At 41.0% G+C, this 281,214-nt stretch overlaps 11 protein-coding genes and 1 long non-coding RNA gene across 32 annotated transcripts; 5 read left to right on the top strand and 7 right to left on the bottom strand.

Annotated features, from left to right (window-relative positions):
- Positions 1–50,789: 50,789 nt before the first annotated feature.
- Positions 50,790–59,219, bottom strand: NFKBIZ (NFKB inhibitor zeta). 3 transcript variants are annotated; one of them, XM_015645151.3, is made up of 13 exons: positions 58,917–59,219; positions 58,360–58,499; positions 57,394–57,430; positions 57,197–57,300; positions 56,916–57,059; positions 56,311–56,828; positions 55,776–55,881; positions 55,298–55,444; positions 54,739–54,802; positions 53,962–54,131; positions 53,213–53,323; positions 52,957–53,124; positions 50,790–52,318 (listed from the first exon to the last, which is right to left on the bottom strand). In XM_015645151.3, exons 1-13 carry the CDS (start codon positions 59,149–59,151, stop codon positions 52,265–52,267), a joined length of 1,998 nt encoding a protein of 665 aa, XP_015500637.1. In that variant the 5' UTR covers positions 59,152–59,219; the 3' UTR covers positions 50,790–52,264. The 3 variants fall into 3 exon arrangements, with proteins under 3 accessions (XP_015500637.1, XP_015500628.1, XP_015500655.1); XM_015645142.3 differs by having other exon boundaries at positions 56,311–57,059; positions 58,917–59,218; XM_015645169.3 differs by having other exon boundaries at positions 56,311–57,059; positions 58,978–59,218.
- Positions 59,220–73,102: 13,883 nt separating this feature from the next.
- Positions 73,103–94,326, bottom strand: NXPE3 (neurexophilin and PC-esterase domain family member 3). Of its 2 annotated transcripts, none has more exons than XM_015621158.3 (7): positions 94,232–94,326; positions 93,096–93,145; positions 90,979–91,191; positions 83,177–83,937; positions 81,518–81,591; positions 78,308–78,514; positions 73,103–77,410 (listed from the first exon to the last, which is right to left on the bottom strand). In XM_015621158.3, exons 3-7 carry the CDS (start codon positions 91,069–91,071, stop codon positions 76,860–76,862), a joined length of 1,686 nt encoding a protein of 561 aa, XP_015476644.1. In that variant the 5' UTR covers positions 91,072–91,191; positions 93,096–93,145; positions 94,232–94,326; the 3' UTR covers positions 73,103–76,859. The 2 variants fall into 2 exon arrangements, with proteins under 2 accessions (XP_015476644.1, XP_015476653.1); XM_015621167.3 differs by lacking the exon at positions 94,232–94,326 and adding an exon at positions 93,520–94,063.
- A 4,854-nt stretch (positions 94,327–99,180) lies between these two features.
- CEP97 (centrosomal protein 97) lies at positions 99,181–116,555 on the bottom strand. Of its 3 annotated transcripts, XR_001520292.3 has the most exons (12): positions 116,306–116,555; positions 113,957–114,099; positions 112,860–113,018; positions 112,360–112,461; positions 111,776–111,889; positions 110,874–111,040; positions 109,559–109,723; positions 107,706–107,839; positions 106,437–107,208; positions 105,332–105,407; positions 103,157–104,597; positions 99,181–100,680 (listed from the first exon to the last, which is right to left on the bottom strand). XR_001520292.3 is itself a non-coding variant. In XM_015621130.3 (11 exons), the coding sequence occupies exons 1-11, from the start codon at positions 116,355–116,357 to the stop codon at positions 103,884–103,886; spliced, it is 2,598 nt and encodes an 865-aa protein (XP_015476616.1). In that variant the 5' UTR covers positions 116,358–116,555; the 3' UTR covers positions 99,181–103,883. The 3 variants fall into 3 exon arrangements, 2 of the variants coding, with proteins under 2 accessions (XP_015476616.1, XP_015476631.1); XM_015621130.3 differs by having other exon boundaries at positions 99,181–104,597; XM_015621145.3 differs by having other exon boundaries at positions 99,181–104,597; positions 106,437–106,869.
- Positions 116,556–116,588: 33 nt separating this feature from the next.
- RPL24 (ribosomal protein L24) lies at positions 116,589–120,436 on the top strand. Its single transcript, XM_015621193.2, has 6 exons — positions 116,589–116,673; positions 116,788–116,863; positions 117,967–118,077; positions 119,187–119,323; positions 119,721–119,784; positions 120,309–120,436. Exons 1-6 carry the CDS (start codon positions 116,669–116,671, stop codon positions 120,387–120,389), a joined length of 474 nt encoding a protein of 157 aa, XP_015476679.1. The 5' UTR covers positions 116,589–116,668; the 3' UTR covers positions 120,390–120,436.
- Positions 120,437–121,939: 1,503 nt separating this feature from the next.
- LOC117245133 lies at positions 121,940–123,351 on the bottom strand. The gene is made up of 2 exons (XR_004499389.1): positions 123,265–123,351; positions 121,940–122,410 (listed from the first exon to the last, which is right to left on the bottom strand). It is a non-coding gene; the product is annotated as an uncharacterized LOC117245133 (long non-coding RNA).
- Positions 123,074–142,185, top strand: ZBTB11 (zinc finger and BTB domain containing 11). 2 transcript variants are annotated; one of them, XM_015621117.2, is made up of 11 exons: positions 123,074–123,553; positions 126,500–126,735; positions 127,383–127,614; positions 128,763–129,565; positions 131,661–131,840; positions 132,337–132,573; positions 132,987–133,131; positions 134,226–134,343; positions 136,883–137,041; positions 137,467–137,642; positions 138,933–142,185. In XM_015621117.2, the coding sequence occupies exons 1-11, from the start codon at positions 123,244–123,246 to the stop codon at positions 139,463–139,465; spliced, it is 3,129 nt and encodes a 1,042-aa protein (XP_015476603.1). In that variant the 5' UTR covers positions 123,074–123,243; the 3' UTR covers positions 139,466–142,185. The 2 variants fall into 2 exon arrangements, with proteins under 2 accessions (XP_015476603.1, XP_033373710.1); XM_033517819.1 differs by lacking the exon at positions 123,074–123,553 and adding an exon at positions 123,578–124,279.
- A 4,002-nt stretch (positions 142,186–146,187) lies between these two features.
- On the bottom strand, positions 146,188–155,443 carry PCNP (PEST proteolytic signal containing nuclear protein). Of its 3 annotated transcripts, XM_033517832.1 has the most exons (6): positions 155,349–155,363; positions 152,766–152,891; positions 151,621–151,841; positions 149,622–149,696; positions 149,084–149,139; positions 146,188–148,173 (listed from the first exon to the last, which is right to left on the bottom strand). In XM_033517832.1, exons 2-6 carry the CDS (start codon positions 152,812–152,814, stop codon positions 148,044–148,046), a joined length of 531 nt encoding a protein of 176 aa, XP_033373723.1. In that variant the 5' UTR covers positions 152,815–152,891; positions 155,349–155,363; the 3' UTR covers positions 146,188–148,043. The 3 variants fall into 3 exon arrangements, with proteins under 3 accessions (XP_033373723.1, XP_015476665.1, XP_033373721.1); XM_015621179.3 differs by lacking the exon at positions 152,766–152,891 and having other exon boundaries at positions 155,349–155,443; XM_033517830.1 differs by lacking the exon at positions 152,766–152,891 and having other exon boundaries at positions 155,313–155,418.
- A 2,227-nt stretch (positions 155,444–157,670) lies between these two features.
- Positions 157,671–161,661, bottom strand: TRMT10C (tRNA methyltransferase 10C, mitochondrial RNase P subunit). 3 transcript variants are annotated; one of them, XM_015629010.3, is made up of 3 exons: positions 161,468–161,570; positions 159,740–159,883; positions 157,671–159,555 (listed from the first exon to the last, which is right to left on the bottom strand). In XM_015629010.3, the coding sequence occupies exon 3, from the start codon at positions 159,522–159,524 to the stop codon at positions 158,271–158,273; it is 1,254 nt and encodes a 417-aa protein (XP_015484496.1). In that variant the 5' UTR covers positions 159,525–159,555; positions 159,740–159,883; positions 161,468–161,570; the 3' UTR covers positions 157,671–158,270. The 3 variants fall into 3 exon arrangements, with proteins under 3 accessions (XP_015484496.1, XP_018862419.1, XP_015484506.1); XM_019006874.2 differs by lacking the exon at positions 161,468–161,570 and adding an exon at positions 161,057–161,320; XM_015629020.3 differs by lacking the exon at positions 161,468–161,570 and adding an exon at positions 161,581–161,661 and having other exon boundaries at positions 157,679–159,555.
- On the top strand, positions 161,659–163,496 carry TXNL4B (thioredoxin like 4B). Its single transcript, XM_015629081.3, has 4 exons — positions 161,659–161,777; positions 162,032–162,197; positions 162,540–162,691; positions 163,133–163,496. The coding sequence occupies exons 2-4, from the start codon at positions 162,066–162,068 to the stop codon at positions 163,296–163,298; spliced, it is 450 nt and encodes a 149-aa protein (XP_015484567.1). The 5' UTR covers positions 161,659–161,777; positions 162,032–162,065; the 3' UTR covers positions 163,299–163,496.
- LOC107204991 (putative protein FAM172B) lies at positions 162,218–168,397 on the bottom strand. 6 transcript variants are annotated; one of them, XM_033517806.1, is made up of 4 exons: positions 168,079–168,360; positions 167,600–167,968; positions 164,781–165,838; positions 162,218–162,892 (listed from the first exon to the last, which is right to left on the bottom strand). In XM_033517806.1, exons 2-3 carry the CDS (start codon positions 167,630–167,632, stop codon positions 164,783–164,785), a joined length of 1,089 nt encoding a protein of 362 aa, XP_033373697.1. In that variant the 5' UTR covers positions 167,633–167,968; positions 168,079–168,360; the 3' UTR covers positions 162,218–162,892; positions 164,781–164,782. The 6 variants fall into 6 exon arrangements, 5 of the variants coding, with proteins under 5 accessions (XP_033373697.1, XP_033373700.1, XP_015484537.1 ...); XM_033517809.1 differs by lacking the exon at positions 162,218–162,892 and having other exon boundaries at positions 164,476–165,838; positions 167,600–167,678; positions 167,764–167,968; XM_015629051.3 differs by lacking the exon at positions 162,218–162,892 and having other exon boundaries at positions 164,476–165,838; positions 167,600–167,678; positions 168,259–168,371.
- Positions 168,383–212,982, top strand: SENP7 (SUMO specific peptidase 7). Of its 6 annotated transcripts, none has more exons than XM_015628968.2 (24): positions 168,383–168,459; positions 169,896–169,942; positions 172,429–172,533; positions 174,749–174,843; positions 183,551–183,748; positions 185,366–185,563; positions 188,916–189,031; positions 189,776–189,942; positions 190,891–191,209; positions 191,797–191,954; positions 192,953–193,099; positions 194,509–194,542; positions 195,330–195,497; positions 197,735–197,997; positions 198,971–199,104; positions 199,784–199,900; positions 201,381–201,500; positions 204,145–204,237; positions 205,064–205,260; positions 205,682–205,734; positions 206,056–206,093; positions 206,320–206,388; positions 208,559–208,709; positions 210,819–212,982. In XM_015628968.2, the coding sequence occupies exons 2-24, from the start codon at positions 169,907–169,909 to the stop codon at positions 210,954–210,956; spliced, it is 3,114 nt and encodes a 1,037-aa protein (XP_015484454.1). In that variant the 5' UTR covers positions 168,383–168,459; positions 169,896–169,906; the 3' UTR covers positions 210,957–212,982. The 6 variants fall into 6 exon arrangements, with proteins under 6 accessions (XP_015484454.1, XP_015484463.1, XP_015484472.1 ...); XM_015628959.2 differs by having other exon boundaries at positions 168,395–168,459; positions 190,891–191,239; positions 210,819–212,979; XM_015628977.2 differs by lacking the exon at positions 172,429–172,533 and having other exon boundaries at positions 168,384–168,459; positions 190,891–191,239.
- A 5,427-nt stretch (positions 212,983–218,409) lies between these two features.
- IMPG2 (interphotoreceptor matrix proteoglycan 2) lies at positions 218,410–272,598 on the top strand. Its single transcript, XM_033517816.1, has 19 exons — positions 218,410–218,903; positions 230,636–230,802; positions 239,152–239,183; positions 239,277–239,300; positions 248,212–248,258; positions 248,697–248,788; positions 251,850–252,011; positions 253,075–253,133; positions 254,471–254,488; positions 256,375–256,619; positions 257,261–257,343; positions 260,914–261,226; positions 261,692–263,274; positions 264,187–264,406; positions 265,635–265,845; positions 268,000–268,188; positions 268,376–268,574; positions 269,465–269,544; positions 270,439–272,598. The coding sequence occupies exons 1-19, from the start codon at positions 218,591–218,593 to the stop codon at positions 270,449–270,451; spliced, it is 4,050 nt and encodes a 1,349-aa protein (XP_033373707.1). The 5' UTR covers positions 218,410–218,590; the 3' UTR covers positions 270,452–272,598.
- The last annotated feature ends 8,616 nt before the right edge of the window (positions 272,599–281,214 follow it).

Raw genomic sequence — 281,214 nt, 5'->3', positions numbered from 1 at the left:
AAAAGTGATCCAGTTTGCTAGGGAACTATGTAAACTTTGGTGTTAAAGCCCCAGAGAAAGGGGTAATATATTAACTAACTGCTTGGCCTGGGGAAAAAGGCTCAGAGAGTGATGTGGAGAGATTGAAAAAACCCCAAAACAAACCACTTCTAAGTAAGTAACTTAACTGGAAATTCCTGGGTTCACTTTCCTCTGTCACCCTGGGAAAGTCACTTATTCCTTGTGTATATTACAGCTGTAGGGCCTCTGAAGTAGTAAGTCCCAGCAATGATCTAATGCAGAGAAGGTATGGTTGTGGAAGCCAGGTAACCCTCAGAAACGAAGCCTCTAGTGCAGGACAAGTTGGTGGGAAAGGATTGAAAGAAAGCACAAAAACAAGCTGGTTACCGAGCATTAGCAAGCCCATAGTAAATTCCTAGAAGAGATAAGGTGACTGTGTTTTTTACCACAAGATAACTTACGAGGACAACTTGCTCCACTCCACCCATGACTAACCTCACCACCTTCTTCGCCTCACAGTACATATGGTATTTGCAGTGAGTAACCATATGTAAACTGCAGATAGCACATCCCTAATAGGCTGCTGTGATCTGCATGCTCTTTAAATCAATTATATTAATCTTTTAATTAACATAAAAAGTCTTAACTGATGGTTTTGAAAGCTTCATTTCAAAAGGCTTCATTTTCCTAGGTGTGGATTGGCTCACTTCTCCCATAGACAGAGACATACAAAATCAGAGCCTGCCTTTGAAATGGCAGACCTTCACTCCCACACACACATTTTCTTTGAAAAAGTGAAAACCGAGGGCCAAGCGAGGTCTCATTCACAGCCTCAGCTCCACAGTGGTTTTTTCCATGTTCTTTAGTCGGTAAAGTCTCACTGGGAACATGGTGTCAAAAGGTCATACACCACCATTTGCCTGTATATGGAAGTGGTACAGGCTATGGGGTTCCCCTGTCAGAGCTTGAGAATAGCTTTGCCTATAAGGGTTTCAGGCTTTTTTTAATTAAAAAAAAAAAAAAAAGAAAGAAAAGAAAGTAAAAGCCCTCTACTACCAGTTGTTTCATTTAATGGGACCTACCATATCATCTTCTTGTACTTGAAGCCTGAGGGAAAAAACCAGAACAGGGTTTCTTTGCAGGACCAAGCCCAGAAGTGAGGACAGCTCCCCAGGCTTGGCTTCCACTTCCCACAGCTCTGGCTCTGCTCCCACCTGTCCTGCAGAGACCACTTGTCTCTGTCCTTTCTGGCAGGGAAAGCAATCTGGACTGCTGAGGCAGTGAGGAGAGGCTCATCATAGTATCATGATTTTTTTTTCAAGTGCTAAAAATCCTTTTGAAAGCCCACTGTGTTTTGGCCTGGGTGGGGAAGGAGTGTTGTGCACTGCAGCACACAGGGCAGAATTTCCTGTCCCATAGCAGGTTTGACAAAATGACAGAGAACCTCAGGGTGCCAAGAGCTTCCAGCTCCTCTCATCTGTGGGAGCTTTCTTGGAGAGCCAATGCCCAGACCTTGATGGAGGTACCAGGCTGACAAGCTGAATTAGGAGGGTAGAGAAAAGCTGCTCTGGTTCAGAGTTGCAGAGAAAAAGGGAAAGAATTCCATGACAACCTTTGTAATTTCTAAAATCTTCTGTGATACTACGACCTTGCAATTTTGAGTCACAGTACTAATAACATAGGACGTGTGATTTGGATCACAGATCCTGATCCTGTTTTTGATGTCCAACAAGACAGCTTGACACTATCGATCACCAGAGCCTTGTGCAAGCTCCATTTTCTCTGCAACCTGCATTTCACACAGCTCCCTAGCACCATGCTCAGCTGTTGGAGTCAGAGGCACAGAAATTATCCCATTATCTGTGCTGACAGGCTCTGACACCCAAGAGAACACTGAGTTTAACCTAAAACCATGGAGGAAACTTCTAAAGCTAAGTAAAGAAACTAGCAATGTGAGTGTGTAAGTAGAGTTGTATTAAATCACTGGGTAAAAAAGTTAGAGTTTGGTGTTTTAGTTATATTAATATGTGAGATACAAGACAGAGGATATGGGGCATTGTCTCTTTCTCCTTCTTGTTCTTTTTCTTCCTTCTTCATCTTCTTATTCTAGGGTTTTTGAGTAATATTAGAGGATTGGATATAAGAATCCACATTGCAGCACACAGGTGTCAGGTCATTGGGTGGCTAAGGAAAATAAGTTACTTGGCATTTAATTACTGGGTAAATGGACACATAAAAGGCCTTGGAGAGATTCTTCATCCTCCATTTTGCACCTTGCTACCCTAGTGTATACAACTCCTTGTACTCAGTAAATATGTGATATAGATAAGAAAGAATAAACATCCCAAGCCCAAACATGAGAAAACAAGTCTCTCTCTCATCAGTCTCCGTCCTGGGGAAAAGAACCAAACCACCAATGTTGCACCCTGACATTCAGCCACTCAGGCTGGGAAGCAACATGAGCTTGTCCTCTCAGAAAGACCTGAACAGCTCTGGAAACTCTGTGTGCTGGAAAAGGAAGTCACAGGGGGTGATGCTGGAGGTTCTGCTCTTTGCATAGAGCAGCCAGGCTTGGGTCAGTTCGGGCCAAACTGGCTACCACCATGAGAGCCAGGTCCCTGATTACTTACTAAAGCTTGACTGAAGCACACACTGCTCCCTCTCCCATCAGCAGCCCTGTCTATACCTGAGTCAAGGAACACCTCTTTCTCCTTCTCTCTCCTCCTGCTCCCATTCCCCTGCCATGGGGCAATCCCCAATTTGTCCCTTGGGAGGGTGGGCAGCATGAGCAGAGGAGAGGGATGGCACCAACCCACGAGTGCCCTGGTGCATCTGTTTGCCATCAGCAGCCCGTGTCCCACAGCTGGTGTGACCTGCTCGTGTGGGGGGCTCAGCAGATGGTCAGTGGGATCTGGACATTGCCACTATGTGCTGGGATAAAAAAAACAGGAGAGGTGCTGGAGGTGCTCAGCCAGAGCAGTACCAGGACTTTCCCACCATGATCAGAGCTGGGCTGACTGAGGTAGAGGACAGCCTGCAATTTTCCTGGAAGTGACAGAGTGAGTGACCCACTGTGACAAGAAGCCTGAATCACTCCTGTGGCAGCACACCCTGGCAGGGGAAAACATTGATTTTCTCATTGCTCAGGTCACACTGAGGTAGAGAAGGTTCCCTATTTACTGAGTGTCAGTTGGAAGAGGACAAACCACCTGTGATTTACCAGGATCCCTATTTAATATATCTAAAACACATAAACTGGAAACTCAGCCCTGCTGCAGCTCCTAGCTGTGGAACAGCAGTTGCCACTTCTGTAATTGAGAGAAAAACAGAGCAGTTTATTAAGCACAGTTGTGGGAACATAGTTTCAGTTTTCAGTGGGTTCATCTGAATATTTTTTCCATTTTAGTTCATGTAAGTTCACGCCCTTTGGGTTTCACATAAAGCCGTAGGGTCTGAGAAGCTCAAAAAATCTCAAAATCAAAATGTCAAGTTGAAACGAAACCATAAAAGGTATTTGGATTTGCATGAAAACGGGCCCAGATTTGCTTCAGGAGTTCCTGAAGCCTAGCAAAGCTTTTGAAGAGCCTAATCTGAGTTTTGTGGTTTCAGTGCAGACAGAAAGTAGTGCAAGAGAGCAGATGAGCTCCTTTCAGGAAGCCAAGGCAGAGGAGAATGATTAAGAAGCTATGAGAACAAAAACCATGGAGCGGGGAAGAGGGAGGGAGGGGGCTTGGGGGGAATCTAAAAAAATCTCCAAAACCAGATTTTCACTTGCTGAATCTGCATATTAGGACCTAAGAGAACATGAGTCATGTCAAGGCACTACAAGATAGTGGAGAGATCTGAGTTTCTGAGCGTCAGGCTCTGAATGGGAATACAGAGGTTTGGAGATAAGTCCAGCTATAATGGTGCCATATGCCCTTCTGCACATACACTGAAAATCCCTCTCCCCTTATAAGTAATCCTCTTCCCACAGTACTTCAGCCACACATGAGGTAGGAAAACAAAAAAAAAAAATAATCTACCAGGCTTATGCTCTCTGGTTAACACCTATAAACCTGTCCCAACATCAAATATTTTAAATTCTGGCTTTGATCTATTTTTTAAATTAGTTATTTCAATTTCATATGCTGTAAATTTATTCTTATTGCATTCTTTCACTGACATAAAAATAAACATTTCTGAGTGACAAGTCAATTTAGTTGCTCACCTGAAGAGATGCAGAATAAATTTAATTGAGAAATTAACTTTTCTTTCCACTAGGAGTCTATACATCTCATTCAATTACACTCTTCATATTAACATATTTTACATTGACAGGATGTAGAGGAGGCACCCACTGCTTGAGATTTAGTCTCCTGGCTGAGCAGCTGAATGTCTTAAAAACAGAAATCTCTCACCATGACTGACATAACAAGGGTATACAATGCTATGAACAGTAAGCAGGTAGACAAAATCTGCAACACTTGGAAAGTATTCTTCTTTGAGAGCACTTTTCTTCTAACTATACAAAAATTGAACATATAACCTGCAAAGTGAACTTTCAGTCCACTCTTCCTGCTTTTTCTGAGAAAAAAAAAAAAAAACAAAAAAAAACGAAGAAATATTCTTCTTTTAACAGAAGAAAATACAAATTTGGCTGAAACACTGAGTTTTCTTCCCTTCCATCAAAAGGATCCTTACTTTCATATCTTCTCAGGAGTTCATCTTGCCAAAGAAAATAAAATGGTTTTGCACAGCTTCAACATTTGCTTGAATTCTCATGAACTTGGAGTGCTACTCACATTTTATATCATCCTCCCAGGAGCATGCACTCAGGAGATATGACACTCCCCACTGACATTGTCATGCAGCATGACTACAGACCAGCCAGCAGCATTTCCAGCACTGCACATCTAGCAACTGTGGCTTGCAGAACAGGATAAATCATTACTTTGGTGTCATTTTGCTTTGCCTTTTCACCCTCTCACAGGTTTACTTTCATGCAGGCCACTAAACTTATTTAACCTGCGAAGCCATTTACTCTCCTTACCCTTTCAGCACCTTCTTTTTGTGATACAGAAGAACTCCCATCAGTTTGGCGTGTCCTCACAGCACACACTCTCCCCAGCCATATCTTTTGTTTGAGAGTCCATCCCAGGTGCTATCTCATACTGCAGTTGTACCTTGGATGCCATCTTTCAGACAGGATGTTCTTTGTACCTTTGTCAAGATCTGTCTACCTCCTCTTCTCTAAGACATGGCATCCAAAGGATGCCTAGTCAGACCATTTCCATTGAAATCAGTTGGGTTTAAGTTCTTAAGCAGGATTGCAGGCTGGGTGAAACAGTTTTTGTTCTTCATCTAGTAGATCTGAAGATAAGCACTGCATTCCCACACTGCAAAGGTTTGACTAGGTTTGTTTGGAAAATCGTAGTGGGGTCACTTTACTGTCTGACAACTCAGCCTCAATTCCAACAATATCCTGGGTCATGGTCAAAATGGTCAAAAGGCAAAAGTTTCCATACCTCAGTCACAGCCAACCAAACTACTGAGGAATCTTCTTTCCAAATGATGATGTTTCAATACATTTTCTGTTAATCTCATAGAAATTAACTCTAGTAAAATACACAACATTAACATGCAAACCAAAACCCAAACCACAACAATTTACTTCATCTAAACAAAACTAAAGAGTTTAGTTTTCTGTCTTGTCGGGAAAGTTTACAGGGGGTAGTCTGAATTCCTGTTGTTCAAACAGTTTGGACCTTTGTGCAGCAACTTCAGAAGAGACCCCAAATGATAACAATCCAAATTCTCACAATTTCCACAAGCATGATTGGAAGTGTCCAGCCTGTCCCCAGGCCAGAGCACGCAGGAGGCTCTCTATCCTTCATGTCTGGCATCCCAAACAGCTCATTGCCCTGTAGGGTTACTGACCATTTTATGGTCATTCCTCCCCCTCCAAAGAAGTAGCTGATTCAAAGGAGCAGCTGCTGTAGCAGCCAGACAAACAGGGTTTATTTCACAGAATCACAGAATCACTGGGTTGGAAGAGACTTTCAAGATCATGGAGTTCCACCCAGCCCTAACACCTCAACTAAACCATGGCACCAAGTGCCACACCAATCTTTTTTTAAACACCTCCAGGGATGGTGACTCCACCATCTCCCCAGGCAGGCCATTCCATTACTTTATCACACTTTCTGTAAAAAAGTTTTTCCTAATATCCAGCCCATATTTCCCTTGCTGCAGATTGAGACTGTGTCCTTTCCTTCTGTCAGTTGTTGCCTGGAGAAAGAGACTGACCCCACCTGACCACAGCCACCTCTCAGGGAGTTGTAGAGTGATAAGGTCACCTCTGAGTCTCCTTTTCTCCAGGCTAAACAACCCCAGCTCCCTCAGCTGTTCCTCACAGGGTTTGTGTTCCCAGCCCCTCACCAGCCTCGTTGCCTCCTCTGGATGTGCTCAAGTGTCTCAATGTCCTTCCCAAACTGAGGGGCCAGAACTGGACACCGCACTCCAGGTGTGCCCTCACCAGTGCTGAGCACAGGGGGAGAATGACCTCCCTGCTCCTGCTGGCCACACCATTCCTGATCCAGGCCAGGGGCCATTGGCCTTCTTGGCCACCAGGGCACACTGCTGGCTCATGTCCAGCTGCTGTCACCAGCACCCCCAAGTCCCTTTCTGCCTGGGCACTGTCCAGCCACACCATCCCCAGCCTATTTAAGTAGCTTTCCCCTGAACTTCAGCCCTTTCCTCAGAGAAAATAACAAGTTGCCCAAAAAGTCAAGCTCATCCCTCTATGTCTGTGGGCAACTTTCAGGGTGGTAGAGGAACCACAGCAGATGTTTCTCTCGCTGAGGATGTGTATGGGCTATGTTGGTGTTACTACTACATCAGGGAGTGGAAGGGGGGCCAGGAGGATGGTCTCAATCATAACTCAATTTCAGCTTCAGAAACTGAATGATCATTAAACTTGTTACTACCGGGTAGTGAGCAGATGTTTGGGTTTTGGCACTTTAGCAGATGTTTTGCAACATTCCTGCTGGTTTCACAGATTTTCTAGGAGCCATTTCCTTAAAAGCCACCATCCAGATCCCAGCTTCACTGTAAATTGTCTTAGCAGCATTGAGTGAAAGAAGAGGTGGTGGTGGTGGTGGTGGTGGTGAAATCTTTAAATCATATTTAAAACAGAAAAAAAAAGTGGAAAAAGTAGACACAGAGTAATTTCATTATCCTTCCATCAAAAACATTTAAAAGTCACAGCAAAAAAATGGGAAATAAAAATATGATACAGGGCAAGGGAAAACACAACAGAACAAAGGTGAGACTCAAAGAGAAGCTGGTCCCTACACATAGCTGCATGCATGCAGTAGTCTTTCTCACTAGCTGGTTGTAGGCATAGGGAATGCTGTGAGCAGCCCACTGGTCTTGCATACTTGCTGGGAAATTTGCCACTGAACCTTGTCCATGGCCTAAAGCACAACCAAAAAACAAATAATCAACAAGTAAAGCAGAAAAAGAGTGAAAATGTTACACCACAATGTTATGTAAAAAGAGAAGCACAGCTGGAATCATTTTGAGAAGATTTGGGGTTTGTCCTGTGACAGCTTCATCTCTGTGGTTTTCCTCTGCACTGATGCAGTGTGAAAAGTGTACAGCTGTACTTCCCTTATTAAAAATAACCATACAGTCCTGAGCAGAAATCTCTTGGTACACAAGGGAGCCAGTTCTGCCTGATGTCACCCAGTTGTACAGGCAGGAACTTCCCCAGAGGCGCTGTCACTTTGGTTCCTGTGAGAGGCACACATGGGAGATGACGGGCTGGGAGTGTGTGATGTCACCCAGAACTGGGCTGTCACACCAGGGATGCAGCACAGGCCAGGGAGGCTAGGCTCAAGCCTGAGCAGAAGACATGAGCCACACCACCCAAGGAAATGCAGTTCCTGAGGCAGGGTACCAAAATTTCTCAGGAGCTCAGCAGTCCAGCAGACACCTAAACACAGGGCTGTTCTTTCCTCTAGCTCAGCATCATGCTCTTTGGAAAACCTGACTCACAACGTTACAAGCAACTTCAGCAGCTCAAACCCTGTTATTTATCTGTAGGACAACAATGTCTAGAGGCCCCAGGCGTGGCATAGCACTGCTCCATGCGGGCACTGCGCAATCCTGCTGGCTGCGAGCTGTGGCTCCAGGAGAGCTGACCTGGCACTGGCAACCACCATCAGCTTCCCAGGAAACTCTTGAGCAGACATGGCTGCCCACCAGCCTTAAGCCATCCCATTTCTCTTTCCTGATCAATCGCATCACTGCAGAGAATATTTAGATTTGAAACCACGTGCCAGGCTCCAACAGCTCTGTTGCTGTCGGTGAGGCACCCCAAGCACATGTTGCTTGGCTTATCTCCAGCCCGTGCTGACTTAGCTCTGCTAGGTTTGCATCACAGACGAGACAGACACAGGCAACCAACATCTTTTTCTGTGGGTCCTGTATGTTCTCTCAATCCTTCAGCCCTTGGGGGAGAAGCTGCCATTCCCTCCCTGAGCTCATGTTTTCTTCAACTCATCAGGAGTTTTCCCCCAACTTGCACTTACGAAGGCAGCATGGTCTTTCATCCCTCTTGCTCTCCAAGGCTTCCTGAAAAGATCCAGCTGTGACTTCTCCTATACACAGACATTTAATGGGAGCTTTGTAAAACAAAGCTCATGCCAGTGGGGACACAGCCAGAATTCATCTGGCATCCATTTCACAATGAAAGGAACACAGAGCTAAGTAGGGAGGCAGCTTAATCTTTTGGCCAGCACAGGGAGAGGGAGCTGACTTGGCTTAGTAACCTGCAGCAGTGTTTCCACTGTTCAAGAAGCCCCAAGCAGAAGGAAATGATCTGTGCAAAGGAAGAAGGGGACCTCCTTGAGCACAGAAGAGAGGGAAAGACAGTGGGTCCGGACCAGTGTAGAATATCAAGACCTAGATTTACTTCTTTTTTTCCCCCCAGAACTTCCCTGTGACCTTAGACAACCTGCCCTAATCTTTGCAGAAGTTTGGAGTGTTTTGTGCATGCACAGAAAGGGGCAGAGCTCAACACCCTGGGAGACAGTCTGTATGTCCACCTGGTTCCCACTGGTCATGCCAGGGGCAGCATGACACCACAAGGACATGGGAAGGACCCCCGACCAGAGCAAAGCCACAGGCAGAGTCACCTTTTGTCTGAAACACTTCCAAAACAAAAAACATCTCATGTTGCCATCATGAGAGGACTGAAGTCAAGCTCTGAAAACACAGGAATTTCTTTCAGAAATCAAATAGTCCTTCCCCATTCCCCAAACTTAAACATACAAGACAGGAGACTGGTGCCAATGCTATCAGACATTATAAATCCTTTCAACCCATCTGGCCCAGAGCAAAATAGACCAGAAGAGGAAAAGCCCTTGCTGAAGCATAACTAATGGCGTAGCAAGTCCCTCTGATCCAAACCCAGTCTTGCAGCCCTTTTGCCAAAATTATGGGATAGCTCCTTAGCTTATGTGAGTCAGCAGGAGCACATGGGTTTCTGTGGAAAGGAGGAACAGTTCCCACAGGATAAACATACCTTCATGCTCTTTGGTAGACATAGTAACCTGTTAGCCAGAAACTTGTGCTGGCTAACAAAATATCTGAAAATTGACCTGCAATTTAACTTTCAGCTGAAAATGAGCAATAGGATAGGTCCTTGTTTCAAACCTACACCTCTAAGACAGGTCTTGCACATTTATTCCCAAATGTGAAGCTCTTAGCTCAAGCTAAACAATAGAACTAGGGAAGTAATTTGTGGATTTAGCATATAAATATTGAAGTTTCAGTTTCACAGTTGAGAACAGACACATCTCCAAGGGCTACAGCTCATGGGTAGAGATCCCCAATCAATATTAGCTGTGCACTGCCAGCCACCATCAGCTCGCTCATGTTTGCCTTGTGCCCTTCCCAGTCTCATAGGAGCAGGACTATAAGAATAAGCCTGTGTTATCAGATGGAGACTTTTGGCTTCTGTGTTTGGGGGCAGTGAGATTGCCCACCAAATTTCGTCTCACTGCAGCACACCGACATTTGAAATTTGCTTTTGCCCCATAAACAGGAACAATTCTCTTCTGATTCACGCTGAAAGCGACAGGGGATTTTCAGAATTATCACAACACAAGACGTCATCTTCCTCTGCTGGCAAGAGGGATCGAAAATGACTGACCTGATTTCATAAAAATATCAGCATGTGTGTGGTGTGTGGTCTGTTACTCTTACACACTCTTGTGGTTTCTGGGCACACAGCAGCAGCCTGCCTGCTACAGACTGCAAAGTAAAACACAGGTTGGGAAACTGAATATGTGGAAGAGGAACAAATCAGAAATGACTGAACAGATCTGTATCCAGCGTAGGGCAGCTAACGTTTGAATCAGAACAAAATTAATAACTGAATAGGAAAACATTCATTTCCTCTCCTTCTAAAATAGCAGTAATGTGAGGCACAGGAAGTACACATGCTCTCATGTTTTGATTTTCAAATAAATGTCAGATGAAATGACATCAAGAAGAAATGGAATAAGCCTGGGAAAGTCCTCTGTTTATTATTTTTTTCTTTGTTTTCCTTTGCATAAAGGCAAAGTTTTGGCTTATTTCTACCTTTGCAGATTCATTGAAATAATTTCAGTGGTACCTGAAATTCAGAATACTTCACTATAAACTATTCATCAATTGGGCTGTAAAATACTTTTATGACTTAAAACCACAGGTTACTTCAAAATTAAAGTATATTATATCCTTAGAAACATTTCAACAAAATAAAAAAAAAATGACAGGGCCCAGTGCCCGGGAATTAATTTCTCCAGTAAAAGCATAAAAATATTTTTTTTTAAATTTATTTTTCCTTACATAATCCACACCCTTCCCTCAGCTCACTTTCACATTACTGGACCTCATGGCACCTTTCCAAAGCCCTTCACTGTTTTAAAGTGTATTCAGTTTAACAGGCTTGTTGGAAATGCATTGCTCTTACATTTTTCCTATATTTTTCTTCAGTTTCTGATTCAGCCTTTCTTTTCACTCCAATTTAATGTATTCCTGAGTGTCATTTCAACTCTACACATCCAAAAGCAGCTTGTATGGACCCACTGACCTGTCTCTGCTCCACTGATGGGAAGAGGGAAGGAGCAGAGCCCGCCCCTGACTGGGAAGGAACCAGCCTTGTGGATGGCAGGCAGTGAATGAATCAGAGGTGAACTCATCCCCAGCAGTTCACACTGAGCAGCAGCTGCTGGAAAGTTTCTGTTTCACACTCTTGCTTCTCATGAATGCTCTGATCCGTGGGATCTTAGGGCTAACACTGAAAAATCCAATTTTGGCACCAGGAGGCACAATACAAACACCCCATGGGTAGCTGAGGTTGTGACACACATCACCAGAAGCCAGAGATAATCTGATTTACTCCAATCTGCTCCACCTCAGACAGATAGCCAGTGTGCACCAAGCGCTCACACCGACAGCCATCAGAAAGGATAAGTACAAAAATCTAACATTGATGATAACATTCCAAAAGTCAGCCTTGCATGTAGAGATCTAGCACTGCTCAGGGGGCACCAGCATCCTGAAGCAAATATTCAGCAGCCTCTTGCTCCCTGTGTGGTCTTCTCCACCGTGCAGCAAGTTAGGGACCAACTTGTGAAAAACAGATTAAAGGACTCATACCCCAGAGCAGATCCCATCCTAAAAACTAAAACCAAACTCTGGCCAGCTTCACTTTTTGAAGATCAGAATAGGAAATGGGATGAGGCCAATGGTCCTACAGGCTTGTTCCCTGGACAGCTCTTCTCTCTTCCAGGCTGGGGTGGCACCTGTACTGACTGCAGCCAGCCCAAAAGCTGACAGATTTTTCTATCAAAGGATTCCTCTTCAATGTGTTTCTCCCTAGTCAGCACTGAAGCACTATCAGCTTCTTTCCATCCATCAGATAACAGAGGAATTACTGCTTTTAAAACTGTGAGCACAACCTCTGTGCAAGGTTAAAGTCATGGTCCAGCCAGAGCAAGGACTGGGCAAAGCAAAGAGCCTTGCAGCAGCAGCCCTGACAATCAGAGTAACTCGTCTCTGGGGAAACCCTGACTCATGAACCAGCTATTCCTAAATCACAGTGCAGACACCTCTTGCTTTTAGAAAGCAGCCAAAGTGTGCATGTATCTCACCTATTTCAGGGGAGCTTTTTCTGAGTAATTCTCCCTCAAATTAGTTTGCAGCAAGATGGCTCGCCAGGGCCTCCTACGTCATGCAGTAGCGTGCAGTGATGTGCTTTGTCAAACAGCACTTTCTGTTTTAGAGAGAGAAACCAAGAAAATCACTCTCATTTTTCTAAGACACATTTATTGTAAGTGATTTCAGCAGTGTTGGAAGCTAACTTCAGAAAGGCAGGCTGGGTGATTCAACCAAGCCAAGCATCTTGGCAGTTAATGATTTCCCCTTTGCTCTTGTCACTTCTTTTGGAGGAATTTATTAATTTTAAAAGTGATGGATAATGCCTATTTTAGAAGGTTAAAACCTTCTAAAGGTTTTAAGACAGATTTTAAGACAGATTTTAAGACAGATTTGTGGTTTTCTTCCCCTTTTGTGCAAGTTAAACAGCCTCCAGTGGGTACTGGATTTGAAGAAGCTGGCTGGAGCTGAGGAAATAGAAGCATCTTCCATTAACATGAACATCCCAGTATGAGAGGTGGAACCTGCCTGCACACAGAGCACTCCTCCAGCTCATCAGAAACACAAGAGAAAGAGTGAGTCGAAAGGCAGGGTAAGTGCACCATTGAAAAAATACCCTTGAACCAGTCTGCTTTGGGGTTTAATGCACAGCATTCATAGCAAGGAAGCTGGTGTATGGAGCTCTGAGCTCTGTCCTCATGCAGGAGCTCAGCTAAGCCCTTCAATGCCTGGCAGTGCCCATATTGGCACCTCACACTCAGCCTAATTCTTCTCCTTCTCCCTGCACCTGCCTGTGTGTCATGCCAGTCTCCTGACCTCAAGCAGAGGTTCGCCAGCAGCCAAGCACTGCAGATGGGACTGACTCAACAGATCTGTGGGGATTGCTCCACACACCCACAAAAGAAGGCTCATTCCATTGCCAAATCCTGTCTCTTGCTGTCCTCAGCTCAGTGCCTCACTCCTCTCCATGGCAGGACCAACAAAGTGGCTCTTGTGAGTCAGCAGGCAGCACCTCCAGCACTGGCACAGCAACACAAGCTGTGAGGAAGGATTTGTCACCTCAAGGGTTGAAGCTCCTGCCTGCTGTCCACAATGCACCTTGCCAGCTCTTTTTCTAAGAAGGAGTTAAAAATAACCCTTCCCATGCAAGGAAGGAGGAAGAGAAAAGCCTCAGGGTGAGCTGGTGGGCTGGAGCAGGACACAAAGTGACCCCTGGTCCACCAGCAGCTTGTGTGCCAGGCAAAGAGCCAAAGGGTGAAGGGAGAAAGTAATCCCTGTTCCCACACCATGCAGGTTTCTAGGGCTCCTGGAGAGCAACTCCAGGCCTGTGTGGGCCTCACTTGACTGCTACAAAAGCAAATCAGAGGAAAGAAAAGCCAATAGAAGCTGCCTGCAATGCAGCTCCTGGGCTTGGGTTGATCTTTCACTTCATGTTGCAGAGATCTGGCTCCTCTCCCCTGCACACCTTCCTGGTGCCACTGTCCTCACCCCATGAGGAGCTGCTACAGCTGCTGCTCCAAGTTTCTCTTCCCTCTCCAGTTATACAACTACCAAAGCTCTTGACAGGAGTGTGAAAGCTGCTATTGTCTGCCAAACTACCCAGATGTATCTGCTGCAATGATTAAATATTTTGCAAGACCTGATCCTTTTTCTACGTAAATCTGGTTTAGACGAGATCATTTTTCACCACCTCTGGGAAGTTAGCAGAACATTTATGGAAACAATTCCTCAAGTCAGGGTGAAGTCCTCTGGCCTTACTTTGACCAGCAACTCCTGCAGACCACATTATGCATGTCCAGAGAGAGATGAGGTGTCCTTCAACAATCCCACAAACACCATCCCTGTCAGAAACAGCTTTTTTTTCTTTCCATCCTCTGCTCCTGCCAGAACCCACTCCCCCCTCTCTGTCATGCTGCTGGTACTTCAGCACAGCCTCATGATTCACAGGCACACTGGAGCCACTGAAAGAGCTGTCAAGGGGAATCAAGCCCTGAGCACTGCTTCCAGGCAGATCTGCATCCAGAGCAGCATGCTGCATTTCAGCCTCTCCGCCTGCCACATCCACAGGTGTGTTTTCAGGTTTGTGTGTTTTAGGAGGAAAGTTCATCCTTGAGTCAGAAATTCATTAGGCCAGTGCCGAGCTAGTTCAAATGATACCAGTTTGCTATGATCAGCTTATTTTCTCCCTCAGAAGCAGCCAGGCATGAAAAGTGTTGATTTGAATTCAGTTAGCAAGGGATATATTTTCCTGTAGTGATAAAATTATGACCTTTCATCAAAATGTGCTTCAGAAGTTTGCATTCCGGGCACCTTCTGGAAGGGAAATTCCTTGATATGTGATTTCTGAGTAGAAGACAACAGACTCTAACCATGACATCTTCTGCTCTCTGGAAAGGACTCCGGGAATCTCCCACCTGAAGGTTAGTTTCAAATGCACAAGGAGACCGCTGGTTTCTGATTAGCTACTTGCAGAGTGAAACTCCAATGTTCTCCCCTTATTTGCTCCTGCTAAAACTTAACTGTGAAAGCCTCACCAAGAATACCAGTTAGGAGGAAAAGTGCAAGCTGCAGCTGTGGTAGCTCCCAAGCACTTTAGGGTCAGAGAAGTTCAAAGATCAACGCCAGAAATTATATATTCCATAATGAGAAACTACGGATTCTGCTCTCCAGAAACAGAATTTCTGCTTTCATCACAAACAAGATGTTTGTGATTTCATAACTCTGAGTTGTGAAATGTCTTGTTTGACACTGAAACAAGGATAATAAGTAAGGATCACTGGCAAGAATTGAAATGGTTTTGGTTGGCATTCCCCATAGACTTTTCACAGAGCCCATGGGAATCCAAGCATAGATACCAATGTTGCTTCCCATCAGATGCAAAGCCATTCTGCAAGTTTAAATATCTGAAAGCTCAGGGTCATCTTAAACAACAATAGGCACTTGAAGATTTGCTTCCCCTTTCCTCATCCACCATTTAGAAATAACATCAGGTACCTTCCCATGGCTGCAGACAGAAGCAGCTTCTCATGTTTCCATCCCAAAAATTCTTGGGGTACATTCCAATGCTACACACTACACATCAAAATCCACTCCAAGTCTGGAGTTACAGAAGGACAAGACTTCCAGATCTTGCTGTGTCAGCAAGCACCACAGCATACCCATAACTTGCTTTCCTCCTTAACACACTGCAGCCACAATGGGTTCATTCCAAGAGTTTAAATAGGTAAACAGGGCTGCTTTCATCTCCAGTGGGTTACAGATAACAAGTGGTTTTGCTGGCAGATCAAGTCAGGGCTTTGTGTTTTCTTCCTGCCCAGTAGCTCGCCCTGCACCTCATGCTGAGGGCAAGCCCTTAAACCACCAGAGCCAGCTGCTTGCTCTAGGCAGAGGATTGTGCCTGGGAAATGCTCCCAGGGATCCCACCACGACACCCTGGAGAGGGCTCTTGCAGCTTCCTCCCTCTGGCACAGAAGCCAGTGGGCAGGCAATGGTAATATCTTCCTTTAGCACAGCTGGTTCAAAGTGAACTTGCCTTAAATTATAACTGAGTAAGCAATATTGCTTATCACGATATTTCAAAGAAATAAAAAAAGAAGTCTTCTCTGAAGAAGCAGTCCATTTATAATCCAGCTGTTTCTTATAAAATTGCAGCTTAAAGTTGAGGTCATTAATTTTGAAATTACAGGTTCTTTTGTGTAAGATTGAGATGGAAAGGTCGCTTTTAACACAATATTAGCTTTGAGCTATGAACTAAATATATTATCTAAGCTAGACAAGACATTGATAATCATCTAAGAGGATGAGGCTTTTGGCAAGCACAGTATCTTTTTTTCCATTGATGCAACAGAAATCGTTTTTTTAAGTACTATCTAATATTGTCCAAACTGAACATGCATCTAAGACCACAATCCTGAGGCACACTGAATAGATGATCCCTTGTTCCAGGCTCATCCAGTGATTTGCAGATGCTCCACATGCTCATGATACCCACAAGCTGATCAGTGACTTGTGCCATCAAGTGTGGCACACAAAATTCCACAGTCTCTGCCCTTTGATGAATCATGGGTCAGACACCATCAGACTCTGTCAGGGAGGCCATTTCAGAGATGTCAGTCCAAGTGGTCAACTGGCCACCTCCTGAGGCAGAGACAGCACCCAGTATCAGTTACCCAAGAATGGGCCACTTCTCAACACTGACTGTAGGTAAAAACAGTCAACATTCCTTCATCTGGAAAAACCAGACATCAGCCAAATAGAAATGTGAGTGTGGTTAAAAAGCAGGTGTGTTTGTGAAGGGTTGGGGAGGATCATCACACCTTAATCTTGGGCTAATTTTGGGCATCTAACTTAGGTGCTGATAGCAGCCCTAGGGTGTCAGCAGAGTATTCAGAAGGTGACTTAGATTCCCAGAGCCCACCACAGGGTTGTGCCCCCCTGGGTGGTCTGCCTGCCTGCAACCCTGGCACAGGGGACACCTCAGGTGGCTGTGATTCTGCAGAGAAGCTCCCACTCTCCAGAAAAGCATCAAGTTAAATTGAGGCTGGCAAAAACAGTGGGAAAATGATCTGAAAATTAGCTGAAAGCAGAACCTGGAGATGCTGAAACCCTGGTCTCTGCTCAGACCCCTCCCTGGCTGCTGCTGGGAGATGTCCTGTTCTGTACCTCCACCCACCTTTCTTTGCTGGCTGTCCTCTCCAAGGACATGCCACCAGCCCATATGTTCAGGTGATTGTCCAAGTGCTGAGATCCTGTTTTCTCAGCAGGAAACAGCAATACTTGACTCAAAGGGGGCCAGCCTTGCCCCCCCTGCCAAAGCACAAACACTCTTTTCATGTCACAGTCTGGAACAAACAGTTTAATGGGAGCAGTTTCAGAGGACTATCAACTACCTGGCTCAACACCTCATCCAGACACATGAGATTCTACAGATGGAAAAGTAGCCAAGCCAGCGTATGCTTCCTCCCAGCTTTACAGGAGACACTTTTTAGGAGCTGAGATTTAGGTATACCTTCATCTAACCACCAGTCACAGTTCCTCTCCAGGATTCACATGTACCTATCCAGATTTAAGAAACAGATATGAGATGTTGGCCTGCAGCCAGAAAATCATGCTGAAAAACCTCCTTTTCAGGAATAAACCCTATTCTCTCTAGGCTGGATTTAAGCCACTCAGTTACAAGACAGAGATTCATTATTAATTCCCAAAGTACCTACTGGCATGTGCAAGTTTGTTTTTCATCTCTGCTGTGTACACATACACATGGTCACATCTCCTTTCTCCCACTCCCAGCAGCACCTGCAAGCACAGTTCATGGGCAGCAGTCACACATGGGACAGCTGATCAGTGACTGTCACCCTCAAGTGAGGTGATCAACTGGCCACCTCCCAAGGCAGACACAGCACCCAATGTCAGTCACCTTCCTGTGGGAAACTCTGCATGGATCCACAGTGTGAAAGAGAGGAGAAAAGGAAAGATGTTTGATCTATCTGACTTTGTAAGGCAAGAAAGGCATTTCTGCCATAGCAAAGCTGGTCAATGCATGGAAAGCCATCCTTCCACAGGAAAAACCTCAGCAGAGGTGAAATGCAGGGCTCAGCATTTGGTAAGACTATGGTGAGCCCTGGAGCTCCCAAGCCCAGAGGAAAACTGTTATCCTGACTGTCCTGGACCATCCGCACACTAAGTGAATGTGAAGAGTATGGAAACACCTCAGACCTGCCAGCCCCCTTCCAAAGTGACAGAAAAAAAATTGTGGAGGAACAGTGCACTGATTTGCAACAAGTCACCTTAATTACCCAACAGGCTGCTTAAATAGTGAGAGCTCCCCTGAAGCACATGCTGGATCTCCAAGTGTTCATGAAACAAAAGCCATTGGTGTTTCCTACATCTTTTGGAACACAGCATGTTCCTGCTGCTATTGTAAAACAAGAGCTGGCAGGAGTCAATGGAGACCTGCCATTTCACATCAGCTGGGAGGAGAACACCTGAGTTACTACACTGCTGTTTTTCTCACATGACTATTCTATAGGATAAAACTTCTAATTAACTGCGTAGTAAATGCGATGGGAAGACTCCTTTGCTAATTATTTCTATACCTTCAGGCAACAGAATAAAATCAATATGTAGCAAGAAAATGATAGGTAAATAACCTTGGCAACTTGTGCTGCAGGTAAATTAACAGTGAGGCAGCAGATGGGAATGCCTTCAGAAATCAGGGTGCTGGTTGAAACCCAGCTTCACATGTGTGTCACCCACCAAAGCTGCCTCCTTCAGTACAGCCTCACAACTCCCTGCAACGGGGTCCTACAGACCCCTCCTTCACAGCTGCGCTAAGGAACCTGCTCAAAGCAGAGCAGGCTTCCTACACTTTCTTGTATTGAAAAGTCTATACTACATTTACTTGTTTTAATGCTACTGGAACAATCAAAAGGAGGGGAAATGACCTTAGAAGCCATGCAACTCGCACAACATTTCTTGCTATTCCCAACAGGCAAAAATGGTTTTGGATTCAGTCACGTTTGGGTAAAACCAGGGCTCAAAACTGTGTAATTCTATGACCCCCCCCATCAATAGTTACTTCTCCCACATGCAAGGAAAGATGAGAATTTAAGACTTAAACCCTAGGGATTTGTCACTTTGGACCCTCTGTTTTACTGCACCCACTTTCAACCTGCTTGAGGGGATCCGTGTTTCCAAGAGCCACTGAAAGTTTACTTAGAGTTGGGCACCCAGCCTAAGAGCTGCGCACATCTGAAAGCCGTAGTACGTTAACTTTGTTTGTCGGCCACAGAGTAGTTTCATTGATCTGAGAGCGAGATAACGATTTACAAAACAAAACCACAACCACTTGTTAGCTGTAAGTGCCTTCATATACCCTGCATTAATTCAAACGTGAATTAGACATGGAAATGCAGCCGGAGCGCGCTGGGTGCTGGCGGAGCAGCGTTCCCTTCCAGACTCCTCGCATCAAGTCCCATCCTGCCGCGTTCCCATGCCAAGCTGGCAGGCCCCGCGCCCCGCCAGGAGATAAAGCCGGCAGTGCGCGGGAAGGCGCATGCACAAGGCATGTCTGGCAGGCCCGCTCTCATGACTAACGCTGCGTTCCTGCGATAACAGGCTCGGCCACCTACACAACTAGCCCTCTGAACAATTACTGCGCTGCATGGGTTCCCATGAACGGCAGACTGATGGGAGAGAGAGATAAGCATTTGCTGTCGCTCTCACAAGGGGTTTCTAGGCCTGGGCTATCTTCTGCATCTTGCTCTTGTAGCTCTGTTTTCTCTCAGTCCTTTTGGTCAGGTCCTCTGTTCCACTGCTAAGGCACCAGACCTTTGTCCAAACCAGTGTGTCATTCCCAAAAATCCCCCATGAGCACAAACTGCAGCAGGGCAGACAGGACAACACAGCGAAACACCCTCCCATTAAGCCACATAAACACATCCAAAAAGACACATGGACTTTTCAGACCCAGTGCTTAGCAGCCTCTACCTGGTAAATGCATCCTCCCCTTCCATCTTTTCCCTCCCTCCACAGTGTTCCAGACTGATTTACTTTGAAAGGAATATCTCATGGGTCAATATTGTCATTACACACCAGCAAAAGCCTTTGCAGCTTTCAAATCTTCAACAGAATTTTCTTGGCTTTCAAACACAAGATCTCAAACTTGTTCACAAGAATGAGTTTACATCAAAGCAAGCTGTCAGCAAAATTGCACTAACTGGCACAAAACAGGTACATCCAGCAGTTGTTTTTTTCTGTTGGCACTAGTTGTTGCTTCCATTTCCTCCACTTTGTGCTCTTGGCAAAGTAAACTACTCATCTGTCCCAGGTCCTGAGCACCTTAGGATCATGTCCACAGCCCATGATTGGCTAGCTAGGAATAGCCATGTAAAAATTACTGCTTCCTACATTAGGGGGTCACACCTCTGCCAAAGAGGAGTTGGACAGGCCACCCTCACCTGATACTGGGAAAGGGAAAGCAGGGGAGCCCTACAGAGAGCAAGGATGGCATAAGGAAGAGAGAGGCATTCCATTGTCACTGTCACGAAAGGAGCCTATACTCCCAAATGCATCATGCACTTGGAAAAGCCCAAGGGGGTTTGGGGCCAGCAGGATCCTAGCATGGACTGGATAGGCAGGAAGATAACCTAAGCAGGGAGATAGATACAAGGCTGCAGGGAGGGTACACCCAGAGGGACCAGCCCCAGAAAACAGACTTATAGAAGTTTTTAAGTTGGGTTTTTTAATGCCTGCTATCACTGGGCTCAGGATTCACTGAGTCTCTGAGTCTAAGCTTTGTGCAGGAACCAGGGGGACCATCACAGAAAACATGGGTAGATTTATTTCTCAGGGCTCTGTAAACTAGAACCACTTTTTTTTTTTTTTTTAGGAAATGGTAAAAGATTTTATTTTGTTGGGATTTTTTTTTTTTTTTTTTTTTTTGGAGGAGCCTCCTTGCCCTGATATCTTTAATTAAGAGGGTTGTGTGTTGTTTTTTTCTTTTACTGTGTGGTAGCTTTTATCTAACAGGTATATGTAAAAAGTGTGCCTGGGGAAAATCATATTCATGGGAACAAACTTAGCAAAGCCACTTTAACCCGGCTGCTTTTTTAAGAAGCACCTGAGGGCAAACCCTTGAAGATATTTATGCTCTATGGTGAGTTAGAGGCTTCTGAAAACTCCCACTAATCCCACTTCCCTTTATTCCCCTGGGTACAAGCAGTGGGAAGCGCCACTGTCCCTCTGCTCTCAGTCTAGAACATTCATGAGGAACTACTTTAAAGCCAGGTGATGGGCTCCACCCTGTAAATTGCTGAGGGCCCCAGCCCCTCACAGCAAGCCATGAGTGCCCCAGCAGCTCAAGGGGTTCAAATGTGATTGTGAAGCTCATGCAAATCTGAATATCTGCATAAAACTTTAATGATGAGCACCTTATGTCTACATCACACAGGCCAGGTACACATCAGCAGGTTGGGGTTTTTTTGGCCAGAGAAGTTGTTGGTCTGCAGTTGGGATGTCTACAAGATGCAACCAGTGCTGGCAACATGTAGCACAGCTGGTACCACAGCCACAGAATCACAGAATCACAGGATGGGTAATGTTGGAAGGGACCACTGGAGGTGGTCCAACCTCCCTGCTCAGTCTGAGTCCCCCAAATATATTAGTCAGGATAGTGTCCAGACAGCTTTTGAATTATCTCCAGTGAGGGAGACTCCACAACCTCTCTGGGCAACCTGCTCCAGTGCTCAGTCACTGAGACAGTGAAGCTTGTCCTCATATTCAGGTGGAACTTCCTATGTTCCAGTTTCTATCCACTGCCTCTAGTCCTAGCAAAACTCCAAGAGAAACAAAGACTTTAAGTTAGAGCTGGAGATTAGAGAAGTACAGGTCATTTTTGCTATGCTTTGTCATTCTTTTTGTATAATATCAGTCTCCAAAATCATTTCTAGATTAGGCATTACTTTCTGTTAAAAAAACTATACAAGCTACCTTAAAAGTTTGATCCAGCTCCTCATTAAGTCCATGTGAAAAGGGTTTTCTGAAAGAATAATTCCCTTCCTAAGCAGCTCAGGTCCATGCTTTTGTGGAGGAGACCTATCTGCATCAGAAGGAGGGGTAGATGTAATCATGGTGAATAACACAGTCCTCTTGCCACTTTCACCAGCTTTAAGCATTCAGAAATTAGGGACAAGCACCTTTCCTCTCCACTGCACAGATCTTCCCCATACCAGCTGAAAAAAAAAAAAAATCCCCACAAGGCTAGCTTGTAAATTCAGGTCTTCAAGAAAAAAAAATTTAAAATAACGAAATCAGAAAACCAAACATCTGGGCGGTTTACCTCCAGGTGCCTGAGTGTGGGGAGTTTTCCAGCCACAACCCCAAATGCTTTCACCACAACCCTGGGGGCCAACAGAGCTCCAACTCAAGAAGCAGAGCAGGGCAGGCAGCTGGTCAGCAGCAGTTCCTTGGCAGCCCAAAGTCTGGGATGCAGGGTGCCAGGGAGCAAAGATGAGCAAAACCAGCCCAGTGCAGCTGCTGTGAACTGTGACCCCATTTACAGTAGTTGGCACAGTTGTGTGGGATGCACTAGCATGTTTTTTTTCCATCTGTGGACAGGAAGCCCTGCAGGGAAAGGGAGGGGGAGAGGGGCCTGCTGGGCATTTTTCTTCAGTGGAGTTTGGTGGAGTTAAAAATTGCCAAGAACAGGCCAAAAACAGGGAGGGTTAGGCAACATAAATTCAGGGTGCATCACCCAGTAGCTCTCACACATCCCTCTGTATGGCACTGCCAGTGAGTGGACTGGAGCTGTGGTGTGAGGGCCCCACACACTGCCATTGGATTTTGCTGCCTGCACTGCACCCAGACAGCACAAACCTCGGGAGAAATAGTCCCAAAATACTTCCAAAAATGCATACAGACCCTTGCTGCCAAGGAGGATCATGTGTCTGCCCCCATGCCCGTGCCTGGGGCAGCAGTAGGCTCAGTGTTCACTGCTGGGGCACAATCCTGATCCACACATGTCCCACCAGGATGCTCTGCACTGGCACCTGGCCACACTGGGAGCATGAGGAGAGCAGCTGTGGGATGCAGGCTGCTCCCTTGAGCTGAGTGCACTGCAGGAGGGGAAGGTTTGACCTCACCCTCTTGGTCCCACTGCCTCTGCTGTGGGGCAGGGATGAGTCCCTGAGCAAGTAAACCTGTGGTCCAGTTCCTTACGTGTGTGCCTTGCATTCACATCTCTGATATGAAACAAACTCTGATTTTTACATCCCTGCTGAAAATTCCTGACAGGAACAGGAGTGGTTCCTTTCAGACAACTCCCTTCAGCTGTTTTCCAGTGCTTCCTTTTTCCTTCACCATGGCATTTTTCTTGGTCCTTCTCTGGTTGTGGCACAGTAAGACTGGAATGAGAGGGAGGGTGCAGGAATGGGTTTTGCTGCTGCCAGGGACATCTCAGACCCTCTCTAGCTGCCAAGTCATTTGGACATGGGTAGGTACCATGCACTGGCATTCACTCAGTGCACAGCTGATCTTGCCACATCTGCAGCACCAACAAAAGCAGACAAATCCCCATGCACAATATGCTTGTGGGAAGGGATAAGAGGAGCATGAATGTGATGAAATAAAACTACTGAGCACTCACACTCTTTTCTGTGTCCTCATTTACACTGCAAACATGAACAGCCAGGGCCAGCCTCTTTGACTTTGGTTAAGCCAGGAAACAAAAGGAGTCAGGGCCAGAGGCCAAGGGCCAATGTTTGTTCCCCTGCAGCCAGCCTTTCTGCCCCCAGCCAAGAGGCTGGGACCCATCTGCACTGTCCTGGGCGACAGCCCCCAATGATGCCCTACCCCTGCTGCCCCAGGGCCAGGGCTGTTCTCACCAGGGCTCCACACTGGCAGTGAGGCAGGGTGGCTGCCCATGACATGCCCCTGAGCCTGCTCTGGCCCTGCTCCTGTGCCTGGAGCAGATATAACTCTTTTCTCTCTGTGTTTGTGCTGGGCATTTCACATGGGAACCTCTGGGGACTACTTTGGGAGCCCTTTGCAGCCCATATACCTGTCTGGCAGCTCTGAGGCCACAGTGTCACCTTTGAGATGATATGCACATAATTCTTACTATGACAGGCAGAGTAAAATCTATCCTACAGACCTCCTTGCGTTATTGACACCAAAGGTAATGTCCTGGCAACACAAATAGATTTCACAAGAGACCCAGAACAACTGCTGATGCCATTCCAACACCACTTCTCTATGGATTGGACGGGGAGTCTGCTGAGGTTTCCAAACTGGGATACCAAATACAAGGATGTGCATATTGGCCAGGTTGGGGGTTTTGACACAGAAGATGGAACAGGCTATTATCATTATTATTGTTGTTGTTGTTGTTTAAAAATTACCTGTTTCCAGGAGGACTCAGGAGCTTCAGTCTTACTCTGGACTCCATATGTAATAGGAGGATGTGCCTGTCTCAAAGAGCTGCTCAGCTCACCCCAGAGCACAATCTAGCAGGTTGAAGTAGCACAGATAAAATCACAGCTGCATACTTCTATTTTCTACCCCCAGCCTGGTCAGCCAGGAATGAGCATTGCTGGGCTAAATCTCCTAAAACAAGCACTGGAGCCCTGCTTGAGATGTACTTCTAGTCACAAACTAAGAGGCTCTGGCCTAAATCACATACCCAGGCATATTACACTGTAAAACACCTCCAGCACAATGTTATATGTCAAATGTCAATCTATTGTGAGCTTTCATATCAAAGGGCAAATGCTGATTGAAGAGAAGCAGAGAAGTGTAGCAGAGAAGTAAATAACAGGAAAGGTCTTAAGAGGCTTACAACCACCCTGGTATAAAAGAATCATCTTTCAAGCTGATAAAAATATTGTTACATGCTCTGATAAGAATAATCTCTCAGGCTCTGATAAGACTACAATGAGAACAAGCCTTTTACAACACAGCATTAGTGAACCACAACCCCATCCTGCCCAGAAATACCCTTTCTAGGTGCCGCTTCCTTTTGTTCTCCAGTGGGGCAAGCACCAAAAAGAGCTACTGTAGCTTTCCTCCCTGTCTATCAAGGACTCAGCCAGGAAAGGACTCGGTGGACTCCACCCTATTGAATATGGAGCAATTCGCTCCAAAGCAACTAAAGCATGCAAATAATTGCATTGACTTCAAATGAAATTATTCCTATGTGTAAGTGCTCTACTGAATCAGGGCCAGGGTGCTTAGCACTCTGGAGTATCAAGTCTTGAAAGTTTTGGAAGGCTTTAAGTGAGAGGGAATGGTTTGGGAAATAGGGGGGAGGAAAGTGGGTAGGAAGGAGTTCTCCCACTGAATAATAGGTCAATTATCTCTGAAATCTGTGATGGGTAAAAATAGAGAGAAGAATGTTGGAAGGTCTGAGTCTATTTGGATATTTGCTTTAACCATGACTTAGCACCCCAAATCCACACTGACCCAAAAACTGGACTGGCTATATGGTTAGGAATTTGAGTTTGGAAATACATCCTGTAGTAGCCTATGCATATAACTTATCTTCTTTCCTTCCTTATTTCCATCACAATGCAAGAACATATTCAGACAACCTGCTGTTCTTGAAAGGATGATTCCATGACACAAAAGATGGCTGGAATTCTTCATGTCCCAAGCTGAAGGAGGTAGATGCTTTTTATTGAGTGAAACTTGAAGTCCATGAAGCTCCATGAAGCCAGCTAACTCAGGGACTGTAATGCAGGGGGACAGCTCAATACCTGAGGCACGGAGCTGTTATGCTGGGTTAGTGACATTGACAGCAGCAGATACAGGGATGACTCCCCCAGAGCCACTGGTTTGGCAGGAGGGAGCAACACAAAAACTTTGTGGAAATGACCTATTGAGCTGAGTGACACACAAGCATTTGCAGGTATCCAAAGCAGCCTGTGGCAAAATTAAGAAAAATATGAAGTGAAAATGGAAGGTCATAACTTCAGTTTCCTGCTGCAAGACCAGGAATATCCCTTGCCTTGTTACACTCCTGAAAGGTCTCATCCTAAGAATGTGGACATACCAACCAGTTCGTTCCCAAACCTCTCCTAGCATCACTGGCTTCCTTCTGCCCTAACAGACACTAGTTGTGTGCAGTTCTCAGGTCTGATCCCAGCCTATTCCAAAAACAACAGATGAAAGGCAGCAAGCATTAAAGTAAACAGAAGTTTTGCTCTCAACCACATTTGGAGCTGAATTTGACCCAGAATAAGAGGACACTTTTTACCAGGGATCTAGCAGGTTTCTGATGCTGTTCCAGTAGCTCCAGGAAGCACACCTGCTCTTGGATCTGCATGGCAATTTCTGTGGTTTGGACACTGAGGAGGGTTTTATATTATTTTTAAAACATTGCCATTAAAAACAAGGAGCTATTTTTCTCTATTCTCTTCACTTTTTTTTTTTTTTTTTTTTTTTTTTTTTTTTTTTTGTGAAACACTTGGACAAGACTGATTAAATAAAACATACAGGTGACAAACCCATACAGAAAATATTCTCAGGGATGTACACAAAAAATATCTCCCACAGTTGTTCTGGATACGTCACCCAGCCTGAGCCTCTCATGCAAGAGCCCTTCCTTCAGCTGCCTGCCTGCTGCCTCTCTGGACTGATCCCACACAAGCCAACTGCAGGAGAACACCACTGATGTATCTGGTGTGATTCCAGGGGACCTCAATAGCCTCTGCTCTGTGTTTCTGACTCACTTCTCTCTTGATAATCATGGGAATTGAGTGGCAGGTGATGCCAAGTTGATAGACTCCAACAGCTTTTTAATCCACCCATTGCTATTCCATCTTACACAGGGTGACTGGGCACAGCCATGTCCCAGAACCAGGCTGGGCAGGAAGCAAAGGCTGAGGACCAGTGCTTCCCACCACTAATACCTGGGATACACCTTGTGCTTTCACCGTTGCATAGATGACACCAGATGGCATCTGCTATAAGTGACCAAATAAGAACTGGAAACATTTTTGAGACCATATGAAGTGATATTGAGCTGCTATTGAAGCAATTTTCCACAAGTGTTGCCAGGAGTGCAGAGGACAACTCCAAGTGAGGGTGGATCACAAGTCCCAGTGAAACAATCTTGTGTGATGTGCCTGCTACAGGAGAGATACACCAGGAACCTGGACAAAAAGAGAATCTTTAAGTCATTGAATATGATTTTAAACAGTTTTGGATATAGCAAAAGCATGTGAAATGATGCTTAGACAGACATCCAAAACAGTTTCTACATAAAATGGGGGGAACAAAAGAAGGTCCACATGTTTAAAACAGGAAAAAAGGCCAGAGCAAAGAGTATTTCACACCAAAAGAACTGAAACCCCCTTTCAATACAACCTACCTATGGCAGGAGTTCAACACCTGGGGAATTTACAGGCCTGCCTTTCACCAGGATATGGAGAGCAGTAATAGTCGAGCAGGTCATTCCTGCCCAGGAGCCGGCAGCAGGGCTGAAATTGGACCCAGTCATTTGCGTCATCCTCAAACAATTAGTAACTGCTTCAGGTAACTTGGGCCACCAGCCAGCGCTTTTGAAAACGTCTGTGGCCGGATAAGGGCTGTCACACTCCTGATGTCAACACCGAGGCTTTGCAGTGAACTCTGCACCGTCACGTAACAGCAGCCAGGCTGGTGGAGAAAAACACCCTCCCAAGGTAAAGCGCTGCTCAGGCTAATGCAGGACTGATTTGGGGCTGCACAGGAGATGCTGGGCCAACTCACTCCCTGACAGTGTGCAAAGGTTGGGCTGTGATGGGGATTTCCACTGCCAGAGGCTTATAAGGACAGGGAATCACATTCACAGATCAAATGTCCACAGCTCATTGATGCTCACTTTGGCCAGTAGAAATCGTAACACTGGAGGTGCTCCTTTAGCCAGCTTAGTTTATAGCATTTCACAAATCAAACTTGTTGATAAGCCATTTCTTGAAATGAGGTGAACAATAAAACCGAGAAATTGGGGCCATTATGGAAAATGCTTTGACATTCTCTGAAATGAGGCATTTTCATGATTCACCCTAGATCCAAAGGGAAACATTTATATTACGTGCCACAAGCCAGCCAATTCAAATAGCACCAGTGAGATGTGACGTGTCTCTGCTTCAGCAGCTGTCAGTTATTCATTCCTCCATCGTCAGGTAGACAAACAGATAAAGCCTGCTAAACCATTGGCTCTGAGAGAACCAGCCCTGTATCTGCTGCTGTCAACGTGACAAAAAAACAATCAGACCCCTGGTTTAGCCCTACCAAAAAGACAAGTGTTTTTAAATCATATCTCTTTTGTCCAACTTAAAAATAAAATAAAAAAAGCCAGAAAAGATATTATTACTTCCATTTCCATCAGATGTCCCTTTGGAGAGACTTGGATAGACCAAATCAGAACTCACCATCTAGATATGGGGAAGTTTAGGGACAGCATCCAGAGGATTTTAGACTGTTAGTGTGGCAGTAACTTACTACACCAGATGTAAAGGCATCACTGTGCATCAAGGACACAGCAGACAGAGGAACAGATGAGGCAGGCTAAGGACAGCAGCTGTCAGCAGGCTGAATGCAGCAGAACTGACAAATCAGAGCTCTTCAGATATTGCTTTCTTTGCCCTCCATAGCAAAACACCACATGTTGACTGTCGACTAACTGCAGTTCATGTAAAGTTTGTTTCACTCCAAATTCACAGTTTCCCATTAAAAATCACATATCACTGGCATTCAGAGGTCTTTTGGTGGGAGAGAAGGAGCAAGGGATCAACTACCATATGGATAAAAACAATAGTCGGAATTACTGCTGTAAATGCATGGAAGAGTTACTCAGTCTCTGGTTTGGGTCTTAAAATAATCCCTATTAGATTATTAGTCATCTGATCCCAGAGGCAAGATAATCCTAACTTTCACAGTTTTTGGATTGCGTCTCTAATAGTTTTTAGGTCCTGGCATCTGCTGTCTTGTTTACAAACAAAACCAGGAAAAAATTCTCATAAAATAATAAACAAGGCAAAGGAATACAAACACTACAGAGCTGGAAGGAAAACCAACTTCTTAGTAACACCACCATTTTCCAGTAATCGTTTTCAAATTAAAAAAATTGCTATTAATGTGGACATATTAATTCCAGATCCCTCACACAGCCCTTAGATATTTTATGTGGATTAATTGCTGATGTAACAGTCTGGAGCCAAGTGGAGCTCACACCTACCGTGGTCTGGGTTCCACCTGTTTTTTTAGGTAAACCATGACTTCCTGCTGTTAGGCATATCTGTCCTCCAAGAGCCAGAACATGAAGATAAACTGTTTGTTTTTATTGCTTTGTCACAGCTGAATTACACTGTCCTAACACCCAGACTCAGTTCCAAAAGGCAGAAAAACTGTAGCAAATAGCCAGGGTGGAGGACTGTGCCGACCAGGCTTGTTGCCCTATAGGGTGCAGGTGCAAAAGCATATTTGACAGATAGAAAGAGTGTATTGTAAGGGTTCAAAAAGTATTTCTGTGCCACAGAGGGAAGCTTAAGAGAGAGCAGGGGAAAGAAAGAGAATAGCAAGCTCTTGCACTAAGCTATTAGTGCCTTTCCTGAGAGGACCTTGTATCACTGCTGTTCTCTTCCCATCACAAAAGCCTATGTTTGGGGAACTCAGATTATACATCTACATTATTTACCATCAAAAGAAATCTCTCTGCAGGTTAATGGTAGCACTCACCTGCAAGCACAGTCTCACAAGACTCTGTGTGTCTAAACATCACCCCTAACCCCTGGGCTCCAGGGAGTGACGTGACACGATTACAGCTAGTACAAAGCAAGCGGTAAGGATGAAATCCATTGCAGCCCTACCTTGATACTGGAGACCACTGCACATGCCTGGAGTCACAATTCAAGGCATTTACAGTAATCAGAGATACCTATCCAAGCATAGAGAGATCTCTACTTAGCAGGAAGACTTAACCTGAGCTAATAAAGGGGGAAATGCATGCCCCTTAGGACAAGTAATGAAATTCATTTGATGAAAATGTATGCCCCTATTAAGAAATATAATCCAGACATTGCTTGTGCATTTCTAAACCAGCATAGCTGTTTTTATTTTCATTTTGTATATATCCCCACTGATTTTCAGAAGATGTTTTCAGCTGCCTGGATTTTACTAGTGACTACATCCTTTTCATCCACTGACTGGTTTGGTGTCATAAGAAGCAGTATGTGCATTCTACCTCTTCAAGTATCCAATGTCTCTGTTTTCCATAAGGAACAGATCCCTATCTACCAATTCAAGCAAACTGTCAAGGGAGAAGAATGACCTTCATTCACACACGATGCTTTTACATACTTTCTCTCCTTGCTGTAAGCCTAGAGCTAAGTTCTTTCTGGGTAAATATTTTTCCATCTAAGAAACCTTTTTTCCATTACAGGGTTATAAGCTATTAGCAAACCATATTTTAATCGGGAATTAAGCCCTGCTGGAAATGAAGAAGTGCATGAAATTCTGGGAAAAGGAAGTTTCTAATCAAAGGAAAATATCTCAAAATGAAAAAAAGTAGGGGTAACAATAGGGGTGGGAAATTGCTTAGCTTAAACTGAATGGAGCTCTAGTGAGCATTTGCTGCTTCATCTCCTACTGGATAAGGTTGCCTACAGACACCAGAGAAATAGACCATTGAATTGTTTTTTATCAATTTAATTTTCATAGTTGCTGGCCTGGAGGAGGAGATGGGAGTTAAGGAGGACAGCAAAGTTTTATTGGTTTCCCACACTGGTGGGCAGAGTGGGTAAAGGTCTCTGGAGGTCCCCAGCACCCACACCCAGCATCCATCATCTGGTAGCCAGTAAGAAACAGAAAACACTACAATGCCTGGGAGTGGGAATGGGAACCCACCCAGTGCTTTGATGAGACCTGAAACACACACCAGACACCCAAACCATCCCTGTGTGTGGCCATGGGCCCCCAGAGCCTGAGCTCTGCCAAAGGTGAGGCTCCCAGTGGCCAGGCTGCACACTGGTGCCCAGACAAAGCTATGCTCTGCTCCCCCCAAGCAGTGCTGACCACCACGTTTTCTCTACTGATGTTGGCTGACTCCTTGCTGGAGATAAAGTTGTGTATTTGCTAGGATTCCTTCCTTCCCAAGGAAGCCAGAAGCAAAGCAGAAGTTTATACTCTGAAATGGAGAAAAAACATATCAATACAGGAAACAACCAAACAAAAGATCAGTACAAAAGATAACCAAAAATAACATGCTATGTCCTCAGGATAGCAAATGCAAAGAATTAAGTTTAAATCGTTACATTTTTATTCTGCAAATAAAAGAACAGTTTCTTCCACTTCAGTCCAAAAGCTTGTCAAGCCAGCATATCACACACAGTAGCAGCTCCACCTCAAGAATTAACAATATAGTTACACAGATACATGTAAGTGTATTAGCCAAGGTACAGGTGTAGCTTGGATTATACTGGATCGTATAATGTTACTTGCTCTTGGTTTCTTTGCCATTCCAGCTGTTAAGCAGAGCCCAAATATTTATGTGATTGCATGTTATTTCAGCTAAAGAGCTGTTAGAAACATCCAGCACAGAGCACAGACGGGGCTTATTCATAATTCATACGACAAGTATTTTACCCCTGGCTGGATCCCACAAGCTGCCCATTTGTAAATGCAGACATGGATATCAGTTTTGCAAATGGATGTGTAGCAAGTTAATAGTATGTAACTCCTAAGGCTCCTACCTATTTGTTCTGAATGAGCAGAAATGAGCTAGACCTATTCCAGGATAAGAATTCATAAAAGGCATTGATTTGCTTTAAACCAGAACAATTAGGTCAAACCATCTACTCTCTGAAAACTGCATGATCGCCCAGCAGCACTGATTTTGACAGTGTGGAAAGAACCTGGGGCAAGATACCATCTGAGTTGCTCAAAACATAGGTTCACTCTGTAAGACATGGCTGGTGCTTGCACAGCTCCTGCAGCCTGTGATTCATTCCAGCTATGCAGGATTTCGTCTCCAACCAAATTATCCCGGCCACCAAACACAACAGTTGTGCGCAGTCAGCGGCAGAGCCAACACTGTGACATGACAAAATGGCCTGCCCTTGCACTGTCAGGCAGCTCTGGTTTCTGACAGAGCCTTATGAAGCCTTCAACTGTCCTGTACATGGCAGGTTTGATGAGTTTTTCCTGAAAAGCAAAGGAGGAAGACATGCTGATTAAGCAGGAATCCTGCATCTGGAGAGCATATGAGAACTGGACCAGGAGATCTCTAAACCTTTAGAAATCCAAATAGATAGGATGTCCAGCACATTGCCAGGCTGCTCCCTGTTATCCTTCCCAACCTGCAGTGATGTGCCTGGAGAGATCCAAACTCTCAGCCTCCACGTGCAGAGGAGCACTAAGAAAGATGAGTTTGGCACAGCAACAGCATTGAAGGCAGGGAAATACCCAACCTAGTAACAAGAATATCACCCACCTACCAAGAGAAGGATGAATCACCTAGTTCACAAGCTACATGAAACCTTGATTTATTGGTAAATTGTGACAAGTGGGCTGGGTTCTTCCTCTCCAAACGGGCTCTGCTGTTCAGGCAAACACCCCCAAACATCATTTGATGTCAAGTGCTGGTGCAGAGCTGCTGAGCTCATTGATGGGAAGGAACTGGCTTCCTCAAGTGTGGTTTTACTCTGAAGTAACTGTCTTGAAAAATTACCATCCCTCTGCAGGCTGTGTCTCTGCAGAGTGAGTCAGAGTGTAATAGATGTCTTGGGTGACCGAGATAAGTTTGCATGGCCAGAGACAGGCAACATGCTGAGCACACTCTGCATCCTGAGCTCAGAGCTCAGCCATAGCTGCAGAGCAAGACCACCCTCCCACCCCTGGGAGAGGCTCCTTCCTGATTATCCAGGAGGCACAGCTTTACTCCATGGAAGCAGCTTTTCATGTTATAATGTTTTCTATTTAAACCACCTCCTTCTGGTGCATCCTGATCCTTTTTACCTTGGGACATTAATCACAAAAGCAGTCACAAACAGCACACCATTAAAATGCAGGAGACCCAATTTCTGCTTTGCACAACACTGGGAAATTAAAATAATTTGTCACCATGATTTCTTAGTAAACTGGATGTTCAGTCCTCAAGTGAGAGATTGTAGCAGATATGGAAACACCCCGAGTGTGCCACATCACATAACTGAGTTAACGTGGACTATAAAATTTCCTCTGAAGTGTCTGGTTTTGGTTCCCTCCAGACCCACACACATGGTCAGTGGCCCAAAGCAACAGATTACTATCACCAAAAGGTATTTTGTTAAAAGCCACCTGGAAGAGGAAGGAAAATGCAAGTTCTCTAGTGAGCTCGTTTTTTGACTTAGATGTCTGTCTCACTTTTCCCCAGAAGGGGAGGCAGTGGGATTCCCCAGCTGGCTTTTGCAGTTAAACACCAGTCTTGTCTGCTGCATTTTTCCCTGAAGGCGGCCAAGCTAACAGAAGAAAGAGACTTGCAAAGAAGAAGAAAACTTCTTGTTGGAGACCTTGTTTTGCTGCATAGCACAAATACCTGAAATACTTGGAAAAAAAAGGTATTCTTGCTTTAAAAGAAAAACCTGCAGATTATCCATCAAGGTTCAAGGAAACTAGTCAATTACTTAATTCTTCATTAAGTTTCTGAACATATTCCAAGGAAATATACAGACATATGCAGTGTTTCTAATGTAGCCAAGTTATGAAAAAGGAGAACACTACAGGTCTCAAGTCAGTAATATCTTTCTTAAGACATAAGCTACCATAATCAGGCTGCATCTCAGGAGTATCCTCTTTTATATTTAATTTAAAAAATTTAATTAAAGTTATTTTCCCTTAGAATTTCTGAAAGGAAAATAAATGCTTGAAAGTGGGACATGGGGGTACTCTAAAAACAGAGGGGGGAAAAAAGCACTGCTCCAAATTACCTTCAGATCAAGTCATTCTCCTAAGCCCAGGTCCCAGCTAACCCTGGGTTAATACTGAGCAAGCAAGAGCAGCACTCTCTGTGAAACCATTCACTCTCCATTTATATGTCAGGGTGAGGAAGATGAAATGGGAAAAAACACAAGCCTATTTATGAGGTCAGATCTTCTTAAGAAACCAAGAGCTGGGTTTTTTTCTCCTTTTTTTTCTGTCTTTCATCTTGCCTTTCTTTTGTTGAGTGCTGCTTTGGAGCACACACGTTTACATTATCCACACTTAGGGCCCCCACTGGGGGCTCACAAAAATAAATATAGGCTTTAGTCAACTCACAGATTCAGAGGGAAGCCCAAGCCTGGGCTTTGAGGGCTTTGATCCACCAAGATTCAGCAGCAGGCTTGTGACAGTGCCAGACACAGCTGCTGAGCACGCAGATCTCACGGCTGGAGAAACATCCCTGCTGGAGGGGCAGTGAGGGCTTTGGCCAGGGTTTGCACACAGTGCCATGCAGACAGGGGGAAGCCCTGTGAGTCAAAATGGGTTCTTTCCCAAGGGCTGCTTGGGACATTTACAAGTCTAATTCTAAGTGTAGTTTACTCAAGCATGGCCGCTAGCGGAGCTGCAGGCACACCACCCCCTCGTGCTCCACCTCCACATCCCTCGGGCGATCATCCCAGTTCCTGGACATCTCTTGTCCCAGTACATCCTCATCCCCAGGCTCCAATCCAGTGCTTGAAAACGCCTCCACTGTCTGGGACCCAGCCCCATCCCTCGCTTCTGGGAGCCATGAGCCTCCCACACAACCCCTTTGCCACCAGCCATGACCCATCTCTGCACTCTGCAAGTGTGGATCTAGTGGAAAGGAAAAATAAAATTTGCCCTCGTTTTGTACATGGCGGAAGCGTTGTTGGACCCAGCAGTAAGCACACTGATGGACTTCTCTGAGCCACCCACAATACTCCAACAGGACTCGACCTTGCTGCCACCTTGTCCTCAGCAGGCCAATGTTCCCAGAGTTCAACTCTCAGGAGATAGTTCAGTGCTGTACAGAACTGTAGGCAGAGAAAAACATGAGCTCAGATCTACTGGTTGACACAAAGAAAGGCTGACAATGGTGGGGTACCCTGTGCAAGGGGCCCCGTCTGGGCTGCGGGAGACAAGAGGAGGGGGAGAATCCCAAATCAGGATCAGCACTTCTACAGGGGAGGGAATCATGGTGCTGGAAATAAGAATCTTACATCTTCCACCACAAACTGATCTTCATCAAGCACATTTCTGAGTGAGGAGGAAGTATTGGTATAAAACATGGTGGTCAGAAAAAAATCACCCAGAAAATTTTGGCAGACTAAGCAGAGTATATGAATCTTTTTCTCTGAAAACCCCATCAATGTCATTTGTCAGTCTTCTCAGCCCTCCAAATTGTTGCTGATAATTCTGTGTTTTTCAGCAGAATTAGTCATGCTGTAAATTGTTACACTTGAAATGAGACCCACAATCACCAGTTTATCATACATCTAATTACAACAAACCTAAGTATTCCACACTATATATACACTGTGGTGTTCATGTGCCAAACATCAAGATACAAAATACTTTGGAGTTCATATTGACGTCAGTTTTCTGCTTCAATCAACATTTACCTTTTAGGTCAATATATTTTTGTGTTTGCCATAACAGAAGCTAGACATGCTTATGCCTGTAACTATTTCATTTAACTCTTTCAGTGTTTGAAATAAAGTTTGTAAGGAAAAGGCAAAGCTAAATACAAGCGTGCAGTGGCATTGCCTGGCCTTTTGCTCAGTTAAAATCAGAAAAATACTATTGCAGGGCTGTTATCTGGAAGAATCACCTTGTTCTTTGCCAGCACTGGCACAAAATATACAACAACATTGCCAGTAATATTAAATACCAGTAATAGCCCACCTGAATAGCCGGGAGACAAACATTCAGTTATTAAAAGTGATGGTACAGAATTGCCTCATTAAGCCCAGTAGCTCACTGTTTACAATGGGCTAGTGCCAAAAGAAGAACACAGTTTTACAGCTTTTATTGCTATTGTCTCAGTGCATTGAAGTATCTGTTTTCAGATAACCTACAAAAAAACCCCAGTTTTAATCAACGTGAGGTATTTGAACTCTGTGGCCATCACTTGATCCACGATCAAATGATTTGATTTGAGCCCTGCTGAGATAAGTAGGAGAATGTAAAATTATCTGTTTGGTTTATACAACAAGTAAATTTATTATACCCTGCTGCTCTTGCCAGCATTACCAGTGCTGGCTGGAGAGCTGGTGGACAAAACATCTGCCTAGGGATGGATCATCTGTTATTATGAGTGCCACAAAGGCCGGCAAACCATGACCACGGGTGCCAATGGCTCCCTCAGCACTGCCATCCCAGGGAATGATTTTGTGTCTCCACACACCCAAGTTTAAAATGGGCTCAAGAAGAGTGTGTAGGAATGGTATAAAATGCGCAGGCACAAGGTCACATGTGCCCTGCCAAGAAGTACACACATATTCACATGGGAAGCTTGTTGGCAGGCTCACTCTCTTGCTTTCTCTCTCACATGTATATGTATATATGCATATATAAATATATGTATACATACATATATATGTGTGTGTATATATATATTGTTTTTTTGTTTTTTTTTTTCCAGGCCACAAGTCTTCCTGCAAGACTAGAATTGTCAAAACCCCTTCCACTGGCCTTGCTCTAAATTGTTGACAAGAGCAACAGCTGTTCAGGAAAGCGAGGAAAAGACATGTATGTACAGCAGGGAAGAAAAGGTATTCATGGAGAGAGGGGCAGAAGAACAGAGGACTTTTCATCATTCACAGGTAAAGCACACCATTATGGAGGAGCAGTACCCTCTAAATGAAGTAACCAGGAGTTTCTAGGCAGCTCCCTAACAACTGTTTGCCTACCTCCATTCCAGGAGTGGGAATGTTATGCCCAATTTCTCTCTGCAATGTGGGAACAGGGTGTTTCAGTGGCTGCCCACGTCCAGGACAGAGCCATGATGCCAACACTGGAACTTCTCTTGTGCAGCACCTGTTCTACACCTCCCTGCACTCACCCCCATCCCAATTACAGCTCCTCAAAGAAAAAGGGAGGAGGAAGGTCAGTGTGCTCCACTGCAGACTGAAAATAAAGATAAAAAAACATGCAAAATTGTCTATTAGTGCATGAAAGACAAACACTGTTTGCCTCACTGCCCAGTAACTCACTACCTTAATGGCAGAAGATAGACAATTAATAGTGTGGCTTCCGTGTTCAATCAAGTTGGGGGCTATGGCTTAAACCCACTTTAAAGAAACTAGGCCAATCATTTTATGAGGCGTGGGAATTGTTAAATTGGGCTACCCCTTCTGCTTTAAAACAATTGCATGAAGGCTGGTATTGTGGAGAGGCTTTAATGAAGGCCTTATATAGCTCTAGGTCAGGACATTTGCATTTGTGAAGATTACATTGAACACACAAGAAATGAAACAGCATGAACAAACAGAAATGTTTTCATCTTAAAAAAAAAAAAACACAACACATTCCATCCGTGGGAATATGGTACAAGGGACTGGGAAACAATAGTTTCTATTTCCAGCTCTGCTGTCAACTTTCAGGAGTCTGACCTTAAGCAAATCATTTTACTCTGGAACCTCATTTATCTGCCTCGGGTGTGTAGAGGCTCATTAGTACTCTTACTAATGAGCTTCATATAATCATATGCAAAGCACAGCATTTTAGTAGATTTTGGAAGAGCAGGATTTGAAAAGCCCTTTGAAATTCCTGATGATGTAGATACGTAAAAATCCGCCTCTTGCTTATGCTCTCTCACACACACTCTCTCTAGGTGATAAAGACAAATTCCATTAAAAAATTTCAATTCCCAAGCACAAACAGTGTAAACCCAAAGTCTACTTCCTGAAGTTTTATTACTTCTTTGGAATAACAGCACTAACATACTCAAAAGAAATACAAACAGCAGCAGGGTACTGCGGCAGTTCCTGAGCAGGCAATAAAAGCCTATACAAAGTTGAACTTTGGATTACATGCCATGTTGAGTTATTGAATTTGACAGGTTAATTTGTTCATTTCTTCAACCTGATGTATACATTCACTGTGTCCTTGCAGGTTTCCTCCTCTTCAGGTGTTGCTTTTAGACTTCTTGCCTCATTGTAGCCTCAGTAGTACAGAGGCAGTCACCTGCTCTGAGTGCAAAATTGCAAACCCGTCTTTTATTAAGCTAATTGATATAGATGGAAAAAACCCTACATGTCATGCCTACAGCCCAAAACCAAAGAGTTACCCTATTCCAAAAAGAGTGTCGTATTTTTTTGCAGTTATAACACTTAGTTTAATAAAATATTATGGCTTTACCTACAAATTTCATCCATCTTTTGTCCTTTTGTGACAACACCAAGATAAAAGCTCTGACTTAGTCTCCTCACTGGAAATAAGAGGTGTACAGGTTTGGACTGGGATATTTGCTTCATAGCAGCTCACACAGTGCTGTGTTTTGGATTTGTGATCAAAACAGGGTCGGGAGCACACTGATGTTTTAGTTTCAGCTGAGCAGTGTTTATACAGCATCAGGGGCTTTTCTGCTCCTCAGCCTGCCCTGCTTATGAGTGAGCCAGGGGTGTATCAGAATCTGGGAGGGGACACAGCCAGGACATCTGACTCCAGTTCACCAAAGGGATATCCCACACCTTATGCTGTTGTGCCTCCAGCACATGGGCACCGAGGAGAGACAGTTCCACCTCCACTCTCACAGGCAGAGGTGTGCCCTTGCTACTCAGGGAGATGTGCTCACACTTAAAATTAAATACTTTCCTGGAGAAGAAAAAAAAAAAATTTTGCTGTAGGAAAAGTGGCCAGAGCAGCCCTATATGAGGCCTCAAGGCTCTGGTGAGCCACAGTCACCTTGCAAGAATATCCCAACTATTTGAGAGTGGACTGTGTTGGAAGTTAATTGCAATGGTGGGGAAATTGTCCTGGTTTGTTTGGTGAAAGCTTTATGCACACCAATTATTTGCTTGGCTGGAGGCTTTGGGTGTTAAAAGTAAAGGGAAGTAATATTTTTGAGTGATAGAGGATGCAAACATCCCCTTGGCAACTGAGGTTTTGCTAGGGCAAGGAAGCAGCAGGAAGACCACCACTTTATAGGAGATCAAATCACATTTTTATCACTGATCAGTTTTCTACCATTTGTTTTTTCCTTGAACCTAATTGCATTACTTTGCATTTATCCTTGGGTAAGGCAAAGTTTAAAAGTATGTAAGATTCGATTTAAGAGAAATTAGGTCAGGCAAGGAGGTTGAAAGGCTTTAATTATAGCCTTGTCTTACCAACTAACTAGTTTTGCTCACCCTCTGCACTTGCTATAACCTCTCAGAAACACAAGGAAGGCCCTCCACACCCTTCTACAGCCAGTCAAAAATCCTCACCTCCCTTCACATCCCCACAAGGCTCTCAGGATTTCACCATATCAGCAGCAGATCTCAAACCACCACCCAGATCCAGCAGGCTTCAGTGCTCCTTGAGCCAGCATCGCTTTGCTTTGATGGGCCAAACTCCAGCACAGCCCCCTCACCATGCAACCTGGGAGAAGGTGGCTGCAGCCAGCTCCTTTTACCCATCACCTTCCTCCCTATGCTGCTGCTCTTCCATCCCCAAGCTGCAGGGCTTGTCTCTTTTAACGGGACCCCAAAGTTGTCCACGGGATCCAGCCTGTGAGCAGACATTGAAGGGGTCCAGGTTAAAAATAACCCCTTAAAAAGAAAGTGTGTGGGAAGAGTGACTGAGGCCATCCAACACCTGACAGAGCCATTGAGGTGGCGATGGGTGTGAGTGGGCATGAGGAAGGATGGGGCTAACCTAGAGTCAACTTGTATCTCTGGAGGAGTCAGAGCTGGGGTCCATTCCCACCACTTTCTAAAGCTCTCTGTCCTGCAAAAGCTGGCACCAATACTTGGAAACCTTGGATGGATCAGTGTCAAGCCCTCCTTGGTGGAGAGAAGTCTTTCACTAGAGGCAGGGCACTCTGTTCAGAGATACAGTCTTCAGGGAACAATGATTTTTTTTCCCAACCATGTGCTGGCACCTTGCCACCATGTCCCTCCCCAAAACAACGTGTTATTGGACCCCCCCAACACCAGCACTCATAAGAAGCTGTGTATGACTGACACAGGGACAGCACTGGAGCAGTCACCTGGACTGCTGCCAAGGGAAGCAGGCAAACCCAAGCATCCAGCATCCAAGAGAGAAGGTGATGCTGGCACCCAGCACCTCAGCAGCCTTTCCCAGAGAGTGAGAGGGGACATGGCAGAAGCCCTGCAGCCCCCACTCTGCCCAATACTGAGCTATCCCTGCTGTCTGTGACATCTCCTGGGAGAGGACTCCCTTACTACATCCATGCCACAGAGATGACAGCTGTACTATAAAGAAATGTCAAGAAAGTATTTAAGGCCTCTCATCCCCCCAGGATGGCTGTGCCAGTGCCACTTCTAATGCTGTAAAATGGATATGACCAAAATGGAGAGGAGATCACAGCTCCCCTTTGCCCACAGCAGAGAAGCCTCTCTTTCCTTCCAGACAGGAATGAACCAGTGTGGGGTAGGGCCATCAAAAATCCCCACACGGTTTGCAATTACCAGCACAGTTGTGCTGCCTACTTCTGGAGCCAGACCTGATGTTGGGGTGTTTCCCACCTCTCAGGCCCAGACAGCTAGCAGGCCCACCCACTCCTTCCTGAAGGGAGGGCTTGTTCCCTGCTGGGTGCATGAGCTGGCTCTACATGCATTTACATGTCTTCTGATAGCACCCAGAGAGTCACTCTTCCAACATCCCTACACCAGAGACACTTGGGAGTCTACTGTGATGTTGTGATGATTAACACCAAACTCAATCCCCATCAGGCAGACCTGTATCCCCGTGCCCGCCTCAGGAATTTGCACAGAGCTCCAGGCTGGGCTGTGTGCGATGATGAGCTTTCCCTTGCAGAACTAACAGGCTGTTTTTGCATTTTGGCCCTCCCCATGCACTCATACACACATTTCCACAGACAGCTTTGCAAGAGAGCACCTTGGGGTCTGAGAGCATCCTTCTGGTGCCAGCATCCCAGGCAAGCTCTTGCATGGACACAGGATGTTTTCTGCTCCTCTGAGGGTATGGAAGGGGAAGACAAGAGATTTTAAGAATGGGTCTCAACTTTCCCCACTGATGAAGATCTCTCACTGGCACCACTCTCTCTCCCCCTCCAAAACAAGGTTTAGCTCACCAGAAAGCAAAGGAAAGCAAAATGTGGAAGAGGAGCGTATCAGCAGGGAGTGCCAGGGCCCCAGCCTGGCAGGGCAGAGGAGAGCAAGCCGAGCCACGCCACCAAGAGCTCCCAGGTTCCCATCACCTCCCACCCTCTTCCGTCGGAGCAGGCGTGCCGCCCGCTCTGCCGTGGTGCCAAGGCCTCTCCCCCCACGCCTGCCCCTCCTGCTCCTCGCCCTTCCCAGCACACAGCGTGCCAAGGCACACAGGCACTGGGCTGCAGCCAAACACACGGGTTTTTTGAGCAAATTCATCCATCTTCTGCTCAGCAGCCCAGTCTCCGCTTCTGATGATCAATCTCACAGCCCATCCTCACCCCAGCCAGCATAAGGCACCTGTGGAAAAGGGCACCCTACACTGATGCTCCAGGGTTGCTTTCAAGGCCACTGTGTATCATACAATCAAAATGACCAGGTATTTCCAAGTCTGTTTAGTAGGGCCTTTTTCTCTGTTTAGCATGTGTCTTGTGGAGAAAAAGCCAAAGGCCATCTTTAACACAACTGGGAATGCACTGTGAGAGTGCTGCAGTTGTGACCTCTGTAAGAGCCAAGCGGGAATTCCTTCCCCACCACCACGGGTATTGCCAAGGAGCTACACACCAGAAGAGGCTGGTGGTACTAGAACTGCGATAGAAGGAAGGCTACTAGAGCTTCAGGGTCATTCTGCGTTCCTTTTCCCCTAAGGTACCTCCACATGGAATGAAGTTTCCAGCTGGGCTGACAGACTTAGAAGCTGAACTTCTGTTTAGCAAGAGAATAGGCCTAACACAAACTTCCCCACAGCTTTTTGATAAGGACATGACAGTCAGGAACCACACCTAAGGAAGCTCTTCCCGGGCTTGTTGCAGTGTGCAAGGTCTCTGCCAGCCTTGGCAGAAGATGGTGTTTTTGGGCAGAGAGGGGCTGTGCCATCCCCTCCACGGCAGCACACCTGGCAACAGCAAGCTCCCATTTCCTAGGGTACAGCTGGGGTACCACAGGGAGAGCTGGGCACCACACTCACTCTCAGGCATGCTTCTTCACAGAGAAATTTTCACATGGACATCTTGAGAGTCTGCTGAGATTTATTGTTGAGTCAACAACACATTGTGCAAGAGTGCTGTGAGATGTGGCAGGAGCTGGCAGCTGCCACGGCACTACGGAAGGGAAGTCAGAAAGCCGTGTCCCCCACTCCGAGATATCACAACATTTCCATACCTTATGTTATGCACCTGATGTGTTTTGAAGGGACAAGCCACCGGCGTACATCCTGGTGATCCAAGATGCTATCACTTTGTTAAGAGAAAGTCTGAAGATAGGCAGATATGGACATGCACGGATATCTTGCTTAAAAGAAAAAAAAGGGAGGGGGATAAGGTACCACTTTCTGTGGGAAACAGTCTCCCCACAGGAAGAAGTAGAGGTTTCTTTTAAGTGGGTTTATTTTTTTTTTTTAATATTACAAGAATTTTGTTATAAAGGAATGGTGTTTCACCTGCAAAACCAGAGTTCATTTTATCTCCTCCCACTCCTCATTAATCAACCTCAAAGAACGTTTTTACTATAAAGAGATACAATATTAGTTAAACTAATGACTTACACAGACAGAATCATTCCCTCAATCTTGCCGAGTGCTTGGAGCAAGCAGACAGGCCCTGAGAACTGACAGCTCTGGCTGGGGAGAACGAGGCTCTTGAAGGAAAGCTGCTTTGCAGATGGCTCCCCAGTACCAGCAAAACACCCTGGCCTCACCAGCCTCTGCCTCAAACTGCATCGATGAGGCACATGGCCTAGGCCATGAAGACATGGCACAGCAAAGAAAACACTTCTGGGTAAAACACAGACAGCAGTTGGAAATCTTCATGCTCCAGTTCTGGGAAAGGAAGGGAACACTATGGAAATTGCTGACCTCAGTGCTGAGAGGCTGGACGGCTGTTCTAGACAAAGCCCCATGTGCAGGTGGGCAGGAGGGTGAGCTGGAGGCTGTGCCCACCTTCAGCGTGGGTGAACAGAGAGACACAGGGGCTGCAGGACTGCTGGGACCAGCATGTGAGGGAGAGAAGGCGGCACTCAATTTCAGCAGTGGGTTATTACCAGAGAAATTTAGAGACTCAGATGGGAGAATAGATGAATTCTAGGCTCATCAACAAGGTTTATCTCTTTCAAGGTTTGACCACTTTTCCTTCATGTCCTAGTCTCCTAAGTTTCAATTTGCCATTTCTATGGCCAACACTTTAGTAGTAGCCAACACAAAAGGAAATGTGCTGGTGGTGCTACAAAGGAAAGCTGGTAGGATTTGCAGAAGTTAGAAAACAGTCAGGAGAGAAGATAGACACAGTGGTGAGGTGGAAACAGATTCAGTTCTGGGAACAGCAACACGGAGCACAGAGCAGAGTGGGGATGGACACTGAATGCTGTAGTAAATTGGTAAGCCTAAGCTCCATAGAGGTGGAGCACTCAAAGGCACCAGAAGAGGCAGGATCTGACTGTCCAAGCACAGAAACAGCGCTCCAAGTAGCACTGAGCAGAAATGGGGAAAGGGTTGGGCTGGATGGGGCTTTGAGCAACTTGGCTGTGTTCTTGCCCATGGCACAGGGGCTGGAACTAGGTGATCTTTAAAGTCCCTTCCAACCCAAAGCATTCCATTATTCTGTGGTAAACAAGTACCAGAGCTAGATCTGGTGGACTGAATACAATAAGATAGAGGCTTTTGGGAGCTGCTCAAGAAAAGGGTCACCAAAGAGTCATCTAGTCTTGAGAACAAAAACAGTTCTCAAAATGAAGGTTGTCAGCATGGAAGAGAAAGTTGCAAAGTGTATCCCACCAAAGGAACAGGGACACCAGCAGAGAAAAGAAACCAAAACCACTCTCAAAGCAAGAAATAAGAGGGATGGAGAAAGCTGGCCAGATAGAGGACATCAAAGAATAAATGCATAAAAGCAAACAGAAAAAAGAACAAAAAAAAATGAAATAAATTGAGCAACACTCTTCAGTGCCCAAAAAAGGCAGGTATGTAGGCTGTGAAAGAACAAGGCAAGAAGGACCTGGTGGCACAGGACAAGGCCAGAGGATTGCAGAAGGACCATAAAGGCTAACAGGAAAGGTCAGGAAGGATGATCCATGGTATCTATGCAATATACAAATGGATGGGGAAGCAGGAGTAGGAAAAGATGAGAGAATGGCCAAGACAAGCCAGAAGCAAAGCTAATGGATTTAACAAAGACACAGAGGAGTCTCTACTAATATGGCAACACTAATTAAGAGGATGTGGCACCAAGATATGATGGCAGCAAATAATTAAAGGTTGTTAGGAGGAAGTAATTTAAGGCTAATAGGAGACAGTAATTTATCAGGAGCCAACAAGAATAAAGAGTCCAGGAGCAGTAAATTCAACAATGGAGTAAAAATAAACAGGCAGAGCAAGAACCAGAGACACCAGCATGATAACAAGGACAATGCCACAGCAGTGCATAAAGTCTGTACACAAATGGTGAATGGCTGATGGAGTCCCAGATGGAGCTGTCAGACCTCCTCCCTCTCCTTATTCAAATCTTCCCTGAATACCCATCTGCACCAGAAGGCCTTTGGGATGATATCAAGCCTGTGATCAGGGAAGATGCATCTTTTTGAAGTAAGGCCCCTACTGCATTTGTCCCTGCACCTAGCATTTCAAACAAGAGCTCTTGGGGCAGAGATTGTCACAGGATCCACACCACATGGGGTGGACAGGGTGGGAATGGACACAAGGTTGGTGGAGGGTGGCAGCCACCAGTAGATCCTGAAGGAAAGGGACATTGTTGGGCTTGCAGAGTGCAGGCAGCACAAGGGAGGAGCAAGAGGTCTTCATAGCATGAGGTCTTCATAGCAAGAGGTCTTCATAGCTGCAGCCCCAGCTACAGAGTGACAACTGAGCTCTTACCTGGGGAGCAAAGGACAATCTTCCCATGGGAACAGGGAAACAGGAGTCCAGGCATCAACCTGGGAGCAGGAAGGCAAAAGGAGCTGGCTGCCTTCCCCACAGCTCTTGCTGCATCTTTACAGCACCTTCCTAGAAAGCACCTGAAGTTTATTAGCCATGTTCCTGGCGCTCCCGCCCTGTCCAGTTCACGCAAACAGGAGATGACTGCTATTGTCCCTGCAGCAAGAATACCTCTCACTCACATCCAGTGTCCAAAGCCAGCCAGACAGAAGTGCACACCCATCCCACTGCTCTCCACATCCAAGCTTGGAAATCCCAATCCTGAGCCCTGTCTGCTTCGAAGGGAGCGAGCGGCCAGCGACCGCACGTCGGCGGTCAGGTTTGCTCCAGCACTCCCTCCCGTCAGCTGTCCCCGGGCTCCGCCGCAGCCACCGCAGCCCAGCCTGCTCTTCCAGCTGGGGACGCGAGGCACAGCAAGGAAGGGCTGCCCTGGAATCAAGAGACGCGCCTTGAGACATGGATGCAGAGAGCGTGGGAAAGAAGCTAACGACATTCATGTTCATCAGAAGGCAGATAAAACCACTACAATAATAAAATTTCATTATGACAGCTAAGGAAGAAGAAACAAAAATTCTTTGTTTACTGTGTCTATAATAAAGTACAAAGGTACCTGCCTTTGCACTACTGGTTGCACAGACAGGTTTCAGCCCTAGGTGAGGACTAGAGCTCGCTGGAGCGTTGTATGTTGGTTTCCAAGTGGCAGATCAACCCTTCGCAGTGTTAACTCAACATTGTGCCACAAGGTACATGCAAAACACCTTTCCTGGGGTCCTTCTCCTTAGGGAAACAGAGAGCAGAGATGGCAAGACTTACTAGTTCATACAGATGCCAAGATTTATGGATTTATCAAGAAAGAGAGAGGACATTAGCGTCCTCACCAACAGCCAAGGAATGTGCTTCATCCCCATTAGGCACGGGAGAATCCACATTGGCAGTCATTCTCACTTCAGAAAACCATCAGAAACCCAACTTTTATTCTTCACAGTGCTTTGGTTTTCACTAGTGTATTCAATTTGCAAATTCAAGAGAATAGCATGGGAAAAGTTTCTATTTTTAACAAAAGAAGGTAAAAACATCTAAAGTAATGAATTACTTCTGGATAAAAAGATTCATCTTCTTGAAAGAGTTTTGCTGCCTTATGTACTCCCACACAATACATTTTACATACTTACATTTTGCATGCATATATATACATACAATTCTCCTACAGAATACAAAAATAAATTGATCCATATTATGAACTTACTCTACATATGCATGTTTTTTATTCACAGACATGTGTGAGAAAGTTTGAGAAAATGAATAACCATAGCAGCCTGAGACTAGAGCCAGGGGCTAGAACAGAAGTGGATAAAAGCTGTGTAAAAATAAAGTAAAATAAATAAATAAAGCAGCAAATCATCCTGTCCAATCTGCTAACTTTTAGAGTATCTTTTTCTCCTTCCATGTTTATTTTTGTTAAGAGAGGTCTGTCCATCCCAAGCAGCAGAGCAGCTGACCCAGTGGCACAGTTACTTCCTGATGAGTCACCCATGTCCTGAGCACAAACTCCACACCTCTATCCCAGTAGGAAGACTTATTTCATACAGAGCATATCCATCAGAGCATTCATGATGATGTCTTAAGTGTAGTTAAAAAGCTCAAACCACTAAGACAAATGCTTATTCCTCAGTTGGACTCATCTCCCCTTTTTTATTTCTTAAGAAATCCATTAATGACCAACCATATTTCATGACCAGTCTTTATATTGATTTTGCCTGACTTAAAGGTTTCTCTAGTTTTGCCTCAAGTGTTCACAAAATGCAGTGAGTCTAGAGTCATGGGTCTATCTCAGAGTTCCCTTCCATCACAGCATACTCAATTTGTGCTGGTGCAATTTTTTCTAGTCTAGATCTGCTTTTTCTCCTCCTGTTCCAGCAATCAGGGCTTAGAAAGATTGAATTTTTCAGGTGAAAAAGCTCATTTTTGAGGCATTGTCCAATAGCTGCTCCAAACACCCTGGTAATTCTAGCAGTAAGCAAAAGTAGTATCACAGGCAGTGTCTCCAAACTGAGCACGCAAAACATGTGAACTCAACATGAACAGAAGGATCATGAATGACCAACAGATCAGTCATTACTCATTGTGTTATTTGGCAAATTTAGAAAGAGCAGGCATCTAGAAGGATAATTGCAAGCCTGCACAGACTTTGGATAGAGCTCCTGTGGTTCTTTGAGCATCTTTAAATGTCTTTCCTTCTCCCTGCTTCAGATTTCTTATCTAGTTGATGGGACTAGTGATTACTACTGGCTTTTGAAGCCACCTGGAAATCTACTGATGAATAATGATAATAGCATGCTACTATCTTGATGGTTTTTCTCAAATTGCTCCTAAAATACTTCCCCTCAAAATGAATGTGGGCTGTCACTGGTGACCCAGTTCTTACTCCTCCATTGTATACCCAATTGTAGCACAGGGCAAAGGATGGAGGTAGCACTATAAGCACCTCGGGATTTTTCATCACTGTGACCTCAAACTTCCAATTCTTCTTATAGAAATGCCAAATTAATTGACATCACCAACTGGGATGCTTTTAGTGGAGTGGAAGTTCTTGGGCAAGAACCTGTGTTCTGCCTGTGGATAAACAAGATGTACATGCTCAGCTCTCCAGGGTTTACTGGCTAGCCATGAATAGCAGTGTTTACAGAGACCCTGTCCTTTTTTATGGCCTGGCTCTGAAGATTATGGGGCAGCTCTGGGCCTTCCCACAAAAGCCTCTAGATAGACTGAAAGCTGTCCTAAGCAGCCATGGACTGAGTTTGTGGTTCAAGTTCTACCTCTCTCCCAGACTGAGTCAATGGAAAGAACTCAGCACTGCTGAAGAAGTCTTTTATTTGAAGTCAACACACAGCATTTGATACCATGACCTACCTTAAAAAAAGATGGTACCCACTGTGGTACCAAAAAGTCACCTATGTGGCCCAGACCATCTGAACAAAACTACAAGCTTTCATTAAGTGCATGCAAAAACATCTCTGCACTGCATCCACAAGACAGTTCACTCAGACTCCTCAGTCTGCCTTGCAGCCCAGACATGTCTACAGAAGCAATATGCAACTCCTTTCAATTGTCTGCTCCCCCTTCTAAATCTAGAGCAGCACCTTAGTCATCTTTCCCTCAGGCCTTCTGACTAGCAAAGAAGAAGAGAAAAATTCCACCAGAAACTAAGGGAAAAAACACGTGTGAAGTATAGGTTGGTAAGCACAGCAATCACTTTCTCAAAACAGCCTAGATCCCATTTTCAGAGCTAAGAGTAGGGATTATCAGGTAAAACAAAGATTTATTGAGACAGCCTCAATCACAAAAGCTGAAAACAAACAGTCACTAAGAAAACGTAGCCCAAGATATTTTACTCTTCTCCAGCAAGACTGAGATAGGTACCTGAAGAAAAAAAAAACAGCATCTAAACTCCACTATTACAAGAGAGACAACCTCAGGTGTAGGACTTCTGCACTAATGTGGTTCTCAATTCCATTAGTGCTGCCTTGAGACTTTTTTGCTACCAGGAAGCAGATCTAAAGAAATACTGCCAAGAACAGTCAGGAAATTTTGCCAGGAAAGGAGCTGACCACATAGCTCTGTGTACAAATGAGCATTGCCTCCCAAGCCATCAGTATCTCAGGCCAAGAATATCTCCAAACACTCAAGAAAAGTAATAGATAACAATAGAAGGATTTGAATGTGTTGAAATACCAGGTCAATTTTTGGCATATACTTAATTGCAGGAAGCTGTTCTTTCTTTATGTGTTCAGCACACTTTAATCATCCTCAGCTCTTCCCTTACACAGAAGGGCATATATATTTTTAAAAGAAAGGCAACCAGACAAGCAGACTATCAGGTAAGAAGAACAAGCACTTCATGTCTTTGCAGTCAGTTCTACCACACCCAACCTCTGTAAGAATGTACTTCCTGACTATGTTTTTTTGCTTTCTGATAAAAATATAAAGTGAGCAATAAATGCTGGAAATGTACATTTTCCATCTCCAGAAGCAGAACACGTTTCTTGTAAATCATGGATTGCCACCTTCCACAACTCCAGTCAGATGAGTAGCCCACAAAAATCAAGAAGCAACCCTTCACTGAAGTTTGGCTTACTTAGACAAACAAACCAGAAACATCCTGGGAACAAAGCACCACATGTCTCAATATTCCTACTCGGAACCAAGCCAGAGTCTTCTGTCCCTACTGCAACCAGTGAAATAAATGGTGAGCCTACATCCACATCAGTAAAAGCTATTCAGCACTTTCTGAGAACCTTAAGTTATCAGGGAAACGCTATTAGCCTGCTAAACATTTTGTGGTACTTGGCCTTCAGTAAAAAGGAATTGCTCCTAATAGCTGGTTAAATTGGGTCAGATATGCCAGACCTTCCCAAGATCATAGGAGAGAAAAATGAGCCAGTTAGAGCAGGGATGCTTTCTTGTGAAATTACCTACTGAACTCTCCAGGCAATGAAATTACGCTCCAGGCAGATGAAGCCTAGCTTCAAACACTACAGCCTCCCTCCCACTAGGAATTTTCTAACTTGGATACCAGGAGTGCCCCTTCCAGAAGGGCACAAGTGAAACAGAAAGCATCACACTGCTTGCTAAATGCCTCTCACCTACTTCGTGCTCAAGCACTGGCTGAACACGTGCCAATGCTCTGCCAGCCTTACAAACCCAGCGTACTTAATCCCGATGTGAGATGACTCAATGCTTCCCAAAAAGGAGTGCCAGGCAGTCAGATCAGGCTGATCTGAAGGGCCAGAACATCTCAGCAGCAGTTCTTTTTCCTGTGTAATCATCTCTTATAAAGAAAATTAAAATTAACCAAAAACAGTGCTATCAGGATCCTTGCACGAATAAAAAATATTTGAATATACATGTTGAAAATATAAAAAAACAAGGCAAGGTCACTTGCAGTGAGAGATGCAGATGACAGCATCTTCAACACAATCTAGACACAATTAGTTGTTCACATAAAGAGGTGCCATATCAACTTTGCATATCCTAATAAGAAATTCAGTTGTGTTGCCTGTTGCAGACTGTGTGTGGTACCTTCATCAATAGCTTCCAGCTCTCGTGCTGGGAGTGAGCTCATCCCCACTCAAGTTCTCTGGCCTGTCATGGCTCTGCAGGACTGTCCTTGTTTGCTGCTCCCTGCAAGAAAGCTCCTTCACACCTCTGGGCCTCTTCCAATTCCCACACTTTCACGCTCACCACAAGCAGCAGAGCAAGGCAGGGTGGAGAGCAGGTTCACACAATGACATAGAAACCTTCTCAGCTTCTTTTCCTTTCGATCCTAATGCTTCATTCACTTTTATCTCAGCTACTGCCATCTCTCCTGCTCCATGCTCATCTGGGACAGGCTGTGATGACAGCTCTTCCCCCTGCAGGGTCACTGCCACATCTTATCACCATTTGTGAGGCAGACAGCCCATCCCCATGTGTATGGCCCTACTTCCTAGCACAGACTGCTCCCTGTGCTAGGATGACACTCGTGCCTGAGCTGCCAGAACTGCGGACCAAGGCAGGAAAGTCATGGGGAGAATGTAACAGATTCTGTAATTGTCAGAACTGCTATTACTCTTTTGAGAATGCAGGGACAAGTGTTCAGGTTCCAACCTGCTGACTATAAACTCGATTTGGGGCACACCTACCAAATTCACAGACAACACAACTGCAAAGTGCATGACCCAGAACACCAGCATCAAACAAGAGAAAGCATAAACAGCTGGATGGTAAAACTTCATCTTAGCAAATGGCTTTTCAGACTCACACTATTACCATGCTAAATCAGTTTTACCTCAAGCTTGACTTTACCATCGTTATTTGTATCACACACAGGAACCACCAAAACTGAATTAGCACATTTATTCAAACACAAGTTACACATAACCCTTCAAGAAATACATTGCAACTAAGCCTTCGCATATCAGATTTTTTTCATTTAGCTTGTCTACAAGACATACTTTGGCAAAACAGCAAAATCAGACTAATTAAATGGTTACAACAGAGAACTGCATGTGATGAAAAAACAGTTTAAGAGCAAAGACCATACAGAGAACATATTACTGGATTACAGCCCAGCATGGATCATTCAGGAAGTGATAGGAGGAAGTTTCATCCAACAGAACACAAGTATACAGCATCATTAGTATACATTTTCCATTAATAATTATTAAAAAATAGAAAAACTGTTAACTTCAAATATTACTTTGCTAGCCACTATACCTATAAGGTAAAACCATAAATGGACTAACTCTGCTTCGGAGGTGGAAAACATTAAGTCTCTAGAATTAACTAGAGCCCAATTCAGCAAGCTACTTATGCATGTGCTTAAGCCCCACCAACACCAGTAAGGCTTACACATGTTGAAGTATTGTAATTAACATTGAGAGATTTCAGCAAGCATCAATGGTGAAGCGCATGCCAAACACTTGCACTGAATCAGGATCATATCCTTTAAAGTACAAGTTACATGCACACTATAAAAATCATGATCCACCTCTCACAATCTATTGTTCTATCACAAGAAAAACCCCTACTGGGTGTGAGAAAAACTGACACAGTCCCCTGAAAAAGCACAGCTTTTCATGTTTTATTAACAACTCCAAAAGTATGCACAAATCAGTGCTTGGGACAATCTGTCTTAACTCTACTTTCCATCCTCAGTCTTTCAGAACAACAGAATTTACCCAATTTACACCAGTATAGTATTAAAACTCTGCATGCAATTTGCAAATTCAAGATCAAGGAACTTGTTTCTTCAGATCCTTGTCCAAGTGATCAATAGATTCTTAGAACTATACAGCTGTACAATAATGTCAGTGACTATATACAATCCCACACAAGATACTGGAACAAAGCCACAAAGTTACATAAATAAATGTTCAACTTCAAAAATATTTAATTTCTCTTGCATTTTTTTTTTGTGTTGCAAAACACAACGATCTTTGCAATTTTGACCTGCATCAGCCCTCTCTAAAATTAAAGAAAAAAAAACCTCCCATAGAATTGCCCTTGTCTAGAAGTTATCTGCATGGCTGTTTAAATAAAATCAGTCTTGCCATAGCTATGAAATACAGGAAGCCAGGAAAATGTTCCACATACTTGGGAATGAAGCATTCCCTTTTGGTTGAAGGAATTTGATTGTTGGGTTTGGGATTTTTTTATTCTTACGTAACCCACTATATAATAGTGAACAAAATACTTTTGTTTCATAGAAACAACTAACATTTGCCCACACCAGGCAAATGCTCTATTTACAGATTCGTTAGGACTGCCTGACTGACAGTGAGTGTAAGATGCTGAACTCCAAGAAATATGGAGCCTAAAACGGCGACACTCTCTGCTGAATCGCCTTCCCTTTGAGGATACGTCTTATCTGGAGAAGAGAGAAAAGACAAATACATCAGTCTTGACGTGACTCACAATCTGAAAAACTCCCACCCTAGATCCAGTTTTGCATCCATTTATCCAAGCCTCCTTGTTCTGAGTCCTGAGTTGAGTCACACCAGAAATGATCCCACTTTACAGCATTTGAACCAATAAAAGGCAACAGTCAGCAACTCAGCTGTGCTGAAGTTACTAGTCTTAGGTCAGCAGTCAGTTTTTTCATCAAGTAGGAAAAAGGGATTTCTTCATCTGTTACTTGGGCCTAAGAACTGTCACTACTAATTCTGACAAGAACAATAAAAGCATGAACTCAGGACATACTGAGATGAGCAAGAGAAGTAGTATTGACTCCAGTATGTTGCAGGGTTACAGAGACAAAGCCTATCTTGACAGGTAAAAGCTTTTGAGATGGAAACAAATAAAAGCTGCATGTGAAACCTAAAATTTCAGGCCTGTATATTCTGCCTGATCTTGACATTGAAGCTAAAGATCCAAAGAATAAAATGGTATTTGCTAAATCTTTTCCTTGAAAGCTGCAACTCAAAGCCAACGAAACTCCTGGAGTGGAATACAGCTTTTGTGTGGACAGGGACAGATGGAAGGAGAGGGCTGCTATGAATTCCTTACCTGTTCCCCTACAAGGCCATCAGGAACCAGATGAACTGGCTGCTCATTCTCCAAGTTCCTGGCACTGGGATCGGCTCCCTTGCGCATGAGCAGGCGCACAGCATCCAGCTGGCTCACGCGGTACTGCAGGCTGGCAGCCACGTGCAGGGCTGTGTTGCCGTTGTAAGCCTGGGGACCACAAAGCAACTCCATGAGGGGAAAGTGGGGGCTTGAGCCTCTCTTTTTCTATCTGCTTTATGAAAGAAAATCATCATACCTTTGCATTAACAAAAGAGAGATAGTTGGGCAGCTCCAAGAAGAGACGAATGAGCTCCAGGTTTGCTTCTTCTGCTGCCAAATGTAAAGCAGAGCGACCACTTTTGCGATCCTATCAAAAAAGAAACTGTTTAGTCTTCCCTGCAGGTGCTTCTCCTATCCAGGGGGAACATGCAGACAAATAAAAATAGAAAGCAAAGTAACTGCAGAGTGTTGAGCAAACATACTTGCACTACAATTCATCAAAAGTGAATCTGAATATATATATTTTAATATCAACATCTAACAAACAATGGAACATGATCTCATCTGCAGGTAAGCTTACATAATGTAATATTTGATATTTTGGCTAAGTAATGGTCTGGCACAGCACAGCCCTGAACTGCACAGGTAGGCAGTTTTTTAATTAAAATTTGCAGTTCAAGAGCAAGGTGTCATCAGCACCCTACTACTATGGGTATCTCAGAGTGCTCCAAACATATTCTTACTTTTACAACATTACCCACTGCAGTCAGCGCAGCATCATTCTTAGTCTAGAGATGAGACAGTCACCTCCCTCTTTCCCCAGGGTTCATTTGCATTGATAACACCTTGTTCTGAATAAATACAACATTCTCATCCCATCTGGATAAATTAAGCTTTCAAATTAGTCTACCTCTTTTGTAATAAAAACAGTGTGGGAGAAAGGGACATATCCTGCTTCCACATTCTCTCTGATTCTGGCACTTCAGACTAAGGCATTTCACTTACTTTCGCTTCAACGGAGGCTCCCATTTGTATCAGGATCTTGATGGTTTCTACCAGGCTCTTGTTTCTCAGCAGAAGCTCCTGGACCTCAGGGGAGTGAGGTGGCTGGCAGTTCTGCAGTTCATGCAGCACAGCATTATGGGCCACAACTGCACAGTGCAATGCTGTCAAACCTGAACATCCAAAAAAAAATAAATCATCACAAATGAACAAACACAATACAGAAGTATTGACTGGATGCTTGTTTCAGAGCTTGGATAAAGGAGCTTCTATCCCCATGCAGCCCAGGGATGGTTCCATATTTATAGGTGACAGTGACTGGTCCCAAGTGGCTTGAGATCTGCACTGTTCATCAGCAGAAGAGTAAAGTACCAGCCTACTGTGAGCTCTCAGCCAGTAGATGATGAAAGAATCAATATTAAATATATTTTTAACTATATGTCAGAAAGAGCTGTATTATGGAGGAAGGATCCAAACAGAACAGCTTCCTACTTGCCAGATTCTGGCTTCTGTGTCCACTGACACAATGCTGGCACTCCAGTGTTTTAAATAATGGCCAGTTACAGCCTGTGCTCTCCATGCCAAACACAGCAATCACATCTAAGAGGAAAGAGGTCTTTACAGACACAGACTAACCACATTCATTTCTGACAGATATGTCAACTGTACCTGTAAATTTCCATCTGAAAAAGAAATATTGCATTTTATTGCATTCCCATCAATAGCTATAAAACATTGTACTATCCAGTAACTCTGTAAATCATAAACTTAACTACTCACCATCATAGTTTGTTGCCTCGAGGTCCACATACTGATTGCTTCCCATGGCTCCCTTTTGGATTGCCTACAGAAGTGGGAACAGGTACACATTTAGGTCTTATCCAAACCACATACTGCTTCAAATTTGTTTATTGCCTTATTGCAGGAACTGTAATAAAGTTGCAATAAATAAATTCCTGGAAATGTTCAAGGTCAGGTTCAATGGGCCTCTGAGCAACCTGGTCTAGTGAAAGGTGTGCCTGAGCACAGCAGGGGGGTTGTAACTAGAAAATCAAGTCCTCTCCAACCCAAACCATTTGATGATCCTATGACTAAGAGGAGACTTACTGTTTTGGTTTGGTAAACTAGAGGATTCCCCCAAAATTACTCCAAAACGTTGTGGAGAACCTTAATGAGAAATTCAGTCCCGCTTTAAGCTCTATGTGTAGACAGACTCACAAGGCTACCCAGAGAGAAAGATAAAGGAAGGAGTGTTTCCCAACACAGAGCTTCCCAACGGAGCTAATGCCAAGGCTAAGAGTCAACGGCCAGGGCAGAGCTGTGCCTGCCTGGCTCTTACCTGGAGGACCTGGGCATGCCCCTTCTCAGCGCAGACATGCAGCGGCGTCCTGCCCCAGCAGTCTGTGGTGTTCACTTGAGCCCCCAAGCTAACCAAGTCCTGCACAATGAGATGCTGATTGGCAGCCACAGCAACCTGGAAAGCGCTCTGCAAACATCAAGAAGAAAATTTAAGCTATTAGTCATCTGATCTCTAACAGGAAAGAGCAACTAAAACAAATAAAAACTCTAGCTACCTGGTATTATTTAAGCAGTGATTATGAATACTAGGAAGCCAGGACAAATGAAGCAGAGCACATAGTTTTACCAGCTCAAGGTGATCCCAAGAAGTATTAATAGCTCAAGGTTAATATTAGTATGCAGGCTAAATCTTGGGGTTAATATTAAATAAGCATTTCACCACATCTTTCCCAAGGTTCAGACATGCAGAAGCATTCAGGTGCACAAAGCAGGTGCAAACATTTTTTTCAGAACCTCACCTGGCCATTGTGCTCTTTAATATCCAGCATGTGCAGGGCAGCCATCTTCCTTGCAAGAACATAGGAGAGTGCTCGACGGCCCTGGGCCACAGCGATGTGGAGGAAGCTGCAGGAGCGAGGGGAACAGAGTTACACCACCAGACATAAACCAGGGCTCAAGACAGCAGAGAACCAAATGTATAGAAAGGGTGTTACACTGCCAGCTTCAAACCTTCTCTGTGGTTTGAAACTAAGACAGGAACATGGGTATTTTCTCACCAGGGCAATTTAAAGCATCTAAATTAGAATGTTTTCCTCCCCGTTTAGCCAAGCCTAACAATAAGCACCTGAAATTAGAAAATTACATCTACTCCAGTGTGCTGGAGCTCTGCATTGCAGCCATCAGCAACACCACACCTTTCACTTGATCAGCCAAACCACTGCACTTGTGACACAAATATTGCTATTGAACTGCTTCACTATAACCCACAGTCTGCCAAAACCCAAACAGAAACATTCCCCAACCTCCCACAGAAGAAAGATAAACAGCACTCACGTGTCTCCATCGGCATCTTTAGCAAGGAACTGGTCTTGAGAGATGTTAGCCAGTTTGTTCTCCTCCTGTTCCACTTGCCATTGGAAAAATGACTTGCCCAGCTGCGTCGTGCTTCTGGCAATGTTTTGGTCAGGCAGAGAGACATTCAGAGCAGCCAAAGAGACGCTGCGCTCCAGACTACCACACAGGTTGCTGAAGTTGAGGGCGTGAGGGGCAACCTCGGCCTGGGGGTGGGCACTGCTCAGCGGCTGCAGGGGACTGGAGATGCTGTCCGAGCCCTCCGAGTCGTTCAAGAGGGAAGAGAAGCTCTGCGGCGGGCAGTACTGCAGCTCGTGGCTCTCAAAGGTGTTCTGCTGGTAGGCAGGAGACTGGTCACTGGCAACAAATGGCCTGTAGTCCAGGGAGGCATCTGAAGGGTAACTCTGTGATAAATCTTGGTTCTGGGATGCAGGGAACTGGTAATGCTGTGGTGCATCGAGCATGTGCTGGCTGGTGTGGTCTTGGAACGCTTGGTACTTCTGGGATGGGGAGAAAGCCTGTGTTCCTGGGCTGTCCTGGTACTGCTCATGGGAGCCATGGCTGGAGGCTGAGGGCAACCAGCTCACCTGCACCGTGTTCAGGGAAATGGGGCTCGACTCGTTCTTGATGTTTATAATGTTCTGAAGCAGATCAGAACTGCTGTCATGCTTTGGGTCAGTTTTATGTGTCTCCTCCATGCTATCCATAGAAGTTGGTGTCTGGGGTGGGGTCTGACAGGGGGACAAAAAAAAACCAGCAAATCAAAGCAAGCCCCAGAAAATTAGAAGTATAGGAGGTATAGTTGTACCTGGTAGTTTCTGATCATACAAAGCAAACTGAAAAATAAAGGCACAGAAAACAAACTTACCAGGAGATGTGGGTGAACATTTGCTTGGCGTTTGAAAGAAGGTCCATCAGAAAGGAGTTCAGGAGCCTTTCTTTTGCCACTGTGGCTCAGTATGCTCTTCAGCTCTGATGAAAAGAAAATAAATTTAGAATCCATCTGGAGGTTACTCTTACAATTGATTTAAAATTATGCAGGATATGTATTTAAAAATGGTGTACCTGTGTATGGTTCATAGTTCACCAATCCTCCTTGTGCCTGTTAAGAAAAATCCAAATTTTTCTGTTATTATAATGTCATTTCTGGGGGGGGAAACAAACAAAAACAAATAAACAAAGACCAAAAACAATCCACCTTCCCCCCAAAAAAAACCAACAAGAAAGCAGCCATAACTTCCTTCTATAAACATAGAATATACTTTAGAATAATTCTAGCATGTGGTTGTCTAACCCTAACTTAATTGCTTTTAATTAAGATTAGAAAATGGAAATACTTTAATGAAACTTAAGTAAAACCCACTGTTTTTCTTTAGGCCTTTCCACCCATTTGTTATAATACCACAAAACTCAAGAAAACCTAGAGAAAGACACTATTCCTTCCAGAGACCTGAGGATTTTTTTTAAACATAAGTAACCCAGCCAATTTTACACTTCTTTACTGCTGTGAACATTTCTATGCAAAAAATTTTCCTCTGACAACACTTATCTGGGAAGCTTTCAAACATACAAGAAGAATCTAATCAAAAATACCCTTTAATCTTCTCATAATTTCCTATAATTTTTGTCTTTTCAGACTGAAAGGGCCTACCCTTACACTGTGTGCTTTGCACAGAGAGGCGTAATAGCATAACAAACAAATCCGAGAAGAATCCCTAACCCTTCCAATGCATGATCTCATTCCAGTCAACACGGAATTTCTGTGGTTTCGCAACACAAATCTATCTCTATCCAGACTCCCTTTGGAAACTAAAGCTTAGTAAGAACATTTTTAAGTGCCTCCTTCTCTCATGGTAAGCCTTCTTTCTGATTTCTTCCCAGCTGTATTTTTCCATTATGTGTTGAAAAACACCTATTCCATCCACAGCAGATAAAGTAGAAGCTCATTTCTAGCGGTACCACAAAGGGCTCTCTTGCCAGCCTCAGTAACCATTAAAATCAAAGCCCTAAGTGCAGAGAGCTGCCGCTTACCTTGCTTTCCTCGGTGGCAGGACCCGAGGACATCTGTTTGCTGCTCCTGAAGTGCAGCAGGAGCTCCTTCACGGAGTTCTTCACACGGACCCCCTGGAAAGGTCCTCTGTGCTGCTTTCCGCCCCCCATGTGTTGTTCAACTGTGGAGACATGAGAACAAAACCCGAACTTAAGCCACCCATTTGGTTAACCTTTAACAAATAACAAACGAAGAAAAAAACCCCAAACAAACCAGGAGCTCTTGCGGAAAGGCACCTAAATCCTGGTTTAGCAGAGAGGAGCCAGGGATCTGCCCCGCGTACCCTTCGCCGTCCCTCGGGCGTGCGGCTCCTCCGCCGCCCCGGGGAGCGCCCCGCCGCTCCGGCTCCACGGATGGAAACACCCCGGCACCGGGCGCGGAGCGCCGGCCAAACACAGCCGCTGTTCAGCGCTTCGGCCTCTTTCCCTCGCAGAAGGGCCAGCGGCCGGCATCGTCCCCGAGGGGACGGACGAGACCCGCGGCTCCGCGCTCTCCCCGCCACCCCCCGGGGCCGGGGCCGCCGCGGGACCCGCCGTACCTTGCAGCGCGGGGCGGGGGCCGCCCCGGGGGTCCCTCCGGCCGCCGCCGCGGCTGCTCACCGAGAGGTCCGAGTCGGATCCCGGCGAGCCGGGGGCGGAGGAGTGCGCCGGCGAGCAGCTCCCCTCGCTGGAGTGGGGCGAGGCCCCGTAGAAGTAGGCGAGGTTGATGGGGCTGCTGAGGGCGCCGCCGTCGCCGCCATCGGGCGCCGCGTCCCGGCTGCTCTCCACAATCATGGCTCTGCGGCGGGGCGGGCAGCGGGGGACGGCGGGCGGCGGAGCGGGAGCGGGCACGGCCAGGGCTGGGCGGGCGGCACGGCGGCTCTGGGGGTGCGGGGCCCAGGCCGCGCTTATACCGGGTCCGCCCCCGCGGGCGGGGCCGCGCCGGGCGGGGCCGCGCTTCCCGTAAGGGCCGCGGGAGGAGCCTGCCCGGGAGGGCCTTGCCCCGGAGAGCCCCGGTGGGAATCGTGGCCAGGAGTGCCGCCTCACGCCTTATCGTCCAGGCCGGCCCCTATGGGCTTCGCAGAATAACAGAATATCCCGGCTTGGGAAGGCCCGATCTGCACCATCGAGTCCAACTCCTGGCCCTGCCCAGGACACCCCAAGAATCACACACGAGCATGAGAGCGTTGTCCAAATGCAGCCTTGGCAGCCCTCGCTCACAAGGCATAGAACCGCTAATTGCCGCCTCTTGCGGAGCTGCAGAGGTGTGGCCGGGATCTCCCTCGGCCTCCCACCGCTGCTGGTGCCGCCTCATGTCCCCATGGATAGGAATCCCTCACCCTTCTCCCCAGTCCTGCCAGTCCTCGGCTCCAGCACACGGGCTCGGAGGAACAGAGACTTCTCGGCCGTGTGCATCCCGTGAGCAGCATCCAGCGAGAAGGAAACGTGAGCAGTTCCTCACAGTAGAGATGAGTCATCTGTGTTCCTCTCACCCGGCCGGGAGCAGGCAGGGACAGACAAGGAGGGATTTTGGCTGTAGGTTGCAGCATACTGCGGTGGCAAGAGCCTCTCGGTCGAGGCCAGTGGGGAGAAGTGGGTGAGCAACACGATGACAAAACAAAAAATGTGTGAAACCATTCGATTACTGTTAACATCACTGAGTTATTACCAATGTGCACAGGGAGACTTCTCAGGTTTCTACTTTTCAAACAAATATTTCTGCTTTCCCATTTCTGCTGAAGTTACCATCTTCTAAAATACAAGTGGGTAATTTTGCCCATGAGGTTGAGATTAGAATGTTTTTAGCACTGCATCTGCTCCAATAAATGTCGTAAAACAACATGGTCTAACCTGGTCTTTCTAAAGTCTGTTATGCAGATTGGAGGTCTATAATTTATATGTTTTAATTGTATTGAATAACATGGGTCAGGTGCAATATGAAATTATATTAATCAGCCCACGAGGAGGCAGGAGGGAATTGCTTTATATTATTCAAATATCTCCCACTGTCAAGTGAAGGAATGGTTTCACTGAGAATTATCTAGGCAGGTTTGTACTCCGAAGATTGATGTTTTACACCACAGATTGAATCAACATAGCCAGAATGAAATTTGCAAGTAGAACCCATAAAACAAAATCAGATGCCAAGAGGCACCAGAAATACCCCAATAAAAGTAAAAATTCACTTGCTCCCAAGCACACCTTCTCCCTCATTTCAAAAATACACTTTACACAAGTGAGGATTGATGAAATCAGGCCATGAGTTTTAAACAAGGAGATGGTTCCCTGTTCTTTGAGCCTTAGACCTCAGTTTTGATACCTTAACCTTAGGCAGATGCTTTTAACTATCTCCTCATTGAAAAGCACTTTGTGCTCAGAGATCCTGGACCCCACAAATGTTCTTTGCACATTCGAGGGCTGTGAGGAGGACCCACAACTCAGCTTTCCAAAGTGGATCCACCCAATGGACCCTTGCCTTCTCATCCCTGCCAGGGAGCCCAGAAAGCCACTCATTTTAATGTCACAGGAGGGTCTGCAACTACTGTAAAGTGCATCTTGTCCTTTAACAAGCAGATGGTAATGCAAATCTGAGAAATCAATAATCCAGAAAATTGGATTTGTCATCACAGTTGCCTGCCATTCACTTTAAAATGTTGAGAGTAAAAGAGATTTCAAAGCAAAAGTGGATTTGTCTCATTGTAGTTCTGTGTTGTAGAAGGTCCCTAAATCACATGCAGGCAGGGACAGGCAGCACCTTTATCCTTGCTATTCAATAACAATTTTGGAATGGATTTAATTGGAGATTAGTCTCTACATATAAATGGAAACTATTCTATAAAACAATTTAATGAGTTTGTGTTTGGTTTTTTCCCTAAAGAGAGCATGGCATTTCTTTTTCTCTTCTATTCCAAAGTCTCTATTCTCCTGAAGGTTGAATTGCTGACTTGATCTCCCTTTTTCCAAGCAAAATCCATTTCAGGCAGCACTCTGATACCTCAGCTCGTACTTGTTTCATCCGTGGCATCTTATCAGGTCTCCTGGCATAAATCAAAGCAGATTAAGGCAAGTCTAATTCCACCAAGCTCCATAACAAAAGGCTCTTTCAAAAATATACACACACCCATCGGTTGCACAAGATGAGCTGGCTCACAGCAGCCCTGTGTTCTCAGAGTGCTTCTATGACAGTTACTGGTAAATTATTGCTACATCCACAAACTGTAATTATTAATGCTGCAGACCTTGAGCATTAATGGGTTTTGGGTTTTGGCCCAAACACTACGTAACATCTGTGGTGACCAAAACTCTGTGAGTCATCTTCAACCAAAGTAAGTTCCTCTGGGGCAAGGTGGTGACCAAAAAAAAAAGCACTTGTCACCTCTTCTCTTTGGGAAGGCATCCAGCTGGTTTCAGCCTTCTTTGGCCGAGCTGTAGCTCAGTGTAACCCACCAACCTCAGAGCTGGAGAAGGCTGCGATGTGAGCACAAGGCAGCCACCTCAGCTCCCTGAGTGCTCCCTGCCCGTGTTTTTATTGCACATCACCCTACTGGGATGTATCAATAATGCCAACTAGTGGCTGTTAGCAGCAGCATTTGGCCTGAAACCACTCTCATATACACCTGCAAAAAGTGAGATAGTCTTATCTTGGTATCGCAAATAACAACAGAAAAGAAACAGAATGCTCTTGTTTCTGAAAACTCTTGTTTCTTCCCTCCCTTCAGAGCACAGCCCAGTATTGCAGCATTAAAAGCAATCACTCTTGGTTTAGGTTAATCCAATATACCTGATTAATGAAATACCTTTTGAGTGTGACTTGTGCACACCCATGAGAGACTTCAATAAGATCCAGAAATATCTCAGCTCAGAAGAAAACCAAAATCCACTTGTCTTGTGCTTGCTGGGTAGGGGTCTCATTACAGAAACAAAGAGTTTCTGAATGCCAACACCTTAGACTTTTACCACCAGCTAAACATCAAGGCTAACCAAGCTCATGTGTGTCCCCTTTGCTATCCTAATCAGAACAAGCACAGAGAAAAGATGCAGTGAACACTATAGGGAATGTAGGCTTTAAATAAATAAATGAATGAATAAAGCAAGCCTGGTAAGTGGAGTTTTGACTTCCCTGTAGAGCAGCACGTAGTCACTCTGCCAGGCACACTGTACAACCTCCCTGTGTGAGTGAGGAAGATGCCAGCTCTGAGAGCAGCCCATGGTTCAGCAGGTATGGGAACAGAATAAATCTCCCTCCTCAGCCTGTCCTAAGCAGCATCAGCATGGAATAAGGGATAGCCTCTAGGTGAAGTGCCAGAGCACAAACTACTAGTAACAACAACTTGATTTTGCAACATGTTTCTGGAGCAGCATAACCTTAATGGTATTTCTTAAACTGGACATGAAAATGGTAGTTTACAATCCAGTTGCTTAATGTGAGTGAATATTTGCTGTGTTGATGTCAAACGTGCCTTACTCTCCACTGGGTGTAATTGTGGCTACTGCTGCAGACTGTGAGTTGACGTGTGTGAACCACCACACCTCTGCACCCCAGCAGCACTTCCAACAGCACACACCTCCCAAACCATGCAGCACAACACTCAGTTTGCTTCTAGACTAGCATTGAGAAAAACAGAGGTAAAATCTCAGGAGCTAATCCACTTGTAGAGAGCATTCAGGGTCTGTACCTGTGTTTGCTGTAACAGTTCTGGAGAGCACTTGTCAGCAGACTGGAAGTGGTCCATGACACAGTTTTACTCTAAAAGCTGCTACAGAGGACTTTTCTTCCCTCTTTGCTATACTTGTATTGCTACATTTTTCCTAGACTTTGGTCTCCAAGACTGACGTTCTGGAATTAACCTGAACATCAAAAGGGGGCATGTATAATTCTTCATATTAAAGAAAATCTTAGACTTTTTATTTAACATATTTATTTTGGGCCTTACTCCTTTGATCCAGAGAATACATTCAATTCTACTTTTTTTCTCTCAAGCTGTTTTATATTAAAAAAAAAAGTTATTTTTTTTTTTAAAAAAAAAATGTGGGTTGCTCCTAAGTAGATCCTTCAACACTGTGTATATAAAACAGCTGAAATCAGTACAGAAGAAAAGAAACCCTAACCCCAGCAAGTGTTGCAAAGCTGGCAGAGTGGATCTGAGTTCTGTGAAAGCAAAGAGTTTCCGTGTATATATACACCCCGTGTTTGGGGACATTCCTCCCAACATACTCACTGCCATGGTTAGTCAGGCGTTCTCAGCAGCTCACCTATCTCATTAGTTCATTAGTGCCTTGCAGCAGGAACGCATGGCTGAGAAATACACACACCACTGATGTCACAGCGTGTAAACAAGGAGCTGTTTCCCCATAGCAAAGGGCAACGTCATACCTCCCCTATAAAGGATACTGTGTGCACACAGATGAGGTAGAGAGTGCACGTTCTTGCCTCAAAGTACGTGGCTTGTTGTGGTATTCCAGCTTACAAAGGGAGTTGGCACAGTTTCTCGGTGCTATTTGGGAGACTCAGTGTAGGTTTGGAGGGGTCAGCATCAGTTTTCCTTGTTGCTCATGCTGAAGACATTTTTCCTCCTAACCCAGATGATCAACCTGGGCCAAAACATGACATTCATATAGCTCACATTAATTTCATGCTCTGCTGTCAGATGCAGGAGCATGTGTTGCGAGCACAGTAGGTGAGTTAGGCTCTGGTGTACTTTGATTTCAATGTTCCTACCTTCCACAAACAAGAACCACTTCAACCACCTGTAAAATGAAACCACTTTCTAACAGGAACTTCAGAGCTGTCCCGATTCTCTTTGCCACTCAGCACTTCAGCCCAGGAATGGGAGGAAAAACTCCCCAAGTGAGATTTGAACCTAGAAAAACATAATTTTTTTTAACTGCACTCAACCCAGACACTTGCATTCCTAGACTCACTTTGTGTGCAGTTGCAGGTAAACTACCTAAGATTAAGTTTGTCATATACCCAGGCTTCTCAAACACACATTTTTCCACTCAAAAACATTGTCTACGCAGATTTTGAAAATCTGTGCTCTTCTCGGGTATGGCAAACCAGTCACATCTACCAGACAGCAGGTCTAACAGCTGACCAGTCCAGAAAGCCCAGGCACAATGTCAGTATTTATACAGCCCACCTGTGTAGCACTTGCATGGCAGGATCAACACCTGCAGGAAGCCTCAGCACTGATTTGCACAATCCTACACATCCTGTGTGCATACCATCAGCTCAAGGGTGCAGACCAACGAGCAGGAAAGTCCAGACAGAAGCAAGACAACCAGTAAAAAGCACTTGTAGCATGTTGACACTGTAGAGATCATTGAAGGGAACGCCCTCATCTAATGTCTTGAGCTTATTTCACTGTGTTTTCCAGCTGATAGAGCTTAAATGCCTTCAGTTCAGACATCCATAAACTAGAGAAATCCCAGCTCTTTCAAAATACATGCCTATATGACCATTGGGAAAGTCCTGAAATTCAGCTACAGAGCTGTCCTCCATTAGTCAGACAAAGACTCTCTAAACATGGAATTTTCTCATTTAAAAAAGCACCTAAATCAAGGCTGACAAATAAAATTTTATTATGGTAGGGAAAATGTTAGGTCACTTCCAAACAGCAGTACAAAAATTCTCCTGGTGCTTAGGATGAACTGCATCTACTAGGGCAGGTTTTACCTTCAGTTAAATGTGTGCTGGGACAATACCTCTCCACCTATGGGTCAGAATTTGCTGTCACACAAGTCTCAATCACAGATGTCCTGTGTCTGCATAAAAGATATAAATATCACAGAAAGGATCCAAATACTCTGTTCTTTCTATAGACTTAACAGCCCCCTGCTACAGGTTTAGAGAGAAATCCATGACAGTAATGACAACTTCACAGTAATATGTAAATCATGCACAAGTTAGCATAAAACATCAAGTAAGTTGGAAATAAACTCTTTGATTTGGTGGGGCACCGTGCAGAGCTCTGTTCCCAGGCGTTGGCTCCCTCCTCCAGTTCCCAGCTGGGAAAAGACACCTTCCAAAGCCAGACACATCCTGTCTGACAGGACGCTGCTCTCCACAGAAGCCAGCCCATGGATGTTTAAGCTTCCTTTTCATTTCCTGCCAATTTCTTAAGAAGAAAGCAAAAGTAAAGGCAGCTCTTGTTTCTACCTTTCACGTTTTGTCTCAGGAGTTTGTGACTGGGAACTCATCAGTCACATGGGGGTTTCTAAGCAGCAGCATCAGGACTGAGCTTTGCTGCTCTCAAAAGTCCAGCTGAGAAGCAAAGCCAGGTCAGACCACCCGAGCTGAAGCAGAAGGCAAAGCCAAAGTAAGGGATGGGATTATTCCTGCCACCCCGCTGCTCTGAGCAGCCCAGGGATGGGAAAGAAAGCTTCCCAGTACCCAGGACTGCTGGTGCTGACCTGTTTACCTGTTTCCAGCAACTGATGATGATAATGATGACAATGACGATGATGATGATATCCCAATCGCAACCTCCAGGGTGGCAGGCTGCAGGGCTGCCCCAAGCAGCCCAGGGCTTGGCTGGTGCTTGTTCCCCGTGACAGAGGGCATTTCCTCCCCTACTACCACCCACTGCCACCAAATGCAACAGGAAATGTGGCTTGCTGCAAAGAAAGTAAATAGAAGTCTAACAAGCAAAAAAAAAAAGGAAATAAAAATCACTTGCTGGAATGTGATCACAGAGCGGATACTGGAGCTTTGTTTGGAGCAGAAACACAGCTTTCTTTTCAGTGCCCTAGGTGACAGGAATGGTCCCTCAGTCTGGATGAGGGAGAGTCCAGGGTTTCTCCTTTTCCCTGCCCTCTCTGTGCCTCCAGCAAACCTCCACATCCCAGCTGAAATCACCTGGTTTCCATCTGAGGTACGTTTGAGCTATCCACCCCCGGTGGCACTCATGTCTCCAGTGTCATCATGGCACACACATACCCCCAAACATTTGGGGTCTGAAAACCAGACCACATTTTGTCCTGTGCAAGACTCTTGGTGCTGAGCTGCCCTCCCTGCCTGCCAGAGACGGGCACGGTTAATGAACCGGGGTGCTGCATAATCAACCTCCTGTGGTAAGCCAGGGAAACGCTCGCCAGGCGATGAAAAGAAGTTTATGGTTTGGTTTATTAAACCCCTTAGCATAACAAAATTTTAAGTGAATTTTAAGCTCATTAAATTTACTTCTTTTCATTCCCACAGATTTTTTTTTTTGAATTGCAAGAAAGTAGGCCTAGATCCCTATTTTTATACGCTTCCCTGTGTTCACTGCACCATGACAGTTTACTACTGTCCTGTTGAAGCTGTCAAGCTCATATGCTGGTGGTGCTCTGCTATTCCAAAATTACTGATGAGCTGCCAGGAAAGAATTCTAATCAAGATTACACAAAACACCTTTTTTCACTAACAATGCTTCTTCCTTTCAGTACTCTCAAAGCTTAGCTTTCCATCCATCCATCCATCCATCCATCCATCCATCCATCCATCCATCCATCCATCCATCCATCCGCTATTACATCCTCCCCTAAAAATGCAGATTGCTTCAGAAAGAGTTGCCCAGAGTAGTCCAGCTAAGCTATTTAGTAGTATTTTGCTACCAGATTCACTGAGGGTTTCCAAAAATCCCACCATTCTTTATAGTTTCTTCACTCTTGGCTGTACCCATTACCCTCCCAAAAGCCAACCTTTCTTCCATACTCAACCCAAAACACACACAGATAATTATAGCACAAGCCACTTGCAAGGCTATTACAAATTAAAAAACTTATGAGAAGACAACATTATTTTAATCAATTAGGTTTTTTTAAACAATAAATCAAATAAAGTTATACCAGCATACCTTCATGTTAGGAGGAGCGAAGTTAGAAATAGTTCTATGGAAAACAAGCCAGTTCTTTGCACCCCAATGGCAACTAATCATTCCTTATGGCCATGCCTGTGTGAATGACTGAGAAGTTCTTCTGAGGTTTAAAGGTGTGAAACAGAGAAGCAGTGGTAAGGAAATTTTTCTTTCCCTCCCTCACAAAAGTCCTGCTTACTTTAGCTTTCTGTTCACAAAAAAAAAAAAAAAAACCAAAAACAACCAAAACTAAAAACCCCAAAACCCTAAAAAACAACGCCCCACAAGTTTCTTTCAGGTCCCGGCTGAGTACCCATGGGGCACCTTTAGTGCAGTGGCTCACACAGCACTTATCTTTTGGCTCTGGTTAACAGGAAGGGAACGGGGATGTTGTGACATGTGAGAGGAAGCAGGGTGGAGGAGGACAGTGGTGTGAGTGTGGCTCCCTGGACTTTTTCTGCACAGTGGAATTTCCCAGGTGGGGTAAGCCCTGGTTGAGGACATTCCCCTGCCAAAGAGGCTGGCAGGAAATCCCAGGCTGGCGTAACACTGCCAGAAAAGGGTCTAGAAAACAGATATGAGATAAGAATAATGAGAAAGTGCTATGCAACAATGGGGTGAAGAGAAACCTATGGGTATAACCCAGTGGGGTTTCCTTCCTGCCAGGAAGTTCTCCTTGCCCACCTCTTGCCTGAAGTGCTGCCTGTATGGCCACAGGCATTAAGCTGCATCTCAGTGTCCCTTTTCTGTCTTGGCACCACAGGGTAAACTGGCCAAGCAGGTGCCTGCATAGCATTCACATAGGAAGCAAGAGAGATGCAGTGTCCCACAGGAAAAAAACCAGCTGCAGCCTTTGGGAGGTGGTGCAGGACAAACACCCCTCCTTGGCAAGTGTGTGGCTTTCAGCAGGACTTTGCCCTCGGAAAGGCTGGAGTGAGTTTCACAGGGTGTGAGTGTGAAAGCTCCATACAGCCAGGAGCCTGGTTAAAATGGGAAGGGAGACATGTGTAAAAAGAGATAAAATAAAAAGGAAAAAAGTAGCCCCGTTTGTCACAGATGTATCAGGTGTGAAAGAGTCACCTGCTCCAGTAGATAAAAACAACCTTCCGTATAAAAAATGTGTCCTGGATTTTACTAAAATGTGTGTAAATCCATCCATAATGCCTTTTCCCATCAGCAGTGGCATGGGCCAGCATTCTCCATGCATATCAAACATGGTGAGCAAGAACAGGACACCCAAATCTTTTCAGAGCAAACACCCCTCACTGTCAGTGCCTTGTGTTGCCCCTTCCCAAATGCTGATACAATTTCCAGCAGCTGGCACCAGCAAGGCAAAGGCACTGCTGTTCCTGCCCATTGTGTTCCCAGTGCCTCCTGCACTGGAACACAAACAGAACATCCTCACGCTTTATCCCCACCCTTGTCCTGCTCCAGCAAGCTGCAGGAGGGAGGTAGGAGAGAACACCTCCATCCCAAAGGTGATAAATTCAAAACCTTCCCCCTGCAGGCAGGAAATGCTGCGTGGGCTCCACCTTCCTGTTCACAGATGTATTGTATCACTGGAACATGTTCAACCGATAAACTTGATGGGCTTGATACTTCTCTTGGAAATCAGGATGGTTTGTTCCAGCTGGGGCTGGTGTTTGTTTGCTCACTGAAGGCCTGTGGTGACTTCAGTCTTGTCTAAAGCGCGTCAGGGCGATGCCTCATCCGGACCTTTGCCTTGCTCTCTCCTGCAGCAGCTGTGAAGCAAAACCTGCTGCCTTTGGGGACCTGAGGGGGTTCTGAGTGCCTTCACAAGGTATGGAGATCTCTCTTTGCAAAAACGGAAGGCTGCAGCCCCAAAGAGGCACAGATGGCCATCCAACCCCACAGGCAGCAGGAGCAGCACCTGGAGCACCACTGGGCTCATCCTTTCCCCCAGGTGCCACTGCCTTTGGAGTTAGGGCAGCTCAGGTTCTTTGATTCCAAAAATCGTGGGGGACATCTGTTATCAGCTGGAGATGTGATGGAGGTCAGCCTCCTCCTGGGCACCACTCAGCTGTGCAAAGAGGTAATACCTGCTGCAAAGAAAAGGAAAATCCAAGTCTGACAAGAAAAGAAAGACAGAAAGAGTAAAAACGCTGCGGCTGGTGTGTGGCAGGGCAGGATGCAGAGTCACCACTCCACCCAGAAGTGAATATCTGCCTGTAATAATGTTTGTTGCACACAAGAACAGAGGCAACAGGACGTCAGGAAGAAATGTGTTAACATAAGGAACCTACATTTCAACCAGCAGATATGAAGCTTCTGGGATGGGCAGATACACACTCGTTGAACACAATTTAAACAATGTAAAGTAATTATAATATCTGCTTGTTACTGGAGCACCTGAATTTTTTAATTGAATTTTTAAGACAGGATATTTTTTTCAGTAAAGTAACTTTCTTTTTCTAATCTTACTTATCAAAACAAGGGCAAAAGCAAGGCACAACAAAAGAAAATAATAATAATACACAGGGAAAAAGTACAAATGTGGAGCAGAAAGATATGAAACCATTAGAAGGAAGAAACAGCTAGAGACAGAAATAGGTGCCTTGCCAAGAGCAAGCAACAATTCCCTGAGAGAAGCTGACTCAGAAAAGAGGGCAGGCAGGACTGGAAAGCACGACTCACCCAGCTCAGGGAAAACCAAGGGGTAGGAAGAAGTGGAAAGAACTGACTGCAGAATGGCAAGAGGGGAAAAACCCTGTAATTTGTCATGGTTCTTTCACTGCAGGTGAAGTGAAAGTCACTTCTCCTATGCCTCTCACCTACTGCACTCCCACAGGCATGTCCCACCTAGAAGCTCTTTTGTGAGATTCTTCAGAGTGAGCTGCCACACCACAGCAGAGGAATTGTCCTTGTCACATAAACACCCCTGGTCATTGCAAACAATGCAGCAGAGATTTAGAGGGAAAAGGAACAGTCCTGTACCAAACTAAACAAAAAAGCAGGTGCTTTCAGAGGCACAAGGGCAAAGGGTGAAAAGTACTTGTCCATTTTCAGAAGGGACTAGGGAAGGAGAGTGTAAAAATTGGAGGGGACAAAATATTTAATGGATGGCTGACCTAGAGAACACTGACTGCCACAGCACATCTTGCTCTCAGACCACAGACACTGCTTAATTTTCTATGTTGCAGAAAGAACTAACTTGAGATGTACTTATTCTATCCTGGTAAAGTTAACTTCTCTCCATCCTTTTGTGGCTTAGGGAAAAAAATTCAGATTTAAAAGAATATTTTGAGGGGGGAAAAATAATCATTCTCTGAAGCATAGTCTTCAATCTAAGAGTTATCAAATCCATGTCATCAGCTGATTTCACTCTCAAACATACTCCAAGTCAAAGAGCCTCAGTGGTATTTGTGACATTTGTTTTCAAAACACAAACTACACATGAGTTAGAAACAAACCACCACCAAGACAAGTATGTTGTGGCTTATGTTTTTCTTTTGAGAGTCATCCCAGACTCTTTTTCAGTGCCTCAAAGCCCTTTTCTGGCCACATTCATTAAGGGATTAATCTATTTAGCCCACGCCAGCTGACAGAGTTGGGATGTGGGGGAGGGCATCTTGCACTTTCAGTTAGCTTTAGTGACGTGCTCACACCACAATCTGGTGCTCACAGAAAGTAACTCATACACTCAGTGCTCTAGCATTGCCCCACAAAATCCCTCTTTCCCCTTCCAAGCAGAGAAGCTCCTGTAGAGTTCACCATGACAGACTCACAGAACAGACCAGTTTGCATCACCCCAGAAAGCTACTGAACATGCCATGGGAGACTCGCAACACCAACAGTGAAGGAGGAGAGGGTAATTGGGACAGGATTTTAGAATCACTCCCCAGATACAAGCTAGGTTCCCTTACATGGAAGTTCAGGTCTGAGTGACAAGCACTGTGGTGAATTAACAATTCAGGAAGACTCAAAGATCCAGATACAAGGACATAAAACATTTCCTGATTTCAAATACATTGATCTTGCACCGTCAATAGGATAGTGTTAGAAGTTACCTTACACACTGGTTACTGGGGATGCAGGCCTAAACCATGGGATGAACATAAGAAGCCCCATTCTAACCAGATCAGAAACCACGTTGTTTTGGCTTTTTCCCAGGAGCCATGGTGAGCCTCCTGTCCCTGTGTCTGATGGAAGAGGCTCAAGCCCCTGCCCTGCCAAGCAACCTGTGCTATCTCAGGCAAGTTACATGGCTCCTCTGAGTCACCACAGCCTCTGAGGAGCACTTGGCACATGATAAAAATCTGCCTGCAAACTCCTCCTTATCTTGATTACAAATGCTTTGGGTTTCTTTTAAAAAGTTCCCCTGCAATGATATCTGTCACATCTACAGTCATGTGAGAACACAACACACATGGCTTCAAACCAACAGTAAGCAGAGTTTGGAACTGTACCTAACATGATTGCTGTGTCATCGCCGTCAGGAGGGCATAGAGGAAGAGGTGGGTGAGCAGCCTGGGTGGGAAGAACTGTTCCTTTTTTTAAAACATGTGGAGCAATACATCTGTGTGCATTCAGTGTGCTATCTCAGAGGAGTCAGTCTGTCCCACACAATTGGTACTGCCTTTGGAAATCTCCACATGACCAAATCTCCAACTTTCTTCCCCTCCTTGATGTCACACAGGAAGACCTTTGCATGTTGTTTTTCCTTAACTGCATCCTAACTCTTTTGCTTCCCCTCTCTATCCTACTCCCCACTCTCAGTTCCCCTCTGAGGAGGCCTGGGGCCTGACCTAACACCACACTGAAAAGCAGCTCATACTTTGCAGCCTCTCTTGTTCGTTTTTGACTGAGTGAAGGCTGAGTAGGTTGGACATGATGGCAGCATGCTTCAATGCAGTTTCTAGAGCCAAACGCTGGGCAGAAGCTGCTTTGCCTTTGCCCTGTCCCCTCGGGCCATTGGGACTGGTGAGAGCAGGCTGGGCCATGGCCCCAGTTCTGTGCTCAGGAGGAATGTATGAGCAGTAACCAGAACACAGCCCTGGCCCTACCCTGCCCCCTTCAGCAGGCACCACGGAATGAGAGGGGAACAGAAAAACAGAACAAATACTTGGCAATGCTGCCTCAGCACTCTCTCCTAGCTGGGAGGATTTTGTCATTCAGGGATTTTTAGCCTAGTCAAACGGGCTATTTTTGGCTATATACATCAGGAATCAGCACAAAGGGCATCGCACCCTGCTCACTACTTTCCCAGCTGCGAGCCCTGGCTGCAAGCTAACTCCAAGGCAAGCCAGTGGACATCCCCCAAATCCTCTACTCCTAGGACATCCCAGAGACTCCCCAGTCCGTGCCAGGCAGCCACTCACTCCCTCCCTGTCCCCACGACCCTGCAAACACAGCCCCTGGGCTCACGGGGCAGTGGACACACAGCCTGCCAGCGTAGGGTGCCCTACAGCCCTTCAACACGCGGCTGACTCACAGGACACATCTCTCCCCATTTTTTTTTCCATTATTTACGTAAAAACCGTTCATAAGAGAGAGAAGCAATGACCATGCTGCATCTGCTCTTCACCCTTTTTTTTAAATGAAGTGGTTTAAGGATTTCCTGAGGGTCAGTTGGGCTGCAAAACCCCTCAAAGAAGGAAGCCTAGATGATGTACAAGCTTTTAATATGCGCCAGGCCTGATACACCAACGGAGGGAAGCATCAATATAGTTTAGTGCTAGGTCTCATGTCCAGCACAAATCACTCCTCTCCAAATACAAATCACCTAAAAAAAAAATCACTTAGAATGAATTTAATCTATAAACCATAGTGTGAAGCTCCTACCCAACACACAGCACAAAATATAATAGGTAAAACTAAGGAAATTAATATGCAGCTATAAAAATATAAAGGACGCAGGGTTACAGCAAAGAAGATAAACTGAGACTAAATCAGATTAAATGGTTCAAGTAAACTTGCCCTCTTTATTAGGAACTTTTCATTCTCTGAGTTTTTTGGCTATTTAAATTGTTTTTCTGATCACATCAGGAAATAAGACAGTAGAGCCTTCTGCATATTGTAAGCATTACAATAACATACATATATTAGAAAAAAAACAAGTTCTTTCTCCAACATACAGAGTTTTCACTGCTCCCAACAGAGAGTAAGAGCCTTCCAAACAGTCCAAACATATATTAAATGATCTGGACTTTAGTAAGTGCTTTATAAATGAAAAACATGTTTGTGATTGAAGTTTTTTGCTGTTACTTAAACTGTCATGAATAGAAGAATGTTTTAACTCACACTTCTGCAACAAAACCAAAGCAAAACCCCAATATCCCCCACCCCTCTAGAAGGCAATTTCAAGCCTTTGTTTTTGTCATGTACACATGAAATTGTCACCTGTAGTACCTAAAAAGTTGCACAGACACTTGTGGTAAGCAAAGTTTCCATTTTTAATTGCTTACCTCTAACAAGTAGAACAATGAAAAATGGTGATTTAAATCTCATGAAGTAGTGCTGCATTGCAGATGAATTTAGAAGCAACTGAAAACTTGAAAAAATGGAAACTTCCGCTTTTAGTCCTCTCTCCTCATCAACAATTCAACTCACATTTTTACTAAATTTCTAGAAGAAAGAAATCAGCCTAAGAAGATATACATGAGACAAGACTCTCGAAATAATACGATGCAACACTAAGAAATATAAAATGGAGTTTACTTATTTTATAAATAAATTACTCTGAAATCTTCTAACAAACACAAAAATAGTTTCTTTCACTGGAATTTGAGACAGCTGGATTTAAAATGAAGAAATTTAAAAAGAAAAAGTATCTATTGAAAGATTAATAATCAAAATGATCAGCACAACAATGAAAATATCAAAAATAACACGATTTCTTCCTTTCAAAGGAAGAAAATGGAAAGAAAAGGACAGCAGGGTTTTGAAAAACCTTGTGAATTAGTTTTTTTATGTGTCAAGGAAGATACTTAACAGATGCTGAAAAATTCCTTTCCAGTCCCGTTTCACATCACATAACTTCAAAAATAACCAACATCTTAAACTAAGTCCCTATTAAAATCCACTTAAAAGTTTAAAGAAACTGATTTAAAAATATTTTATTGCTTCTGTGTTTACATATCCCATACATACACAACTGGTGTGATGGTAACAAGATGAGAATAGAAATGAAAAATCATTCATAGATCACCTGAATAACATCTAAAAGCACAGTGTCCCCAAACACGAGTAAATCCTCAGTTTCTTCATTTCTCTTCCCTGTCTATTTTAGAGCCCAAAGAAATACAATCTTCATCCTCATTCTAAACCAACTGGCAATCTCCCTGAAGTTCATTACTGATAAGTTAGTTCATCTGTTACTAAAAAATTAATCTAATTAATCTAAAGGATGAGGGTCTACCAGAGGGCAATTAGACACCTTTGTTAATAATAGCCCTGTTCTCTTTCCCTCAACTGTCAAAGCATTCAAAAGAATATTGTCTTCTCTCTCTGTGCTTGGTAGCTATCAGTGATATAAAGCTGCTGTTGAGGAGCAGTTGCAAGTACTACAACACCCAGAGAAGACACATGCAGCCACAACATTTTCACACACAATATGGCTTTATGAGTTAAACCTAATGGTCAGTCCACAAATTAAGTAGCTTCCTTCAAAGTAAGTCTAAAGTCCTATTTCCATGAGCATTATTAGGATAGAGTTGTTATTCAGGATGAAAGTCTTTACCTGTTTTAAAAATCACACCTGGAAAAGATGAAAGGTAATTTTCCATTGTGGTAGTTTACTTTCCCAGACCTGAATTGGTGTGGCCTCTTTTTAGCAGAGGATAAATTACCATTACCATATTAAAGTAAGAAATAGTTACCTAATGCTAATGTATGGGCAGATGCTGTGTGAGGCAGTTGTCAGCAGGAACCAGCAAATTGGATCTCTTAATTGTTGATTTGAAAAGCTAGGAATAGGTGCTATTTCAGTGTACACAATTCCTCCAGACATGCTTAAACATTTTAAAATTGTTAACTTTATAGGCGGATAATACTGATGCCTTTTACATGCTAAAATCATTTGTTTTTGTTTTTTAACCTCTTCTCAGTTGCCCTTTAAAATGAGCACAATAAGAAACACTGTTGCTGAAGCTCGTAGTGTTGGCTCTCTTAGGGCCCTGGCAGTAAGAGCACAAACCTCCTTAGGAGAGCAGCAAACCTCACAAAGGGTAAAACTTTTCTAACATAAAGACATTTTGATTATTTCACTCTATGCAATCTGCCAATTTGCCTTATTAATCTTCTCAGTTTGCTCACAAAGATTCAATTTGGTTTCGACACAAGCCAGTGAAGAAACTGGCCTGAGTGAGACCAGAACTAAGCATGGAACACTTCTCTGCTGTTTAATTTGGGAGTTGAGTTTAATAAAAAACTGGTTTCAAAGTGCTTCTAGTTAAAACTGTAGACAGGCTCAATCAAATAAGCAGCAGGAAATGCCAGGCCAGGAGGCTGGAGAGCCACCAGCTGTCAGCCCAGCAAACCTGGGTCTGTGCCAAGCAGATAAATAAAAGCAACCCTGGGTGCACTTGGCTTTTGGGGCAGGGTATTCCACCTTTTGTACTGGCAGCAGTGAAGTTCATGAAGAAATGGCAGAACTGCCAGACCCTGAAGAGGAGTCATTGCATGGCCTTGACCACCACTGCCAAAGCACACCAGGGGCCCTGGGGTCACTGGGGCTCCCCATCCAGACACGGCGTATGAAGGATGTACCAGAGACACTCTGGGCAGCCCGGCTTCACAGGACCATAAGGGAACAGCTGTAGCTGGCAGGGAATGGAAACACTGACATTGGCAAATGAAACACTTTCACTGGCAAATGCTTTAAGCTTCAAGTAGGCCAGCCTGCAACTCGAACTTGCAGAAACTGCCTGAGACAGTGTTTTCACTGAGGTCATAAAACACACACATCCTCACTACAGATCAAGAAGTAGACAGTGTATCAAAGCTCAAAAGAAATTCAGTAGTACGGGAAACCAAACTAAAACACTGGCTATTTGCACTATTTAGCAGCCATCTGTAAACAACAGAAGTGCCTAATTAGTGTGCTTGATTAAATTTCAGCAAATTCTTCATTACTTAATTCTACAGATATTGTGATTGTGCTTCCTTATTTGCGACTTCGGTACACTCCCTTCATGTTTCTAATTAGGACTTTGAAACAAGGACACAAACAAGGACACTCTGCTTCTCTGGCACACAATTGGAGGAGACATCCCTTAAGCTCTGCAATGCTGAAAGACCATTCCCAAAATCCTTCACAGGCTTCACACACTGTTCTGAGAAACACGACCCTGGCAACAGAATCAGTGTCACGTGGATTAAATTAGGCGTACAGTGCAGACAACTAGTAAAGCTAGTAACCCAAACAGTTTCTTATTGAATCCTGCCAATTTAATTTAAGGTGCTCTCTAATAATCTCAGGTATGAATGATAAACTTGAAGGAATCAACCTCACAGGAAGACATGGCCTGAAGAGTCAACTCCTCTTTACCACCCTTCACAGCTACCCAGACTTAAGGCCACCCAACTTATCCTGCATGCAAGTACAGCACCCAGAGCTCCTCCATATCATCCAGCCCCATTCCACAGCTCAAAAGAGCAAGTGTACTTTGGCTATAGCTAAAGACGACACAGGAATACCCATTTGTGCTAAGTTTGCAGAGGGCACACATAAGATAAAAATGCATCTATTTGATTCTTGACAATTATTTCATTAGGGTGCAGATTATGTGGCAAGTAATGAGCCACAGACATCTCCCAAGCATCCACAAAGTGCACAGCAATTCCTGAGAACATTCTCCTCATGACAGAATCAAGCTGAAAGGAATACCAGTCACTGTTGAAGAGGCTCACTTCTGGCCCAAGCTCCTGAACATTCGCGGTTCTGATGACGATTGAAGTCTTGGGGCTGCGGTCCAGCAGCTGAACAACGGCTCTGCGGATGTTCCTGAGCCGCCGGATGTACACTTCCACGGGGAAGGTGCTGAAGTGGGACCATATGGTTATGGCTATGACGGTGTTCCTGCCCCCCACGATGCTGTTGAGCTCGTTGGCGATGTAGCGCAGCTCGCTGCTGAACACCGTCGAGAAGCGGATGGGTGGCCCGTGGCAGCGGAACTTCAGCAGGATGTTGTGCTTCAGGTCCACAGACATGAAAGGGCCCACGTTCTTTGGGCTCCCCAGGTTGAATTCCACTAGATCTGAAAGCCCAGGAGCAAGTGTTAGTGAAAGATGGTGCAAGAACTTCAAACTGTCAACAAGATGCGTGGAGCACAGGCCAAAGCAGGAGTAGATAAGAAAATCTAAACATATTCCAAAGAACTCTAAAATTAAACAGAAGCGAGCATCATTTTTCAGAGTGGAGTTTATGGGTGTTGAAATCTGCAGGACAGCATATTTGGATTTCATAAGGCTGTCAATGCCTTTTCCAAGTTTCCCAAACTATTTCCTTTTCTCTTATAAAAAAGAAATTTTCCAAATAGTCATTGTTACTCTCTGAATCCAGCGTTAAAAAGAACCGTTCTTGCAATTTTAGGACTCCATTAAATTGAAAGATTACTTCAACTTGTAGGAATTAAGGCAGCTCAAAGACTGTATTCCAACACAACTGAAGTGCTTTTCACTTCAACTGGTTGAAAGGGATGAGGGAGGCAGGAATATTTAATTGCCTACTGAAATCCTTCTATTTAAGGAACTTGAATAAGGAAAAGGGCCCCAAAACCTATAAACAGCAATGGAGGTAATTTGCCACTTCATTCCAAAATCTCTCCAGTGACTGGGATGCTGCAAGGCCTTACAAAGGCAACCCAGGTGACTTCCAGCCAAGCCTCCTGGGGTGGCCACCTTAACTCACAACCACAGCAGCAGTCCTGTTCCAAGGACTTTGCAGATATCTGATGGCCACATTTATAAGGCCTACACGTTTTCAGTGTTTGCTCAAACATTTGGCTGTCTGCCAGGACTTCTGATGAGATTTTGTCTTTCCTCTTTCTTTGTTTTGTCACTGTCACTCAGTAAAACCAGCTCTGTGTCTGAGATGTGAGAAATAAGGCCTTGTAAAGGTCCTTAAGGACAAAGCTATATAACAAAAAAATTACCTGGAACAAATGCTGTCAAATATTCAAACCACTGCCTTATTGTAGAGTCTCCAAACAAGTGGATTACTTTTCCTTGTAAGCACTCAGTTATATCATCTGATTTATTGAAATTATGGATCCAATGTGTTCTAGACCTCCACTGGTCTTCATAATAATAGCCAGAAGGGGAAGCTGTGGGATCTTCAGCTCTGTCCATACTGCTTAAATCTGGAAGAGAAAAATCCTTTGAAATTAACATGCAACCAAAGCAGCCTACATAATCTTCACAGACACCTAGTCAGTGACCGCTGACAAGAGCTGGGTGGCCGATTATTGTTTATCTCGGTTTAAATTAAACGGTATCTCTGCCGCTAATGTGAAAACGTATGTGACACCTTTCTCCCTGCCCTAGAAGCGCTGAGTGGCGGGTGTGTGTCCCGGCGGAGAGGAGCGGAGGCAGGGAGACCGGCGGAGCATCTTCCCCATCCCGGCACGGCGCACCGCTGCCCTCCAGCGCCCGGCCTGCGCACGGCAGCGCTGCCCGCCGGGGACACCGACCCCGCGGGGACAACCTGGTAACACTCAGAGAAACGCCCAAAAAACCCAAAACAAACACACCAAAACCCCCAAACAGACCAAAACCATCCCCAGAAAACTCCTCCTATGGAATAACACATACCTCGGCACTCTAGAGAGTGAAGTCTGAACCATAATGCTTCCAAACTCAGAAAATACCAGAATTAAAGCCAGCATAAATAAAAATGGTTTATGTGCCACTTGAACATGATAATTATGAGAGTCTCAAATTCCAAGGATTTTGTATATTGTCTCTGCTATCTAGCCCCCTCCCCATTTACTGCCTGGGACAGGCAGCCCCCTGAGGAGCAACTACACACCAGGGAAGCTGTATTCCACAGGATACCTTTTTAACTTGCAGAAGTTGAGCAAAATTATCAGTTGTAGTGCAAGCAAAATTATCAGGATTACAGATTATAGGAAGACAAGCTTCAATCCCATAGTTATATCAGCCAAATATTGCTGTATTTCTCTTAGTGACCAGGGTGATATTGGCACATCAAAGTTCTGTGAGATTGTTCCAGGTTCTTCCTTTGCCATGTGTGTATTCAGATACCTGAGCTGAACAAGCATGGAGATCTTCCCTGGCACAAACACCAGCTGCATGGAGCAGACACTTCCAGCTGTTTAAACACTTCTGCTCACCTTGGTGTGGAGACTGCTAAGAACAGCCCATGCCCTGTCATAACTTACAGATGTTTGATAAAAGCACACCTTGCCATGGCCAAAATCATGCCAGGGACCATTTGAATTATGTAAAAGTACAAGCACTGGAATTGCCTAATTCCAGGCAAAAAAATCAGGGCCCAAAAGCTCCCTCTGATAGATGCTTCATTATAACACAGAGCCAACCATAACCATCTTTCCTAATAAGCATTTTTAATTGCTCTTTTTCTATTCAATATCCTCTGCATGTTGCATTAGTAGATGTTAACCTTAGAGGTTAGAGGATGTTAACCTCCTTAGACCTCACAGGGATGCTGTAAAAAGCAAACTACAATTACATTTGTATAACGCAAACAATATAATCACAATTAGCACAGAACAAAGCCATCAGAAAATTCTATCTCTGGATTCTGATTCTTTAATCTGACAGCAGGAACAAGGAGGAAAAAAAACCCCAACTAATAATGTGGATTCATCCAATATTTATAAACAGGAGAAAGGAAAAAAAGCCTTCACATGGTTATGCCGTTAAAGACTAATTCATAATGTGAATTCACAGCTTGAGTTTATTTGATTCTAAGTTTTGATGTAAAAGCAATTCCATTTTTTACCTTTTACATATAAGTGGTACTAGAACAACTGTTTGGTGCCCCGCAATAAATCAGTATTTAAAGTCTGGGTATAGTATCATACCAGTGTTGGCCCAGAATTGGCCCTTATTTTGAGATTTTATAAAAGAGAATAAAAGCTCCAACCTGAAGTTAAAAACCAAGAATAGAAAGAAAAACTTGTATTTCAGAAAAGAAAAGGTTTTAAAAATCTTGATCTACATTTACCACCATACAGAAGAACACGTACAAAAAGAACAACAGCAGGACAATGAGTTTGTGTGTACCATCAATCCTAACAAATGCATACATTCACAAGCATTATACCAATAAGTTCAGTTTATTTATTCAGAGACTGTTGTTCTTGGAAGGAATTTCCCTGAGGAAATGTGCTACTCTTATCAACACTTTTCAACCCAGCATTAATCCTCACGACATTGTAGGTATGCTTTGATCATTCATAGCTCCTGGAAGAAGGGTGACAATCAAATTTTGAATTTGTAGCAGCTTCTGTCAGGAAATATACAAGATAAAAAAAGCAACAAAAACACATCAGCTAAAGGATCTGGACAATGAAAAGAGGTGGAGGGTAAAATGCTGCAAGCCTAGTAGTAGAACTGTATTTTTTAGTGAACAGTAAAACTAAAAGCAAGAAATGCTGTAAGTTGTCTTCTGTTCAGACTTTATTGCTCAGGTCAGTAACTCTACATTAAAAGTTTCTATAACCTTATGGAAAAAAAAAAAAAAAAGGAAAGTTTTAATTTAAGAAATAATTCTCTGTGTATCATATTTTATACAGACTTTTCAGAAGCATAAAAAGCTTGCATTTGGATATGAATGAGATAAAACCTCTGAGTTTATTCTAGTACAGACCATCTTTGTTCTGTTCTTAGAAAGGGCACAGAACAATTAGGTTCTGGTCCAGAACTGTAGGTTCTGACATCCTGTGGTAACATAAATTATAGTAATACTTGAATGCAAGGTATCAAAACTCTTGATAAAAAAAGAAATTAAGAAACATCACAGAGCTGTTTTCATTAGATTTAGAGTTTGGTAAACAGTTACTCTAAGACATTTTACAGTGTAAGTAAATGCTAGGGGAAATAAAAGACATTTTTGGCAAGAGAACAAACTACTTTTCTTCTGATTTCCTTTTTTTGGCTAAAAATCCCATTTATGTACATAATTTTAGAAAAAAGTTTCATTATTTCTGAACTTGTATTACAGATAACACACAAAAGCCTTCATCATTTCAACAGAAATCTGATACTGATTTTTGCACCATGCTAAAAAAATAAACAAATTATTATTTTATACCTGCTGTTCTTTTTATAAATTTAATTATGAATTACAAACAAGAATCTTATGCAGTTCACTTTACCTGTAAATGCCTTGGGCTTTACAATGACTGAATCGGGTCCACTGGAGGGTATCGGCCTTTTGATATTCACGTCACTTGAACAAAAAATGAACACATCAATATTTGTAAAAGTTACTGTGAAACTTGAAAGTAATATTAATCTCATTTTTTCTTACTCTACTTCAAATAACCACATAATACTACAAATGTTTACTCTAAGTTTATCCTACTTCCTATAGCTGAATGCATTCTGCATTTACTTTGAAACCACCATCACTATTCTGAATCCAAATTCAAAGTTTCTGAGAACGGCACTGACACAAATCTTACTGACACAAATCTCAACAAAGCAATCAAGCTGTCAGAGGTCTGCAGAAAGCTTTTGGGGATTTTCCCAAAGATGTTCCCAGCTTGCAGAACCTTGCAGACAAACCACTGCAAGGGTACAGGGCTGCAGCAGCAGCTCCCAGCTGACTAATACTAAGCTCTTGTTCTTTTACTACTATTTTGAAGAGAATCCTTGTCTATTTTTTTTTTTTTTTTTTCATTTGAGAAATAAATTATTTGGAATTTCTATAAGCCACTTCAGTCAAGGATCTCAGAGCTGAATTAAACAAACAAGTAAACAATGAAAACAAAACAAAAAAACCACCCTTTCCCATTCCCATATGGAAACATCACCAATAAATAAAAGCTATATTTTACAAGTGGACTGGCAGAGACACGAAGTCAAAAGACCCACGTACAAACTTCATATGGTAGAGCCAAAAAAAAATATTCCACTGATGCTTACTTTTTATTTCTGGTCTTGGTTACGAACATGCACACATGCTTTCCTAAATTTGGAGCTGCTACTCTAAAATCTTTCCCAGTTTAGGCCTCAAGCGAACAGAGTGCCAAAAGGATGTTTCCTACAACATTTCTGTTGGAGAGCAAGGCAGTAGCCTCCAACTACAACTCTGACACTAAATAGTAACTAACTTTATCTAAATTCAACTGTGTAATTTGATACAAAAGCAGTTCTGTCACATTTACTCAGGCACTAAGAGATGGTTTGGGTTCGTTTTTTTTAATGTTGAATGCAGAAATAAAATATGACTGTGAAACTTAATTTAGTTTGATACTTGAAATAACATGCACAGATCATTTCCACTTGCATGGGTATTGCTCAGCAATTTGTTTTACCAGGTGTTCTCTTTATGAAAGCGTTTCTAAGATTTGAAAGTCATACTGAGCAACAAGGAACACATTTAAGATAAATTTTATGAGGACAAAAACAATTTGTAATTTCTGTAAAAATAAGCATAAAACCCCGACCCTTTTTAGGGAGTTTAAATTTTGCTAAAAACACTTCTCAAAGCATTGTTACTGATACTGCAAGTGTAGGTATGGAAACAGAAAATAAGAAAACAGTTCCCCAAACCACCGCCAGATTTAGACAGCATGCTCTTGTGAAATTCAGTAGCACAGAAAGAAAACTACGTGCCAAGTTTCTTTAAGATTGCTAAGATTTTTGCACAGCTGAATGGAGTTCAACAACTCACACCAAATATTGATCCTGTAGATACACTCCCCCTCTAAGGCAATGTGTCATATTTAAGCAATAGGCTAAAGTTTGTATTAAAAAAAACCTCAAACAAAACAATTTGACGAGATATATAAATTTAACGACATACAAACCTTTGGAAAAAGAGGCTTTCCTCTCGTGTCAGAAGACCTTTCAGATATCCACCTTTGGCATGGCTGATTCGGCTGGCACAGGACAGTTTTCGAGGCTTGTAACAGAACCATGGCTCACCCGTGTAGAGATCTGTGAAGTTACAGACTGGGAGACCTCCAGGCAAGCAAACATTGCACTCTGTAGTTTCTGAATACCTCCCAGACTTGAATGAGCTTTTGAAATAGACTCTGTCCGGCCTTTCCTCTCGTAAGCGCATGAGGACTTGGATTGCTTCACTCGGATGGACAAGTGACACAGAAACTTTGACCTCTCCTGGCCAAAGCAAGGTAAAGAAGACCTTGTAAAGGCCATTATGGCAATCTACAATCCTTCCTGCTGCTCCAGCTTTCAGCCCAGGGGAGTGAATTCGTGCCTGTAAATAGTCTCCACCATACTGCTTGGGTTTTCCTTGGAAATCCTTCATACGAACGAGTACCTCTAACTGATCCCCCACCTTGAAGAACCTGCTGGGTTTCACAATCACAAAGTCACTGTGTGTGGGATCAGTGCTTTGTGCAAAGGCGATTTTGCCATCAGGGGGCTTTGGCCACTGTATTGCAGCAAGCAACGATTCCTGCTCCGCTTGTTCCCTTTTGGACAGGGTCTGCTGCGTGTACCCACAGTAAGGCTTCCTGGTGGCTTTGGCTGTCTGTGACAGAGAATGCTGGACATTGTTTTCTGTTATCCAGTTCGATCCTGAAACTGTGTCATCATCCAGGTGCTGGGGAGAAAAAGATTACCTGAAGCTGTGCTATGAAATGAAACACTGTGAATAATGGGTGCTTTGTCAGGAAATGATCCCAAGAACTGGGCTTTGTTTTACAGAGCTTCAAAGCTGACCAAATGAAGCAACTTCACGAGAAGACCCAAAACTAGTACTTTGACCATGGGATTTCTAAGGAAACAGGTGGGCAACCTGCTTTGGCAAACAAGCACTTAAAGAGATCACATCCAATGTATGGCAGTGTTTCAGCTACCAGTATCCTCTCTAAAAACCAGCAATGTGAAAAAAATGACAAAATGTTGGATGATTAAGTTATAACTCATTTTCTTTTCTTCTGCAGTAACTTTTTAGTCTGGGAGCACCATGAGGTCTAATAGCTGCCCCATGTAATGCAAGGAAATAGGGTTTCTTTGAGATGTTACACTGCAGGTTAAGCTGACGCACCCCTTCCAGAGAAGTCTGCTGCATGTAGCAGCTGCAGTCATTTATCTGGTCACACTCACATCACTTCTTGGCTAATTATCTGAAATGTATATTTCCCTGTAATGTGTACAGTGGAAGAAATAAAAGAGCAAAAGCCCAGACCCTCCCGGGACAATGAATTCACGAGCCAGTTGGCAAGTAGAATAGAGCAGGACAAGCTAGGACTAAACAGGCAAAAAACCCGCTTTATTTCTAAGATTTTAAAAGCTATATACAGCTGCTTCTAGCACTAAATGAAACAGCAAGCAAAACATCCCCTAATCCACACAAGCTTAAAAATTAAAATAGTTAAGTACAAAACTAGACTAAGAGAGAGGGATTCTGCTGAAACTAGAAAAAAATGCATTTTGTGCAAAAACTGTATTTTCATGCAAATGACTGCAGATACCATCCTCTTTATGACATCACATAATTTTGCAGGGTAGCATTAGGAAAATTTTTAAAATAGCAGTCTAAGACTCCAGAGGTACCCATGAGACTTCTAATCAGAAATGCAAAAAACCCCCTTCAAATACACACAAAATCAGCAGTTAATGAGCAATTAATTACCAGGTATATATAATAGAACTTATCCATAGTTCTATTTGACAAAGAAGGAAAATAGTTTTTCAAGCAAAGATTGAAATTATACAGTGTACCATTTACATGGCATCAGATGATATGCTAGTTTAGATTTGAAAGATAGCTAAAAGATTTAAACAATGTTATTTGAAATCTTTAAAAATATCATATTTAAATGTTGGTACAATATTACCAATACCCCAGTGTTCTTCATTTACTTCCTCCATAACTAACTCAGTAATGTACTAAAAGTCACAGCACTCATATTAAAGCCTTATTCATTGTTATAAACCTTTCTTATGCCATGGAAATATCAGAAGTGTCTTAAAATCATTTCAACCACACTGATTTTCAATATACTTTTTTAGAAGAAAGGTAAACCTAACAAGCAGTAGAAACACATAGGTGTTTGAAGTCTGTGACATAAGTTGGTTTTGATCAGCTTTAGAGTAAGATGATGAGCACATGAGGATGTAGGATGGATACACAAAATCTCCTTCATTTGATACCCAAGTTAACTAGAAAACCTGAAACTGTAAATTGCTACACTGTAGCTCTAAAACATAAATTGACACATACTCATCTATACACCAGATGTTAACATCACAATAGAAGCTTTTGCTTCTGTTTTATATTCCCACCCAGGATATAATAGATTTTCCCTGAAGGCCATCTGAGATAATTCTTAATTATTTTTGCTTTCCATCACAGCAAGCCAAGCTGCAGATGTAAGCTGCACATTACTTTTATTACTCCAGTAAATTTCAGCCAAAGCTGAGAGTAAATCTGAGGCACAGTTCTACTTTAAATCTTACCTACATGCATTCTTGAATTGAGACAAGTTTCTATTTTTGGATACCATTATAACTTCCTCCCTTCACTTGCTCATGCATAAATATATACATATATATAAAACAAATATATATATATATATATAAGACACAGAAAATACTGCATGGAAATATTTTTTAAAGTTAGCTATATATTTTGATGCATCTAATAAGCTGGTAACAATGTCTGAGCAAAAATATTTACATGTTTTCCTAAAGAGGAATGGAAAGGGAGAATATGGGTGTGTGATTACTTGTTGTTTCCAATGTAAGTTCCCAAGAGTTCTGGTTTTCAGTTGGTTCTTCAGTGGTTGGTACTTTGGGCTGGGGGACATGGGAAAAACAAATCCATTCAAATTAATAAGAGATGGTTATCTATGACAGCTTAAAAACTGACATATCCATATTTTTAGTCTTCTAGAAATTTCCTGAGGGTTTTAGACCCAGTCTTTCTGTCAGAGATGTAGAAGATGCCATTTCTGGCCTAGTTAGCCTTTCTGAAGTCTTCCCAGGGGCATACCTATATCTTTCAGTGGGAAAGGGTGCAAAGAACACCAAGCCAACAAACTCATTCAGAAAACAGAACATGGTTTGATGTCTCCAAATCAGTCCACCTACACAGATTTTTAGCAGAGCATAAGGCCAAAGCTCTTCACTTGTATGCAGCTGAGAACAAGGACAAGCACTGTCACTTCAACATCTCCAAGTTATGTTCTACTAAGCAGAATAGATCATACCACAAATATTTCCTCAGTCTATCTTGAAAGGGCCTGAGAGGGAAGATCCATGAAGGTAAGAGCAGAGTTTCTCCAACATCCTGAAAGACCAATCATTCTCCAGCATCCTTGTTCATCTTTACAGCCCTCTTTCAAGCCTAACCAGGACCATGTATTGCTGCAGAATTATAAGCTTGTGTGTGAAAATAAGCTATACAATGTACGCCATTCACAGGAGAAAATATTGCAGAGATTCTCTTTGTCAGTAAAGGCAGAAAAAGCTTCAGAGTCAATTAATACACCAAAGGTCCTTGACTGGAATAGAAAAGCTTTCCAAACCCTCTTCCTTTCTTAAGTGTTTCCCAGGCTCAGCTCCAAACAAGTACTTAAGTTCTCCTGTCTCCACAGATACACAAGGCCTGCCCTGAGGTAAATAACTAGCTTAGCTTGTCCCCTCTTCATTTCCTACTCCCTCCTGGCATTTCCAAATCTCTCTGGCTCCTCTATGTTGTCATACGGAGACTGTGCAGAACTGAGGACTTTTACTGCAATTAGTAACCAAAATGAAATAAAATTCTTCTATGAAAAACAGATAAAGAGGATTTCTCAAGAGTGCTCTTCCTTTATGACACAGATTCTTTTAGTGTTCATTACAGCTCCATGTTGGATAACACCTGCTTTGCCTATTTCCATGTATACTCCATTCAAGGTGTCACATAATTTAAGAGCAATTCCCAATGGGCTTTGTTTGTTTGTTTGTTGGGTTTGAGGGTTTCGTGTTTGTGTGGGAGGGGTTTGTTTGTTTGTTTTTGTTTTGTTGAGCTTTTTTCTATCATTATTTTTTTTCATTTACTGCATTTTGAAGCTAACCAGAACTCAAATGTGACCACAAAGTAATTTAATGGCTATCTGCCAAGTAACACAGGCAGGACAGAAGAGATTACATGTCAGTTAAGCACTAATAAATCTACTAGCAGTTTCTGCATTAGAGATGTCATAAAAAGGAAAAAAGGAAGCTATATTTTTATGAGAACTAATGGAAGTTTCAGCTCATCTCCTCATCTTCTGGCGTTCTCACCGCCAACTAAGCAAAAATTAGATACTACATATAGATTAACTCGGGCAATAATGCTCTCAAAGATATTCTAGAAGGGTCACAGAGTGTTGGGAAAATCTGCAATGAACACCTGTCCTCTGTTAAACACCACAATGTAGGTGGCTGATGAAAATGTTGAGTATTTCCACTACTGCTGAATAGGTGGAACTCCATCTCAAAGCCCAGTATCTTCCACCAGCTGTTAACTCCTGCCTTGGCCTGGTGCACCCCAAACAGCTGCTGCAAACCTGCATAAATCACTGTCACTAGAGCAGAAAGCAACACAGGAGATCCCCAGGCAACAGGCACAAGTGGAAAAAGTTCCAGGAAACAATATCTGAATCTGAACAAATACCAATTCCTGAAAGATCAGTTTTCTTATTTTCAGTAATTTTACACTCCAGGTACTTTTTTATCTATGACAGATATAAAATCAGTTCTCTATCATTACCACCTCACAGCACTGAATGGCTGCTAAACTACTCTAAGTGACAACCAATCCTCAAAAGCCATCACCTGACAGTCAAATGTTCCAGAAATAATTGGAATAAGAAAAAGTTATCTTTTGTAGGGACCTGTAATTTAGCAGCAAAAATTTAAAACTTTGTTACACAGTTCTTTGTTCAGTTTCAGCTGTCTTATTTCATATGCTGTCCTGGCAAGAACCTTCCCTTCTCCCCATACACTCTCACTTCAAGGTGCTTTTGAATAAAATAGTTCTCACAACCAATCCCAAGTGGTTCTGTCACTCTAAAAGCCACTAGTACAACTACACAAACCCTCCTGCATTGTGAGAGCTTGATGATGGGGCAACATCCTGATACTTCACAAAAATTACTGTACATTTTATCAGTCTGGCTATATTCCCAGAAAAAAATATAATAAAATATTATTCTGGTACTATATGATCAACTGTGTGACCTCAAGAGAATAGCTATTCCATAATAAAGAGCAAAGTAAATAATAAGCTGGCTACCAAACATTTTGTGGACAGCTTGGTTGGTTTTTTGGGTTTTTTAAACACAAGACAAGGAAAGTAAAATTCTGACTTGGGTATGACTACTGGGAGAGTGTCATTAGTAGTTTAAGAAATTAAGCAGAAACATTCCAAAATGAAAAACTATAAAATCCTAAAGCAAAAAAGAATTGCCCTAGATCTTGAGCTTTAGCCAGCTACGTTGGATGATTTGGGGATAATAAGTATGTCTGATGCATTCATAAACACGTTCTCAAGAGTAACCAACAATAAGCTCTTCTTCCACAGCCTAAACAGATTTGGTTACAGATATTCTGTGAAAGTTTTGTATGATTTTTTTTTTTCTGGCTTTGATCGCTGACTGAAAAGAATCAGCATAAATGCCTATGTTAGAGTGCTGAGGAAACTGAGCCAAGACAAATACAGGAGCAGGTCCATTCAGAAAAGTCATGAAAACAGAAGGGGTTAGAGTTGCATGTTATAGTGTAAAGATTTACCAACAACACAATACTTAACTGAGTTTAGAATAGCAGACATGTAAAGGGCAACAATGCCACAGACACTTATCATGGACAGTGGCAAGAAAAAGCACAGAGCAAACAGCCAACCTGCATTTTCCATTTCACTCTCAAAGCACTGCCAGAGCCCTTTTCTCCAAGAATTGAAATTTTAAAATAGAAAGGAAACACTTTAAGACCCTAAATATCAACATTCCTCAGGCAACAGCAAAATTGAACCACAGAAAGAGAAAACAAAAGCTACCTCTTATGAACAAAATGGATCACACTAACTTGAACCAAAAGTCCATCAAACACAGTATTTTGATTGCCAATAGTTTCCAACAGCAGGTATGTGGGACAAGAAAACATGTTGTGCCATTTCCTCCTGTAGACTGAACACACTTTCTAGCACTTTATGGTTTAGATTTCTTCAACACTAGGGTAAACATCTTTAAGATCTAGTATCCCCTAATAGATTTTTCTTCTGTGCATTCATCCAGATTTTTTTAATATATGCATTTAGTAACTATAAAGACATACTGCAAGGGTTTCTGCAGCCTTTCTGCAATCCGTAAGAAATATCCCTGCTTCCTTTAAAATCAGCATCTGCAGTATTTATTTAATGTGTCCACTAGTACTGGAACATGTAGCAAATGCTCATTCTTCAGTTATTGATCCTGACATGCTCGTGATTTTAGACTTCTCAAACATCTTCCTTACCCTTACAAGATCCTCTTCTGATTCAGCTATATTCTGTGTGGTGTGAGGGGGCTTTACAGCCCCTCTTTCAGATCATTTCATTTGGGCACTACTAGGTAGGAGGAAGGAAGATTCTGCAAGTAGCATACACAGAACTTAAAAGCATAAAGCAATTACTGACTGGCTGATGTGCACAAAGGACAGCTATAATTTAACGAGGTGTTAGGCTAAGCATTACAATGCTCATCCACCTAATGCAGCACTGGAATGTCTGGCCAGGCAGGCAGCCAATGGGCAGGGTCAGCCACCAGGGCTCCCTCAGACAGATCCTCATCTGCCTTGACTTTAATCTGGGGCTACTGACTAAGCAGTTTGAAAGCACCTCTGCACTGAAGTGATAAGGAAGACACAAGACAAATACAGTGAAGGGAAAAACGGGAAAGGCAAATAAAAACTGCATCATTACAGGCTGGAGGTGAACAAGCTAATAACAGCTCTGCAGAAAAAGACCTAGGGATTCCAGGGAACAGCAAACTCACCGTGTGTCAGCAGCACAGCATTGTGGCAAGGAATTAACAAGATCCTAACCAGCTGATTGAGCAAAGTTATAGTTCTCCTCAACTTGACAATGGTGAAGTCATACCTAGAACACTGTGTCTGGTTTTTGGACAACCCACGCCAGAATAAAGCTGGCAAAACCAGACAAGAGCCCCTGAGATGATTAGGGAACTGAAATGACACTAAAGGAACCAAAGGATCCTATCTTAAATCTGGAGAAGACCAAAAGGGGATCTAACTGCAGTTTTCACTTCCTACAGGAGAGCCACAAAGGAACTGGAGTTAAAGTACACTCTAATACGATAAGAGGCAACCTCTTGTTGCACATAAGGCAAACACTCTTCCTTCTAAGAGGGATGCAGCATTGCAATAGGTTGCCTAGGTAGGTTGTGAAATATGAGTGTACTTGAATACTGTCTAAAATCAAAATACCCTGTTGCAATCCAAGCTAACTCTAATGCCAGCCTTTTGAGGAGGGTGTTGGATTAAATACCTCCAGACATGCCTTCAACTGTGATTCCAATTCATAGCTAAATGCTGTCAGTCAGACAATTCTAACCTTACACTCAAAAGTCAATGTTGCTCAAGCCATCTTGGAGAAGAAACGGGCTTCACTTACCTCTAACTGAAAAAAATTATGGACCAGGACCACAAGAGCCAGCACTGCCATAAGCAGGCAGAAGAGCTGCAGTCTGAACGAGTCACGCCACATGGTCCATTCGTGTCTTTCCCTCCCATGTTAGACATTGCCATGACTTCCATTCACCACAAACACGAATGTCATTTCGTCTCAGCAGAGCACGAGAGAATTCAGTTGACTTCCACTTCATTCCTGCAAGTGCATTTACAAAACCTGTATTAAGTTGAAAATGCTACTAGAACTAAAAGGTGGGGCAGTAACTAGTACAATAGAACTGTCAGCACAGATTATTTTCTGGAACTAATCTGAACAGCATTATTTATCATGTTACATAAATCTCTTGGATGTGCCAAAGCAAACCATTACCATAAAGCTGGTCTCACCTGTAAGTGATACAAAAAAAAAAAAGACAAAAGAAGAGTGCAAGATTTTGTTCTGGCAATCAGAAAGACCAAAACAAATAACAACCACCTTATTTATCTGTTAGGCCACACCACCACCATCCAGACATTACCAGACCGAAGCAGAAACTTGTGGTTTTAGACAACTCTCATTTACCTGTTTACACATTCCAATAAGTTGTTATTAAACACTAATGTCTGAAACAAATTTGGATAAGCAAGGTAAAACTTATTTAATCCAGTTTTCTGCTTGGGAAGAGGGGAAAAAACAAATCAACTGTAGCATTAAAGAGGAGATACCTAAGAGTTGAAAGCACTGAAATTTAACTTCATGCATCACCCATAATATTACATCTTCCCTGTTTTGCTTTTTTATCATTCCTTTTATCTCAGGTATTCATTTGCAGCTCTAAAAATAAAAAAAAATAAACTTCTGGAAGGAATACAATGTGTTGGGATTTGGTATTTCTGGTTCTTTAAATCTAATAATAGCACTGTCTTTCATAAACTTTAACTTTCATACAATATTGTTCCTTTAAGGTTGCTTGATGGCTGATCTGCTATAATATCACAGACTTAACAGCCACTGATAAAGTTCTCAATGCTTGCTCAGAATGACTTTTAAACCTTCCTTTCTTTCTGAGAAGGACAATTTTGATGCAGTCTTTTTGCAAGCAAAAAGGGTACTGTTGTTGCAGAGGCTCTAAACTTGGAAACAGAAAACAGATGGCAAGAAGAGACAGTCAAAAGACACCAATCTCTCCAAACCCAATATTCTCAGAGCAGCATTACTCATACAACCATGCACCAAGTGCAACAACATAATCAAATGATTATATAAACTTTGTATAACTTTCTATAAATAGTATAACTGAGAATTTATACAATTAAGATAACAAAAATACATAGTACCTATAGTTTTAAGGCCATATGAAAAATGCTATGTAAATTTAAATGAACGATAATGATACATTAAATATAAAAATTAAAAATTATTTACCAAATGAACACAGGCTAGAAAACTGAAATACATTACTGATATAACCAGGACAGCCCCAAAATAGACCACACATTAAAATGCTTTACAAGGATTATAGGGATTATAACTTCAAATGCTCTGCTGAGAATTACAGAGATTGTATTTCTGACCAATGAACTAGCATTGAAAGAGCAAGACATCCATTAAAGTGGAAGCACCAAAATGCCACCAAAATGCAGCTTTGTTGGAGCTGCTCTGCACTAATATGAATTTTACATAAAACAACAGCTTAGGTCATAAATTGATAATAAATATACCTAAATACATAATTTAAGGATTTATACCTAAATGCTAATTTAAGGATGCATACGTACATTTGAGGAAGAGAAATACATTAGACAAAACCAGAATTTTTAATTGTGTTGCTGAGAATTCTTACCACATGACCAAAAAGCACAAGATGCTGAAAATTAATAGACTGTAATTTCAGATGCCTAAAAAGACCACAAATGCTTTCCCATGCATTTTTAATCAAAATTTTCCATGTTATGTAGGGATCAAACACCCTAAAACATTTAAATGTACAGGTTTAGAGCTTTTTTTATGCTAAAGGTTTAATATACTGCCAGTTCCATGACAATTGATGAAAATTTGATCCTGTTCATTTTTTGTAAAAGGGAAGCCCAAAAGTACACCCAAAAGCCTTAGGTTCTTACCCTACTCCTGAAATGTTCTCTGAAGCCATCCACACAAAAGGCCAGACAACCTTGGAAACAACACATAAAAAAAATAAGTATATCTATAGAAACACCCACAAATATTTTTAAATAAAATTCATACATTGGTGGTTTGCTTACAGTGGCACAAAATAAAATGGCGGTTACAACTTTTTACCTGTAAGATCATTTTAGTTTCTACAATGACCCAAGAATTTTGTTAAAGTATTTTATTCTTTTAAACTTCAATGCCGTGCCTTTGAATTTTCTTCTAAGTATTACTCCTCCCAGCTCACAAGCCAAATTTTACCCAATTTTAAAAACAAAAAGCGGTTTAATGACATACTTATGAATACGTCATTAAATCGTGCCTCATGTTCCAATACAGGATTGTTGCTTTGCGTTTTTTCAAGTTGTCAATTACCGTCAGATCTCCATCCCCACAGCTCTCTAAGCCAGCAGCGTTACAAAATCAGGTATGAGGGCAACCTCTCCAAATTTTGTCATGCAAATCGCAAAGGCAGAGAGGAGCCGCTCCTTCTGGCGATGCCCAAACCGTGTCACAGAGGCACAGGGGCTCCAGGCTTGATGCTCGCGTTGCTGCCAGCACGAAAAATCAGACTTGCACCTGTTTTGCGCAGATTCCTCCCTGGTCCCCAGGGCTCGGGGAGCTGGCAGCTCCCGGCCGGGAAACACGGGACCGGACACGCACCCACGAACCAGGGATGGAGGCAGCGAGCAGGAAGCACCGCTGCCGGCAATGCGAACCGCACGGCTGTTTTATTGATTCAAAGGTACTTTTTAGGGTGCCGCGGAGTGGCCACCCCCGGGAGCGGCACAAGGCATCCCCAGCATCCCCGGGGAGCGGCACAAGGCAGTCGCTGGAGCGGCAGGAAGCACCTCCAGCCGCCGCCTCGCTGAACGCCGAGAGGCGCGGGCAGCGCGGCCCTGCGGGCGGGCGGAGCCGGCCGCGGGTACGAGCGATCCGAGCAGGGCACCCGCCAACCCCGGGACCCCGAACCCGCCTCCCGCCCCGGGCCTCCCTCAGCGGCCCCGGGCCCGCCGCCGCCCCAGCTGCCCCGTCAGGCTTTCCCCCCGCCCACGCCGCGCAGGCCGCACCGCCCGCGCCCCCTCACCGCAGCCCCCGGCTCTCCCCCGGGCCAGGCGGCGGCCTCGCCCCCGGCCCGGAGGCGCTGGCTGTAAATGCCCGGCTCCCTCCGCCCCTCCTTTCTGCCCGCCCCCCACACGGCGGCGGCGGCCGCCGCACCTCCTCCCGCCCCGCCCCGATATCGGCTCTGGCCCCGCGGGCGCTGCCCGCAGCCTCGGTGCCGAGAAGGAGCAGTGAAAAGGAAAACAGACACACAACGCGACAAAAACAATGCCACCGTCCCTGTAATTCTTGATCCACCGCAGGTGAAGCCTAAGAAAGCAGGATGTGAGAGGGTGGCGCGGAGCCGGGCACTATGGCCCGGGTGGCAGCTCCGTGGTCCGCAGCCGCTGCCCCCGACAAGAGCGAAGGCTCTGACACGAACCAGCACAGCTCAAAGGCTGCCCAGCCTGAAGGCGAACGGAGCAGGGAGCGGCTGAGGCGGTGTCTTGGACAGAGAGAAGGTTGTGAGAGCCTGACCCCAGAGCAGCTGCAAAGGCTGAGCGGGGGATAAAGGCACGGCCCAGCACAGCAGAAGTGGGCAAACGCAGCTGCATTGAAGGCTGGACTTCAAGATGCTCGATGAGGACATGCACACAATGTTGAGCTGTGCACCCTGCACCAAAGCCAGGCGGCACTTCCAATCTGCAGGGCATCTGCAATTAGTTTTGTAAACACTGCATAAGTTTGGGAATGCCAAAACACACACCTGCCAGCAATTCTTTCTAGGAGTACAGCTGAAGGGCTTGAGCTTATTTTTACTAAGGAATATGGGGGTTGCTTAAAACCAGAAACAAGACAGAGCTGCTGAAATATTCTTGTGAACACATTATTTTAGCCATTAGAAATTGCCTACTTTTGCCCCCACCCCCATCAGCCATAGCTGATGAAGTGATCTTAACTCTATTTTTCTCCTTCCTGCATCTTACAACAGTGGTTACCTGGTAGAGATAGAAAGCAAAATCTCAATAGGCACCAGCTTTTATTTCTATTATACACTGTAGGTCAAGAATTGAAAACCATCTGGCTGTACAAGCATAACACATTAAAAATATAGTATTTTGAAAGATAATTGGTACTGATTTTTTTCCTCTTTCAATACACAGTCTTTTAGTTCTATAGCAGACTCTTTTCATTCTTCCTTCATGAGCCATGCAGTGCATCAAATTTCCCTATAGACTTTGCAGCTCAAGGTGCAACCTAAAGCAAAACTTGTGTGCCAAATGCCAAGCATTATCCCATCTCTTAATATATCTGGAGTGATGTTGAGGGTGAAGGTTGGGAAGGTGACAACAGGAAGTAAACCTGTCACTTCTAAGGAAATAGGTACTGCTATGCTATCTTCTGCCACATTTTACATTTCACCTCCCCACAGAGATGGGATGGGATCCCCACACTACTCTCCATAAATTCTTCAGTTATCATTAGTCTTGATGAAGGTCCAATAATGAATCAAATATGCCTTTCTAATCTCTAACATGGTAAGCCCTTGTGCACAGAGGCCAGAAACCAATTACTCAGTGTTTGCCTCCATGCTCTACAGAAAGCACCATGTAAAAAGCTGTTTGGGTTGAGTATCAACAACATTAGTGAGGTCTGTTCCACCTTGTCACCATGCAACATCTAAGTGACGTTAGTCCTAAAAGAAACACAACTTCAGCAGCTGTCGCTCACCTTACATCTCTCCTTGTTATCACACCAGAAATACTTGGCAATTATTTTGAGATAAGTACAGAAAGCTGGATAATGAATCAGTCTTTCCTTATTTCTTTTTCCAGATTTATAAGCAGTAAGATGAAGTTATGCTGGGCCCTTGGCCCCACTGTCCTTCTCTCCCTTACCTGCAAAGAATAATCAATTAAACACAGTATATTTGATAATATATATAGGACTACTGAACCCATTCTTGATTATAGGCAAGTGTTGAGTAATGTTTCTATTTGCTCCCTGAGGCAAACTAAAACATGCTTTTGTGCTGAAGTATGGTGAGTTTTAACAAACAATGCATTGGACAGTCTTCAAAGAGCACAACCCACACTGTTCCTTTTCTATAGATACCTTTGATCTGTCTCCTTTTGCTACATTACCCTTGTATCACTTCTCTAATCTTTTTTCCCTTCCACAATCATCTGTGTCTTGCTCTTCTGCAGTCCTTAGAACAGCAAGTTCCACTCTCATCTTCTACACAAGTTCAGCACAGCCCCTGGTTTCAGCCATATCAACAATTAAGGCCTATTTAACTGTTGGAAAAAGTGTTTTGCTGACCTGGTGTCACATCCAGATGGTTTTCACATCATCTAATGCTTGTAAAGGGATAGTGCTTTTGCTAGAAGAATCCTCTTGCTGCTTCCTCAAGTCCTTTTCCAAAAGGTTACACAGAAGCTTTCCTATAGGCACCATCAGCCTTTCCATGAACCTGCCTCAAGCAGCTGTGCTGCATTTCCACTCCAGGGAGAGGCAGAAGGGAACGCAGCTTTCCATTTCTTCTAGGTGGCTCTGCTCCCCTTTGGGACTAAGAGAAACTCTTCCTGGTCTCCCATTCTATTTCTGCACCAGACAATGGACATGGTCACAGCCATCTCAGCCACAGGCTGCCCAGAGTGGATCCTGCCAGTTTGACACTGCTACACCAAAGGAAGGGAAAGCATCAGGCAGCTAGGAATATGAGAAAGCAGGTGAGAGAAAGGTAGCTTACATCTCCTACTAGTAAAATAATACCTAGTTCATGTGCTTAAAAATTTCAGTATCTGTGAGTAAAGCCAAAAAATAAGACCAACAGGAAAGCCAATCTGCTGTAAAACTACTGAGCTTGAGAATGAGCAAGCAAGGACAAGTGCATGAACTCTATCCTGGCAAGCTCAACAATACAAGACAGGTGAAGAGCCAGTCTTGAAAACACTCCAATATCACATGTATTTCCCCTAAACTTCAGGTTGATGGGGCTGTAGGAACTACTGATGTAAAGAAGAAAAGTGAATTCTGTTGTAGCATTTCCCAGTGTCTCCTGTTTCTCCCCAGGTCACACAGACTCTAAGGCATAAGCAGTGGTAACCTGCTCAGCATATCTTCCATGCACTTCCCACACCAGAAAACATCAAGGGACTGGGTAGCTCCAGCTGGTGTAACAATGGATAGGAAATTTCCCAAAGGCTGCTGCTTGAATGCAGTTCAGCACAATGCCAAGCAAACAGCCCTGACTGCTGGACTGCTCCTCTCTCTCTCTCTACTGCTCCTCACAGCAGTACACTGTCTGAGAATTGTTTAGGCTTTTCTAATGCTTTTTTTTTATTATTGCTTTCAGTGCAACACATGAACACTCTAAATACAGTATGTCAGATTTTACATTTCCCAGAGCATCCTTTATGATCATGGGCTTCTCAATTTTCACAATTCAAAGCACCGTAGAAGTCAGAGGCTATGACTCGTTTGATTTGGGCATCCTGCGCACAATTTTCTGATATTCCTTCCCTTGGTGATATCTTCTTGCACATATCAGAAAGAGCAGCTATACTGGTATTGGATGGAATAGAGGTAATTTTCTTCACAGTGACTATGGTAGGTCTTTGATTTGTGCTGGGAACAATGTGATAACATAGGGCTGTTTTAGCTACTACTGAGCAGTACTTCTAGAGCCAAGGGCTTTCCTGCTTCTCACACCACCACACAAACAAGTGGGCTGGGGCACACAATATGTCCTAGCATAGGCAAGGATTTCAGCCCATAAAATTAACTGTTTCCATTTGAACAAAATGGGCCCATCCACTAGCCATGCCTTTTTTCCAAATCTAGCCAAAGATTTTAATGTCTGATCTTATTACAAATATGAATAAAAGCCAGAGACAAGAGGGCCCTTCAACCTGAGTTCCTGAGGTGTTATGGTTACTATCCCTACGACACACAGCATTTAAACTTACTAGTACAGCTTTAAGGTCTTGACTCTAAAAGAAAAAGGAACTGCTCTTTTCAGGCCTGAAGTTACTTTAGCTATGCCTATTTTTTACTTTTAAATAAAGTCCTAGAATGAGGTGAAAGGGAGCTTAAAGATCACCTAGTTCCAACTCCCTTGACATAGGCAGGGATATTCGTGTCCATAGCAGGAAACTGGACCAGATTGCCCAATGCCCAATCCAGCCTGGTCTTGAATACATCAAGGGATGGGGTATCCATTTCTCTGGGCAACATGTTCCAGTGCCTCACCACCCTCACAGTAAATATCTTCACAGAAGAGCAAGAAGAATCCCACTTAAAAAAAATCTTTTCTTTGCTGTGATGAAGTAGAGAATCATAGTAAAGAATTAAGAACGTCCACTAACCTCCATGTGTTACAAGCTGAGTGAAAACAAAGTTAGCTCTCTTTTTTCAGCTTTTTTATTGTATTTTTTGTTTTTACCTTTCAGAGAACTCTGTAGCAGTAAAACATGACTTTCATGTATGTCTCAACTCCTCAACTGTTTCTTCTTCTTAAATCCTGAAAGATGTTTAATTAATTTGTTTGTTTAAAAACAGAGCAGGTATCTGACTAAGTCAAGAGACAACACCACACATTGCAATTGTGTTTCTCTTGATAAGCCCTTAGTCATAATTCTCTCTCTAGAAAGCTCTGTACAGAATACTGTATTAAATCTAAATTAAATATTTTAATTTAAACACAACAGGTAATTAAGAACACGAAAGAGAGCCAGCAACAGAAACTAAGGACTGCAAATCACGAAGATGAATTTCAGAGTCACTAGCAAATTCATTTCATGTACCCTACAACACTTACTGTCCTAGGCACTGCAACAGTGGCCATCAGATATCTCAGCTTACCAAGTAAAGAATGCCAGTGCTTACCTTGTCATCACTTGCTTTCTATTCCTGAGCTTCCCATGTCCAGAAGAGCCCTCCAATTTTAAGATTATGACTATAGCCATAAGAGTCAATATAAGATACACCTTAAAATTTTCAATAAATGTACAAATCATTTATTTAAAATTCAAAACTCAGAAATACAAACAAAATACTTAAGAAACAATAAATCCAAAATGTAAACACTTATAGAAAATATATTAACTGTACCAATTTAACCACCCACCATTCTTCACAGAAAACAGCAAGAAATAGAAAGACAAATCAATACCAAATTGTTCCTTTTTCTCAAATTCTAGTTTAGAGGTAGAATATGCCTGTGAAAGTCTCAAAAAATTAAATTCAGTAGAATTATGCTACAAATTAATTTGGCCCATATACTTAAAAACGTAATAAAGGCAGAAAAGAAGATTCTTACTGAGAGTTCTTGTACAATAAAATTTGGCACGGCACTTTCCGAGAGATAAAGCACCTTTCCTGATAAATACTGGTTTATGTTTTTGCAAGAAAGGGATCCTATGCTCTTTTCATTACTGACAAAGAAAACATTTAAAAATAGACAGAGTCCCAACTTTTTGGTAGGCATATAGAAAGCAAGTGTTTCTCAGTAACTTGTCCTAGAAAGCCAATCTGGGGGGGGAATAAAAAGTATAACTATTAAAAGAAGACATTTTGAAAGACTTTATGAATACTTGATGCATACTTATTTGGGTGGCACAGTTGTCAAGAGAGGGATGGGGGGAAGTTAATACAACAGGAAAAAAAAAAAAAGTGTATTTTCCATAGCAGGGGAACTGACCAGTTTTTACATTTCATTGTTAATCAGTCAGTCTTCCCCTAGCTGCTACAATTCTATCCTCTCACAAAAAAGTGTATCTGTGTGAGACACACTAGAACATCAAGTGCAGAAAAAATTACCCAGGTAATCTGAAAGGAACATATATTCCAGTTTTGTTCATCAGATAACCTGCTACAAGTAGAAACTAAAATTGGAATTCTTCAGACGATATATACAAATCCATAAAAAAACAGGAACAGTTTGCAAGCTCAAATACAAACATTATTCAGAAAAAAACAAACTTTTTTTTTTAGAGACTGGCTGCTAGGTGCATTATTTAAACTGCTGCATGCAAATAGTAGAACCTATGGTTGTTTAAGAAACTTAACTATCAACAACTGTTAGGCTTCTGCAATTGAGTTTAGCAAGGACTTTCTCAAGTATTTGCTGAAGGACATTTGCAGTTCAGAAGCAGCGAAATTTGCAGTCTTAATGCCCTCTTGCTTTATGGTAAAGAGGCAAAAGAGGCATTTCTGCCACAGACTAGGTGAAAATAGGCTTGCATGTGCCAGCTATCTCATGTGGGGCAAAACTACTTGTGTGGTGCAGTTTAAATAGTCTGAGCTATATTTATCTGATTTTTCAGAAGCAAATTAAAGAAGCATTTGAACTGTACTCACGGCAGAGCTGGCAACATTACCGGGCAAATAACCAAATTATCTCTCCCACTAACACTGGAGGATCAGCCCAGGACAAAACACAAGAGATAAGCTTTTCTTCTACAAAGTACATTCTTCTGCTGAACATGAAGCCTTGCAAAAGGAAAGAATACAATATTAACACAGGAAAGTTTCAGATATATTTTAGGCCTTCCAATTCCTTTATGAAATTTTCATCACCTCCAAAGGAAAACTGTGCACCCCTTTCCAGCTAAAAGAATATTACATACCTAGATTAAGGAAACTTACTTAAATAAAGATGAGCAAATGCTAAACCACGTAGTAACCTATGATACTTCCACATCATGATTTGTTGAGAGCTCAAAACAGGGCTGAAAGAAGACAACTTTAAGTATACATCCAGTTTTATTCCTTATTTTTCCACTGTATCCCTCATTATGACTTTCCCTGTATGTATTTTAATGATCAGGATGAAAATATTTTCTGTATATACAAACTAATTACATTTAACCCTGTAAAAACTAATCCAGAACTTCACCATTCTTTGATTTCTCTATATTTAGGCAACTCATCTTCTACACATGCAAGATACTTTTTAGAACATTAGAAAAAAAAATTCTAGTATTTCACTGTTTCCCAAAAAAAGTAACTTAAGCTTAAAGATAAAGCTGAGTGTTTTTCGGTACATGCTTCACTGTACCTGCATAAAACCATTTTTGGATATACAGGTTACACACATTAACAAGGACAACAGCTGACCTCAGCATTAGTTAAAGTAAGTTGCCTTGTCTTTGTGCTTACAAGTCCTAATAACAAAGGAAATGTCAAGAAATATCTAGGGCTTCCATGAAAAATTTACTTGAACCAAGTTTTACCCCCTCTGACAACTCCAAAATTAAAGTTGTTTCACCTCTAACTGTGCAGCAAAAGTGACAATCCAAAACAGCAAGATACATATGCTCCCTCAGCGTCTCCAGTAAGTAAAACATTGTTTTCCAGGCAGTGGTCTAGTTTCTCTCAGGTCTTGCAATAAAGCACTCTGCCATGAAAGAGAACTTTTACTGTGTTATTACACCTGACCACTGCCTCCAGAGTGCAAGATCCAACAACAGTTTCACAGACTGAAATAATTCCTCTCTCAAAATCCAAAGAAAGTCTCCTTGAAGTTTGGGGGTTTTTATATGGCATACTGACATTCAAAGAGCTAAGTCTTATGAACTACAGATCCCCAAGCATGGCAGATTTAAAGCCAAGTTCAGCACCTTCAGGGGACAAGGGTATGATCCTGTGGACTAGACACTGCTTTGCCCAGGTTATCAGATGTTGTGATACATTAATGTACCTGTGCCATTTTCAATACCCAAGCACAACTGTGCTCTAAGATCTAACTATGAATGTGGTCATGCTACAAAAGTGCTGCAACTACATTCAGTTAGAAAGACAGCACATTAAGAACCTACCACCTCAGCTGTCCTGGGTTTTCTTTAATGCTCCCATATATGCATGGCACAGGCAGAGGTCAGCCTGACTGCAGAGACAGTTCTTTGGAGAAGTTGGTGCCCTAGAACTTTTTTGGAGTGGGAGAAAAAGAGATGATGGCTACTCTATACACAGAGGCAAGCTTTATTCTTTCAAGGTGAACTTCACCACTGGGAACATGGTTGGTACAAGTCCAATACACCATTTATGTTCTAAATAAAGGATATTTTGAGGCCCCAAGCAGATACTGGCCTCATACCAAACTCCTGAGTAGTGGTAAATTTCAGCTTGGAACCTAAAGCACACATGTAACCAAAGCTTTCACGAAAACTAAATTATTTTACATGGTAACATGGCCATAAGAGTCATTTTAAAAGAGTGCTAGTAGGTTTTAGTGACACCATAGCACCAGAAGTTAACCTCTGGATCCAGAGAATTACAATAAGCATGTGTCTTTGTAACTGAGAACTAAACATCAGCAAACTACTGCATCACTGGCCTTCCAGTACACCTTGCAAAATGCAGCATCAGCAAATGCAACTGACCCCTGTAAATCACAACATCAACTTTTATTTCACTAGTGTCCATCACAAATCACATGGCAAAACAGATTTCCCTTGTCATTGTTTAAGTACACTAAGATACCTGATCGTTTTCCATTAAAAAACCCAACATAACAATGGCTAGGTTAAGATACAAACCCTGCTGCTTTCCCAGTGTTTAAGTGGAAAGCAAAGTCTAGGTATCTCAGCATATTTGCTAACAGGGAAGAAATACAACTTTTTATCCACATCTAATTAAAATGTCAAATACTGGACATACAGGGGGAAAAAACAACCAAAAAACCCAACAGAGATATCAGGAAATAGTTTTAAGTTATGGCATTTGCTTTTAGTATTTATACCTGTAGATAGGAGTAGTTGTGATCCTTCAAATGCACCAATGTCTTGAAAGCCATGAAAATCCAAATCCCACAAGGACATTAGCATCCTTTTGGAGAAAAACACACACCACCAAGTCTGCTGCTGTAACACAGCAGGGCAGTCTTGGAAATGATGTTCCCAAACCACATACCCTTCTGAAATTCTTATTTAGTCCTGGCTGCTACTGGTTCCATTCTGAGTCTTACCTGAGAAGGCACAGAAGTTCAACCTCAGAGCAAACAAAGGTCAAGGCTTGTTTGAAGTTCCCTGAGGTCTCTCTCCTGTAAGTCCTTGTTTCAGTGTGTATGTAAATGATCTAATTCCTTGCCAGCAGCTTCAAGTTATTTACAAAAAAGTCACTGACTCAGACACTGGTTTTCTGGAATGCATCTTTGATACACAGACCAAGTTACTCTTGTTAAAGTCAAAAGAAGTCTGAAAAGCAACTTTTCATCTTTCTCAGAAGGCTGTATCCTGCCTATGACAGGATTTACTACCTATATTGACTCAGTTTCTTCCAATATTGTTTGCTTCTCCTTGCAAAATAAGAACTTAAATCTTTCTTTTCTGGGGAAAAAAAAAAACCAACAAATACTTAACTAGCACATTCACCAAAGTGAATTTGCAGCAAACATTACCACCATCACCACCATTCACCCCCTCAATTTTCAGAATTAATTTAATGGAGGCCAGTTATTAGGATATCAGTTTTATGTTTGAAAATAAAGTGCATAATGATTGTTACTGAGAACTTTGCTGATTTCAGGTTAGCATAGTTAGTGTCAATCCTCAGCAACATCACTAAAATACTAATTACAACATAAATTCATAACATGAGTCAAAATCTGAAACAGAACACATGAAAAATAAGTTTACATAAACAGGAAAAAGAAAGTGAAATGGAATCCCTAGTCCTTTGTGAAAATGATCCTATTATACAGCTATCCCAACATGCAGCATCTGAAACGAAGAATCACAATCTGTTGGCTTTCCTTCTACTATTCCTGAATTCAGTTTGTAGCTTTCTGGTGGTGTCTGACAGATTTCACCTCGGACAGGGGAAGATGTGTCTTGAGGGAGCTCTACAGAGACCGTGTCAGAGGAAGAATCTTGGCTTTCTGCTGACACAGCGATTTGTAGACAGCTGCTCTCCATTTCTTCATTGCAATCTGTGTCTTCATCAGCCTCTTCCAGCTGCTGAACAGATTTTAAGTACTGTTGTATCAGTCCGTTGTCCTGCTCATTACTAGAGCTCTCCTTACTTTGCCCACACTCCCCAGGGCCATCCTCTACATCTGAAGAACATGCTAGAACACAACTGCCACGTTGTTTGATGGTTCCCATTGAAAGGGAGCTCTCAGTTCCTTCAGCTAAGCTCTTTTCAGAGCAACACAGGTCACTGGCATGAGTCTGATCAGCAGCAGAAGAATGAAAGCCAGAATCTGGGAACTGCAGCGAAGACTTGTCCTGAGGATCATCCTCACTAGCTGGAACGAACAAAGCAGAACTAACGGCTGGTGGGGCTTCTTGCTCCACTGGGGATGGCTGAATAGGTGCTTCAGATGAACATGAAGTACTGGCTGAAGGGATGCCAGCACCACCTAAATTCTGCATCACTGAAAGCTGCCATTGTTGAAGGGATCTAACCTGCAAAGTATAGAGAAAAATTCATTATGAAATGCAGCTAAATGTATTTTGATTTCTAGAGGATTTCTTGCATTCAACAACCAAGCTCTAGTATAAATCCAAGACCAAGTGAGAAACAAAAGGTTTTCTGTATCTTTAGGGAAATTTTGTTCTTCCCACTGTGAAATCACGGCTGTTAAACCTACATGCCAAACACTGACAGACCACACAACCTCTCAGTTCAAGTACCTGAAAAAAAAGTAATCTGCTCTTAAACCCAGAAAGGGTTTATGTGTTTTTAAGAAAACAGCCTTATTTTTGGAAGAAAAGCTTATTAAAAGGTGTATTAATAACTTCTCTGCTTCAAAAATGAGTTGTTCAAAAGCAACACAGCTTGACATCATTTCATTTGCCATAGGTATTATCAGTCACATCATGTTTCAGAGTTTTATGTTTATTTAGCTTTTCTTGTGTTTTGTCTTCCTTCTCACACCAGGCCACAATTTAGTCTTTAGTAATAAAACCAGTATTCTTGCACAAATGTTCTGAAGGATATTTTCCCCCACAATACCAGTATAGCAGACAACACAGCAATAAGACTTTATTAAACCACACAAATCATCATTGGAAAAACTGAACCATATTGACTGTCTCTTTAGGATCTACAGTAAGAAATAATCCAAATTCACATATAAGCAGGTTGAAATTCCAAATTCACATTTAAGCAAAAAAACAAGACGACTAAAATTACTTACCTGGTTCCAAAGAAATTTGATGGCTTCCTCCTGTACAAGCCTCTGCATTTTATCCTCTTCTCTTTCTTTTCTTAGTCTGCAAGAACACATATCCATCCAAAATTTATGTAGCTTAAATAAGCAACATTTGGGTAACAAGAGCAACAAGAATACATAAAAATGCCTACTTATATAACAGCACATTTGAAAGCTGCAACAAAGCCTAACATTAAGAAATTACTGCAGTCTGGCTTGCCATAAATACCCAGCTGCTGACTTGAAGTTTCTTTTTCAGTTACATTTAAATTCTGTTTCCTTTTACTGCAGCACATTTGTTGGCTTGGCAATAAAGTGTCTTTTTGTAAACTGAACCTGAGTTCTTACTTTTTCCTGCATGACTATCACCTTCCCCTACACCAAATAGTACTTCCTTTATTTCAAATTATACTGTCCCCACTGATACGTGCATGGAGTATGATGTGTAAGCACTGGGAGTTTCTAGCGGTTCCGAGCACTCAATTCACAGAACTTTTCTCACTTCTGATAATGAAGAAAAAGAGCCTATCAGACTGACAGATCCAGCCTGATGCAGAAAGATATTAAGTAAATCCAGAATTTTTGTCTTACAAATTGAGGAATCTTGACCATGACCTTCTCCAAACATGGATTTACAGGATCAAAAATTAAAACAGAAACAAACACAGATTCACATTTTAAAATTGTATCATACAAGGTAGAGGAAATTCTTTTCACCAGCAACAGAAGAATGACTCTCAATATGGACACTCGATTTATAGACTCTAATTGCAAGAAGACAAGTAAAAAAAAAAAAATTCCACTCAGCAATTTCTATTTTGAAATATGCAAGTCCTGCTAATAAAGGAACAGAAAAATGTGTTCTAACCCAATCCACTTAGAGAAGGCACTTTGAGAGTATGAATAGCTACATGCAAAACTGTGCTTACCAACAGGAAGTGATCCTGTAATGTAATCAGTTTTATGTTTCTGATGCTAGGTTCTACTGTGAGTAGTTATATCAAGGCCCATCTGTATCTGTTCTGAAATTCTCTGGAATGATGGTTATATCCATACAGACTTGAAAACACACAGCATGATCTCAACTTACTTTTCTATTTCAGCTGTTAAGCAAATGATGTGCTCCTGCATTCTATTTAGTCGAATTTCATTCCGCACTTCCTTGGCTCGAGGATGGTGGTTCCTCGTGTAAAATCCTCTCCAGGAAGCTTGAAGCTTGGTAGCTGCTTCAGTCATCCTCTGCAGTTCAGCTGCACTTTGATCAGCTGGTGTTGCACCTTGCACAGCCAGTGAACCAGACCTTTCTTCTGTCACCCGCTCAGGACAAAGAGTTTTTACTCCTGATTCAGCACCTAACGAGGTGCTGGGGTGACCGTGCAGAACTCGGCCTTCAGAGGCCCCTAAAGAGATGCCAGTCTTTGCAGCCAGGCCAGCTGTTACTGGATCAGGGGCAGGCACCTGAAGGATCTCTTTGATATTCTCCTGGGTTTCCACCCTTTCTGCTGCTCTATTAGGTTGCTCTCCTGTAACAGACAAAGCTTCTTGCTTGTTAGTTGTTTCCCTACTACTAACACCTCCCACACATTCAATCATAGTATCATCATCATCTTCTGGGCCCAAATTGATTCCATGTAGCTTCAGGTCTGAGGCAGGAGACACTGGAGACAATCCTGAAGTTACTGGCATGAAAGTAGACTCTGAGGATAAAAGGCTGCTGTTTAGTTTGTCTTCACCTGTCTGTACATCTTCAAGGTGTAGCTCCTTGGGAAAGGTTCTCTCATGAAGAAAAGTGCTCTTTTCTGCATAAGCATGATCATTGTTTGCAGTTGGTCCAACCCAAGAATTCCTCTTGATGACAGGTTCTGGATAGGCAGAAAGCCACATTATAGTGTTAGATTATTTCAATAATAGTAATAGTTTGTTTAATTCATAGGGATTCCCAATTTGGTTTTGACAGTTAGCACCTGGGTAGGCAAGATGTTAGTAATGATGACCATTATTTCTGTATCAGGACAATACTTACCACAGTAACATCCAAACTTGGCAAATACTGGGTACAGGAAAGTGCACAAACTGCACTTCCCAGGAGAATAAACTTGTATAAAATGGAAAAGTCAAAGTAGTAACTCCAGTTTGTTGGGTTGGGTTTTTTACCTAACCAGCTTACTAGCATTTCAAGACACAAATAAGCATGGAGCAGAATTTTTTTAGAAATAAAGTATAACTTGAGAAAATCGAAGATCGATAAAATAAAACATTAACAGGATTTTGTTCTGAAATTCCTTCCACAAAGTTACCTACATTCAAAACCAAAATATTAATTTCCACATGTTAGATCACAGGTAAGTAGATCACTTACCCTTTTCAAGAACCATCTGTGATGGCTGGGCCAGGACACTGTGTTCATGAGCAACTGGAACTGTTTTGCTGGGAACAGAAGGTGTAGGTTGCTCCTCATTTTGTTTTTCATGCATCAGCTGCCTCTGGTGGAGCCTAAGCACAGAGTGCCAACAACAAATTTTATGCTTCTTTTAAACTTTCTTTTGTACAGAAAACATGTAAAAGAAACTATGGAATATTTCAAAATAAACAAGTGATCAAAACATTCCGAACACGAGGCTAGCTATGCAGACTCCTATATGCACAAGACACTAACAGGACTAGTCACAAAGCAGGAGACTGCAGTCTTTTCCTGCTCTCCTTCCTCCTTTCTTCATTACATGTACAGAAATAAATAAAATAAATTAAAAAAAGAGAAAAACCCAACATGCAATTCTGACTACAGACTGAAAACCATAAGGTATTTCTACACACAAAGAAAGCATGCAGATATTTTTAGTGCCTAATGTGGAATACATTATGTGTGTAAGTATAGAGGAGCTTGAGGAATGGTGGGAGTAACTTTTAGATTTCAAAGTCAGTGAATCAAAGAATAGATGCTCTTGTTACTAACCACCCAAAATCCTAATACAAATCAACAAATATTGCCACAAAAAAAAAAAATCCTTTACAAACTCAGAGAACACACAGGTTGTTTCAGCCCAGCCAAATTAGAAGATCATGAGGCAGAGATCAAACTGTCCTACAAATCAAATATGGGAATGCATATATACAGGTGAGTATTTGGGGGGATTGCCTTTTCTGCTAGGTTTTTTTTTCCTTGGCTGTTGAGAGTTTTTTTAATTTTTAAAGAGTTTGATTTAGCAGAAGAACTTCCTGAATTTTCCTCAGATACATGTGAACGCCAGAGTACTTTGCTAGAAATTCCAAGGTCAAGATGACTTGACTACACCTTCTCCTCAGAAATAGCTACAACATTTCTATAATTTCCTCCTGGAGACCACTCCACACTTGCAAAGTGGGCAGTAACTCCTTCCAGATACTCCCAACTTTCTGGCCCTTTTGATGAGATACCCCTCTGCTAACCACAACACTTTTTTTTGTTGCTTGAGTTTTTAACCACACTGTGCCACTTAGGTAGCCTGCTCCTGAGAGATTAATTTTCTGCTCTTTCTGCAAAAGTTTCTCAATAGGTCCTGGGGAATAGAACAGCCTGTATTGTCATGTATTCTGGCTTCTAACCAAAATAAGTTCACCTTTACATGGACAAAAAATACACCATGATAATTCTACTCATCTACTTTGCACACACCTTAGCAAAAGAGCTACTGCTGACAGAACCAGCAGGCTCTCCAGAGGTCTCTGCTGACAGACCTCAGATGCCAGATACAGATGGACAAATGCATCACTGGGAACAGTGTCCCTCAAAGAACAACCTTAACTTTAAAGCCAAGAAAGAACATCCCAGCAACAAAAAAGTGGATAATACACCAGTGTACCACAATAGTCATCATTCACTATTAGAACAAAAGTTAAGCTCCTCTTTGAAGTTTTCATCATTTTTCATGTGGTTAAAAAACAAAAAAAATCCCAGTATATAGTTTATTTTAATCACAGTTCTAACACAAATTACCTTCAGCATAGACTGAAAAATATAAAGAAGTTTCCCTTAAATGGCCCAGAAAACAGGAAAACACTCCTGCTGCTGCCTTGCTTCTTATTCCCATTTAGGCCACATCCCAAATCTCCATTACACTTTGCATCTTCAGCCCTAAATTTTGCTTTGAAATACTTAAATGAAATCTTACTAACACATGAGATACATAATTATGTTCTCAATTACATTCTCTAAGAAAGAAACTAGATTCTCACCTTTGCTTACTCAGTATTTTCTCCAGTTTTGCATCCTCTTCAGTCTTGAGTCCATATGCAGATATGAGAGGACAAACAGTAGCCAAGTACTGAACCAGCTGAACATGCTGCCCAGGTCGATATGACCTTCCTTTCCCTTGACTGTAGAGCCATTCTGCTTTCAAACTGTGAGGAAGGAGGGAAATGGTTTTAAAACCTTTAATGAATGGCATAAAACCAGTAACTCTGTTTTCATTGCTGTCTCCCTCTTGGGTACCCAAGAGCTAATCTACGAATCTAAGCAAAACTTGGAACATGTGCAGTGCCCAAAGGAACTGGGAATGTCATTACCAGAAAAATGAATAAAATATTCACTCACTTAAGCATCAATGAAACAAATAAACAAAACCCCTTGTCCAAAACTGTACAATCTTTGCTTTGTGTGTAGTCTTTGAGCACTGAAAACACATTTGTCTCAATGAACTTATCAGCATCACTTTCACAGAAACAGAGAAGTTCATAAAACCATGCAAAATAGACAAAGAGAGCAAATCTTGATAAAAGTATTCAACAAGTATGGTTTTTAAGTTAAATTAATTTCTGCTCAAGAAAATTTAATACAATACATCTACACGCAATAATACAGTTAATACACAGTCATGAAAAAACCTCAAGAATTCTAATAGGCAATTTTTCAGGAAAGTCATAACATGTTATGGTGAAACTGAAATAGAATTGGTTTACCTTTGACCAAAAAAAGGGCACCTTTTGTATTTTAGGATCAGGGAAAAAAAGGACATGAATTCCTAGAATATATTCATGCCCTGGCCTACAATGTGCTTATACTGGAGAATGTTTATGCTTGGACCATTCTGATGTCAAGAACTTTGTCATGCAGATATCCTAGTGATACAATGAGCACTGTGATACAATAACAAGTGATTTGAGCAAAATAATATTTAACTAATTGATAACAAAAAAAAAGCCAAATCTAGAAATGTACACGAAGATCATGCTCTTTATATAAGGGCATGTTTGAGCTTGTCCCAAGACAACAGCTTTAACATCTGCTGATTGTGACATTCTACAAAGCCAAAGAGGCTGTAAAGAAAAGGTACCAGACCACTGATGAATTGCTACCAGAGTTTTGCTTTGTGGAAGTATTTGAGTGAGTTGAGCAACAAAACAGCAGCTTAACTTCATACCTCTCTTTAAACAAACTGGTGATCTGACATAATAATTCCAGTGTAACAGATGAAAAAATTAACTAAAGCAATTTATGCTTAGCCAAACTTAATTTAATAATTTTAGGGATTTAATAATACTATTACATCACCTTTCCTTCTGAGAAATCACATATCCATCAAGAATTTTAAGATTCAGACACCAGCTGACAATATAAGGCCTGTAGTCAAAGCCAGGGACAGAAGGTGTGGCCATCACACATGGATTGTTCATAATTGACAGCTGTTCCAATTGGCTAAGAGAAGCTAGGAAAGAAACCTTGAGAAAACAAGATACATTTGTTAACTGAACAGAACATATCACATTTCTCCTAGCTACAGCTGGACAGCTCATGCAAAACAACAGAATGACAAATAAATCAAAAATCACATTTGATTTTTGAACACAAAGAACTACAAAGGACCTCCTATCAACTACTGCAATTTCCCATTAATTCTTCTGTAAGTGCTATTTAATCCTTGGAAATTATTACCTTCTCTTTAAAATTCAGAAATAGGGTTTTATGTATAGAAAGGTACAGTACCTCTATGATTCCAGTTTACTACAACAGTTGCTGGACTTTGAAAACAAATAAAGAAAAAAAAAAAAAGTTCTTTTTACAGTGTTTGAAAAATAGGTCAGTGGCAACAAGTGCAATTCAAACCTCTGTTCCAAACACAGCAGCTGCAGAAGCTCTCTGCAGCAGTTAGTCAGCTCAGCTTTCAACTTTCAGACAACTACAAAAGATAGGAATTCAGGCCTGAAAGTAACATCCCTGAATAATATAAAAACATAACAGAAAAAAGGCTAAGCTTCTTTCCAGACTAAATTCCAAAAGATACCACTACCTTGTGCAGCTAATGTAAACATGGTTTTTACATATAAACAAACTATTAAAAGCTGGGTTCTTTCAAAGAGGAGAGCCCATTTTCAGTTACAACCTCAAAAAAAAAATGTTCAATGTCTTTCTTTCAGTCTACCTAAAGACAAGGTGATCTATCTTCTATAAATTACCTCATTTAAGTCTCTGATTTCATTTTCTGCCAAAGATAAAACAGTCACACTCTGAGGTAGGCAAACAGGGGCGGTGCGAAGTGAAGTTATAATATTTCCATGTAGCAACAGAGTCTATAAAATAAAAATACAGTGATGAAATGAATGGTCAAAACCCACAGATTTATTTCTCAGGCATCATCCGACAAAAAGGCAAAAGAACTATAATTAAGGCTTTCTGGTCACAATTCCTAAAAAATGCATCTGGAAACATTTTTCTCTATGGTGTGCATGCCAGAAGAGTTAACAGTATGTTTTGTCTTGATTCATGATAGGAGAAAAGAAAACAAAGAGCTATGAAGAAGGTATCGCCACCATATCTTTATCAAAATCATTAGAGTGCCTATAGAAAAATCACTGCCTCAGCTCCTGCAATTTGAAAACAAGGAAGAGAGTTCTTACCTGCCTCACTCGAGAAATTACAGTTTATTAATTAAAATGCTCTAAGAGCTAGTGTTCAAATAGTCAATGTGTAATGGCAGCAATTTTCAAAGCAAATTTCTTTATGTAAAGAATGATGAAAACAGAGATAGAATAACATCTACCTTCAGCGAAGTAAGCTTGGAGAGGTCACTTAATTGGGCTATGTTATTGTCTGACAGATCAAGATGCTGAAGTGACAGACAGGAATTGATTTGTTCAATGACCTAAAAAAAAAAAACGTCAGTTACTCACAGTAACTCTTTTTTAGCCACTAAATAAAACCAAGTATCAATAACTATAAATTCTTTTGAAAGATAAAAAAAACACTAGCTAAGTAACACAAAATAAAAACCACATTTTAATACAGCTGTATTTTAAAGACAATAATTTTTTTTCCTATTCTGAAGCTCACTCCCTTATTTTCATTTCATTTTGATATCAACCTTTTATTTTTTCCTAGACAACTCTACTCCAAAAGCTGCCCTCTTCTATTTCATAAGCCAGTAGGCACAAAACATTAACACTGTTGTTCCAACCAAAACATACTCAGATTTCTTTACAGCATTTTCCAAATTTTCCAAAACACAAGATTCTGGTTAATGCAACAGACTAAATACTTTACCTTAAGGTTATTTCCTGCCAAATTCAGCCATTCCAGGTGCACCAAATCCTTCAGCCCTTCCACGTACCCAATACTATTGTGGGGCAAGTTGAGCACTCGGAGCTTGGTCAGTTTTGCTACACCCATCATTCGCACCAAACGATTGTTGGCTACAGACAGCTGTAGACAGACACACAAAAGAATGTTTTTACTGTGCAGACAGAGTAAGATTTTACTTCTAGTAGTTAAACATCTACTCCAACAGATATTTGTGCAATCTACATATTTAATTTTCAAGTAAGTAACACAGACAAAAAACCTCCAAGAGCCAGGAAATTAATTACTGATCAAAGAACCTAAGTCCTCACAGCTCACTCCACAAACTTGAGAGGAAATTCTCCTAGCAGTAGCTAAATAAAGGAAAAAGAATGAGGAATTGTGTCATATGAAAATAAGGTTTTAATATCAGAATTGACAACTCATTGTGCAAACTGTTGCCCCATTCCTGGTGTAAAGTCACACTTACTGTCAATATGGCAGAGGACAAAATGTATTTCACACAATTCTCAAACAGGTCCTGTGCTAACAGGACTGTGAACCACAAACTTTTAAAAGGGTAAATCCTGACTAGACATACACTTCTGTAACATGATCACCAAGCTGGCAGTGTGGTGAAGATTTGTTGTAGCAACAAACCCCACCTCTGCCAACTCAGTGTAGCTGGTCTGTAGGAGTTCTCAAGCAGCTTCCAGAAGCACTTGCAGTGATAATACGAAGTTATTTTTACAAAGATTACAAAGCTCATGTACTCAAAAGCTAAGAGGTATCAAAATTTGAGTTATCAGTGACTTTTCTAAGTGTTCTTATGATGTCCCTTCCCCATTAGGATTTATTTAGCTCATTTTTAGTTACCCAGGTAATTCACAAGTCTCCTCCACTATCAACTGCTGGCCGCCACTGAAAACAAAGCTTTCTACTTTAGTTAGCCATCCATCATTTTCCTCTGAAGACAATAACTGTCTAGCTTACTTCAATTACATAATATGGCCTGAAGGCAGAAGAGGCTAAACATCATAGCACCAGTATTTGATAACAATTTCAAATCAAGTAACACTGACCTGCATCAGATTCTTGCATTTCTCCAAGTGTTCCAATTTAATGATCTGATTTTTGTCCAGAATCAGAGTCTGAGTATCAGCATCACAGGGCAAGGTTGGACCCAGTTTTTGCAATCCTTGACCTGAGCAGTTGACTAACAAGCCTTAGAATAAAAAGTTGAAAAAAACACAAGAAAAAAAAATAAAGCACCACAAAATTTATATATGAGAACACGTGCTGAAAAAGTAACAAAAGATAAATAGATTTGTTTTATAATAAATGCAGATAATTTGGAAAAACAGATTAACATTGTTTTCCACATAAAACTGAAGCAAATTACTTCAGCTTGAACACTTTAAGAGTAACTGATCCAGTTACTGGAAGATATACATACCAAACACTGTCCCAATTACGAACTCTGGCAGAATTCTGGGAAAGTCACAACAGAGCCTTTGAAGTGAGATGCAGCAAAATTCCGGTAGCTAAATTTAAAGGTGTGATCCTCAAAACCCCAAATTTCAAAAGAACCTAAATTTTAAAATTCTTCAGAGAATTTAAGTTTTGAGCAGCTTGACAACTATGTGCAAGCATTCCATCTAAACTAAGAAGCCATTCACGGCAGCAACACTACAGTACTGAGGGCATTGGGAACAAACTGTTAAGTAGGCTAGCGTACCATTTACTTAATGCAACACACAATTCAAATGTTCCATGCAAAAAGGGTGACCACATAAAGTTAAAAGCCAAACATTTGCCATCTATAGGGAGCTTGAATCATGGGATACCCAAAGTGACACCTGACAATCATAGTAATTTTCATACATTAAGCCTCTGCAGTGTATTTGGTGTACAAACACCGCTGTAGAGCTTCTTGTCCTATTAATATCTGTTCAGTAAATAATGCTTCCTTTTTCAACAACATATCCCAAATAGTGTTCTCCCCCCAATATGCTGCACATATTAATATTACATTTTACAGGTTTTTAGGGTTTAGTTATGCTGTGGATGGAGACAAGCTTTTTTTATGTACTGTTTTGTCAGCTAGAGAACATGCATTTCTAAAAAAATTTGTCTGATGACATTTATTATATTTCCATTGTTTTTTTCAAATCCATGGTTGCCCCAAGAGCTTTGGAGAGCAGCAAGGCAGAGCCAGCAACCATCACACTCCTGCCTTTGCATATTCACGGAGAAAGTACCACTTGTTTCTCACTCAAGTAGTCACTTCTGCAACCACTTGGTCACTTTAATTGAACAGAGAAACTTTGCATCTGATCATCCATCCAAGGGTTTGTTACAAAAAATCACAACTGGACCCTCCAACCTAGCAGAAAGGCAAGGACCCACAGTACTGAATTGTAAGAATAATCATTTTATTCATGTGCAACGAGGTGTCCCATTCAAACCGAAGCACTGGGAATGTGGCTTTACACATAGTTCTCATAGATTTCCAGCATTCAAATATATCATGAACCAACTGCTACTTAATACACACAACCATTTGCAGAGAACCTGTATTTCTATGGCGACATCATCCACCTGCTTCTCTACTGAACTAGACATTCCTGCAGTTAGACTTGCTATAATCACTTCTTCATGATGCTAGACAAAGAAAGGTTTTCACAGAGGTGTTAAACAAGATAGGGTGCTGGTGTTGTCTCCCTTGTCTGGGGGTATCTTTTATGAGCACCTTCAAGATTCAGAGAAGAACAGGTCCCTCTTTCAACGTTGTCTGTCCTCCTTGTAACAAGCTTCAGTTTGCTTGCTTAAGCATGGCAGGTCAGTATACAATATGAACTATATATACATATACAGGCCCACTAAATACATTCCATTCTATAAAGACTCATTGATATAATATCTGGGGAACGAGATTTTGCTAAGAGGCTTTCAGGACTCAGGAAAACATTTCAAAATTGCTTATTTCTCGTTTGGCAGGAAGCAAGGAACTACACCCTCAGAAGCGGCGCTATCTCCAAGACCTCTCAGCCCTCCCCTCTAGTGAAAACGGGCCCTATATCATTCAAACCCTGGCCTACAAAGGTTCTACAAGGCTGCGGGATATTCCAGCACGATGGACAGCCGCTCCGTCCTGCCCCGAGCCAGAGGCGCTCCTCAGGGCGGGAAGAGCTGCCCGCGCCGCCGCCCTCGCCCAGCGCTGCCCCGGCCGCGTCCACGGCCGCGGGGCCTCAGGGAGCGGGGGCAGCGGAGCGGCCGAGCCGGCCCCTCACCCCGAGAGGAGGGGGCGCCGCCGCCTCCGCAGTGCCGAGCCCCCCGCGCCCCTCCGAGCGCCACAGCGCCTTTCGGGACCCGCAGCCCCCAACATCGCGCCCCCCCGGCACCCAGCACCTGTCCGGAGCTGCCCTTACCCGCTCCGGCCGCCTCATCCCCCGCCCTGGCCGCGGCGCCGGCTGCCGCCATGCCCCGCACTTGACAACACCGCCAGACAACCGAGCGCCAGGCAGCGATCGGCCAGGCCGCTCCGCCACGGCAGCGCCGCGCCTTTTATGCTGGCTAGAGCGGCGGGTCCCGCGTCCGGAGCTGCGCCGGGGTAGCCCGGCCGGGTGAGCGCTCCGCGAAGCCCCCGCGGTACGGCCGGGCCGGGGCGGGGCGGGGCGGTGCTGCCCGGCCCTGCCCTTCCCGCTCCGCTCCCGTCGGGCCCCGCGCGCCGCTCCCGACACCGCCTCCCGGCCGCGCCGCCGCCTCTCCGGCCCCTCGCAGCCGCCGCCATCATGAAGTGAGCGCCCCATCCGCTGTTATCCGGGCCCATCCGCCGCGGGGAGGCCGCCGCGGGGTCCCGGCCGCCTCCCCCGGCACCCGCGCCCTCCCCTAACTCTTCTCTCCCGCGCAGGGTCGAGCTGTGCAGCTTCAGTGGGTACAAGATCTACCCGGGCCATGGCCGCCGCTACGCCCGCACTGACGGGAAGGTGAGGCCGGGGCGAGCCCCTCGAGCGGCAGGGGCGGGCGGGAGCGGGCCCTGCGGACGGGAGGGCGCTGCGCCCGGGAGAGCGGCCGGACGGTGCGCGGGGAGCGGGGGCCGCGCACTTGGGGCTGTCGGAGACTGCGGTCGTGTTGATGTGGCCCGTGTTGTTGTGTCTGCCCGAGTCGCTCGTAGTGAGCCTTATGAAAAAACAGCATCGCTGTGCAGGTGCCGTGGCTGCTCCGTAGGAGATCCGTGCCGTGCTGTAGCTTCGATTTGGATTTTTTATGAATGCAAAGTTTCCAAAGGGAGTCTTAGAGCTGCAGGTGTAAAGTAACAAAGTTGTGTAGAAAATTATGTTTAGACGTCCTGCATCAAATGCTAAGATTTACTGGAGCAAACAGCTGGTCTTCCAAATTAATTGAGTAGAAATCTGTGGGGTAGAATAGAGTGGAGAGCCCTTTCGAGTTGTCATGTCATATGCAGACAGGATTGCCCCTGCCTGTGAAAGGAGGGCTTGGCTTTTGAGTATCCCAATACAGTCATCTTTCTCTACCGAATTCCCTGCAAAATGACCAGGAGATGGACTGGTTGAATCCTTGTGAGCACTCCTGGGAATTAGGCTGTACTTCAAATGGAATTATAGAGTTAATAACAAACCAGCTTGCACATTCTGCCTGTTGTTTTAGACAAACGGGTTAGTGTCACTAGGCAAGAAGAAATCGGGTGGAGCATTGGTCTCCCTGTGTTCCCTAGGCCAAGTTTTGAGTTACTCCCACATACAGGAAGTACACTGTTGCTTGAGAACAGACACTTGAAAAGTATGATGCTGGACACAATTATTCATGCTGTGTGTGAAATACACAACAGCACTGGATGCAAGTGGTAAATTGAACTTTTTTCAGAAAAAAGAAGCTGCTCTAGAATGCCTTGCAAGACTTCAGTTTGTCCAGTGTAACAAAACACAAAACTTTTAAGTCGGAGCTGTGTTTAAGAACTCCAAAAGTGTCAATGTCAAACAACACTGACTAAAAGAATACTTACTTAATGCAAACTGTGATAATGTCTTTCATGGAAACAAAGTGTACACAAAATATTTTGCCTTCCCAGGTTTTTCAGTTCTTGAATGCAAAATGTGAGTCTGCATTCCTTTCCAAGAGAAACCCTCGTCAGATCAACTGGACTGTTCTGTACAGGCGTAAGCACAAGAAGGGACAGTCAGTAAGTACATACCATAATGGCACTATAAGTTGGCAGCCAAAAGATGTGGTCACTGGTCTGTTAGAGGTCACTTAAGTGTACCAGTGTTGAGCAGAAGCATGACCCAAGTCAGCAGGATGAAGACTTGTTAATGGTGAAAACGTGAGTTTATACATCACTTCAACAAAAGCATTGTATTGTGTTGTAGCACTTCTTTGAAGGGCTGCTCAGAGCCACAGTATGTTCAGTAGATCTTAATTAAGCAGATCTTAATAATTGCATATGTTCTTAAAAGTTAGTTTTTGGGAAGCTGGGTAATGCTGTTTAATATGCAGACTTCATAATAGTTTGGTCTGGTAAACTTCCTGAATAGTGACAGCATAGGGAGCTGATATTGGGGTTGGAGTGGCAGGGATGACACTTCTGATATACTGTCCTTGAAAACTTTGGGCTGTAGCTTAGCAGGAGGTCTTTTCCTATGTAGCTGTCATTGCATGGAAAAGATAAATCATGAAGGCATGTAGCATGAGGTGTGCTACAGTGCTCTTAGCTAAACTTGCACAGCAGAGGAGCTTTGAGAAAGGCTTTCATCAGTGCAATGAGTCAGTGTTCTTGCCAGTTTGGTTGAAGAAAGAAAGTTGGTGCATGATGGCTTACAGTGCTCCTCAGCATCTGATCCACTTGAACAGGTGTGGAGTGTCTGCCTTTCAGAAGACACCATCGAAGGCTTATCCTTCCTCCCTTTTTTCTTGTAGGAATTACAGATGGCTGAACTTCTAGCCTTCTTTCAATTTTTTTTTTCATACTTTGCTGTAGAAGCCTAGAAGATACAGGGTCTAATGTGTGCGTCTCCAACACTAATAGCTGGACAGCTGGGGAGGCAGCCAAGGATTGTTGGTAATAGCACACTATGAAAAGTACAGGATGTGTCTGGAGAAGGGGCCATATGGGGGTAGGGCAGCGCTTCTCTGTACTCAACAGAAGGATTCTGTAAAGTAAGGAGTAAAATTCTGCTTCAGTGTATAGTTTTAAATAGCTTCAATTTGAGTAGCAGCTTGTTTCTGTAACTGTCTTTAGCCATGTGTTTAATGTCCTGTGATGCTAATTGTGTTCATCTCCTGCCCTCTTAGGAAGAGGTCCAAAAGAAGCGCACACGCCGTGCTGTGAAGTTTCAGAGAGCCATCACTGGTGCCTCTTTAGCTGAGATTATGGCCAAGCGGAACCAGAAGCCTGAAGTACGAAAGGCACAGCGGGAACAGGCTATTAGGTGAGAAGTCAGATCAGTGAAGCTATCCCAAGCTTTTCAAAGATTACAGTACTTTTCGTACAAAAGCTTAAACTCTAGGTGAGCTCTGTGTTTTACAAGATTTTTGGTGGGGTTTTTTGTTTGCTCTTAATCTACCTAGTTGCATGTAATAATGAGTAATCTTCACAAAAGATAGTGGCAGCAGAGAAGGGTCTCTCCTTGCCCTTTCTCTTTGTATTTTTGTCACTCACAGTTCTGCTGTCTCTGTATAAATTCCCCCACAGGGGATAGTGAATATAGAGAAAAAGTCTGCAGTAATGCATTCCATTCATGATCTTGGGAAGCTCTTACAGTGCTGAAACAAGGAAACACTGAATGGCAGACACGGATAACTTTCTCTTTTTCTGTGAATTAACAGGGCTGCAAAGGAAGCCAAGAAGGCTAAGCAGGCAACCAAGAAAACAGCGGTTTCTGCTGCAAAGGTGAGATGCAGTAGGCAAATAGAAATTATAAAATGGAATACACTATGTTGTAACACAACACACAGCGTTCTGCTGCGGCACTTAATTGGAAATTCCCATTTCTGTTTTGAGGAAGCATTTTCATAATTTCTTGATGTGAAAACTCCCCGACTGGACTTTTGTACTGAAGTTAAGCATACCCAAACAGCTTAATAAAATGGATCTTCTTTACAGAATAAGCAAATATTACAGTACAACAATTCTCTGACCTAATATTAGAGATAATTTATAGATGAAAACTTGTCTGAATGTGACATCTTCACTGTCTAGGAACTTGGTAAAAATATATTGATATGTTTCATTATCACATATGAATTAATACCATATGTTGGCTTAGTGTTGTGTGTAAACATCTGTTAATGTGATCCCAATATTACAGATTGCAATTCTAGTCTGATCTGATTTCTGTCAAGAGTATATACAGGGACACTTAGGACTGCAGATAAATAGCTTCTTTTTGCTCAGTCTTCATTATTTCTTTACAGGCCCCTACGAAGGCAGCACCTAAGCAGAAGATTGTGAAACCAGTCAAGGTTTCTGCTCCCCGTGTTGGTGGAAAGCGCTAACTTGGCAAACTGTTGGTTATGCTGAATAAACATCTGATGAAATTCCACTACTTGTGCCATGGTCTGCTTAGCTGTGTGAGATACACTGAAAGGAATGAATTTGTGAAATAACCATGGCTGGGTTTTGGTGACTGAAATGCACCTTCCTGCCATAAAACACTTTGTTTCTTAGACAATTTGCTGTATTAGCACACATTTCCCCAGTCTTCACTGAGTGGCTCAGGTAGCAGGGAAGATGCAGCTGGTATTTGAGGAGTGTTCTTGCCTGGAGGACAGAACAGCACCTGAGTTTATTCTACATCTATCACAAATGACATAAAAAGAAGTTTCTAAGCTCAGACATCCAAGATAAAAGGGTGTGTGAAGCAATGCCATCCATTAATCACTTACAAAGGTTCTGTGTTGTGGAAAACATGTAGGAAGATAGAGGGAATCAAATAAGGAAAATAGGAAAAAAGGGGAATGAATGGATGGTTTCACAGACTGCATGGCTCTTAAACACAAAGATTCAGATGCAACTTCTGGGACAGGAAGTTATAAAATGATGAATTACTAGCTCTTGTGAGGTAAAGGAAGCCTGTGAAGACTGAATGGGTTTCAAATACAGCTGGTGTTACACAGTTAAAACTCATTAAGGTTCATATTTAACTTGCTGAATGCAGTTAGGGGCTCCCTTCGTGCAGGGATTGAAATTCCTCATGGGCATTCTTCTGTCTGCCTAAGTAACTACACACTGTGCTGACGGTGTGCCCGAACTTTGCCAGTTTTGTTGGACAGCAATAGCCTTGGCAAAGCAATATCCTGACTACAACCAAAACAGAAACCAAACCTTCACTATTTTCTGGATCAGTTACTTTTCTCTTGATACTTTGAGAGCTTGGTTTGTTATCTTACACCAATCAAGAAGACAGCTGTGTTTCAACTTCCTGCAGTCCTGGGCTTCAAAAACAATAGCTGTAATGGGCACTTGGGTTATAGGCTATACTTGTACCTTGTTTGGGTCTGGATGAAGGCTACAACCCATTTAAAAAAGGTCCAGCTTGATGATAATAATGGAATTTGCACCATGATCTTCCAAATAATTCTGCTTTTTGCTATTAAAAAGAACCAAAAAAAGCCAGTGCTACTCACATTTAGAGTGAAATTGGAGGCTTTTAAACTGGTTTAACACATTTGAAAGTGAAGGAGCCAGAAACAAGGGGAAAAGATAGAAAAATGGCCTGTAGTTAGCAGGGAAAGGAATTTTTAATCATTTAAAACTGAAGGCTGTAAACACCTCTGAAAATTATCTGTGCTAGTGGTGATTATGAAAGTCACATCAGTGTCTTGTATGAGGCCCCTGGTACCCCACGTTTCTTGTGAATGTTTTCAGCTAAGCAGCTGAAAATCAATATGAGCTTCTACCATCTGCTTAAAATACCATTAATGATAAATCTAGAAACTGATTGGCAGACATGACTAATTAATAAGTTAGTATTTGTTAATGCTTTGAAGCTTGCAGGCTTTGGCTGCCTGGTGTCACTGCAGTGGTACACAGAAATGCTTCACAATTACTCTTCCTTGATGTTTATTCCTGAGTTCTGACTGATACAGTGAGAATTAAAGAATAACAGGCCATCAGGTTACTCCTCTCACAAGCTATGCCTCGAGTGAGGCAGGCTGTTCAAGAGCAGGGCCTTACCCTGGTGTAACAGCACGTTATTCAACTCAAACATAGATGTAATACAATGAATTATCATGGAAATTAATATAAGCCCTTGTGTTTACCTAATGCAACATAATTGATCCACTATCAAGTATTTGTCAGAAAAAATTGAGCGCCTGAGTTTGTCACAGACCCACAAAATAATTGGGGTTTAAAAGGACCGCCAGAGGACATCCACTCCAACTCCCTGTTCAAAGCGTGTCTGTTTAGATGAGATTTAGATGAGATTTAGATGAGATGCAGCCGAGTCTTGAATGCAGCTCCAAGGACAGAGATTCCACAACCGCCTAGGGCCACTTTTTCCAGTATTCGACCACTGCCATTGTTAAAATAAAATAAACCGAAAAACTAAATACAGAACCCTTTTTCTATATAAATAGCGCCTTTGGCCGGTCTCGCTCTGGTGGGTATTTGTGCTCCAGCTCCTGCAGGTACCGAGCGCAGGGGAAGGGATGCGCTTTCCTTGGGCGCCACATCCCGCGGCTCCTGCCTCGCATGGCTCTGCTGCGGGTGTAAAAAGCACCGCAGAGCTCGGACAAGTAAAACGCGCAGTTGACATCTAAAGGATTTTCTTCCTGGCCTCTTACAAATTAAACTTTACAAATAAAAGCGGGCACCAAGCGCCCCGAGGCACGGCTGCGGCTCCTGGTCGGCACGAACGACCCCGCTACTCTGCTCGCAGCTTTTACCCCTGAGGCACTTCTGGAGCAGCAGCCGCTCGTTTCGGAGCCGGGGGTGCACAAGGATTCCCCCGGGAGCGCCCCCAGCCCCGCAGCCGGCTCTGCCCGGCTCCTCCATGGCGGCCCCGGCCTTACGCCCGCGCTCGCCCCTGCCCGGCTCCAAGATGGCGGAGCCGCTCCCGCGCGTGCTTCCCCGCGCCCCCGCCCCTTCCCGGCGCCTCCTGCGCGCGCGCGGCCCCACCTCACTTCCGCTTGTGCAGCAGCCATTTTGTCTTTCCGCCGCCGCTGCTGCCCGAGCTTCTCCCTCCCTCCTGCCGCCGCGGGCCGCGACACTCCAGTTCCCCCCCGGGCGCGGCTCCCGCCGGGCCGGGGACGATCCCGATCCCCCTTCCCTTATCCCGGGAGGCTCCCCCGCAGCCTCGGCGCGGCTCTGAGGGCGCGGGGGCGGCTCCCGTGCCCCTGCCGCGCGATGTCCAGCGAGGAGAGTTACCTGGCCATCCTGCGGTACCTGACGAACGAGCGGGAGCCGTACGCGCCGGGCACGGAGGGCAACGCCAAGCGGAAGATCCGCAAGGCCGCCGCCTGCTACGTGGTGCGCGGCGGCACCCTGTACTACCAGCGGCGGCAGCGCGACCAGCAGCGCTTCGCCGAGCTGGAGGTGGTGCTGCAGGCCGAGCGCCGCGCCCGCCTCATCCGCGCCGCGCACCTGGCGCCCGACGGCGCGCACCGCACCCGCCTGCAGACCTGGCAGGGGCTCTCGCAGAAATACTGGTGGAGAGGTGAGCGCCAAGGGCGGGGGCCGGGGCACGGAGCCACAGGAGCGCGGTTGGAAGGGACCGCAGTGGGTCCCAGGGTCATCCCAGAGCGCATGGCACAGGACTGCGTCCAGACGGTTCTTGAACATCTCCGCTGATGGAGACTCCACGGGCTCTCGGGGCAGCCTGTACCTTGTGCAGTCACCTTTACCATCTTTCCTCGTGTTCACGTGGAACTTCCCCTGCATCGCTTTCTGCTCGTTGCCTCTGGTGTTATTGCTTGACACCACCGGCACCTTGCTCCATGCTCGCGGCACCCTCTGTTTAGATACTTATACCCGTTAACGGGTCCCCCTCTCAGTCGGCTCGTCTCAAGGCTGACCGAGCCCAGTTCTCTCAGCCTTTCCTTGTAAAAGAGACGATTCAGCCCTTTAATTATCTTTGTTGCCCTCCGCTGTACCCGCTCCAGGAGTTAGGCGTCTCCCTTGTACTGAAGGGATGTTGGTGTGCCCTCGCTGGCGGGAGCAGGAGGGGACTGTCACTTGCTGAGTGACCAGCGCCTGTAAACGCCACCTCGAAGCACGTGGTCTGTGGGCAGTGACATTGTGTCACAACCCGAGAGGCAGGGCTCACTCTGCACACTACATCTTGGTCAGCAATTTGTCCGGGGAATCTTATCTGGTGGTGGTACCTTGAATATATGGAAACACGGAGTGCAGCTGTCCCCTCCAGGTCTTGCACACAGCCCAGGTAAGACAGTGACATCTCAACTGTGCCCTTGGGATAGAGTGATAATCCATTCCAGGTGACCCAGGTTAGTTTTTGACCTCATTAATTCATGTGATGGTGTTCATGTTAAAGTACTACAGCTGCCAGTGGTGGTTGGCAGTCCTGACACTCATTGTTGTATTTGTCTCTTGCAATGAGAAGCTGAAAAGACCAGACTAATTGTCAGCTGGGTCCTGAGTGATATCACAGCTGTTAGAAATGGGGGTGCCTGAACAGCAGTAATTCCCAACTGTGACTTTCTTTTGGCTGAGGAAATGATTTGGTATCTTGTTCCCTTTGGATTTGGTGTTCTACTTTTAGCTCTAGATATCCATTAAACAAATTGCCTGCTTTTCTCTTGCCAAAGGCCCTGTGTGTGTCTGTATTGCTTCTCTTGTTCTGCTTTCTTCATCCATCAGCAAGTCTGTAATTTTTGCTTTAGTTTTCCCTATTTTCAGTTGGATGGACTTTGCTCTAGCTGCAGCTGATCCCTCCAGTCCAGATCTCATTGACTTGAAGATCTTTTCATGTGAAAAAGGATTTGGCATCTCAAAGCTGATATACCCATTCTAGATGGTGGTTTCCTTGCCATTATCTGCATTCTCATTGTCTGCCCAGCATGGTACTATTCTGGTATCTACTCTCATCCTGTGCTGGAAGCTTCCTCCACAGGCCTCAGTGTAGCTTCTGTTTGTCAGGAGAGGACATTCTGTATTCTTATAATCTTCTTGGTCACCTTTATTTGCACACCCTATGTCCTCTTACTTCTCTTGCACTGAGAATAATAAAATCCATTCTTTCAATTCAAATATTATGTTTCTTACATGTGTCTCCCTTAAAACTCTGCCATTGCAGTACTCTTTGGCTGGTAGTGGACAACAGCTTTGGCCCAGCTGTCATCCTGAGATGGACATCAACCTGTTGTGTATTTGTTCTGTAACTGCAAGGCAATGGACTGGAGAATGGCTCAGGGGCAAGGAAGAGTTTTAGAGGTGTGATTTGCAGGCCAGATACCTGTCTGATTTCAGATGAAATCAAGGAGGTGTACAAGTGTTGAAATGGGCATGAATGTCTTAGGTCGCCTTAAGTCTCTTTTCCTGATCCTTACAGAGATATGTATGTAATGATAGTGCAAGTCATACTCTGAGGTGATGTGAGCAAGCAAGTCTAAGTCTGTGTTAGCAAAGCTTTTGAGTTGTGCTGGGTTTTAAACCATAGAGGCCCAGCTGCAATATATGCTTTTTTATTGTCCTAGTGAAGAAAATTAATTTGGACTGAAAGCCATGCATGGAAAATGCCTTGGTGTCTAGAAGAGGCCTCTGGGCTTAGGACATATTGAGTATCTGAAATTATTTACAGGATCTCAAAATGTGCTGGGTTGGAAGGGACCCACAAGGGTCATTGAATACGGCTCCTGGCCCTTCACAGGACTATCCCCAAAAGTCACAAAGGTCATCCCTGAAAGCATTATCCAAACACTCCTTGAAATCTTTGAAGCTTGGTGCTATGACTGCTTCCCTGAGGAGCCCCTTCCAGTGCCCAGTCAACTTCTGGGGGAAGAACCTTTTCCTGATGTCCAGCCTTAATCTCCCCTGGCACAGCTTCAGGCTATGTTTGTGGATCCTGTCACTTATATTTGGTTCCACTGGTTACAGTCTTGGTGGGAAGTTGATTTATTTAAATTCCAAAATCATAGGCAATTGATTTAAATCAGTGTTTATAATACATATCAGTGTCATTGCATATAGCACAGTTGATGCAAATTTTGCAAAAGCTCCTAAGTGAGCCTTCCAATTCTTGTCCTCTTCAGGAGTCACAAGCAATTTGTGTGGGCTAAATGCAGAATTACATTACATCCATCATTACCTTGGGATTATGAGACTAAATCTCTAAATACCAATCTCTTTTTTTGCCTTAATAATCTTTCTGTGAGAGTTTGCTTGATGTAGTGACATTCTAAATGTTCTATCTCAAATTAGCATTGGTGACATGCAATAACACACAGTGGTGTGAGAGAATCAGAATTAGTAATAATGCATCAGAGAGGGAGAGTGTAGGTGACTGACTTTATTTTTCTTGGTTAGTATGTAATATTTTTGATTATTATCAATGTTTTGCTAATCATCTACATACTTAGTTATTTGTTCATATTAAACTGAATTAAGATTAGAAGCCTAATCAAGCTTCATTAATTTTTCTTAGGTATTCTTAAGCAGGTTAAAGATTACATTAAAGAATGCAGCAAGTGCCAGGAAAAGCTAGATCGCTCTAGATCTCTCTCAGATCCTTCTGAAATGCTGGAGGAGCTAGGACTGGATGCAAAATCTCATGAGGACAGTAATGAAACAGATGATGAATTGAGTAACACAGCATCAATCCCAGCTGCATCCCCAAAGCCAGTGAAGAAGAAGCCAATAGCAAAGCACGAGCTTGTGTTTGTAAGTATCATTGTTTACATCTGAATGGATTTGCATTTTCTGTTGCTGCATTCTTGGTCATGTACTTCTTTTCCCTTGTTGTGATAATCTTGTAACACTAAGACTATAAATTTTGCCAAAGATACTGACTATGTAGAAATGGCATACTGGTATATATGTCATGAAATTAATTATGGAACATCATTGCTGGGAAATAAAATCACCCTATATATTATGCATATAGAATCTAAGATAAAATGAATGGCAAAATTACCAGTAGTAAAACATCACATATAAGATTCTTATGGGCTCTATATATTTTCCTTAATAAATGATGCTATACAGATACATAAAATTCTTGTTTATAACTGCAGGCTCACATGCACATAAAGACATTTGAATTTGGAAACGTTTTCAGACTGTAGCATACAAAAATACAGTCAAAGAGCTGTTTGAATGTGTCTTCCCATTTTTCCAGTCTGTTTTAAATGTGTTTGGAGGGAGGGTGAAACTTAATGAAAGAAAACAATAGTAAAGTTAAGCTCTGTATTCTACAGGCTTGAACTGATTGTATGGTTGCAGAAAATAATCCTTTCTGTGTTTCAGTGTGAATGCTTACAAAGGCACAATCTAAATGTAATGAAGTTCTCAAATGTTGTTTATGACAGGTTGACAGTAAGGGCCTTGTGAAGCAGTCATCTTCCAAACATTGTCTGTCAGTCTTAAACCAACTGAATCAGCAGAGGCTTTCCAATCAGTTCTGTGATGTGACTTTGCTGATTGAAGGAGAGGAGTACAAAGCTCACAAATCTGTCTTGGCAGCCAACAGCGAGTACTTCCGAGAGCTCTTCATTGAAAAGGGAGCTGTCACTAGTCATGAAGCTGTAGTGGATCTGTCAGGTGAATTGCTGTGGGTTTCAAAGCTAGAAATCATATTCTATTCTAAGTAAGGTGTGCAGTATTTAATTCAATCTTTTTTGAGTGTTGAAGACAAGCAAATTTTAATCCTGCTTTTTTCTCTTTTAGTCTAAAAGTATTTTGTGTGGATCGTAATGCAAAAGTGATCACTCTGATTTTGCCTAATCTGATTTTCCATGGACTGTGGTATTTAATCTTAAAATTCTGAGAAGCTTTTGCTGGATTTTTTCCTTGCTTAGGCATGTTTCCTCCTTGGATTAGTTACGAAAGTTAAAAAGGAAGCAAAATCAAATACTTGAATACATCAAGCAGGGATGTTGACAAGCTGCTTGGAGAGTTGTTCAGCTTAACAAATGCTAAATTGCTTCTTAGTTCTGCTTCACAGAACTATACATGTCTGCTTATTTCTCAGACCTGGTACATGAAAGACAGGAGACAGTTCTAAAATAAATGTTCTAAAAATAGATTTGTAGTGATGAGGAATAGTGTACAGAATATATGCCTTCTGCACTGGTTTCTCATTTATTAACTGTTTCTGCATGAATAATAGGCATGTGTGAACAATAATTTTCTAATTGGATGGTCCAGAAGGTTTTCCACATTAAATATTTGATTTACTATTTATGCAACTGTGGAAAATTATACCAGACTTTTTTATTTAAGCATTTCTATCCATTTATCCATATCTTTATTGTTTTCAATAGCTACTCTCTTATTTTTCTACCACATCTTTCTACTTAAGACCTTCTGAAGTACTTCTGAGTACTTTGTGAATGTAGCAGATCCAGAAAGACTTTGGTTCAATTAATCTGCTCCATAAGTACTGTGGCTCTCCCAGCATCTTGAAGTATTCCTCAAAGAATTTTACTGTGAAACTACCTAAGTTCTACTTAGTCATTGGAAAAGCTGTCTGAGCTTACCTGCACATAGAAACTACATGAGGAGGAATCAATAGTGTAAATGACAATTAACTCTGTCCAAGTGATGGACTCGTTATTTCCAAGTGCGTTTTGCTCTAAATTTCAGACTTAACTGTATCAAAGGTGAACTGTTGTATTCATCATGGGGTATTTGGTGTAATTTCAGGTCATCATTATTTGCTCTAAAACATCTTGTTTTATTCCTGATAGGTTTCTGCAAGTCCAGTTTCCTGCCTTTATTGGAATTTGCTTATACTTCAGAATTAACCTTTGACTTCTGTAGTATGGCAGAAGTTGCCATGCTCGCCCGGCATCTCTTCATGTCAGAGGTCCTTGAAATCTGTGAGAATGTGCACAAACAGATGGAAGAGAAACAAATTACAGTGTACCAAAAGGGAGATATTCAAACAGTAGAGTCAACACAAAACTTAGCAGAGCAGGCTGAAGTGGAGGCGCAGCCCATGGATGGTGTTGAGCAGCCTAAACTCACAGCTGGTGAAGTGCCAATAGCTGTGAATGGAGCTCCTTCCTCTGCTGGGACAGAGGAGGCAGCAGCACCCCAGCCTGACCCCCTGCACCCAGAGCCTCTGGAGGCCACTGCAGGTGATCCTTCCAAACCTGTGGAACGGTGTGAAACAACTGAAAATTGTATCAAGATCCAGCTGGTGGAGAGCATTTCAAACAGCCTCTGGAGCACATTCACCTCTGACCCATCAGCTGTGGAAGCCATGGACACACAGAATCAAAGGGAAACTGAGACAGTTCAAAATCAAAGTGATAAAGCACATGTGGACTCTGTTTCTGAAGACTCCTCAGAGACACTCAAGCAAAAAAGTAATGAGCAGAACAGCTCGGTTTCCCAGCCGGAAAGCCTCGCTTCCAGTCAAGATGATACTTACAAAAGCAAGCTTCGCCAGCGTTCAGTCAGTGAGGGGGGATACATCAGGCTGCATAAAGGAATTGAAAAAAAACTGCAGAATAGAAAGACAAATCCTAAGTCTGCAGTGCAGCAGGTATTCTGTCTGTTATTAGGCCTGTAGTTGCCAGAGTAATTTCTAAGCTGTGAAAGCTGTGCAAACAAAATCCCAAAAGCATTGATTTGGCATCAAATATCAAAGTATTCCTTCCATGATGAAGGTCCTTAGAATGCTCAGTGGTCAGAGTCTATATTGAGTCTCTTCTCACAGCTTCTCATGGTTGGACAGAAGTTGTATCATCTCCCCAAAATTCTGAATCTGTGAATTTAATTCTGAGCCAGCTCATGTGTGAGACAGTCATAGATACATACATTTGTCTGTTAGAGAAGTGAGATCCTACATTTGTTCAGACTTGACTGCAGTATTGGGAATGAAAAATTTTACATCCCATCTTAAGATGTAGATCTTAAGATATAATCATGAGTCACAGTAATGCATTCCTGATACTTCCTGATGCGGGTCAGTTAAGAGAAAGAATCAAAGGGCACTGGTGTTAAAAACTAGCACCTGAACATACTAAATGTTTAGTAATTGAACTAGTTCCAGTTACTTACTATTTTTTATTTTTTTTTTTTTTATGAAAAAGTCTTACTACTCTTTCCCCTTTGAGAGCCTTTCCTCTTTCAGTCCCCACGGATAGTTGGCAATCATCTCATTGAACATTCCTGCATTTAGTTTGTGACAAAGTGCACTTCACTGCATATTGGCAAAGTCTTCTGAAGAACTGTTAATTTCCAGAGGAATCTTTAGAGTTTTGCATATTAGAGCCACCAGTCCCACACGGAGGACAATAGTTTGTTATCATTACAACTCCCTGGTAGATAGAAACTGTAGCATTAGTGTTTTTTTACAGATGGACAGATTAAAGCCCAGATGCTAAATCTAGCACAATCAAAATACTTGAGTAACCTATTTATACTGGTTGGAGACCACCAAAGTTTTGTTCTGTTTTAGAAAGGGGAATGCTTATTTTTGGGAATAGTTCCTGTTAAGGTATTTTGCAGTTTTTAAATCCAGCTCCTTAACAGATGAAGTCCACAGACCTATGGAAAAAAGAAACTGGTTTAGGTGATTGCTCAGGATTGGACTTGGGAATAGGTTTCTGCTTTTCTAACTTGTTTTGTAGTTTTTAGTGTTTTGTCTTGTGCATCCCTCAACTCCCCTATGGCATGGGATGTCATACAAGCTTTGGGAAGGAGAAGCTCTCCTGAGTTCCCAGTTTTGATGCTGGAAGAATAACAAGATTGCAGGAAATTGCTGTTGATTTAAATTACAGTACTTGAACCTGGCATGGAGATACTGGGGCTGAGGTGTGCTTTGTAGCAATTATCTTCCTAGCTCTTATTAATGGGGTACTGAACAAAATTATTTTTGTGGCTTTGCAATTTAGCCAAGTTTGTGTAAGTTTTCAGAGCATCAGGAAAATTAAAAAAAAATACGTTGAAAAGTTTTGTCTGTGTCAAGTTTCAGTTTGGTTTTCAGAGGCATGGAAGGGCTGGCATGTTTTAAAAAACTGCTAGATAACTCACTTGTTGGGAGAACTGGATGAAGAAATGGGTATCCTCGTACTTCCTTCCCTTGCCTTATTCTCAGGAACCCAAAGGGGACAGACCTAATACGGACATTTCAAGCTGATCACTTAGAATTTGGCTTTTAAAGAATTTGGCAGCAAGTTTCTACAAAGGAAGATGAGATTATCAGCTCCATGTAGTACTGCCAGTACCACCTAATAAAAACTCACCAGTGCCTTATTCCTAGATGAAAAATCTCTAGGAAAGCTGAAATGCTCTGAACTGTACTGGCAGTACTCTGTGATTTTTTTTTTTGATTCCATGGCTGTCATTTAGGCAGTTATTCAGAGCTGAAGAGTTACCCCTGAACTGGTAAATCACTCTGTGACTATCATCATAATAAGTTTATACTTTTGAAAAAATACAATTTTTTACTAACCTTGAGATCTGTAATTTTGAAGTGAACTGAAACAAGGTAACCTTTGAGCAACTAAGTCAGCTGAGCAAAATTAAGAGGTATTACAGTAACACAGAACATTGGCTTTTAATACAAACTTTCAGACAAGGCATGAAGTACAGTGCAGTAAAATTCATTCAGAAGTTCTGTTTTTCCAACTTAGGTTGCCATGAAGCTGGTACAAAGAGGGAAAAAAATGAAACAGCCCAAAAGAGAGACCACAGAAAATAACGAAGTGGAAGCTCAGCACAAATGCACTGACTGTGGAATGGTGTTCCATCGGCGCTATGCCCTTATAATGCACACACTGAAACATGAAAGATCTAAAGAATATAAATGCCCGGTAAGTTGAGGGGTTGGGATTTTATTTCTGTGTAAACCCTCCTCCTTACGAAAACTAAGTCAGTAATTATATTAGTAATTATTTTTCATTGTCTTTTTTGGTACATACATTTACTTTCCTTCCGGATTTCAGAGTTGGATACAGCCTAGGTCTGATGGGATGAGGTAGAATGGAGTGCAGCCACTTGGCCTGACAGTCGTGTGTGACTTGCTGCTCAAGACAGTGCTAGGATGGGATTTGCTTTTAACCCTACCAGTAAATTTGTGTTCATTTAGTCTGGAAGTTAGTCTCGCTGGGAAGTGATCAGTGGTTCTGTCAGTAGCCATAAAATAAAAATTTACAACTATTCATTAGCCTCAGACAACATGGCTGTTGGAGCTGGGTTATAGATTTAACTCACCATGTTACTGTACTTAAAACATTTGACTACTTTGGTTTTTTGTAAGTAATTCTGAGTGTTGCATGCAAAGTAAAGTTGTAATATTTTCTGTCCCAGTTGTGTAAGAAAGAATTCCAATACGGTGCCTCCCTGCGGGCCCATCTGGTGCGGCACACGCGGAAGACGGAAGGCAGCGCTGCAGCTCCGGGTGCTGAGGGGACAGGCGTGTCCTCGGTGAAAGGGAGAACCAAGCGGGAATTTGTGTGTGACATATGTGGGAGAACTCTGCCTAAGCTCTATTCTCTCAGAATACATATGCTTAAACATACAGGTGTCAAACCCCATGCATGCAAGGTAAAGTCCTTCTGCTCTCTAATCAGATTAGGAATGTTCTCTATTACCAATATTTTGTTATTGATGCTCTGCCCTAAAATTTATGTTAATCTCGGTCACTTCACAATAGGTAAAACTAGTGTAACATTCATGATGAAATTGCTTGCAGTCCAGAAGAGAGAAAACTAGAATTGAGTTGTGCAAGTTCATATTCATGTGTCTAGAAGAATGTCTTCCTTCTATAATTCCTTTTTTTTTAAAAGACCTGTTCTGTGACTGGTGCCATATCACAGGCTTGGCCATCCTAGTTTCCAAGAAATATAGGAGGTTTTGTTCTATTTGAAGTTAAACACCTATTACATAATAAGTTTTATTTGTAAAATATAAATTTGTAAAAAAATGTATCCTATTCCACCACATACGGATTTTTTTAGGTTTGTGGAAAGACCTTTACATATAAGCATGGATTAAAAATGCACTTAGCTCTCCATGAAGTACAGAAACAGTTCAAGTGTGACTTGTGTGAGAAGTCTTTTGTCACAAAAAGAAGTCTTCAGGAACACATGAGCATTCATACAGGTAAGTGATGAGAAAGGAAATCCTTTTCCTTTGCTTGGCTATTGTATGCTGCTGAACTTTAACGTTGTTCTTCAGTGTCAAAGGATAAAAAAATGTAGTTTCTTTTTTTTTCTTCTGGTCAGGCAGCTGATATAGAAGTGGGTAGTCATTTCAGTAGTCATCTGGAGCTGTTTTACCGTAGTTTAGTGTTATTATACAAATGTTCTATACAAGAACAGGGAATTATCTGTTCCTGTGGCCTTATGTACATGTTTAATGCCTGTATCATGTCAATTCAACATGAAATAGGCAACAGGCTGGAATGTTCCAGTGCACTTGATCTTCCAGCCTGTCCTTTTAGAGGAAAACAGGCTAAGTTAAATCTCTCAGAATCTCCATATAAGTTTTACAAGATTTTCTGTATTAATACTGACATTTTATAAAGCCTAGTGTCTGGGAAGATCTTAGCATGTGAAAGATGACTATATAATAATTTAATAGAAGCAGAGTTTTAAAATTGTAATTTGTAAAGGTTGTCTGTGTTTCTGTTTTTCTGGGCTGGGCAGAATCGAGAGAGATATTCAGTTAGGATAATCTTTTCCTGAAATTAAGGGATTTATATTAGTAGTCATCACTCCTATGTTGATAAAATGGAGCAGAAACTTTTATTTTAAGGTGTTTTTCCACAAATCCAAGATATAAGCAATAATCCATAAGCAATGCTGTGTTTCTGAAGAAGTTGCATAATGCATAAAAACACAGGCAGTTGTGTTTTTCGTCACAAGAGGGCAGTTTTTTAAGCTGCTCACTTTTCCTCACTAAATCATAGTTGCAGTGATGTACCTGTGTTTAAAAACATGAAATTAGAGTTGCTACTCCCCCCCGTTGTGTATTACTACATTAGCACATACGAAATACACTTAAAAATTCCATCAGTGTGTAATTAAATAAACTTCTCTTTGTAGTGCTGATTACTTAAGTTATGTATGAATTCGATTAAATTTATGTTATGAATATGAATTTAAAAAGATATATGAATTAAAACTCCATCTCATAAAGCAGTCCAAAGAAATGGAGGCCTATATTGGTAACATATTTTGTTTTGTTTTTGCTAGGAGAATCCAAATATCTTTGTTCCATCTGCGGAAAAGCTTTCCACAGGGCATCAGGACTCAGTAAACACATAAAGAAACATCAGCCAAAGCCTGAAGTTCGTGGATATCAGTGTACTCAGTAAGTCAGGTGATGGGTGATTTTGGTGGGCTTTTTTTCTTCACATTAATGATCCTAGTAATTTTCAAGACTAAAAGCAGCTCCTTGTTGCAGCCTAAAACTGTTCCACTGGCCTGGGATAAGACTTGCAAAGCATGAGAATAAAAAAATGCATTTTATTAAATGCCTGTGCTGGAGACAAAGGCTTGGTTTTAAGCTGTTACCTAGCTCTGGTTTCATGCAGCTGTTCTTTAATGACTTTGCACTGGAACTGGTGCTGTAGTCAATAGCTGTGTGGATACAGAGCTTTTTTGTAGGGCAGATAAGAGTGTGAGGTTGTAAGAGGCCCAGCCTTCAGCCTGATTTTGCCCTCTGGTAGTGTGATAACTGATTTCAGTTTGATTTGAAGCTGTCCTGTAGAGTCTGCAGTGTCCTGCACTTGAGTGCAGTGTTTGCCAAAACATGCTGTGTTTAGCAAACAGCCCTGCAGGAACATCACAAACTGAGACTCACTGACTGTTGCAGTTCTCTTGGTTATAAAATACAGATGACCACTCAAATATTGCAATAAATGGCATGTATTTTATTAATAATGACATTTATTATTATTATTTAAATGACAGCATTGTGGACTTGAGCAAAGCAGAAACTGTAACTGGAAAATGTGTTCTTAGTGCGTTAGCAAAACATGGATACTTTTTCCTTCCAAGTGCCCTGCAGAAGGACAAATAATGTTTAATTTTGGAACTCACAGTGAGGTCCCTTGTCAGATATTAAGAGGAGTGGTACAATTTATGATTGCCTGTATCAACTCAAGGTTTTAAAGAAAGCAGTAATCTAAAGAATTGTTAAAGTATCTCGGTGCTGCTGTATGATAGCAAAAATAACAGTTTCTAAATTATGAAAATTTAGTTCTGTCAGCAGTGTTTTTATTTCATGATTTTTAATGCTAAAAGCATTAATTCTAAAAATACAAAGAACAGAGCTAATAGGTTACACAGACACTGTTTCATGAAACATACTATGGAAAGCAATTTTAGTTTTGAAGGTGAAATATATTTATAAAGCAAAATTTTTTTTACTCAAAGCAGTAGGGCCATGGATGCAAGAGATCACCTTGACAGAAAAGATATTTTGTCTCCCCAGCTTCTTCAAAACAGCCACAGTCCTTGCTGCTTCTCCAGCGAAGGTCTCTACTAAGGATATAATTCATGTTGTCACCCGTGGTTTAGAGAGCTTCAGTAAGCAATAACCAGACTTCAGTTTTTTAGTTTGGTGACTTGGAATGGAAACCTCCCTGTCAGGCTTCAGTCTGAACTTCTGACCCAGTTAAGCAACGCTGACCACAAGTTATTTTAGGAAAATGTTCCTGGAAGTTTTGCAGTATGTGTTTGATTAAATTGCAGTAATGCGTGACAATGTTAGAGGGTGGTGGTTGCTTGAGGTTTTTACTTCTCTAATGGCTTTTCCAAATACGCAGTCCTTGAGGAGAGAGCACCAAGTGCCAACCCCACTTAAGCCCCTGAGGGGTCTTTCTGATACTTTTTTATGTGGATGTGCGAACTGAGGATCCCCAAGAACCCTATTTGTACTGGAGTAATCACATTTTCCAGCCTATGAGGAGGAGGGGGAGGTGGTTGTTTGGGTGGCTCGAGGACTGTTACCCGTTTGGTTTTTTTTCTCCTTCAAAAGCAGACTTTCTTTGTTTCCAGAATGCCCATTATTCAGGCAATGTAATATCAAATGCTTTGTTCCTGTATGGCAGCTTTTTTCATTTTCAGATTCCACTGGATACTGACTTCTGAGATTCCCTCACTCCAGTGGTTGATACTATAGAAGTTGAATCATCTGCCTTTGCTTGCTGGCATTGCTCTGTCATTTCTTGAGTCATGCAGCTGTATGTTGTCACATGAGGAAGAGAGGGAGATGAGCAGCAGAATTTCTTTCAAATGGAGAAACCATTTTTTTGATTAGACCAAACTCTGTAGTCTTCATACCAAGAGGAGCTGCTACAGCAAAGTATAAGTGAAGGAAAACCTTAAGTTAGCCTGGGTTAAGATGTGTACAAGCAGCAGCCTAAAGAATGGGTATCACTGCTTTCTTGAAGGATTATCAACTTGGTTTTTTAAATTTCTTAAAACTCCCTACATTTGAGCATTAAAACCAACAAATTCCAGTTGTCTGTGTGTCAGTCCTCTTGGTTAAGGGAAGAAGCAGCTGTTGCTGTCCTCATACATTCATATGGTATAATACAAATTTCTGATGTCTCCCAGTTGGTTTGCCTTAGATTAATCACTGTTAAAGCTGCAGAAGGAATATAGTTACTCATTAGCAGACAAAAGGGTTTCAGAGGCCCTCAAGTTTTATTCCAGGCTTTCAAATAAGGTGCTGTTCTTTTTCATTTTTCCTAGTTTAGAATGGGATTGTGCTTTAAATAAATACTGATGATGCAATAGGTGTTCTCAGTCTTCAGTTGCCATTAAAGAAGAGGGTCCCTGTGCCTTTGAAATCAGTCCTGAATCCCTTTTTGTAAGGGATGCTAAAACATTTGCTGTTACAGGTGTGACAAGAGTTTCTATGAAGCTCGGGATCTTCGGCAGCATATGAATAAACATTTAGGTGTGAAGCCATTTCAGTGTCAGTTCTGTGGAAAATGTTACAGCTGGAAGAAAGACTGGTATTCTCATGTAAAGTCTCATTCTGTCACAGACCCTTACAGGTAAGAGGAAATTAATTAATTTAACAACTGAAACGTAATAATCAAAGTGAGGTTATAGAGATCCACAGCCTGTCAGCAAGCCACTGCCTAGTCTGCATTTAAAGTACCAATGCATTGATGGTGACTGGGGTCTTGAGTCCTTGAGGATGGAGGGCTGACTTTAAATTGTGTGAGTTAGCTGCTAACCTGGGGCACAGTGCTTGAACTAAGATGGGAATTCATAAGAGGATAAATACAATCAGTGAAGTTAGAAACATGATCTCACTTCTCTAGAAGGATAAGTGGATACTTTGTGGCTGTGGATAAAAGGAAATGAGATGGTATTGTCATTAAACTTTGGCTACCATAATTAAAGTGGATTTTGGCTTAAAAAGCATAAGTGTACAATAATGGTTTTAATAGATTTCTCATTTAACACATTTTAGGTGTAACGTATGTGGAAAAGAATTTTATGAGAAAGCTTTGTACAGAAGACATGTAAAGAAAGCCACACATGGTAAAAAAGGAAGAGCAAAACAAAATCTGGAACGAGTTTGTGAGCACTGTGGAAGAAAATTCACACAGCTCCGGGAATATAGGAGACACATGAACAACCATGAAGGTATGTACAACACAAATAGTCATTACATCCCTCAATCCCTAAAAACACAATGCTCAAGGGATAATTGTTTCTTTGAGTCTGTGTGTGTCCTGTTTGGCAAGACATGGAGGGGTTTTTACAGATTCTCCATTCTGTGCAAATCCTGGTTTGGTAACTTGCTACCAGTGACTCCCAGAAGTTGTTGGAGTCTTCCTAAAACTCCAGTTACATACAGGGACTGTGCCAGTTTGTCCTCAGAACCTGAATAGCAGTGTTTTTTAAAGTGATTAAGAGGGGTAAATTTGACAAAGAATTGGATGCACTATTTCCTGTTTTCAGAGGTTCACACTGTTAACAAAGTACTTTTAAAATAGCAGAATGATTGAGCTAAATTTAAAATTAAAAAAAAAAAAATGAATGTTGGAAATTGATCAGCTTAATTTATGACAAGTGATAAACTATATGATGTTTGGGGAAAATATGAAAACGTTTTATATTTTTTGTTAAATAATTGTGTACACTTTCATGTTAGAAGTAAAGTAAGAAATTTATTTTTGAGTATTTGGTTCTTTCTGCTGTTTTGGGAGTCTATATATTTTCCTGTCCCAGGGAAAAACCCACCTTATTTTTTTTAAAGCATGTCTCCTTTTAAAGAGTTCCTAAGAGTAAATCTGACAGCTGTTGAAGTATTCAAATAGAGATTTTTTGTTTGTTTCTAAACAGAGAAAATGTCTTCTTGTAGTTACCTAGCCTAAATCTACAGTAACTGTCATAGAGGCAAAGCCAGTAGTGAGATGGTGTTTGTCACCACCCACACGCCCCATGCAATATTACAGACCACAGAACTCAGATATTATGAGGGAAAAAAAGATCATTCAAATGTCAGGTGCTGTATTTGAACATATGCAGTGTGGAAGAGAAGGGGTAAAGCTGTAGGTATTCAGAAGCATTTACAGAAGCAAGGGTGACTAGAAATGTGACAAATTCTGTGAAGTAAAGCATGACTTCAGAAAGGCATCAAAATTATCAGAATTCCATTAAGCATTATGCACTTTAAATAAGGAGGAAACTGCATTAAAAGGAATCTTGAAGTTTTTTTAAGTAAGGTGTTGGATTGGGGTGGGCACTTGTGGAAACTCTCACTGCTGAATGCATTATGCTTGCCTTGTATTGTTACACAGAAATGTAAACGGGATCTCTTTCTGTCATGGCAAACATGACAGTATTGCTCAGTTGTTCCACACTGCTGTTCTCTGTGTCACTGCTGCTCTCTGTGAGCTGTGTCACCTCTGCTGGCTTTGCCCCGTGCAGGTGTGAAGCCGTTTGAGTGCCTGACGTGTGGCGTGGCCTGGGCGGACGCGCGCTCGCTGAAGCGCCACGTGCGGACACACACGGGGGAGCGGCCCTACGTGTGCCCCGTGTGCAACGAGGCCTACATCGACGCGCGCACCCTGCGCAAGCACATGACCAAGTTCCACAGGGACTACATACCCTGCAAAATCATGCTGGAAAAAGACACTCTGCAGTTTCACAACCAGGGCACGCAGGTGGAACACGCCATCAGCATCTTAGCGTCAGACATGCAGGAACAAGAAACCGAGATCAGCTTCGGTGCCGCTGAGGGCGAGACTGTGGTAGTGACAGGAGAGACGCTCGAAGCCATCGAAGCAGTTGCAGCTTCTGAGGAATGCACATCAGTCTCTACCCTTTCTGACCAAAGCATCATGCAGGTGGTAAATTACGTGCTGGCACAACAGCAAGGACAGAAAATGGCTGAAGTGGCACAGGCCATTGAAACTGTAGAAGTAGAAGTGGCCCATGTAACAACGACAGAGTCAATTTAGTATATGAGAGAGCAAGGAGGGTACGGTTCTATAATCTGTAAGAGCCAAGTATTTAATGGGTTTTCTGAGGCTTTCAGTGATGCCTGTTTTCAAATGGTTAATCCTCAGTATTGAATGTTGTGATGACAGAATACTGCACCATGCATTAGAGGGAAAAAGTACAATACTCCAGTGTGGCCCAAGGCTTTGAAAGCTAAGATTTCTATACTGGCTATATCTTAAAAAAAAAAAAAATCAAACAAAAACAACAGGTTAGAATAATGTTTTTGTGTATGCAGTATCATACTGTAACTGAAAAATTAAAAAGAAAAAACATATAAAAAGGCTGGACTAAAAACTAGAAATGCACAGCTACTGGTAGCTTTTTTGTTTGTTTTGATGTGCATTTCATCAAGTTTGTGAGCAAATTACCTATATTGGATTCTGTCTGTTTACTCCCAAGGCAAGGGACGTGGTCCCTTGGAAATGCTTTGTGTAGGCTTGTGCTTCATGTGGCATACAGAAAAACTGAAGCTTTTTTCTCTGGGCAAATGCACCATTGGTAGTTAGTGAGTCCCAGTTCTGAAGAGCTTAATTTAATTCCAGGTGTGTGGGTGGCTGGTCCCAGGTTCAGCAAAATCCTGTAAAATGTTTTATAGATAATGGGCAGTGATCTGCTGAAGTCCAAGGAAGTGATTCTCCAAGATGGTTGTGAATTTAAGTTGACCAGAGGATGGCCCACCACAGGGAAACTAGTTAGAAAAGTAAATTCCTTTTATTTTGTAAGGGAGAAGTTGACACGGCAGCCTCTGCACACAGCCATGTTTAACTCCATGTTTGTTTGGAAGCTGTTGCCAGCACTGATGTGTGAACCCAAAGCAGGCAGCCTGATGATGGATGCTTCTAATTTTACTTTACATTTGGTGTAGAAACTGTCAAAGGAGAAAGATCTAATGGCATACTTCTTTTGGAACTGAGGAAGTCCAGCTAGTTACAGACCAATCTTGTATTGTACTGAAAGATGGAGCCCTGCTAATTCCCAAGCAGGACACATGACAGTATCAGGATAGAGAAATACAAAAATCTTAGGATGGGGTAAAAATTAAATTTGTCTCAAAATTACCAGAATCTCTAGAAGACCATATTACTGCTGCTTGAAAAAAATACTCCTAGGGCCAGTTGATACCTGGTGTTACACCACATTGTTGGAGAAATCCTTACTGGTGCTCCTGCAAGTAAGTGTGAATGACAGCTGTACCTGGCCCAGGTTTCCGTGTCCCTGGATTAATACCACAAACAGGGCATGTGCTTATCTGAACAAGGTATGGGTTCCTTTGCTGCTGTGTGGGTTTTTTTAAGCAAGCAGCATGCTTGTCAAGGAAACTGAAAGTGCTTTGCATATGAACAATCAGAGCTGTAGTCTTTAAGTTCTTCTTAGTCTATAGTGGTATCACGTTTCCTAACCTGGACAGTAGCAAGATACCCAAGCAGTGAGAAACTTGTAATATTGCAGGGTAAACTTCATAAGTAAAGTGACATGCATATAACTCTGCTACTTGTGAAACAGATCTGCTGAATGAAATTTCAGCAAACCCTGTGGCAAAATTACCACCTCATTTGAATTAGTATTTCTACTTTTCGTCTTATTTAACTATGTGGATATCTGTCTACTAAGCTACAGAATGGACTGTTCTTTTTATACTTTGCAATTCTGTAGATAAGCAGTTGTTGAAAATTTTTTATGTTTGAGTTCCTGTCTTGGATTCAAATTAATTTGTAGATGCCTATTTCAAAAGTCAGGGTCTTATTTCAGAGAAATAATGTAGTTATTTATATATCCTGCACCCCTTTACAATTGTATTATTTTCTAATTACCAAATGGAGTAAAACTAAAATGAATATTAAAAAAAAAATAATACTGCTTGCTATAACTTGAATTTTTGTATGGTAAAAGATCTGGAGATAGCCATCCTGCTTGAAATTAAAATACTGCCATTATGATGGAAAAAGATTTAAAAGAGCACTAGGTAAACTTGAAAACTTACTTTATTTGTATCCTAAAAATAATTATGTATTACTAAAGTGAAGAAGTGTTCAAGGAAAAATAGCTGTAAATAGTGCTAGAACATTATTTGTATATTTAGTGTGTTACCTTACAAAAAAGAATATTACCAGCACCTTAGTTTAATCTTTGGTGCAGTTATTTATTGGCCCAACCTATGGAAGAAGCAAAAGTGAATCTGAATTTCAGAGCCTTCTTATCCACTGTCAAAATGCTTGTACTGACTCAGTGATCTGCTGTTTAAAAACAACCACCAACCAAACTAATCACAAAAGGTTGTTTTCTAAACAAGATTCAGCAAGGAATGACAAAGCTGAATGTTGTGGCACCCCTTTCCTAACATGCTGTGCCTTACCTTTTCAGAACGGCATGATGTAAGCAGGGAGTGTCACTCTTGGCTTTGCTCTTCCCATCTGTGTGGAGTTGCCTTATGTTTTCTTTGGACTTCAGCACTTAAGACATTCACTACCCTTCTGCAAAAATCAGACTGCAACTATGCAGTTGGTATTTGATTTTTTTTTTAAAATAAAGATAATGAGAAGTGTCCGTTCATTAAGTATTCCTACTGAATTCCTGTACATAATGAATTTGATTTGTACATTCTGCTGTTTTTATTTAGTGTTACATGTATAAAGTTATGGTTATTTCTGTCATCAAATAAACTGAGCTATGCCATGAATTGCTCTTTCAAGAAACTTTCTTTTTTTCCAGGGAAAGAAGGTGTTGCAGGTTTCTCTTCAGTATTTCCCTTTCTGTATGCAGACAGATTCTGGCCTGGATAGTTCTAGCAACACCTGCTTTTTAATTTTTGCTTAAAGCTCAAAGACTTATGTTGTGTGAAGAAAGGAAACACACTGCCCTCCTGAATTGTGTCAGAACACGGCTGTACAAGAGCACAGTGCTAGTGAAAGACCGTGTATATTGATACTGAAATTGCTTTGGCTGCAAGTCCTCAGGGTGGGTGAGCTACTGCTTGGCACCCTGGTACCCCGCTGTAACCATCTTGGTTTGTTTCAGATGGTGTTTCTCTTGACTTGGGTGTCCACAACACTGCATCCCAAAGCAGGCACCAGCCAGCACTTCCATCTTGGCCTCTGCCCTGGGATGGATATTTGAGCAGGGCTTGTGGTGTGGAAGTTGCCCTCCAGTGTCACTCTCCTGACTGAAGGATGAGCTGTCCAGCTGCCTCCAGGTCTGGGAAGTGTCCCGTGCTTTTCCCTTTGCTGTTACAGCAACTTCAAGGCAGCACCAATGTTGCAGAAAGCCTGATTATCTTCTGAAGTTCATCCTATGGGAACAGTAGGAGCTTTTTAACTCCTCTGTGAGCCCCTGTAAGTAACCAAGCTAAGTCTGTAATTAAACAAAAGTGGGTGTTTCAAAAGGCTGAGTGCTTAAAGGACTAAGGGCAGCTCCTGTTGAACAATTCCACAGGGATGCAACTCTAGGTGCACAAAAGCCAAGTGATGTGTGGATAATTTTTGTGCCCAGCTTTGTTTCTACTGGAGTTACAATCACGCCATTCCTTGCTGTGAAAGGAAGCACCATGAGTTTCTGCAGCACCAGTGTATAATGATGACATTCAGGAGCCAGTCTTACAGCTGCAGCCAAAGGACATGGTGGGACCCCCCAGCAGCTCTGGAGCAGCTCTTGATCAAGGCCTGTTCTCCTGCAGAACAGTTCCAGCTGCTGCAGGCCAGAGGCCCTGGTCACTCTGTTGTCACCCTCAAGTGCAGGGCTGTTGGGGAGCATCCTTACAAGTCCTGTGTGACCTTTAAAGGATTTAGCAGAAAGGTGTTCCCCCAGGAAAAGCTTCATGCTGTAGGCTTTGTCTCTCCTCAGAGGTCAAACAGCCTGCCTTCCAGCATTGCTGACTTAAGTGGTGCTTTTAGATGTGGAGTAGTGCAAGCTCTTCTTGTCACAGCTTTACATTTTACATGTGAACAGGATTGTCACACAAGCACCTGAGTAACAGACCTGAAGCAGCCCTTTAGGCCCGTGTTTCAGTTACCTGTTCAGTGCCTGCTGCTGGAGAGATCACAGCTGCTGTGGGTGGGGAGGGCTCCCACAGCCACACTTCTGTCACTGAGCCAGTGCTGTAATTCTGTACTGACCTACTGAGCATCAGCCAACACCTTATATGCGACTACCATGTTCACAAATTAGGGGAAGCTGGGGGAGAAAAGGAGAGATAATTACATTTTTATTATAACTTTCATTAACTTTAGGTTAATAATTTGTACTGCCAGGAAAACAATACAGGCTCATGACTTCAAATTTTGGTGGAGCTCTTGCTACAGAACCACACTTTGCATATACACCTCATCAGGAAATCCAATCCCAAGAAGCAAATTTACAAACTGAGCCACACGTCAAGCAGAGGTTTTCCAGACCTCGTTCCATGCCACCATATCAGGAAGTCCATGCTCCAACTACCTGCTTCCTCACCCTCAGGGAGAGTGTCCAGACCTCAAAGAGCTGCAGAAGTTTGGGCAGTAAATATTGGGCTCCCACCACTACAGACTGCTAAATGCAAGTTTGCAAACACAAACTGAACATGCTGTGTCCAGAGTTACAGTGTAACATTTGATGTTCCGTGCTTTTAATTCCATGGATTGCACCTACCCCCAAGGCACTGGCTCTACATTATTAGACAGGAGCAGCTTTCCTAAGTAAGCACTATATAAGATGCCAATATTTCAAAATTAGACAACAGTAAATCTTTTTGTTAATGAAACTAGAAGAAATAAAGGATGTGTTAATAGGAAAAAGTAAAAAAGCAAATTGTTAATTATCCAATATTTATGGTGTTCTAATGAGTTGTGCCAGAGACACTAGACAACAAATTCTGGTGACTTTAGAACATAACCTTCCCGTTTGTAGCTTAAGGGCAGAACTACTCAGCATACCTCCACTTGTAGATATATATGGAATACCAAAAAAACCGAACCTCTTTGCAGAACACTGTTTAAGGCTACCAAATACACAGATAAAAAGCCTTCTTGAAACCCTGTAGCTTCTCCAAAAGGATTTATCTTATCTCACAGCAGCCTATAAAGAGTTCTAGTGAAACCAGTGAATTAAATAGTTTATATTTAATTTACAAAGTAAATCGTTTAAAACCCATTTGCCTCTTCAGGAAACAGAAGTTGCCATTTTCTCAAAAGCTGACTTGTCCTCCTCCAAGTCTTTGAAAAGCCAACTTTGGTAAGCCACTGGCAGCACATGGAACTCAGCAGAGTCCTGTGAGCTCTGACAAAGGGGTGCTCTGCAAACCTGGCAGCTGTGGAGATGAAGCTCACCAGACCTGATGGCAGCTGTGGCTGCTGCCTGGTGCTCCCAGGAGAACCACAGCTGGTTTTGCCAAAGTTCAATGAAAACCAGGATTGGGTCATCTGCAATATGGCACAAGCTGGGAACTGGCACCCCTCAGTTACCTTAGAGACAGGCTGGGGACTCCTTCCTGCTGATACAGACTTCTGAGTATCTGGACAACGCACCTGCCATGCTTTAAAGGAGTTAAATTACTAAGGGGCTAGGCCTGGCACTCCCTGAAACACGGCCACCAGCAGTTCACCGCGCTGTTTGGTGGGGCTGCTTTGTTTTGGATTTTTGGGCGAGGACTTTTCTTTTTTTGAGGGGGTGGGTTGTTGGGCTTTTTGGTTATTTTAATATAGTTAGGTAAGTTTGGCTCCATTTACAAGCCAGCAGGCTCAGAACAGGCCAGCTGCAGGGTAGCATAGAGAAGGTTACGGGGTAACTGCTCACATCTTTACCTTATGTCATCAATGCTCTGCAGGCTGCTCAGGTGTCAATTCCTGCTAAGCAAGTATGAGCCCCATGGGATAAAACCACACAAGCTGGCGTTTCAACCACTGACAGGCACACAGTGTGCTGTACTAAGCAGTTCAAGGTCTCAGCTCACCTCCAGGAAGCACTTCACCATAGCTACATCAGACCATTTATCATGAGTTTCAGGATTCTTGGACATCCTTAGATAAAAAAAAAAGCCAAACCAACCAACAAAAAAACCAAACAAAAAAATCACACCAAGAACAAAAACAAACTAGGGCTCTCTGCATGCAAAAAACATGACTACTCTAATAAGAGCCTACAGCTTCAAGTTAATCCCAGCTAACATTTGCCTTGATGATATTGTTCAGATCAGTTTGTCCTCACAAGCATCAGACATTAAACACCAGGAGAGACACCTGGGAGTGACAAAATCCAGCTTGTTTGGTCCCCAGTCCTGAGGAGACTGAGGCCATCCTGACGGATTTGCTCCCATGAAGCACAGAGAAGAGACTTGCAGTGGGTGAGGCAGGATCACGGCTCACCTTCAGCTGAGATCTACAAGTTTCTGCAGTCTCTCACAAGGTCTAGGATTATTTATTGACCGTAGAAGTAAGAAGATAATATAACTTTTGCTCTCTCAGTTGCATGGAAGGTATTTCATAACATGTCTGCTCTTCTGCCTAGCTCTTTCCTAAATGAAATTCTGGGTATGAACATCTACTTGAGACAAAGATGTGGAAAAAAGTGGTGGTAAGTTAATTAAAACAAGGAACAGATGCCTGAGTCGTTCTCTTATTTGGAGTTCTGTTTTGCTTTGTTCCTATACAAGTGATTGATAGAGTATGAACCAGCTACTGAGGAGCACGAGAAAATAGCTATTCACTGTGGATTACCACTATCTTAAAGGGATTTATTTAGACAAACATAACCACATGTGATGAAAAAAAGTGAAAAGTTTGTCTTGGCTTGTTCCATTAATGCCCAAATTGGTTTTGGAAGTCCTGAAAGTCACTTTTGAAACTGTGTTTAGTTTTAAATAAACCAAATATTTCTGCTATGGAAGAAAAATAATGTATACATTTTTATGTTAAGTTTATAACAAGGCTTTTAAAAGAAAACAGTTACAGGTATTCAACTGCATCAGACTTCAAAAGAAAAAAGATTACACATACAATACAAAAATACAAAAAAATATTTTTAGAACTTACAAACTCAAAAGTCTAAGTGGTCAGAGCTTTCCTAAAATAATAATAATAATAATGATAAAAAAATACATTTCAAGATGCACTTTCCTTTCTGCACTTGCAAGTTCAACTTTAGCAAGAAGACAGTTTCAGAGGCAAGATGAAAGCAATTAATGTATTGAATGCTACAACCATTTTCCAGCTGAAATTAATTTAGTGGTTGACACTATCAGGTATTTGAGTTTTAAAAAAGTATTATGTTTGTTTGGGGTAGGGGAGGTGGTGCTCTTGGGGCAGGTGGTGGTGTTGCTGTTGATAATGTTATATTTAACCAGTTTTGTTAGCAAAATGTTCTACAAATACACAATCTAAATTAGACTGAAATTTAGACAGTCATTACTAGCACCAAAATCCTTCAGCACCCTCCTGCAGTATGGAAGCTAAGAAATAAACTGACCAGATTCATGTCACTGCTGCAAATCACTGCAAAAGGAAGACAGGCAGGAAAAGGTCAAGTTTTATTTCCAAAGTTGACACTTGTTAGAAACATCAGGAGTGTGATACAGCATTCCTCAACCTGATAGTGTCCACTGAGGTCATAGGCATCAAGGCATTTTGTCTTAAATGGCAAGACAGGGAAAGTGCATCTTAGATTTTTCATACTTAAGCAGTGAGTTACCGATTTTTGGTGTGGCTTTTATTCCTTCTAGGCATAGTAAAGAAAAATATTTCAACCAAAGGTGAAGCTTAATGTACATTAGCTTGTATTTTTGGTGGTGGCTTTTGTGTACCACTAGGAAATGCTAACAAGCACTACTCAAGGCTAATGACTTAAAAGGAGCACACTGAAAAGACTGATTTTACCTTTGTAGTGACTATTCTTTACAGACTGTATCTAATATACAGACAAGGCCCATTTCCTTAGGACAGAACAGGCCACTGAAGGTTACACATCCTACATGAAGTTTTAAACAAAATCAGAGCTAAGTTACCAGAGCCACTCAGAGCAACATAATTCCTAGTTTGCAGAGACTTAACAAAAGGTGACTGCAGGGAGAAAAAAAATCCAGGTTCTTATTATTTCCTGTGTAAGATTATACTCAAATTAATAGTCCAGTAACACTTCTAGCACAAGACAATGCTCGCTCTCGTTAGCAGAATTCCTAGGAGTCAAGTGTTTCTCCTGTTATGAAGAGGGAGCCAGAAGTGAGAATGCAAGAGCATTCAATTTTAACCTGATTAAAGAGACAGTAACCTTTTTCATCCACCTTATTTAATCACTGACAAAAAAAATTATCTTAAAAAGGTACCACTCCAATTTCTTTATTATCTGTAACCTTTTGAAACTAATCACATGAACTACAAAATTAGCAAATGCCTTGAAATCTGTATACAAAACATAAATTACCTCTAATTTCAAACTCATTTATTAGTGTACCACTCAAAGTCTTAAAAAAGTGGCTCCAAAGATAGTCTCATACCATTCTTAAAAAAGGAAACTGTTCCTTTAATGTTACACCCTCCCCTCCCCCCAAAACACCCAACTTGTAATCCACATCATTTAGTTATTTTCTTGGTCATGGACATTTCCAAGATGAGATTTTATATTTCGTTCCCATAGCTTCTGGTTGTCAGAAAATCCATGCTTTCCTTTATTGAACGAATTTGGTCCTGCTGAGGTTGGTGTATCCCTGTGAAAAGTAAAACAAGAGCAGTTGAGAAAGCCAGCTCAACTATAAGTAGACTGTGCCATGTAACCCTGAAAATGACAATTTTGAGCCCTGTCTGCCCCAGAAACTACCACACATTTCCTTCTGCTACATCAGGAGCCCTCACTCTTAGCAACTGTAAACTGGCCACAGAACTGATCTGTACCCAGTATGTCAAAACAGAGCGATGAGATGGGGCAGGAGAGGAGGTTGCAGTGGCAGTAATGGCTGCCAGCTACCAAGATTAAGAAACTGAGGATTCAAATTTGCTACTGGAGAAAAAAGAAAAACTATCATACTAGAGAACTTCCAGAATGACTGACTGTAAAAGAAGTCATGATAAACATCTCTAAAATACAAATTCTCAAAATTCACCCCTAATTCCAGGGATGTCTCCTCTGAAAAGGTCCCTACTTATTATAGGACTGGTCCCCTACCATGTCTGTGGCAAGCAGGAGAATTACATGATTAATTATAAAATCCCTGTTTTTCTGAGAGATGTTTCTTATCTTCCCCTTGCACATGAGTTTAAAAATGTGACCAGACTACCTACTTCAAGGCTATTTATAAAAGGGAGAACCAGAAAAATACAAAGTAGAGACAAGCAGGAATTCCTATTACATTTACAAGAAACAAATGAGCTTCTATTTAATGCAAACTCACTTACTTCCTCAAAAAAGGTAAATAAGATTCAAAGTTCAAATGCAAATATACTACTTTTAACCTGTAGATGACACATTTGAAAATCTTGTCTCTGGAGAAATACTTCTTCAACCTATTCTACCTCCCTGTAGGTATTTGTATTCTCAAACCATCCTCAAGATCTGCCCTGAGCCAGGGAGGTACTTCACACGCTCACCCTTCTCCACAGCACAGTTCAAAGCTGCCCTACCTTCCGATGTTCTTCATGCGCATCTTGGCTTCAGGGGGCATTTCCTCTGGTTCGCTCTGCAGGGACAAAGGAGGTCAGAGGAGGGCTGAGCGCCTGTATTTCAACACTTCAAATGCCTGACACGATAAAGGCTGGACTACAGCCCTATAGGACAGCAAACTGACTTTGGACAAAATGGAGGTCCTGCACAGTTAGAGAACAAAATACAAATTCCTCCGTTCAACTCTATGTAAGCAGTAATGTAACAAAATATTTAGCAAACCAGAAGCAGAACTTTCCTCTGTCTCCCCCTAACCAAGCCTAGACAAAGCAAGTATTAATTCAAATTATGTTGTGCATCTCATTTGCAGGGAGAAGTTATCGACATTTTAATGATTTCTTGAACCAACACAGAGCTACTGTACGTTCTCAATCAGAGTCAAAAGAGATGCTTCTAGGTTGGAAATTCCTGACATTTACGTTAAGAACCATAAATAACTCACTCTCTCTGCCTACCACACCAATGGTATTTTGTGTTGATCACTGGCTTATTACTCACATCTTCATCTTCGTTGAAAGCTGCTGCTACAGAAAGGGTTTTTGGAGCCAGGGTTGGAACAGGCTCTTTCGGCTTCTGGAAAAGACAAAATGCACAAGTAACGTAAGTCTACTAACTCAAAAAAGCCACCCTTGGCTTTTAAAGTATTTTGGTAAAATTAAGTCAAACACCTTCACTAAAATGGGCAACCAGGGGGATAAGTTTCTGTCTGAATCAAGCATATAAAGGATTCTCTAATGAAAAAGGAAAATGACTGCTCATTTATGTGTGACCACTGCGAGCAGCAAGCTGAGCCCTCTCATATTACAACTCCACACGCAGGTCTTAACTTTCTAGCACACTGCAGGGGTACTCAGCCATTGGTGCATGATGTGAACAATTAAAACAGAACCTGAACAATTTGTGGTATTCAAAATTTTACTGTGTCACTATTTCCATTATTCTTTTGGGATATTCTTATCCATCAGTGTCAGAAAAAAATGAATATGCTTATTTTCTTCTATTTTAACAACATGACAGCTTTCTGGCTTAAAACAATTTAATGCTTTTAAACTAACAGTAGAGATACTAACAGTATCTACCACACGGTCTGATTAATATAAAGTTCCTTTAAAGAGTATTTATTTTATTTCCAATTTTTCATTCTTCTATTTGAAGTGTAGGAAGCTGTCACTGTTACATGTTATACAGCAGTGATACCAAAAGTTACTTCAACATCACTGAGAAAAAAACAAGCTACTAGTAACAGATTGGCACTATGGTACTAAATCCATCCTGTACAGTGCTTTCTCCATTTTGCCTTTACTGGCAATTCTTTAAAACACACTCCTAGAAGCTGGTACTGCAGTATAGCCCTTATGCAACTGCCTACAGCTGTTCTTTACTGATACTGCACAACATATAAATACCACACCATTTTTAAAGCATCTGCGCCCAAGGAATGGGGAATGTACTAGGGGAGTAAAAATGACTGAAAAGAAACAGGGTAAATTTCAGCACTGTGCCATCTGGTGCACTGTCAGTCACCCACTAAATTCAGTGAACCAGTAATCCTGAGCCAAATTTACTGTCACTTTGGACATGAGAAACTGAAGCATGCTAGAAGCTCAGAGAAGGAAGCCTTTATTTTTCCAAAGTCTGAGCTGACCTGACTGCATTTATACCCAAGAATGCTGCCAGCCCACATCTCCCATCTCAAAATAACAGAGCACCCTTTTAATCCTTTGCAGGTCTCTAAAATGCTGGCATTGCGGGTACAAGGCTTTAATGATTAGAGTTTGAGTTTGGTGCAGACAACTACTTATAACATATCCATCACAAAAACAGGTGGGAATTGTAAATGAACTCTATTAACAGAGATGCAGCCCCTTGGCCAAGCCAGTGGAGGACTACTCTGGAAGTACAGACAGTCATCAGATTCCCCCCTGAACAAGAACAAGGATATCTTGTGCTGGAAAATCAACTGGATCAGTATTCTTAGAAACCTATGTAACAAAGCCCCATCTCTTGCATTTAACACAAATAAATCATACTGACCTTGCAAAGTCATGGAAATATGCTACAATTCCCCCTGCTAAAATAAGACCTTTGGAGTGGAAGACAACCTATTAAGCCATCTAGATGTTTTCTTCTAGCTTTAAGCATCCTATGCAATGAAGCTCCCAGCAGGCATTTCAAGTACCCTCAACAGCTTAACAAGTCTGCTCATTTCCCTCGGGAAATTATTGCAGACTTATCAAACCTCATTACAAAATTATTCTGTACGTTCAAAGATCTACAATTAATTTCAATCAAGTCTTATGATTCCTGAGACTACTGACCTGATATTAATCACCTTGAAGTACTTACACATGCCTGACTAGCTGGCCTTGCAATTCCTGCTTAAACTTTACCCAAGTTACCCTCATGGGAATTCAAGGTTTCCTTCTGCAAGGAAGCCTCCCCAGAGTACTTCCCTTTGCCCACAGTTCCCTAAAATTAAAAGCTCTCAGTAACTTACATTTGCTCCCAGTTTGATGGATATTGCAGATGCCTTCTTTGTTGTCTGACTGCCTATGGAAAATCCAAACTTGGACATTTTGGCAGGAGCAGGTTTTGTGGTGAAGTCTTCAGCTTCTTCATTAGCTGCCCGTTTCTCTGCGCTGCGACTCGAACTTTCTCCTCCATTACTGGAAGAAACAGTCTTAGTTTTCACAGGTTTTTCTGCCTCTTCTTCAGGTCCTGGTGAAGTCGAAACAACTTACCAAGATGAGCTACTTTTACTGAGCAGATTGATGGGAGCAGCAACCTCAAAAAGCATTATACTTTGGGTGCAATAGGTAAGACGTTTTTAGTGACAGCAGTTTCCACCAATGTATATTTAGTGGACAGCAAAACACAAAGAGGAGAAGAAACTGCAAGCACTCCACTACTTGTAAAGAACTTCTTGTATGAGCCAGGAAAACAATCTTGAAGCACCATCTCTTTATTTAGTATGGAAGTCAAAGTTCACGTAGTAAATTAAATGTAGATGACTAAATCTTTTTAAGTTTTTAAGTTGCCACAGATAAGCTTTCATAATTGGAATCCCAATTCCAAATCTAGAGTAGATAATCTAAGTTAAAATTAATTCTACTAAATTTCTACAAAATCATGTCCATGCCAGTCTCTAGGCTTGTCTGGCACAACTCTAAAATCATGGGAGTGACTAGAGTGAGGCCGGCTGTCTCAATCATGTTTCAAGTCACTGCTTGTCCGCATCTCATCTGTAATATATCTGCCAAGCTCTGCTTGAGGAAGGAATCAGCACTAAAAAAACATATATATAGATTTCATCTTTTCTGGTTTTGTATAGTCATGGAAAACATAGCAGCTGAACAGTGATCCACAGAGAAAAAACATTCAAGCAACACTTCCATTCCTATAAAATCAGCTTCTTCAGCTACACCAAGAGACAAAGGTGTCCTTGGAAAACTCATACTGAACAGAGTAAATGCTTCAGCAAAAAGACAGTTCCCTGCTGCTGAAATAAGCAAACCACTGCAGTAGCAGAAGGGGGGAAAAACCAAAACACATTAAGGGATGGACAGGGAAGTGCTCACAGTAGCAGTTTAAAACAACTGGAGCTAGCACAAGTTCCTCATCACATCAAATGGAGAACAGCACCTTCCATGCACAGCAAATTCCGACCATCAGGGGATAAAGCTCTTTGCATTGCTAATGCAAAAAGCTACTAGGATGAAGCAATGAGAGAGAAGAAAGTCTGAACTGGGGGTCAACAAGATTGTAGTTCTGAGAAAAAAAAAAAAAGAAGCAAACAACATCAGGAAAGAGAAAAACTAGGGACTCAATCTATATATATATTTGTCTGCTATTTCCCAAATCATAAGCAGCAGAATATACCACTTCTATCCCACTCTTCTGGGTATCAAGATAGTAAGTGATTGAAACCAAAATTGATTTATCATTCACCTTCAGAAATATGGCAGATCACAAAAAAAATTTGTAACTTTAACCAGTTTCACTGTATTAAAAAATGGTACTAAAATTTGATCCAGAAAATATAGATATAAAAATGAAAAACAAAGGAGGAAAGAGAAACAATCAAAATTTACACAAGTGACCTTGGGCACTGGTAGCTGTCTTAGCACAGTTTACCAAACAGCAGTCTGCAGATACTATGAGAGAGCATCCTTACAGCTAGTCCATGAAATCACACTAAACAGAATGTTCCAAGCCCAGCCTCAGTACACTAGAGACTGTGAGTCAAGTGTAGGTAAAAGATTCACTGGCCTTAAAAGCGCTGGAACCACAGGGTTAAGTCTTCTTTTTCATGACATACAAAATCCATAGCAGCCCAAAATTCAGGGCACATTGAACCAGTCCAGTTTCCTAGACTAAAGGTTTAGGACCTTCTAAAGGTCCTAGGACTAAAGGACCTTCTGCTAGCCTGAAGGTTATTACACTGCCTCTTACAGCTTACTTCTTTTAACTGCAAATTCTCAAATGCTGCTAAGCACAAGGTGAAGCCTAGTACAATCTACCCACATCTGTTTTCTCACCAAATCCTAAAGAGTAACTCTCAGGATCAGTTCCTATCAGCACTGCATTTTGAGTGTTATTTCTACTGGGCTTGCCAAAGGATGAACTCCAGACTGCTGAAAGAAAAGCTGTTGCTTGACAAGAGAGCTGTAAGGGGCACAGGACAATTGGGGACGGTGGGGAGGGAGCCGTTGTGCTGTTTAATTTCTGCAGGAAACAGAAATGCAGACATATTCACCATTAAACAGGTCTCTACCATCTCCCATGCCAGTTCATATAAATATTCCAAGATACCAAGGCTGCTTTATTGTTTCCTGGAGGTCATACTTCACCTACAGAAAGCACCAGTACCATTTCCAAACTAGACTGGCAAGTGCCCTTTTCATGGATTGCAGTAAAAAAATGTCTAACTTCACAGCTAAGTTTTACTCATGTGTATCAACAAACCACTCAAGTGGACAACTTCCACTGTCCAGGTGGCTGAAGTGACAAGAGTGACAGTGCCAGCTGCACAGCATTTCTCTGAGTGTGCACGGCGCTCTCCCTGGGAGTGCGACCACTGGGACATGTGGGAACAAACCAGTCACAACTACATTAATAAGTAAATGTTAATACAAGCCCCACTATCCTGGAAAAAGCTAAAGACTGCAAATTGCTTTCAAAAATCCTCAGGTAACATTCCTCCCCAGAGCCATGGTTTCTCTGCTCATTCAGATCATGTTTCAGCATACAGAAGAGTACACAGGGCAGGATGAATTACTGATACACTGATGCTGTCCAGTTACTGTATTACTAATACAAAAAAAACACCCAATACTATCACCAAAAAAATAAAAACCAAAAAGCCACTGAGGCCCAACAGAGAACCAAGGGTCAAGGAACTACCTAAAATCGGTATTGTTCAAATGTCAGAGATTATCAAAAAAACATTCACTGTTGAGGCTATCCTGATTGGTTTACAAGCCTGATTTAATTTTTCAAAAGATCTAAGAAATGCCCTCTCTCTACAGATGTACTGAAACAAACAAACAAACAAACCCAACTAAAACAACAACAAAAAAAAAAAACACCAAAAAAGAAAAGCAAACACACTGTCCTCTCAATTTTAAGTAAAGAAAGAAGAAAAGAAACATACAACTAAAATTTTCGAACCAAATAGTGCAGAAATGACAGGAATGTCCAGTCATAATACAAATACTGTAAAACCAAACAGGAAACTTACAGATAGTTGCCAGGTAAAAAAAACCCAAAAAACCCAAATTATTAAAACAGCAATTAAAGAACATTCACTGTACCCATTAATAAAAAAGGTATCATAACTGTTGAAAGTTAATCTTTAAGGCTCTGTCTTCATCCTTGCGGCCAGCAACAGTCGTATTTCTCTCAGAACACGGCGTAAGTACTCCATGTATTTTTACGAGAGAGAAATAGCGCATTCGCATGGACAAGGAGAAGCTGGTGTATTTTCACAAAAGCGCCTTTAAAGCTGAGCACAGCAGGCCCGACTCGGCCTCTCCTTCAGCGCAGCCCCCTCAGGCCCGGTCCACCCACTATCCCCGCAGGGCCGGGCACTGCACGGCCTGGCCCAGGCAACTCATGGCCGGGTGAGGCACACCTGGACCAACCCTTCTCCTCCCACCTCCTCTGGAGCAGCCCAGACCCCTTTCCCACCCCACAGCTCCGCGGCGAGAGGCGCTACATGTTCACCTCCTGCGGGCAGCGGCCGCTTCGCCTTCTCCCCTTCGGCTCTGCTGTCCGCCATTTTCCCCCGCCTCCTCCGCCGCCTCACGCGCCGCGCACGCGCGCCGCTCGGGCCCGCCCCCGCGAGGCGCCGCTCGCGGCCAGGCCGGCCCCGCCCCTGCGGCGCGCGGAGATGGCGCGGCGGGAGCGCCGGGGGCAGCGGGAGCGCGCCGGGGGCAGCGGGNGCGCCGGGGGCAGCGGGAGCGCGCCGGGGGCAGCGGGAGCGCGCCGAGCGGCGCCGATCTGCCGCTCGTCCGGAGCCGGTGCGCACGTGGGCACGGCTTCCATTCCCTCCCCAGGGGAAAGCGGGCGGATCAGTCACCACCCCCGGCACTGCCGGCATCGCACCTCTGCGTCACGGGGGTGCGAAGGAACCACGTCCGCTGCCGCGCCCTCCTCACTGCGCGTGGTTTTAACGATTACCTTCCGTGATTCACAAGTATCATTACCTCATTGCCTCCTCGGTGCGTATAAATATCTAAAGTGTGTGGAGGTGGTACGCCAAGTCGGATCCGGGCTCTGCTCGATGGTGCCAAGCCGTGGGACAAGAGGCAACGGGCAGAAACTGATGCACAGAAATTCCACCTGAACTTGAGGAAGAAATTCTTGACTGTGCAGTGACCAAGAACTGGGACAGGCTTGCTCAGAGGGAGCGTGGAGTCTCCCTCACTGGAGATACTCAAGAAACCTCCAGATGCAATCCTGTGCCATGTGCTCGGGAATGACCCTGTGTGATTTGGGATATTGGACCAGGTGACCCATTGTGGCCCTTTCCAACCTACCCAGTCTGTGATTCTGTAACACGAGTTCGAGTGAGCAGAGACATCACCTTCCCCCCACCCAAGTGTGCAAGCCAGTCTGCAGATCAGAAGAGGCTGTTTGTATCGAGGAAGAGCAAACGACAGAAGGGACATGGTACCCAGCCCATGGCAGGAGGTTGGAATTAGATGAGGCCCCTTCCAGCCCAAACCCTTCCCCAGTTCTATGACATTCAGCAGCACGTAGCTCCTTTGCTGTCTCTTCCTCCCTTGCAGAAAGAGTGAGTGAAGCACACACACACTCACACAGCCAGTCCTTACACTTAAGGGCTTCCCATGAGCTGAAGGCAGCTCTCAATCATGTTAAAGATACATATTATATTGTTGGCTTTTCACAAATATTAAAATGAATGTTATGTGTATAAGAATGGGAAATTTTGTTGTGTTAATATAGTTTGCTTTATTTCTGTTATTGATGAAACTTAGAAATAGTATAATACATGTATGTTAGGCTATAGCATGGTATTAAAATAAAAACTGCTTTTGTTTGTATAACCCAAAGACTGAGGAAAAAAAATAGCTAGAGAACTCCTGCATTTGTAAACTATCTTATCCAGATGAAGACAGAAGTGACCAGAACTCTGGGGGGGAGGAATTTATTGCATTTCTGGTATCAGGGAATGTAAATCTCAATGGCACCAAGAAGATTGATCTATTGGGAAGGGGGCAAGAGAAAACTAAATAAAAGAAAACCAAAGATCCTAAGATGAATGTATGAATATGTATGAGAATTTATGGCTATGTAGTAGGATTCTGTTTTTAAGGGACAATCCTTTGTCAGTAAGGTGTGCTCTCTTGGCTGAATGCAGAGACACTCGGCCGTATCTGTATACTTTTCTTTTTCTCCTAATTGTCTTTTTTTTATTAAACTTTTAAATTCTATAAAAATTATGTGAACCTCATTTTTCATAATCATTACCTGGAACACCACCCTAAGGTGAAGCATTGTGTACTTCCCAACAACTGTAAGCTAAAAGGAAGCAGCTCTTTCCCTGTGCCAGAGGTTATCCATGCCTGGAGGTCCCTGCACCTCACAACAGGCAGCGAAGGGCAGTATCGGGCTAGTGAATCTTCTGCCTTCCAACCCCCACCTTGCAACAGCACGTAGGAAGAGGTCCCCAGGGAGTGGGTCAGCACCAAATCATCATCTGCCATCACTGACTTCAACAATCACTCACAAAGAAAACCCTCCTCATCCTACAGACAGCATAGCAGGCCTGTATTTAGCTGCCCATGGCAGCTCTGCAGCCTGAACACAGACTTTCAGACACCAAAACATTTTGAGGTGCGAGAAATATTAAAAGGCTCTCTGCTCCTCCAAGTATTTACTAATAGGACTGTTTACCATCTCATAAGTTCCAGCACTTTGGGAAATCTACATTACATGGCCTGAAAACACAGGTACTCTGGGATAAAAGTCTTACACAAAAGTAGGTAAGTTGTTTTGTTTTGGGTTTTTTTTGTTTGTTTGTTTTTTTGTTTTTTTTTTTTTTTTTTTGGTGCAGTCAAGAGATTTGCCTTATTCCTTCCAAACAGTGACTTGATTTGTGCCAGATAGAACATCCAGAAATAAATGGTGCAGTGCTCCCAACTCATGCAAGGTTTTAACCATTTTAGTTCAGCTACCAAAGGTCAATTCATCTGCACAGAAGAGGACTCAGGAAGTAATGGGAGAGGTCTCTTCTACTTCATCTTAGTGATCTTTTAGAATAAAACTGTAGACAGCCTCCAAAGTAGTGAGCTCTGAAGACCTTTGCATTCAGTAACAATTACCCTTGTCCAAGCACAGTTCCATTGAACAGACTGATAGTCTTCGTGTACAGTTATTCTTTTTTTTTACAACAGATTATCTCATTTCTCTTACATAATTTCAATAATGTGTGAATAAATTTAAACAGCTGGACTACTAAAGTAATTTAAACAACCCAACTCTTAACAATGATCATTTCAAATGTAAGCAACAAAACATGTTCTGGGATTAAGAGCTGAACAGAGTTCCAGATGTACCGAGAAGCCGAAGCATTAAAGGACACAGCTTGTGTGTAAAAAATTCATTCTCCTCTCCATCATTCTACTTTTGCTTTAGTTTATACTTGTTGGGGTAGTTCTTGACAAATCGCTTTCCTTCTACTTCTCGTCCCTTTCCAAGTTTAAGTGTGTTGACCAGGTCTAACGTTTTTTTCAGTTCCTTTACAGGTCTGTTTACAAAACCACAATATTTCCTTTTTGGAACAAATTCCAGAGCCTTCTTCCAGTCAGCAGTATCTTTCAAGGTTAATAAAATCTGCATCATTTGATCCAGTGTGAGATTTTTGGCACCAGTATTCCAAAGCAAATACTTCTCCAGTGGAAGGGCTGCAGTCTCCAGTCCTAATCGCTTTGCCCGTGCTAAAGAGACTCCTGTTTTTATGCTCCTGTCAACCATTGACCCAACAATATAGATCTTATCGTGATCAAATGTTTTCATTACTTTGGGAGAATCAGCTGTCAGATAGATAAGCTTATCCTTTGGAAAGATTTCTGTGTAGCACCGATCTGTCACTGTGATAAGCAGTTTGTCCCATGCCTCTCTATAACTCTTGATAAATTCCCTATGATAGAGGCTATCATCTTTGAAGTTACAGAAGTGGATATGGAATGGATCCACAGATTTCCGATTGCAGCTTTCACTCATTACTATCTGTCTCACTGTATTTGTGACTTCTCGGACAGACATTTCATTCTCATAAGACATGTCAAATACTAGAGGCTGGCCAAAGATCATGGACTGAGCAGCCCTCCAGTTGTATGCTTTATCCATAGTGCTGGACCACATACATATCAATGAACTCTTTTTCGTCTCATCTGTTTTTGAAGCTTGATCTTGTGCTTCCAGCCTCCTTTCCCTTTTCTCATCCATCTTTCTTTTGTCATTTTTCTTGTGAAGTTCTTTGAGATGCAAATATTTTACATACTTCTTTTTGGCTGACTTAGAAGGACACTCCATAAAAGTTTTTAACTGTTCTTCACTAATATTTTCTGGAACTGCTCTGCCAGCTAGTCTCCACATCTCCAAAGTCTCACGTGCAGCAGCCAAACTGGAAAGCTCCTTAGGCTCCGAGACCATCTCACTGACCTCTTCTTGCAACCCGGATTTCATTACCTTCTTCCACTCATCTAAATCTAGTTTTTCTGAGGGTTCACATGCCTTGTCCTGCTTCAGACAAAGTGATAAACTCAGAGTTCTACTGAGTGGAAGCAAATCCTTTTTCATCCCATGTTGTGCAGCAAATGGAAGGCCAGAACTTCTTAAAATTTTTCTAAGAAGCATATTAGCAGACTGCATACTTAGGCATGTGCTGTGTTGCAACTCTTATCTGCAAAACACCAATAAGAGGGGAAAAAAACTTGTCAGAAATCACAAAGAAAACATATGCAGATTTTTATTCTTAGTAACACTGACAGAAAATAGGTTACTTCTTGAAGGATGCTAGAAATTTCTCCTTCTATGAATTTTTTACTGTATCCTAAATAAAACCAGCTTAAAGCAGTTATACTTACTGCAATTCAAAATGTAGTCAAACAACCTTCAAGAACTGTCCAAGATCTCTTTAAGTTATCTGTATCATATGACGAGCCTTCACAACCAAAGTCAGTGAAAATGCTGCATGGAAACCAGAAGCATTTTTAAGTAATTTATCTATCCTGTGAAAACAGAAAGAAGAGATGGAAGAATGACAACTAGTACAGGAAAAGACCATCTTTTTTTTTTTTTTTCTAAATTGTTCGTGTAATTGGAATAGGCTCAAAAAGCTGAGGACATACCCCCCCCCTCCAGTCCCATTAATTTTATCCACATTTGTATATAAATATGAAAGGTCTGCAGAAAGAAAAACACCCAAGAACATTTAATAGTTTCCTTGGCCTATGCACACTACTGAACTAAGTATCGGTGAAGTTTCAGTGCTTGAGGAAACATGATTTGGACAAAACTAGAATTAATTCCCAATTTTTAGATCAAAACTCATAATCTTCCTAATAAACTGAAAATAATGTGATATACAGAACAAGAAGTTAAATCTAATACTGGGTTTATAAATACATACCTTCTCAGATGGAGGTATGTATTTACATACATATGTACACAGAAGGAGCAGTGTATGATTTAGAAATGCTATATAACCTGGCCTGTGTTTTACTATACAGTAATTGGTCAAACTGGTGGCTTACCTCTCATGTTCTACCATTATTAAGATAAAAGAAACAAGAACCACCAAGCAACCTAACAATGTGAAAATCTCTAAGTGTTACAACAGTAGTATCCCTAATTTTACATTGAGGCATTAAACCTACTGGCAAAATAATCAAAGAAGCATGGAGAAATCAAGGGATCAGTTCCTCAATTAACTTACATTACTGGAGGTAAAATTAAGTCAGTATTGAACACTGGATTTACACCATTAGAATACCTGATGACAGCTTTTGACAGAGCCTTCCAGTGTGTCATTCAAGCTAACATCATTACTACAAGAATTAATCTAAGGCTCTTTGAACAATCTAGATTTGTAGCACTGAAAGTATTTTTCTTCTTCTTTGTTATCATGACTTCACTGCAACTCATCTCAGTAACAGAAAGGCCCTTCACTGATATTTCAGAGTCTGAACAACTTGCCTTACTCCTCCAGCACAACTGTCCACTCAAAAACACAGAATCACAGACTGACTAAGGTTGCAAAGAGCCACAATGGATCATCTGGTTCAACCCTTCAGGGTCGTCTCAGAGCACATGGCACAGGAATATATCCAGACAGGTGTGGAATATCTCCAGTGAGGGAGACTCCACAACAGCTGTGGGCAACCTGTTCAGTGCACGATCACCTGCAGAGTAAAGAAGTTCTTCGTCACGTTCAGGCGGAACTTCTGTGCACCAGTATCTGTATCTATCTATCTATCTTCTGTGCAGCAGTATCTGCCCACTGCCTCTTGTCTCACGGCTCGGCACCACGGGGCAGAGCCTGGTCCCACACTCTCGGCACTCGCTTTAGACTCTCACTGATGAGGCCTGCTGCAGGGGAACAGCACTGCACGTACACGCTCTTCAACAACTCTTAAGCCAGCCCACGAGTACCCGAGCCGCGGAGCGCCAGCTCACACCCCCAGCCCCGCGCTGTGCCCCCCCAGCCCTCCCGGGGACACCGGCGCGCCCGCTCCCCGCGCTGCGGCGGGGACCCGCCAGGACCGCGGCCTTCGGGGCAGCGCGCCGCGGGTGGCGAGAAGCACCTGCCCGACCTGCGGCCGCGCTCCCGCTCGCTGGGTTCGGTCGGGACAGGGCCGGGCCGGGCTGGGCCCGGAGCCGCCCCACGGTCACCGCCGGCCCCGACCGCGCCGCCACCACCGCTCACCTCGCGGAGCCGCTGCGCCTGCGCGGGGCACGCCCGCCCGGCCGCGGTGCGTGCCTCGGCTGTCCCCGGTGCTCCGCGGCTGCACCGCCGGCGTTCCGCGCTGTCTGCGTCCCCACGGCGGGAGCTGCGGCGGACGGCGATCCGAACTCTCCCGTATTCCATTCCTGGGGAGCCCCCGGGCACTGAGGGGGCTGCCGGTGGGTTCTGCACCGCTCCTGGTGCGGGGCAGGGTCTGGCTCCGCCGCCGCGCTGGGCCGGGGCGTGCGGCAATCGCCTGGGCCCGAGGGTTTGTCAGCCCGGCCTGGTGATCTGTGGTGTCTCCGTTCCCCTCTCTCCCTCTCTTCTCTCCCCTATTAAAGATTTTAATAGCACAGAGCAGTTTCGCTTCTTTTTGGCCCGCAGGTTGCTGTTGTTTGATGTGCTTTGTTTTGTTGTTTTTTTCCCCTGTCAGGTAGGGATTTTAGTGGAGACCGTGGTCTGTCGCGATGAGTTTTCTGCTGCCCAAACTGACCTGTAAGAAGGAAGTGGATCAGGCAATAAAAAGCGTCGCTGAGAAGGTTTTGGTTCTCCGTTTTGGAAGAGATAATGATGCTGTTTGTCTGCAGCTCGATGATATTGTAAGACAATTTTTTTCTTCTTTTTTTTTTTTTTTTTTTAAACGGATTGTACAAGTATAGTTGGTGCATAGAAGAAAATGTTGCTTTTGCTAAGATAGGGACTCACAAAGAGTTTGGTGGCAAATATAGAATGAAATTTTATTTATAAAAAAAGTTTGAAAAGTAAGCATCTGTGTTTTTACTACTGTAGTGGCTGAACAAAGTGCTTGAGGTAGACAACATGTAATATTCTATACCTGCTTAAGCTAGTAACACATAAGAGAAACAGGCTTTATAAAGCTTACCACCCTCTTTTCTTCATGTCTCACTGTAATTGTCATCTGCATTTCTCACTCTTTCCAGCTTGCAAAAACAGCTCATGACCTGAGTAAAATGGCAGTCATTTACCTGGTGGATGTGAACAATGTCCCAGTGTACACCCAGTATTTTGACATCAGTTATATTCCATCTACTGTATTTTTCTTCAATGGACAGCACATGAAGGTTGATTATGGGTAAGTCATCCTACCATTGTATATTAAGCCTGTAAGAATTATCAGTCTGTGTTACCATGTCTGGAGAAGATGATATTTGAAAATTATAATGTTGTTACCAGCATCTGCATTGAGAATTCTGTAGGAAGCCAGAAGGATGTAAAATAGGGAAGTAATTTGAAATATGCTCTGATGCAATAAGTAGGTGAAATATGTCTGACTCTGCAAAAAATAGTAAGAAATGGTTAAAAACTTAGAAATGACAGTGCACCTGTTTGACCTTTGGAGGTCACAGCATATTCCTGACGTGTTACCAAGTTAGTTCATTCTTTCAGAATGACTAGATCAGAGCTCCTTATCTCATTTGGGCATCTTTTCACATTTTTAGGTGTTTTTTCTCTACATATTTTAATGTTATTTTCTACCTTCTAAATTCTGCCTTTGTCTTGTGCTTATATTTAGGTCTCCAGATCACACCAAATTTGTAGGAAGCTTCAAAACAAAGCAAGACTTTATAGATCTGATTGAAGTGATCTACCGTGGAGCAATGCGGGGAAAGCTCATTGTGAGAAGTCCTATTGACCCCAACAACATTCCTAAATATGACCTTCTCTACCAAGGAATTTAATGGGTTGACCTAAGAATTGCACAAATGGATGATGTTGTATATCCCTTTTTCCTTTGAGTGCTTTTGGCCTCCTCTGGCATTGTGGGACAGTTTGAGCAGTTATCCTGAAGGATCATATTGGTCTCCTTCTGAAGACAGATATTCTGTCACCTCACGCTTCTCTCATAAATAAAGCTACATGTTCATGCACGGAGTTCACACAAGTGACTGTTCTTTGAGTTGTGTGCTGACCAGCCCTTACAAAACAGGCAGGTTTTGTGCATCCTCAGCCATTCCATCTCCAGTGCTACCTTCTTCAGGGAACTGAGGCGCTCTGTTAGTTGATTGTTTAGTAACATTTTCATTCAGATGTAGTAACAGTAAATCTGATATTAATAAAAAAAGCTGTGCTTGCTCTCAAGAGCAGTCAACTGAATGTGCCTTTCCCATAGAATTTTACATTTTACCCATTGCTGCAAAACAGGACAGAAGTTTCTTCTGAGAGAGATGATGACTGAAATCTGAAATGGATATAAATATAAAAGGAAGTTGCTACTCTCTTCTCTCTCTTTTTGACTGAGATTGGAATGTTCTGCACTTGTAGGAGAAGGTTTTGTCATCCTTAAAGAGATTTTTGTGGCTATTGAACACTTATGATTCCCACGGGCTTGAACTGAAAATTAAGAATAACTCTTTTGTTTACATTCACTTTAAAGATTATTTGAACTTCTGCTTGTACACATTGCAAGCCTTGGGTATGTAAATTTAAAAACTTTGTTTCCCATCTCTGTCTAAAGTTAAACAGCTGAGAGGAAACAGCAATGTTATTACTTTGCATCAGTTTGGTAACTGCAGGTTGCTGGACTATTGTATCTATAGCAACTCATGTCCAGAATTCTCACTGTCTTAGCTGGCTTTAAAATAGAAATTATTTTACCTCCGTGTGTCATGTTTGGGGCACACCAAGTCTGACTGGAGGGAAGGAAGTAGTGTGTACTTCCCTGTTCAGCTTAACAGCAAATGTTTCAAGGAGGAAGGTGGATGTTCTGGCTCTTGAAAGATTTTAAACAACACATGGTACAGAGAAAGGAGAATACAGATTTTTTTTTACATGCTCTTCCTATTCCAAACTTGGCCTTCTAATGAAGCTAAGTACTTAAGCAAATGTTTTCCTGATAGTTTAGTCTCATGATACAACTGTAACTACAGAATGTTTATTATAGAAAATGATAGATGAGAGTTTGTGCACTTTAACATATTGAATTCAACTTTAAATTTCATAACTAGCCAAAGGCTTTTGGCTTAAGGCTTTCAACAATGCATTTCTTTCCTAATAGTTAACTTTTGTCTTTTTCAAAACCAAAACATTTTTTTCAAAACCAAACTAGTTTCAAACACAGAACTGTGAATTTCTCCACAGTGAGATGAAGGTGCTTAGGTGACAGAAGGCTGCAGAGGCAGTTACGAAAGGAAGATACCACTATCAAAAACCAACAAGTGTACCTTTATTTATTGCCTCTCTTCTTATGTGTGCTGCTTCTGGTTGCAACAGGTGAATTCCTCAAGGCTGTTGTGATCTTGGCTTTCAGCTTGTTCTTCAGGTACTTAAAGATGGGTTGTAAGCAGCAGGAGGGTGCTAAACCATACTTTTCTGTTCCAGCAGACAAAGTAGGACAATTTACTCTCAGGAGAAAGCCCACAGTTTTATTTAGGGGTTTACTGTTCGACACCCATTCCTGGCAGTTTCTGTATATCCATTCCTGTATTTCTGGATCATGTCTGCTCTGGTGCTGCATGTTGTGTGTGGAGTCGATGAATGCCACTGAGTACACTTTATTTATCACCTCATGTTTCCTCTGCACCAGCAGATCAACAAACACCAACCCCCCATAGCCATGGGCAATGAAGGCCACATTCCTGGCTGCACTCTTTGCAATGAAATGATCCCATACATACATGGTATGCTCCTCAGGGCTGCTGCTGCCCCTCTTGGGGATCCACCAGACAGACTGTGTAAAATTAAGTGCTTCTTCCTTGGCAGAAAATCTCTCGTTTTCAGTGTTCAGATCAGTGAAGTTGTCATTGGGGTTCAGTACAATCACTTCCCATTGGCTTTGCAGGGCCATTTTGATGAATGGTATTTGTGTTCCATGCCTCAGGCCCTCACTGACAATTGCCCTTCGCCCCCACTGTCCAGCACAAAAAACTCCACGGTCCTGAAGAAGGATAATTAGGCTAGAGGAACTTGTTAGTGCATTTTTGCTCATGAAAAAGAAACTTCTTGGTTCATCCTGTGTAGCATCAGTAGGAATATAAACCTTCTGCAGCATGCAGACTCTTTCCAGGAGCTCATAAACATACTGGGTAATAAAATGTCCCAGAACTTCGTAGCGTTTATGATTCTGCTCATGTCCATTCTTGTAGTAATTGAAGACGAAGGACTCATTTGTATCCAGGTGCCTCAGCTCCCCTTTTATATTGAAGTCATATTTTAGTTCCTCTTGATACTGTGAACCCTCTGTTAGTTTCCTCAAACTGAGTTCACGCTGTATTTGTAACCACTACAAATAAAGAAGACTATCATGGCAAAGTAGTGATAGACCTCCACACAACACCTGTCTACACATCCCCGTGCCCCTTGCATTAGAATTCAGATTTAAAAGCTGTTACAAATGAAATACTTGCTGATCCAGAGTATTTTGTGGTGATGTATAATAAACTAGCTGCCTCCAAATTCTCTTGGAGATGTCAGTTGCCAAGTTCCAACAGCAGTAATTCCTCTACATTTATTAGGCCTTATTTCCTTTGGTAGTTAAAAATTTGTAAGCTAGCATGTTTATTTATAGACCTGTTTACAGTAGTTTGAATTAAAGGCTTTAAGAAGGTGGCACATGTACATGGTTCATTGTTCTCTTGGACAACTTTTATTGCACTGTGTCCTAGCTGTTATCTTGGAACTCCACGAGTTCCAAGGCTGCCTTTGAAATACAAGCCTTGGCAATTGGAAAGTCCAAAAGTCATACTGGATCCTGCATTTTTAAAGAAAAGAAGCTGCACTTAGTAAGGGCTTCAACCTTCCTGTTGCTTGTGTACCAGCATACTCTCCATGTTCTACCTTCAACTGCGCTAGAACAGATAAATACATGTATGTGTTTGCTTTCTGCTAATCACTCTAGTTAGTCATTCATCCTTGCAAGCACTTGCCACATGGAAATATAGAAATGGATGACAGAATAAACTAGCCACTGTGGTCCAGGAGCCGGAGAAAAGAAGGTCCAGGCAGGAAACTATCATGATGTTGGACTGAGGTCTCCAATTTCAGATTACCTGTCATGACTGATATGAATTATAGCAGGAAGTGATTTTTGTGCAGGTGAGAAATTAAGCTTAGCAGAACCTTCTATTTTCCTAGTAACTCTTCAATCTACTACTGACTGTCACTGGCTGTAGAATGGCAAATAGGGTATAACCTTTGGTGTGGTCAGAATTCTACCTTTACAGAAGTTTACTACTAATACAGTTTGGTTTTTTTTGTAAATTATCTGAATCAAGTTATATTTGGTAAGATAGACTATGTAAGTTTTTCTTCATGAACTAAAAGAAGTTTTATAGAACACAGTAAATTACATTCTATATTAACAGTCACTGTACCATCTGATACAGCAAATTACTAGGACAAAAAGTGATGTGAATATTTTCATGTAAATGAAGGGCTGCTGAAGATTTCTGGAGGCAGAAACAAAGAAACAAACACAGTTTTACATAAGGTGCACATACGACTTTCCTTTGCCTTCAAGATGCAAAATGAAAAGTTTTGAGGCAATTAATGATGGGTCATCACTTAAGAGTTTACTTAAATAGCAGCTTAAAAGTATATGCTTATTATTCCAGAGGACTGATTTTATGGTAGTAACACAATTAATTATAGAATTAAAAAGTAGCAATTACAGATTGTTCTAGATACAGCTGTATAATGCATGTACTTCTTTGTTGTAAGTCTGCATTCTAAATCAGCATTGATAGCTGCTTGTACCTCACTGTCTATATATAAATGCAATATTCAAGGTTGTAAAGGCTGCCAGCATATACAATTGCTACCTTAATTTTAAAAATTTGCTTTTGGGGAAAAATTAATCCCTCTTTCCCTCCCTCCCACTTTTCTATTCAGATTCTGAAATGCTTCAGATGTAAATTCAGCTGGTGCTTGTTGCAGCATTTAGCATATTCTAAACACTACTGCAGTATAAGTACTATGAAAGATCAATAAAGATTACTTTGTTTTCCATTTAAAACCACCTTATTCTACTAAAGCCTGATATTACCATATGGTCTCCTGTAAAATCTGTCATCATCATAGATGGAAATCTTTTTCACTCTGGGAATGTAGTGTAGACAAGTTCTCTGCGTGAAAAAAATAAACCAAATCATGGTTTCAGTTTTCATTATTTTACATATCTAGGCGTCTATCTACAAAACCTACCAATACCTGATAGTTTGTGGTCATGTAAAGTGCTCCAAATAGTTTCCGGTTATAAACTAACCTTTTATGTTTGTAATTCACACCCGACAATAAGTTAAAGCTAAACCTCGAGTATGAAGCTGAACATTTGTCCACACCAGTTTTCAGTCCCACTACCAATTAGAAAACAAAACAAAAAGCTCCATGGAAAACTTAAAATTCTGAAGCTGTCCTGAAAAAAAAACCACAAAAACACAAAGAAAAATAAAAAATAAAAATAAAAAAAAACAAAAACAAAAAAAACCAGGAACCCAAAACAAAGCACAAAACAAGAACTCCCACCCAGCAAATCTTCGTCTTTCCCTTGGCTGCGGGAGAATTTCTAAGGGCAGCAGCTGCAAACCGCGGCCAGCCGGGGTTCTGAGGGCGCTCCCCGGCTGTTCGTCCTCCCGTCAGGGGATTAACCTGGCGGGCTCTGGCTGTCAGCTGAGGGAAACACCATTAGCAAGGTACAACTTAAACCTGAGTCGGGCTCACTACTACTTCTTTAAAAGTAATGCGGTTTTCTCGGTTCTTCAGTGGCTTTTAGCGGGTCAGTGCCGAGCTTATCCCAGCAGGTTAAAGCTCGGAGGGCCTGAGGGGCGGTGCCCGGCCCGGAAGTGCTGGGGGAAGCTGCGCAGGCAGCGGCGGCGCCGGGCTGGGTAAACAGCTCCGGCAGTGGCGGTGAGTGAGTGCTGTGTGCTGCTGCCGGGGTCGCTCGATCCCACCCGCTGCCGGCCTTTCGGCTGGGGAGAGGGGAAGAAGGCAGGGCTGCAGCCGGCCGGCAGCACCTCCGGGGCCGGGCGGCCGCGGTGTCTGGCGCGAAGGAGCGAAGCCGGCAGGGCGGTTTGACAGGGGGGGCACCGAGGGACGGAGGGAGGGCTGGTGGGGCGGCGTAGCTGCGCCTCTGGGAGGAGGCTGAGGAGAGAGTGTAAAAAAGTGGAGTCGCTGGCTCAGGCCCTCGGGATTTGCGGGTTTGTCAGAGGGAAGCCGTTCCCCTCCTAACGGGAGGAGCCGGGGCCGGGGCTGCGGAGCTCGGGGCCCGCGGTGCTCCGCCGGCGGGCAGCCCTGTGTCAGGGCTCATGCGGTGACAGCCCGGGTGCGGCCGCTCCTGGCCGGTGCCTGTTCCCCTCAGCTGTCAGGCGGCCCCCGTTTGTCGGCTCTTCCTCGTCATAGTCATCGGAACTGGCAGCACTTTAGCTCTCCTTTATCGGTCTGTTCCCCATGTTGGGGGACTATGGTTCTCAGTTAAAAAAGACGCTGAGATAAGTAAAAGTCCCCGAACTTGGCCTCTTGATAGACTCCAAGCCAGCTGTAATCTTTGAAGGTCTTATACCACAGTCATACAGAGTATGTATAAACAGAATACCTCTAAATGTTGGAAGCTCTGAGGCTGTGTTCTTCCAGTGATGAAATTTATAGATTTAACAGGAATCCTTGCCTTTTATTTATTCTTGGAGCCATTTCAGTGGTACAGATGTCTTCTTTTACTCCTTTTTACTCTGTAGTCCAAGTGTGAACTGCTTGTTAGTTGTGTGCTTGCAGCAAGGAGTCAATCAGTAAATGTCTTAGCTAAGGATAAATTCTAGGACAATTTCATTAACAATTCTGCCTATGCTGACAATCCAGAGCCTTGCCTAGGTGCATGTCTGGCTTGTATTGTGGCTGTCAATTACTTTTTACCAAGGCCTGTAGTAACAGGGCAAGATAGAATAGTCATAAACTGAAAGATGGTAGGTGTACATTGGACATGAGGAAGAAATATGTTTTACAATGAGGATGGTGAAACTGGAACAGGTTGCCCAGAGACAGAAGCAGTGGGTGCCCCAACACATGGGAGTGTTCAAGGTCAGGCTGAATAGGCCTGATGGATTGAAAGATGGCCCTGCCCATGGCAGGAGGGCTGGGCTATAAAATAATTTAAAATCCCCATCCAACTCAAGCTACGTTATGAATGTGTTTTCTTTGTTATAGTTTACTCAAAAATTATTTTCTTGTTCTTTCTTAGTGCCTTCTACTGTGATTTTACTTTCCTCTTAATCAATAAACCAGAAATTGTTAAGTTTATTTCTTTCTTTTTTTTTTTTCCTTTTTCTTCTTTTTTTTTTTTTTTTTTTCAGTAGCGAAAACCATGTCAGGAAGAACATCATCTTCAAGTCATGTCAGTGTAAGTGTTCCTGAAATTTTCAACATTTTATTTTGAGGCTGAGGTTTTCCTAGGGTGTTCTGATGTATTTTCACAACCAAATTCATTCTTCACTGATCTAACTTTTGCTTTGTTGTAACATGCTTTCTTGGGAAACTGTTTATTGTGGTAGCAGTCAGTTCTAATGTCTACTGTTGTACATCAGTTAATACATTATAGGCTTAGTATTTGATTACACATAAGTAGGGTCTTTTCCAAGTTATTTTAAGACCTAGGCTAACACCTCAAATTTTTGAGTAATTTGAAGTAAGTAGAATAGATGCAAACTGTGTAAAACTTGGTTATCTGCAGAGATGTACTCAGAGGCTTCTTATGCTGGTGTCTAAGCTTTCCTAAAATATCCCTATTAGAAATAGTTTCTAGCAGTGGAAGTACTGGTGAGAATAAATGGTGGACGTAGGAACTGGTGTCATTGGGTAGGGTCTGGGTGATCTAGTGGTTTAGAAATAAGCTTCCAGCACTGTGTTTATGCACTTTCTCTGGCCCTTGCTTTTACAGGTGGGAACCTTCAGGAAAGTATTGCTGATTTAGATGAGTCTGCTGAGTGCGTATGCACATATATGTGTAGAGTTAGTCACTTTTTTATTTGGGAAAAGCTGAGGCAACTGCATACCTCATGTTTAGCGTAGATTCAGACCTCTCTTTGCCTATTGACTTTGTGTTTGTTCTTTATTGTGGGCACTGTAAACTGACATCTTCTTAATGAGTGCAAGCATTGGGAAGATGCTGTGTGGTGAGCTGGAGATGTTGCTGTTTAATGTATCTTGTGCTTTTTATCCCTTTTTGTCAGTTTTCTTTTTACTGAGTCTGACTTTATCTGTACTTAATGTTGTCTGTTAAGTCTTTACAGACTAATTTTAAATGTGTGTTAAAATTTTTGATAACTATGTGTTCTCTGTAATCTCTTAACAGAAGCTGTTAGGCAGCAGGTGGAGGTCTGAAGTAAGAAATCTGCTCCTAGCCATTACAGTGCAGATCAGAAACATACATTCTGACTGATAAACGTGTTTATAGGCCACTTCTAAAATGAAACCAACCAAACAAATTTGAAGCAATCTACTTGTAGAAGTTCCTGAATAACAAAATACCTGGTTTCAATCTTTCCATGTTGATTGAAAAAGGAAGGGAGGTGCTTGTATGAGAAGTTGTTGCCTGTGTGTGATATTTGAATCCTTTAGAGTTTGAGGAATCTGTATTTGTTAGTGTTTGACCAGCAAAGGCAGCCTGAGGTACTGTATAGAAATTTGGGTCTAATTACAAAAAACTTTAATCTTTGTTTCAAAGAAGTGTAGAGAAGGAGTAAGAACACTCACGATTCAGACTGAAGGATTGAAATATTATCTCATTATGTGCAGCATGCTTCATTATGGTGTGTCTGAAGGACTACCTACTGAGCTAATGAATGCAGTTAAGTTGCTAATAATTAAGTTGTTAGTGTCACTGTTCTGGAATCCCTGCTTGTAATTTCATGTTACACTGCAAGGCATCTGGTGGCTTGCAAATCAAATTTATAGGACACTTTACAGTGTCCATCAGTAGCTTCAGCTTTTTCCTGCCTGAGCTAGACTCAGTTATCTAAGAGGTGTAAATGTTGCGTTCTCTCTCTGATACATCCTCATCTGGTAGTATTTGCAATGTCAGGTTTTGTTTCTCAGGATGCCTTGAGCAATAGCAATGCTTGTACTTGTATTCTTTCAATTCATACTATTTTAACTGATTTAATTAACTGATAGGAAATATCGTCCTGTTCCCTTGTCTTGAACTAGTAAAAATTTAGTTTGATTATTTTTGGTTTGATTTTCCAAAACTGAACAAACCTTTATTTCCTACATATCTTTTTTTCAGACCTAGTGAATTTCTGTGGATTACTAACTGCTTTCTCTTTCAATAATTACTTTCAAAGTGCTCGCTCCATTTCTGTGGGAGTTGGCTACGAGAATAGCTGGTACCATTTTGAGTACATTAAAGTCTGTTTGATGCTAAATTATCATACCAAAATACTTGTACTCTTATAATATGTAATTGTTCTTCATCCTGAATCTTTTCTTTTGAGAAAGCAGACCTGGTCGTGACATTCAGCTATTTCATTTTTGCTTTATCATTCTCTAAGCTGAGACAGTTAAACTAGAGTGTAAACAAATCAGAATGAACTGAGAAAACTGTGCCAGTGGATTGTTTGTCACCTTTGTGTCACATTTGAAGATGTAAAGTTAATGTAATAGAGCTTTGTCAGACGGTTCATGTGTTAAAACTAGCTCATCATGTGGTATGACACATGATTTGGGATCAAGTATTCATGGGGATTCATTTCAAGTAAAGTCACAGGTCAGGGCTTCCCTTACAGCTTTATTTTGCCCAGTTAAGACAACTTTGTACATGGCTGTATGTCAGCTCATAGCACCAGTGGATACTTTAGTTTTACCATGTGTAACATGATCTATTTTCAGTTTCGTATACCAAAGAAGAAAAACACCAAGGATGGTGCTGTCCAAGTTCAGTCCCCTTTGGCAAGGCTCCCAAGCTCCCACCATTGTGACTACCCTTTAAAAGAGGTAAAGAGAAGTTCTTCAGAGTGTAAGTGTGTAGGAGAATATTACATGAGGTTTTGGTTTAGTGTTGGAGGCTGGGTATTTTCAACAAGTACTGCCTTGTGACCAATAACTAATCTAGATTGTCTTGAGAGAGACAGGTGTCTAAGTCTAAAATCTGTTTGCAAGCGTGCATTTACAGAAATGGGAGTTTCAGTACCATGTTTCCAGCCTAAATAATTGAAAAGCAGTTTGTATTCAAATGTAAGTTTGAAACTATCTCAAAAATCATTAATTTAAAGGTAAATATGGTATTTAAATTTTTTTTAGTTGATTGTCTTCTGACTATTGAACTTGTAGGTTATATTCAGATCACTTACCAAACTAATTGTTATATGGAAATAACGTTTACATTGAGTATTCAGTTATCCAAGAGCTTAAGCTTTTAAGAGAATATACAAAGTACTGTATGCTTCTTGACAGAATTTTAGGTGCTAATACAGAAATAACTGTATTAAGACCAAAAGACTGTAAGAGTCTTACAGCATTTATCATAACTGAGTGTTTGGATCATCTCAGTCATACATAGAAGCAAATATTTGCCTCTATAAATCTGTTCCAAATTTACTAAGCATTTCAGATGTCAAGTGTTGGAAACACACTTTGCTACTCTTCTTTCCTTCAGCTCAGTATCCAGAATTTGTTGCTGGCTTTAGTGCTTTTAGAATCATAGGCCTGGACAAACAGACCTCCTCCCGCTCAGAGGAGGTTGAAAAGTGTAGTGAGGGAAGGTAGGAAATTTTTTTTTACTTACAATGGTGGTGGTAATGTGACCCAGGTCTCTTGGTAGGCCAGGTCATTTGAGAATATTGCAATAGAGGCTCGCTGTGGGGTTGTGTTCTATGCTGGTAATGCTTTCAGTGAACAGAGCATCCAGTTGCAGTCAGGTTTTGAAGTGGGAGGTGATGTCTTTGTGGCTACAAGCAGCAACCTCTCAGGCAGATTCAGGCAGCACTTGCATGGAGTTCTTCCTGTATTTATCTCTGCCTCTACAAAAATAATGATTTGAATGGGTGAATTGAAAAATACTTAATTTCCTTGTTATTTCCTGGATGTTGTCTAATTTTCTGTTTCTTATTTTTCTTACCTATGTCTATATATTTTGAACTTTTCCACGTACTGGGAGATTTCAAATGCTTCAAACACTGACTAGTTTTTATGTTCTACTTTAAAAACACTTGGTCATGAGTTGTCAGAGTTTGGACCGTGTTGTTTGAGAACCTTTGTGCAGTTTTCAGTGATTTGGGTGTATATCCTGTGCTTGAACACCACTGGTATGAGGTGAACTAGATAATGTTTGAAGGCAGGAAGAGGGGAGAGCCCAAGACAATTTCTTCTGCCACCTTTAGTAATGGGCTTATTTTGCATTAGAGTTAGTCCCTATGGTAATGAAAAGTTTGATTTGGGATGCACCTTTCAGACTTCACTAAGGTTTGTATAATATGGATGGGCATGAACTTTTCAGGTGCCCTTCCAAACCACACTTAATCAAAAATGAAGATAAATTTGTCTGTTTTCTGCCTGAGTGGCAGCCTGAACCTAATTTTCAAGCATCTCTTGGGTTTATTATATTTTGAATTTTAAGAAATTAGGAAGATAGGAGAAGGGTTGGAACGCTGGAGGTTTCTGGAATTGCAGCAATAACTATGTTGTCATGGAGCTTCATTTATTTGATTTGAAAATATAAGTACTTTCTGGTAAGGTAAGACAATTTGGGAAAAATGAAGTCTTGCTCTTCTGGGGTTTGCCACCTAAATACCACACCTTCAAGTTGCTTTTCCTTCTCAGAATTTTATATCTTTTATATCCATGTTGTAACCTGTAAAATTTGCCAAAATGCACAGTGTTAGCCTCTACTTTCTGTATCTTGTGTATTTGTGATTATGTGGAACAGGCCTAAGTCCGAGTTTAATCTAGTCCCCCTTGAAACTGGGAAACAATAGGAATATGTAGCTAATAATAAAGAAAAATATTTCTTCAGGAGAAAAACGTTCTATTCAAGATCAGGTAGTATGTGGATTCTTTCAATCAAGCAAATTCTTTCCAAAATTGCTGTATATGCTCTTCATAACTTCTATCTATTTGGTCAGCTGCATTGTTTGTGTCCCATTTTTCCAGTGCATTATCCATTATGACATATTCAGGTTTGTTGAAATCTGCTAATTTTGTTTTGTTTCAGTGGAGATTAAGTGCCAACAACAGAAAGCCTTCCACAAAAGGGAAAAGGCAAAAGGATTGCAACAGACAAAGCTCTAATGATGAAGAATCAATTGGGTAAGAAGTAATCTCAAAATTAGTTTATCTCTGTTTGTATATTCAGAGTATTTCTTGAAGATGAGTGTCTACAGTCTCTAACTAATTATTTGTGTCATGCAGAGATGGTTTTCAAGCCTTACCTTCAGACAATCATGCTTCAGTGGTCTAATGGCAGCTGTAACCTTTCCTTTATGTAATTGAAGCACAAGACTGTGACATTAGAATGAGAGTGCTTACTAAAGGAGTTACTGCTTGTTAACCTGCTTGCAGTCCTGGAAGGGGTTCATTACTCTAAGTGTAAATTGTCATTCTAGCCCTAGATATCTTTAGATATGTAAGAAGCTTCCCAAAATTCTTTTTCTCATCCCTTTTTGTTCTGTACTCTACTCCCATTAGCCTAAGCTTTATCAGCTCTTTAAAACGATATAAAAATACCTTTAACAATATGGTGATTATTAGTGGAAGGAAGATTAAAAAAAAAAAAGAAAGCTTTTTCAGCTTGGTGTTACTGTCATGGCATTTAAGTATTAAGACTGCTGATGTGCCACTTCTTTATTATCTGTTGCCAAGAGCAAATATCTTGGTTTCTTTGAGATTATGGCAAATTGATATGCTATTTATTATAAGATAAAATCATCATCTGCAGAGTTGTCATCTACGTAATTGTTTATCCAAGAATATTTTGAAGCTGTAATTTCTGTAGTTGACAAATGGAAATGAAAATGTAGAACTAGATTTATTAGCAGCAGCTAGGAAACATAATGACTTTGTGACAAAATTAATGTTTGTTGTAATGAAACAATTGTTATTCCCGAAATCACTTCATTCTAAATAAATGAGTAAGCATTCTCTGCCCTGTTTTCTGACTGCAACTAAACTTATCCATAAGTGGTTTCTTTTCAGGAGAGACTGTTCACAAAAAACAAAGTGCACAGGTAATGAAAATGCAGGTGACTTTGACACTGCTGACCTCTGTAGGTTTGTGGTTTATGAATAGTCATTGTTTAGCCTGGTCTGTATATTCAGAATGCTTCAAAGTTGTAGGGAAGAGCTAGAATTGTAAAAGATGCTGAGTTTATTTTTCATACCTCCTCAGAGGCAGAGCTGTCTGTTTACATGTACTTGCCTCAAAAAGCTTCTGTCAGTAACTCTTAACTGAGAGAACAGCTCACAGGGTCAACCTAACAAATAAAATTCAAGAAACTGCAATTAAATTCTATGTTGTGGCATGGTTGATATATGATATCAAGATATCAATCTCTAAAGTTCTTACAGGAAGCTTTAAACTGATCTTCAAACATTGAGAAGTTTGGTTTCTTTAAAGCTATCTTTAGACCTGTTGTATATTAATTTTCAGTTGCATATGTTTATTTCAATATGTTAGAGACTTTCAGATAGCATTTTTAGGTGTTCCATAATATGTACGCAAATTGTTAGCAGTGCAATAGTGAGAAATTATTTAGACTACAAGGTTACAGCAATTATTCTGATATTAAGCCTGTACATTTTTCAATTCCTTGAAAAGAGATGTGTGTCTAGAGACCAGCTGGAGCCTCTCTGTAAAATAAATTTACTCTCCTGTCTGCAATGAAGCTTGTACTAAGTGTTCCATTTGAGTACTCAGTGTTTCTCAGTAAGTCAGCATCAACATGGCGACCTCATTGCCTAATAAGTGAAAAGAGCACACAGGTTCTTAAGAGGTGATGTTTGTTGAGCAAGAGTCTGAGAGCTAACAAAACTCAGAAGAGAAAAGAGTGAAGTTATGTGCTGCAGGTCTTTATGATGCATTAGTTTTTATTCCCAGTGAGGAATTTTTCATTTGCTTTGCAAAGCTGGAAATAAGTCTTAATGACAAACTCCTGTTAGCTCCTGATATTTTAAAAGCAATCTATGTATTGATAGGAGCCAATCTCAGATGCTTAGGGAGATGTGTTTTGTCTGAAGTGTTGCTTCAGGACTGTTACCTAATTTTAGTCATAAAGGACAAAGTGGATGTATTAGCACAAACCTACATCTTCACATTGAATTTTTTTCAACTTCTGGATTACAAAGTTTGGTAGTCAATTACCTGTCAGTTGTGATGTGATGTGAGCTCATGGAGGTTTGTAGCAGCAACTGCAGCTGATCTCACTGGTACAGCTCTGCTCCTGAGCTTGTGAGAGTTGATTGTCAGGAGGTTTGTCTGTGGTCCCAGAGGGGGGTCCTGGGGTAGGTTACTTACCTAGTTAGAGGGAAGGGTGGAAGGAATACTTAAATTCGATGTGTGCAATTCTTTCAGGTCAATATTTTAAATGTTCAGTGAAATACATGTTACAGCTGAATCAAATACTGACCCTGTAGCAATCAGGTTTTTGTGGCAATCATTTACATACTGGTCCCCCTTGCCCTAACAAGTGTATTTGGTCAGGATTTGGGTTTACTAGTAAAATAATATGGCCATGAAGATAGTGGTGTAGACAATTAATTGTAATTTAGTCCCAAATGAGCCAGTCTTGTCTCATTTTGATCACTTTCTAATACAAATTTGAATGAATTTGAGATGGGAGTTCCAGCACTGGTGTGCATACACAATATGATTGTTGGGTAAGGAACCATATCTAGCAGCTGCCATTATTGTGTGAAATAGAGGTCAAATATTTTCCCCAAAGAGGTATAAACAATTAATAGCTTTTAGTCCTGTGGTTTATAAGGTAGGATAATTCTTTTCTTGCCTGTGAAAAGCAGTATGAGACTTGCCAGGAGCAGCTAACAGCCTTTTTCATAATATATTTTTTTTGTCATTCCATTATTACATGCATAAGTATGCTTTCATTGCCTTTGCTTTTGTATTTTTTTCAGTTTTGGGGAGGTAAATGAGAGACTATGGTAGGTACTTGTTTTAGAAACAGAAAAAATTGTCTTTGGTTTTCCTTCACCAAGATGCCTCCAGTGTAATTGTTTTACAAATTGCTTACTGGGTCTATTGGTGGGTCTTGCTTTTAACATATGCTTTGCTTTTTTCTGTTTTACACTTTAATATTTTGAAATGTCTTTTGATTGAGTTGCTCACTTTAATCTGTGGACAATTTAACAGATAATTTAGGGATCTGTGTCCCAGCCATAGTTTACAGATGTACAGGCTGGCTTAAGTTTAGATGTTTCCCTTAATCTATTATACTTCCAGTCTTAATGAAGTATAGATTGATTATGATTTTCAAGAAACAGTGCCAGAGGCCATATCCCTTTTAGAAAGGAAAGCCGTTGAAAGTTCTTATGCTGCTCTTCTGCTCTAAAGGTTAGGTCATAACCAGTTCAAAAACTTCAGTCAAAACCTGGTGCCAGATAAGAAGTGATGCCTTGGCCTGGCACTGACAAGTATATACCATTGACTTCCCTGTTTAAGGTTCCTCTCCTTTGAAAAGACTGCCAGTGCAAAGCTTGCTTCATGGTATGTGTGTGTGCTTGAAATTATACATTCATTTTTGCTAAAATACTTGCCTAAAATCTATAAACCCCATTTAAATCAAGGTCATGGGGAACATTCAATAATTCCAAGTAACAATCAGTAATTAAATTATTACAATCAGTAATTAAATAGAGGACCCTGGAGTCTGTTAAGGTCTAGACTGATGTGAGTGTGAGCAAGGGATGTCAGACCTGGATTTTCAAGATGGCCAACAACCTCTAGGTAGTGAAATTCTGTTTCTGACTCCTTTACCTCATGCTGTGGGCTTTTTCTGTCATTATGTTGTTTAAACACTCAATGTTGGAATATTTTCTGTTATCTTTACAAGTCTTGATTGTACATAGTCACAGTGTCTTTATTCTGTGTGTCCCCACTGGACTAATTACCTTGCTGTTTGAGCCTAATTTAGTAACATTTCACTGTGATATCATGTTTGAGAAATCAAAAGAAAAAAAATATGTAATTTTTGTGGGGTAGAACAATGAAAACTGAAAGAATTGAGATCTGGGAAACTGATAGCCTTGATTTGTTTTTAGTCAGGAGAGCCTGAAGTGTTCCATAGAGAATAGAACATTTATATTGTCTCATGTTCCCCTGATTTTAATGATTTTAAAACATTAAGAAGCAATTTTTGGTTCACATCTGCATATTGCTAAGGCTTACTTCTACGACTATTGTCTATTTAGAAGAAAAAAACTCCATTTAGTTACTTCAAGGTTGATTTTTAATTTTGAGTTCTGTTGGAGGAGGAGGGGAAATAGCTGACTTAGTCTTTGATTGCATCATCTCTTCTGGCATCCCAAGACCTGAAGTGACTTCAGTTCTTTAGTCTTCAGTGACTGGCCCTCTAAAGTAGTTTGGGTATTTGTCTTTAGGGAGGAATTTGACAGAACAAGAGTGAATGTCTCATTTCAAAAGATAACTTGTATAAATATTCTTGATGACTTTTACCTTGAAATTTCCCTTAACTGCTTCAGTGGCTATAAATTTTCCTAACAGCCTAATAAGTTCTTATGTAGCTGAATTTTTAATTGATTTTCATGTTTCTTATATATATGTTCTCTATTTCCTTGGATTCTGCTTATTTATTATTTCTTATATACATTACAGTGGACAAATAACCAATGATGTAAGAAGTCTGGTTGCTATAAGCTCTTCTGAGGTATTAAACTGTGGTTCATGTGCAAAGTCAGTGTTTGAGAAGTCCAGAAGAAAGCCAGAACTTCTGCTTTAGTGGGGATTTCTATAGGAAAATAAATCTTTTGCTTCCTGTGCTGAATTAAGAACATTTACTGGACTTGGGATGTACTCACTAAGCTGCTACAGTTGAGCTCTACCATTTAAGACATTAATGTACCTAAACTGACCCTCAGGATCTGTGTTCACTTTCTAAGCTTTTCAGTAATGAAAACATATTCTGAAATGCAACTCCAGTCTCTGGATCCTCAGTGTTGCACAGGCCTCTGACATCTGCAGTATCTCAGGCAGGTTCTTGGAACACATTTTTGTATTAGCATTCATAGACTACATACAGAACTAGCTGAAAGAAAATAAAGGTGAAAGCCTTTCCCAGACTGAATAAAACATTCTGGAGCTCTACTGTGCTTTATATTGGTACTCAAATGAGACTGCCTTTGCATGTGTGACTTTTTATTGCTTTCACAGAGCCAATGTCACACTTGAAAAACCCAGGATTGTTTTTTTTTTTTTTTTCAACAGCTAATCTGTTACATAACACTTTGTCCTGTGTCCATGTCCTTGGCATCGAAGTGCCTGAAGTGCATTTTGGGGTTATTTTTTATTGGTGCTTTTTTTTTTTTTTTTTTTTTTCTTTTGAGATAAAGCCTTAGCTCTTTTCCACCAATTTTTCTTCAGGAAACTTCTGACAGAAGTTTAGAGAGTGAAGGAAACTGCCTTCACTTGAGCTTAAGTTACTTATGTTTGAAAAGGAGCCACTTAGATTTATTGTGCATTTTCAGTGGTCTGCAAAGTGTGGAGACAATTCACTGGGGTACAGGAAGGAAATATTTTTTGTACAATTACGAAATATTTATATCATCTTTATTGCATTCCTTTCTAAATTTCTATTCGTGTGTTTTATAATCATAGAATTGAGGTTGGAAAAGACCTTTAAGATCAGCCTGTCACTAGTACTTTTCTGTAGATTTTAATCAAATAAACTTTGTAGAAGGTACGTGCTCAAAATACTTATTCCTGTTAGGGATGTGTGATTAAAACATTTTGGAGACTGCTGGTGTGGGAAAAGCATCGCAGAGCTCTTAGAGAGCACATTATGGCATTCAGGGGTGCAGAGATCTCATGCGGTTGACAGCCATCCATCTTATGGGCAAGTTGTCCAAGGCTGTCCCCTGCCAAGTGGGTAGGAACATGTCTCTTCAGATTCTGTGAGGGGTTGTGTGTCTTGTGACGGTGGCAAGTAACTAGGGAAATGAAATCTCAATGTCAAGATTGAAAGAGCAAAATAAAGGGGTTGTGTGGGACATCTGCCCCAAGTTCATCGCGTTTCACTAGCATGGCAGTTCCAGACCTTATTGGAGGTTCTGCCATGTCTGTCCTTCAGCACAAAAAGGTTCCACGCTGTACCTGTGTTTGCCTCTAGGTACCATGTAGCCAGGCTGCTGAGCTGGATGCAGCATGTCAGTGGGACAATTAGAGTAACTTGCAGAGTTGTAAATGCACTGAGGAGTAGCAGCCCTTTGCTTAGGAAATGTTACTGTAGAATGTGTGTAACAGCTATGTGAGTAGTAAGGGGTTTTTTTCCTAGCTGTTAAAAAAGGCTTGTTCTACAGTGAGAACAATATTTTTGTTTGTTATGTAAGGCATGCAGTAGGAAAAAATCCAATTCTCGCTTCAGTAATCTTTAAAACCCAACAAATCAGCCTGAACTTCAGTGTTTTTGTAGGACCAGTTCTTGGAAAACAAGTCTAGTACTCAGAAGTTTGAAAATAAAGTAAATCCTGACAAACCATCTATGATCAATAATGCTTATCAGTTTATAAATTTGATAAGTCCTGCCATGTTGGGATGTGACACTGGTAACTGGGTTCTTTTCCCCAGGACTGAGAGTGACGAGACAGAGGCTGTCTTCTCAGATTTGGACTTGGTAGTTGATTCTTTCCTTATCTGTATTACATATATACAGAGTACAAGGAGCTATGGACAGTAAAATAGAGATTTACAAAATGGCTAATGAAGAACTTCTTCAAGGTCTTTTATGTCTGTTTGTCCAATTAACAAATTCCAAGTAAATTATTTTTCTTAGTGACCCAATGACCTGACACCTGTGTGCTGTACTGCAGCATTTTCTGTCTGATCATTTATTGTTATCCAGAAATCCCTAGCAGAAGATGAGGAAGGAGAAGGGCACAGCAGCCTAAATCCTCCATCTTGTCTCTTGTTTTCTAAAATAGCTTAAACCATAAACTCTAACATTCTTACCCAGTGACTTAAGAAAACTCTAACTTACACACTCACATTCCCAGTTTCTCTACTTTAACAGCTGTCTCCATGATGTTATATGAAATTCAGTGCTCTCTTGGGTGTCAGAGCCAGGTATTACAGATAAGGGCACATTTTTCTGTACCTGTGACCCCAACACTGCCATTAGGTCGCAACCACCTTATGCAGCACTACAGGCTGGGGAAAGAAGGGCTGGAAAAGTGCCTGGTGGAAAAGCCTTAATGGTGCTGCTCAGTTACCTTTTCAGGCCAGAAGCCAAGGGAGCTTTTTCAGGCTTGTCTGTTTTTAAAATGTAGATCTCAGAGAAGCAGATTTAACTTCTAAATAGTTTAATCAGTTGTCTATCTCAGAACTAGCCAGCTACTAGTCTTTTCTAGGCACAGAGGAAACTCTCAGTGGTTTCTCTCAGAAAAATAATTAATGTAAGTAGTGTCTTTTTTACTAAATATCGATTAATACAAAATCAACACAGTAAACATGAGCCAGAGTGTGCCTGGATGGCCAAGAAGGCCAGTGGCACTTGGTCTGTATCAGCAATAGTGTGGAAAGCAGGACCAGGGCAGTGATTGTCCCCCTGTACTCGCCACTGGTGAGGCCATCTCAAGGGCTCTGTCCAGTTCTAGGCCCCTCATTAACAGAAAGACATTGAGGTGTTAGAGCGAGTCCAGAGAAGGGCAGTGGAGCTGGTGAAGAGTCTGGAATATAATTCCTGTGAGGAGCAGCTGAGGGAACTGCGCTTATTCGTTCTGGAGAAAAGGCTGAAGGGAAGACCTTATCACTCTCTAAAACTACGTGAAAAGAGGTTGTGGCAAGGTGGGTGTTGGTCTCCTCTCCAAGACAGTCAGTGACAGGACAAAGGGCCATGTACTCAAGTTGTGCTGGGGAGGTTCAGGTTGGATATCAGGACTAATGTATTCACTGAAAGAGTAGTTAAGCACTGGCATAGCCTGCCCAGGGAGGTAATGGAGTCACCATCCCTGAAATTGTTCTAAAGCAAGTAGACATGGAACTTTCGCAATATGGTTTAGTGGGCATGCTAATAGTCAGTTGAAAACTTGTTGATCTTGGAGATCTTTTCCAACCCCTATGATTCTGTAAGAAAACTCTCTAAATTACTAGCTATACTGCAGAATTAATTCTTTATGTGAAGATTTCAGTACCAATCTAGCAGAACTACCAAAGTACAGATACTTTTTTAAAAACCTTCAGTAGGGCATTTTTACTGACTTTGTAATTCATAATTCTAAGTAATTTGTTCAGTGAAATTGAATAGAAATAATTGTATCCTCAGAACTGGGAGATTTGTAGTAACTTTTTTTTTCCCCAGCAAGATCATAATTAATCTGCTATATGGGAACAAATAATATTCATGGTTTTAAAATAAGATGACACAAAATGAGTGCCTGTTTTCATATCCTGCAAATGGTCATGCATATACTTCCAGAATAGCTTGTAAGGCCATACTGACACTACATCCAACATTTTGTGATAACAAGATGCACCAAAATTCCCATTTCAGTGTTTCTGCACTGAAAGTTTACCTCTTCAGTATGGCATAGGGTTATGTTGGTCATTCATGCCAGAAGAAGAAACCTTGAAAGGTTGTCCTGATCAAAAGATGAGTTTGATCTTGATTGCTCTTCTCCAAAGAGAACTGCTTTGTAAATTGCCAAGGCAGTGACCTTCATTCTCTAAGGTATGATGCAGAGACAGTGAACTCACAGAATATCTTAGCTGAATTCATGTGACTTAAAAAGTTCTCAGGACCCTATTATTAATGTATTGTTATATATATGGCAGGCAACCCAAAGTTATCTTGACGAATGTCCTGAGGACGAAAATAGGAAGAAAATATACACAGGCGCAACCTAAAACTGGTGTTAAATTTTCTGATGCTGGCAAGCTGCAGTCAAATCAAGCACCCTCATCATCTGCTGCCAGCATAAAGATATGGCAGATTTTAAACCCTACTCTCCAAAGTCTTTTTCTGTCTAAAAGGTATGTTGTCTTTGCCTCATGTCACTAAACAAAATAATTTTCCTTGCAGTTATTTCTGTATGAGAAAGTGTTCTTTATTGTACCACAGCTTCCTTGTTCATGAACTGTATTTTCTCTCACATCACTGAATGCACTTGTACCTGGTTCCTTTTGATAATCATGGGGAGAGATGGTGCCAGGCACTCTGTAGTGTTTTTTTCTGGTCAAATGGCTTCTAGATGGTCCTGTACTGTCAAGACCAATTAATTCTAATTTAACCATTGGATTCTCCAGGTGTTTGGCTTTTTTTTTTATTCTCATGAAAAGAATACACTTGGATTTAACTGCAGCTTTTTTCTCAAAGAAAATATCGAGGTGTATTTTCACTGTTACTGATTTAGACTACTCATGAAAATAGGAAAATTGGCATAATTGATCAGAAGAAAAGCATATCAAGTCCAGTATCTTCTTTGTATCCCTCCAAGCAGCAGTCAGTTGTAGAAATTCAGGGAAAAGTATGGTGAGAGTGAGTTCTTTATTGGCTGGGTTTTCTGTCTGAGCTTCTGATGACAGTGTAGGGGCATCCTTTATGGGAGGTTACATCCCATAAAGGTTTTTCAGTATTAGAATTTTGCTCTTTAAGTTGTATCTCTTAATTTACCCCCTGTGGGTCTCTGCAATCCTGTCTGGAAGGTAGTCTCCTGATGAAAAGCAAATTTCCATCTTGGTGCAAGAGGAGATCTGAGTGCTCTCCAGACATCACACAGTCTATGCTGGAATGTGCTCTGTCGATCAAGACAGACAACAGGAGAATTACGCAGTCAATACCCAAAAGGCAGTGGTGTTCAAAAGACATTCAAAAAGGCCGTAGCCTTACAATCTAATCCAAAATAAATTGCAATGGAAGTGGTAGAATTTAAATCCCAGTGTGAGAAAGGAAGTGGATATGGGCTATACAACAAGCTGGCTACTCTGGCATTGTATGAAGTAAGTTGAGTTGCTCATACACATCATGTATGTGTTCAAATGGGAGTTGCATTTTTATATTTCTGCTTGGCTTATTTTTGATGCTTGTCTGTTTTAATACCTGGGGGTGTTTTTCTGGGTCTTGCTATACTGTAGAGTGCCATGTCATAGTTGAGGAGTGGAATAAAATCTAATGCTAACTTATCTGTACATGCTACATTTTTACCTTTTCACTAAGGGCTTTAGAAAATTTGCTCTGTTTTACTGGAGGCTTCTTGTTCACAAGAAAATCAAGATTGTTCCTTCCAGAGTCCTGAGAAATGTATACAGATACTACATGAAAGCTTTTTAGAGATAAATATTTACCAGTTTTTAAACAATACTGCGTGATATGTTAGAGGCAATGCAGTGTGCGTAGTATCTGGCTAAGGTAAAATTACACAGCTTGTTTTTCTTACCCTGGTCTTATTTTGTGTTTATCCACTTTCCTTGTATTTTAAGTTTCTTAATGAGATTGATTTTTTATTTTTATTTAAATTTTTTTTTTACCTCTAAGGGACTAAAAATGCTGTTGTTTAATTATCAAGCCTCTAGGATACATGAATTTAACAAGAAGTTTGTTTCACTAGATTTCAGTGCAGTACTTATGATTTGCTGTTATATGTATGGCAGGCAACCCAAAGTTATCTTGACGAACGTCCTGAGTACGAAAATTGGAAGAAAGTACATAGAAAGCCACGTAATAATTGATGCAAATTTACCTGCTGCTGACAAATTGCAATCGGGCCAACTACCCTCATCAGCTGTTGCCAGCCTACAGACATGTCAAATATTAAGTTCTCCTCATGAAAGTTCTTTTCTTTCTGAAAGGTATGTTACTCACTGCTGATTCTTCCAGTCTTCCTGAAATAACATAACTTCACAATGGAAAAGAATTTCATTGAAACAACTTTTGTTCTACTCTTTCCTTGACTCAGGAGATCAGTTTCCTGAGTACAAATTAACATGCTTCTACAATGAGCCCTTTTAACATTGCATTTGTTATGGTTTGTGGGACCTGATGTTAAAAGGCTACTTTTCTTTCTCAGAAAGAATTTCTGTTTGCAGTGCATCCCTCTTTTGATCTGGGAAGATGCACAAGTAATTAAAACACATCTAAGTTGGTTTTGTGTCCAGAATCTTGCTTTCCTGTTGGCATTAATGTGTTCTAGCATGATTTCAAATAATTTCTTTTGAAAAATTTCTTCAAATAACTCTCTGTGATAATGAATTTTTTTTCACATTAACCCACTGGTGGTCTCAGTATTCTTAACAGGGTGGCTTTGGTTAAGGGCTCTGTGTGTCCTCTACCACTTAACATCTACTTTTAATCTTTTCTTCCTATATGTAGGTTGACCCAGCATCACAGTAATGTTTGGCACATAAAACTAAAAGAAATCAGATACTGGAATTAGGTAACATCTATTTTGGTCTAAGGTGGCAGTTGCATTCAAAGTGAGCTGTCTCCTTTAGTCTGTTATGGCTACATCTTTACTCAACAGTAAATTTTCCACAGGAAAAAAAAAAAAAACCACAGGAAAAAAAACCCAACTGAGGAAGACAGTAGAAAAATGAAGAGGAGAAGAATGATGTGGAATTTTTTTGAAGGCAGGAGTAATTAACAGTTCCCAGGTTAAAACTGAGAAAAGTCAGTCATATTCCTCATTCTGATACATCAACATCTTAAAGAACTGAAATTAATAGCAGTTTTTTTCTTTTCCTATTGGGTTGCCCATTGCTGCTTAAATTAACCTGACAAAGCTGCAGTTTAAATGAGATTTAGAGAGAACAGTTTATTATCTCATTTTAAAGTGTCATATTTGATGCTAATAATTTTCTGTAACTTAGGCTGGCTGAAGTTTCTGGATTGTTGTGAGTTTAGGTTTTTTTTGGGTTTTTTTGTTTTGTTTTATTGCAAAATAAGACTAATATTTTAGTGTCTAATTTTTTCACTCTGTAAAGTTGTGGATGATGGGAGGTAGTGGATTTATAGAGAGGAAAACACGAGCTTTTGTATTTAATGCTCAGAATCTGAGGATACCTCTTGTGTATTTTTTCTGGCTTATATATGGAGCACAATATCATATATTAAGTACAATAATGGTTTAAATTAGTAATTTTTTTAGTAGTTGTGAACTCAACTTGCTTTAGATTTTAGGAGTGGTTCATTGTTTGAATGATTAATATTCTGTATCTGCATGGTTTTCTAATGTATTGTGCAAAAGGCTTGTTGTCAAGAACCAATTAGGATGATTTTTCACCCTTCCCTCAGTGCAATTTGTAATAGATACCATATGGGAAATGGAGAATTTAGGAGTGATTTCAATAAAGTCATGGCTTAATCCTGGCCACCTGTCTGTAAGTAAAGTCAGTGCATTACATACACTTGGCACTGATTCTTTCGGGGTCTCTTTGTTGGAGGAGAGTAATAAAAGCTCTTCCCTTGTAAGTGTTATGCATATGTATGCTTATGATCATACAGAAAATCTTTTGTACCATTAGAGAAGCTAGAAAGCATGTTTTGTATTGCTGAAAATCTTGCTAGTTTTGTACTATGGAAATTTCAGATCAAGTCAAAGAATTGTGTGTCATCAGAACAGGGTGGTAATAAGTTAACTTATTACTTATAGGTTAACTAATAAGTTAACCTCTGTCAACTAGAACTTACTGCCAGCTGCCTCTTTCCATTCTTGCTCTTTGTATTACAGAATTGGTGGATTTTTGTTGCTTTACTGCAACCCAGTGTGAAGTGCATTTATTTAAGTGAGCACTGACTTGTCAGTATAACTAATGAATTTGAGGTAGGTTTTAAATGTAAAGAAACTTAGGGTTCTAAAGTGTTTACAGTATTTGTTTCTCGTGGTCATTGGGAACACTTTACAATATATATTGCCATAGCTTCATAGGTGATGCATATATCTCTTAAGGGATGCATTTGAAACTGAATTATCAACAAAGCTGGAATTCAAAATAAAATGTGCAGAATTTATGTATAAAGCAAATATGTTTAGGAAAAGCTGTTAGCTGAAACAGCCCTATCCACGTGTTTTCTGTTGTTAAAATCCTTGAATTGTGATGTTGGTGTGAAACAAATGCTTATAAACACTTGATGGTTTTGTACGATCTTTTAAGACAGTCAAATCTATACAGCTGTTATTCATGCAGATATTTTAGTGGAGAGAGAAGTGTGGGTTCCAAATGAAAGTTTTCTATAGTGACCTGCCTAGTCTATGGAAGACTGTCTTCTTCCATATACAGAATGAACAATAGCACTTACTGGAAACTACTTCTGTATGTGGTCCAATTTATGATTCTTTGAGAATGGAAACATAATGAGTAATTTTTTCTCAGTGCTCATCACTGTAGCATTGGAGCATCCCAGAAAACTTCATACAGAATTCCCAAAGAGCACAGATACTGCAGTTTACAGTTTGATCTCTAAAGAGTAGTCATCTGTTCAAAAAGTGTTCAACAGTTTGGTTGTCTGGTTAGAGATGTCAGTAATATTTTTTGCCATGGTGGGTGATGATTTTTAAGAAGCTTGGCTGTCAGTGATATCAGGAATTGTGATGATCACTTAGTTCTTTGAAAATTTGAGGCTGCAGCATTCTGACTTGAACACATTATAAAATGATGAACACAAAATCTATTTGGATTGAGTACTGTAATCCTTTTCTTTCTTCCTGTGTCCCAGCCCTCTCCACCACCTTTAAAGTTACTGTTTCAGGCCCTTTTGAGCAGGAATTTGTATTTCGAATAATTTCACATTTCAGGATCTTACCCAATGGATTCTACCAGCAGTTCTGAATCTAAGTTAAAAATACACTACATTCCCACCATATTCATTACAAAGGCAAGGATAATCATCTGACTGTTCTCTCTTTTTTTCTTATGTGTTCTTGTTGCAGTCATTCCTTACAGCAAAATAATGTTTCAGTGTCTGGTCTCCAGCATGTCGTACTCTCATACTGTGCTTTTTAGAAGCGTCTGTTTCATTAATTGTGTTAGAGAATCTGTGTATTTCCACAACTGGACTGAATTAATTTGTGTTTCATTAGGCAACATCCACATGCTTATAGGAGAGACAGAACTTTGAAGACTGACCAACTCTTATTTCTGTTGGGACTTTTATTCAGTATTATTTCAAAATTAAAGATAAGTTATAGTTAATATTATTTGGCAGGTCTGAACGTTGCCTGAAAAGGACAGATGATGAACTGTGTAAATTGACCAAGGCTTCTAAGGAAGTAGAAAGAACTAATGCTGTCACTCTCAGAAGACGAGAGCTGCAGAAGAAAGGTTTGTAATGAGCAGTCACCTGGCAGTTAAGTATGAATTTTGGAGAGTATTTTTGCTCTAGTATTGTGAGGAGAGCAAAGAAATAAATTGAGGTGCTACACACAGTGTATGTGTTTCCTCAGAACGTTTTCTTTAGTTTTTTTTTAACAGATACAGTAAAAATATGTATCTAAAATGCCTGGTTTTAAATAGGAATAAAGCTATGGTGAATCAAATCTGTGGAAGAAAAATGAGATTGAGTGTAGCCTCACTGCACTATTATAATCTTGAGTTTTCTAAAAAGTCTTATAGTAAAGAATACAATCCATTAAGAATGCTGAAATGGTTTGTGAATCCTTCTAAAATATTCATGCTAGACAATATTTGCTTTCACTGCTGAAGAATTATGACCTCTATACATTCTCTCCAGGGATAATGTGCAGTCTTTTTATGCTGGTTACTAATATTTGCAGATTAGAACAGGAAATTGAGAATATTGCATTTGGCAGAAGATAAAGAGTGTGGAGTATAAAGTGCTAAGTCTTGTTTGGAAGGGAACTATGAATCTGGTTATACCCTTGACTAATTGTGCAAAAATAATAATAATTTTAGGGAATATGCTTTAGCAGCCACATACAATTAAAAAAGGAAAGAACTTATTGTGGGGGATACCTGCTTCCATGCATTTTATATAAAACATAAACAATATGAAGAAATGTAAAGGTTTTTAAGGATAATATGTTAAATTTTTTTTTTTTGACACAGAAAACAAGCACTGTGAACTGGAGAGGCGGAGCAGGCACACGAACAGCACTGCACTTAGTCAGAAGGAATCGGGCTCTTCTGATTCTGAAAAAAGGAAAAGAAGATATAGTGGCCATATTTCTGATGATTGTAATGCACACATTCCACAGAAGTCACTTGTACTCTCTGTAAGTTGCACTTAATCTTAGCACACATTCACACACGATTCAGTAGCAGCAGTAGCAACATCCCAAATAAAAGGATTATGCCAATAAATAGGATTTATTATACAGGTATTATATACAACTACATACATGTTGAGGGAAAGTAGTTCAGTGATGCATCACAAGGAGTGAATAAATGTTCTTCTGTCCACATCATCACAATGTGCTTCTTGTAGCAGAAAACTTATGAAAGATGAATGAGAGTGTTTCCTTCAGATAGGAGCATAGATTCAAACAATTTGGAAAATAAGGCATCTAGCTACTTAAGTGAAGCTTCTTTCACAGATGATCTAGAATTAGGGGCATTAACAGCAAAACTACTAAGTGTACCTGAGGTTATTATAATCTTGCAGATGTCATCTTTTTGCTTCCTCCTTAGTCTGTTGTAGTTTTCCCTGAAGTTTTCTTCTTATCATTAGGATTTGAAAAGAACCCAACAAATACAAGATAGAGGGAATCAGTCAAGTACAAAGTTTGATTTATATTCAAGCATTTGTATATAAACAATAAGGCATCTCTGTAGCCTTCTGATCTAAACCCTACAGAGACAGGCAGTTACCAAACCTGATAAACCCAGCTGACCAAGCCACACTTCTGGAAAGTAAAGAACAGCACTGATTATTGGCCTCTTCATGTCTGACACTGACACAGCTGCTATCAGAAATAGTTCCTTGTTCAGTTTGAACTGGAAACAAGGCTACAAGGTCATTGTAGCCTTTTAAAAGGTTGTCCCCCATGCCTTTATGTAATAATAGTCTTTGGAATATGAGGAGAGAGAAAGTATCCTGAATTGAGCATTAAATGTCACTGTGTTAAGCTATAATTATTTTTTCTAGGGCACAGGTAATATCAGTGATATGTCTAGAAATGTCAAGTAATAAACTTACATCCTGTTTCTGATTCCTGTTTTAGGAAAAGCAAAGTTTGAGTTCAGCTCAGTCTCCTGGCTGCAGAATTCCCTGTGAGGATGGACAAGATCACAGATCTGATCCTATTCTGGTGCCAGACTGTCCAGCAGAGAGAGACTCTAAAGACTCTTCCACCCACAACCGCTCACCTGCTCACAGCCGCACAGAGGACTCTGCCTCAGAGTCTCCTCCCAGAAATTTGTCAAAGAAACAGCTTTCTGCCACCAGTGAGGTGGTGATTTCACCACAAGTTAGTACGATCAGGAAATTAAAGATGGACAAATCGCAGTACCTGAGCAAGCTGCGGAACAGATTCTGCAGGGGTAATCAGCAACTTGTTTCCATTGACCCAAGTATGTACTGTGTCTGTGCTAATGACAATTACTGCTGGTACGCTTAGGTGCTAGGAGAGCTCAAGCATAACTGGCTGGTTGAGACATGGGGAACAAAAGATTGAAGACTGCCATCCTGTTGTTAGCAATGCATTGTGCAAGCTAGAGAATAGTGACCAGTGTCAGGATCTTGTACCTGGGAAACAGGATAGACAGCAAGAGTCTCAAATTCCAATCTTCTTTTTCAGCTGATTTGGTGGCTATGGAAAAATGGAGCTTTTACTTTCTAATGATGCTAAAACTGAGAAAAATTACTCTCTTCTTTGAAGCAGCTGTGCTGTGTCCTGTTTCATTTAATAGACAAATAATTTTGAGAATCTGGTATAAAAGGTGTTCATAAAAATACAGAGCAGCGCTTGTTGCATACACTTCCATTTGTGCAGATCTTGACTGGTTTGAGCAATGTACTTTGATATCACATACTGCAAGACAGAATTTTTACTTGTCTGAAATCCACAAGGAATGAAATATTCTCAAGTTTGTAATTTGTAGTATATGTATACTTTTTTCCTTTTTAGTTATCCTTTCCAGTGATGATGAAGATGGACCTTCTGAATCTCAGTGCACAGAGCTGATGCAGGATAATGTCGCTGAAGATAAAGAAACAGACCAACAGTCTGACTGCTGTTTCTCAGCCAAACAATTAGGAGACAAGATGAAAAGTCACACAGAGCAGGTAGTCCAGTTTTTGGCCTATGTATTATTATGCCAAGCCTTTAATTTTTATCTGTAATGTTTGTTATAGAACATGATTGTTTATTATGCTCCCAGCTACAAGCAGAAGCTGCAGTAATTTATTTCACAGATAGAATACTGGACAGTCTTCAGAGAATATCTGTGGTTCTGAAATTTGGGTGTTTTTGCTATACACAATATATTTCCTATTTTGAAAATAAACACTTGGAAGTATTTAATATCAGAAAACAGGAAGATCAAGCAGTAACCTGAGGTAGACATAGACATGATGTAGATACATCTGTGGTAAAATTTATTTCCACGCACTTTTATGTTGATCATAGTTTCTTTTTGTCGTCCAATCATCTGTTGTAATTCAGTAATTAGAGTTGAACTTGAACAATTCAGTAATTAGAATTCAGTAATTAGAATTGAACTTGAACAATTAGAAGTTGAAGTTCAAGGATCTTTGTTGGCAGTAGACAGAGATAAGGTGAAGTTCCCTTTCCTGACAGGCTAACTGTAGAACTTGAATCTAAAACTAGCCATAAGGTTGTTTGCCCCATTTTGGACTTGATTAGCCTTTGGCTGCTTGCTCTGACCTGGATCTGGGTTATCTCTGTAATCCTGAAACAAGTCACAAGAGCCATTGCTGCCTCTTCTCACAGGTGAATCAATTCAATTATAAAAGCATTGAATTGGATCCTGAAGCTTTGCTATGAATAGAAGGGTATTATTTTGTTGCTCTGTTGTTTGAGTTTTTACTGACTGAGAACGAAGTCAAGAGCACAGATCATGTTTTGGTAATAGAAGTGTAGCAAGGTACTGTCAGACCCTTAAGGAAATTGTCAATAATGGATGTAATAACACTTAGAGCTTTTTAATATGAATTTTTTTATGTGGAAGCTGGCTTTGGGAGTCAATTCTTACAAGCATGAAGAAAAGTATACAGGAAGGGTGTATCTAACAAGTCCTGTAGTAAATACACTTTTTTCCCAGCCTTTAACAGAGTTAATTGAAGATAAATGTCCTGTCAGCTTACCTTCTGGAAGCACATCTAGAAAGCAGGCAAACCTGGGACTGGATGTTGAATTTGATAGACTACACATTGGTAAATTTAAGTGTTTATCAACAGGTCCTGCTAGGGTAAGTTGTTCTATTATGCTATTTTGTGAATATTTAAAAGTTAAAATTCTCGTTAAACAAAGTCAGTGGTACTTAGTGTGGAAACACAAGAGATTTTATTATTGTGGCATTAAATTTCTTTGGCTAAACAATGGAGTGTGTTGTCCATTGCCTTGAGCATTTGGGTTGCTGACAGTAGAAAAGCTAACTGTGATTCACTGTGTCCACAGTTTTCACATGTGAAGGTTCTGTAAAATGCTGTACTGGAACACAAATCATACTGAGAAAGTTTTAAATGAATTCTAACAGAAGACAGTGGCCATATTAATGGCCAATTAAAAGAAAGACCATTTACTTTTCTCAGAAATAACAATTGTGTTCTAATAAAGTGGTTCATAATGATCAGAGTTCAAATATATACTATGCGCTTGCCTTATAGAAAATTGTTTGCTTTGTGGCTTCAGAGAGCATAAAAGCAATACTAAAAGCTTTATAGTGTAGACAATATGCTACTCACAGGGTATAGAAGCAAAGGTGAAGGTATTCTTTAAATGGAGCACCAGCTCCAGGAGTTTCAACAGATCTTTGACCTGGTTCATTCTGTATATAGCAACTGAAAAAGAGATGTTTGAACCTATGTATCTTCTTTTGCTTTCAGTAAGAGATTTTGAAATCTTGAATTGTAACAACAATTTCAGCTTCTCACAAAACAGCAGTTACAAAAACATTTCATGAAAATTTTCTAAATTAATAGGCAAAAATAATTTTAATGATGAGTTGAAATAATTTCAGAATCAATGCTCTTAGGTGTGAAGTAGAAATTTTCCTTGGGAAACACTACTTTGTGCCTCTGTGTTTCCACAGGGCATCCTTTGTTAATGTATATAACCTTTTGTCAAAGTGACAATAAAGCATTTTTCATTTAGCAAACTCACTTTAACATAGTAGCAGTGCAAGTGGAATCCTTAAAGGCCTTTAATTCAAAGATTGACATAAAGTAATACCAGCATAGAGTTGAACCATTTCTATTGTGTCCTTACTTCAAGCAGCACATCTGACAGCTTCTCACACATGGCTTTACCTCCTTCTGTCCCAAGTGTTCATCTTTTCTCTTCTTTTTGAGGAGCATCTAGGCAGTTCTGCACCTTTGCTTATTTCTCAGTGCCTTGCATCTCTGAAATTACTTGCTGTCCTTTAGATTCTGCAATGTCTTTAGGAATGTTTTTTTAGGTGATATAGGCAATATGCAGTCTCAAACTAAGCCTATTTGACTTGAGCTTAATGGTGTTTTCCAACCTGAATGATTCTATTATATTATTTTCAGTTTATTTCACTATAAGGAAAGATATGCAGAAATTTAAAATACGTAAATTGTTTTAATCAAATTGTAAAATGCAAACTAATTTATATTTTTTTAAATCTTATTTCAGTTTACAATGAAAAATATTGTGATCCCATTTCAGGGTAAGAGAATTTTCTTTTTTTAGCCTTTCCTTAGTTGTATATTTCAAGTATCGGATTAGAATACTAAGTATATATTTCTGTTATTAACAATTTATAATATTTCACAAAGATATTAGATAGTTTTTAATTTTTTGTTTTTCAATAAAAAAGAGTTTTAGTGTCTATAGTGTAAGCATTAACAACAGCTTCTTGTGGACTTGTTTTAATGGCTTGCCTCCCATATTCCTGTGTATTTTAGGTGTTGAACTATAGTAGATAGGACTGTGCATGTTTTTGAGGTGAAACATTGAACTTTTCAAATTAGCATTTTAGATCCTTAGGTTTACAAAAATGTATGAGTGGACTAAAGCTAAGAGGAATATAACTATAGATCGGTGTTTAGTTGATTTGCCAAGATGACATATGGTAGGAAAAGGTTTATGAACAGTTCTAAGTTGAGTTGACTGGAAGCAAGTAGGAATTAATGATTTGCAGTATTTTTTATTTTTTTTTGATATTTGTAGGTATTAACAGTGGCTATTTTGAGGAAAAAAGCCAACTTTTTTTCAGGAAGAATCTTGCATGCAGGTTTTTATATTTTTGTGTTAGAATTTGGTAACTTTGTTTTATAGAGTTTGATGTAATTGACTTAAATATTGTGTTCTCTTTATGCAATGCAAGGAATAAAATCCAGAAGTACTGTGTTAATACACTCCGGTCATACCTCTTAGTATGTAATTACTATAACATGTATGACTCTATCTGTGGTTGTTAAGAGCATGGTTTTTATGAATTCTGTTTTCTACAGTGTCTCTTAAGAACATTCAGCTGACAGTGGATACACTGGATCTGAGAAGATTTGGCTGGTGGAAAAGTGGTGGTGACTGTTCTTCAATAATTATTTTTCTTTGGTTGTCTGCGGATTATGTAGAAAAGATTGAAACCCAGATGGGAAAGTTAGTTACCAGCAAGCCATGTGAGTAATTGCTTTCCCCAAGTGCAATGAAAAGCTCATGTCAGTAAAGTGGTTCTTTGACAGCTGTGTTTTTTGAATGCAGAGGAAAGCCTATAGCATTTTAAAGACCACAGAATCAGAAAAGATGTTGGGTTGGGAGGACAAGAGTCCAACTCCAGGCCCTGCACAGCACCATCCCCAAGAATCACACCATATACCTGGTAGCTTGTCCAAATACTCATTTGACTCTGGCAGGCTGAAGCTTTGACCACTTCATAGGGGAGCCTATTCCAGTGCCCAGCCACACTCTGGGTGAAGAGCCTTTTCCTGATATCCAACCTAAACCTCCCCTGACTCAGCTTCAGGCCGTTCCTGTGGGTCCTGTCACTGGTCAGAGAAGAGATCAGTGCCTGCCCCTTCTCTTCTCCTCATGAGGAAGTTGTAATTGCAATGACGTCTGTCCTCAGTCTCCTCTTTACCCTGAACAAGCCAAGTGATCTCAGCTGTTTATTATAGGACTTCCCCTCAAGGCCCTTTACCATCTTTGTGGCCCTCCTTTGGGTGCTCTCTGATAGCTTAATGTCATTTTTATATTGTGGTGTCCAGAATTGCACACGTGTACTCAAGGTGAGGCTGTACCAGTGTAGATAAGTTGGTTAGTTATGTATTTCTGAAATGCTTCATTGTAATTTTATTTGGAAGAAAACCCCTTAATATGATATGATTCAAAACTACTTCTATTTTATAAAAAAATGTCAAAACAATTTAATTGTAGTCTCAGTCAGAACAAAGCATCTCTCCCTTTAAAATATACAGATGTTTGAAATATCCTTACTCTTGAGTATTGTATATGCTATACAAAAGGCTTGGCAAATAAAGATTGAGGTGACCTTTGACAAGAGTGCAGTGAGCCATGGCATTATTATTAAAGAAAATTTCCACTGAAGGCTGAATGGGCTGTTTAGTCTTAGGGTATTATGGACTCATTGTATTTAGTTGTCTAGCATGAAGCTCTGTAAAAACAGAGATTATAACTTTGGCTCACATGTTCGGAGTGGCACAATCATAAAAGGTTTTTACATAAGCAAAATTGTTGTAAATAGCATCTGTGAAAAAGATTGTCAGCATTGTCTGTGTGACATTTAATAGTATGTATGCCATATACAGTCACCTGTATGAAGAAAAATTGTAAGTAATGGCAGCTTTACATAAGGAGTACAAGTAGTTTTGGAGCAAAATACTGGATGAAATTTCAGCAGAGAGCTACTTTTAGTTGAGGCAAGTTTATTAAAGTTACTGGTACCATCTGTAGACACAGTTCCCAGTAAAATGAGTGGAATGTGAGTATGAAGATGCAAGGCATCTTTTAATATTAGGTTTATTTACATTCATTACATTCTTGTTGGAGAAACCATCAAGAATTTTTATTAAATTTCTATGTTTGACTGTTTTACCTTTTAGTTGTACATAGTAATGTCAATGTTTTGACATGTTTTTAGAGACCTGATGAAAAAAAATCAGCGGTGGTTTTGCAGATTGTGGAAACGGTTACTGTGATTCTGCTCTGCTGCCTTAGTGTGTTGATATTAGAGGAAAATATATCATGGTGGATCTGACAGCCTGAGAGGGGTCAGAGGAGCTTCTCAGCCAGGAGAGTTAGAAAGGACTTTAATAAGAAGACAGGATAGGCTGTGCTGGTCCATGCTCATGGCATGGCCAGGCAAGTGCACTCACCAGCAGAGTATTTAAATGTCACTGGTCCTTCTTATGCCCTTAACTCTCTCTTTTCCCATACTAATTCTTCCCTGAATTACCTGAATGTCTCTCTTTGCTGCCTTTAGGTATTTCCTTAAACAGCCTATATTAAGTCCTGTGCAATCCCAAAATACTATTCCCCTTTCATGTGTGCTATATGCTTCAGCAGAAACCCCCTTTCAGTCCAAAAAGTGCCCTGACATTGACTTATCTTGATGGGTTTTGGGTCTGGACGCTTGGGCTGAGACAACCCTGGGAAGGGCCGCAATTGTGTGTCTCTTCCTCAGTCCTTAATTTGGGTTCCTACCTGCCATTTTGCTGTGCCCCTCTGTGCCTGTGAAAGTGGGACTTCTGTGGGCTGATGGCCCCTGTGATGAACCTGGCAGGGTATTGTTTGGGCTTCCCCTCCTGCCATTGTCTCTCTAAGTTCCTTTGCGGGTGTTCAGACAAGTTTCTATCACATAATCTAATAGTTAATATGATCCATTCTCTCCTTTTTCCAGCCAAATCCAATGAATTTGTAATTTTTGAGCTGTCTCAGCCACTCGCAGAATGGGAAGAAGACAGACTGACTGAACTGATTACACACATCAGCAAGAAGAACAGAGCACCAGATCTTGCTGAGTTTTTATCTTTGAAACAAGCATTAGCCTTGTTTAAGGGTCTTCCTCCTGAAGAAAGCTCTTTCATGAGTTGCAATATGGATCTAATAAAGCAGTACATGCCAAAAGAGAATACCTCAGATGCTCATGACCCTGTCATTCAGGTTAGTGGATAGCTGTTTCTTCATTCGTCACCACTGGTTGGCATTCACACATTTGAGTAAATTTTAGGTCAGCCTTCTTTCTTAATTTATAGCTCAAAAAAACCCCAGTCATGATACTTCAAAATTTGCAGTCAGCTGGATTGTGTCCACAGAGAGATAACCTATAGACCACATCAGTAAGGGTCAAGTACCGATGCTTTAGATCAATTCATAGTTGTGTAAATTTAGAACCACAGGGGTGTTTTGCCCTTGTGGTGTCTCTAGGGCAGGAAGCAGGAAGTTAGTCAAGTAATGAGTAATGGAACCATTTTTTTTGTTGAGCTGGAAGTGCAGCAGAGGAGGAGCTGTGTAGATGGCCCTCCAGATACCTTTAGATGTACTTGTGGGGCTGCCACAGCTTGAAAATGCTGAATTGTTCCTCAGACTCATGGGGAGATGAGTCTGTGCAAATGAATGTGTTGGTTTAATCTCTTGAGTAAATGTCTAAACACAACCCCACATCATTGTCACACAGAAATTGCATATCTTTGTTCCCATCAGTAAAAAGCCAAGAGACAGCAGATCAATCTGGTCCATGAAATTGTGGAATTTAAAAGGAAGCTAGCCAGCTCAAATATGTATTGTTTTTAGGCAAATTGTTCAAGGACTAGATTTTTCAAACATTCCAAGCATATACAGCTCCTGATAAGACAATCTGATACTTGTCTTTCATGTTTCTTCTCCAGAATAGTTTTTGGTTCACTTGGCTAAATAATACTTGAATAGCTTTAGAAAGAGATTATGAACAAAGATCTGTCATTATTTTTTAAAATATTCATAACTTTTTAGTTGTCTGAGCAATGTGGATCTCCAGCAAGAATTGCCTTCAGTGATGAAGCATACTCCTGTGGGTCTTAGGCTTGGGTTTTTTGTGTTGTGTTTTATGTATTGAAGTGTATAATGCTTTTTATAATTGTTTGTGTTTTTCTGGTAGGAATCAAAGCTAAAAGTGATCAGGCCCAGTTATGCCCTTGCAAATAAGCAGAATAGTGGCTGCTATTGTATCTCTTTGTCCTCTGCACTGAATGAAGAATGGAAAGAAGTAAGAGAAATGGGAACAGTTAAGAAGTAAGTGTATTTCATGTAAATGTGAAAGGTAAAATATAAATAAATGGAATGAAATAATTACTGGAATAAAAGCTCTCATGTAACTGCCATTCTCTAGTTGATTTGAAAGTGCTGTATGAAAGTCACTCTTCAAATTGAAAATAATAGCAAATATCAGTGTAGTTATTTCTTAAAAGACAATATGGGTGTGTTATAGGATCAGTCTCAAAGAAATTAGGGCAAATCTGATCTATGACTGCAAGGCCATATCATGGGTGCATCAGCAGGGATGGTGGGGATCTCATGGGTTCTGTCAATATCCATTCAAGTCTATTTTAGCAAAACTTAACTAAAAGTTAAGCTAACTTTTTATAAAATCTGAACAATGTGGTTTTTTACTTTTCTGTCACACTCAATCTTTTTATAACCATTTGTCCTCTGTTATTTCTTCACATTTTATATAGCCATTTTTCAAATACTATGATCAAAAATAGAAAAACAGGATGAAGGCAAAATATAGTGTGCTTTTCAAAAGTTTTTATCAAAGTTTCAGGGTGCATTGGAGGAGGAAATGGTAGAGTTTTGAGACCTACTGCTTTCCACAGGTTTTCTAGAAAATCTTGTGCATATAAGGCAGCCATACTCAGAACAATGTCACATAAACCAGTTTGTCACTGTTATGACATGATTTGTTTTCTAGTTTAATTGTTTATCCACCCCCACCTGCAAAAGGAGGACTGGGAGTCACAAGAGAAGACCTGGAGTGCTTAGAATATGGAGAGTTTCTCAATGATGTCATCATTGATTTCTATCTTAAGTAAGTAATCTCAGCCCTTCTGGTACCCTTCAGACTCTCTGTGGCATGATGTGGACTTGAATGTTGAATGTTACTGGAAATGTTGGTCACTAAATACAACAATACAACACTTTCAGAAGTGACAGCGTGATATATTGGGTGCTAGACTTTTTAAAAAAGCTTTTTTGTGTTCTTAGCAGTTAAATTTGTTTTAATTTCACTGGTTTTGTCCCTTTGAAGGGCTGTGATAGAAACTGGACAGAATAAGTGGAGGAAAAAAGCTTGGTGACCTTACAGAACAGAAAATATTAAGTAGGCAGTTGAAAAAATTAGACAGTCTGTAGTAGTAGTTTATTTACTAATTTTGCATGAAGTGGAGTATCCTCTGCTATTTTGTGCAATTTCAGGTACTCTTCTGTTGCAGATCTGCAGAAAGGAACACAGCTTGAGGAGGTTTTGCTTGGCTTAGCTACTAAAAGCCATCTTGCTGAAGTTGGTTGTGAAAGCAGTTTTTCAAGAACTGGCCTTGTGGCCACTAGTCCCTAAAACTGTGGAGTTTTTTCACTCTGTTGACTTAGACTTAAGAAAAATTCTGGTTCTTTTGAAGCATATCAGCATGAATTGCATTTTATTTGTCATTCAAATGGGTTCAAGCACTGTGAGCAATAGGAAGACTGGTCTAGAGGATAAAGAAAATGAAATGCATAACAGTGTTTCAGTGAGATTTTACAGCAAAGCCCCTTATAGTTTGGTCTAAACTATAACTAAATAATGTATCATGGTCTTCTGAATAGTTGTAGCTTCTCAACAGAAAAGGAAGATTTAAATGAAAGAACTTAATGCAATTGTTGTAGAAATTCCTCTGCTTTTAAAATTTGTTAAGACTTCCTACATTCATTCTCAGTTTTCATTCTGTTGCAAGCAATGTCATGTATGACTGTGTTGCCCAATTCATCACGTGAAGCTGGAGGCACCTTGTGTAGGATAACTGCAATTATGAGAGCTTTGGCTTTCTAGAGTGACAGAATACACACTGAAGCTGATGTTCATAACAAAATTATCAGCAATGAAATAATAGCTTTCACATGCACAACCTGCAAAAGTGAAATGGACAATTTAGCTGACCTGTTCCATGCTTTTTGATTTTGCACAAATATAGCATTCTATAGGTTTATACTTTGTTAGGTTTTCAAGTCTCTCTCAATTAAAAGGGCTAGGCACCTTACTTTCCGAATAAAATTAATACTGGAGAAAAAGTCAGGGACAAAAAATAACTTGATTCTTAGTAGCTGCTTGGCTGATACATACTCTGATGATGCACATCCATGTGAATAGTTAAAATAGAAAAGTTTGGCATGATTAGTGGCTGTGAAGGCAGCGGATACTAAGCATAACCTCATATGATAACTCATTAGAATAACTGCCCTTTTTTTTAGCAGTAATAGTATTTCCTAGAAAAAATAATTTAATAATTTTCTTGGTTTTTTTTTTTCTTTGGTAGATATCTCTTATTGGAGAAGGCACCAAAACATATTGCTGACCGTACACATATTTTTAGCAGTTTCTTCTACAAGTGCCTGACCAGGACAGAAAAAAACTCTGAGGGGGATGTCAAAGTTTCGTAAGTTCATTTTACAAGCCATTATGACCAGAAACAATCTATCTGTCTAACACTTCGAAATTCTGGAGATCATCTACTAATCAGCACATAAAATGGTTTTTGGTGTTTTCCAAAGGATTAGTGATGAAGTATTGTAACTCATACTTTAAGCATATTGGTGTTTTTCCTTAAAATCAATGTGATTCATACTGAATATGAATGAAAATGTTATCACCTTTCTCCAACTTTATCTGAATATTTACTTCAGCCAATTATTTATTTGATATTTTTATCATAAATGCACAGTTTTTCAAGACATGCATAATTTTAAGAAATTATGCTAATATATATATTTTTATATTATAAAAATAATGTTTTATACTATAATAAATATGATATAAATAATAAATACAATATAACATATAATTATAATAATTATATATAATAGTAAATAACAAATATAATAAAAATATATAAAATATATTTTTATATTTACCACGTATTTAGTTTTACATATTGGTAAAAAATTATTGACCAAAGTTTTAGTAAGAAAATTTTATTGTATACCCAGCTTACACATTTGTTTTTTAACACATGAGCTCACTCAATTGGAGAGTTTCCCAAAGAGATATCATTAGCAGCCTGGAAACCCTGTATCACATTGTGTTTCCTGCTAACTGTCTAAAGGGTAGAAGCATTCTTAACTCACTTGCAATTTCTTCTCAACAGCAGTGTTTGAGATCAGAGCTACCAACATTCATTCTGTGTCCACAGCATCACAGAATCTGTTAGGTTGGAAAAGATCTCTAAGATCATAGAGTCCAGCAATTACTACCCAGCACTATCAAGTCTACCACTAAACCATGACCCCAAATGCCACATCTACCATGTCTTTTAAATACCCCCCATGTATTCTCAGCCCTTCCATGGGCAAGACTGTTCCAGTCCTTAAAAAACTTTTTGGTGAAGAAATTTTCCCAATAGCCAATCTAAACCTTCTCTGGGACAACCTGGGCCTGTTGGCTGTTGTCCTGTTGCTTGGGAGAACAGAAGGACACCCACCTCACTAAAAACCATCCAGGTTGTTACAGAGATCAATCAGCATCATCATTGAGCTTATTGAAGGCTTTTTAGTTTCTCTGAAGTGTTTTTTTTTTATTCTGTTATCCATGAAATCCCCAGATTTTTCATTCTACTGGAAAAGGAGGCTATCTGCACAGAGAGGTGTGTGTGCCATCTTGTTTAGGTGACAGTCATTGCTAGGTGAAAGCTGTGATGAAGGGAAGAAAAGTGAAACTTTTGTAATGTTCTCACGGATGTCTTGCAAATTCATGTAACTGTGTTTGAAAGAACATCTTCTGACTTTGAATGTTCTGAGGTGAAGACAAAACTATCTGTGATGAGAATGCTGTTGTGCCTTGGTCCAATTCCTTTTACAAAGCTGGACTGTCCATAATCTTCTGGAAGAACAGGAATGGAACTCGTAATTTACCACATTTCAAGGACTGTGGCTTTTCTGGATTAGGAGATAGCTTTGGAAAGTCTAGTTTTGTGTTTGGGCTTAGATACTCACCTGGTGACTGCAGATGGTTAGGGTTGTTAGTTGTTTCAGTGGGCTCTTGTGGATAAATGGCTAGTGAAAATCCTGGCTCTGTACTGTTGTAAATGAAGTGAATCTCAACAGATGTAGATACTTAAAGACCCTTTCCTTCACTTTCTTCACATAGCTCAGGCGCTGGATTGAGCAAATTGCTTTTATAGGTGCTTTCCCAGATTATAAGCAGGCCTTCCCCTTTGAAGTTGCCAGTGCTTCTACAGTCATATAGCATAAGTCATATACAGTCATATAGAGGAAATTTGCAGTAAGTTGTAATGCTGGCCCATGCAGAGCCCTACACCAGTCTGATTTTCCACTCCTCACTAATTTCTAATTTTCTCCAGTTTTTATTACTCTGAAGTTGTGCTTTGTTATCAAAGATGAGAATGGAATCACAATGATAATAGGGATGTCTGCTGAGTGAATTTTGCTTTCATATTGGAGCCAAGTTCTGTGTAATGTTGATTTCCATTTCAACTTGAGCAAACTAAATCCAAACTTAAATACCTTCTCAGTTTTTATCATTCTCCTTGTATTCTGTCCTCGTGCTTTGCCCATAGAGCTGGAAATGAAGTGTGGTCCAGCATTTAAATCTCAGGATTGGAGGGCATGTGTTTCACCTGTATTTGCTACAGGTGTGCTGCATGGCCCTGTGGAAAGCATTTAGCGTTTTCCCTTCAAGAGATAAGGTTGTTCAGCTAGGCCTTCAAAAGTGGTGTTGTGAAGCTTAATTCATGGATGTTTTTAAATTATTTTAAATCTGTATTTACACTGACTGGTGTTTAGATGAGGTTTTTGCCTTTAGTGCAATAATCAATAATTTGCAAGAAATACATTAAAATCTATGAATGATTGTGATTTGTTGAGTTTTTTTTCAAGAAGAGCTTAAGATGGTTCAGAAATGGTTCATTAGTCACTTGGGCTCAATGGTGTGCTGATTTATTTTTTATCTCTCTAGGAAATTTCTAGAATAAATTAAAAACCCATAGAGTAGGAGTACTAATCCCTATGCCTTTCTTTAACTAAAAGGAACAAAACCAAACAACAGTTGTCATTTGTTTGTTTCAGAGTGGCACAGAGAAGACACAGAAGAGTAAGAACATGGACTCGCCATATAAATATCTTCAATAAAGATTATATCTTTGTGCCTGTGAATGAGGAGTAAGTTTATGTTTTCTGCACCTTTTCTGATATTTAAAGATCTCAATGAATATTGTGGTGGTAAAAAATTATGGCTGTAAAATTGGATCATTGCCTGTGATAGATCAGATTTTGAAGAAGTAACACATTGGAATGAGTAATTTTTGAAAACTGGTCAAAAGATAAAATGTTTATTCAGCTGTCAAATTTGTACCTTTGGTTTTTGTTTTACTGAAAAATACCATTAGGTATTTTTCAGAATAATTTGTGTGTCAGTATGATGAATCCTGTTCACTTGAGTAATATTTCTATAAAGAAATCACAGCAACTCATAGTGTCAATAGATAAAAGTTGAACTTCTATAATCTGTGCCTTTCCCTGGTTAAATAATTGACCTGCACATGGAAACTCCTGTAAAACTGAACAGTCATTGAAAGATACATAATGTAAAACAGCTGTGGAAAGGTGGCACACTTTCAGCTATATTCAAAACTGGGATGACCATAACTAATTATTAGTTTGTTTTTTTTTGGTTGAAGTATGGAATGGGTGGTCAAATGCCAATAAATTGCTGTGGTGGGTTTCTTGGGGTTTGTAAATTGATATTTAAATATTAAAAATTAATGGAATTGATAGTTATTTTTGCTGTTATGCCACAGTGCAAAGTAAAAAAATGAGGGAGAGGATTAGTATGACTTGCCATGAAGAGAACGTGGCAACGATGGTTGTGTGTCACAGAACAGTTGTCCACAAGCTCTCAATATTGTAAAAGCTTTCCATAGCCTTTTCAGAACCAAATGTTACAGAGTTTTGACATTTTTTCCTCCCTCTCCTCACTGCTGGGCAGGTCTCATTGGTACATTGCAGTTATCTGTTTTCCTTGGTTAGAAGAAGCTGTATATGAGGAGTGTCCCCATCAGAATTCATTATCTCACCAGCCTCAGCAGTCTCCACTTGAGCCAGAGAGTGAGAACACTAGAGCTGGTTCCGTGCTCTTCAAGGATGAGGAGGAGACAGATGGTAACAGAAGTTTATTCTCTAAAGGTACGTCATCTAGGAGAAAGTCATGTCAAGCCATAAACAGTTCTAAGTGTCTTAGTCCTTGAAGGAAGGAAATTATGTGAAAGATGATTTCTAAAACTTCCAGACTGATGTAGTATGTTTTTATGCACCCACGCAGTGTGAGGACTGCAAGTTTTATACAACTCTGGAAAACACTGGGAGAGACATGGAAAATGAGGAATGATTGGAAAGTGGTTCGGTTTCAGTAGGAATTTTAGCAGGAGGGAAGACCTTTGGTAGCTCTGGTATTTCAGGATTCCGAAGGGAATGTGAAAATTTTGTTTATAAATTAGTTCTTTACTTTCGTATTTTGAATACTAATAATCATAAACTTGAAAATAAAAATACTTTGTTTAGGCATTATTTTCTTAACTTTTTTTTTTAATTTATTCTTTTGTACTAGGGGGCAATGAAATTGCTGCTTCTGCTTCAGTACTATATTCAGCTATTTCTAAAGTAAGTTCCTTTTTGTATTGATAAAGAAAATATATTACTGAATTTCTAAAGGCTGTGAGAGTTGACCAAGGGATTTTGCATCATCTTTTTGCAGTAGTTATTGATGTTTGCATGGCCTGCAGCATGTGCAAGGCATTTTAAACTAGCATTGTCCTCTTTTGCTTACCTATTTGCTCTGCTATGATTTCACTTGTTTTTAAAATTGATTTATCAGTTTCTACCTTTCTGAAATTAGCTTCTCTAACTACCTTTTAATTTATGAAGATCTTAGAGTTGATAATTGATGTTGGTTTTTAAGATTTATTTTTTTTCTTATCTCAGATCTCCCTAAGTAATTCCAAAAAGCAGATATGTAAAAGGTATGTTTCTGTTTTCTTTCTAGTATTGTAACATTAAATTATGAAATTCTGTAGTAATTCAGGTATTGTCATAAAATCACAGCTGTAGGTACTTGTTCATTTGTCTGTACCACATTGGTTCAGATATTGATACTCTTGGGTAGGCTGTATGCAAACAAAATACTTTCTTCAGTAGTGTTGGTGATGAAAGACTGAAATGACTTGTTTTTGTTTTTGTTGTGTACAGGCCTTGTATTCTCATCTTAGACTCCTTGAAAGCATGTTCTGTGCAGAAAACAGTTCAGGTTTTGAGAGAGTAAGTAATTACAGTTTCTGTCTTGTAGCAGTAGATGCTGTTGGTCAAATTACTATATACAAAATAAGTTTGTCTAGAAAACTGTATATTTCTAATGCTAAAGGAAAATCCATGAAGAGTCATGACTAAGGAAATTGTAATTATAATACAGAGGCTTCCATGAAAAGCCTATATTCTGCAACCCACATATGGTGCAAAAACTGAAGTAGAGAGTGGAGAAAAAAGAAAAACAGAGATTCTTGCTAGTGTTGTTTTTGTGGAGGGAGGATTTATCCCATCTAGTCTAGTAACTGAAGGTGTTTTTAAGGGTAGAAAAACATTTAAAATGAAAACTAATGAAATGAATACTTTGAAACCTGAATGATCATTTTCTAGGGGATCGTTTTTCTCATGACACTTACATAATTAGTGTTAAATCCATTCCGATGTGCAAAAATGCAGAAACTAGACTGAAGCTGTCTAAAATCTTGCTGTGTCAGCAGAGTTGTAGTGGAATGGTATTTATTTTGAAAAGTGTAAAAATATAATCAATTTTCTATTCTATGAAAAGTATGTGAGTATTGGAAGAATGTAATAAAAACTTTCAGTACTTTTACACACTTCTAATGACTTTAATGCCTATCAACAACTTCTAAAAAATTGTTAAATATCTGAAGCTAAATGCAATTGTTCTTTCTGTTTTCTTTGCTATTCCTTTCATGGAAAGGTACAAAAACCTGTAAACTAAATAGCACCACCTTCTTGTAAAAGTAAATTCATCAAAATGCTATGTAAAGTTTAGATGAGATGTAGAAATTTTTGTGAAACCATCTTTTCCCTAAATAGAGAGGCCTCCCTGCCATGTGTCTCGGGAAGAAGACTGAAATAGCAATTTCTGTCTTTTTATTTATTGAAAAAAAATCTCTGTGGGATGTATTATTTTAGTGCAGTATTCTTTGAGCCACTCCTGAGGTTGAAATTGCAGATTGGGGTTTCTTGGAGTTTAGAGAGATGTCACAAAAAAGTAAGAAAACAAGTGAAGACCTGTGGAGTTGTGAGATAAAGGGAGTTTTGGAAGTAAACCTCTTATTCTGTCAATTTCCAGTTACACCCTGGAAGCAGAAATTTAAGGAAACTTATGCAGGGATTCTATGACATCTTCTTTTCCCTGAGTTGATTTTGGTTGTGTTTTGGGCAGTGGTCAGGCTCAAACAAATGAATTAGAAAGTCTACAGTCATAGGTTCGTGCAGTTTCTAGGAAATGTGCTTCACTGAAATGTCTTAGTCTTTGAATTGTTTCACATTTGGTGCCTTTTCACAGTTGACATTTTCCCCAAAAGCTGTTTTAAGTGTTCTATATGTATTTTTATTCACATGACTGCAAGTACTTGGGGCTTTTATCATTTGATCAAATGGTTTATCATTTTATCAAATTTGAAATCAAACACAAGGTCTGACTTAATGCCTGTATTTATTCTCTTAAGTCAGAGCTTATGTTTGATTCTGAGACTTTGTAAGTCTAGCTAAAGCTAGGAGAAAAATACAGGTAACTATTGCCTTTGAAAACCAGATCTTTAGGTTTTCCATCCCATCTCTAAAATCAGCAGTCAGCCCTGAATGTGGGGCGAGTTGCTACTGAAGCTTGAGAACAATAGAAAACCCTGACAAAGAAGTCCTAATCACTACAGAAGAGCTTTTCTAAGGTTTTAAATGCCTTGTGGACTATTAGATTGCAAGGGTTATACTGGTGCAATTGTAACTGAAGTTTTTTGTCAGCTGTTTAAGCAGGGCTTTAGTGGTTTGCTTAGGTTGAAAAAGCACTGCTGGCCTCTTAGAATGAACCCAGGAAAAGTGTGTGATAGCCAAGAAAATTATTCCTTTAGTTAAGGTATAAAATTGTCCTAGTATCCTAATAGCTTGTAGAAACACTGCAGAAGGAGCTGATTTTAAATGACATCATGCATATTTGTTTTGTATATTGCCTATTATGTGGTAGAAATGCCTCTGAGTGCAATAGAAACTGGATAGTGGAAATAGTACATGAATTTCTTCGGCAAATTTGGTGAAATAATTTGGCTAAAGCTATCTAAGTTTTTTGGCCAGCTTTGGAACAACCTTGAGTAGTGTTCCAAAAGGCATTGAGCTTGGGAGTTATTTCTCAAGTATTTAAACTGTTTACTTTCTTTTGTAGGTACCTTGAAGTGGAATGGGAAGCTAAACGAAAAACACATAGGGAATTCAGTAAATCAACAATGATTGACCTGTCTCCCAGAGTGCCTAAACAAGATAACAGCAGTGATTGTGGTGTCTATTTACTGCAGTATGTGGAAAGCTTCTTTCAGGTACAAATGCAAACTACCTTCCTCTTCCCCCCAAATACCTTAAACCACAAAAACCCATTTTACTGAGTAAAATGGCCATACACCAAAAAACTGTGAAGTCGTGTCAAAGCCATTTGAGAAAGAGGAGATGAAACCCATTCTTAAGTAATGGCAGGGGTCTGTCTGACTGGCTTCTCATATGTGTCTATCCTCAAATGTTTCTGACTTTGTAGCTTCATGTTGCTTTTATATTGAAGCATGCAGTATTCCTGACTATTTGTGTATATTTGGAGCCTGTTAGTGTATGCACTCCTGCCCTACAGATGGTACAAAAATATCTTTTCATCTCTTCTTGCAGTATCTAAAACTTCGTCAGCCTGTGCATTGGTCTCTGAGTGAGGTCTGCAGGCAGCAGCTTCTGCAGAGAGAGGAAGAGAGGAAATTGTTAAAAGGGAATGTGTATAGCTAAGGGAGCATCTTTTTCAGCATGTGCCTTTAAATATCTTCAGATTCTGGGCTTCAGACACTGTCTTTGAGGGTGTCCCCAAGTCTTCCTCCCTTTGATCAGCACACTGCCTTTTGCTCTGTCCTTAAAATGGTTCTGATTGTCTGACACCTGATGCGTGTGGTTTGCATTCTCTGAGATTCCTGTGTGTGCAAAGCCTTGTGTGAGGCCTTGGGCAGTGGACAGGATTTTCTGCTGTAGAGAACAGGTTGCTGTTCCAAAGCACCTGTACACGGGTACACGCGCTGAGGGAGGGTGCAGAGATTGGAACTCCGTGTGCAGTTGCCTGCTGTGATCTTGTCCAGGTCATGGGGATGTTGTTGGATACATCACGTGTCCAGCAGGAGTGCTATGGATGGATACTGGCTCTTTGGGAAGCACTGGCACAGAACACAAGGAGGCAGAGTTGTCCTTCACATGAGTCAGCTGGAATGCATGGATCTATGCCTAGGGCTGGCTGAGGAGCCATCTGAGAGGTTCTGGGTAGTGACTAAAGAGCAGAGTACCATGGGTGACACAGCAGTGGGCATCTGCTGTCAACCACCTGATCAGGAAGAACAAGAACACCTTTGGACAGGTAAAAGTAGCCTCACATTTAAAGACATTGGACCCGTTGGGTGACATTACCCTGACAGCTTCCTGGAGAGTTCCTGACCAAATGACAGGTGACTCGATGAGGAGAGCTGCTCTGCTGGAATCCAGGAAAGTCTGGTTGGGGATATAAAACTCCAGAAGTTTCTTCTATCTCCAACCATTCTTTGATTCTGTAATAGATGAGTTGAGCTCTTGTGTAGGTGGAAAATGAAATTATTTGCCAAAGCTTTTGAACTGCCCATTCTCTAACTAATAGGGACTTCTTGAAGAAGCAAGGCTTGGGACAAGGTGGTTGTAACGTGTCCTAAATATTCCAGGACTCATAGACTGCAAAACATGATGTGTTCTTTACTGTGTCAATTTATCATCAATTACGTCATTCAAAGGAAGGAGAAAGTGAAATATAAGCATGGCAAAAGAGTGAAGAGGGAAAGAAGAAAAAAAATTTGTTTTGGCAAGTCAGATGTGATGTTGTGGTCTAAACTACCAAGTCTGCCAGCGTCTCTCAGCTATTTCATTTTGCTATCTTCTTTTGTTCCAAATTCTTCCCTTCTCATGTCCTGCTAAAACTGTTATCAGTATTCTCACTTTTTTGTTGTCTTCTATTTTCTTTTCATGACAAAAAAAGACACATGCTTGAGACAACAAAATCTCAGCATGCTTAACCACTGTATGCTCGATTCTTGGCTATAGTGTGATTGTAATTATGCGTTTTGTGACTAAAATGCATCTGTTCCTTGTTAGATATCAAAAGTATGGCTACTTTGTCAAAATACATGAAATCTGCCTTAAATGTGTGTTAATACTGATGTGTCTTTAGGAGAATGATGATAACCTGTTCAGTGTTTACCATGAGTACCTTTTGGTAAGGGCACGATGAAGGAACTGCAGTTTTACTTTGAAGGCTGTCAGTCCTGTATGGAAACTTGTTTGTGCCTTCTTGATCTCAGCAGCAGGGGAAGGGTTTGAAATTCTTTCTGAAACTTGTGTAAGTAAATTCATTCCATAAATATTCCTTTTTCTCTTACCAGAATCCCATAGTTAATTTTGAACAACCACTTCATCTGGAGAATTGGTTCCCTCGTCAGCTGATCAGAAACAAAAGAGAAGAAATTCGAGACCTGATCTTGCAACTGCACTTTCAACAGCAAAGTGGCAGCAGCAGCTAATAAATCTAATGAGGCAGTCCTGGCAAAGGACACAGCTGTATAAAATAACTGGAACTCTGCTTAGTGATGTTTGGTCTCTCCCTGCCTTGCAATGAAGGAAAAAAAGAAAAGGCATAAGGAGTACTTTTTGTTCAGCATGTATTTATTTAAAAATTTTTATTTTTTTTCCACTGGTGTTGTGTGGTCTTACAATGCTGGAAGGGGGAAAGGAGAAGGTGTAGATAAGAATGTAAATATGTAAGTTAAAGCCAGTGCATATGGATTACTAGTTGAGTGTTGGAATATGAAATCTGCTTACAGGTACAGCTTCAAAGATGTAAAAATACTTTTGTCTTTTGGAGCCTGCTCTTTATAATTCTGTATAAACCTAAATGATCCTGTAGGAGTCATGCCTGAAGACAGGATCTGGATCCTATATTGTGTCTTGATTTCCAGCTGATACAGACAGAATGAATACTATGTATTGTTTTACTTTAAGGCTTTTATATTGACTCTCTTTGGAGATGTATTTTTTGTTTTGTTTCTGATTATAAACAGAAGTAATCTGCATGTGTCAGAAAATTCTGCCAAGATTTGAGGCTGATAAGTTTTCATGATTTTTTTAAAAAATATTTTCCCCCTTCCTAGCATTTTAATAAAAGTGTGTTTCCACAAGTGGAAGACATTTGTTTGAGAGTGACAAAATACTTCAAAGTCAGGAGTGTATTTGCTTTTAAGTTTGTTTTTTTTTCCTTAGCAGATTTTAGAAGCAAACTTGCTCTCAGAGTACATACCAGTACAGTATGTGTAGGCAGTAGACTCTTAACACTGTTCACCTGATTTTGGGGAATAATTCCTACAAATCTTAAGACATCACCTGCATTAGCAAGGCAAGCAGGCTGTGGCTTAACAACCTCAAAAGTCTGAGGTGCTTTACTGAAAATAAGGTCATTAAGATATATGATTTACATATAAGAGAAACAGGATTTGTACCTTGCTCAGGAGAATTCAGTAAAGAGGACTGAATATTGAGTGTTTGAACTCAGACTTGATTTGATAAACTATCACAAGTTCATCACTGTCTTAACTTGTATTTATGTAGCTTTTCCTTGAACAGTGATCACATTTTGATGTGTGCACTTTTTTCTGTACTCACTGCATGATAGAAGGTGACTGTTCTAGAATGATGCTTTCTACTTTTCCCCCCATAAGTATACTTAAGTGTCATGACCCTTCAAAAGGACTGTATCAGATAGCCACCAAAACCACCTGTGTCATAAAATAGTCTACAAAAACAGAGCTCTTAAACCTGGAAGTACAGTAGAGTTAAAATAAAAATTGAGGGCAACCCAAAGATGTGAGCATTTTTATGTCATAGCAAAATTCTCAGGGCCCCTTCCCTCAAGACAGCTCTGAAACCTGGTATTTGGAGAATCCAGTTATTATTTCAGGTTCTGTACAGTCATCCAACACCCCTCCACCCCCCTTTTGTTTCTCAAACCAGGAAGCATTTTTTCTGGGGGAGAGAGACAATTTTGAAACAACAATTTGCTGAGCACAGTTACCTTCTGTATAGCTGTGAGCAGCCTTGTGCAATGACTGTATGTTTCTTGTCTTGGTTTCTAGTTTAATTCTGTAGTTTGTCACTGCCCCTTCTTCCCCTGCCTCCCAGCATCTTTCTTCTCATTCCAGAGTTGTGTCCTTCTGCACCTAAATCACAGCACCAGCATTACTTACAAGAACAATTAAGTGTATTTATTGTAAAACAAAAGATAAAATGCAGAAATATGTTCCCTTTCTTAATTGAATAATATTTTCAGTGTTCCCTTATAAAAAAGAGTTTGGGGTTTTTCTTACGGCAAAGTTAGGTTTTACCACTAAGCAATTGGTTCTTTTTTAGATTGACTGGTTTATAGATATTTAAAAACAAAATGTATGCAATTTTCTAAATTGATTTTATAACACGAAAGGATTGCCTTTTTAGATTTCTTACATACGTGCTATGAGAATGTCAATGCATTTGATATTAAAATTATCTCCAGAAGTTGCTGACTGTGGTTGTTACCATTCTTTTCCCAGCTGCTACAAATAACCCACAAGTTCAGTGTAAGATAGACCATCTGACTGCTTTTGAGGTATATACACAGTATGTGTGTCTTAACCCAAATGTCTCCCCCAGTGATTATGGGACCATCAGCCACAACCCACCCCATGTCCAGCCATTTGCATTTACCAGATTTGTGGTAAATGCTAGGAGTGTCTGTGCAAGAAACTACATTCCAGGTATCTTCATTCTTCCTTTTTACTTGCTGGAACTCCCCAAACTGGTTAACTTTTTAACCAGATCGACTCAGGGACCTTCTTGCACATCTCTTGCATTTCCATTTCCTCTATTAAGCCCTCTTTAACTGAAATAGTGGAGTGACAGGGTATTTCAAAGCAAACTGTAAGGCTCTTTACCCTAAGCTGTGTAATTTTTGTTTCAAGGCAATCAGTTGTATTTGAATGTCCCTGTGCATTCTATCTTTGTGGGACCAGAAAATGGCTTCCATGAAGATATCTGAGTCAAGGAGATCTGTTTAAGGTAATGCACAACACAAGAAGCAAGGTAGAAGAGAAATTTGTAACTTGTAGGAGGCAAACCTGCCAGGAAAAATATAAATATAGACATTTAGTTTTAATTAAGAACTGGAGAAGGGAATCTGCAAATATGATTTTGGGGGTTTTGTTAATTTTTTTAAGTATGAGGGGACAGCTGTGTTTTAGTGGAATTGCAGGCATGGATTAATTGCAGTTCATCTGGGCTTTTGTGGTACTCGCCTCCTGGAACTTGACCCTGAGATGAGCTTGCAGTGCTCAGGAAGTACTACACCTTAGAAAATAATAACTTGAGAGCTTCAGTAGTAACACTTTAATTTTGGTTAGGACAAAGAAGACAGAGAAGCAGAATATTGCTTCTGGCACCTATCCCCCCCCCATCCCCTCAAAAAAGAAACCCAAACAAAAAGATGACAGTTTTCCAGATGGAAGAGCAGGAATTGTAGCATGAGACTTGAAAAGTCAGAATTGAAAATGTATTGAATAAAACCAAGACTAACAGTAATAGTTCTGCCCAATCAAAGTGAAGTTGGAAATTGAAGTTCAAAAAGAAGCACAGACACCAGGATTGTCTTTGACTGTTGAACAAGGTAAGAGATTTATGGTCAGCAGTTCAGAAAAGGAGGAATGCTGGGAATAAGTTTACATTACATGGACAGCATAGATAAGTGTGATAAGTCCTCACTTCCTAATTTTTCTACTGAAAATACTTTACTGTATGATGGAAGAGGTGGCAGTACAACAGGCTATGGTGAGCTACATTTGGTCAGCTGGAGGGTTAAACAGCCCCACAACTTGTTTATTCTTGGGAGGTGTTCACCAGAGAACTCTTCAGGAGCACAAGCAGAAAGTGACAGTGGTGAATGCCTGGCCACAGCAACCACAGAAACTGAACAAGTGAAAAGGTTTTGTCTAGCCTAATTGTCTCTGCTAAACTGATTGGGAATTTTGTTGGTGAATCCTGTCAAATGCCATAAAGTCAGCTTCTGTATCCAGTCATGAGAGACAATTTAGATTCTGGAGAGTGAACCTCATGAGCTTGGAGATAGTGGATATCTGCTATGATGTGGCTCTTTATTAGAGGCATTTTCATTAAAGTATTCCTTTATTTGATATTTTTTTTGTTGTAGGTGGATTCAGCTTTTTTAATAAATTGTGTTTTAAAAACAGGGACATAGAATGGTATGTGTGCTATAGCAGTATCTCAGTAAGCATTGCTCTGTAGAGAACTGTAGTTCAGCTAATCACATTTGCTATATGAAAACACATGCTTCTTAAAAATACTGTCAGAAAACTGTCTATTTTTGGAGGTACTGGGGTGACCTTGATGTGTTGTGAACTAGAAGATTTCTAGATAACTAGAATTATACTTCCCTTTTTTTCTCAACTAGCAAGAATTCTTTTCATGCATACTTTTGAACAGATACAACTTGTCTGCTGAAACCAAAGAACTATGCATTTTCTGATACTATGTGTTACTGTAAAGGCTTTTGTCAATCAATGAAAGAATTTTTCCACAAATATTTTGGAACTATATTGCAAGAGTTGTTTTGATTATTTTAAGAAGCCCTAAATGGCTGTGCTTTTAGATATGACTTTTGCTATTACAGGAGATTTTCAGCTATTGCAGGTCTACATTTCAGTGCTGAATCACTTATATCACTTATAAAATTGACAGCAAACTAATATTTATAAAACTGAATTTACACTTTAAAAAGATTTTATCTCACGGAAGCTGACATAACCATACCATAGAAAACAAAATTTGACAGAGATGGTTTTTATACTCTTCACATTATGAGAGCCTTTGAGTACTTTGTTGATGAGAGAATCAACAATACTGTAAATCTAAAAAACTCTCCAGGAAAACATCTGGGTTTCATACTTTTACTAAGTATGTGTGTTCTGTAAATTGGCTGTAAAGGAATTAGTTGTCACGTGTTCTGGAGGTAAGATAGCTTTTGCCTTTATAAAGTGTGTGTTTCTAACCTTGATCCAATTGCATTTTTGCAGGGTAATGCAAGCAGAAACATTCATGACACTGAAAGCATGAGTTTCTGCAGAGGATTAAAAAATAAAGCTGTTCTGTGTTGAATCCAGGGTCATAGTAAAGATACCCATGCTAGCCTCAGGAGTTGCTGTCTCTACCCAGACATCCTGAATAGGACTTGCAAACAGTTTCCTGGGCACCAGTGCAGTGTTGTCTCTGTGCTGTTCCACCTAAAGCTCCAGCATGGTGCTGCCAGCATCATGGTTAGCTTGGCAGAGCCAGACTAGGACTGCAGTGATGGTTTGATAGATCCAAAAATACCTGATTCTAAGAAAACTGGGGGTGTTCAAGCAGCTCAGTGGGTAAGCTTTAAGTGTAATTTAATAGTTTTCGGGTGGAGGGGGAGAACAAAAGAAAATATGTTGCTGTTTTGGAAAATATCAGCAATTGTCTGTTAGATGTCAGAAGACAGAGCATAAAAACAAAGGTAATTTTATTTGATTCCTGTGAGTGTTGTAAGTGTAATACTGCTGATACTTCCCGATATGTGAATTGCTGGCAGTTCAGTAGAGCAGCTAAAAGAGAGAAGTGAGCACTGCACTGCCTAAGGAGCTCTGTGTAAAAGCTTTGCAGATAGACATCTTGGAATCCAGCTTTGAAATACTTACACGAAACCACTACCAAAAATAGTCACTTCAGCTAGACCAGCAGTTTGTTCAGATTGATCTGAACACAGTAACCAGGAAGCCCTGAGTAACACCATGCAGAAGACAGCCCTGATGGAGGTTTCCTAGTGGTCTGAATGCAGTCTGCCATTGCAGGGCAGCTTTCATACACGTTTCCACAGCGAGCTGAGAGTGCTGCTGCTTTCCTGTGCTCTGTCCTTTCTGCAGTTTCCTTAGCTGATCATCTCTTCAGGTGTCTGTACTAACTTCTTGCTGCTGCTTGTGTCAGGTAATAGCTGAACAGAGGTGAAAGCATAATGACTTGCCCTGGCTTTGTCTTTGGAGGAAGCCCTGTTTTTGGGATGCAGTTGGGATAGTGGTGGAACAGCACAAGATATTCTCCTTTAGCACAGACTCGACAGCAGCCCTGTCCAGAAGAAACAGTCCCACAGAGAGGTTGCTTCAGTGTTTACATACACAGTGGTGTTTAAGTGAGTCATACATTTATATGTGTTTATATTTGTATGAGCAGAAAACAAAACACATGAGACTTTCTACTGGAGATTAGTGTGCTCCCCCTGAAGTCTTGTGGCCAGCAGGATTTTTAAAATGAGCCGAAATTGAAAGGCCAATGAAAAAGTGTGGTTAATTAAATGTGAAAGGTGCTGTCCTTGTTTGGACTGTCTGTTAATGGTATGACAAGCCCTGGTAAAGAGCTTAGCTGGCCAGATTAAAATTAAAAAATTGTGTCAGTCCATCTGCTAGCTCCAAGGAGTCTACTTCGACCACCTTTTCTTGTTTCTTCACTAAAGCAGAATACTGTCTTTGAAAAGAACAGATCCAGGATGAATTGGTTGACTTTTTTTACCTAATGCTTTCTCCAAAGATAATGATACGTGACGTCAAGACATTTTCAAGAAGTGCAATGTACTTGGTTGGTTCAAGGCTACGGTAAAGACAACAACACTTTTGCTAAAAGGGATTGGGATTTCTTGCTTTTATAAATATATTTGGTTTTTATTACACAAATAACTATGCTTGGCTTCGTGTGGAAAATCTTTCTTTGCCTTCCGGGAATGATTAACACAGATCTTCAAGTAGTTGCAGGTAATGCAGACATCTTTCTTCTGTTCTTGTTTACAAATTTAGTTATGGCAGTGTGTAGAATTAGCAATACCTGTCTGATTTAATTGTAACAAATGGGGCTAATACAGAGCAATGATTGATCAAATCTGTGCTGTGACAGCAGTGTAAATATGGAATACTTAGACTGATTTCCAGGTGGTATAGCTGCACATTTGTTTTGAGTGTAGAGGTAGCTGTAGGAGGTGATTTTCTTAAACTCTGAGATGTTAAGTACAGGTAATTTTGTCACTTTTCTTTTTCCGTTATTAGTTTTATATTAAGTCTTAAAAAGCAAGATTCTTTCTTCTGCATATGGGCACTGAATATGTCAGTTTGGGTAAAGGCTGGGTGTTTGCCTTAGTGACCTTTTTTGATGTTCTTTCTGCCTCTGCTATACCTTTGCAACAGAGCTAATTATTAATATACTATCAAAATAACTATGCCTTTCATCTTTCAGTCATAAAAAAGGTTTACTGACTATGAAGTTGCAGAATAAATTAATAATCTGTTGGATTACAAATGCCATAGAGTTATTACTCTTCTTTCTCTAATAAATGTTTGGTTGTTTTTCAGGCATGTTTTCCAGGGAAAAAGTGAAAGAAGTTGAGTTAAATAATTTCAGATCAGCTGACATTACAGGATAGAAAAGTAGACTGTCAGACTTAATCTCAATATACATTTTCTTACCTCAGCTGTTTCCTCAAGTTTCCTCTGGAATGATGTGGAACAATTAATATAAGAGGGAATTAAAAAAACCCAAAAATAAACCAAATAAAAAACCAAACAAAAAAACACCCCAAAAACTAAAAAACCAAACCAAGCAAAAAAACCCCCAACATCAAGCTGATGAGCCCTTTCATTCCTCTTTTTTTCCCCCTGCTCTAGTAGAGTAGAGATCTGACTCAGTGATGGAAGGTTAGCTGTCAATTCAAGCAGTTCTCTTTTTGCAAGATATACAAATTGCTCTTGTGGAAACAAAGTATGGAGCAGGATTATTTCTCAATTGTTTATTTTACTTCTGGAAAATCCCTGAAAACTTCCAAATACATATTTGTTCACAAATACAGTCCCATTGACTTAAGCCTAATGGCAGGTGGGAAGTTAAACACAAAGCATTAGAATTCAAAGGGTTAGAGCCTTATGCTATGTTACCATTTGATGGGATGTTGTAAAGAGCTTAAGGTTGTTTATAACATCGCAATCAGAAACAGGTTCTGTTAACAGAAAAAAGCACAGCAATCTCCTTCAGAGACCGCAAAAGCGGCGTGAATATACTAATGATTGCATCTTTATCTCATCTGAGAAATTTGTGTGGTTTTAATTTTACAGCAGAAGCTTATTCAGCTGTGGGAGGAGGACAGGCAAAAGGTGTTTCACCAGCCCCTCAGCTCAGTGACTGGCAGTTGGCAAACCCTTCTTTGCCTCCTGGGTTGAAAAAGCCTAATGGCATCATGGATGCTGAGCAGTTCCACAGGCATTTGCAGCTGAGAAGGAAGCGGTCCATTCTGTTTCCCAGTGGAGTTAAGATCTGCCCTGATGAATCTGTTGAGCAGGCTATTGCCAACCATCTGAAGTATTTCAGGCTCAGAGGTAAGTACATCCCGTGAGTAATTGATAAAGAATATTCACTTATTAAAATAGTTCAAGCTTTTAAACATAATAAATACCAGGCCAGAAGAAATACATTTTTTAGTGAAACTTTTCTGTGATAATCTTGCTTATGAGAGCTGTTCTGGGCTAAAACCCCAGCACTGTCTGTCTACACTCCTATATCATAAGAACTCTTACTCCCTGAAACCACACTGTTTACTAAAATAATCCATTCTCAGACCAATTTGAATACTAAGGAAAATAGATGCTATATATGGAGTAGCTAAATAAAAGAGTTTGTTTGGTTAATTTAGTGTTCTTAAAGTGCCAGAAGAATTCATTGAGTGGTCAGTCAGAAAAGTCAAGTCTGAGACGATGGCACTTCAGTGTACACTACACTTCAGTGTACAAGATCTGTGTGTTGGGCTGCAGTATAATGAATAGACAAGCAGCCTTTCTTTTACGATGTGAAATTGGTGTGGCAGAGCTTTCTCTGAAGAGGTGCAATATTCCCACTAGCATCTTCTTTCATTTGATGAAATATTACAGGAACATGGTGTGTTTCAAACCCTTCTGTCTGAGTGCATTGGAATGGGGCATCACAGTCATGCAGCACTTTCTGCTCTTTGTGTCTTTATGTTGTAGCATTCAAACAATTTGTAGTCATTTTAATGTGTCTGTACAAAATTGGCAAAATCACAGAGCTGCTGTCAGAAGAGAAGGAAAGGTGTTCAGAGACTCATGTTTGATGAGATTTGATTGCCTATACATAAACACTCACTGGTGACAGTTAATTTACTTAGACAAGAGAAAAACAATGACAACCAGGAGTTGCTTAGTATTTGCATTAAAGTAAACATAAACAATGCATTTGGAGACGAAATTGAAATTATATGGGGTTTTACAGCCTCATTCAAATATGAATTGTGCCCAGCTTGCAAGGGATGTTGACACTGATGATGATGCTGATGGTGTGACAGGCTTTGCCAGTTTCTTATTTCCAGCCAAGAGGACTCAACTGTTCTTTTTGTTCTGAATGAATCCATACATATTTTAATACTGCTTTAACTGCAGTTAGCTCTCAGTTATCTGTGGTAGGGCTACATTAGGGCAATAACAACTAAGCAAAGGCGTGAGTGATAATAAAGAAGAAAGAAATCTGGAAATTAGGTTGCAAAAGTATCTTTAGGTCTTAATAATCCTAGGCTGAATAAAAAATCCACCTAGTCCATCTGTTTCTTTACTAGGATTTAACAGCTTTCACAGTCCACCAGGTTTTCTTGAGTAGAGGCTGTAATTACCATTAATGCTTGTAAGTTAAAACTTTTGGAAAAGATCTCTGGAAGTAGAAGAGGTGACTTTAATTCGCAGCAAGCCACATAAGGTCTGGTTTAAGCAACTTGTCATCTTCATTCTGTTAGCTCCAGGAATGCTGGGTGGTGTCTAATGAGGTCCTGAGTAGGCGCCTGAGGTCAAGAGAGTCCACGTGCTGAGTATTGGGTTTGTGTGGCAAAATTTTGGTAGCAGGGGGCTACAAGAGTGACTTCTCTGAGGAGCTGCCAGATGCTTCCCCTGTATCAACAGAGCCAAAAACAACCAGCTCTGCTGGTCAAGGCCAATCCCATCAGCAACTGTGGTAGCACCTCTAGGGGAATATAATTGAGAAGGAAGAAGTTGCACAGCAGAAATTGCAGTTGAAAGAGAAGAGTGAAAATATAAGACAGAAACAGCTTTTCAGACACCAAAGTCAGTGAAGGAGGAGGAGGAGGAGGTGCAGGTGCCAGAGCAGGGATTCCCCTGCAGCCTGTGGTGCAGAACATGGTGGTAAATGGCACTGCAGAACCCCACCTGCAGCCTGTGCCAGAGCAGGCAGATGCCCAGAGGAAGCTGGGACCCCATGGGAAGCCCACACTGGAGCAGGCTTTGGGCAGGATGTGTGGCCCCATGGAGAGAGGAGCCTGCACTGGAGCAGGTCTGCTGGCAGGACTTGTGACCCCATGGGAGTCTGTTCCTGAAGGACTTGCACCCTCTGGAAGGAACCCACCCTGGAACAGCCTGTGAAGAGCTTCAGCCTGTGGAAAGGACTTACACTGGAGAAGTTAGCAAAGAACTGTTTCCCATGGGGGAGGCCTCACACTGGAGCAGGGGAAGAGTGTGAGGAGTCCTCCCTCTGAGGGGGAAGTAGTGACAGAGACTGCGGTGATGAACTGACCACAGTCCCACTCCCCCATCCCCCTGCACCACTGCAGGTGAGGAGTTAAAGAAAACCAGGAGTGAAGTTAGGCCTGGGAAAAAGGGAGGGATGAGGGGAAGATGTTTCATAATTTGGTTCCATTTCTCATTGTCCTGCTCACATTTCATTGGTAATAAATTCAAGGAATGTCCCCAAGCAGGGCATCTTGACAGAACCTGGTGAATGTTCTCTTGCTGTCCTTATCTCAACCTGAGCCTTTTGTTACATTTTCTCTCCTTTGTCCAGGTGTAGAGTGATAGAGCAGGTTTGGTGGGCACCTTGTATCTGAATTCAGTGTTACTGATTTCTATGCAAAATTTTTAGTAGCCATCTGGATAGCCACAGTCCATTGTCAACAAAATAATCGTAGGAAAAAGTGTGGTCACTGTTTAACACTCAGAGACCAGCTACTATGAGAAAACAACTGACCCCAGAAGGGAATAAATATAAATATACACAGAATCTGCTGATTTTTTTAATCTCAGTGTGTATTTTTAGAATATTTTTTTATTATTATTCTGTATATGTTGAATTAAGAAATTATTTCAGTATCACTATATGACTTTTCTGGAAAGGATAGTTCTAATACAGTCTACTCTTGGTTTTGCTTTACTGCCAGCAATACCATGCCATACTGGTTTGGAAGGAAAGGTTGATTGCTACTGTGATGTAAGAGCTTGTTAGAAAATAAGAAAATATTTGCATGTGCTGATTATCCAGATTGTTTGTTCTGTCTGTGTCTACCTTAGAAGGAAACAGGTGGCAATGTAATTATCTGTCTGTAGCTCCTATAGCTTTATTTACTTTTGCTAGCTGGCAAAAGCCTCTCTAAGTGTCAGAGACTGACAGATGAACATTCCTGTCTCAGGTTTAAGGAAGTGCTTCTGTCATATTGCTGTAGGCTTAACAGCATACAGCTTTCTTTTTTCTGACTACAACATCTGGATTTTTTGGGCCTTAAAAAGATGCAAGTTATAGCATGTGATAAATATTTAATAAACCATTAAAAAAATTGAAACACAACAAAATACAGGGACCTGGAGAAAAATCAGTACTTTCTAAACCAGCAGTATTGACCTTCAACATATGAAAATCTAACTAATGGTGTGATTATTGGTGGTTGTTTTATTACTGTGGTATTCAGAGGCACCAGCCTGGAACCAGGGGGTCTGTACTTCTTTTTCTACACCTGCAGTCTAGAAGACAAATTTCTGAAGTGCTGCTTTATTTCTGCAGTCAATCACATGCAGAACAGAGTTTTGCAGCAGCAGATAATGCTATTTTCACTCTTTTGAGATGATTCCTGGATTATGATTGTCTTTGTACTGCCCTGTATCTCTTGTAGCTGTGTATGGAGGCTGCTGCTGTTAGCTGACTTTCTATTTAATTTTTTTGTAATATGGGGATGGAAATCAGTCATAGAAGTTTTCAGACTCGATACTGTAGGCCTATGGGCTGGTTCTTAGAGTGCATTTAACTGATGTCCTTTTAAATGCTGTAGTGTTATGGCTGCTGATGGAAGAGTCATTCAAATGTAATGGTTCAATGCTAGACTGTTGTGACAAATACAAAGTGTGTCCAACAGGCAGCTGGAGATTCTACAAAAAAAAAAAAGTTGTGGAAACTAATAGTGAGATTTCAAACAGTGAGTGGGCTGTACATTTTAATGTCTGGTAGGATGTTCTTTACTGCTGACAGGGAAATGGTAGCCTGAGCCATAGATAAATAAAATTTATTATATTAAAAACAGACACGCCCACTCAGACCAAGTCTCTTGTGACCAGTCACCTTATGTGCCCAGTTCTGTGAATCTGTCCCTTCTCTGTTGTGTAAATTGTTGGTAGAGGATTGTAGTAGGCTTAGAAGTTGAATTAGCATGTAGAACAGAAACAATATGAGGATTACAAGGTTGGTAAACAGTAAAAGCCATGCTATCTCATGCCTCTTAATTGGGCTGCTGGATTTTGTCACCATGGCTCAGGGTAATATGCTTCTTTGCCACCTCTGAGATGTAATTACTCTGGTGGCTACCTTTCCTAAATTGTCTTGACAATTTATTCCTATTGTGACCCTCAGTCTTAAACTATTCACTGGATGCTTGTGAGTATTTTTTATTTTTTTAAAATTTTTTAAACTTTTTTTTTTTTGTGAGCACTGATCTTCTTTTCACAGGAGTAGATCAGATAGTCTCTCTGCCAGAACTGTTCTTGTCAGCCACAGCTTCAGATAAAGCTGAACATCTAAGGATAGCTTTTAAAGATACTGACCAAACAAGGAAATAGATTATATTGCAGTGGGCCGTAGCTGATGAGACACATGGACATTTTTGAACTTCAGAAAGAATTCCTGTTTCTCAGGAATTAAATTCTATGCATGAATGTAATCCCTAGGTTGGGCATAGCACTGTCTGCTCATTTTCCCCTTTCTTTGGTCCCCTCAAATCTGTTTACTGAAGTATTAGAAATAATTATGTTATTTTCTGCACATGAAAGTAGTTAAGAGTAAAGTTTCAATTTGATACTGAAATGGTAATGTTACAAGTTATTCAGATCTTGCTGATAATGATGAAAGCAAAGAGCCAAAAGTTGTGAGAAGTAAGTACCTGGCTAAAAAGCATATATTAAATAAAGAATCTAGCTGAGTGAGCCATTTTTCCCTGCCTCCCCTGCATCCCTGGCACACATTACATATACCTCATACTCAGTAATACATTTCTGAAGTCTATTTGTAGAAGGTCTGTCTCCCTCTATGTTTGAATTTTTAGGTACCAGCATATGCTCTGAGAATCTTGACTTTTCCCATGAAGGACATTCATTAGTTTTTACTGAAATATTATTGGAGAGAATAATTTATGTGCTGGAGTTTAATATGTGAGTGTTCAAAAGTATTTCATGTGAATTAGCTAATTCATATTCAAGCCTTTTCTCAATTTAAACCCCTTGTTTGTTTTATATATCGTTTGAGGGTTGCTGTATGCAGGCCATACACAACAGCATTGCAGCAACAGATGAGTGATTTCTCTGCATGTGTGTATTAAATTAACAAATGGTAACAAAGGCTTTGCAGCAATGACCTCTTAGGAGGAGGTCACTGCAACTGTAGTCTTTATCAAACCCTTCTGCAATTAAGCTGTTCAGTTGTGCAGAAATTGTTAGAGAGGACGAGGAGTTGGTTTCACGTTGCCTCAAAATAGATTATTCAGCCTGATTCAGTGCTCCTAGCCACCACAGACGATTCAACTGTTAAGAAGCACTAATGAGATTTAATTGGGATTAAACTCCAGCACTGCCCACTCTACACAAATGACCAGAAAGCCACCCTACCCCCTACAGGGTGCTAGTGCTGTCATGTGGTGCCCTTTCTGTTAACCTCAGAAATCCCTGAGCACAGAGTGTAATAGGCTAATTGTCTCTCGTTTCAGAGACAAATGCATCCCCAGTGGTACAGCTTGAGCTCACAAGGATGCTGTATCCTACCCAGGTGCCAGACTGGAGAATTTCAGAGCAAGAGAAAAGTCATCTAATCACACCACAGGTCTAAGCTGAGGTTTTGAAAACAGTGACAATGCCTTTAGGAAAGAAAGCTTCAAATAAACTTTTTTTCACTTGTTTCTGCAGATTAGTAGGACTGAAAAGAGCTTGTGTCTGCCTATGAGGAATTTTTTTGGATTGAAACACAACTATCTTAAGCTTTTCAGGATATTGACTATTAGTTTTGAGTATTACTTGAGCATAGATGCTGCATTTGTAGTAGATAAGCTCTCAAGGGCTGGACTTTTCTACTTTTGAAGCAGTTATGCTGATAGACAGTTCCCATTGTCTTATGACATGTCTGGCTTTCTGAAGCAGCCTTTGAAACCTGATATGACCCTTAAAGGTTAAGACATTGCTTACTTCAAGTGCCTGTGACACTTGGCTCAATGGAAGCTTGAACATGGACCAAATGTGCTGATCTTTTAATTTTTTCCTAGCTCCTCTTCCATGTTGAAAATGATTATATCAGTGATTCGTTAAGTGACTTTTCAGGATGGAGTACATGGAAAATGTAATATATAATGCGAAATATACTGGAGACAAACTGCAGACCAAGCTGTGTGATTTGCATTCTTGGTTTGAATTTTGGTTTATTGTGCCAGTCAGTTACATGTCTTCAGCATAACTATTTCTTTTCCTGTAGTCAGCTGGACCTGATCACATCTCTTGTAGCAGGGAGCTTCTCTTCTCATAAGCCTTCATTTTTTTTTTTAACATTTGAATTCTTTGGAGGAAAACTGCAAGGTAGCCAAAAGATCAACTAACTTAAAAATACAAGTTATTTATTTCTGCAGCCATGGGATGAAGGAAACAGTTTTCCAGGGGAGCTTACCTTCCCACTCCCGTGTAGCTTCAAGACTCTTAGCTCACTGCCTTAAAAGATTGATCTCGATTTTATGATGCTTTTAATCAGTATTGTTTGCTGGGGATTTAGAGGCCTCATCACAAATCCTGTCCTCCAGGGCCTGGTACACATATCTGTAGCAGGCTAGTGAAAGTTTGGTGTGAGATCCACACGTGAAGAGCAGCTCTTTGCACATGGCCCAAGGGCTGAGCTGCTCTTCAGGTGGTGGTGGCTGTGCTGCTGGGTCTGCTCAGCAGTTTTTCTTCCTGCTGGCAGGGCTGCCTGCTTTTTGTTTTTTAAGAATTTTGTAGCTAGTCTTCATAAACTAAATCCTGGTGTGGAAAAGGAGGTTCACATATTTTTATATAACATTTTAAAAGTTTAATAGAAAGACAATTAGGAGGTATAAATAAAGTAAAATATACAAATACGGCCGGGTGCCTCAGCATTCAGCCGAGGCTACCCCTTACTGACAAAGGATTGTCCCTTAAAAACAGAACCCTACTACATATTCATAAATTCTCATACATAATTCAAATATTCCTCTTAAGTTTTAGATGTTTCTTTGTTTAGTCCCAACTCGCCCCCTCCCCAGTAGATCAATCTTTTTGGCTCCACCGAGTTTCACATTTCCTGATAACAGAGGTGCAGAAAAAAAGAAATAACAGAGGTGCAAAATAAAAGAGCTCTGGTCACTGCTGTCCTCATCTGGATAAGATAATCTAAGAATGCAGGGGGGTCTCTAACCATCTTTTTCAGTCTTTGGGTTCTACAAACAAAAGTAGTTTTTGCTTTAATACTATGCCATAGCTCAACATATATATGTATTATACCACTATTTCTAAGTTTCATCAATAACAGAAATAGAAGGAACTATATCAAATACAACAAAGTTTTCTAACCTTATACATATAACATTCACTTTAATATTTGCGAAAAGCCAATAATATAATATGTTTCTAAAACACTGGAAAGATCATAATGCAAAACGAGCTCAGCAGCTTCAATTATAACTCTGAATTATTTGGCTCCTGGCAATTTATTATAAGCTCTCATGCAGCAATTTTTTCCCCATTCTCAATCTCCTTTAAATGTTTAAATATAAAACTCAGAGTTGGATTTCTAGTTGAAAAACTCAGTGGTAAACTTTTTGGTCCCCCCTGACTCTCATTTTGTTTAACTTTCTGTTTATATTTGAAGGAGTTGCCATTTTAAATCTTAGTCAAAAGCTGCTTTTAGTTTTTTGTCAGCATATCTAGGTAATGTATTTGACACAGACTGGCAAGTTTCTGGAAGGACAGAAAGGAAAGATAGTGAATTATTTTAAACAGTAAGTTATAGTTATTACTTGAAGCTTCCAGTCAAGTTCTGTTTAACGTTGGTTTTGTACCTCCAACTTTTGTCTACAGTCTCAGAATGTTTAAAATCTAGTTAATGAAAAACATGTTTTTCTTAATGGGACTTGTCAAGAATTTGAGAAACTTTGAAAACCTGCCTCACCTACAGATAGGTGAACACCCATCAGAGTGGGCTCCACCTTCAAGTTAAAAAGAAGGTCGATGATACTTATTAGCCAACTTGAGTGCACTGTGAGGGTGGGGTCTTTTCCGTTCCCTGGTGGCCATGTCAAGTCTAGATAAGAATTGGCTCCCTTTTTGACATTCCTGAAGGAGACATGCAAGATGGAATTGTGCTCGTCTCTTTTTTAACATGTCTGTGAATTGAACCATACTGAATATATTGTGTTGTTCTCTCTCTGTGCTTGAAATGGCAACTCTCTTCTAACTGTAAAACAATGAAAATATTTATAAGAAAGAAAGAGAGCAATTTCAGTCTTTCTTAGCCAGTCCATGAATTTACTGTTGAGCATCCTGTGGTAGAGCACATCTGAGGATGGTTCTTTTGTTGAGCCCTTACAGCCTGGATTTGTTGTTCTGCTATGAACTGTTGTTTATAGTTCCCTGCTATATAAACTGGCCAGTTGGAATAAACAGGGCAGTGACAAGACTGGACTGTGTGTCAACGAGGTTGCAGGGTGATTGTGTTGGCAAGCAGCTCACCAAGGCTTCCTGTCAAGGCTAACAGAGATGTTCAAAAGGCAGTTGTGGTAGGTGTTTGCTTGGAGTTTTTAATCCCTCCTGATGTGTCAGAATGAACACACTCTGACTGTGTGGAAGGAAGAGAATACGGAAGGAAATTGCACTTTATTGTCCAACTTGTTGCTCACCTCAGTGGAAACAGCTGGAGAAGACAAAATGTGACTCTTTATCCACATCTAATTTCTTCCTTTTGCAGAATACATGGCTGTGTTGACAGCTTAGGTCTAATTAATGGGCTTGGAGCCCACAGATGGTGCAAAGCCTTTGGTACTGGAATTCAGTGGGGTGTCTAATTCCAAATGAAAGGACACACAGAAAATCCTTAATCTATTGGGAGCCGATTGGAACAACTGTTTATATGGGAGCAGCTTGTATTCAGGCAAGACACTGTCTCATCACATTTATTTTAAACTTGTTTAAGACCATTAAGGAAAATTATCAATTACTTGCAACTGGAAAGCCAGTCCTTTGCCTGTTGGTATATGAAAACTCTAGGGTTAGACAGTGTCCCTGCAATGTATTTTCAAGGTGTTACTATGGCTTCAGTTGTTACTGAGAGTCTGCTGAGGACTTATCCCAGCCACAGGGAGTAATCTCATTGCAGGATTGTTGCTCCACAATGTGGCACCTGGAGTGAAAAGTATGTAGGATACAAGTACCACCAAAAGAAATGTGAGCAAGTGATCTTCCTTAGTGTAAGCCTCTGGATTTGAAACTAGACTTCAGTCTTTTCCTGGATGCCTAGCTCTTACAGGTGGGATGGTAGAGAGAATATTACAGAATTATTCTGCTTCAAAAAGCTTATTAGTACTCCTGCAGGGACCAGAAATCCCAGAGCAGGATTATGGCTTCATTGCCTGAGGTCTGTACAGAGGTCAGATGGAGATGTGGTCTCTCCCACAAAGGGTTTGCAGGTGTCACTTGAGGAGGGGATGTGAGATGGTACGTGGATGTTTGTCAGTTTGGCTATTTGTTTCTGATTAATAGAGATGCATACACTGATTGGAAACATGGACTTTCCATATTAGTGTGTTTTACAGATAAAGTTAACTGCCTATGGTGCCTTAAGTTTTAGCTTCCATATTTTCCATATTCTGTGCTGCCTGGGTGTGTCGTTTTGAGCTTCATGTTAAGTGTTAGTGAGCTCCCTTCACAGAGTAGGTAGACAAAACAATTCCTTTTCCAGTTTGATACCAAGGACAATCATTACAAGTTTCAGGCCCAAAAGCATAAACAAGGGTGGACCGAGGAGAGAAAACAAGAAAGATGGGACTTCATAACCTGCAGCAGAGATTGGAAAACTAACCCCAGTTTGCAGATGGACCAAAACTTATAAAAATGCAAGACCTCATGACCAGTCATTCATTTTGTGACCATTTTGGGTCCATCTTGGCTGTAGCTCTGGCCAAGCTCTTGTACTGCCCCAGGTGCATCCTATAAGGCATTTCAATAAATACCTGCTTTATTCTTAACTCTGTCTAGCCCATGGTCTAGGTCAGCCTGCTCAAGGCATCACCTAGATGCTGGAGGGGTGCTAGAACAGTAATACACTACTGACAGTTAATAATGCAGAGTTTGGGGATTTTATTGTTGTCTGGTCATGCATACCAGATGAGCTACAATGCTGATCTCCATGTCATAAACCTAGGAGTGTGGCAAGAAAATGAGAAATATCTTCATATCTGTAGAGTTCCACAACAGAGGAATGGTCTCAACTGGTCTGATAAATTAAAATTCAGGATGAAGAAAATAACTTTTTCTGTGTGGTGCCATCCAGTGTGCCAGAGTCAGCTCAGCTTTAAGGGTGGTGCTGCAAAGGAGAGAGCTCCTTAAGGTTGTTCTTTGTAAAGCCTTTGCATTTAAGAAAAATGTCCATCTCTTGGTTGAATGAAAATGTTTCCCTATGTGATCTATGTGCTAAGTTGTACATATGTACATTTAACCAACTTTGGAATTTGGGAAACAAAGCATCAAGAAGAAATAGCAGCAAGGTACTGGGTTTGGCAGCTCAGAGCTAATTTTAAAGCTGATTGAAGAAAATTACTTTCTAGAGATGGATTTAGTCTCCTTTCCCGGAATGCAAAGCATTTCTCTGCTGAACTAAGTAGTGAAATCAGATTAAGGCCAAAAAGCAGGTTTGTCTGCTACACCTCCAGGATGGCATTTGGTATGAATGATTTAGAGAGTTCGCCTTTTAATGTTGCTCTTTTCCAGGACACAAGAGAAATCCTATACATCTTTCTCTCTTTGAGTTATCCTGGGTCACAGAGTTATCCTTGCTTGAGCATCATGTGACCAACTGCTCTGACTGGCAAAAAAAGCTTGTGCAAGGTTGGGAGGTTAAAGTAGGCAGCATAGTATATGACATTATATATATATATATATGTTATTAAAACTGAATTTTCAGGCTGGCTATTCAGAGCTGTCCAGTTCTTTCTCAGTGAACAGTAGAGTTAGAGCTTAGCTTATTTCATAGCATATTCTTTTGTCATCATCCTGCCTTGTTTTTTGAATTATGAATGCAGTTGTAATTTCTGAAATGTATTTTAAATTCTCAGTCTGAAGGAATTGTTACTGACTGAGCTTACTAGGCTTCGATCACTGCCACAGTCTTTCTTACAAATTAAGCTTCACCTCTACTTCCTATGAGGATATTTGCCATAGTATTTTGGTTTTCTAAAAATTCAATTCATTGAACAAATGACAGTTTCACTCATTGGAAATACTGTTGTTCTTGATGATAAGAGACAAGTGTTTTTTCATGCTCTCTTCCTTTTTCTTCTTTCATTTTCTTTAATTATTTCAGTTTTAAGTGCCAGGGAGAGAGGTAATATGAGTGTGGAAGATTCACTGTGTCTTCATTTAAGTTGCTTCAATGTTTTCCACATTTCCATGCAGATGTCAGGTCTCTGTGCTCTGTGTGTTAATGTGCTGACAAGCTCACAACATTGGGACAGTAATGGCCACAAGTGCCACAGAAGCACTCCTGTTGTACTAACACCAGACCTTTCTTGTACCTTCAGTGTGCCAGGAAACAGTCTGGGAGGTCTTCAAGACGTTCTGGGACAGGCTGCCGGAGCGTGAGGAGTATAACACCTGGATGAGCCTGTGTGAGGAAGGCATGATGAGCATCTTTGAAATGGGCACCAACTTCAGCCAGTCTGAGGAGCACCGGAGCCTGATTGTGAAGGTGGGTGCAGCAGCAGCTTGGAGTGTTCTCATGGGCAAGGGCATTGTGTCCCACTGCAATGTGCAACTTTGGCACATGGCATTTGGCAGTGATGGACAGAGCCTTGCAACAGAGAGGCCTGGGTATTCCAGCTCTGGGATCTGCAGTTCCACGATCAGCTCCAAAACAAAGTTGTGGTTGGCGCAAAGCAGGGGAAAGCAACAATGATGAAGAGAGTGTTGTCCTCAGTAGATGTGTTCCTGACAAGTAGATGGTGTCTAGACCCACGAGGCGAGTCAGGCTGTGGTGCATTTTCCCCTGGGGTGTGTAGCAGCCTCCCTGCTCTGAGCTGCACACTGAGGTGCCTTCAGCACAAATGGCACTTGGGAGCAGGAAGTTCTAAGATGTACGTCTGGTGCTACCAAGCCCTATGGCATCATTATCTGTTTGATATTCTGCAGGTCTGTGATGTCTGTGCACTGCTGCCTGATTGAAATGAGTGTAGTTATAAATGTAAAGACTTTGGTGTCCAATGAAGGCAATAAGTAATATTACATAACTCACCACGGGAAGCTGCAGGTTAAAATCAGTGTACAAGTGTAAAACAAGTCAATAAAAAAATGCTGAATATCTTGGTATATTTTCCACTGATTCAAGTTTATTTTCAGTTAAAGAAAACAGAAGAAATACTAAGTCAAACTAAAAAAAGCCTGTCTCAAATGAAATACTAAGATGTAGTTTCAGGAGTTTGTGAATTTCTAAATAAAGTGCTTAACTTTGTATTCATCTAAGATATAATAGATATCTTAATTTCTCTGGATAAAAGGCTTCTTAAAATGTGTGGTGGCTTATGGATCTTCTTTAAGATGACTTTTGCAAGCTAATGGATGGGTAGTTTTATGAAATTTGCAAGTCTTAAATGTGTAACCCCATAGAAACAATAATGTTCAGTCCCTGTGGATGCGCTGATTTTTTCCCCTCCTGTTTTTTTATTGGACTTCTATGCTAGGAATGTGCACTAAGGAATGTGGATAATGGAGAGAGTGGTTTTTTTCCTGGGCCTGCATGTTAGTCTTCCCAGTTGCTGCTAGCCAAAGTTTGCTTCTCTGAAGTCTAATGATGCTGTTGCCCTTAGAAGTCTTTGCAAAAAGATGGAGAGAAATAAAATTAATGTGATTTTTTTTTTTAATGCACACAGTGCATGTAACAGTTTTATGTTCAGTTTTTGCAGTGAGATGATCTATAGTGGGAGTTTATTAAAATAAATCAAAATTGCTCTTGGAAATGATGCATCTAACCTCCCACCGTTGCTCTTCCTTTTTGGGTATAGCTGTGCAGCATTTCAGTGGAGCCAGATGAAGTGCTCTGGGTTTGATCTTTTCAGAAGGTTTATATTTATTTAGGTTCCTTTTCTTCTGTAAATGGATATATTCCCTTCAGCAATGCCGTATTCTGGAAAACAGTCTGTTCATTCTTCCATCTTCTTTCAGCACAGTTGGTAAAGGGCAATGGTTCTTGGGCTGATTTGATGGCAGACTAGGATGTGATAAGAGATTGAATGCTGCCACCTCTGTGCTCCACAAAATGTCACAAACCAGCCAGGTGCATTTTCTTGGAATAAGAAGCTGAACTCAATTTGACTTTGAACCAAAGACCAAAGGCAAGAGCACCCTATCCCCCAATCAGTCACCGTCAAAAGATCCAATGGGATATTTTCAAATGCACGGGTCAGAGAATGGATTTAATTGCTAGCTCTAGTACTGACTCACCTTTCTCATATGTGCTTGTGCACAAAATTCTTGTCAGACTGTGAAACCTTTCTAAAGCTTTCTAATTTCTAAATTGTGAGAATGTTAAGTCCAAACAGATGCAGTGGATTCATCTCTGCTTTTAAGAACATCCTGCTTCCTGTTAGTTGCTTTAACTTTGTTAGTAAAAGCTGGGGCTCAGCCTGTGGGGCCAAACACAATTTCTAAAGCCCTCTCTTGTTTTTTCCATTCTCACCAGGTAAGAAGACCAAGTTTTATGGTCAAGCCTTTCCACTACTAATGGGATTTTGTTTCCCTCTCATTACAGAATGTTCATTCATTTAGTCATGATCAGGTGTGGTTATTTTTTTCCCCCATTCCTTAGGTTTGATTTCTAAAGCATGAAGCACTTGTCACCGAGGGGCTGCTGTCATTTCACTGTGTGCACAGGACTCTAGTGGGCAGGTGTGACACGTGTAAATGGCCACACTGTTGCTTAAAAGGAAGATTCACTTCTGCAGTGTTTTTTTGTTTGACCATTACACTCATTAAAAACCACTTCCTCTGCTCCCCAATGTCTGCAAATCATCTGTGCTTAGTTTCAAGAGTTTAGTTTAGAGCCTGCAGCTTATAAAAGTAATTCTCCTTTTCTTTTGGTATATGTTGGCTGTTACTGTCATAGCATTGCTCTTCTGCTTCTTTTGTATGGGCATGCTGGCAGATTCTGGCAGTCTTATTTCAATGTCTTTTTGTACTACTTTTTGGTAGATTGCAACATGAAATTTAATTTTTAGAAATGTTGCATGTCCTGAAATTTCCCCCTCTCTCTCTAAAGAAGTTCAGTGTATCTGAAAATTAGGCAAATTGAATCTGTCTGGTTTGCTTTTAATAAACAATAATTCAGCAAAATTATTGCTTTCATGATGTTTTTGTTGTAGTGTGGAGGTACTGTTATGAGCAGTGTAATTAAATGCTATCTTCTTAGCCTTCCTTCTTGGTTTTCTTTCTTATCCTGTCCTCTAATCCCCAATAATCAGTGTCACACTCCCACAGATGCTGCAATGTCTGCTCCATCCTAGCTTAGTTCATGTTGAGAAAAATTCTCTTACTTTTAATATACTTTCTTACTGGATATCAGTTGGAGCTTAGACTGGCTGCTGGTCTCAGCTTTCCTACTTCTTTTTTTGTCTTGGAGCTGTGAGGTCTTCCTCTGTGGGTTTCTGTAATATCTGCATATACATGGATATTCTGTATGCACTAATACAGAATATATATATATATATATATATATACACTAAGTTTTCCTGAATTTCTTTAAGCAGATCACCTGTCAGATTTTCAGAAGGAGCAGGTGGACATATTCATGCCATGCATAAAAAAATGATTTAAAATATCTATTTTTTCCCCTTGAATTTTCCTTTTTACTTGTGTGATCATGTTAACTGACAGTATCTCACATAGGAAGAACACTATTCTAACTAATTTTTTTGGTTATCAAACATATTTACAAACTGTGAGATTGTTAACCCATCTTTTTTCAATTCCTGACAGAAATGCAAATGGAGAAGGTAATTCCAATCCATAGGGTGGGGTTTTTTTCAGTATAAATCTTCATGTAAATATTCCTTCCTATAAATTGTCTTGTGTTCCTTACTGTGTAGCTGTATTTCAGTGGGGAGTAAAACCCTGTTGTGTAGAATGTAACATTCATCTGCTGTCACATCCTCATTCATCCCATTCTACACTTTGAGACATACATGTTTGGAATTCCAGCATTGCCAAATTTGCCCTGACTCTGCCCTGTGATTGTGGCCATGCTCCCACTTGTGCTAGAAAATTTTTGGAAAATCCAAGTAAGGAGAAATGCAAGCAAAAATAAATATTGGTTTCCCAAGAGCCATGGATGACTTGCTATGAGATTGAAATACTGCTGCCAAAGCAGCACAAACTGTGCTCTTCATAGGAGAATTTACAGCTGGAATACAGGACTCCTTCCTGAGTCCATAGCAAAAAGCAGTTTAAAGCCTGATACTGCAGGGCTTTCAGTGTAAAGTTTTGTCTTCATCCTGCATTCCCAATGTGGACATGTAATACATGTCAGAATTTCAATTTTCCCAGATTTCAATCAAATTTCAGAAAATAAAGTTTTAAGGAGTTGCTGCTCCTTACAGGTCTGATGACAATCTAAAATGAGAAGAGATGTTGAGAAAAACTATTATGAGAAATGAAGCATTAAAGGAATCCATGCAACTTGATCTGTTGAGCAGATGCTTGACCATACCTGCTGAGGGCTCCTGTACAACCCCATGTCAATAATAACATAGCTGACAGTGTTGGGCAGATGGGACAACAGGAACTAGGTTATGAACCCTTTCCTAAGGAAGCAGGTCTGTGAGACTGCCTGTGAGAGGGAAATTTGTGTTCTGCCCACTCTAGTGGGTCTGAGAGCCAAGAGTTAAAGTGAGATTTAGTGTGGAAAGGAGTCTGTGGCAGAGCTTTCCCTGAGAGTCAAAATGCAGACAATTTCCCCAGGAATTCCCAAAACTGTGATGGGAAGTGCTAACCTACCAAAAGGCAACTTGAAAAGTTCCTGGGACAAGATAGAAACCCTCCAGTGGTGTTAACTCAGGAGCACTTTTGTGTAGTACTGACTTTCCAGGCCATGAGCAGCTCTATCTGGTTCAGTGTGTTCACAGCACAAACTGCTCTGGGACAGATTAGGGTAAGAGGGGAGAAGGCAACCCTGCCTGAGGATGCCTGAATGGGTAGCATAACAAAACACCTTCTTAGCATGCTGAAATGGGTATTTAGCAATGTAAAATGAGTGATTTTACCTGAATTCTGAGAGCTGTGTTCAAGGGTGGGATGTAGCATTCCAACTATATGAATTATTTGTAACCACTTACTCCTAGTGCTGTTGTCTGAATACTTTGCAGAGGCTGATTATTTTATATTCCTCAGGTTCCTGTGAAAGATCTCTTCTGCTGTCTCTCCTCTTCTTCTGTGACCTTCCTTACTAACCATTGTCTTTGTTTGATTGAATGTCCTATCCACTCTGTCCAGACCTTTATGTTTTTTTTCTTTGCATAGAATACCTCCTTTAGTTTCTTTTAAATCTGGAAAAAAGCAGATAATATCTGTTCTTTCACATGCCCCATCCTCTCGTATGCATGCAAAAAAAAAATTTTCAATTGCCCTCCTTTGAGCCATAATGCCAGATTTCCTTCACCCATTTTCTTATCCATGCACTTACTGTTCTCCTATTGACTTTCATTCTTTGCATTGCAAGTTTTAGCCTCCTCTAGTTTAAAAAGGAAACCCCTTCACCTTTGCCATATATATTTACACATATATACACACACACACACACATGTATATGTGTATATATATATATATATACACACACATATATATAGCCTTCATTTCAAGTTGCAAGAGTTGAAGTGATATCTGATCCACTAAGCTTCTCCTGCTATTTCTCCTCTAACTCACTGTAGACAATATTTTTACCTAACCTGTCAGAGATGTGCCTCAAAGCACTGCTCCCTATTCTGTCTTTTCTCTTTAGTTTCAGTTCTGGACGTTGTCCTCCATTTCCTTGCATAATCCCCAGTGCTGTGGCCTTGCCCTCATGACAGCGTGGCTCTGCCATGCACCACGCTGGGGAATCAGGACAGGCAGATAGAGAATCATCCCTTGGTATGACTCTTCTGTTGGAAGTGAGGTGTATAGCTGGGCTAAATCAAATATGCTTGGTACAGTACTACACAGATGGGATTAAACTAATATGGGATTATTTTAGATCTCCTTGACATTTCCTCTGCCTTTTTCTCCTGCCTGGGATTACCCTCAGGATGTTTTATCTTCTGTGCATAATGGTAGTCTCTTAGGATCAGGAAAGAATGTCCTATATAATTGGTTTTCTGCAAGATCATGGGTCGACAGAAGCTCAGATGGTTGGTACTGTATGTGATTTGTTGTAGCCTGTGTTCAATGTATTTGTGTTAATTCATGATAACTCATCACTATGTAAAGTAACTGTTGAGAAAGGTGAGCACTAGAGCAACAGACACAAAACTCAGCTCCCACCATTAGGAGAATTGGTATAATAATGTCAGGAAGGTCCTGCTTCAAGAGACCTAATTTTGTACAAAGCACCTGCCAGAGATAGCTTCAGTGAGTAAAAGCTCCCCTTAGCTTTGGTGTGGCCGCTGCTGTTACGGAGAACTATTTATAGATCACTTCAAGTATTGAAAGGATGAAGACATTAAATAATCTCTGCAGTCTGTGTGCAGTAGGTAAATTCCTACCTCCATTTTAATGAAGGAACTGAGTCAGAGAGGTGAGGTGTTTTGGCAGAGGCTATTCTGTCCTAAATGATTAAACAAGCCAGTATTAGAATTTGAGAGCCCTTGGCATCTTGTTGGGGGGAAAAAGTGATGTTTGCCATGAGTTCAGTCATGTCATCACTTGCCCCCACTCCAGGCTGGAAAGCAAATTAAACATTTGAGAGAGAGGAGGACAGTCACACTATAAACTATTGCAGACCATGCTAGTTTAGCAATAGGGGGTGCTAATTTCTATGAAATTATATGACAGTTTAGTAATTTGATACCTTATTAAAAATGTGGCTGAGGAGACTGTGTAGTACTTCTTATTCTAGATTTTGGCCATTAAAATAATAATTTGAAATTTTAGGTTTGGTTCTTATAAGTTCTCCTTTTAATTTGTTGAACAGATGACTTGGAAATAACAAGACATATTGGCTAAGTCCAGGGAGCCAGACTCAGGGAATTTGAGAGCCACCAGCACTTCAGACTGCCCTGCAACAGAGTTTTGGCCCAGGCACCTCTCACTGGGGTGTCCCTATTCCTTTGCTCTTGGCAGTGGTCAGGGCTGCACTGAGCTCTGCTCTCAGGGGCCTTTGAGGAGCAGTGAGTAAAGCTGCAGGGTACAGACTAGCACTAGATATTGGAAAGATTTGTGTGGCCTGTAATAACTGGGGTTGGTTTTAACAGTATCTACAAATCGTCCTGACTGGCTGAGTGTGGAAGATCTCCTTTACTAACAAACAAATGCTTTTAACTGAGCTATTTACAGATAACTTTCCAAAATCTTGTAGATAGGTAATCAGTCTCTCTCTTCCTGGTAGATCCCAGTGCACTAGGGGTGAATATACAGGCACTGTATAGATCAGCATAATGACCCCTCAAAAAAACAACCCAAAGTCCAGCACAGCTTTAGTGGCCCCAAGTTAGAGTTTCCATGGTAGGCTACCCGGTTTCTTTGCCACTTAAAACTAGTCTTGCTGTGTCTTAGTTTTTCATACTAAAGAATCTCCAAATGCTTCATTAAATGGAGCTGTATAATAAATGTTGGTCAAAGAACATGCTGCAAGGGAAGCTGACTGAAATTAGTATTTTTGTAAGCCCTGCTGGGGCTGGTATCCAAACTGCCTGCCATTCTAGCTGCGGTCACAAGGCCCACATGTCCTAGAAAAAAGAGAGGGCTGCTCACTGACATGGCTCCAAATCAATAACAGCTGAATTTCTTCACTTTCCTAGGAAGAACAGGAAAACACAGGTGAAGAGAGTGAGCAGACTAACCTGCTCAAAAAGTCTCTTTTGTTTTTTCAGCCCTCCTTCACACGAAGAACCATCAGGACAGCTTAGAGTGAGAGTCCTTAGGTCACTGAATACATATGGGTGTGTTTCAGAGAAGTTTGCAAAGTGGAAATAGTATGTTTAAAGATAACTGTAATTTTATTTCAAAGAAGGTACTTAAGTTGATTCACTTCCTGTTTTTTCACTGAAAAATATACTTGCATTGATTATACAAAGAAAGCCAGCCCAATAAGCAGTCCAACCAAACAATCCTTTTTTGATCCCTTAAAGCAGAGAAACAGAAATTGTGTGGATGGACAATAATTTTCTGTAAGTATTTGATATTCTCTTTACACTGGTACAGCAGCAGGATACAGCATTATTTCTCAACTGCTTCTATTATTTCTTGGGACCTCCTCCACTTCTTGTGGTGCTCTTCACAGAAGCTTCTCTGACTCTCCTCTAGAACTAATGGCAGTAATACCATGAGAATTTTGATGAAAAAAATATGAACTGTGTATCCCTTCTTAGTCTTTTTACACCAATACATGAAAAACCATCATTCCTGCCACTTGTATAACCATAAGCAAAGTCATCAGATTAATCCTGCTGTAGCTTTACTTTCAAAAGGTGATTTTAAATCTATACACAAGTTGCAGAAGTAATACTGAATTTCTGAAGACTGCTTGCTTAAAAGGTTCTTATTGTTGGCATCCTCTAACATGGGACAGTGCTGTACCTACAGGACACTGCAGGAAAATACATAAATGTAGAGCACCTCTGACAAACCTAATGCTCTTTATGCTGACTGATGTCGAGTTTCAATTCTATTTTGGAAATGTCAGACATATTTCCTTTACAGTAGGAACTTCGTTAATAAATTTTGAACTTAGCAAATGACAGTACAGAGAATAGAATAATTCCAGCATGCAGAAGGAAATAAAGTGGTATAAACTGCATTTCAATTTATTTCACTTTATATTACTCAAATATATTCAGGATTTGGTTTTGTTTTGCAGAAACTGGCCTATACAAAGGAAGCCATGGGCAGGTGAGTGTATCTGTGTTGTCCTTGCATTTTATTCTCTCTGGAGATAACATCAAGGCTGACATTTTGTAACCTTTTCTCTCTTTTTTTTGTCAGTTCCTGTGCTGATTGGTCATGTGGGTAAGTAATTCTCCCTTTCTAAAGGCTAGTGACAGGTCGTTTATCTGGTTCTTGCTGCTGCTGGCGTTGATCAGTGCGCTGAAGATGAACAAAATTCATCTTTGTGCAGAAGGATGTATAGAAAAGTGTGGTGGAGAAACCTGTTGGTTCTTGCATGTGAACCTCTGTCCTGGCATGGTTGGCATGCTCAAAATATCTCAGCCAATCTGAGGCTTGTACTTCTGCTTAAGTGTGTCATCACCTTGTTGGCTGTCAGGCTGCCAGGCACAGACACAGGCTATTTACCTGAAGAGGTTTAGTGGGGGAAATCTCTTCTAGGACAGACATGTGTCCATAGTTGTGTTCTGGTTGTCTTGAAAATCTTTCCCAAAGGCTTTCAGGTAGTCCTGGCCATCATTATAAAAACCAAAAGGAAATGGAATATTTTGAAATGCTATTCTGAAAGACTTTCAAGAGATGTGTTCTGTAAACATTTACAGAGGAATTGGTTGTTTAGGCTCTTCACACTTTTAACAAGGCAGTAAAACTGGAAACTGATTTGTGGTATCTTTGTACCAATGCAAACCTGAATTTGAGCTGTTATTTTCATGTCTTTTATTGTACTGAAAACAAGTTGAAATTATTCTTGCTCCATTGCTACTCAGAACTTAATCTGAGCTGTTATTTTTGGGGTAATTCAAACCCAAACAATCTGGTGCTGAGTTCCTCTGAAAAACTTGCAGGTTCAGTTCTCTGCTTTACAGGCCACATAAAGCTATGCTAAATACAAGTAATTAAAATACTGGGAAGAGTAATCAGAACAAACTTCTTAGAAAAGCCCCCATCTTCTCAAATTAGGTATCCTCACAGTGATTTCATAACCACAGTATACGCTAAAATTAATAATTTGAGATGATAATGGAAAAATTTATTCTAAAAGTTGGTTTCTCTCTGTCCTGTGGAGCTGAGTGCTCCTTTGACAAGAGCGCTCCCTGAAGCCTCCAGGTCAGTGTCCATCTGTTCTGAAGAAGTTTGGGTTTGAAAACCTACTGCCATTCCTCTGTGAGATCATTCAGGAAATCTAGTAAATACAGAGATACATGAGAGGAATTGTAGTCAATGCATCTAGAGTCTGCATGTACTGTGGTAACAGTGCAAAGCAACTAAAGGAACTTGGGCTAAAGGAACAGTGTGAAAAGCCCAACTTTTGATTGAAAGGTGCATCAGAGGGATAAATGCTGTACTAGTTGAAAAGCCACCTTATGAAGTGTTTTGTGGCAACATTAAAGGGGCTCCAATAGACAACTGCAAACTTTACCAAACTCAGTTCACATGGGGCTGTGCTGCATCTGTCTCAAAAATACACCGCTTTTATTTCAATATGTATTGCTTCGGATTGTTTATAATTTTAGGTTGGTATCTTTGTTACTGCCATCTGTTTAAACTTTGGGTTTACTGTATATTTTCCTCTATAATTTGTTGTTTTTCTTGTGCTTGGAAATTGTGTTTTATAGCTTAAAGAGGGGGATAGAGGATTGAAGCAGTGACAGAAACAGTTGGACTTGCCCTGGGTAATGGAACATCAGGAGAAATTAGTAGAAATATTTTTTCCATTATAAAATCCAAACTTACTCTAAGACTATTCTGGACATCTTAGAACACTCATGGTTTAAGATGTGAAGTTTGTAAGCCAGCGTCCTACAAAAAACAAAGCTGTGATTTTCTGTCGTGGGTAAATGATGTCTCATCTAACTCCAGATGTCTTTACCCCAAGAGGAGGAAGTCAGCCATCTCAACACCGCCAACAACAAGTGTTATTCCCTGAAAAAATAACCAGACCTCCCAGTAAAGATCAGAATAAATGTTCTTCTCAAAATGTTCTGTAAGAAATTAGTACCCAACCCAGTACCACCATCAGCCTCTAAGCTGCAGGATGGTAAATCCAGTGTCAAGTCCCTCCTGCAGAAAGGAAAGTGAGTTCAATTCTACTCTCTCCTGGGCATTGCTGTTCTCACCTGCTGACCCACATGTGCAGAGACAGGCTTGTCCAGGACAGGGCAGTGCTAGGATCTGAATGCAGCTGACTTGTCACCCAGCTGTGCCACCTGTGTCAAAAGGGACATCTGTTCTGGTCATGTCTCAAGGGATGGCAGGGCTGTCCTCAATATCTAGATATCCAGGGTATCTAGATGAGATATTCAGGTGAGATTCCCACACTGCCAGGGAAGGACAGGCTTCACCAGATGCTGCCTTGAAGTGAGGGTCTAGCTGAAGTCTGATTTGTCCTGTGGTGAGATCCAGTGTCTCTGATGACTGATAGCAGAACCAGCTATTTCACTTTGGAGACCTGGGCATATTTCTCTGTCTCTTTTCCCACTGATAAGAACAACAGAAATTTTGCCATAGGTTCTAGAGTGTTGCACCCACACATAAGCTTTGACCAATCTGTTTTCTCTGTGAAACAATTTTTTTCTTTGAAACAATTTATTAATTTGGGGTTGATCTGGAATGGAAGACTTGATATCCTTGATATCTGTTCATCTTTTTAACTATACTACCTCTCTAAATCAAATCAAAATTGTCCTGAAAGCTGTAAACAGCTATAGAATTGAAGTTGTGACTTGAGTAGTTGTATACAACTCTTATAAACCTACCTAGATGTCAATGTGGTGTCTCTCTCTAGCTGGAAAAAGCTGATTTCATCTAGTTAAATGCTGGGATAGTTTTAATGTGGCCTATGGAAAGGTGACTGGTGCTTTTGTAGTTTAATTCCTGGAATAACTCCCAATCTGGCATTACTGACAGTGACGTAACAGCAGGATGAAAGTTTGTTCCCGTAAGGTTTAGCGCTTGCATTCACGGAAGTTAAATGCTCAGCTAACCTGGCCTTTTTAGGAACTGAGGGATTAAGCTAAGTACTACCAAGGAGAAAACCTCAAAAGGAAAAGCAATATATGGGACACAATCCAGATGTGTGCAGAGCAGTGGACATTGTAGAGTTTTTGCCCCAGTTGTAACTGAGCAAACATCAGCTAAAGACTTCTACTGATTGCTTTATTCAGAAGGCCACTGGCACTTCACATAATGAAGTTCTGTTTCTTAATATTGTAGTCTGTTTCGTGACAATAGGACAGTCTGTTTGTCTAATTCCTGAGGGATCAAAAGCCAGATCTTGAGAATCAGCTGAAAGCAAAGAAGTAGCACAAAATTATTGCAGTGGAAAACAAGAGCTTTTTTGCCATAGCCTTGCTGGAGTGATATTTGCACAGCAGCAAACTGAGGAAAAAATAGAGAGGATAGGATAGCTGAAAAGGAGGAAAATAACACACTACTTCTTCAGTTCTTCAGAAGCATTTTTTAATGTAAAATGAAATATGTAGAGGCATGTGTCCTTTCTGATGGTACTTGCTGATTCTAAACTCGCTGAAATTAGTTGCAGTAAATCTTGTCCAGACCTCCTGTGTTCTGTACATGTTCTCTGCCTTGAAATACATTGGCAAATCTAGAATCCATATTTTAACAGAGCTGGTAGCAATGGTTGATGATGTATCATTTTGGCTTTTGTGCTATTTATCTAAATGAGCTTCAAGGAAGAGTAGGAGTTTGTCTTCTGTGCTGGGATCATTTTATCAGTTCAGCAGTTCTGCCTGCAGTGACATAGAAATGTACCTGAGTTTCTTTACTGTTTGCATGTGGGCTTGGTAGTGATATTCCTCATTTCAGAATATTTTTTATCATCTGCACAGCTTTACCACTTGTGAAGAGTTCTACACTACTCCTTTTCAGTTGTATATTTTCTTTTGTGCTCCCTACTGTCTGGCAGCAAATATGAAAGGTTTGTCCAGCTTTAATTAGAACCAAAAGAGATTAAAATTCAAGGACTACCTAAATGAAAATTAAGATAAATGCATGTAAATATTAAAAGGAAGATAATCTGAATACAAGGTTTTGTCTTGCATTCTGAAATTGCATAAAAATACTTCTTTAATTGCATGCTAGTTAGTTCAAGGCTGTGATTGAAATATTTAAAAATGAGAAAATCAGACAATAAAACTTTCTCTCCTTTGTGCAATATAAGAATTGAAGTAACATTATTCAGGAAAAAGAAATGCTTGAAATATCCAGTTAGACTTTAGAACATTCAAACTGACAAACAATATTATAAATAATGAATAAACTGGTGGGTGTCCAGAACCTGTAGTACAAATGTGAAGGTGTTACTTTCTTCAATCACAAAGCTGGGCTTGTCTTAAACCTTGAAAAGAAATGTAGAGAAAAATCTACCTAATACCTCTGTAGAACATCATGGGGAGCTGTGAAATGGTATCACTGATAGCCCATTTGACAGGTCCAGAGTGTTGTTTCTCCTTAATAACACAGTATGGCTGCACATAAAGAACCAGTTTAGGCCTATGAGTCAGCGGAACTCTGTTTATGCTTGTTTATGGACTGGAACTTGTCAAGACTTCTCCTGACATGACTGATGTCACACAGAAGTACATACCTTTTGAAAAAAAGGGGAATGTAGGCTGTATTTGTGAGCTGTGATTGCTGTATTAATATGTATAGGCTGTCCATAAGCACTGTTTGCTTCAGATCAGCTTCCTAGGCCCTTATGGGTCTTACAGCTGCCTAGATCCTGGTGTCTAAGAGAGCTGTGTGATCTGAAACCGCTTGTTTCTGCCAAGGAAACACAAGTGCAGTGTTGTTTGTTCTGGTGCTTAGACATCTGCTTGTCTGTGTTCCTTCCTGCCTCTCCATACATACGTGTATGTTTTTATATTTTGCTTACTGCTCAGCCAAGATGATCCAGGGAATCATTCATGCAGGTAGGACAATGGAAATTACATTTCATGTGTCTGTGTCTCAAATTCACAATAAACTTTTGTTTGCTGGAATTCAGTCCCTCTACCTGGAGTGACTTGCTTGTGTAGGTAGAATTAAAAATCAAGTATGGGCCCTGGATTAGTCCTGGGGAAAAACCATAAAAAATTCCGTTTATTTTAAGTGGTGCAAGTGAGCAGGAATTTGAAACTGTGTTTACCTTGAAAAGTGATGTATTCAGACAATTGAATATAGGCATTGCCATGGGCATTTTGAGTGACTTCCTTAGAGGTGCCCAGTACAATTGATGATTTTTAAGTGATCAATAAAGTAGGCATTTGAAAAATGTTAAAGGAAACTAGAAGGCAGAAAGAAAGCAAACCTCATAATTGTGCTAAACTAATGAAAAACCAATATTGTGTGTAAAGTGAGCTTGGTTACAGCATAGAATCCTTAAAACTGTATTTTCATCCTCTTGAAAAAAAGTAGTAGCTGATCATTTGACCAAATTTGGTGCTTGATTGGTTTGGTTAGATTTTTTAAGGTTTTAGTAGGTGATATTTAAGTGCTTGGTTTTTAATTTTCAGCCAGCTGTGCACTTGGAATCCTGTCAGAAAATTTGTTAGCTCCTGGGGGCTTGTATTTAAAAGCCCCTCAGTATCAGAGTAAGGGTATATTACCTGGCCTTGACAAGGAGGGTGGTCTCTTGTTGCTTAAGGAGCTGGGTTTGCTACACAACCTGAACTCTCACCTTGACACTGGCCTTACTCTCACCTCGCCTTCCAGCACGATCATGGCTGCCCCAAGGCCTGGCCTGGGCTTGTGTTTAGGCTGTGCTTTAGTCACCATGTGGCTAAACCAGTGCCTAAGGTGATGCTTGTGACACAAGTGCCCTCTTGGAGAGCTGCCATTTGTTGAGGTCAGTGACAGAGAAATTCCTCTTGGACTTTTGAAACCTGGAGAACTTCACTTTGATGTGTCTATCACCAGTAACCTGATCTAGAAGCAGAACTTAAGAAAGATATTAGGCCTTTCCATTTCTAAACTACTCCTCTTTTGAAAGTGTGATTTATCTCTCAGCATTTTGTTTGGGGCTTCTTTTCTACCTTGAGCATTTTTCCTTTAAAAACTCAAGCAGCTTTGTTCAGGAGACTCCCTGTCTGGAGCATCCAGGGCTGCCCCGAGGTGGCTCCAGATGGATTTGATGGGCAAGGCTGAGCCCTACACTTGTGGCAGCTCAGGGAAAAGCCTGTGTGGGAAAGGGAAAAAAACATGGCACAGGGAGAGGAAAAGGGAACAAAAGGAATGAGAAACAGTGGCATGGAGAATGCCAAGGCCAAAGGCACTGAACCATGGCAAATCATGTATTCCCTGCAGCCGAGGAAGGACCCAGACTGGAGCAAGCAGACCTTTCCAGGAGGAGCTGCTGCCCCTACAGAGCACTGGGCAGAGGAGTCAAGAGTGAAGTTGAGCCTGGGAACAGGTGAAGAAGTGGTGTTTTAATGTGTCTGCTTCTCACTACCCAAATGTACTTAAATATGCAATAAATTAGATTTCCCTAAGCTGATTTTCCCATGGAGGTAATTGGGACCTTCTGGCTTTATTTCAACCCAGAAGCTTTTCATCATATTTTTTCCCCTGTCTTATGGAGATAGAGGGAGTGATAGAGTGGATGTGTGTTTGGCCCTTGGCCAAGGCTAACCCCAGAGCTGGGTGCTCAGTTGGTCAGACAGTAATTTTGGTCCTTTTGAGATGCCCTGAGTTGCAGCACATGTGTGCAGAAGGCTGGCAGGGACGATGTGGGATCCACAGGTGACCTGTGCCTTGTGGGGCAGTTGCTGGAGGTCAGGAGTGCCTGGAGGCCCCTCAAAAAACGCTGGGCACCAACCTGTGTCCACCTGGATCAAGTGCCATGAGTCTCAGGTTGGAATCAGGGCTTCCTGATCCCTGTTGTTCCTTGCTTTAGAAAAGGGGGTGGATACAAGGCTCAGCTAGTGGCTATATATAGGTTTGAACTGACCAGAGCATTAAAAATCCTGTGGCAGAGTTTTTACTATTCATCACTTTGTTTTTGTTGCATTCATATTTTGACCCTAGTTAGACTGAACAGTTTGTAAAAGTAAAATCCCAGACTGGTTCACCTCTCCTGAAATGCAGAGTCATTCTTGCTTCTGAACATGAAACATGATGCACTAAAATGCTCTGATGCTGTAATTTGGTGACACTCTGGTGTAGATGTAATATACTTCCTATTGAAACTGGTAAAATAGGCATCTTTAATTTAGCTGAGCTTAATTGGAAAATGTTTCATCAGACAAATTAATAATTAAGCAATAGTTTTTATTGCAGTTCTAAGATGACAAACGAGTAAGGAAACTAAATCCCTCTGAAACAATCAGCATTCTTAAGAAAATATCCTTAAGAGAGGCTATCTTCTCTAAATTACAATTTTTCGTAAAATTTTCCAGTCTTGGAAATTATTTGAAGATTTACTGAGTTTGCCAAAGAATTGGCAAACTCAAAAGTAGTCTTGCACTGTGCTGGCTGAAAACAAGTACCAGTGTCCCTGAGCTGGAAGCAGGCACAACTACACTTCAAAACCTGCATGAGGCTCATTGATTTTATTTATGCAAGAAAATAGATGAAGGTACTGTTTAAACTCTTGAATAAATATTTTCTGATTTGTTCATGTGGAAGTTGTTATTTTTTGTTAATGTTTTAGAATTGTTGTGGAGTCAATGCTGTCAGTTTAACATTCCCTGAACTATGTTTTGGTATAGTTAATCATTAGGTGGAGGATTAGACTGTGCCCTCTGGGAAGGGGTGTGTGAAAAGATTCTTGACTTGAATAGAAAGTTCATCAGGTTTGCCTTCAGGCCTGTTTATTGGCACATAAGTCTTATGTGTCTGTGAGGGGCTGAGAGAGAAAGAGTTTCAGACATTAACTCAGTGAAACTATGGTCTCTGATCATATGCTGGTGCTCTGGTATCTGCAGAATGTAACTGTGAATCTGGCTGGCTGGCTGGTGCTGGAAGCCTTTTTTGGAGTAATACAAAGACTGACTATGCAGCCTGAAGGAAGCAAGATATCAACTTGGAGTTTTGCCTGAGGATAGACTGCAAGACCACTTGTGGAATATGTGAATCATAAATTAAACCTGGCAAGGCCAGGAACCATGGCTGATGTTGCATATATTAGAGTGAAGACTTTCTGCATGTTTCATGGCACAAGTGTGATCACCAATAAAAAAGGAGATCTTTCTGAAGTGAGAGAAATATCTCAATACTATGAACTCCAGTAATTTTCCTGTTCAGTTTCTCTCCAGCACTTAAACTGCCAGTCTTACAGCTTGTGCCGTATATATTAGTATGACAAACTCAAAAAATAATTTTCCCCTCATTCAGGAAAGGCTTGTTTCTGTCAGAGCATGTCTCCCACTCTTGGTAACTTAACAGTTGCTCCAGGCTTACAGAATTGGCTCCAAGCACCTTGGGTTTACTGTAAGAGTCGTGTCAAAGCTGTTAGTTTTTCTTCAGGCTGACAGTCCTCGTGTGATTGTTCTGAAATGTTTTTCACATTTGGCCCAGAGTTGTTTTATACTGTGTGTGAATCCCATAACTGGGGTTTGGAAACTGATGCATTTTGAAGATTTACAAATAAGCAGAATAAAATTAATGATGAAAAGAATACATCTTCTTGCAGTGATTTCAGTGCAGTTATGGTGTTTTAGTGCACTGGGGAGTATTTTAATACTGGGTATTACCAGTTATCTTTGTGTTTTATCTCTTTGCATTTGCTTTCTTTACAGAACTGCTAGAAGACAGAATGTATTTTTGTATGGGACTCCAGGTCATTTGGGATATAAGAGGGTTAGCAACACAAAGATGCACATGACGTACGATGCAAGTGACCTAAAATCTAAGTTTCAAAATAAAACTGAAATACTGCAAAGCCTAATTTTTATAAAGCTATGAGCAAAATAGTACCATGAAAAATTTCTTCTGCACATGTGCTTCTTGGTGTAGTATCAGAATCACAGAAATATCAAAAACTACTACATTTATCTTACCACATCCAGCTTCAGTTTCTGATTTGTTTTTTATCTAGTGGGACTCCTACTCCTCCTTTGGATGCTGATGTTACCACACTGAGAGGTCAGTTTTTACCTAACTGCTGTTAATGCTGATTCTGAATTAGCAGAAAGTTGAGAAATCAATGTGTTTGGACTTGAGAAAGAGCTCTGAATTTTTACACCTCTATAATGCCATTTCTAATCTGTGCTGACATTTTGTTATCCCATGAATCATGAAAATCCTACTCAAGAAATTAGTTCTGTGCTGTTTTTACTGCACTTAAGTTCATGTTTCCAAAAATATATCTGCTTAGGCAGAATGTTAGCATCTTATACTGATTAGTGTATTGGACACTTTTCCTCAGGCTCTTCATGTGTCTCCTGTGCTGTTGCTGTCATGATGGTGGGAATAGGAATCAAATTTGACTATAGGTTTATGCTTGCTGAACTGCTTCTGTGGGTAAATTGAAATAAAACCAAACAAGCCAAACAAAATAATACTGTTCTCTTTCAAACTCAGATGCAGCTGCCAATGTTCCTCCTCCTCATGAGGTCTCCATCGAGAGTCCTGAGGGTGATACCATCCCTGAGCATGACCATGTAGACACCACTGTGAGTGGGTTTTTTCATTTGCATTCTGCTGCCTTTCCTACGTGATATTTTTATGGTCATTTGCATTTTAATAGCAACTAAAGGTGTTGTTAATATGATGTGGTAACACAAACTAAGGTTTCTTGGTCCTAAAATTAAGAGCCAGACATGGTTAAGGGATGAAGGGTTCTTACCTCAGTATTTAATAAGGATTCTTATGGTTCAGCTGTTCTTGTGGTGCAACAAGGTGGAATATGCTGAAATGCACGCTCACGGTAGATCATATATACAGTTTTATAGACCTTGCAAATCAGTATATCTAATAAAGATGTTCCATTGAGAGGCTTGAATGGATAGTGTGACATCCTCCTATCCCAAAGTATTCCCCCTTTAGATGGGTCTAAACCTAGTTTACAGATTGTGTCCTAGAGGGGACCTTGGTTTCTCAAGACAGAGTAAAGCTTTCTGGCCTCCAGCTGTGAGGTCTTCAGGCTGTTTGGTCTCCTGGCCTAACTGAATACCAGGACTATGCTAAAATATCAGACTTAAGGAATTATAAGTATGCATACTCAGGGCACTGAGAATATAGGAGAGGTATATTTTAAAAAGGCAAAAAGTTGTCATGGCATCAATAAAATCAGGGTGTGAATTTCTAAAGTTTTAAGACATTTTCCTGGGCAGATGTTTTTCCATTTGGAGAGGCTTTGAAATGCCTCTTTCCCAGCAGTGGGAGATAACAGATCAGTTGAGCTATCAGGTGAGATTTTTTCTGGTGTCATAGGACTAGAGAGGGAATGCCTAGTGGATTTGAAAGCTCCAAGAAGAATGTGAAACACTATTATTCCTATGGAAGCACAATATTCCTTAGGTTGCTGGAGTAGTGTTTCAAGGGTCTGTGGGTACAATTGCATAGGACAGCAGAGAGATGGCCTGGACAGCCTTGAGGACTCTGATTCTCAGCTTTTTTTCCTCAGTTGATGTAGGCAAACTTTCATTTATCATCTTGCAAGTCACTCTTTCTGTGATATTTAACCAAAGCTCACAACACAGGGAAGTCTAGACCCCATATTTAAAACATCTCTGTAGAAGTGAACTGACCACCACATAGGTCCCAGGGCAGTATTTGCTTCTAGGAAACACATCCCCTGGACTAAATTTTAACCCCACACTCTAAAATCCAAATGCAGTGTTCATGGGCCACCATGACTGAAGAAAATTGTGCAAACCAGCGGTATCAATCAGTTGGCTTTTGCTTTTTTTTATGAATTAAAATAAAAATATAAATATTTTTTATAGAAATGGAACTCTCAATGGGTCACAGAGAAGCTCACAAAGTTTCAAGTTCTGCATATAAGTATACTCTATAATATTATATACTATATAATATCTGATTTATTGTACTGAGATTAACTGGGCCATACTGTTCAATAACCTAGTGTGGCCCTGAAACAAAGCTGAGGCAAACTGTGCTTTCTTCTGGCTGTTAGTGCTGACTGGAGCTCTGATGTTGGAGTAAATACAGAATATGAAACAGCCAGCTTCTGACTCAAGTGCAGGGTCTGACCTTACATTATCTAACAAGAAAACTTGTGGTTTGGTCCCAAGAATAGCATTATTCTTCTTTTGACACACAACTGCCTGGAATATTTCTACTGGAGCAGAGAATAGGACCACTCAGTAAATTGGGAAGGAATCAGAATTAGATTGCTGCTGCTACAGTGTTTTCACTCTGTACAGCTACATCCCACCTCATTGCTCTTAGCAGCCAAAAGGCATTTCTGATTACAAGGCCAAGAGTGAGCCAAGTTCATCTTCTGCACTTTTTATGTTGACTGTAACAGGTCTTGAGGTGCTGATAAATGATTTTAACTACATGGTGTTGCAAATCACCGAATGGTAGCACTGTATATATGCCTGCTAAATGTATATCTCTCAAATGCTAACTAAGTTGAAGTAATGTACCAGTCCTTAAGGTCTTTGGACAGTTATCCAGTGGAAAAGGGATGTGAGGGAGCAGAAAGAGATTTACTAAAAACTTTTAAAAGGTTCCTAAACAATGTAGAAGCTGCTCAGGGATGGCAAATAAACTTTCTGGAGAAAGTTTTTTCCATTTCCTGCTTGATGCATAACTTCAGCTGCAGTTTCATTGAAAAGATCTGTTTTGCTGGATCTCTTTTTTTCCTTTTAAACAGGAAAAAAGAAGCAAAAATGTATGTAAATAGTCAAAGACCAAACCTCTAGCAAAAGACATTTGGCTGAAGTTAACAAGCCAGCTTCTCTTCCCTCCCAGACAAATCTGTATTTTTAATTTTTTTATTTTTTTGATGTCTTTCAGTATACCACAAGGAACAGTGTGGTATTTTAAAAATACTAAGCAGAAAGCATGCTCAGTCATTCAAATTAGATTAAAACTTGGCATTCACTGCTGCCTGTGACAACCATGATAGCTCCATGAATCCTGATGTGTTGCACAGCCACTGCTCTGGGGCTTTTTGGGCAGCTATAGGCACAGCAGTCAAAGCCCACTGCTTTAGCTCAGAGAGCTCCCACTCAGAGTGCCCAGTGTAAATCTGGGGGGATCCTTCACCTCCTGAGGCTGAACAATGCAGGGTGTTATTCCAAATGTAGAACTTGGCAAAGGTACCTTGTCTTCCAGCTGGAATAGTAAGCAGGAGCCTTGTGATGAGTAAGTAAATTTTGGGTAAATCAGCCTAGGCTGACTGGGCTCAAGTGAGTTGTTTGATTAGCCATGGTTGCACTTTAAATTGCTTTGTGAACATCCCACACATCTGTACTTCACTTTGTACCTGAGGTCAGTGAGATGGACGTAGACTGAAGGTGTCCAAATGGAAAACAGAATTATCTTCAATATGAGAATTCTCAGGAAATGTTCTTGCTCAGTAGGCTGCCTCATTAGTTACTGCCTCATTAGTTGCTGCCTCTTTCCTGGGGCTTCATGAGCACTCCATTATAGTGCAAGGCAAACAGGTGATGGCTCCTGCATGGGCACGCTGTGCTTGGGACTGTGGCATTCACGTGGCATTAAGTGTGTCTCTTCTCTCCCTTCTTCCTTCCCTTCCAGATCAATAATGAGATAAAGAAGCAGGATGAAAAGCTAGCTAGACCTGTAACTGAGCAGATGATTGAGTTCAACATTTTGATTGTTGGTGAACAATACAGTGAGGAGCTGAAGGACCCATCTGCTGCTGAGTATCAACTGCTGTCTGAACGGTTCATTTCTCAGGTGATTCCCTTCCCTAACTTCCTTTTTCCTTTTGCTGGCTCTGCAAAATAATAGCAGCAAAGTCATCTGTGTCAGGACTCCTGATTTTTGCTTCCCTTTTGTTTCCAATATTTGTTTTTTATTTTGTGTATAATGGTGGTAATTTTATTACCATCATATTTTGGGGGCAGGGTGTGTGAAATTCTTCTCTTTGGAGAGGGATCCAAGTTTTCATGTGGCTGCTTATCATGAGGCTTATCTTTTCTCTAGCTTTGCCTCCTTCTTAGCCCCATTTAGTTGGGGTCGGTTCTCTGAATGCTTTTTACTGGGGCTAACCCTATGCCAGATCCTGGGCCAGATGGGAAAGAGATGTACTCTTCACTGCAGCCAAAAAAGCATCGCCATGACTGTCACAAGTTGCTAGAATAGGCTATAGACATCCTAGTTTTCCTAGCTGTGAGTCCAAGTAGCAATGCCATGGTATGTGTGTGTGCAAAAATTGTCAAGTGGGACAGAGTCCACCTGGCACATGGAAGTTCCACTCCTTTCATCCCTTGCCTGGTTTTGTCTGAGCTTGAATAAAGAAGATCTTGGGGGAAAAAAGTCAGCAGCACTGTGTTTGTATAAGTCTCACCAAAGACAGTTTAAAAATGAAATGGGGGAGGGGAACAAGAATTTATGGAGTAAAAATTAATCCTCAATTGGCAAAGATCTTTGGAAGCTAAAAAACTTCCTAAACCAACATGAACTTTAAGTATTCTCTATCTTGGTTTTGTCTCCTGTAGCACACTTGATTATCTTGGCAGTCTCTTTCCATTTCTCCCGTTGGAATGTTTCTATACAGTCCTGGGGGAATGCTGGCTATTGTTCTTCCAACTTTTTATTTCCCCTTTTTCTAATAATGAAACAGTGTCATCTAAACTACTCTTCCATAAAGAAAAGAATATTTAACTGTTTTTCACCAATTAGATGTAACAGCTCAGATACAATTTTGGAACATGATAGAAACGCTTCCTGATTTTTCACCATATGAGCAGAAGTGAATGGAATCTGTGTTAATTTTTTTGTTTTTCTGTCAAAATAGATTAAAAATGTATTTGAAGGACTACCTGGATACAAAAACATCCATATCCTGGATTACAGGTAAAATGATACTGATGATGGTGATGATATGGTGATTGAACATGGTCAAGTATGATGATGCAATGAGCTGACATGATGCTTGGCAGGATGTCAGGTGTGTGTGTGGGAACTCCTAGGATGTATTAATCAAGTGCTCTTGTATTTGGTACCTCTATATATGCAACTGAAATAGAAATATAGAACAATCTTTTTTCTTTTCTTTTTCCTCCTGGCATTCTCAAGAGAATCTCACATGACATGTTTGCTGTGATTTCAAGACAAGGCATTCTTGTTCAAGATTCTATCCTAAAATTAAAAGATATATTCATAGCTTCTACTTCTAATATGTCCAAGTATTAAACAAGGAAGGACACAGAAACCTTTTTGGAAAAATGTGGTGTATTTAAATTTATTTTTCAAATTCTTGACGTTAATTTGGGATGTCTCCAAAGGTTGTTGTTTAGGCTATGTAAAGGTCTCTCTTGTATCAAAAAAAAGGGTGGGGGATAGTTTGATAAAAGATATGAAATGTTTTAACTCTCTGTATTCTTATAAATATATTTTTAAATACCTGATTCCCTTAAACCCATTTGTGCTTCTGAATGACATTTAAAGTTAATTTGTTAAGTTAATGCCTCAAATGTAAAATGTCAGACTTTTGGAGTACAGGGCTCACAAACTGATTTTTTCTGAATAGACTGGATATAACTTTTAGAATCTACTGAGTGTGTTGCTCTACTCATGAATTAATCTAAATTGTGTTTTCTTTGAGAATGTAAACTGTATTTCTTAGAATTTGTTGCCTGGGGTATTTTAACTAGCATACATGTAGGTAACAAAGCAGCTGTAGTGAGAGAGGTCTTGTGGTTGGAACCCTAGGCTGTGTCCAGTTTGTAGCCTGGAAGGTAGCAAAACATCTTGGTGTTTTCAGTCTAATTGGTTTGCAAGCACTTTGTCCATTTGAAAAGACAAAAGACTGGAATTTTTGGCAATTTTTTCTCTTTGTTTCTCTTCTGTGCATGGCAAAAAGCCATTGGCTTTAAGTTAAACCTTTAGGTAGGATAAGTGAGCCTTGATCTTCTTGGTACTGACAGCAATTTAACTGCATTATTTACAATGATCTGAGATGGCTCTGCCAATTCCTAGGGATCAATAGGAAATATCTCAGTTGAGTAAAAGCAGAACAATTTTTTATGTAGCTGAATAACTCAGCAACTTAAGAGGATTTTACTGTATGTGTTTTCAAATGGGTATGCCCTGTAGAATACCAAAACAAACTTGTTAGAGTTTTAAGACTTAAAGGAAATTTTGACATTGATTTAATGAGTTTTGCTGTTCTGTTTTGTTTTTATAATCAGCCCTTCTGAGGAAGAAAGGTAAAGACAACTTTTTTATAGATATTGTCATAATACAGATGGGAAAAACATGTTTAGCTGGTGGGCATTGTTTTTGAGGATTTGTAGTTTTCTGTTCAGAGCAAGAGTGTTATCTAACATATATATTGTGAGAGAGAGGTCTACCAGACCTTTATCCATTAAGGATAAACTAAATTTGCTTATTTACGTTCTAATAAATAAAAAAACTCTCAGGAAAAATCATCCTAGACACAAGTCAGCTACTGGGGTAACTTGTGAAAAAGAGTATCTAAGAAGAAAACAAAATTGCTTAACAATGACTCAAAGTCTTCATACTTTGCAGCAAAGTCTTGAATAGATAGGGGATTATTATTATTAATGAAGTAGATAAAAGACCCACAATTCTTCACCAAAGGCTGTTGGCTTAGCTTCAAGGCCAGAGATGTTGCAGATCTTAGCAGAATTTTAATAAATGTTCTTTAGCAGAACATGGAATTGTTTCTCATCAGACATATGCAAGAATCCTGAATTTTCCTTCTTTAGTACATTAAGAATGCCACAAGACAGAAAAAGAACTGCAGCCTTCATTTACTAAATGTATTTGTTCTGTGTGTATCTCAGCATAGCCAGTTTCCATGAACAAGTTTAAAGAGAATGAGCATTCTAACTTTTCAAGAAAGGTTAGAACCACAAATCTCTTCACAAGCTATATGTAACTATTCACAAGAGCTATGTTCCAGGCACCAGATGTTTAGCCATTTCCAGAAAGAGGTTGGTGTACAACATCCATCCATGTTATTTGTTATGAATTACGAATGACAGCACAGTTGTATTAAACCTAACTGTTACATTTGAGGAGCATATTCTGTTCCATTTTTGCTGTGCCTTTTCACTTCTGCTGTCCTTTTCAATTTCCTCTGCTGACAGTCAGCATGGTGAGCCTATGGTGGGCTCATGTCAATGATAGAGCCAGCAGGAAAACCCCTGGTTTTAGTCAGTGTGTTTGCAGATTGTCTCTGTTGTATTTGGCACTGGGGCTTTAAAGACTTCTCTGAACAGAATTATTGTTTTAAAAATCCAATCCAGCTCTGTGGAATCAAGAAAACCTGTATTCAGAGCATGTTTTTCTCATGCTTCATAGGTTGCTTAATTTTGTTGCTGTGTTCTGTCTACAGCCAAAATGTGTTCTATCTTCTACAGTTCCCTTGTGTTTATGCCCAGTGTATGGTAAATCTGATTGCAGCCTAAGCTGTTGTGTGGAAAAGGACATCCAGATGTATTCAGGAAAAGAAAATTGAGAAAATAGAGGAGAGTTTATATAAAAAAAACCTCTAAACTGTACACAAATACAAAACTGAGTCATAGAATAAATGATCACATGAGTGTAGATAATAATACATTTTCCCAATTATAAGATTAATTAAATACTATTTTATTGCTATTAAAAGCATTCTTTCAAGCAGGTTAACATTGCACAGTGACAGAGATTAGGGCTCTCACTTGCTACTGTAGATTGCTACTATATACAACCTCTTTTTCCTGCCTATTTTCATACCTCAGAACCATTCCTATTATTGGCATGATCTTAAAATCACCGCTCTCACCACTGCATGCTGGTGGACCCACTAATAATGCTTGTGGCAAGCCAGTGTTTTGGTCTGCTTGTGGTCTGCCATTCACTAGTAGAAATATGGGACTGGGAGCAGACCAGGTGTCAGTTTTGGGTAGCATTTCCCTTCAGAGCTTCATGAAAAGAATCAAGCATTTTTTATTCATCCTTTAAAGCCATGCATGTATTTTTATATTAAAAAGGGTATTGATGTGGGCCCTTGTGAAAAAATAGTGCTTGCTTGTTTAGGACAATCTGGCATTTCTCATCTGTGTTCTTTCTCCTTGTACAACCGAAGTGGGGTGGAAGTTCACTATGCTGTGACATTTGATGGAAAAGCCATCAGCAATGCCACCTGGGACCTGATTAACCTGCATTCAAACAAGGTGGAGGACAACTCCTTCATGGGCATTGAGGACAATCCAACAGTTGTGTACACCATCAGTGATTTCCGAGATTATATTGCTGAGATCCTCCAGAAAAATGCTCTGCTTGAAAATGCTTCCATCTCTTTGGACCCTAACTCTCTTCAGCTTACTAATGGTGCGTATTAATTAGGATGCATTGGTGTGCCACACATCTGACTTCTTACAAAATAAATCTCAGCTGAGTGAATTATTCAGCTGTCCTCTGAAAAATTAAACAGAACAAAGTCAACTTGTGTCATAGCCTGTTTTGCTCTGATCTTTACCAGGCCAAGTCATTAGCAGTAGCATCCTATTCTTGATCCTTTTGCCTAGCCCCCCATGTTATTTAAATTTTAATTTTGAAACTGAGGTTTGTTGTGTGCACTTTCAGTAATACTTTCAAAAATAGGAATAAAAGGGGGAAATGTGGTTCACATGGTGCACATTGCATCAGGGTGGCCTTCAACTTAGTAGCTCTGTGTTTGCTTTAGGCAGCACAAAGGAAATACCAGATTATTGTTGAATATTCAATGATCCTGATTCAATGATCCTGCCAGAGGTGACGAAAGAGTGCTGTCACCCCTTTGTTCTCATCTTTCCCCTCCACTTCCTGTCAGTGATTTGGAGACATTTCCAGCAAAAACTCCCTGGTAAATTTTTGAGAAGATTTTACTTACAAATCCAAAATCAGAGAGGGCTTTTCAGTCGGTCTTCCAACACAACCTCCTCACACTTGTTACTGCAGCCTTTATATCCCGAGTGTTTATATTTCCACAGTGAAGGAAATACTGCACCCCACATCAGAAGACCCATCCTGGATCACTGAGCATCCAGTTGTGCTGGAGCGCCCGGAGTTTGATGTGAGTATGGTTCTGAGCAGTGGCCTTTGGACACATTTGAGCAATTTACTTCAGCAAGGTAGAATTGTAGCCAATACCCAGAGCTTCTCTATCCTGTTGTTCATACAGAGAAGACATACTAATGAAGGCATAATTTATATTGGAGTAAAAATGAATGGAATCTCTCGTGTGATAATCCTGGTGTCTGCTGCCCAACAGTTTTCTGCCATCATCTTATTTTGGTTGTAAACATCTCTAAAGACGTGATTCTGCCTTCCATGATACTACCTTTCTTTGGAAAGATGAAATAGATGTAAATCCTAAACTGGCTGCTAGAAGAGCTAAAACTTTGTTTCATAAACTCCTTTTGTTACTGTATTTCTTTCAAAGAAAGTTCTGAATTTGGTTTAAAATTATATCCATCCTCCTAATACCAGCAGAGGAAAATAACTGACATTGGTTTCTTTTTTTTTTATCTCTTGAAGTTGTAATTTTCATCTCTGACTAGCTCTGGAATAACCCAAGACACAGACTAGAGTTCTGTATTGGACCGGAGACTTGGTATCCCTGACCATGTCTGTACAAAGGGGCTTTAAGCAAAGATGCTGAGTTAGGTGCCAGCAGTGCTGAGATCAAGTTAGTCAGTTCTGCCAACAGAGATCTTCTGAGTGCTGAATCATTGTCTGGGCAGTTAGTTTCTGCTCTCCACTCTGTTCTGTAACACAGATGTGTTTTCAACAAGAAATGAGCTCAGATCATGCCCTAAAATCCAGGCCCACTTGTGCTCACTCAGTCCATCATGAAATAGTGTTTTGAACACAGACACATTTAATTGTAGCCAACTTCTGAAATTTTTATGTAAGCAAAATTTGTTTTCACAAAATGCAAATATTGTTAGAATGGGCGTAGGTATAATATCTTTAATTTCATGGCAGTTTCCAGTGAGTTTTAAAAACTAATCATCGATATCTAAAATACAGATTCATGTGGATTTGCCATAATGGATTAAACATGGTGTAGATAAACATGGATTTAACTTTCAGAAAAGGGCTTTCTCTTTTACTGAAGACATCTAACTAGTCTAAAATGTAGAAAGACAAAGAATTCTGCCGTTCTGTAATCTGACAGATGTCCAGGCAGGAAGATATTTTAGAGCAGTAGTATCTTGGCAATAATAAATTTTAAACCAGTTTTGGGGAATATTATTATGATAAAAAAAATTGTGGAAGTTATATTTTTCTAATCATGGACTATGAATAAAGGCTTCTATGCCTTCAGTCAAAAACTCTGATTATGTAAAAGGTACCGAGTATATCCCCAAACCAGCTGTGTGCAATCTGCGATACACAGAGCATTTGCAAAGTAGCTTCAGATAAATGTAGGAAAAACCTAAATGTGCTTAAACAGTACATAATTGATCGATTATTTCCACAGATGTCGAACCTTTATGGTTCAAGTAGAACAGTTACCTATGGAAAAGAATTTTGCTATAGTTTTCCCTAGGTGATTTGAGAATGAGCTGGATTTGTATTAGCATACCAATATCATGACATAACATGGGGCTGTCATGATTTCTCCATCCAATTGCCAGTAGGTGGTACAATTAATTTTTTTGAGTTTTGCAGCTCTCTTTAAAAGTAAAGCAAAAATCAGGTCGAGTTTTTGAAATCTGTATCTTGTTGTTTATGATGAATTGTAACAAGTAGAATGCTCTGGTTTGAGGAATACAATGTCTTTCTGGCAGCAGAAAATGATAAATCAGGGAGAGGGATTCTGTGTTTACAGCCATCTCACATATTTGTAAACCTTTTACACTGGTGAAAACCCGAACTAGCCAATATGATACTAAACTTGGTAGTATAATATATTGCCCTGTAACAAGAATTTTTTAATAATGTTAGTTGCCATAGGAGCATTTATCCATTCAAATAAATGATGAAGTGCAGTCCCTGGCAACTAAATGCTTGAATTAAATAAATATATCAAGGAGTGATTGCTGGTAGTCCTAATTATTTTCTTATGGAATTTATATATATATATAATTTATTTCTAATTTTGTACAGTCGCTCTTTTTACAGCTTTATTTATAGTGGTTAGTCTTGCCAAAAAGAAAAGTGCTGGAACACATCCCTTTATGGTATATATACTTTTCAACTGATTGTTACCGTATAAATTAAAATACTTGATGAGACTGTGGTGGCATAACAACTGGCATTTTAAAATGTGATCAGTACATGCAAACAAGTGATTTAAGAGAAAAAAAAAAAGAAAAAGTAAAACTTAAACTGACCTGTTTCCACGGCATTCAATTGCAGTTTGAATTAAGCTGAAAATTTAATTCACCCACATTTCAACCGGGAGTAAAATTTAAAATTGAAAGGTATTTGGATTCTTCCTGCTGGTCAAGCAATAGAAAGAGGTTTGACGGGAATGGTGAGCTACAGAAATTATTCCAGTGGTGTTGAACTGTAATACATATTACAGAAACTTGCGTCCACGGTACACTTTGCTCATCACCATCAGCAGTTTGTTAGCCCATAATAAATTACTGCTTCATGAATTGCTTGGCAGCTTTTCATACCCTACAGGGTTATTGGTCCATAGCCCACTGCTGCACAGCATTTATATATGGGTAGGTGTCCATGTAAAGTACTAATTCCTGAGGTTTAGGCTATCAGCTTGCTTTTGTAGCCTTGACCAAATAACTTAATATCTTTTTTTGCCTTTTTTCTTATATAATTACCTTATCAGACACCATAGTAGGAGATTAATATTCAAAGATTAAATATGCTAACTACTTTAACTGTAAACCAAGTAATGACTGAGATGCGGAATAGTAAGTAAACAGTGTGGAAATTGGAGATGTAACAACAAATTATTTTTTCACATTTCAGATCTCAAATTCATTCTGCATCCACTTTGTTGTTCATCATTACTACTGTTAGATTTTTTTTTTTTTCCTGCATAGGCATCTTGGCTTTAAGACTAAATTATTCCAGGTTCTAAATGTTCTTCATTATGTTCTGGCCTTTGTTATTTTCCTGTGTTCTCATACCCACAAACTAAAAGATATCAATAAATGATGACTGGGCATGCATCCATCAAAGTTCACTTTCTACACTGTTTCCTGTATCATAGTAACTGAAATAGTAGAATTACTGTATTAATTGTGTGGCTGATGAATAACAGCTGTTAGACCTCATCACGCTTTAAGAAGGCAGACAACATTTATCTTTGTTTTAGCTGGAGATGGACAGATTCCTTTTTTTCAGCATAGGAAAGGAGAATGGGGTTGGGTATAGATGGCAAATCTCTTAATACCCTAAGGAGTGCTGCACTCCAAACAAGCTGAATGGCTCCTTTCCCTTTTTGATGGACACAACATTTGTCAGAAGGATGTGCATTTCACATGTATATTGCACTAGATTAGCAAGGGTCTATATTTGCCACTCACCCATTGCTCCCTCAGAGGCAGTAGTTAGAGACTTGGCCACTGCCTGCTGTTAACCCCTTCTGTGTGTTCAGCCCAATGCAGACAATCAGTGTTTCCCCTGTAATAGTGGAAATATTAATAGTGGCTTTGTGTTCCAGGACAGCACCTTTTTAGCTGAACGTCCTTCTGCAGATGAGTCAACGGTCAGCAATGCCTTGCCCTTTGATTACACCAAACCGGATTCCACCTCAGACAGTGAGCAGTCCAGTGACAATGAAATCCAGCCAAGACCAGAGAACATGGACTATGAGGCTGGTTTGGCACCTGAAGCTCCACTTTCCTCAGAGGTTGATGTCACTTCTTTGCCTGATGGGCATTATTTAGAGACTTCTCATTTAGTCACTGTACCAGTGTTAGAGCATGATTCTATGGACTCTCTGGAATGGCTTTCAGCCCCCAGTTCTTTAGATGGTAAGTTAATTCCATTGACTGAAACTTAAATCTGGATACCAGTGTTTCCTGGTACTTGCCAGATTATAGTTCACCAAAATGAGCTTTCAGAAAGCTCTAAAAGTTGAGTATTTTTCTCCACCAGTTTTTACCTTTCGTGTGTGCATGTATCCAAGAGCTATATACCTAAGTAAAATGCTTGTAATAGCTAATAATGCCTGTTTCATTTTCTGGAAATTACATGTACATGGCACTTGTTAAATAGCACAGAAGTAATTTTGTATGTCTTGACTTGGCCCATAAAATATCTTAATGGAAAGTGGGAGAGGTTAACAGTGGTCCTTATGACTTTGGCATACAAAGGCCAGGATCTATTATGGAAAATGTGGAACATAGAACCACAGGTAATAAAATCAATTAAATTTGACACTTTTTTTTGTAAACAACAGCTAATTGTCAATTTGTTTTTATTTTTAATGTTTGAAGATACTGGGCTATCTGAAGAACTTTTGCCTTTAAGTCCTTCTCACCTTGTGCCTGAAGAATCTCCATCTACTGATGACTATGAAGTTCCTCTGCTTTCTGCACCAACAGTGGCCTCTTCATCAGTCATAGAGACTGATATTAAAGAGAAGGAAGAAGTAATCCAAGGTAGTCCTGAGGGCAGTGACAGTGCAGACTCTGTGGAAGAAATTCCTTTTCCCTTAGAAGTGCCCCCTATGGAAGACGAAACTGATATATTTCTTGGAGATAGAGTTATATATGATGATGGGTCTGGTTCAGCTTTTGATGGTTCAGGAAAAGAAATGGAATCAAGTATCTGGCCTTGGGAAGAAGCAGCCCTGGAACCAGTTTTCTACCCTGGCCCTGATAGCTGGCTTGAAGATGACAATGAGTCTTTGTTAATCAAACCTGAGGATATCCCTGAAGGCATGATTTTAGACTATATTCTTAACTCTGGGAATAAATTAGATTATGATCTTTCCAAAGATGAGAATGAAGGGATAGTCAATATGAAAGATTTCCTTGATGAGTCTGAAATATTTGTCTTTCCAGAGACGACAACTCCGCAAGTACCTCTGTTACAGACAGAAGAGCCATCGTCTGTGGAACCATCTACACAGACAGAAACACTGGGCATGTATGATTCTTCTTTTGTCATGCCAGCTGGAGAGGCCCCTGTCTCACCACCATATACAGATCTGTCTGTGGAAGATAGTCTCCATACATCCACAGGGTCTGTCAGTATGGAGCAATCTGAGGAGTCTAGTGTAGGCCAGAACATAATCCCTGAAGTAGTTGAGCACCAAAGCAAAGACAGGGCAGTGGTAGAAGAACTATTCACAGTGAGGCAGCCGGATGTAATGGAAACTGCTACAGTAGGACACTTGGACACAATCTCTTTAGAAACTATTCTGACTGCAGATCCTTCTGGATCAGCAGTGAAGGTACCAGCTGATGTTTGGCCTACTGACAGGGCACTAGAAAGCTCCTTAGATCAGACAGTGCAACCAGCAATGCCAGCAGTTACTCAAGGTTCAGCTGCATTTCCTTCTGTAACAGATCACACCACTGTCCTAGAGGGCTTTCCTGGACAGCATGGTACAGACCATGACACACATATTTCCATGAGCTTCAGCACTGTTATGGATTATCAAACAGTGAGTGTAACAACCAGCACTGTTGAGCTTCAGTCCCACCTCCCTCCTGTGGGATCCACACCGTCATTGTCTGTGGCTACCTCAACAAAGCTGGGAGATGAAACAACGAGAGTCCTGGATGTTTCAGTAGACCTGGGCAGTGTTAGCACTGTTCACTTTTCTCCTGAGCGGACTGAGGAGGGAAGGAGAATGACTGAAAGTCACATGGAGCTGACAACTCATGTCCAGTCCACAGAGATGGCCAGTGTGGCTTGGGCCACACATGAAACCCACTACAGTAGTACTGTCCCATCCCGAGCTCTAGTTGTGTTCTTCAGTCTTCGGGTTACCAACATGATGTTTTCAGAGGACCTGTTTAATAAAAACTCCCCTGAATATAAAGCCTTGGAACAGCGATTCTTGGAGCTGGTAAGCATTACTTCTGTGCTAAATATCCATTAGCAGATAGACAAAAACTATTTGTAAATTATATTTGGTTATCTCTCTTCCACAGAGAGCAACTTAAAACTGGTGTTTACATGGTGTTTACACATAAGGTTTGTGTCCCTCTGTGGGGAAGACTCTGTCTGAAAATGGGTGGTGGGATGCTGTTCACCTTTTAGTCAGGTAATAGTCTCTCTGAAGGAGAACTCCTTAGCATCATGGACCAGCTGCTCTGCTGGTGTCAATAAATATAGCAGTGTAGCTGAAGTCACTACCACACTCACCCTACTTGCTTCCAGACTGCTCTGTATTTAGTGTATAGAGAGAAATGCAAGAAAATCTGGGGCTGTGAGCAGGTAACTTTTCTGCAACACATTCAACCTGTCCTAAGTAAGAGGTAGCTCAGGGAATTAAGCTGTTCCTAACCTGATGGCTTGGAAAGCCTTATGGGAGTTACACAGCAGCAACTGCCAAATTTTAACTGGGAAATTCCCCTCTTGGGACTGAAACAAGCACTCTCTTGTGAGAGATGACGGGAGCAAAGCAGAGAGAGGGAGGGGAGACATGCATGAAGGAAAAACCCTGTGAAATGGCAAATATTCCATGTACTTAGATCAAGGGAGAACACAATGTGAGTCCTGAGAACAGTGTTTCTGAATTGTTATATTTTTAGAAACTCCTTGCAAATTGGTATACTCTTAAGAGCTCCCTGAAATACTCAGGCTCCTGGCATCACAGACCTGAGCTGGGTAAAGGTGAATGCCCTTGATGTACAATTTGGATAAAATATTCAGATTTTATTCAGACTCTAATTGTCTGCTGCAGTAACAGTGCAACTGGCTTGAGTAGAGAGAGATTCAAAGATTCAGCTTTTCTGTCATATTCCCTGTGTTGCAGCTGGTGCCCTACCTTCAGTCAAATCTGACAGGATTCCAGAACCTGGAAATCCTGAACTTCAGAAATGGCAGCATTGTGGTGAACAGTCGAATGAAATTTGCCAAACCTGTGCCCCGGAATGTCACCAACGCTGTGTACATGATCCTGGAAGATTTCTGCAACACTGCATATCACACCATGAACCTGGCCATCGATAAATACTCTCTGGATGTAGAATCAGGTAAGGACAGCAGGGAAATGCAGCTTAAAGCAAGAGATCCAGAAAAAAATTTTGGTTTAAGTGCTAAGGATCCCAGCAGCTCAGAGGCTGCCCACTGCTTTTCACAAGCCGGGCTTTAGAAAGACAGTCTTTCATTGAGTAAAAACAAACAAATTAAAATCTGTTCTGGACTAAAGACATGAAAGTCAAAGTAGTACCCAGACAGAGAAAGCTGTATGGGGTCCATACAGTTTTCTGCATAAAAATGAACTCATGGGATACTCTGTATAATGCCCCTGTATTTGACCTGGGGAGTGGGGGAACAGATGGCTCAGGGAGATGAGAGAGATGGCTCGGTGGTGCTCATCTCTCTTACATTTACATTCATGTGTGGCTTGAACTTACTCCACATGGTTATTCCCACAGGTGGTAGCCAGTTTGCCTGCCAGGTGGGCATCTGCACAGGTAACAGTTGCTACCTCATGCTTGGGGTAAGGTCTTGGTTGCACTAAAAAGTGACAGGGCCTCTTGCTTCACTCTTCTGATACAGGGAGAAGGTTGTTTTGGTTTTTTACCCTGTCAAAGTTAGCCAGTAGTTCACCATATAAGCAACCTAGAAATATCTCCTGTTTTAAAGTCAGAGAAAAATAAGAGTGCTGACATGTTGGCATATGGTAGCTGATCTTTCCAGATAGGTCTCTTATAAAGATGGTCTAATCAGCATGGCAAATGTTCTGGTATTGATTGTTTAGCTGTATGCCAGCCTCTTAAGCCTGATACCAGTGAGATATCTTGAATGCAATAAGCTTGTGCTCCTTGCAGACAAAAAGGCAAATCCCCTCACATGGGCAGATGGTGAGTGCCTGACATCCCACTGCCCTTCCCCATATGCTGCCTAGGTTTTCCATAGCAAGAAATACTGGAGATCACCTGTGGTTTGCTCATTTGTAAAAGAGAGTTCCAGCAGACAGAGAAAATGAGGTACTCTCTGTTCCAGCATGAAAAAGATCACTTCATTCTTGCTTTTTTGACTGTTTGTTGGGTAGTCTTAGCCATGCCACTGGCATGTATGCACAGAGGGATATTTGCTAGTGCTTGTTTACCTTAGCAGAACCTTTTATCACTCAGGAAAGATGCACCCTGGGTTTTTGTGGATTAACAAGAGACCATTAGAGAAAATGGCAGCCAGCACCTCGTCCCTGTAAAATTCTTCCCTTTCATTAATAGGTTTTGCTCTGTGTATTGTCAGGTGAGCAAGCAGATCCCTGCAAGTTCCAGGCCTGCAATGAGTTCTCTGAATGCTTAGTAAATCGCTGGAGTGGGGAAGCTGAGTGTGTCTGCAACCCTGGCTACCTCAGCATCGATGGGCTGCCGTGCAACAGCATTTGTGATCTGCAACCAAACTTCTGCCTGAACGATGGCAAGTGTGACATAAGCCCTGGGCAAGGGGCCATCTGTAGGTAGGTCACCCTCCTGCTGGAAGTTGTGCTTCCTGGATCAAAATGCCTATCTTGAAGCATTCTATAAGATTTTTCCAAAATTCTGTGCAATATTGTGTAACAAGTGAGTAGATGGTGATTATCACTCATGTTATGCTGCTCAGTGCAAGTCCCAGTACTAACATTAGTTTTCTTATGTATATATCATAAATGAGAGAGTGACAAAATTAATAGAACAGAAACATCAGAAAATAAAACTAACTAGGAATAACAGTTGTAATGGAGCACACTCAGCGGTTCAAATCACTTTTATTGAACTTTGGGGACAGAATTTACCTCCAGAGGTTTTTTCAAGTAGCAAAGTGATTGATTGTCATGTCACCTATGAGAGTTAATTCCATAACAGAAATTTATACCTGCACATCCCATTGATAGTGCATAAATTCATCAAATATAGTGCTTTTGGTCTGGAAAAAAGCATAAAACTAAATATTGTACATTTGGGAAAAATCATGTGGGCTCATAAAAGGATGCAGGAACAGGCCCCAGATATTTGCTTAAAAAAAAAAAAAATACAGATGCATCTAAACAGGATTGCTGTATTTTGCAAGTAAACAAAAAGACTTTGTGCAAGATACAGACACACTGGTGATGCCCCTGACATGGAACTTTACTTTTTACTTTTCAAACAATGTAACAGTCTATTATTAAAAATAAAATTTACCTATCAACAAAATTTAAGAAAACTACCACAAAGAAGAGTATTACTACTAGTAGTTAGTTATGTTACTTCATGTGATTTCCTCTTTGAAGTTTACCTAGAGCTTCTCTAAAGTCAATCTTAGACTGCTAATAGTTAACAGAAGAAATAAAAATGGTTTTAAAACTTTAAAATTGGATACTATCACAGATGCATTATATGCATTATATACATTTGTGTGATAGTGTGAATCAGAAGCAGATAAATATCTGAAACCAAGCATGTTCCAGCCAGTATTTATTAAAAAAAAAACTGAAAAAAATTTGAGGTATTGCTTACTACTTGCAGAAACAGTTTCAGATCATTATGTGAGAACAGTTAAGTTAATGATGTTTCTTATTAATAGGGTTTATTGCTGTGCATGGTCATAACAGATCATGATACTTTGAGATTTTACAGAAAAAACTCCCAAACAGATATATAATGCAAATATATTACTTTTACTGATACATTTAAAGTCAATAATAACAACATTATAGTTCCTATGTTCAAAATAACATTTAGGCAGAAATGCTGAATACAGTTTTGGGCAACCATTCCAGAGATACAGTCTTGGACCTGTGCTTCCCTCGAGTCATTTATTTTATCTATCCATTTAGACAGTGTGAAGGTCACAACACTAGGAACATTCTACTCAGCTAACACACCTTCATTAGACTGCATTACAAGATGATAAAGACAACTGCTGTCTACCTTTGCAGTGTTGATATGTCACACGCAAGGTTCAATCAAGGCAGGAGTTTTTCCTCAGTCTAAACATCTTCCAGTTTTAACACCTCACAGGGTACTGTAAATTTCATAAAGCACAGTTATTTTCCACCACAAATGCCTCACCCTTTTGCTGTTTTACCTACCTTCATTCAATTCTGTGATTTGGGTTCCGGGGATCTGAGGATTCTGGAGAAAAGCAGGCTCCCATGAGACATTTCCTGTGGCCTTTCAATACTTAAAGGAGGTTTATAAGAAAGGTGAGGACAGACACTTTGGCAGGGTCTGTTGTGAAAGGACAAGGCATAATGGTTTTAAACTAAAAGGAGGTAGATTCAGACTAGATACAAGGAAGAAATTTTTTACAGTTGCAGTGGTAAAACACTGGAACTGGTTGTCCAGAGAGATGGTAGATGCCCCACCCCTGGATTGGATGGGGCTCTGAGTAACCTGATCTGGTTGAAGATGTCCCTGCTCATTGCAGGGGACTAGATGACCTTTAATGGTCTCTTTCAACTCAAACTGTTACATGATTATCTACCAAAAAGTACGTCCATAATAATAACAATAATAAAGAAAATTGGTGATTGGACAATGCAAAGCTATTTATTGGGGTGACTTAACTGAAAGTACATCGTAACAGGAACTTAAATACATTAACCAAAGCTTTTGCTGGTGTGTAATTTCCCTGTGTTTCTTTGTGGCAGGTGCCGTGTGGGAGAGAACTGGTGGTACAGAGGAGAGCACTGTGAGGAATACGTGTCCGAGCCACTGGTTGTGGGTATTGCAATTGCTTCTGTGGCAGGATTCCTTCTGGTGGCATCTGCTGTCATCTTCTTCTTGGCCAGGACCCTTCGAGACCAGTACACAAAGAGTGATACTGGGGACTCCCAGGGGTAGGTGACACCATCTAATATTTTAAAGCACATCGGCTACAATAAGGATAATTCTGTAAAAAGTCTTATATCACACCGCTTACAAGCAACAGGATGTGCAGGCACCTCCAAATGCCAGGCTTCCTTAGTCTGTCTGCTGCCCCTCCAGGCTGCAGAGAAGCTGACAGTGTGTTTATTGCTCCCCCAGGCAGGGTGACAGCCTCTCGTCCATTGAGAATGCAGTTAAATACAACCCCATGTATGAAAGTGATACGACTGGCTACAGCCATTATTACCGGAGATATCCACAGCTAACGTCCTACAGTTCCACCAGTGCAGAGACATCCACAGACTACAGCAGTGAAGAGATCAGGCACATTTATGAAAACAGTGAGCTTACTAAGGAGGTAAATGACCTTGTTTTCATAGTGGCATGGGAAAGATCACGGAAACTGTAAGCTTATTCCACACTTCTTGCCTCAGAGGTGGGCCCGATCTTTCCCCAGTGTCTATGCTCTAGATAAACAGGTTGCAGTGGCTGCAGCTATTTCAAAGAAGACAGAAAAGCTTGCTTTACCTGCTTGCTTTTAGAGAAAGTTATGGTTCTGTTCTGACCATGATAAAGGAGCTGATCCCTTAAGTAACTTCATGGGACTTGGGGAGGTTTGATGTATTATTTGACACAACATTTACCTTTTAAAGCCCACGATCCTTTCTAAGAGTAGTTGCACAGTGGAAAACTGGTATATCCAGGCCTTTTCTCAGGGTGCTTTTACTTTGGGTGATTTCTGATTGTTTTTAAAGTCTTTCTATAACCTGCAAGTTAGATCACATCTTATTTCTTCCTGTATACACAGTATCCAAGGTTTACTCTAGAAGGCTAAAGAGAAAGGATTTACATCCCAGAAATAACTACAGATCTTTAAGCAGCTGTGAAAGGTGTGAATCCAGTATGTAGCTGGTATGCTGGCTGGTAGGAAAACCATCTCTGAGAGATAAATGGTTTTGTTAAAGCCTGTTGAAATGCTACACTCTGTCCAAACCCTGGTTTTGATTTAAAAGTGAAGTATTACTGAATTCAAATTAAGTGCTTCACTTAAAAAAAAAAATAATTAAAAAATTTAAAATAATTATAATTAAATAAAGAACAGTTTTAGCATTGAAGTACCCAGTTTCAAGCTCCACTCTTTGAAACAGCAGCATATAGGAGCTTTATTTCCCCAAACCCAGAAGTCAGTTATTTCAGTAGCATTCTGATTTCTGTTATGTACTTACAATTCTGTTTATTGTATTCCAGGAAATTCAGGACAGAATTCGAATTATAGAGCTCTACGCTAAAGACCGGCAGTTTGCAGAGTTTGTTAGGCAGCATCAAATGTGAGTGAAATGTCTTGTCTGAATAACTAACTCCTTTGAGATTTTTTTCATGTGGTCTTTGCCACATTACTGTATTGTTTTTTAAGGTTTTAGAAATGCCAGGACACTAGAGGCTAAGATTTCAGCATTATTTTTGAAGAGGTTCAACCCTTTAACAGTATTTAATAATCCTGGAAGTCCTAGGGGTAAAAAAAACAACAACTCAGTGAAGAGGAATCCCAAAATTAATGGGTGTCAGAGCTCTGGCATCAATTTAGGTCTGTGAAAGTACAGATAGAATCTTATTAATTCCTCTGGTGTAATTCCCATTGCCCTGTGCTTTGTTTAAAAACAGAAATTTTAAAAACCCAAACCAAAAATGCTAGTTTATCTTGAGTTCTCAAGATTTGGCAGCTGACCAACACCAGACAGATCACTGGTACAGTCTTGTGACCAGTAGCAAGTGGGCACCAACTGTAACACAAGCTACAATGCCAAACAATGACTCAGTCTGAGCTGTGTGCTTTGATGAAAGCTAAGCCCAAAGAAGGTCCTCAAGGACTGAATCGTGAGCATTCACACTCACATCAACTGTGTTCCTGCTGTGGGAAGCAGCAAACCACAACTTGCTGGGTTACTTTGAAAGATACTATAGTACAGTTCCTTGGTATCCTGTTAAAAATACATATAGTAGCAAAAAACTCATGTTCCTAGATCTTCAGCAATATTTTTTTTTAATTCAAAGGAACAGCAGTTCCTATTTTTCCGTGGCAGTTGCTTATATTTTCATCTTGAAAAGGATCAACATCTAGATTTCCCACAGATGTAAAGTTGTAAGGGCTGCCTTGTATAAGCCTTGAATCCAATATTTAAAAGAGATTAACTTAATCACTGCTTTTCTGTTTTTCATTTCAGGAAGCTGCTTTAAGAAAAAAAAGAAATTGATAGAATACACGTGGGAGATAAACGCTACCTTGCTGCCCCAGCAATGGGCTCAGATGTAACTGCAAAGTTACTTATAGTCTTAACATTGCATGGATGGATACAGATGTTTTCTAAGTGAATGGCTAAAATGTACAGATGTCTGTTAATCTCAATTTCTTCTGGCTCTTCCGTGTAAAATGACACTTTTAAAGAGGTGATCAGAAGCGGCAGAGGTTATGAAAGTTCATTTTTCTTTAACTTCATAATGGACATTGAAGGATTTTGTATACAAGGGCAAAAAAAATCTTCTTGGGTAAGACAAAGATACATGTACAACCAAAATAAAATGCACATTGAAAATCCCTGCCTGGCATTTTATCCCCTCACTGGTGGTTCCAGTGGCAATTTATGGGTATAAAACACTAGCAGAAGGAAATACTTGATTTGCAAAAGAATCAATTTTAGGGGAGAACTATTGTGCTGGAGTTATGTCGGCATTATTTTAAAGCACCCACAAAATTTTAAAGCAGACACAAACAAAAGCTCACTGGAAAAGCTTTTGTTCTGTACAGATGCCTGTTGTACTTTTTGCCACCTGGCATTAGCAAAGCAGAGGATAGCACCGAGCCTGCAGCCCCTGAGGGCTGTCCCTGGAAATCAGCATCACCACCAGTGACCCCACAGGGAGCCTTGGCCAGGCAGGACAGTGCTTCTGCAGCACACTGCAGTGTCTTTAAAGCCAGCATGGTTGGTTCTCCAGCTTATTCTGGCAGACACACAAGCTGGGGCACAGAAGGGCTTTTATCATACAATTTTTTTGTGAAGCTTAAGTGGCTAACATTGATTTTTACTTTTTTTTTTGTATGTAGACATTTTGTTTCATAATTTATAATTTAATTGTGTTATTTATTTGTTGTGTGTTCAGCTTGTTTTTATAATGGATTTAGTTGTTGAAATAGAAAGATGACTAGTTTTAATAATGAAATACTACGCTGGCATTTGTGCCCATTCTTTTATATCTATATTATATTTAGTGTGTACTCAGTGTTGAATTCAACTAATATTTGAAATTACTGAATGAGGCAATGAGCTCCCTTTCAAAATCAGGCACTGAAGTCCATGCAGATTTGGTAGATGTCAGCACTTTCCTGCAGGGCAGTGAAAAACTGAAATTATTCTCAGTTTATTGGAAATCAGCACAGAATTCCTTAAACACAAAAAAGTCAGCCTAAAACATTTTGAAATAGTTGAATTGAGATGGGGACTTCCAAGTAAAGAAGTGGAATTTTATCTTCAAGTTATGAAGAGAGTTCTGACTATATGTTAAGCTGTGTTGGGGCTCTGTTCAGTCACCCAAGGTCTCTTGTTTAAGTCATTAAACAGCTGTCAGGGTTAGGGCCCCAGTTAAAATCACATTTGTGCTAGCAAAAAAAGGCCAAGTGATTTATTTCTCCAAAAGCTGTAGTTTTTGGCCCACATGTGCCAACAGCCACCTGATACTTTCTAGAGTTAAGTGGTAGTGATAATTACTTGATTGTCTTTAGGCAGCCTAGCTAAACAAGACAATATTTCAATGCAATTTTTCTACGTGTCCTGGAGCCCCTCACTGGATCACTTGTGTAGAACTTTCTTGCCTTGAGTGGCAGGGGATGGGTACCAGAGCCACATTTCTGTCAAAGAAATGCTTATAGAAACCACTGAAAGCCAAATAATGCCAGACAGCAGGAAATAAATAACATGGTGCTGCTGAACATTGTGACCAGATGTTATGAGACAGAGGCCCCATCCTAGTGGCTGGCCCAGGGGCTGTCAGAGCAGCTGGTCCAGAGTTTGTGGGGCACAGCCCACTCCTCGTGGCCCCACAGCAGCACGGCTGAGCCATCCCCCAACACTGGGGTCTGCTGTCAGAGCAGAGAATTGCTGGGCTCAGGGTGGGCAGCAGCTTGGGACTTGTTTCTGTGCAGCTCAGCTGCCAGCCCTGGGAGATTTGGGGCTGCTCCTGCTGGGTTCCGCAGTGGATGGCAGCTGGGATCACAGAGGTTTTCAAGGTATTCTGCTGTGCACAAGCTGAGACGAGGCCTGGTTACACTGAGTGTGAGGTGTTTCAGTGAATATACAGTGATATGTTTTGTGTGTGTGTATATATATAAACATGATGGTATCTTTTCACTACAATAAAAAATTATTTCCAAAATATTTTTTTTCTATAACATTCATGTAGAGACTATGAGTTTGACATGGAGAAGGCATCTTAGCCACGAACATTTGTGTGTGTAGGATCAGAAAGTTGTTTTAACAGAGTTAGCTAAGCTGTTAAATTCCTTCACTAATAAAAGTAGCAAATATAGTTCATTAACACTTGCAAGGTTATAGTCTGAAAATTCATGCTGGAAAGCACATACCTGAGTGCTTTGCTTTCAGATAAACTCTTCTGAAGATGTTTTATCCCTTATCAAAAAGCCAAGAACTTATGATTCAATGATTATGAACAATGATTCATTAATCATTGACTTTCTTTGATGCTTTCCCAGTCCAAGGCAAAGATAAAGAACTCTAAATATCCTATCAAAACAGACAAACCCCAAACCCTCAAAACAACAAAAAAGCCAACCACCCCCCAATCAGCTTTGTGTACAAACCTATCAGTCTATAATCAGTTAGCATGTGCTTTTTCAATTTATAAAAGTAAAAAGTGCATGTTTGAATGACTTGGCTTAATTGAAGAGCATGGAAAAAGGCAGGCATTGTTTACTGGATGCTGACAGGTCTATCAGAATCTGTGGCTCCCCTCAAGGCTGGAAACACAGAAGAAACACGAGGTCCCTCAGGATGCTAGCAGCTGCCTCTTTAACAGAGGATCTCAAACACACAGCAGCCCTGTGGATCTCTCAAGGCCTCACTTTTAAACCTCAAGGCACCAATCCAAAGTGGTAAAATCCTACCAGGGATGGAAATTCAAACAGAAAACAAGTGTTCAGAGCTGCAAGACTATCAGCATTCCAGGAATAATTGTGTTCTTGTCTTGTATTTGCTTTTTTGTAAAGCACAGAGCCTTGCCCAGCAAGAAGCTAAAAGATACCAAGTAAGTGAGTCTCCATTCCATAAAGCCCCGGGCTGTGAGCTTCCTGTACTGCTGGGTAACAGTTCAGGTCCAGAAAAAAGGCTTTTTCATTTCTCAGAAGCTGAAACTACAAATTTCTACTATCTCCACCAAACCAAGGAAGTGCATGAATAAATTTTTTATATTTTAAGAACTTACAGCTTAAATGTTAGAATGGAAAAAAAACCTTAATAATCAAGATATTCATTCACATTTCTCATCAGGCCTGCAGGAATTTTTCTTTATTCCAAAGGGCTACACTTTGGGGCCTCTTGCCACAAGGTTTCTGTGAAGAGAGACATGTAAAGGTGCTACAGCTCCTACATAGGAACAGTCATCTCACTATAAAACACAAAGCAAAAAATATTCACCAATACCAATTTATCTGTCTGTCTGTAAGCATCATAGGACAGACACAGATTGACTCTATACAGCATAGGAAGTGGGTCAGGGCATTGTTACTGTTTTAAATATTAGTAGAAAACTCACAGGGCTTTTGTGTTACTTGGTTTATTTGAAGAGTACTACAACACCAGCAGCATTTCTGTCTTATCCTTCCACTACTTGATCCAGTTTGGGAACAGATGCATCATCTTCTATCTAACATGATCCACTTATTTTGGTTTTGCAGCTGAAAAAAAATTCCAAAGCTATTCCTGGGCCAGGATTTTTTTTATTTGTCAGACCAAGTGGAAAAGTTTTGGTTTTGCCGTATTTACCACTAATTTGCTCTCCTATTCCAGATTATTAATGACCCACAGGAATTTTTGTTGAGTTCCTGTCCTCTTGGACTTCTGTTTGTGCTGCTACTCAACCTCTTTGCTGGGTCACCCACCGCAGTGAGCAGTGCAGACAGCTCTGATAGCTCTGCTAGGCTGCAGGATTAAAATGTCATTTTGCCTAAGGTGCTACAGCTGTTCTGACCCTGCACTTTTAGTTTCCAGTTAAACACAAAAGTAGATTTCAACTTTTAGTTGTTTCAGGATGAGAAATACCCTCAGTACTAGAATTTTGTGAGACAGATGCCAGATTATATTTTTTAAAAATCAATTCTACTATCAGCATACCTAAGAACATTGTTTCTGTACTAAATATATAATTTGGAGTAAACTACACTTGAAGCCTGACATTTTAGGCGGGGACATTGCCCCCAGCTCTCATTTATACAACCAAACCAACAAAATATGAACTGTCTTGAATCACTGGAGGTTTAAATGCTCTTCAAAAATCTATTAAGCACAAGTTAACTTTGGTGTTAATTAGGCTTGCAGTTGCATCTCCACAGCTGATTGCCAGATGGGGAAACCATGCTTTTCTGGAAAGGCTGACATAGCTTGAACAGAAACAAAAATGGGAACAATAAAGGATATGGCTACACATCAGAACTTTATGTAGTAACATGGGCACATATCTGGATAAAAGAGAGCAAGTGCAGAGGTAGATTTTCAGAGGAGAGCTTACAAGCAATCTGAAGTGTAAAAGATTTCCATTGACTCATGGGAGACAGCTACAAGGAAATTCACTCAGCCCCACCTAAAGAAAAGTGCACAGTGATTATCTGATCTCTTGTCTCAGAAAAGGGATGGGGATGTAAAACACTTCAGCAGCAGCACAGGACTTGTCTCCTACTGTGACCTACAGGTAACAGACTACAGTTAACTGTTTGTAGATCCCATCATCTGCTCAGTAAGGCAGCAGCTTTTCCTCCCATCCCTAGCTTCATGTGGAAAGATCAGAATGTTTTGATCCAAAGGAATGCTTTATACAGTCCTCCAGTAAACCAGAGACTGCTGCACAGCTTTTTTAAAATCTTTTTTGTCCTTTGTTATTTATTAAAGTTTTGATTAAAAAATTAAATCAAAAAGACCAGAAACAATGACAACAAAAATCAACAAAAGCTTCCCACACTTAGTGTTTGGTTTTTACCTGCCCACCTTAGATGTGAATGCAAACCCACAGCCATGGTGGGAAGGCAGTGTGGTCTACAGAGCTCTTCCACACAGAATTCTCATTTTGCTCTTCTTCCCACCACAGCAACATTTACGAAGTCACCATGTGAATATCTGTTAAAAAACCCCATCAAGTTTCCAAAAAGATCCCACACTGGAATGTCCTCCCAAGGCTGGCAGGGAATGTGAATGGGAGCCTCATAAACACAGAGACTGACCTTTCAAGGGACTTAAACCTTTAGCATTCTGCAGATAGCTCCTGATGGGACATGCCTAATGCAACACTGGATACACCAAACTAACAAAAGCAGAAGAAGTGGGCATGTGACTTGAGAGTAAGGCTGATGGTAGATGCTTTGGGGTTTTCTCTAAGAACATTGATAACACTACAGATATTTTTCATAGAGCAAAGCACTATGAGAGCTTTTCTCTTATCTGCCAAGAAAAGAAAGGAAATAGAAGCTGCTGGTAGGGTGTTCAAAGCAGAGAAACAATCCACAGTTTGCAGGCAGATCAAACCAGTCTCTAAAAAGGGATCTTTTAGCCTGGAAAGATGGAATAAAGTCATGTCAGAAAAAAACAAAGTAAACAAAGAGGTTATACTTCAAAGGTTTTTTTTTCCTATATAAGGAAGAGGAGGAACATCCCATAACCATTATGATTAGATAAACCTTCAAGTCAATAAGCTGCTTTTATGTAATTATGCTTAATATTGCTTTACAAAGGGGAGGGCAGAACTCTGAGCATTTTGTCCAGTCAGGCCCTCTGCAGCCTGCTGCTGCCACATGCAGAGATAAGCAGAAAGGAAGGATTAAGTATGCTGTGTGCATCTCTCCTTGGAGGTTATATGGAAAATTTTACTTCTGAAATATTAGTGAGGGACCCAGTAGAGCAGAGGTTCTGCAGCTTCACTGCTCAGCACCTATTCAAGAACTGTCTTGTGCTGCCTGTGAACAAACTTGTAAACTATGCATTGTTCCTCTTCAGGTGGTGCACTGCAGCACCCCTTGTCATGATAGAAAAACCCGATTAGCTGTGATGACCAGTATGTAACAAAACTTCCCACTCTTTAATTACTTGTGTGCAAAAAGCAGGTGATTTTATATCATGAGAAACTTGTTAATGAGGGGAAAACCTCACAATACAACCCAACAAAAAATAGGAGAGCTGTTCAGCCATGTAATATAGAAAACCAAAGATGAGAATTCTCCAACACTCATGTGAACCACTCATTAACATTTCTTAAACCAGCTCTAGTTAATTAAGCTTCCTGATATACAGTGGTTGTGCCCTGTCCCCTTTCTGCTCTGGGAAATGGGAAATCTCAAATTTAGCAAAGATCACTCATCAAACAGAGGATGCATTCAGGGACCAAATTTGAAAATCAGAAGTGTTTATCCAGCTTCAGATGAAAGAGCATGCAAAATCCCACATAAAATTAATGCTGAAAACCAGAACTGGTAGAGCAAAATGCCATTGCTTACTCTGTCTTTGCCTGCATTTTCTAAGACCATTAGCTGTCTCACACATCTGGGATTATTTGATCATTTCAGGACATCTGCTGATCTCCAGTGTGCTTGCCTCAAAACCCTGCCACTCTGAGCTTTCTTTCCTCCAGTTAGTAGAGCTTCAGCTTGGAAAGGCCTAATCAAAACTTGGTTCAAATTAAAGAAGCAGCCGAACCGACTAGCGACAGCAATACTAACTGATCTACATGCATGTTAATTGGATCCCAATTTGGAGTGCTTTTGAGGCTGGGAGGAAGGAGTAAAAGATGGGAAGAAAAACAGACAAAAGGCAAAGCTTGGCTGCAGTCTGAGTCAGCAACAACACTTCAGATACAAACCTGTGTGAAACTGTAGAAAAAGAACGAAGTCCCAACCACCTGTGTTTATAGGGTCTTTCCAAGGGCAGGACAAAGAACTGATATCAGCCTACTCTAGTTAAAAGGTTTTTGGTTGATTCCAGCTGATTAAATCTCATTTGCAGCTGCCTTCAAAATACCATATGGACAAATACCTGAGCATCAGCAAGAAAGACCAAAGCAACCACAGCCTACCAAGAAAGTGTCAGCTCAGTAAAGTGGCCATAAAGTAATGCAGACAACAAACAGTTGATATCATACTAAGAGGGAAAACTGCCACCTTAGCTTGGGTTCAGGGCAATGGTCTAGAGACAAAGATCCCATGCAGGGACTGACTGAAGTTCAGTGAAGGCTAACTTTCCCTCTTGGGTAAGCTATTCTACATGGACTATAAGGTTGCTCAGGTTGCTGCCAGACTAGGGGACCTCACAGAACGCACAAATGATGGTTTGATCAGTGCTGTTCTGCTGCCTTGACCAGCAAGTGTGCTCTGGAAAAGCAGGTTGGCTGCAGCTGGCAATTGCTGGCCTGTAAATGATCACCCCATGGGCTCACATCACTCTGGTCCTTTCACCTGTACTGGCAGCAGGTGTCCTCTCAGCAAGACCCCTATCCACACCTTTCTGTGGGTAGGGAGGCCAAGCTCACTCCCCAGTGATGACAGTTCAGTTTGGCCAAGAAGGGGTGCCCTGCCTTTAGTGGGTACTCACTTCTGGCACACAGAGCCCTGTGCTGGTTCTCCAAATGGCACAGGCTGGAATGGTGCTGGGCACTGCTCACTGCCAAGGCTGGAAACACTGAAACACTGCAGCTGCCAAACAGACATTTTCCAGCATCTCCTGAGCAGACAGAACCACAAAGACAAAAGTGTTCTCTGGTTTCAGGGTCTGACAGTTCACCTCAAAGCTTATTATGGAAAGCAGTTTCATGACTGACTCTTCTGCAGAAGACATCAGCTACTAGAACAGCCTTTGCTTCTTAAAGGAAGACTAAATAAATGCAGTCCTATTCCAACTGCCAGGTTTGACATTTTACTTGCTTTGAAATTATTTCTTTAAATCATGCTGGAAATCTTATGCCTATCGCTTTTAAAAAGCAACCCATTAATTCAGATATCAACACATTATGATATGATTACGATTATTATTAGAAATCTGCCACAAGGTGTTTCTAGAGGCAGTATGTTGTAGTCAGGGTGCTTTCTGCAGAAAGCTGGCTGAACATGATCCTGGACACTTACACTTACCAGGCTGAAGAACATCCAGCCACTGAACAAACCCCTAGGTGTCCCAGAATTGATCAGGGCCCAGTCTTGAAAAATGATCTAGGTAAATTCCTTCAACATTAATCCTTTCTTTCACACCTCCCTCCAAAACTGCCACCTACCCACACAGTCACCAAGGTCCAATCTTTAGCTGTATCTTCAATAAGCTCTGCTCCCAGCACCTCAGAAAAGTTTTATCCCAGTCTAATAGATCCTTGCCAGCAGTGACAGTAAGCACCATTGCTCAGAGTGAATCATTTTCTGGTAGTAATAATTAGCTATTGTCCACCTGAACACATATCACTTCCCAAGTTGTCACAGTCATCTGCAGACTCTGCTGAGGCTGCTGGTGACAGTCCATATCCACTGGAGAGTGCAGTGATATGACCAACTCATTTCACATAAGCCACTAATTCACTATCCGAGGACAACTGATTTTGTAGTTGGCACTGAATCTCAGAAGCACTCACATAAAACCCCATATACTCTAAGTCACACTTCATCTGAGTGTTACCCACATAAATTAGTATGGACATTAATGAAAGGTGTTGAAAATTATTTTAGGAATAATGAATACTTTGGAGATTAACAGTAGCATATGGTACCTTTCACCTCCAATTTACCAATTGGTAAATCCAGCTAGAGCAGCATGGATAAAAACCTTTGCCATCTGGTGACTTACTACTTTATGGAAAATAAACAGATGTTTATATGTCACACACACAAAATCCACCACCATAACTGGAAGTCTTGTTGGCTTTCTCAGTAGACAGATCAAACAGAGGTAGGACTCTTTCCCCAGTATAACCAGTCTATTTACCTGAGAAGTGAGGACAGCTGAATGCCAAATAATGCTACTGCCCAATACCAGAAATTAAAATATGATCTACCATATTTTATTCCCTTTATTAAGGAATGAGGATGATTTATGTCTTTCAACTCAAAATCTCATCTACTCCTTTACTCTGTCACAACCACACCCAAAGCAGTAGATATAACAATATTATCCTTTTCTAAAAGCTTTAGCTAGCTTCTTAAATCATTGCTGTTATAGCCATGCTACTTTACAATAATTCACATTTAGCAGCTCTTATATCACCCAACAAGGAAGCCTGAAGTAATCAGCTTCTATGTCTCCATTAGTTCTTTTGAACATTGTGCTTTTTTATTCAAGAGTACTGTCCAAATTGCAGTTACCTTGTTTGTTTATAAATTTGCTCTCTCATGCTCCAATTTCTCCCTATGAGTTAGAAAGATTTTTTTTCTAAAAGAAATATTATCATTAGTATTGTAGGGAACATGCAAGCAGTTACCATCAGTTACAAAATTAATAGTAACAGGTACATAAATGGCCTCTGAATTTCCTGCTAATTTATCACTTGGAAATGTGGAAATCACTTTATATATAGCAGAAACTACTAGCAGTTTAATGTATCAAATCTTTCTTAGTGGCATACAGGAGCTTCTCTGAATAACTTGAAACTGGGATAGTCAGAAGATAATTTGCTTGCCTTCTTTAAAGCTCTATTTTTATCCCAGAGTAAGTGGTGTGTTTTTGGCTAAGGCTGAATGCAGATACTTTCACATCATGTAAGGACCAGGAGCACAAATCGCATCAGAGAAATCTCTTAAGTTTCCTTGGCAAATCTGCACCTGTTGTTTTGTAGCCTCTTAATTAAAAACCCCAATAAGTGTTCTTATTTCATTACCCCATGTACACTTCAAACACTACTGATAAAAGGCATGGCAATGCAAATTGGAGACTTTCTTTTCTTTCTCCTTTGCCTGTTTTATCAGGATGATTAACACATGCCAAGTAAGACAAAACTAGAAATAACTAAAAGGGATTGAGATCTGCCAGAAACAACATCTTACAAATCATATTATGTCTTTTCATACTCCAGTCACACCATCTCCCTGGTCTGATCACCAGTGTCTGGATACACTGTCTGGCAGGGCTCCCTAAGGAACATTTTCATGCATATGCTGAACTTTTCCAGGTATCTTTGGGCTTTTATCCTTACTCTGAGAAATACATACATATTAAAATAAAGCATCAGTGACTACTTAGTCACCAAATATTTGGAGCCAAAAGTAGCCCTGTAAAACAGAGAACAGTCTGCATGACTTTAAAGTGACCAAACTCCAGGCCCTAGCTTAAACACAGTGTGCACCTCATTCTTGGTAATGACTTCTCCCTTCCAGCTCTTGCATGCTATTAATTATAGAGCTGCTGAACCACAGTGCAACTCCTGGGTGAATGAATGTGCAAAGTTTCAAGAGGTGCTCTTCTAAAAACAAAGCACAACACATGAAGGGTTACTCAAGAATTTCAAGGAGCAGGAAGTGCACAGGCCCAGATGCCTGCCATATCTGCATGGCCTGCTACAAAGACAACCCAGTTTAGGATTTTCTTGACACTTGCCCATGTAAGATCTCAATCCACTGCCTTTCTCCTTTAGATTCTTCTATGCATTTATGGCAAGACAGAAGGATACACTGCTTTATTTGAGCCTTGCTTTCAGATAGTCCTGAGAAGTTTCCTGTCTCTCATCAAAACAAATGGCTTCTTTAAGGCTCTGTGTCAGCT

The sequence above is a fragment of the Parus major genome, chromosome 1 (genome assembly GCF_001522545.3).
Source record: "Parus major isolate Abel chromosome 1, Parus_major1.1, whole genome shotgun sequence".
In the NCBI taxonomy this organism is placed as follows: Eukaryota; Metazoa; Chordata; class Aves; order Passeriformes; family Paridae; genus Parus; species Parus major.
This window is presented reverse-complemented; position numbering and strand designations above follow the sequence as displayed.

Bases quoted from the DNA above. Each gene is read 5' to 3' on its own strand.
- NFKBIZ (XM_015645142.3), bottom strand. From the start codon at position 59,151: ATGATTGTGGAGAGCAGCCGGGACGCGGCGCCCGATGGCGGCGACGGC. The intron at 57,060-57,196 runs GTAAGTTTGTTT...TCCCCCTGTCAG, and splicing joins ATGTTCACCCACATCTCCTG to ACCCCACCCCAGACACCAAC. The intron at 52,319-52,956 runs GTAAGGAATTCA...TCTCTTCTCCAG, and splicing joins ATGGCCTTGTAGGGGAACAG to ATAAGACGTATCCTCAAAGG.
- NXPE3 (XM_015621158.3), bottom strand. From the start codon at position 91,071: ATGTGGCGTGACTCGTTCAGACTGCAGCTCTTCTGCCTGCTTATGGCA. The intron at 83,938-90,978 runs GTAAGTGAAGCC...TTTTCTCCCCAG, and splicing joins ATAATTTTTTTCAGTTAGAG to CACCTGGATGATGACACAGT. The intron at 81,592-83,176 runs GTTTGTATGTCG...TTTTTGTTCAAG, and splicing joins GAAAGCCTCTTTTTCCAAAG to TGACGTGAATATCAAAAGGC.
- CEP97 (XM_015621130.3), bottom strand. From the start codon at position 116,357: ATGGCGGCAGCCGGCGCCGCGGCCAGGGCGGGGGATGAGGCGGCCGGA. The intron at 107,209-107,705 runs GTAAGTGATCTA...CTGCCTATCCAG, and splicing joins ACAGATGGTTCTTGAAAAGG to AACCTGTCATCAAGAGGAAT. The intron at 104,598-105,331 runs GTAAGTAATTTT...TATACTTTGCAG, and splicing joins TCAAATTTCTTTGGAACCAG to GTTAGATCCCTTCAACAATG.
- RPL24 (XM_015621193.2), top strand. The intron at 116,864-117,966 runs GTGAGGCCGGGG...TTGCCTTCCCAG, and splicing joins ACGCCCGCACTGACGGGAAG to GTTTTTCAGTTCTTGAATGC. The intron at 118,078-119,186 runs GTAAGTACATAC...CTGCCCTCTTAG, and splicing joins AGCACAAGAAGGGACAGTCA to GAAGAGGTCCAAAAGAAGCG.
- ZBTB11 (XM_015621117.2), top strand. From the start codon at position 123,244: ATGTCCAGCGAGGAGAGTTACCTGGCCATCCTGCGGTACCTGACGAAC. The intron at 129,566-131,660 runs GTATTCTGTCTG...TTTCCAACTTAG, and splicing joins CTAAGTCTGCAGTGCAGCAG to GTTGCCATGAAGCTGGTACA. The intron at 132,574-132,986 runs GTAAAGTCCTTC...GGATTTTTTTAG, and splicing joins TCAAACCCCATGCATGCAAG to GTTTGTGGAAAGACCTTTAC.
- PCNP (XM_033517830.1), bottom strand. From the start codon at position 155,403: ATGGCGGACAGCAGAGCCGAAGGGGAGAAGGCGAAGCGGCCGCTGCCC. The intron at 149,140-149,621 runs GTGAGTAATAAG...TTGTCCCTGCAG, and splicing joins CTTTCAACGAAGATGAAGAT to AGCGAACCAGAGGAAATGCC. The intron at 148,174-149,083 runs GTAGGGCAGCTT...TACTTTTCACAG, and splicing joins CGCATGAAGAACATCGGAAG to GGATACACCAACCTCAGCAG.
- TRMT10C (XM_015629020.3), bottom strand. From the start codon at position 159,524: ATGCAGTCTGCTAATATGCTTCTTAGAAAAATTTTAAGAAGTTCTGGC.
- TXNL4B (XM_015629081.3), top strand. From the start codon at position 162,066: ATGAGTTTTCTGCTGCCCAAACTGACCTGTAAGAAGGAAGTGGATCAG. The intron at 162,198-162,539 runs GTAAGACAATTT...CACTCTTTCCAG, and splicing joins GTCTGCAGCTCGATGATATT to CTTGCAAAAACAGCTCATGA. The intron at 162,692-163,132 runs GTAAGTCATCCT...GCTTATATTTAG, and splicing joins CACATGAAGGTTGATTATGG to GTCTCCAGATCACACCAAAT.
- LOC107204991 (XM_015629051.3), bottom strand. From the start codon at position 167,632: ATGATGATGACAGATTTTACAGGAGACCATATG. The intron at 165,839-167,599 runs GTAATATCAGGC...CTTTATTTGTAG, and splicing joins ATTTTACAGGAGACCATATG to TGGTTACAAATACAGCGTGA.
- SENP7 (XM_015628959.2), top strand. From the start codon at position 169,907: ATGTCAGGAAGAACATCATCTTCAAGTCATGTCAGT. The intron at 189,032-189,775 runs GTTTGTAATGAG...TTTTTGACACAG, and splicing joins ACGAGAGCTGCAGAAGAAAG to AAAACAAGCACTGTGAACTG. The intron at 199,105-199,783 runs GTAAGTGTATTT...TTTGTTTTCTAG, and splicing joins GAAATGGGAACAGTTAAGAA to TTTAATTGTTTATCCACCCC.
- IMPG2 (XM_033517816.1), top strand. From the start codon at position 218,591: ATGATTGCATCTTTATCTCATCTGAGAAATTTGTGTGGTTTTAATTTT. The intron at 230,803-239,151 runs GTGGGTGCAGCA...TTTGTTTTGCAG, and splicing joins ACCGGAGCCTGATTGTGAAG to AAACTGGCCTATACAAAGGA. The intron at 239,184-239,276 runs GTGAGTGTATCT...TTTTTTTGTCAG, and splicing joins ACAAAGGAAGCCATGGGCAG to TTCCTGTGCTGATTGGTCAT.